General features: G+C 41.6%; 9 protein-coding genes across 21 annotated transcripts; 4 read left to right on the forward strand and 5 right to left on the reverse strand.

The window, feature by feature from the left end:
* The first annotated feature begins 15,956 nt into the window (after positions 1–15,956).
* Positions 15,957–20,578, forward strand: mrpl33 (mitochondrial ribosomal protein L33). 2 transcript variants are annotated; one of them, XM_035609717.2, is made up of 4 exons: positions 15,957–16,080; positions 16,496–16,514; positions 16,591–16,733; positions 20,175–20,578. In XM_035609717.2, exons 1-4 carry the CDS (start codon positions 16,059–16,061, stop codon positions 20,222–20,224), a joined length of 234 nt encoding a protein of 77 aa, XP_035465610.1. In that variant the 5' UTR covers positions 15,957–16,058; the 3' UTR covers positions 20,225–20,578. The 2 variants fall into 2 exon arrangements, with proteins under 2 accessions (XP_035465610.1, XP_035465611.1); XM_035609718.2 differs by having other exon boundaries at positions 15,961–16,080; positions 16,627–16,733.
* rbks (ribokinase) lies at positions 20,467–55,449 on the reverse strand. 3 transcript variants are annotated; one of them, XM_035609714.2, is made up of 9 exons: positions 55,318–55,448; positions 53,069–53,130; positions 43,684–43,816; positions 42,587–42,650; positions 42,139–42,201; positions 41,130–41,294; positions 34,375–34,466; positions 28,913–29,101; positions 20,467–21,046 (listed from the first exon to the last, which is right to left on the reverse strand). In XM_035609714.2, the coding sequence occupies exons 2-9, from the start codon at positions 53,125–53,127 to the stop codon at positions 20,873–20,875; spliced, it is 939 nt and encodes a 312-aa protein (XP_035465607.1). In that variant the 5' UTR covers positions 53,128–53,130; positions 55,318–55,448; the 3' UTR covers positions 20,467–20,872. The 3 variants fall into 3 exon arrangements, with proteins under 3 accessions (XP_035465607.1, XP_035465608.1, XP_035465609.1); XM_035609715.2 differs by lacking the exon at positions 41,130–41,294 and having other exon boundaries at positions 55,318–55,449; XM_035609716.2 differs by lacking the exon at positions 53,069–53,130 and having other exon boundaries at positions 55,318–55,409.
* A 133-nt stretch (positions 55,450–55,582) lies between these two features.
* On the forward strand, positions 55,583–130,012 carry babam2 (BRISC and BRCA1 A complex member 2). Of its 2 annotated transcripts, none has more exons than XM_035609712.2 (12): positions 55,583–55,702; positions 56,591–56,746; positions 58,130–58,206; positions 61,827–61,921; positions 77,401–77,595; positions 78,474–78,548; positions 103,439–103,548; positions 118,967–119,066; positions 126,429–126,499; positions 127,277–127,359; positions 127,501–127,654; positions 129,276–130,012. In XM_035609712.2, the coding sequence occupies exons 2-12, from the start codon at positions 56,610–56,612 to the stop codon at positions 129,337–129,339; spliced, it is 1,161 nt and encodes a 386-aa protein (XP_035465605.1). In that variant the 5' UTR covers positions 55,583–55,702; positions 56,591–56,609; the 3' UTR covers positions 129,340–130,012. The 2 variants fall into 2 exon arrangements, with proteins under 2 accessions (XP_035465605.1, XP_035465606.1); XM_035609713.2 differs by having other exon boundaries at positions 55,657–55,807.
* Positions 130,013–144,552: 14,540 nt separating this feature from the next.
* fosl2 (FOS like 2, AP-1 transcription factor subunit) lies at positions 144,553–152,702 on the forward strand. Its single transcript, XM_035609998.2, has 4 exons — positions 144,553–145,471; positions 147,955–148,209; positions 148,529–148,636; positions 149,931–152,702. Exons 1-4 carry the CDS (start codon positions 145,343–145,345, stop codon positions 150,522–150,524), a joined length of 1,086 nt encoding a protein of 361 aa, XP_035465891.1. The 5' UTR covers positions 144,553–145,342; the 3' UTR covers positions 150,525–152,702.
* A 7,105-nt stretch (positions 152,703–159,807) lies between these two features.
* Positions 159,808–162,746, reverse strand: LOC118285972 (potassium voltage-gated channel subfamily S member 3-like). Its single transcript, XM_035609997.2, has 2 exons — positions 162,208–162,746; positions 159,808–161,436 (listed from the first exon to the last, which is right to left on the reverse strand). The coding sequence occupies exon 2, from the start codon at positions 161,255–161,257 to the stop codon at positions 159,974–159,976; it is 1,284 nt and encodes a 427-aa protein (XP_035465890.1). The 5' UTR covers positions 161,258–161,436; positions 162,208–162,746; the 3' UTR covers positions 159,808–159,973.
* Positions 162,747–162,831: 85 nt separating this feature from the next.
* wdr35 (WD repeat domain 35) lies at positions 162,832–181,693 on the reverse strand. Of its 3 annotated transcripts, none has more exons than XM_035609995.2 (28): positions 181,262–181,693; positions 181,035–181,152; positions 179,311–179,382; positions 178,971–179,063; positions 178,760–178,888; positions 178,456–178,589; positions 177,984–178,149; positions 177,737–177,882; positions 177,461–177,586; positions 176,548–176,733; positions 176,295–176,327; positions 176,125–176,185; positions 175,037–175,181; positions 173,922–173,991; positions 173,646–173,699; positions 173,452–173,561; positions 173,101–173,320; positions 172,937–173,017; positions 171,207–171,343; positions 169,799–170,002; positions 169,517–169,663; positions 168,471–168,603; positions 168,211–168,321; positions 167,466–167,630; positions 166,852–166,992; positions 166,535–166,691; positions 165,180–165,420; positions 162,832–164,359 (listed from the first exon to the last, which is right to left on the reverse strand). In XM_035609995.2, exons 1-28 carry the CDS (start codon positions 181,283–181,285, stop codon positions 164,209–164,211), a joined length of 3,555 nt encoding a protein of 1,184 aa, XP_035465888.1. In that variant the 5' UTR covers positions 181,286–181,693; the 3' UTR covers positions 162,832–164,208. The 3 variants fall into 3 exon arrangements, with proteins under 3 accessions (XP_035465888.1, XP_035465887.1, XP_035465889.1); XM_035609994.2 differs by having other exon boundaries at positions 176,295–176,330; XM_035609996.2 differs by lacking the exon at positions 176,295–176,327.
* A 1,262-nt stretch (positions 181,694–182,955) lies between these two features.
* Positions 182,956–197,029, reverse strand: LOC118286673 (matrilin-3). 7 transcript variants are annotated; one of them, XM_035611298.2, is made up of 16 exons: positions 196,655–197,029; positions 196,093–196,257; positions 193,951–194,526; positions 191,259–191,378; positions 188,542–188,661; positions 188,258–188,377; positions 187,976–188,095; positions 187,600–187,719; positions 187,219–187,338; positions 186,835–186,954; positions 186,553–186,672; positions 186,170–186,289; positions 185,733–185,858; positions 185,437–185,556; positions 184,192–184,293; positions 182,956–183,889 (listed from the first exon to the last, which is right to left on the reverse strand). In XM_035611298.2, exons 1-16 carry the CDS (start codon positions 196,959–196,961, stop codon positions 183,837–183,839), a joined length of 2,529 nt encoding a protein of 842 aa, XP_035467191.2. In that variant the 5' UTR covers positions 196,962–197,029; the 3' UTR covers positions 182,956–183,836. The 7 variants fall into 7 exon arrangements, with proteins under 7 accessions (XP_035467191.2, XP_035467186.2, XP_035467187.2 ...); XM_035611293.2 differs by having other exon boundaries at positions 193,822–194,526; XM_035611294.2 differs by lacking the exon at positions 188,542–188,661 and having other exon boundaries at positions 193,822–194,526.
* Positions 197,030–198,611: 1,582 nt separating this feature from the next.
* On the forward strand, positions 198,612–204,395 carry LOC118286821 (G-protein coupled receptor family C group 6 member A-like). The gene is made up of 6 exons (XM_035611556.2): positions 198,612–198,789; positions 198,885–199,197; positions 199,405–200,184; positions 200,508–200,711; positions 200,801–200,918; positions 201,695–204,395. Exons 1-6 carry the CDS (start codon positions 198,623–198,625, stop codon positions 202,615–202,617), a joined length of 2,505 nt encoding a protein of 834 aa, XP_035467449.2. The 5' UTR covers positions 198,612–198,622; the 3' UTR covers positions 202,618–204,395.
* Positions 204,396–206,896: 2,501 nt separating this feature from the next.
* On the reverse strand, positions 206,897–212,192 carry odc1 (ornithine decarboxylase 1). Its single transcript, XM_035610176.2, has 11 exons — positions 212,047–212,192; positions 210,791–210,939; positions 210,435–210,572; positions 210,073–210,246; positions 209,774–209,946; positions 209,439–209,655; positions 209,266–209,349; positions 208,913–209,075; positions 208,680–208,795; positions 208,347–208,561; positions 206,897–208,234 (listed from the first exon to the last, which is right to left on the reverse strand). The coding sequence occupies exons 3-11, from the start codon at positions 210,534–210,536 to the stop codon at positions 208,096–208,098; spliced, it is 1,383 nt and encodes a 460-aa protein (XP_035466069.1). The 5' UTR covers positions 210,537–210,572; positions 210,791–210,939; positions 212,047–212,192; the 3' UTR covers positions 206,897–208,095.
* Between the last annotated feature and the right edge of the window lie 5,106 nt (positions 212,193–217,298).

A 217,298-nucleotide genomic window follows, 5' to 3' on the forward strand; every position in this document is an offset into this window, starting at 1 on the left:
TTGGCGTACAAACGGAATGTAATGATCTGGTCTGACTTTCAGCTAAAATACCCAATCTTTTTTTTCCTCTTCTGGTTGAGTTTTATCGGAGTTGCGTCAGTTCAGTTAAAAATAGTTTGCAATTAGACTCCCACTGTCCAACTCTATCAGAATATCATTGCACAGAAATAATCTAAAATTACATTATTTTAATCACATCATGGGTCTTTCAACCACAATGAACTGTAAAACCGTTGACACACTCTGTTAAGCCGAACTGAATTTTGAGTGCCCTCAAGATATTTGCAATACTCAGAGTCTCTGTGAGGCTGTATTTAGGCTCAGCAGCACTTTGAGATGAATGCTAATGTCATGTCATTTATTTTACAATTCTAACATTAACTATCACCAAACACTACATGTTAAGCCCTGAGTTCTGCAGGTATTTGGTCATATTTAAAAATACCTTATCTGCCTGATGGCTGTGCTAGATTTAAATTCAGAGGATTGCAATGGGAGTGAATGCGTGCACCAAAGTTCATGGAAATACATGCTAGAGTCGCTGAGACATTCCTTCAACAAATGTCGTGTCGGCACAAGAGAAAAAGCAAGAGGATCACCTTGGTTATTAGGATAGCATTGCTGGTGAACCATTCATGTCTGTGTATCATTTTGCATCAGTCCATCTAGGCTTGAGATATTTCATTCTGTAAGTGACACCATATGAAAAATCAGGGGCTTGACAAAGTCATAAGAAATCTTCGGCTGAGTTCTAATACCAGGGATATCTCTACCAACTTTCACGGCAACAAAATAATGTGATCTTACTGGTGGCACTACTCATGGGATCAGCAAAAAGAGTGGGCTTCCTCCTCTCTTTGACATTTTCATGGCAATCTGTCTTATAGATGTCCAGCTTTCTCAGTGTGGACCAATGTGGTGGCATTACCTACCAACCAACAGACCAACTCTGACATCTCTACAGCCAGGCTGCCGGCTTGGCTAGAGAGGTTTTTCCAAAGATAGACATTTTACTACTGAATGTATAATGTGTGACATATAGTAAAATGAAACAGAGCTGAGAAATACAAACAAATGGCCAGAGGATATTTGAAAAAATAGAAAAGTAGGGACATTTCAAAAACAAATGCTGTGATAAGGTTAATATATGGACTAAGCCCCTCACATTATGAGCCTACTGTATGTGTATGTAAGTGTACAGCACTGTATATTGAAGCTGTTAAAAGGTAGTTTATTTTACAGCTATATAAATAGATATAGATAGATAGAGAGAGAACACCAGAATTGGCAGGTCCGCCATTGGCGACCGTTCTCTTCACAGAGAGAGAGCAGGTTCACACTGAGCACATGTGACAGACGTGAAAGAGTCTGGAGACGCCGCGGTGAACGTTATGCTGCCTGTAACATCATACAGCGTGACCGGTTCTGGTGGTGGGTCAGTGATGGTCTGGGGAGGCATATCCTTGGAGGTTGGCACAGACCTCCACGTCATAGCCAACGGTATGCTCTGAAATCCTCAGAGCGATCGTCAGACCTCCAGCTGGTAAAGTGGACCCTGTGTTCCTCCTGGTGCAGGACAATCCCCGGCCTCACGCGGTCGGAGTGTGTAGGCAGTTCCTGGATGAGGAAGGCATCGATGCCATTGACTGGTCCTCTCGTTCTCCTGACCTAAATCTAATTGAGCACCGATGGGACGTTATGTATCGGTGCATCTGACACCACCAAGTATCACCACAGACTGTCCAGGAGCTCACTGACGCCCCGATCCAGGTCCCGGAGGAGATCCCCCAGGAAACCATCCACCGACTCATCAGGAGCCCAGACGTTGTCAGAAGTGCATCCATGCACATCGTGATTTTGAATCACGCCATCAATGGGTTGATGTTTTTGGTTTCCATTGACCGTTGGTACCTAAATTTTGTCCTCAACTAATTACAAAATGTACGTCAGTAAAGATTTTCAACTTGAATATTTTTTTGAACAAGATCTGATGTGTGATTTAAATGTTCACTTCATTTTTGTCTTTGAGAAGATGCACTATCTAGTGAACTTTTTGGGTGTTGGTAGGTGTATGTTTGAACTTTGACAAACTCCTGATGCTTTAAAACCCAAAGAATATGCATATTTATATTTCAACCCACCGCACATTACTTTGTACTCTGTATATATGTCAATAGCTTTTTGAAAATATTTCTTTCCTTTAATTTTTAATTGTATTTTTGCTACCCTTCCTGATACTGTGCTGCTGTGACATGTGAATTTTCCAGCGTGGGATGAATAACTTCCTATTCTATTCTATAAATACCCAGCATATGTTGTCATATGTTAATAAAAGTATCCTGTTATGCTTTCAAACATATAAGGTTGCATGGGTGACAAAAAGGCGCATGTCACGTGAAGGTATGAAGTCATGGTTTTGGACTACGGCCGACTGAGATTTTTGATGACTCCTAAGGAAAAAAAGAGAAATGATCTGAGTTGCAGGTTGAACGGCTGATAGACACTATTGCTAAAGATAACTACTTTGATCACAAGTCAGTCTTGTGTTTTAAACCATGTTGATCTTTAACACATGACATCACTGAGAGAGAAAAAAACATTCCCCTTCTTTTCACACAGCAAACCCAATCTGAACAATTCATTTTTTTGGCTCCAGTCCTTCATGTCAGCACCACGTATCATTCAGTCTGATGTTGACTAGAAGTGATTGAGTACCTACATTGACTCATTCCTCTCCCGGGTTGAGACTTAAAATTACAATGTGCAGCCTTTTCTATGAGATGTAAGCTATTCCATGCTGGCCTTTAAAAGCACATGTTCCTCTGCAGTGTGTTTCTTTTTAAATATTATTCCAGTTCCGTTTATTCTCGAGCAGCAAAGTGTGGTGAAACACTGAATGGAAAATATGGCATCTCTTTCTGGGAATACAGCCTTGAATTTTGACCTGCAGTCAGTTTCCAAAGTGAAATGTACGTGCAATTAATGTCCGACTATGTCCACACTGTGTGTGTGTGTGTGTGTGTGGGGGTCCAACACCAGGTCATGATGACCTGAAAGAGTGCAACTGATTTTGGATTGATTCCTGGTATAAGCCCTATTTTGTCTAAAAGCTCTATCACCGAAAAATGTGATTGCATTGCAGGATACAATGCCTTTGTTGTAACAAAATATTTTCTCTAATATATTACTATATTCATCATAGAGAATCAAAAAAAACATTACAAAGAAGATTTTTCTCGTTTTCTAGATACTGACCAAATCAAAGAAAACATATAGACATTTTCAGACAAAAAAGATACATAGAAAGTATTCAATGAAACATATCTAGGTAAGGGAATATAAAACATAACACAAACTATTTATTTCATTCATCAGCAGTCATTTAGACTGTCAGTTTTAGAATGTAACTTTATACTAAACTAAATACATTTACTCAAGTATAAAACTTTGAGATGCTCATAATTAGTATTTAATTTTCAGTTTTATTCCATATCATACTCCTGTTCCACTACAAACCAGAGGGAAATACTGTATTTTTGAGCTCCACATTAACCTGCCAGCTGCAGTTAGTATGATTTTACATAAAATCACACGGACAGTTCATTTAACACCACATATTGCTATACTGTAGGTTAAATAACAAAAAAAAATGAAGTTTGTCATAAAATATTGTTTTTAAAAGGTGCGGGGGGAAAATGCTGGATCCATAACCTAAATCTGCATCAAAATGTAATGTTTTTTTTGCCAGTCCCAGACCTCATCCCTCCAATGAGTTTGTCTGGAAATCGGTTTAGTGGTTTTTGCATAATCCTGCAAACAAATAAAACGAAAATCTAACATCCTTGCTCGGGGGTAGTAATATAAGACTGATAAGACTGATAGATTGCATAATGGGAAATTCTACCTTTGATACTTTGGGTAAACTTTGCTGTTAAGACTTCTGCACTTTGACTTCTGAATGCAGAGCATTTACTTCTTCCGACGTAGTTAAACATCATGGTATTTATAGTATTGAATAAAAGATATGAATAAATGCCAATAACAGACCACGTATAATAAAAGAAACAATAACCTTGATAACATTTGTAGACTTTTATCTAAGCAAAATGTCTTTTTACTTGCAATGCAGTAAAAAGTACAGTGTTATTCTTACTTTTACTTACTAACCCCCCTGCTGACAGTGTAAATATATCCTGTTTCAGCTTGTTTCAGCTCACTGAAGCTTGATGTTGTGAAATATTCAAACGCTCAAGATCTCGGAATGGGAGATAAAGGTCTGCAGGTTCATACATTTACACAGCATGAGATTGCCAAAATGGCAAAAACAATATATACTGTATGAGATTAACTGCATCTAGTAGAAAATACCTTTTAGTTTTATGACACAGGCCTTTAGCTACTGCAGCATCTAGATCCTCGGGCAAAGGTTTGTCCCGCTGTTAATACTTTTGGTCCTGAAGCATAAACAGCAAAGTGTACATAAAGTATCAAAAGTAGAATCATGCAATTAAGTAGATCCTGTTTGTGGTAAATTTGGCTTTTACTGATGCACTAAGCACATGTTGGAGGGAGGGAGTTTTTTTTAATAACTTTGTAGAGTTCCCTCAATGCATATTTCAAAAGCCGATTGTGGTTTTTTAATGTAAAATCTATAGCTGGAAGGTAAATGTAGTTGGGTACAGCGAAAGTACAGCGAAAAAAAAAGAGGCTTTGCAGTCAGTATACTTTTAATATAATTTAAAGTACACAATTTTCAGCTTTTCAGTCGTGGGCTTTAACTGTAGAGAACAAAAGGGGGCAGCAGAGTGTTTTGGTGCAATCAGTGACTTGTCCTTACCAGTCAACTGTATCTTGATAAGGCAGGGAGGAGAGCTGATTTAATGAGAGCAGTGGGAAACGCAGCATGCTCAAGCTGCCCTCGTCACTGGCCTGGTATGGGAGCTCCACACTCAGATGAAGGATGAAGCCGGACCGGCCGCGGCCGAGATGAACAGAGGAGGGGGGCCTCGGGTTGGCACTTCCTCCCTTCCCCTCTCTTGGCAATCGCCATAATTGCTGAGGTTGCCTAGCGACCGGAAGCCTGGAAACAGAAGGTGTCACTTGTTACCTCAGAGCTAGATTTAGCCAGACTGTAAAATAGCTACTGGTCGGATCATGAAGGGAAGGGCTTGAGTTCCTGAAGGTGCGCCAGCAGAAGGCAGGAGGAGAGGGAGGGACCCGAAAACAGACAGAGGTCACTGTGATGGTCAGTCATTGATGACTACATCGATTTTTTTTTCCATGACATGTTTAAATTAGCATATAAAAAGTCATCTGTTCAAGGAAAAATCATTTTTAAAAAAACAATATAATTTTATGACAATACATAACATTGAGTGGACTAAGAAGTGACATTTTCACTGCGTCTGACAAAACTCATTTTTAACATCATAGGTTTTTCGGTGAAAACAAACCACTGGTGTGTGGTGCAATAAACATTAATGAATGGTCATTGTTGCGAGACCTTTTTGAAAATTAAAAATGAACCTTTTTTTTTGTCCGAGATAATAATCATTTCTTCAGCACACATTTTATTTTGTCTCCGTTTTGGTCAATTACAAGCCAGTAAAAGCGGGAGTGAGGCGCAAGAGCACCAACATGTAGGAGGAGATGAGTTGTATCCGTGCAGATGCACTTTGTTGGTCTCACCCACAGGAGATGATAAAGAAGAATTCATTAATTATCTTTTTTTTTTCTTTCTCTAGTACTGATCTAGCAAACAAGACACAGAGCTGCATTAATCAGTATTCTCACATTGACAGTAAGACAACTGGCCATGTGCTGCTCTTTGTGATGAGAGTCATCATTCACAGTTCCTCTCTGTGTTTCAGCTCATAGTTTTGGTTTTATGGCCCACAGCTTTACTGTCTTAGTTCACTTTTACCACGCTCATCATCGTCTTTTACAGCTGCAGCACGCAGCTCCAAAGTTGTAAGATCAGCTGGTACAACACTGTGGTTAGCAACTGGAGAGGCACATGTTTTTCCGTGGCCTTGGTGGTAACTGAAACAGAGCGAAAAGTTGAATGAATAATCGTCAGTTGCCCGGAGACATTTCGCTGACAAAACGGCCATGTTGCTTCGTGTCTGTTGGACTTGGACTTTCAGATTGGCAATTGTTTTGTAACACAAGGTGATAATATGTTAATGTCGTGTTTATAGGTTGATTTGCCGCCCTAAAGTAGTCAGAAAATGAAGATTGAAATACTTAAAGATCACCTAAGTACCAAGAAGCAAAGTAGCATGTTCAATTCCTTGCGCTTGTTACTGTAGGCCTGTGCAAATAATTCTCATCTGACAGATTATTGTTTGATATTTACTTATATTTACTTTATTTGACCAAGCTGATATTATGTAAATGTTCAGCATACCATGATGTATATATGTCCTTGAGCACTTTTGTGTTCTGGTACAGGAGCATGTTTAAGAGCACAATATATTGCCAGTACCCACAGACAAATTTTCATTCATAAGTTTCAGATGACTTTGCAATTTATACAAATGTAGGACAACCTCTGTCTTTAGTCCTAGAGTGCCACCAAACAAATCTATTAACAAGGGTGGGGAAATAAGGGGAAAACATCCAGAAGCACAACAGAGGAATGATTTCTTTTCTGTGATGGGCAGACTTTAGATGATGTACTTAAAGAATATACATAAATAGAATTATAATAAGGAGCAACAGAATGGCATAAAGTACATAAAATGAGCTCTCATAATATGAGTATTATGCCTAAAGGGATTTGAAGTGAAGACTGTGGGACCTTTTCTAAACTTATTCAGTTATGACGTGCATGTAAATCAAGCTTTTTACTGGACACCACAGCCAGTGACACCAAAGATTTGAAAAGCCTTCATCCCCATCATGATGTCACTAAAGGCTTGCCATTCTAATCCCTGACACTTTCCCGACCACTCGTCTCCTCATTGTCTGTCTTCCTGCTTGCTTCCGCTCTTCTGTCCTTAGCTCCCCATTGCTGGGCTCTCATCCCCTCATACCCCAGCCCATCGTTTTCTATCTCATCCACATATCCCGTCCCTCCAATAAGCCCATCCTACAGCCTTCGCTGTAGCTCACTCTCCTCTTTCCTGTCCCCATTCATCCCCATTATTTACTTTTCTTTATCTCCCACTGTCACTTTCTCTCAGGCTTCCACTCACTGCTGCTTAAACGCCTACCCCTCCCTCTCCCTCTGCCATGTATCTCCATCCCTACCTCCGTCTCTGGTGCGCACACAGCGGATGGCGGCAGCCCACTCAGTCCTCTCGGGGAGCAGAAGGTTTGTCCACTCCCACTCAGGCTTTGCGTCATGGAACACAGCGAAATAGAGACAGAGGAGAGCGAACAGATGGGAGGAGGACACACTGGCTGCCTGTTTTATAACATTACTCCCAACAACGCTGTGGTCATCAGTACGACTGTGTAAAGTAGCAGGCTATTGTAGACTTGTCAAGCAGGCCTATATATAGGCCTGTGCTGTATTCAGAGGTGCAGGAAATCGCACTTTTGGTGTGAAGAGGACATTTTGTCCCACTCTTTGGGAAAGGTTAGCGGATTTATTCACGATTCTGAAAAGGCCCAGAGTGATGCGGCGCTTTACAAGAATCCTAACCTTTTTAAAGACACTGTTGACACTGATAATGATTCAAACAAGCATCGAGAAGGAGCCACTTATTTTCATCAATGAGACCCAACTTTTGAGACCAAAGGCTCACCTTCACACGTTCGTTGCCTAAGTGGAAATCCAATCTGGGGGCTTCATTTTAACAAGATCCGTGTAACCATAGCGACCTGATGCACATCAGCGCATGACATCATAACTGACACAATCACTCCCATTTACGCAAGTGGAAAGACAATTTAGACCACGTCTGCTCTTGTTATTCGTGCCTGTACCAGCACCTACCCATGACTTAAAACAAGCATTGCATAAGATCCTGGTTTCAAATGACGATTAAAAGAAGAAGAAAAAAGACGCTATATTTTTACAAGTGGCACAGAGGACAGTGATAAATGCAAATGCTCCTTACTGGATTTGCACAAAGACAAAACGAAAATTAGATTTGTAGCACCATGTAAACAACAGATTACATCTTCGCACTGCAAAGCTGAACATGAACAGTCAAATCTGGGTCACAATGAAAGCACAAGTCCACCCTGGGAGAGACTTCCCATGTTTTTGTTTCTACAGGATCTCAGACAGCTGGATTAAGATGTACAGACAAGTTGGTTCTAAAAGCTCCAGAGAGAGAAGCGACGAGTGTCTGCCATGATCAAGCAGCATTTTCTGGATCAGCATCACTGATATGGAACTAAGGTCTGACTGTGAGGACATGCCAGTTGTAACCAGGGTGGTTTTTGTGGGTATATAGAGAGTGTCTTTCGGTTCAGAGCTGCGATGTACGTAAAGATGTAGGCGTCGAAGCATAATGAAAGTCCACAAAATCATCCACCTACAAATTGTCAGAGGTGTAGATCCACGGTTTAGCTTGACTTCAGCATTTTCAGAGCTGCTGGGTTAATTATGAACTTGAGCATTAAATGTGTATTTATATTCAACTGTGGCTTTTTCCCTTGAAACACTGGTTGTCATGCAACCGGCAGATACTCCAGTAACATCACAGGTAGGAGTCCAGTAACCCCTGAGGTGACTTAGCAGGTTTTTATTAAGTGACTTTTGCACAGTTTAAATTAAAAAAGACATGAATTTATCCTAGCATTAAAACTTGATGACGAAACAAGGGGAGAGGCTCACATGAATCTGTCCACAAGTAAGAAAATCTGTCCGCTATCACCTCTTAAAGCTCAATAACACATTATGTCGCGTAAGTACAAATCGCATGAAAGTGGCATCAGTCTTCAAAAGAAAGCTTATTAGTTCATTTCCCCAATAGAACTGTATAAAGACTCTTTGTGAGGCAATTTTGGATGACTGGACCCTCGACCCATAGCAAGAAGACGACAGGCCAGGAAAAGAATATACTTCAATTGGTAACCAACAAATGAATGAAGTATCCTCAACTTGAAGTTATTCATTGTCTTAACTTGGTAACTTTGAGTAGAACGAACTTCATTAAGGTGTGTGTTACCAATTGAAGTAATATTTTTTTAGTTGGGAAGCAATTTACTTTTGTCAGTTTTGTAAAAAAATATTCTGCGCTGAGGATGAATTCTACTGTTTAAGTCATTGCACGAATCTTCCTCTTTCTCTTCCTCTTCCACTGATATTATTGAATGTAAAGTTTCTTTTTTCGGCAGCCAGATCACTGAGTGAAGATCAGGTTAACGTGACCTCATCTTCTTCAAGGCGTGAGACCTACAACAAGCTCTACTGAACTGAACACTAACCGCCACAGATCTGCTGACCGGCGAGATTCCTGCTGATAGCAAAGGAACACCTCTCCAAAAGCGAGATTTGGAGTTCTTTCCTAAGCACCCGTTAGATGTCTTCCTTGCATCTTAATATTATCTGTGCTGACACCAGCGCTGTTGTTGCTGGTGTAGTGACTTGGACTAGCCCCTGAAGACACTTAAGACCACCTTGCAGGGGCTGTATGTCGATTCTTCACAGCCCAAAGGTTTCACTGAGAATGATTTCTGAAGATTTCCCTAATTCCCTTTGGCATCTCTCTTTTTTCTTTAATTACAGAAACCCCCAAAAAATCTTGTTTATAAATGTCCTCATTTGCTTTGTTAATTCACGTTGGCCTCTAAATTGAATCTTGATTTGTATTGCGAACCCCACTGACCTTTCCTCTAGCACCACAAAAATCCCTAAACCACCATATTTCCACCAACCATATATGCACCCACTGTACATTAATGATTTAAAGTGAACACTAGTGTGCCCTTTATTCAACAGGTGAAAATTCGTCTGATGTATTGTGCTGCAGGCTGGGTATTCCTCCTGCACTGTCGCACACTTGAAGAAAAAAAAAGCAAACGCACATCCTTTGTCGTGGATGGTAAAGATTCAGGCGTGGTGATGTGACGTGATTAAAAAACACTCCATGAGATCATGTTTGGCTTATTGTTCCTCCCCTTTTATAAGGCATACCGGGCCATCGGTCTGACGCAGGCTGGGGAGTTGTGAACGGGTGTGTGGCGGCCGCTGTGTGTGTGTGTGTGTGTGGCTGAGTCATCGCATCACCTACTGCGATCGGATGGGTAGGTCAAAAGTACAGCAGAGTGTTGTGACAGCTAATAATATACGAGCTGGGGCTTTGTGGTGCCAGTGATGTGGTGTGTTATTGTGTTGATGTGTTTGTGTGTTTGTGTGTACATCGGAATAATTTAACAATAGAAAGAACATCAGTGACGATGCCAGATGTACTGTACAATGCAAAGTGAAGATAATTCAGATTTTCTTAGTTTCAAAGCTCAATACTCTATACAATAGTGATTGTTTTCAAGCTGCACTGGTCGACATTTTCATATGGATCAAAAATGGAATGCAAAAGCTTTGGTGGCAAGTTCCGCGAAAAACCCTCAGCTTCGTGGTCCACTTTGGCATCTTTCAGCTCATTGTTTTGGAAAACAAAACCCCTCTGGTTCACGTTCATATCAACCTCATTTCCAGCCACCAGAAGGTAGTTTGATTTCCGAAGGAATATAAAAAAAAACCCTCTTAACTGCTCTGGACCAAAACGCCGACTGGCAAACTTAGCAACTAGCTCGTCAACATTGTGGAGCACTTGGCAGACCGGGGGCCAGATATTTCCACCTAGCGCACTGTTAGCATCCATGCAGAGGCGTTGGAACACACCACACCGCCCCCACCAGCGCCCTTTTATTGCTATAATGTGAACACGCCTTTATATTTATTACTTCCCGACAAACAAATGCGAATGTGGCCCTGTGTTTGCTATATGTGACTACAAACATTGACCCATTGACACTGTGCTTCTATTATGCAGCCCATCGAGTAATTCTGACCAGTTTTTTGACAATGATCTTCTGGTTAGTGGACGACCCGCTAAATCTCCTGAGCTACAGGCGCGCCACAACGTGGGCTAATGTAATGTGTGTGTGTGTGTGTGTGTGTGTGTGTGTGTGTGTGTGTGTGTGTGAATCTGTGAAAAAGTGTGAGGTCATGAAACTTACATAAAGGACAAAATAATTGCTTTAGTTTTTTATCTGTAGCTGATCATTTACAATAAACTTTATAATAGAGAATAGAGATGTAAACAAATTGATTATTCTCTTTCGATACCAGATTTTAAAACCCCTTTTTTCTTTTGTGAAAAGCAGACAAATGAAAATTCAGATGGACGGCATGGTAAAGCGGAACCTGATTTTAAGGGGGGAGCTTCACAGAATGAGTCTCCCCTTTCTTGGACGACTGAAAGGATTCCCTGCGTTCCGAGTTTTGTTTAAAAAGCAGAAAGTCGGAATCGGAGAAAACTGCTGGAAACATTGTTGATACAGCAGGCATACAAAGCTCTCTCTCAGGGTCAAAAGGAGCATCCATCAAGCTCACTGCTCTGGACTTGATTCCTCTGTGTCGGCCTTGTGAGCCCCTTGGCAATAACTTGCAAATGAAGGAGCCGGCACTCAAATTTTAATTTGTTCTTCCTCAGTTGTCCCTCTGATAATAAACTGTCAAATCGCGGCGCTCGCCGGAGCCTGAACCCACACCTGCGTGTTCTCCCGGTGTAAGCAACTTTGAGCTGGAACCCGAGCCCAAGTGTCTGAAACATAAATGAGCGCGCAAGTGATGCAGAGGCTAGGAAATGGGAGCTTGTAAGTGAAAGAGAAAGAGCAGGTGAGACGGGTTGAAGCGGTGCAATGAAGTGGGAGAAGGGAAAAAGAGTGGCTAACGTCAGGAGTGGCTGTGGAGAGTGGCGAGTGGGCGGGGAGGAGGAGGAGAGCGGGAGCTGGTGGTCTCAGCCTCCTTCTCAGAATTATCCCTCAGTGACGCAGGCTCCTCCACACACATCCTGACAGCTGCTCCCTGCCTGGTTACAGCGCCCCTCGGCCTGTCCAATAACATTCATGTTCATTTCCGCCTTTTTATGCGCGGCTTTCCCCCACTGGGTTTACCGATACAGCTCCATTAAGGCTCATTAGTACATGTTCAGCAACTGCTTTTTTATTTTTTATTTTTTCATCTAATTCGTGCACTAGTGGGACCACAGTGTCGCTTACACACTGGATCTTCCTTTCTCTCTCTCTCTCTCTCTCTCTCTCTCTCTCTTGTAATCTGTGAAAGAAAATAAGCCGTTATTCATACTCCACTTGCCTCGGGCATTGTTCTTCCTGTGTGACGACAGGCAGACCAAAATACACCGGATGCTCGAGAGATAGTTGAAGGGCCCTCGCTGATTACAGAGACGTGCCACCCCCTGTTTCTTTAAAATGGTTATCTCACCATTTAAGTGCAGCATGACACATTAGTGCCGACACAACTCCCTTTTACGGGAGTCCCTCAGTAACACACATAAAGGAGTGTGCCCTTTCTTTAATTCACTTCCACCGTGTGTTACACAATGAGTGTGGATTAATAAAAGGCAAAATGACACGTGAAAACTAATGTCAGTGAAAATTGACCAAAGAATATAATGGTCCAAGTGTATAGCAAATACGAACAGGGACAGTGGGACTTAGCTACCACTGAGGACAATCATGAGGTCATATTTCGTGAATAGAATGATTGGGAAGTTTAATGATATCAAGAGGAGCCTACGCTTTGGCTTGCACATAACATTGTATAGGCTTAATATCTGACGGGAGTCGAATGCTGCACACAGGTGTAACTCTGAGGTACTTGTACTTTACTTGAGTATTTCCATCCTCTGCTAACTCTACTTTTACTTCACTTTTCTAATATATTTTTTTTAACTTCACTATATTTCTCTGATACCCTGGTCAACATTTGCAGAGCCAGACCAATAACACAAAATATAATAAATCATTAGAAAAAAATGTAAAGTTACAGGTTTGGATAAAATAAGACTTTGTGGCTCCTCTTAGGGGAATATCAAGTTATTTAAAAAAAGAAGAAGAAATTATTTACTAACTCTTGCAGACAGTCGTAAAATGGGCCACAAAACAAGTCAATTCAATTTATTTTTGGAACTTTGAGGATATTTTGATAGCTTTTACTTTAGTAAAAAGCTATGAGGACTTTTTCTAGAACTGAGATTTTTGAATAGTTCAATTACGCAATACTTTTTGTGACATTTCATGACATTTTCCCAGAGTTTGGTTAGTGGGGGAGGTTCTGTTAGGGGAATTTGGACTCATAAACTCGTTACTGGCCCTGCAAGGGGACATGGTGATTTTTGTTTGTTTGTTTGTTTCACAGTTGGTTCATAACAAATTGTACAAAAGACATGACGATGTTTAACAATCATAATGTCAATATACCACAACAATCCCACTAACTGTTTATTATCTTCCCAACAAATTGAGCTCAGTTTCGACATGATATCTGAATGAGGGCCTATAGTATTGTTTTCAATTTCAGAATGAGACAGAAATATTGATTTGCTCTGTTACCATAACACCAACTTCTGAGTTAAAATTAATCGAATGGTGTTAGTTTGCGACTTAAAGTCATTAACTGCCCTGTCTGTACCTGTTTCCACCATATTGCCCCCACCCAGTCATTATTTACATCATGCTTACGCATTCTCCGAACATGCCCATGTATGGAAACCCCTGTCATAGCTCAGCAGTGATGGGAATCGACAACATGCTTTTGGGAGCAGGCGCAAATCTCATTGCACCAGCGTTTCGCTGTGAACAAACTAAAGGCTTGTGTAAGTGATTTCTTTCTGAGGAGTTAAAGGGGACTTCCACCGTACCATTATTAGTATCAGGCCCATTCATCTGAGAGGCTTTCACTGAGGTTTAGGGACATTCCAGAGGGTCCTTTCATCTTCTTCCTCACAGCCCATTCATGAAATCTGAGTTGCTCCAGTGAGACATGGTGATGTGCAACAACTGGTGACATTGTGATCTTTTTCCATGACACAAACTAAATAAGTAAGTAAATAAGTAAAATGAGATCAGATGAACGAAGAACAAAAAATAGCTCGGGCACATTGACAGATATGTGCATCATTAAATCATGAAATAACAGCCGTGAACAGATGTTGGCCGGCACTGATACATCCTGCTTTGAGACTCTGCAAACATGTCAGAGGGAAAATTATTAAATGGACAGATCCAGCTCCAACTGGATTTCACAATCTCATCTTTGTCAGAAATTCTTAGCAGATGCTCATTTTTTCTCTCATCGCAACCAACAATGTACTATCACAAAACAACAACAACCCCAGAACATTTATTGGAAGATCTAAGTGCCCATCATCCAGCAGAGGCAGATGAGGTTTTGCAAGGATGTATTCAGTTCGTCTAAAATCTCTCTACGCTCTGTGTCGGTATCCAGATGGTAGAAAAGGATGGACTCCTTTTGAGAGTGACAAGATGCGTACGTGAAAAAAAAAAATGACTGTGGTGGATAAACACTAAAAAAGGTTGTCGAATGATGCCCTGTAAACAGAATAATTCAATATTCATCTGCACAAAAGACTCAACAGGATGATCAAGCTCCGCAGATAGTGGTATTAAGATTGGTGAATTAATTCCCAGAGAAAAAAAAACTCTCTTTGTCTTACAACAATAGACAACCCCTTCTCAGATGTCCAAGAGAATACTGACTGTCTGACATCCATCCCCTGTCTCTCCTCCTACTTCAAAGACACCGGTGGATTCTTGAAGCTTATTTATAGATAATATACCAGGGGGAACACCTCCTGCATGGTCAATCTATAGACACCAAGCAGATCACCATTGTTTCCATTGTCATGCCGATTCAATTAGCCCTGAAACGGAACAACTTTATGACTCTGTTTGGCCTTCATTCTAAACATGCAATATTCTCAGTGGCACAGCAGAATATACTTCATGTACGAATGATGTCTTGATGTCTACGCGAAAAAGACACGTCATGTCCTCATGTCCACGGTTTCATGACTGTTGAATCATGGCTCTGTACCCTGATTACTTCACATGTTTGATCATAAAGATGGATAAGTGAGTCACTTATCAGCTTGTCTGACATGTGTCTACTTGTTATCGGCCAGTAAAACACTTTCATCTTTTCAATTATTGTATATGTACTTCCTCATTTTATCAATCATCTCTGGTTAAGAAACTATTTTTTTAGAAATGAAACTTTCAAAAGAGATCGGACAAGGTCATACATGTCACTCTGAACTCCAACCAGCCATGTAGCAGTATACTCAGAGCAGGCCCGAGGCATAAGCGAACTAAGCAGCTGCTTAGGGCCCTGAAGAGCACTTTAAATGTCCCACAAGAAAGCTTGATTTTTTAAAATTGATTTAGTTATATAAATGTTATATTATGTCAATGGCAAGCAAATAGTTTACTACTTTACAATAATTGCATTGTCTGCTGATTTATTTTGATACAGCACACCAAGTTCAGTATGCCACTCAGTACTGTATCACTTTGAATATTAAAGTGCAAATTAACACTGGGCCACTATTACGAGTTGACTACTTTTAAGATTAAAAACCATAGAAGCATAGGCTCAAAGAATGACATTGGTATAATATTAGGCAAAATGGCTACAACTAATAAAGTTGATAATGGGTGTGTTAGATTCACAGAGGGTGTGTGAACGATCAAGCATTGAAAATAGTATTGCTGACGTAGGGAGGGCCCCCCAAATTAAATTCTGGTAAGGGCCCAAAATAGGCAAAGGCCAGCTGTGAGTATTTTTACATTATATCCACACGGGTTAGTTACTACAATACATTGAGTGACTAGTAATTTGAAATAAGAGACCTTTCAATGTCGCCAATAGAGGCTATGGTGTTACTCTAAAACGGTGAACGTGTTACGGAGAATATTTTGGTGAACTACACCTTTAAGAAGACCCGGAAGTGGTTGTTGAACCGGATGTTCTAAATCCTCAATGTGACTTACCGTGGTCCGCAGTGTTGTGTTTTCATGCTGTGTGTGGGCAGTGGAAGAGAGTCTGCAAGATGTTCCTTACCACCGTAAACTGTACGTATTTCGATCATTGTTCGTAGACATTTGAAGAGAGTTGAAGAGACATGCTCGCGCGGGGTTTGGTCAAAAGAAGCCAAACGAGAGAAACCGTTAGACCAAACTTAGCTAGCGGTGAGCTAACTCCGCAGTGTGACTACTGTACAGCCAACATGAAGTCGTTGAAGTTTTCCTCGTCAGACAATAATTGCTATTGCTATTTATCTGTGCGCTTTCATTGTAAAATGTTCCGACGTTGTCGTGTTGCCACGCTTATTATCTGTGATTGTGTAATTAGCTGTTAGCTGTAGCGGCTAGCCTTCCTTCCCGAATACATAATCACAACTTCAAAAAAAACAAATCGTGTGATTCCTCATCATTAACACACACACACACACACACACGTGTGCTCTGTTTTTCTTCCATGTCCCAGTGGCCAAGGCAAAGTCAAAGTAAGTGAATGCAATTACCACTGCCACCTTCGCATGCATCATAATCATGTACATGCACGACGCGGCCTTTCTGCAGCCACGGTGATCCTACCCGGCGTTTGTCTCCCGTCAGGACCGTCCTGGTGCAGATGATGAGCGCCGCGGGCACCGGCTACTTCTTCAACACCAAGAGGAACCGTCTCAAAGACAAAATGGTCATACGCAAACACGATCCACTCGGTAATGTATGATAAACCATCTGTAGATACACGTGAAAACGCCCTATTATTATTAAGTGAAATGCCCCGTGTCCGGCTACTAAACCCAAGCCTCTTGCCCCCTCCTGTTTGGATGGAGATGTTGTTGTTTGGTTCAATTCAATTCAATTTTATTTGTACAGCGCCAAATCACAACATACATTGTCTCAAGGCACGTTACATAGTGAGGTCAATATTACAATATTACAGGGAAAACTCGTCAAATCCCACAATGAGCAAAGCACTTGGCGACGGGGGAGAGGAAAAACTCCCTTTTAACAGGAAGAAATCTCTGACAGAACCAGACTCAGTTGTGAGCGGTCATCTGTCTCGACCGGTTGGGGTGAGGAGAGAGAGGAGGAAGAGAGGAGAGGTGGGCAGAAAGAGGGTGGGAGGAGAGGGAGAGAGGGAGAGGACAGTTGTACAGCCGCCGCTTTAATCTCTACCATACTGATACTTAAAATTACAATTATTTTGTTGTTATTACTAGTGATAATGATAATAACTCTCTTTGGGAAAAAATATACAGATACCCGGGCCTGTCACGATAAAGACGTTTTGTTGCACGGTATATCATCCCAGAAATGATTGACATTATTGTCCTTTTAAGACCTTTTTTTTTGTTTTACAGAATCACGCGAGCTTGGTTCTTGCGCCTGCAAGTCCTACACAATTTGCATTGCTTCTGAGAAATATGTCATCCAAAGTTTATGCTTGTGTTTAGGCCTCAGACAAATCAAGCAATTTTTCTTACAAATATTAAGAAATCCCTATTTTTCTGACATTTTATAGACCAAACCAGAGAGAGGATAGAATCCAGAAACTAGCTGGAATTATTGTTGACATTCATTCTTATGTCAACAAACACGCAGATGTATTGAGGTCAATAAAAATGTATTGAGTTCATATTCATGTATCATGCGATAAGTCGATAATCTAATTATCGTGACAGGTCTAATCATCTACCAAATTCATGTCATATCATGTCCCCACTTAGTTCTAACAGAATGCTTGACAAGCCTGTGTTAATTGAAGCAGCAAAGAAAGTTGTAATCTGACAAAAAATTTAATTCTTGTGTCTTTCAGTGGCAGTGTTGGCACCCGTGTCTGCCCATTGGAAACTGTCTGTTTAATAATCTATTGCTTAATAATAATAATAATAATAATAATAATAATAATTATAATAATAAAGTTCATTTATAGAGCACTTTCCATTGCTAAAAGCAATCTCAAAGCGAGTCCTGCTTAGTCAAAGGGACAATCTCAATTACTATATTGGAAACCCTACAGGAAGAAATTTATCGTAATTATCATAATTAATTGAATCAACTTATATTGGAAGAGACCTATGCATGGTGACTTAATGATTTTAAAGTATTCAGGGTTCCTACACAGTATAGGAAAGTATGGATTTTGATATGACTCATTTCCAGGTCTGGATAACTATGGAAGTACCTACAGAGCCGTAGTTCTGGAAAGTATTCATGGCGCCTCACTTTTTCCACATTTTGTTATGTTACAGCCTTATTCCAAAATGGATTAAATTCATTAATTTTTCCTCAAAATTCTACACACAATACCCCCGTAATGATAAATTGAAAAAAAGGTTTGTTTGAAATTTTGAATCAAAATACAACATGTACATAAGTATTCACAGCCTTTGAGCTCAGGTGCTTCCTGTTTCCACTGATCATCCTTGAGATTGGAGCTCACCTGTGGTCAATTCAGTTGATTGGACATGATTTGGAAAGGCACACACCTGTGTCTATATAAGGTCCCACAACTGACAGAGCACAAACCAAGACATGAAGTCAGAGGAATAGTCTGTATACCTCAGAGACACGATTGTATCGAGGCACAGATCTGGGGAAGGGTACAGAAATATTTTTGGAGCATTGAAGGTCCCAATGAGCACAGTGGCCTCCATCATCCGTAAATGGAAGAAGATTGGAAACACCAGGACTCTTCCTAGAGCTGGCCGCCCGGCCAAACTGAGCGATCGGGGGAGAAGGGCCTTAGTCAGGGTGACCAAGAACCCGATGTTCACTCTGACAGAGCTCCAGCGTTTCTCTGTGGAGAGAGGAGAACCTTCCAGAATAACAACCATCTCTGCAGCACTCCACCAATCAGGCCTGTATGGTAGAGTGGCCGGACGGAAGCCACTCCTCAGTAAAAGGCACATGACAGCCCGTCTGGAGTTTGCCAAAAGGCACCTGAAGGACTCTGACCATGAGAAACAAAATTCTCTGGTCTGATGAAACAAAGATTCAACTCTTTGGCCTGAATGCCAAGCGTCATGTCTGGAGGAAACCAGGCACCGCTCATCACCTGGCCAGTACCATCCCGACAGTGAAGCATGGCGGTGGCAGCATGGTGCTGTGGGGATGTTTTTCAGCAGCAGGAACTGGGAGACTAGTCAGGATCGAGAGAAAGATGAATGCAGCGATGTACAGAGACATCCTTGATGAAAAACCCTGCTCCCGAGCGCTCTGGACCTCAGACTGGGACGAATGTTCATCTTCCAACAGTGCAGCGACCATAAGCACATAGCTCAGATAACAAAGGAGTGGCTACGGGACAACTCTGTGAATGTGAGAAGCTGCCCAAAAATAGGTGCCAAGCTTGTAGCATCATATTCTAAAAGAGTTGAGGCTGTAATGGGTGCAAAAGGTGCTCAAACAAAGTATTGAGCAAAGGCTGTGAATACTTCGTTCTTAATTTTTTTTAATAAATTAGCAAAAAAATCAAACAAACTTTTTTCACTTTGTCATTATGGGGTATTTTGTGTAGAATTTTGAGGAAAAAAATGAATTTAATCCATTCTGGAATAAGGCTGTAACATAACAAAATGTGGAACAAGTGAAGCGCTGTCAATACTTGACTGTATGACTATGACAGGCAGAAGGGGGGTTAGGGCTCATTAAGGTTAGGTTTCACAAATCACGTTAAGTTTCACCCTCAATCTTTTATACAGGAATAAGTTGTAGAAAGAATGTGAACTTAAATTACTTCTGCTTGGCATTATATGTAAAAAAAAAAATGAATTAAGATTAATATGACTTTTCAGGGGGGGCACCCCCCCCAATTTAATGGTAGGGGAAACACAGGTCCGTTAGTCAAATGTTTTAACTAAAACAGTGTCATTCTTTAATATCACATTGTGGATCTGATATGAGCTGATTAAATTTCATATTCAGTTGGTATTGTACATTATTTTACCTGCAAAGTAAGTTGTTGACAGGAGCTCCAGTAAATTTGTAACTTTACCCCTTTTTAAATCCTGTCGGTTCCAAGCTTATATTTCTGCTGTGCACCACCCATTCTCCTCCACACTTAACTGTTTACATTGTATACATAAAATGTTTCATTCTGTTCAAACGCTGTGACTTAAATTTAAAATCGTCTTTTCTTTCCCTCTTTGCAGTGAACAAGCATGTCTTATTCTTCGAGAAAAGGAAGATCCGATCAATTTAACAATGCCCAAAAGTATATGGACAACATGGACCTACAAGGTTTAAACAGACGATTTCTATTGTTTTGGATTACACAAGGTGTTTGTCAGTCAACATTCGTGGTCGGCCGACCTATTTGTGTTCAGAGCATTTCTTCTTGGATCGGTCCGAAGGCCTCTGCCCTTCTCACTGCACCAGTTCATCACGATGCAAACCCGGACCGAGCTTCGACAGTCATTATTTCCCCCGAATCACTCAAACTACTGCTTGTTTAGTAAATTTATTTGAATTCAAGAAATATCGTTTGTGTCAATTATGTACAGTCGACCACTTTCGTGTTAAGATGCTTGTCAATTATTAAACCGTTTAAAAATGATTCAGATAAAAAAAAGTTGTTGAAAAAAATTACTTACACTTGTTAGTAGCAATGTCGCTTATGTCACATATCACTTAGGCACTACTCATAGGTGAGGGATGTTGAGTCTCATTGAAGTCATGTTCAGCGTTAGTTTAAAACAACATATGTTACATCACTAACAATCCTCAGTAGTGTCATGAAACTATTCTTATTCAGAGGCAGCTCATTGTATAATAATGTAAAAGTGTTCAATGTCAACACGGCCCTGTCCAGATCCGTCCCAGGTGGAGTGTTCTCGCTTGTGCGCTGTTCTCAGAACAGTTCCGCTGGCAGGTCCCGTTTGAAGGGGTAAGACACCTGCGTGCCGACAGCCTGCACGCTCACTCCTGCCACCTCATTGGCTCTGCGGGCCATCTCCTCCAGAGGCATTGTAGGATCACGAGCCATGTAAAACGCCAGTGCACCAATGAAGCTGTCTCCAGCACCCTGTGGGGAAACAATATAATAACAATTTTACCTGTGGTCCAACTCCTCAGGATCATTACATCTGGGTAAGCAGTGCATATGAGGGGGATTGTCAGTGGTCATTCAAAAATAGGATTTATCTCAAAGTTTTTTCTTTTGAAATGTTTTGTTCTGTACTTTGACAATCACAGGGACAGTCTTGGTGAAAAGTGTGACCAGATGGGAGGGCCCGCTTTCAAATTCAGTACACTGTGAACAGTAGGGGGTGCTATGGCATTTGTCAGCTGTTTTTTTTTTTTTTTTTTTTTTTTTTTTTTTGCAGCTCTTGTAGTGTAACTTGAAGCCTCAACCAGTAGGATTGGGTTACTGAAGTTTTGTCCAATGTCTAGAGTCAGAAACACCTGTATTATCATATTCACGACAGTGCCATATTGCTAGAATGATAAATTAGATTAGAAGCACAATTAACATCTTTAATGTGCTATGACAAGTACACAGCATTTGTAAAGCATAATATTTTATACTGAAGACATGGAAAAACCCAGTGTATTAGCGTTCGATTGATTTCTATCTATTTCAACGACTAGGTTTTATTTAAACAAAAATGTATGAATTAAGGAACAAATGAACTAATTCATTGCTTCAAAAATGTTCTCAAACAATGATCAAATCTTCCCCCAAAAAAGGGGGGCTCAGTAGCAGCTACTAGTTTTTCCAGTCAGCAGAATAGCACATGCAGGCCTTTATCACCAGTCTGTGGCTTCACCATAACTGCCAACAGCTCTGGTTTTGGCTATCTCTATGGAGACATTAATCATCTTTCTTTCCCCCCTGCTCATCTATTGATAGAGATGGAATGTGCCGTCTACGCCCTGGAGGGGTCTGGCTGGGACGGGACACCAAGTAAAAAAAAAAGAAAAGGGGGTGAGGGTTTCACTGATGGGAAAAGGCACAATGGTATGTGGCGACATACTCATGTTTAACCACAAATGCCCCCCCCCGACACTGGTTCTCACAAGCCTGCTCCATTACTCATCACGTTGGCTCTCAAACTAGTTCATTGCACTCTGAGCACCTCTGTTAGCCCATCGCCCTCCGACCTCAAAGTAGCTCTTTTATCCGAGTAAAGGTTGTCAGTTGTGTGGGATGATTCAGTGACACGAGGCCAGAAACCCTAATCCTAACCCCGTCCGGGCAGGGGGGGGGGGGGCATGCCCTGTAACGTGTGGGGCACTTTAGGAACAGGGGTCAAACAGGGTCCATGTTAGACAGGGCACCTGAACTGCTATCATCTCAAATCTTTGTTCAACCAGATAATAGACACAAGCATAGTATTAAGTATTACGGAAATATCTTTCTCTGATTTGACATTTAAAAAAAGGGGCATTCGTGCACCCCACCCCCACCCCAGTGTACGCCACTGGTGTACCACTCCTGGACTGGAAGAGATGCTGGAAAGAGTGAGATCAGAGCTGAAACATTTCACAGGCCTGCTGGATTTCCATGTTTAAAGCCGTGGTGTGTTTATGTCTCCTGTCTGGCAGTTGGGCAGGGCTACAACGCAGCCGGCATTTGGGAATAAGGCTTTGGTGAAGCCGTCCCACTGGTTTAGCTCATGGCCCGGCTCCCGGTTCACACGTCTGAAACGATGATACCGCCCGAGCGGGGGGTTGGATGCTTGAACACGCTAACATGTAGAGGCCAGCATTACCAAACTGTATTCTTTGGTAGACACCAGGTTAGGGTTTCTATAATCAAGGCCACCGCATTATTATTATTATTATTATCATGCCTAGGTAAATTTCTTTTATGTTTCAAATCCCCTGTTAATCTAGGACCAAATCCCTGCAAAAACAACCACCTTTGTCTAGTCAGACTAAGATCGGGTTGGGCCAAAGCGTGTTTTTATAAAAGCTCAACTTGTATTTATGGCTAAATGTGTTAATTGCCAACATGTTATTATGTTCATGGACATGTATTCTTGTCAGGGTGGGGACAAAACAAAACAACATGATTCGGTCAAATCATTCAGAAGAGAACAAAACTCAACTGCCGCCGCAATTAAATCTGCTCCAGTGTGAAGACTCATAAACAAAAGTCTCAACTAACCCAATTCAACAAACATTATTTTTTCTCAGAAATACATCACCCTTCATCATGTCCCCATTTCAAGACGTTATTCTAATTAGATTATGTGTAATGTTTAGCAGAACAAGAATTCCTGACAGAAGTATTTCAACTTTGTTGGGCAAAAACAAAAAAACACAACATCAGCCGTACAGAATTGTTTAATACATACAGATGGCCTTAAGGTAACGTGAAAATGTGAAATGCTGTGTTTTTGTTTTGTCCCGTTGTGGGCTACTGTAGAAACATGGCGAACTCAAGTGGAAGAGGACCCACTCCTGTTGTAGATATACAGTAAAGGGCTCATTCTAAGCAAAAGGAAAACAACGCTTCTTAGTTTTAGATTATACACAAAAACAGCATTATGAATACTATTTAACATTTCTGCCACTAGATGCTCTACAATCCTACACACGGGATGTGTAAGGATCTGCCCCTTGAACCTGATTCAAAATTCAAAATCCTATATGGCGGTAATACACAACTCTTCACCCATTCGACTGTGCGATCCACCGTCCGACCTTTCCCCCGTCTTACTAACAACGTCTCCGTCCTTAAGACTGGCATGTGACGCCACTGGATCTGGTGAATGAAGCTCAATGAGGCTGACAAGCGCTAACCCCCTTCAGCCCCGCCGCCGCTGCCCTCGACACGGATTGGTGAAGGTTACATCTGGAGGCCCGTCAATCAAGTGACACAAGCGCTTGGCGCAGATGAGCTGTGACACTCCTGCTGGTCGGCTCCGTCCGCAGCATCTTGACCTCCGCGGCGTTCTCCGACTGAAGTTCGAAAATTAGGATGTGTCTGTGAGGAGCTCACCAAATTAAGAGAGGGCCGTCTCTGAAGTCCTCTGCTGCTCGATGTGTTTTGTGGTGTGACGCGACAATGCAAGCACGTGATGAGAAACTTTTTCGCTTCGTTAATGTGACTGAAGTATTTTATCATGCGTCAACTTGGGGTCAATTCATCACAACACTGACAAACCTGTAGCCACCGAAAGAGTTCCATTTTGCTGCCAGGAACATTTTGTCACCGGTAGACTTCCAATGTCAATACTCCAGGGAAGTGACCTTTCTGTTTCTAAATGCTTCTGGCAGCAGCAGGAGCGTGCGTGCGTGCGTGCGTGCATGCGCGTGTGTGTGTTTGGAATGAACAGGAGAACAACTGCACAGTTAACATAAGCAGCAATAACTGCCACGGCTCTACAGACAAACAAAGAGGCGCATTCATAAACTCAGAAGTCCATCAACAAAAAAATCCAAGGACAAAGACAGCAGCGGCGCCCACGCACTTTGATTGACAAGTGATCTTTGCAAAGTGCAGCGCGGAAACATCGCAGCGATGAGCGCAAAAAAAAAACACAGACCGCAGAAAAACCAACACCTATAGAAAACGCAGATCTCATAAGGGGCTCCCCGCTTTCATGTCTTCCACGCTGCAATCTGCTGCACCGACTGAACCATTCGAGCCTCCGGAGCCCGTCACTGTACTCCTCGCCCGGAGGCCCCCTGCGATCTTGACTCTCGTCCTTGTATGACAAACGGAGCCGTGTGCGGTAAACTCCCGAAGCCCTCCAGCCGTCGTCAATGAAAGCCACCCCGGGGAGAGCAAAGAGCAACTAAGGGGCAACGATGACTCACAGTGGCTTCCACGTCCAGAAGCTTCCTGTCAAACTGACGAACAGCTGGGGACGACTCCCCTGAAGCCACGAGGGATCAACCACGTTCAATCTGACCACTTAGAGCTTCGTTTCCTTTTGATCCGTCTGCAGTGCTTTTGACCTGACCCTTTCTCACCCTTTTGTTCACCCAATTGCAGCCACTTTCAGACATGCCCTGCCAGCCCCCTAGGAACATTTCCGGGAAAATGACCGCAATGATTCTCTGGAAAATTCATGGCGAGCGAGTGGGCGCTTCACCCGGGCTCCACCCCTCGCCCGAATGTTCTGGAAGGTTTCCTGCAGTTGTGAACGCGTCTGACTGTGAATGGCAAACCCCCGAAAAAAGAAGCTGAAGCTCCGCTCCTCTCTCGGTCCCCAAGACATGTTCATGTTTCCCCGTTTATTCTAAGATTGACTAAAAAGTACTTTGATTACCTTTCAGACAAAGGCTGTATTTCTGAGCTATTCGTCTGTTCTGGGCTACTGTAGAAACACGGTGGCGCAGCATGGCGGACTCCATGGAAGAGGACCCGCTCCCCGATGTAGATATAAAGAGCCCATTCGAACGAAAACACAATGATTCTTTCAGTTTCAGGCGATTGTACTGCAGTCGAAACATCTCCATGAATATTATCGTCAATTTCTGCAAAAAAAATAACAACTTCAATTCTACACAGACTTTCTTTTATGATTTGATCAAAAAAAAGTTTTTATCGTCCTTTTATCGTAGTGAAAAGTGCCATGAAAGATTAAGTCTCATTCTTACTTTGTGTACAACAGTGATCAACGTGACAAGGCACTGGCAGACGACTGGCCCAACATCTGGGCTGCTGTACTGCAGCTGCTGCAGCTGCTGCGGCATGTGCAGTCCATTAAAAACATGGTGATGTGGCTGTTTTCTCATTGTGTCATGCTGACCCAGAGTTTGCAGGAGTTGAGGAATGCGATGCTCAGGAGGTATTCCCTTACCCCGAGCGTCCAGGAAGGCTTCGTGCAATTGGTCCATACGCGTGTCCAGTCATAGGAGAGGACTGGGAATAATTTGACCGTACAGCTGTAATGTCTGGTTTTCGAGAAGCACCGTCTACCTTTCCCCTTACACAGTGGACCTCCCGGAGCAGTGGAAACCGAGGCCACCCAAGTCCTGCCAGGGCTTAAAGGCACTGTGTGTGTGTGTGTGTGTGTGTGTGTGAGAGCTTTAACCTCATCTAACTGTCCACACAAAAAACAGCCAAGGCTCTGATCTCAGCGAGGGAAGCCTGCACTCAATTTAAGACAAAAGAGAAACAAACGGATAAGGCGGCAGGGATGGGGGAGGGGATACCCACAGTCGATGAGTGGATTTGCTTTGTTATTCACCCAGATTTCCAACCCTGACTCAGTCCATAATTGCGTTAGCCCTTTTCCAAAATGTGTTATTCAGACGGACGCAGGAGGAGCAAATGATGAAATAGTTACCGTCAGGAGAAAGCAAAATGATTAGCAACCGTATACCCGAAGCTCCATCATTCAAATTTACATATTCCATCTGGGACAGGTGACGACATGCACCCAAGTCATAATTGTCCAAACAAAAGGTGGATTGCCTGATTGTTCAGAATAGTAGCTTGTCGGGCTACCGGGCGGCACCCAGGCGAACAGTAGCCTCGCGAAAAATAGCAAGAAACCCGCGGGTGACTCACTGTGTTGAGACTGAAACATTTTCACGGCCTCAACAATTCACTATCTGATACTAGTGACGGCGCAGAACAAGAGCAAGAAAAAAACCAACCTGCTGCTGACAATGTTGCGGCCAGTCTTTTCACAAAAATATCCGTCACTACTGCGACGGGGAAAAAACCATAACAAACACAGCAAAATCAAAGCATGAAATAGGTACAGTAATCATACCCAAGAGGCCTGAGTTACAAGAAGAGAGAAGTGAATAATGATCTTGATAACAACCTGTTTTTTTTCCCCCTTTCTCCAGTAAAAAAGAAACGGCTTTACTGGAAGAGGGATTATGATGTCCAAAAGAGTTAAACGCTTCAGAATTTATGGGCCCATCAAAGAAAAGAAGGGGTGTGTGTGTGTGTGTGTGTGTGTGTGTGTGTGTGGATGTGCAGCAGGCGCGACCACAGCGTTCTGCTGACTGATGCAAGCCCAAGAGGTGAGTCATGGCAGGGGGGGGGGGGGGGGGTTGCTGGGTAAGTTCTCCTGGGGGCTTTTGGGAAGTGGCAAGTGGGGAGAGCGAAGACGGTGAATAAGCCTAAGTTATGTCTGTCTGCTTCGAAATGTGGGGCCATGAAAGGAGGTCACGCACCGTTAAAGAGCGCGGTGCCCTTTGTTCTTGAAATGCCAAAGTGACCTGGGATAACAAGTAGACACCGGTGCTTGGTTCGGCTGCAGTTCCTCCGGAGTGAGTCTGGAAACCCACCACAACACTCGCGTGTGTGTTTCTTTTCTCTCCCTACACATTACGCTGTCACACAATCTGATGTGGCTTTTTCTCACGTAAAAAAAAAAGAAGCTACGACTGCACGCTTGTGACTGCTTCACTCCTGTTTTTACGATTTGGAAATTGCGGCACAATAAAAGTCCCCGGGGGAACTGTTCCGTTAAAGAAGCCATTACACAAACAATCGGGGCGCTTTAATCTAACCTGGTCACGACAAAGCGTTGATTAACACCTTTGTGCGATGACGTATTTTGTCGGTTGAACGCGGGACCCGCAAAAACCCCTCCAGAGACAGGAAACGCACACATCGCGCCGGGGCTCCTGTGACGCCGACAACCCACAGAGGCCGTTGTGAAATGAGTCAAGTGACGCTGGCCTCTTTTAAAGATTAGAGTCAGGGAGGGGAAGCGGCCGGCGGTCACCACATACCCACTGTTCTTAAAACGTTCCACTTGAGCAACAGGCTGAGGCAACGGATGATGAATGGACAGAAAAACGCCTTATGTGCGACAGAGTTTCGTTATGGAACAGCAGCATTAGTTGAATCTGAGGATTTTCTGCGAAAAACACCCCCCCTCCCACCCTCCCCCTGTTACTGCTGTTAACTAATTCCTCCCGGTGTCTGTAATACAGTGAGGCGTGGGCTGGATTGCATAATTTTCCATTTACAACATTTTGTTCCTTTTACCTAGCTTTACCTTTTTTGTACTTGAATAGTGAATCCTTTCATCCATATGCTGTTGTAGAAATAAAAGAAATACATATGGACATTTTGATGGCAAATAGTATTACATATTGCTAAAATGTTACTGCCATGCTTACAAATCTTTGAAAATATTATTGGATGAAGAATGACTTTAATATACAAAATAGTAAAAATAGTTTAAAAAATTGTAAATTATATATTTGTATTTACTATTTCTGGTTTGAGCTTCTAATGTTTGACAATTTGCCTTACTTTTCTCTTTTATATTGTTAAAATTGAAATAGACAACAAACATATCTGGAAATAAAAATACAAATAAAATAAATTTAAAAAAAGAAAACAAGTCTACACAAGTTCTGTGAGGCTGTGCTAAAAATCGATCATATTTGCTATTTGGAAATAAACACCGCGTACATCTGAGGCTGAAAATTGGTCCATTGATTAATAGATTATCACAATAGATGTAGATTATATTTCTGTTGTTCATCTACCTTACAACGTATTAAATATTGGATCTAAAGATGGCTGTAGATGAAAAGTTCAGGGCCCAGCTACTCATCCTGAGGTGAACATCAATGTGTGACCCAAATTTTTGTTGCAAAGACATTACACCCCACCCTCCAAAAAATTAAAAATCGAACTTATTGGCGGTCCTAGATAAAAGTCAGTAGAATTTAACCCACCATGGACGTCTGCACACAATTTAATTGCAATCCATCTAATAGCTGCTGAGACATTTGTCTGGACCAGAACAGTGGACCAACAAACTATTTATATACATACTGAACTTTCTCTGGTTTCAAGCCTCTAAAATTTGAGAATTTACTGACTGAAAAATGTGAACTATCTTTGTTGGACCAAAACGAGCAATGGAGTAACATTTGACGATACACCAAATAACAGAACAATATTTACCAGTTCTTATGAATACATATGCACTGTATTCGTCACACTTACTGTGGTGTCCACTGCCGTGACCGCAGCCGTTGGAACATGTTTTGGGGAAGACTCCCGTGCCTTGAGCACCACGCAGCCTTGAGGTCCCAACGTGATTATGACGGACCCACAGCCTCGCTTCAGCAGCTCCTGCCCGGCCCGACATGCCTCCTCCACATTGGCTACAGAGGAACCGGTCAGCAGCTCCGCCTGCACGGAGACAGTGGCAGAAGTGCAGGGGTAATACGCCGCGCAACATAATGTATAATCGTGTATACAAAACAATTTTAGTCACAATTCACATTTACACGTTCATCTCATTTTGTATGAGATTATGATGAAACACTATTTACTTAAAAAAAAAATTCTGCTAAGCCGTTGTGTGTTATTTTTCTTTTCTGGGTCAGGGAGCCAAGTTAATCAGAGGTTTGGAACCGAAATGAAAGATGAGCAAAACCAGCAGTGGTGTGGGATACTGGGTGGATAAATAAGGAACTGCATTCTGGGAATTCCCCAAGGCACAGTATCAAGGACTGTGTTTTAAAAAAAATAATATATATATATATATACTTTGTTGAACACAGTTCAGTACCTCACGACCATTTATTGTCTAGTGGTCCCTCATGAGTAAGCTTTTACAAGTCTGTGGCTCGCTTGTGATAGTTTACTGTTTTGTACTAACAGCTCTGGTGTGAGTCAGGCTGCTTCATCTGGCCCAGAAGTGACTCAACGGTGACAGAGCAGGACTCAACAGCTGATGTTTGAGGAACGTAAGGGGAAAAAGTCAGAACCCCAGCGGTCCTGTCCAGAGTAAGTGGCACCACCACCCCTCATAAAGATCCGCGCAATATTATCCTCTGAGAGGAAACTACAGCGAACGTTTATTTTGGAGCATGACTGAGGAAAAGAAAATATCTTCAGAGAAATACCAGTTTTTCGGTATTTTGGTGATGACGTTAACCATTTGTGTGACTATTATATCTGTATAATAATTATCTTTCAATAGTTTTATTTTTCACATCAGTTCTCACTGACTGACTGACATTACTAACTATTACTTGCTCTTCATAGTTAAGGGTTTCAGGGTTCCTATACATTTTCCATTTCAAAATTCCATACTTTATCCAGGCTGAAATTTACTTCTTCTCTGTAGATTTTTTCAGAGCATATTTGATATCCAGATACAAATAGCTAGATGTTTAGTTAATAGTATTATATAAATAGATATTGACTGCAGTTAGTTTATAGAAAGCATTTTCTCCTTCTTTTACCATTTCCACATCACTTTTCCAACACTGCCCTGCACGTCGATAGTGGGAAGAGAGAAAAAAAGGGAAAAAAGGCAATACCATTTCTTTCCTTTTGATTATTGTCAAAATGAGTGTCTGTAAAACCGGTTTCATTTTTCGTGCTTTTCAGAACCACAGCTTCAACGTGGCTTATTGTATTTTAGGTGAACTGACGTTCATCCTTTTGTCTTTATTATTTACTGTAATGTAAAGCCATATAAATAACATGGAACATTTTTATGTCATTATTGCTCCAAATCAGTTTAAATACTGACTTTTGTCATGTGTAGGCTTTGTTGAATAATTGTCAAGAAATGACTAAAACGCAACAATTTCAAAAAAAAAAAATTAGTTATGAAAATATAAACTGTTGCAATGCTGGATGAAGTATTAATTTCGATTTTTTGTTGTATGCGCACAGTGAGATTTTGGAGCCCGATATTTGAAAGTACGCACATTAAAAATGTTGTGAAAATGGTAACAACAACAAGAAAGAAATTAAATAATTGTATGATATTTGTTTTGATATGTATGACATTATGTATTATTCTTCTTAATTGAGCATTTACTTTGTCTTCTTCATCTCTCCCCCTCTCACACTTAAACACCTACACACATACAGACACATGGCACATAGACAATCATTATGTTGTGGAATGCCTTTTTTCATTTCTGATAATGCAATGAATTGTCGGTTTTGTCTCCCATGTCTTACTGTAAACTGGCATGAATGCTGAATGTACAATCACTTGTTTCTCACTTGTGTTCTTGCTTTTGTGTATATATTTTAACACTATCACACTGATACAAACATTAGAATACTTCAGGGATATCACACTAATACAAAACGTTAGAAATAATTACTTATGTTAGTGTAAAGAAACTAATAGAAAACAAAGTGAGTCATGATATTTTTGTGTGGTTTATTCTAAGCTGCTAAGAGGTATTGACAGTAACAAAAGCATAAAGGGATAAAAAGTGACAACACATTTTTCTTTCTTAATGCTGCCATCAAGCTACAATGAAAGTGTGTGAGATCCTTTCACATCTGTGGATGACTACAATCGTGGCTCCACGTTAGCGCGGGAGGTGGACATCAAAGATAATTCCCCTCACCACCACACACTCCAGCGTAGGATCGCGGATTGACGATCAAAGAGTGCCTGCACTCTGTCATCCTTGAGCCCCCCACACCACCCGCCCTCACCCCCTCGGCCTGGGCATGGTACAGTGAGACCACACACAATCACACACACACATAGCACACACACCTGTACAGAGTGTGTGCCGGCTATAACCCCCACACGAGAGGGTCAGGACACGGCTGATGCTCGCGGAGAATAGGGGTCTGAGGATACGATGCTTCTGTGATCTGTCAAAGTGAACAATGGCCGTGGACAGTTGAAAAATAAACCGCCGAGTGTATCCGTGGTTTCAGAGCCCGCAGCCACCCCAGTGCTGTCAGAAGCCAGAAGAGAAAAAGAGCCGATTTCTTAGTCATCAGCTTCACACCAGGGCAGAGAATCAATCTACCTCGCTCTGTGTACAAGAATATCAGAAAGTCGAATTGTTCTTATCATTATGTTCTCATCACACACACACACACACACACACACGGACACACACACACACACACGGACACACGCACATTTCATTTTTGCTTTGCTTATTGTTTAGGTCTAAATTCCAAATTCTTTTCCATTTTGTCACATAAAATATCTCTTTTACAGGATGTCTCTTTTTTCCCCCTGTTAAATCTTTTTTTTAAGTGTATATTGTCATTTAAACTAGTATAAATTTTGTCAGGTCTTAAGTATTAAATCATATTTTGAGTAGGGAAGAGACAGATTTACAGAATCAATCTTATGTTACATGCAGAAATATATATCATCTGTTCAAACAATGTGAAGCTCCAAATAAAGGTACAAATAAATACAATAGAAAAAAACCCTCAAATTTGACTTCCAGAGAGCATTGCCAAAATCATATAATCATATTCAAAATTATGATAATGTATACAGTCAGTTTTTCTTCTAATTTACAGGAACATAATTTATCTCAACTGTTAGAAGTCGGTGTTGGTGACCCGATGTTAGCTGATGGGGCTTATACATAACATGTTGTGCCATTCACCATAAAGTATGTGAAAAGACAAATACATAAATATTTTCAAACTGTATATATTAATATTATACTGTGAATAATCCCGCAATTAATTAACCAGAAGGCCAATGTGTTAATGTGGTAAGCTAACTTTAAAATGTATAATGTGTTTGATAAGTATTTGCTAAAAATTGTCTCAAGAGGAACATTTTAAAGAAAACGTCAAATGAAGAATTGACTCTTTATTCGGAGAAAGAGTCAAACGATAAGGTTTATTGAGCTTCTTTGTTCATGTTCAGTCCACTCAAGTTAGTTTTCCTTTTTTTTTTCAAACAAAAAAACCCATAATTTCGGTCTTCTTTTTTAAATCATGTAGCGCTGATGATAAAGATTCTTTGTTTGTAAATGAAGCGGTTACTTGAATAATGATATAAATAGAAATCTATTATCAATTCAACTGCATGAAACATAAAAATGCCTGTTGACCAATTCCCTTTTACTTGAAATATATTTTAATTATGATTCTATATTTACAGATTCTTTTTTTTTTTAAGTCTACATTTACTTGGAATGTCAGTCAACGTGCTACTTTCATATTTTAGTGCTGTTGATGTACTGAGTAACATGACTGTACCTCCACGACCTGACCTCTGTAGAGAAAAAGGTTGAGATTTTCGTCAACTCTCCCTTTCATGTCCCCACACCTGGCTACGGTGTCTCTCCGCTCTGCAGCACCACATCAAATGGAGCCGAACTCACCTCCACTTTTACCCTGAGGGGGAGGCTGACTCAGTCGAACGGCACATCTGCCCTGTTGTTTCTACTACGATTCCCATCTATCCCTGCCCCCCGTCGCTCATCTGTCACCGCCTGGCAGTCAAGACGCAAGGTGCCATGACACCGGCCTTTACTGTAAAAGGGTGGAGAGATACTTACTCCCGTCTTCATACCAGAGGGTTTACATGTATGGCTAAAGGCTACACGAGGGGTTATTGATGCACTAGTGGGGGTCATCACCCGCAAGGTAGAGTTAGATAAAGTTGGGAGTGTGTGTGTGTGTGTGTGTGTGTGTGTGTGTGTGTGGGCGCTCATAACATCTCAAACCTTTGATCTTTTCCTTTCAAAGAAGAAAACATAAAATTATATACACGTACTTCTGCCTGTACCTGACTCAGGGCTGCACGGGTCTTCCAGTGTAAACTAAGATGTGATTGGGCACATTTTTGTTTTTTTACTGCAGCCGCTCCAATAATCCGGAGTGGATTGACCCATCAGGTCCGTCCTGCTCTGCTCTGCGTTGGATTTGGGCAAGTTCACAATCCAACAAGCTCAGCCAACGTAACGTCCGATTTCTCACCCTATAAAAGCTTTTTCTTTTCTCGAACGTTAAAAGTAACAATAAAAACAACGAAGAAAAGCAGGGTTATGTTAGACTGAGATACTGTCTGACCTTACATTCTTGCTCATCACAATACTCTGACTAATGCAATAAAAAAGCAATGCTGTTTCTTTATTTCCATGTCTTTTACATGGCTGGTCGCCCAGTGAGGATGCTGACCCTCCTTCCTGAAACATGCAGCTTTAGCATCAGTCTTTTGGTACAATAATCATCATTCGTGTATGTAGCCATCGAGCGCATATTGAAGACCCCTCTCTCAAGATTCTTCTTTTGAAAAAGAGTCAACGGGACACAACTGAAATGTCCGTCTGGGATCGAATTTTAACAGCAACATTTCAAGGTCGCTGGCTAAAAACGAGGAGCCTGCCTTTTTAGGTGCCTCTGTACAAAATCGGGAACCGACTGTTTCAAAAACTATGGAGAACTTTGGTGGTAAATGTTGCCACAATTATCACCACACAACTGCATATGAGCGAGAAAGGACAGTTGGTCAATTGCCACAATTCTGCATGGGTATGGACGGGATTTTCCCTATTTGCTTCCTTGTAAGTGTGCATGTGTGCACGTGTGAGAAAGGCAGAGGTAATGCGTGAGGATGTTTAAATGCTGGTGTGAGAAACACTCGGAGTTGTTTGTGTGTGTGTGTGTGTGTGTGTGTGTGTGTGTGTGCGTGCGCGTGTGTGATTCATCACCTCAGACTCATTGCAGCAAAACACATCGGAGACTCTGTAGAAATCTGGATCCAGGTCCGGGATGGCCGGCGCCGGGTTGAATATTGTCTTTACTGTAACAAGAAACCAGGCTGTAATCCACTTCATTGAGCACAGTGTCATGTTATCATCACAATCTACAGAGCACTAGAGTATAATATGTGATCAATAATACCCCGTCTTTAAATAATAAACCCAGTTACAGTTGTCTGCTTGCTTCAACGAGCAATACCACATTTTGACAACGTCCATCAGTGACACAATGTAAAGTTGGGTGATTTGTTCTTGCAATGGGGAGGGAGGCTGGTGGGCTGCCGCCGGGGTTTGCTCTCGCTAGCAAGTACGGAGTGCATGAGCTTCTATAAAAAGGCCCCTTTTAAACGATTAAATTAGCACCTCAGGGGGAGGAAAAAAGAAAATGGCCACACGTCGCGTGGCTCTCCACATAGTACACTGTGACCCCTGCAGTTCCTGGATGGTGTGCGTGGAGGAGACAAACCACGTGGTACATGACCCTGTACCGTGCATGTGTGTGTCAGTGTGTGGGTGAGCCGAGTTGTGCGACCCTTTCTCTCCGTGTGCTAAGGAGTGCAAGAGAGGGGCGAGAAAGCAAGAGTGTTTGTCATAAGTAATCCTCTGTACGTGTTGCACATCACCGTCTTATGCATATTCATGAGCACGGGGCATTAATGCATCTAATACCACGATTTCTGTGTCTGCGCGAGGATAAGCCCAGCTCGACGAAGCGATTAATTCTGATATCTCTGTGTACAAAATAAAGCCTCACGAAAGTGTGCGCGCGCGCGTTTCCCTGAAATATATGTTCAGCGTCTGTGACATCAAAGTCTGTTGTGCAAAAAGTGTGTGCCTACTCGCTGTTTGTGTGTGTGTGTGTGTGTGTGTGTGTGTGTTTGCGTGGGCACATGAGAGAGCAGCTGCGTGGGTTTGTGCAGGGCTTTGGCCACCTGGCGCTTTGAGGTGGATACTGGGCTGCTCGCGAAGTGGAAAATGGAAATAATGTCTCTCTTTTTTTAACACACACACACACACACACACACCCACACACACACACACATGCGCGCACACACACTGTGGTATATGTACTCACATGAGCCAAAGCCATGTCACACAAAAGTGACACTGGGCTCTTTCCAAGTCGTCTGCCCTCTCTCGCCATCTCTCTCGCTGCTCGTGTTAACTGAATTGCTCGTCACTTTCCATCATTTTGGTTTGCGAGACGAGTGCGACATCTCCGTCAAAATGTTTTGCGCGAAAGGAAGCATCTCTTTCCTCCCTTCTAGCACTTCTGAAATTTCGCCTTCTGTATCTGCCCAAAACCATCTCATCTTTCACTAAATGATTATTATTATTATTATTATTAATATTCTTGTATCTTTGCCACTTAGGAGGGCTGCTCAAAAAGCAGACGATGGCGCTTGTTATGTAAGCGCACAGATTTCACTGTCTTTGGGACTACCAACACTCGCACCTGTACGAGCTGCTTAGGGTCACAGCGTGAATCAGGATATTAGTGTGACATGTTTAATAGCATGGCACCTAATGGCATAACTCTAGTTTATTGCTATACTGTCAACAAAAGCGATGAAAAGACCAAAACAAAAATGTTCATTTTGATTCTTTCCTACGTCCTTACTCTGTCTGATGCATTCACTTCCAAACCCATTAGGTCCTACGGGAGAAGGGAATCTTTAAAGTCGAGTCACAAATACAAAACTTGTAGATTCAGTTGTTCAGTTGAGTTCAATCAGCATTCTCAGCGATGTGTAGTTTTACATGAGAAATCAATCATAAAACGTTTGAACATCTACAGTTTAATTGCAGTTGAGAAAACACTGTTGATAGGGACTGTGTGACACACGCCAAAACAACTGCTTCATAAACCTCAAGCATATAATATAAATCAAAAGTAATATATAATATATATAAAAGTAATTTCCTCAAATAGCTGGGAGTTGTAGTTTTGCTTTGTTGTAAGCTTTGTTGCTGTTGTCTGTTGGGCACTGTTTTCAGCAGCAGGAAAGCAGGAGTATGTAGCACTGACTCAGAAGAAACTACATTGTGTGTGTGTGTGTGTTCAGGGTAATGAAGGACTATATCATCCAGTGCAACAGTGTGGCTCACTCCTCACAGAGGTAATGGCTCTCTATGGCACTTGTTAAACCAATAAGAAAAATGCGGAGGCCTTATCCTTTGGCGCGCTCTTCACGATGCACAAAGCATTCACAGGAAAGACACATTTGTCAGGCAAGAACCACAGACAAAATGTACATTAGTTGTACACTATCGTTTTTTTTTCCTCCAAATTTGATGCCTCAATGTATCCGAGTCTGAATGAACAGATGAAGAAACATTGGCCTGCAAGTGTCATTATGCTTTTATTATCCTTGCAAAGATGAGGACCTGTGAGTTCAAAACATGTCAGAGGTTTAAAACCATTAATATACCCAACAAAACAGAAACGAGCACCAGTTTTGTTCTGCCTTGCTTTACGGTAGCCTGACAAATATCTTTACACTATACAAGTAACATCTTTATACCTTGCGTTTAATTTCATTTTTTAACAACAGAATGAATGGCCATTCCCACGGCACACCCATACGAGTCTCAGCAGTCTCTCCTCCTCATCGTTCTCATTGTTCTTCAGAAGCGCACATGCATATCAAGCGCGGCGGCAAATAAGCACGACAAGGGGGGGGGCACATGTCGACCCCGAGCCTGATTATTCTGTTAATTGGAGTAACTGTCACAACATATGTGGAGTAAGTCATTGGCATTAACGGTCCGCCACCAGTCCCAACATCCGAGTGAAGCCTCAGCCCATGTACGGTGCGTCATGTAGATCTGAATCATATCAAAGGCTAACTCATGCTGTTGTCTTGCCCAGATTATTGTCAATAACCATATTGTTATTTGAAGCCATGCACATGAGCAGTCTAACGTTTTATTTAAAACATTTTTTTTAATCTGCTCCCTTAGCTGCCATCTGCAGCGTGACCGCGGTGTTTGTGTCGTGCGTGCAACTTCAGTGCTGATGTCAAATGGATAGACCCGGCGCTCATGAAAAAAAACCACTGAAGGATGGAGCCCTGTCAATATGCAGACACGAGCAGCTTGTGTCAAATCCCTAATACAGCAATGCATGAAGGAATCTGCCTCTCTGATGCAAGGGGGCTGCTACTGTGGAGGTTGCATTAACCGTCGTGTTGAATTGTGTTGGTGTCGGGTTGCTTTGTTTTTGCTCGCCAGGTGTGACTGAAACCACGTAACCCGCCGCGGCACATTAATACATACACACTCACAGCTGCTGGGACAGATGTGGTAACACCGGGATGTGTGCACACTGAGTCACGTCTGGCTGAGTGTGTGTGTCATGACTCTCTGGGCTTTTTTCACTCAGAAGTTCAGAGTGTGGTCGCGCTGTCGCAGACGGGACCGTCCAGAGAGTACACAAACACTGCCAGCTTGTTGCTGCGGTCGATTTAGGAGGAAAGGTGGATGGAAAACAATGGCTGAGGAGAAACGGTGTACGACAGAGATCACTCTCGTACGCATGCAAGCACACGCGCACGCTCGCACACGCTCGCACACACACACACACACACACACACACACACACAAGAAATGAGTCATCAGTGAGTGTGTGAAAAAGCTTTAAGAGGCTCTAATTGCATCTGGTGAGAAATATAAATGCGGCTTCTTGCTCAGACAAGGAAGAGGGGGTGAAGACGGAACGAGAACCAAAGAGTGAAACTACCATTTCATTGGAATTAATTCTACATCCGTTAACATCTCTATATTAAATGGTAGATGGTGATAATGACATAAATACATATGTTTCCGTCTCGTAAAATTACAAGCAAGAAGAATAAACACTTCTTGGCAGGTTATCTTGTCAAGTGTTTCTCAAAGCTGGCATCCGCAGTACGTGTGGCTCGTTGGTGACATTTGCGTAATTTGAGCGGCGCTTCACCCCCTCGTCATTAAATCCTCGCCTGCAAACCCATTAACACCCATTCTCTCCGGAGAACTCCATTTACGCAATGCTCTGGTGCGCCGACGTTGAGGTGGCATCTTTGCCAAGCGTCTTGCCTCCCTCCTGGTGCAACATACCAGGCCTTATCCCGTGGTATGATCAACACGGCGAGGAGGGGGGCTTGGGGAAAGAGTGCTGCGCTCTGTGAGGCCATCTGGGTATCCCATCTGCAACACAGCTCTGGCTGCGATCCTTTCGTTCTGGCAGCCCGCAGCGAGCGTTTACCACCCCGATGGCAGGGGCGAGAGCCTCCCCAGACGTCTCGAATGACGTGGAGGGCTTCTAATAATAGGATGCCGTTGGAGATGATTAGGTCAGTAACCTGGCTATTAAGAAAAACGTGAAGGGAAGGGAGGGAGAGAGGGAGGGTGGCGTTTAAAATTAGGACTTTGTTCATGCAGGACCACAAGGGTTTTGTTGGATTTTAGAAACGTGCACGAAATATGATGCGTGATGCAGAACATGAGAGGCAAGGGATGCAACAAACATATTGCACTGGTTTGCCCCTCATGCCGAAGGGCTAAGATCAGTGAGATGTCTCTCTCGAAGGAGTGCAGGAAAATGTAAATTTTGAATATAAACAGAAATGTCACTTGACATGACAGGATTTAGAGAGATCTCCCAGTTCTCTGCTCAAATTTTCTATCCTGACAAAATGGCATCGTCATACTTTAATATAAAGACTCGATACTGAGGTAGGTGCAGTTACCATCAAACCACATTTAAAGCGAGGTCGTGCAAAGGATCCTGAAGAGCAGCCAGTGTGGCTACAAGTGGCAATCACTAGATTCTCTTAACACCTTTGCTTGAAAAAAATCTGCATCTGTGGTGTCACTGTGTCTGTTGCGTCAGCATTAGTTGAGAAGGGTCACAAAGTCAACGAACTTGCTCAGTAAAGTTAGTTATAAAGTAAAACACACAGGGTACGATTTGCCGGGGGGGGGGGGGGTGCGTGACATTTCCCCCTTCCTAGTCCAAAATGTATCCCCCGCTCAAAGTGATCAATGCTACTTCACAAATAGACCATACAAAATACCGAAAATAAAATGTTTTAAACGAAGTAAAGCGCTGTAACGCGAACAGTCTATAGTGCGATAGAACGATAAAAAATCCGAAATGGACACCCACGGTCATCGATTGCATTCGTGAGACAATGGATGATTTACCTACCTTGTTCCATTAGCCTTGATCACTGCACATTTATTTTTCACCAAGCAACAATATTTTGGAAGGGGGATTTCATTCTTGCATGGCATGTCGTGCATGGTGGTCGGCCAGCCGAGTGCATGCAGTGCAGTGTGCGTAAACATCACACGGACACATTTACAAAACGCTTCCTCGCCGGTGGTCGGGGGTTCGAAGCAACCTCGTGACACAATCCAGTCATATTAAGTTTCCCAACACTATCGGAAGATTAGCCACCATATGCAACAGGTGAGCACATGAGGCAGTAGCAGCAAGACCCCTAAGTGTATTGAATTCAACAAGAACACATTTTATTTTAAATTTAATTTCAGTTTTTATTTGTCACATATATGCTTCGAATGAATCCTGTCCATTGGTCTAAATCGTAGTTTATTGATTGGCACATCACTCAAACCAGAGCGAGGGTAGCTACTAGCTAGTTATTGCAAACTGATCAGGTTTTCTTTAACATCGCTAAATGTATGAAGATTATCTTGAGCAAAACTGCAGTGTCAAAACAAATGTATGTTGTCATATTTTTGGCAAATGTATGAGGATTTGGAACATACTGATGACACACAGATGGCCAGCAGAGGAGTGGACTATATTGCAGCAGTGGTTGGAGAAGTTTCAATGGATATTTTGCTAATCGTCTGGACACATTTTCTTACTCTGTCACTATTATGCTCCATTGTACCACATCACCTGTTCGCGCTTATGGAACTCAGTTAAAAGTTTCAAGTCTGCGTAGGAGGAGGCTTGCTGAAGAAAGATTTTAGTGCGAGGACCACTTGCATATACAGTTTATCACTGAAAAGGCAGAATGTAAACAAACGAGTTCCCTCACCACCAAAACTCAAATCGTGATTTTAATCTGCTATCACAGTCAAATTGCTTGTCTTTCAATTCGCAAACTTGCTGGTTTGTTTGATGGATTGTCAGCAGGATTACGCAAAAACTACCGAACAAATTTCCACGAAAAATTGGTGGAAAGATGGAACAAATTTTGGCGCGGATCCAGGAATTACATGTTCATTTTTGTGTGTATTTTTTCTTCATTTTCACCAGTTTCCAAGGGAATAATGGATGGATCTTATTAAAAAAATATTTAGGGGACTGATATCTGAGTGTGTGCAATTTGGCGCGGCTTGAATTTAACGGGACTGTTGGCCCATAGCGGAGGTATGCGCTCGACTAGAGTACCACTCTAATTTAAAATGCTGTTTAGGGTTTGTGAAACCGTATATTTCAGTTATTATTAGTTAATCATCCATGCTAAAATGACTTTTGTATGAGAGTTGAACTATTCTGCTCTATAAGTCAACACACTTCTATGCTCAAACAAAGGAGTGATTGTGTCTTTAAACACAGGTAATGGGATGCTTCTGTAACTGCCTGTTCTGTATTGTATTAGAGTAACTTCCCAGCTTCATAAAGACCTACAAACGTGTTGTGGACACACCATCAAGTACAGTACAGGACAGAGACACTCACTGACCTTTGTTTTCCTGAGCCATGCGTAGGGCCCTCAATGATGTCTGTGGACTGATCTCTAGCTGGCACACGAGCACTTTTGCATGACTGACGGCTGGGAGAGCGCTCTGCAGCTCCCCGCTGCCCAGCAGCATGTTGGCACCGGCCACAATCACGATAGCATTCTCACCTGCCCATGGACACCAAATGAGACGTGTGAAGAGAAAAACTACATGCAACTAAGCAATTATGTGATCCATGTGAGACTCCATGGGAAATCCCATTGAAATTGGGCCTTTGTAATGTAAGAAACTGTGCGGAACTATGGTGTAGTCTAAATTGGGGGTTAGTGTATTTAGTGCACACTTAATGCATTATTCTGCACCTGTACATTATATACAGGACAGTATGAATGGGGACAGGGACTCTTCGGTAACCTAAGCCTTCTTAACATTTGCTATGTATGAAAAAGATAAGAAATAATAATAAAATGTGCCGCAAATGAACTGTGACATATGTGTGTCAGTTGAAATGCCTTTAAGCATTAAGCATATTTTGAAGGTGATGCCATTAAAACATCACCTTCAAAATACTTCAAATGAACCCCATTTTAAAAAAAAAAATCCTAATGTTTGGAACTGTATCTCATTGTTTTATTTTTTCTTGAACTTAAAAGCAAAGAACATTTGATTTAATTGACTTTTTCACACTATGAAGAAAAATCACTTGACTGTATTTGCCACATGACAGAATTTGCTCTACATGTGAAAGGTGCAGATTAGAACCTGTGGATAGGCAGCATGGTTTGGAGGACTGAAGCATTTTATGTTCATGAGTGTGTGTGTGTGTGTGTTTTCCGTTGATTACAGTCACTCGAGCAGCGCCTACATGGTGGTGCTGAATACATGGGTGTGTGTGTGTGTATAATATCCAGTAAGAGTGCGCTTGTAGAACACATGCTCCATTGGTTAAGTGTGCACAAACCATTTCTACAGCTGAAATGTACGTTATAGGCAATCAGCAAAAGCATTTACCTGCATTGTTTACAATGATGGAGGCAGCTCCTGTGGCTGCATCAGAGGTTTGCCCGACAAAGTCTGAGACAAAGAGGAAACATATGAAAGCTTCCATTATTTGCCCTTCCTGCAAACAGAAGTTGGTTGCTTTTCTGTCTTGACAGCTCCAGAATAGTCATGGCTACTGGTTCATTGAGTGCATTTAGCTCAGGTCACAGTTTTTTTGGGGCTATCACGAGACAAGGCCTAGACATCGGGAATCTGAAAAGCAACTTCATTTTAAACAAATCCAAGTGGTTCAACGATCAGTGGCCATAACAATAGAGAAACTTTCCAGTGAATCAGAAAGCCCTGAGTAACTGAGTAAGAATCAACAAATACCTTGCTCTGAATGTGAACTTTCTACAATGCAACATGGAAATGGGAACCAATTTGGCGTGTAAAGCAAAAGGAGACGTCATCTTACCTGTGTGTACACCATTGTCCTTGAAATTCCGGATGTAATTGTCTCCAAAGAAGTCTTTTCCAACCTAGAAAAGATTGAAGGCAAAGCGATTAGAGCAAAGAGAGTGTCAAGCGGGGTCAGACTTGGTTAGCGGCAACTTTTGAAAAGGGGTATAGTCAAGTCTCAGTTGGGTTGGATTTTCCTGTGCCCTGCCAGAATACTGGCATGGTGCCGCCGCCGAAAATGTGCAAAGACGAACACACAAAGTCAACAAACGCACACACGTGCAAACACACGACCAGCTGCGCCAAGCCTTGAAGACAAGATAACCCCGCCTTCCCGCCTCCTCATGCCCACCTCGCTATCGTTATTCTTTCCCTCCTTCCACACATCCTCCGATCCGCACTGGGATGTCCACATCTGTAGCTACTTTGGGTTGTGGAAGGGGTCCCCACCTTGCCCCGAGGCGCCTACTTCGAACCCACGCTTTCCAAAAAACGTGCCAAAATGCGGGCACTTCTAGCAGCCTGTGATAGTTGGTTGGACTGGTATTGGCTGCTTGGCCCCATTCGCTTTGAAGAGCGGCATTCTGGCTTGGATGTTTTTGACAAGCCCGGGTTGTCTATTTTTGGGTTCTCCCCATGCCCGGAGAGCTCCTCGCGCACTGGGTTGTTATCGATCGGGCCTCTTTGTTCTGACAGAGGTGGGGCTTCGTTGCTTTAGTGCTTAGGTTGAAAGGCCACACCAAGCTTAGTGATTGGAGACACTGGGTTGTATGGTATGGGAATAGCCTTGTTTGAAGGCGCGCAAGAGTGGGTGGGCGTATGCATGCTGTACGGTATTGATCAAGACAAAATGAGGCATGGAGTGTGTTGATGTGGTGAAATGACTGAAGTGTGAATGAAGCTACAAGGTTTTGAGGAGTCGTTAACTAGTTGGTGGACTATTGTAGCTGGTAGCTGGTTATTTTACTGAGCTAGATTGGACGAGCAAAAGTATCTCATTTTTCGAATGAAACGCATACATATTCCTGCTGGGCTGCAAATGAACACACAACACAAATGGATACAGCACATCCGCAGGATATGGCAGCAATGTACTTGACTCCACTGTCATACCTTGCAGACCATGGCTGTTTTTGCTCCCAGTCTAGCAGCCTGTATACATTGGTTGGCCCCCTTTCCACCAAAGCCGATGAAGAACTTGTGACCATGGATGGTTTCCCCTGCTTTGGGTAGCCTTGGAGCTTGACTGAGGGAAAGAAAAAAACCAAAAAACCAATGAGCACAATCATGGACCCCCTGGGGTTTAGGGAACAGAAAATTGAGTTATATCCATAAGCTTTGCTTGGATTTTGAATTTCAATTAGCTTTTATCATCTTGACTTTAAACTGCAGTTCTTTGCACTGAAGATAAAAGTTTGAACATTTCCCGTCAAACTTTGACAAATGTTTTGCTTTTTTTGGCTTTGTGAGTGTTTCTGCATTGAAACCAAGGAGTAAAGGCAGATGTCAAAATGTGAAGATAAACCTTCAGGGCCAAATCCTTCCCCGGTTAAGCTATTTATTTATCACTTGAAAAAAATGTGCAAAACCAAACAAACAAGATGCTTCTGTGGAGTCTGCAGAGAACTTCTTTCACAGAGAGGTCAACAAAAAGCAAACCGTTCCGCATTGGGCATTGGGACCTTTTCTCCTTCAGTGTTTTTCCCCTGTGTCTTTTTTCACACTAAAATATAACATCAGTATTTAAAACTCAAACAGATAATACAGAAGAAAAAAACAGAAATGGAGTCAAATATTGGTTCACAACTTTAAAAAAGAAGACATTTGGTCAGATATACCCCTTAAAGTGTCTCCAAATGTTCGAATGATGCAACTAGCAAAACCAACAGATGTCTCAACTTGACACTGGCCACACCAGTAATGCCTGACTCATCAGGGTTAGGTTAAGTCCTGCCCCGCCCTTCGAGGTTGATATGCCACAGGTGGGTACCCTCAGGAGGAGCTTTCTGTTCCAGATTCCTCCAATCACAGAGCCAGGTTGGGTGGTGAGTAACATGGGGTATTGGGGTGGGGGGGACTACAGACAGCTCCATACCGTACGTCAGGACTCTGTGGTTTGGCCCCAGACCAGCACTGCCAAAGGCCAACGGGTTGCGGATGGCAAAATGTTGTCATAAACTTGTTTTTCACCCTGTTGTTGCTCTTTTTAAGACTGTGTGTGTGTGTGTGTGTGTGTGTGTGTAAGACAGTGTGTTTGTGGCAGGTGTGCTATTACAGTAAGTTCATTCAATCCCAGGATTTCCAGTAACTGAGACGCTGGTGGCAAACACTGGAGGTTGTTATAACTGCTGCTGTTTTCGCACCGGTGTGCGAAAACACTAAAATGCCCAAGGCTATAACAGGATGTAGGGTCAGCGAGGCTAAAATGTGGTGAGAAGGAAACGGAACAAAGGTCCAACACATGTAAACACACACACACAAACACACACACGCACACACACACACACACACACACACACACACACACACACTCACACATACCTATTCTACTTCCGTCTCTACTAAATTTTTCCCATCTCTGTCACTGCTGTGTGACCTTTCGTGGGAAAATAAGTGTTTGCACACTCCTGCATCTACAAATTTATACAAATTTCAGGAGGCAATTTTTTGTCCACACAGTGCGCACAATGTCTAATAAAAGACAACACAGCACACATGTCTGAAAACTAAATAGAACTATCACATAAATACAGCAAAGACACGTAATGTCAATTGGGTATGACTCGGCGACCTGTCCTGGGTGGAACAGAATTCTCAATCATTGCATTACAATTTTACAATGTAAAAATAACACTCTCATGACTGCATGGCAAATAAGACTAATTGGTAAGCTTAGCCGGGTTTTGCTTGACTTTTTCTGTCCAAATGTAAATAAACGACGTTAACACTCAATGATGAACACAACTTATCTGGTTGAAGTCCAGACAAGAAAAAAAAAGTTGTTTATGCGCTTCGGGTTTCATATGAACCAAACAAATAGTATATAACATGTTCATTACAAATTAGAAGTGCTGTAAGTTTAGACAAAGCCAGGCAAACAGTTTCCTCCTCCCAGTCGTAGTGCAAAGCTACGACATCTGGCCTCAATCCCCAAATAAGAGTACAGACATGAGAATATTGTCATCTTCTCATCTAAATCTCATTAGAAAACCAAGTAAATCAATTAAGCCATTTTAGGATCTTGCATTGTTGCTTGGCGTCCATGAAATGGATGTTACATAACACTCAAAGGACAGATAATATCTCATTCACAAAGCTGGACTTCCCCAAAGAGGCAACAAATGGTAATTTTGGTAGAATAAGATATGGGATCTCTCATTTTTAACATTTTACTTGCTTTTGGATGCTGTGTTTATCAGAAAAATGACATAACTTGCAAGAGCCACAGCAGTAGTTGTGTGAGATGGGTACTTGAGAACAAGCATTTGACTTTTAACACGGCAGAGTTGCTTGAAGGAATACTAACACATTTTTTGGGAAATAAGATTATTTGCTTTCGTGCTGAAAGTGTGTACGCTTAACCCATGCGAATATTAGCTTAGTTTAACACAAAGACTGGAACCAACAGGCCTAAAGATCAGCAATTAACGCAAAACACAGGAAACCGATTTGTTGCGTGTCACGGTTGGCCTTGACGTTTAAATGCCCATGACAACTATAAGATATTCATATGGTGATAATTGATGAACACGACGTTTTTTGTCCATCATGAAAACAATGACAGCACAAGGTTCTGACCTAATGACTCCACGTTTGGCCGACAGCCACCTGAAGCCGGATAACTGGCAGGTAAGATAAACAGATTTCCAAATTCTTAAATAAACCCACCCACGTTTCTTCATTCCCACAGAGACACTTGGCTATTGTTGTCTGTGGTGAGTGCACCAAACAAACAGGGCAGTCACGCGCTAACGTGCAACCTCGGTGCGTTTTCTCCCACGGAAGCAAAAGGCCAAAGCAGGTGTTCCGTGACGTTAAGTGTTTGCTTTAAGGCTGGCTCTCATTTCCTTCACCTCCGTCTCTTTGAAAGCCATTCCTCGGCTGTTGGTGAGCGGCAAGGGAAGTGGACGTGGACAACAACAAGTCAAAATGATGTTTCCCAAAAGGTTGAACTGGAGCTTGTCTGTCCAGTTCCAAACACAACAGGCAAAGTGAACTCACCACTTGCAAAATAAGACACACGGAGCGAGCTCAAACGTTAGCCTGACTGAATCGCGGTTTTACTCACTGGTAAGCATTACATGGACTTAACACACGTAAAAAAACATCTGATTGTGATTGTGCTTTCAGCTACCATTGCGACAAGCCGTTTTTCCAAGTCTATAAACAGGAGACAGTTTATCCTCATCTTGTACAATTTTCCTTTTCCTCAAAGGGATGTGTAGCAGCAGCTCCAGTAAAACACGACAAGGTGAAGGGACCTGACAAAGAGCAGGTGGAGCAAAGACAGCACACCTTCCATGGACACCGAGTTTCTTCGCTAAGGAGAGGTGCCGTGTCAGACTCGGACGTGGGCGTTTATTTTTTAACTTTCCGATAACTTTTTGGACCATGTGCATGTTGCAACTAGTCCCTCAATGGTCAGAAATGTCATATCTCGAAGATATAATAAGCCACTATCCACCAATCCAGTGTGAATTTGTTGGTGCTTATAGTACATCATAACTTTTTAAACATTTTTATAGTAAATAATGGTGATTTTTTAAAACATTAATAAAATAATCTGAGATGGGGCAATCATCTGGTATGGTCACCACTCATTGACTTATGCAGTGTGTGATGCTGGTAGACAGACTGGGAACCACTCAACTACAACATGGTCTGAAAGGTTGTGTATATACATATATGTATATATCAAATACATGTGAATTTAATATCTAATTTACGAGTAAAGCACTGCAGCTACAGCACTAGTTATGACTATGTATGCATTTAATCTCAATTTTCTGTATTTGCTAATTAACGAATTATGTTCTGAATACACATATTCATTATTTGAAAAATTGTAAACTTGTCATGTCATGTTTTTACCCAACTGACAGTCCTAAACCACGAGGTTGTCAGTTCACTGTCATAAAAAAAGTAATACAAACAGAAACTATTCACATCTGAAAAGTGGGAGCCAACTTTTCATTTTCATTTAGAAAATGATTTAAGATTTGTTGGTTATCAAATGGATGAATGACTTGTTGCTAACTGCTTACTCACTGTCACTGCTTACTTAAACTCTGAGGAGTACTGTTATTTTGAGAAACCGTAAGACAAATTAAACAAGCTATTGAACAGACGCAGATATTTGTGACTCCTGGCATCAGAGATATTTAATAGAGGTGTGATAACTGTGCTTTAATAGAAACGGTCCTTTTGTATATTTTGCCTCTGCTCCAGAATTTGGTTCCGATGGGCAGGGGACAGTGTCTCCACTCAGGAAGCTGTGGCAGTAGGGGGCACTGTATGGCTTTGAGAATGGGTTGAAAGAATGATCAGCTCCGCTCCTCCTCTCCGTGCACTGATAGGAGATAATTAGATAACCTACCAAACAACATGCTGTAAAACAGCAGCAGAGTTCGCTCGACATCTGACCGATACATTTACACAGGAGCAGAGAGGGGCAGAACATGAGTGTGTGTGTGTGTGTGTGTGTGTGTATGTGTGTTTGTGTGTGTGTTTGTGTGTGTGTGTGTGTGTGTGTATGTGTGTTTGTGTGTGTGTGTGTGTGTGTGTGTGCTTGTGTGTGTGTGTGTGTGTGTGTGTGTGTGTGTGTGTGTGTGTGTGTGTGTGTGTGTGTTTGTGTGTGTGTGTGTGTGTGTGTGTGTGTGCGCGTGCGCCTCCACTGTCTGACAGTAAAACTGTACTGCCACCCAAACACTGGCTGTTCAACACAACTGGATTTCTAACTTCAAAGCCATGCGTGTCACTTTGAAGGGCGGCAGATATATTCCCATACTACCCTCCCCTACCCACATTCTGACCTCCATCCAAAAAGCCATAACCCCCGCCCCCCCACCCCACACACACACACTCACTCGCCCAAAACAGGCCATTTCCCGTCAGCTTGTCAGGGTCTTAATTGACAACTCCTGCCCTTCAAAGCAGAAAGTTATTGGTTGAATTGCTAATGAGCAACAAAATAAATACCCCCCCCCCCCCTCCAAAAAAGAAAAAAGCAGTAGGAGAAGGCATATGTTTTTGATAATTGGGGACTTGTGGAAGTATTTGAGCAACAACTAAAATGTGACAACTTGAACTGGAGTGTGAGCACACACCCCAAAAAGATTCTTTCCTCCTCCCAGCAGCACAGATTGTGTTGGTTTATTCAGCTCTCCATTTGCTGGCACCCAGGTGACAATTATTGTCCGCGGGTTAGCAAAAGAATGGAACACAAGCTGTGAGACAAAACTGTCACACGAGGTAAACAAACATGTTTCTTCGCACTGACACAAGAGATTTAGTTGGTTGGTGCCCATGGAGACTTTTGACTTTACTTTGAGTGTCTTTTGAGATTGTGTCATTCAAGGTTATGGTAAATGACAGTGACTTCTGCTAAGACATTGTCCTGGAGTAGTAACGATTTGTGGGAATCGATTCCTACTTGGCTCAACACATCTCACCACGTGTAAAGATGATGTAACACTGACCCTATCTATCTATCTACACATCCGTCCATCTTAAATATCAGCTTATGCACCCTGACAAAAACTATTTGTGGCCCTGCAGTTACATCCGAAGCAGCAAAAGGACTCAAACCTGAAATGTGCCAACCATTATTGCTTAATGGCCTTAAAGCTGTTGGACCAAACACTATTGGACTATGTATAACTAATGTGTTCTCTACGGCATTTTGGGTTGTTAGTACTACAGCACTGAAATGCAGCAGCATTATCTAACTTTAGACCACTTCCTCTAATCTTACAGACGGTGCTGTCCTTTTCAAACCAGGATGGAAAACACCCTTCTGTCTCTATGCCATATTTTCCACAAGTCTGTATGTCAAAATTAAACCCCTGAAGGAAAATAGTGGTTGGGTTTAAAAATAATTGAGGGAAATGAAGACAAAGACAACCGATCGCTAGGACCTACCCCCCTGACTGCTGCTATACTTTCCGTTCTAACGCAGGACATGATGCAGTTTACATTGATAATGGCAGAATTTACCACTTGAAATTCTTTGTCATTTTTGAAATATTGGTTTCAGACAGATGTGCACAAAAGGATATTTCTCATTTCAAGCCCCTGATTGACAATTTTGCTGTCGTGTATCAACAATTAAACTACCATTGGCTCCATAACTTGGAAAATTCAACAGCTGTGTCCCAATTCTCGTTCGGAGGCTTCATTTGCTGTACGATTGCGTCATACCATCGCGACTCGGCTGCCCCTTTTCCAGGGCTCCTTCAAACACTGCAGACAAATGCGTCCTTCCAGTCCCGAGCACAGCAGGACCCAAAGAGTGTCCCTTCCCCGCCCGATCTATCCCAGGAATCATTGCACGCCGGTTTGGATGGGAGATAATGGGCTACTTGCCCAACCATTTCCGGGTTCTACTTAGTACTGCTCGCATGTTTGGCTCTATAAGCTGATCGGTGACGAAGTGTCTGCTGCAGACCTTCGTGTGAGAGGAGAGGGAGAAATGATCCCGGCGTATGTTTACCAGCCGTCGTGTTCTCAGGTCGCGACAGGTCGGAAACCCATGCAAACTTAGTACGCCATTAAATTTCGACGACGCCGAACAAAGTGGGACACAGCAGTGCTCTGAGTACTTCTTTGTCTGTTTTTTAGAAAAGTCCCGTTTTGGACATTTTCCTGCGCACACTTGTGACAAAACTCTGGATGAAGTGTAGTGAGTAGCAATAACGGCAAACAGACCGGAAACAGACGACCAGCATTATTTTGAAACAGAAGTTCGACACGAAGCCTAGTGCATGTAGCCCATAGTGGCTAATGATAACACGAACGAAGAATATACTTTTAAATCTAAGTATCAAGTGTCAATGTGCAGCTATTTTGTTTTCAGCTAATTTGTACATGGTACATGTTTGAATAGCAGAGGAGCCTTAAAGCTTGAATATTTTTGTTAAAATATTTTTTACTTCCTCCGGGAAAAAACCCAAATTTCTGGCTCCATCATTTCTGAGATTTCTCATACGGTGGGGTTTGCATCTTTGCTAGGGTGGAAGCCGCTGGTAACATGCCGCTGGTGACCAGATTGTCTCATTTTGGTTTCGCCCGTCACGGTCTACCCCACTGACAAAGGCGGGTGGCCTCTGTCGGACGTGTAGAATAAGTCCTCCAAAGGAGGCAGTCCCTGAATTAGGACACATCTCATTTGTACATGGTACACACGTTTAAAAGCAGTAGGACTTGAATATCAAATATTTACATGGTAAGTTATATCACAATTCTTGGAGCTGCTGTATTTTACTGCTACTCAGCTGCTCACATCCGACTTGTGTCACAGCCTTTAAAACAAGAGCGCTAAAAACGATCACTTTCAACTTTAAGGACTGTGGTGATTTAATTTATATTATATACCTCATTTTTCATACATACAGTAAATTTGTCTCAGGGAGCAAGGAGCAGCCTGCTCACTTTACACAACTGGGCTGGTTTAATGAAAGGAGAAGAAAAATTGTTCAATAAACAATAGCCAGATATTTAATGTCTGTCTTTTTCACCTGCACAATTTTTCTCATCATGTGAAATAAATGTATGCATGGTAGTGTATATCTATTCATATTCATTATTTATTGATTATCTTTTACTGCACATCCATACAACACTGTTTGTATTAGTTGTAATTTTATTCAAACCGCTGCACATTTTAGCCTCTTTTTCACAAAGCAATAACTTGCACTCTTTGTATATTATCTTATTGATCTTTTCTTTCTTTTCTTTCTATTGATCTATTGATCTTTTCTTTCTATGGATCTTTTCTATTTTTATTCTAAATCCTTTGCTATATTTTATTATCCAACTCTTTCCCTGATGCCTTTAACTATTGCTGTTGCTGTAACTTGCGACTTTCCCCAGTGTGGAATCAATAAGATCTTTTCTCATCTTATCTTAAGATTAAATATATGTTTTTTTAAATTAATATTACTTCTGCATTCATGTGCATGTTGTAATGTACTGGTGCTGTTAATAAGTTTAGCAAATTTTACGTACGTTCCACTCTGTTGGGTACTTAATCCTAGAGCAATGCAACATATTCTATAAAATGATCATATTAAGATCAATACATTTTGAGATATGTGGCTTTCAGTGGAAAGGAATGGCATGAAAAATTGTAATCTGAGTACATTCGCCTTACAGATGTAGTAGAGTCGAAGTATAACTTTGCAGTAAATGGAAAATGTACAAATACCTTAAATGTGTAGTTAAATACAGTACTCAAGTGACTGTATTGAGTTACATTCCACCACTGGTTATTTTAGATATGAAATTATATCATGATATCATCAAGTGAGATGAAATAAACCATCTATTGATAAAGCTAATTTATAAAATAAAGATTTACCAGTTTATTTTGCCAGTTTTATTGGCATGGTCTCTCAACCTGAGATACATGAAGGTTCCGGCGGTGAAGCCTCTCTACTTCCTCTAGCAATACATAAAAAAAGTCTAACCAAAATTTCTGGCTCAAGTTTTCTCCTGCGGTGGGGCACTTCAGATCCGTTGCTAAGTTTGAGCTTGAAAAGCTTAAAGCTACTTTCAGCGATGTTGGCTGGAGTTGAGTGTTAAGTTTTAAACGAAGGCAAGTCCAGTTTTGACCTTTCATCACGCGTTATGACCTTAAGTGGACACAATTTGTTTTGTTGAACCATCCCTTCTTGGACTCGGTCAGGTATTTTATAGGCACAAACTAGGGGGAAAAATGATTTACCAAATACTTCCATCTCATTTTATATCCATTTAACAATTTCTTGACCCTTGATGTGCATTTCTGGACAATTTGATGTGTCCCAACCCATAAGATGGGAACCACTGGGTTGAATGACAGCTGAATAGTCCTAAGGTCATTTTTTGAAATACTGAAATAATTCATAGTGATGATTATATACACAGATCATTACACATTTCAAAAACAATTTAATTAATTAATTTATATTTACACTATCAACATATATATCACACAAATCCATTTTAGGAATATCTTCCACTTCCCATCGTACCATGTCTTAACCTGATGCAAAGGTTGAGAAACACACATTTTTTAAATACTTGTCCTAATATGGCAGTGAAAATTTGCCCAACGCAGCTTCCTGTTGGGCCCACCTGAGGAAGCAGAGAAGTTTCCTGAACCAGATTTAGCTCGAGATTTTCTGCTCCATCTTCTCGGAAAATATAAGGTTGATTTATGGTAATTTCAGAGAGCAAACGGAATACTTGCTTCACTTGCTTCAGGAGACGAGGTCAAATAAGGGCTACATTTACTCACCTGACTAAGTCGGTCATACAGGAGCCAACCACCATCACATCAAAAGCCTCTTCGGTCATGATCTGATTAAGACACACATTTGTGTTATTTCTATACTGACAACACTCATTTCCTGGCATGGAATATCTTGAAGAAAATTTTATTTAGAATATTTGCTGATCATTTAGGACATTCTTGAATTTTCAACATTCATTCCAGCTTTTCCTGTGGAACCTATTCATAAACGAGGACAACATCTAAACCATAGCAGACCCCTTGGGGGCATTTCAGGCAAAATATGTAAACTAGTTCCCCTACAGCCGCCAAACAAAAATCACTTGATATTATTTATCTCCCACATTAGCATGAGCTCAACTGAAACAAGGAAGAAGGTAAAAATAGAGCATTCATCGCTGGCTAAGTTGGACAGGTTCCAGTCTTATTGGGGGTAGGAAAGGGGTGGGGGCATTTCAACGCTGCACCACGTGAACACACTGCAGCCCAGCAAAGTCTTTAATTAATTCAATCCTCGGCTTGTATCGGAGCTAATGCTAGTGTGTTAATCTCTTCAAATCTCTGCCTAGGCAGTGGAAGACTTGGAAAGCCTGGCCGCTGGCTGTAGGATGGCTCAATTCTTTCTCCTACATCTCACAGCATATTGTCTTCCCTCGGCAGGGAAGGGAAACCAGGCTAGAACCCCTCCGCATCTCAACTGAAGGAGAATATTATGAGATTTGCATTGTCCAATCACTTGAAACAGCAGGGAGCCCTCTTAATATTCTCCTTTGCCTTGTTGAATTTGAAACTGAATTATCATACAGTGGACCAACCTGAAAAAAGTGTTTGTACATACAGCTTTATGTAAAAATGTGTTTAATCGTTACACATTAACTAAAGCTTAACAAAAGGTTCGACTCAGCCGCAAAGAAATCACTACACTGTTTGTGCCAAATGAATGAACAAAGTGATGATTTAAGAGTCGGCACATACATTTTGGGACTAACTGAACAAAGCCCGCTCTAAAATGACTGTGTCACTTGTTTGCTCAGTTGAAGCCAAATCTAAATCAAAGTTACACACAGTGGGATATGAGTCGTGAGCAAGATACAGAACAAATTCAAAGGAAAATCTTGTTGGACCCTTGTTGGATTCTAAAAAACTACTTACATATTCTCTCTAGTTCTGACTACACAATTAAGACTTAACTGGATAATGATTGTTTAAATTTAAAAAAAATCCTTTTCAGTAGTTTAGATAATAACTATAATCACAAAAATACTTATTTTAGAGTCATCCTACCCCCACCCCTTAAAACAAACAAACGCACACACACACACACACACACACACACACACACACACACACACACACACCCCGTTTGGAAAAGGTCATACTTTCTTAACCACGTAAGAATTCTCCCGTAGAAAAACTAAACTATGACTGAAGGTCAACCTCTCGTGTCATCATTGAATTACAGCAGTAATATTTTGATGATAACAAACTGAACATATTTCACTCGTACTGTTTCTGCCTGATACATAACAAATATACAGAGTTACTCGGAATCACTCCCAGGGAAGTGGAAATTCCCAGTTGTGAATCAGGCCAGCTGCTCTCATCGAAAGCACAACTGGTCTGACGGAAGTTGCCAAGACATTTTTTGTGTTTTTTTCCAACATTTTAAATTTCATTTCATTATGACTTATTCTGATTTGCGCAGAACCAACACCTTCTTTCAGGGGATGTTTCCCAGCATACTTCAAAAGTCTGTGGGGTCATTTTTTGATGCCGTCCACCCTGTTGGCCCAACATCTTGCCTATACATGAATTCAATCTGATATGTGTGAGAGCAATACGATTTATTTTGCCTACATTAATACAAATGTACATAAAACCACAAAAAGGAAGCTTAAATTTATGTATGGGCATAAACACAACATTATACATGTTTTTAGAAGAAAGTAACCTAAACTACTTTATTGTCATATGAAGTAGGTGTTTACAAATGAAATGCATAATAAATAAAAATACGTAATCTTTTGAATAATGTGGAGCTAAGTCGCCTCACTACTGCTTTATAAGTGCAAGCAATACACCATGCAAAGTGCTTTGCTTGCAAACCCATACTGTCCAAGAGACACATCAGATACTCGTCAATATAATGCCAACAACTCTCAGGATACGTGGCCCAGCTTCTTTAGAAGCAGGCTCTTGTCTAAATAAAATGTGTCGAGACAACGTATTGTACTCCGATGCAACACAATAATTACCTGAATATCAAAGTTGGTCTTGCAGAGAGGTGAACTGGACACTCGCTACAGAACACCGACGGTCAAAGTGCACAGCGGTTGCTGCATATCGTCGTGGATATTGCCGGAACCGTTGTCGTCACTAAATCGCTGCAGACGCATTCAGGTTACGGTCAAAATTGTTTGTGGTATAATTAATACCAGCGACATATGCTCTATGTGTAATATATCACCGAGAAACGTGTCTCTAAGAATTAAATATCGTATTGTGTCAACAGGCATTATTACGGACAGCTAAGTGCAGGGCTTGTCAAAAGGACCCAAACAGACATGTACCGGAAACTTTGAGAGCATGAAGTAAACATTGGAGTTAACGCTCAAATTATCTGTCTTCCTACTCGTGCAGGTACTCTAACACGCGCCCAGTGGCGTATTTGAATTGACAGTAATGGACAGGCAGTATTTCGAGAACGCTAAAAGTTCAAATTGTGGCATTGTGACGCATTATGTGGTAAGCTAATGGTGGCTAACGATGAGAAGCGTCCGAGCGTTGACGTCCAGATTCAAACTGTGGCTCACAAACGAATTCCCCACCAGCTGACGGTGACTGAGGTGCAGGGCATCGGAGTATAGTGTCACATACGCCTCTTGGTCTTTAACAGATACGTGATATTACTATAATCTAGAGCTGCAACAGTTAATCGATTAATGGTTTAGTGCTTGACTACTAATTTAAACGCCAACTACTTTGCTAATCGATTAATCGGTTTCAGGTAGTTTTTATGAAAAAAGAAATGTCTACGATTGCTGCTCCTTAAATATGTCATGTTTTCTGCTTTCTTTGCTCCCCTATGACGGTAAAATAAATACCTTTGGTGTGTGGACAAAAAAATAATAATCTTGGAGTTTGGGAAACACGATCTACATTTTGTCCCTGTTTAATGACATTTAATGGACCAAAGAACGTATCGAATAATTCGGAATATAATCGCCAGATTAACTGATAGTTAAAATAATTGTGAGTTGCAGCCCTACTATAATCCTAAACTTCCCTGAACACTGAGGCGTATGGACAATTGATTCAAAACCTAAACATAACTAATGCCAGAAAACCAAAATGTTAAACAGGAAGCAGATTCTGGCACGTATTGGAAAATTTCCACGACTCCAGGAAATGACAGATGAAAACGACCCTGCCACCTACGCGATGCAGAACACGTCCTCAGCTTTGTCAAATACGGCTGCGATGAATCACGTGGAAGCCTTTCCTGAAAGTTTAATTGTGTCTTCACAGATTCCTCAGAGTGGATACAATGAATAACATGTCCCCCGAGGTTGCACTGAACCGGATCGCACCTGAATTGCGGCCGTTGCTGTGCAGCGTGGTGCGGAACGGCCGTGTGGGACTGGACTCCACCAGCTGTCTCCGTGTCACAGACCTCAAAACTGGGTGAGGCGTACAGTAGCTCTTCACCAAAAGTTCACTCGGTGAAACACAAGATCCATCCAGTACATTTTGCCCTGCGGCGATGCTGCATCGACATGATTCCAGCAAGATGAGGGACATGTTACACAGAACCCTGTGAAACATAAGTTTATGTTCGTGCTAAAGTATTTCTGTGAGTTATGACCTCATCAGGATTCGAATGGATAAAACTCAGGGTTTTTGTCAGGGCCATTGTATAGATTCCGTTTTTGAAAATTCAAGTTTTAGAGAGTGCAACATGTCATCTGATGAAGGGCCTATTATAAAACAGGATTTTTTCATGTCATTTTAAGATCAGTGATTTTATTTTACCTCAAGTAATCTTACCAAAACTTACCTTGGGAATCAGTTATTAATTGGTTATGAGCACAGTCTTGTAATAGCTACAACAAGATATTTTCTAAAACGTTTTTTCCCCTTAACAATTTCCCACATAGAGCAGGGTAAACTGAAATATCTATGCTGGCAGCTTAGTTACAGTGTTTTTTGTCATGGCTGTTTCCAATGGATAATGGTCCTTGTAATGAAATGCGTCAAACTACAGGTGAAGTGTGGTTTTAACAGTGGTGGGTGCAGTTCATGATTCTTTAAAGTAAGAAAAGTGTGAGGCTATTGTCTCTAAGGACAACAGACATTTGTCTGACTGACTTAACAGTCTGGATGATATTGCAGCAACGACAATAACTTGATACATCTCGACTAGTAACTTCTTTAGGTAACTTTGAATTTGTTAGTACAGTCAATGCGTAAAGTCTGTCATATTATTCAAATTCTAATCATTAGTTGGTGAAATTCACAAACAGTGACTTGAAAAGTAACGCAAGTTGTACAAATGTGAAAAAAGTGATCATCTACTTTATAACTTTAACCAAAATCAAATAATTTGATAAAAATGTATCCAATTTTGATGATGTTTTTAGCATAGCTTCCTTCTTTAATTCATCCACCAGTTACATTTCATTGTTTAGTTTTTTTGTAGAATGCAAAAAACTTAACTGTCTCTTAACTGTCTTAACCTTAGCAGTTATTCTTTTTTTAATTGATGAATTCAGGTTATTTATTGATTGATGTGTACAATCACACTAATGATAGCTTCACCAGGTGGGAAGGTTAAGTGAGAAAACAAATGGCCATAATGTAAATCATCTCAAAACATGCAAACGATACACCTTAAATGTGGTTTGTCATCATGAAACAATTAAAACGTTTAAAGGACTTGTTTCAGTTTACTGGATTACATCTGTTATTGTTCATCATCAGTCTAGGCTGTAAACTAACAGTTGTAAAGAAAGGATTTGACATGAACACTTTGACATCTTTGTTGTCCTCATTAACCCCCACGTTCAGATGCACATCTCTGACCCCTGGTCCCTGTTGTGATCGCTTCAAACTTCACATCCCCTATGCTGGAGAAACCCTAAAATGTAAGTAAACGAGTCACTTACTCTCCTTTTTTAGGCCATTTTCAGATTAATCAGACAAGTCGATCATCTAGTGTTGGTTAAACAAATAGTCATTTATATTTACTGAGTCTTGAGTCGATCAGTTGTGGTTATTTTTGGCACTACTCTGGAGTGTCTGAGCAGTTTGGAAATGGTGCTCGCCCGGTTCCAGTTTGAAAACTTTGGAGCTGCGTTGTAGTATGGACATGCAAAAACAGATGTTTGGAAACGGTGATGCAGTCACCTGCATTGGCTCCCTGATTGGTTCTTATGAGTCACGACTTGACTACGACTTTACTTTAAGTAACAGTTCTACCTTGTTGTTTTTTTTTCAGTATTATTTTCTGTCATTAAAAAACCAACTGCGGAGTAGACCTGTTTACAACGGCATGTGCATGACCAGTGTACGTGAATGGTCACGTGAAATACGTTGTCAGGTGTTAGTGTGAACAGGGATACACAGCCAAAAAACGCTTGTTTGGAGGGAGAACTTTTTCTTTCTTTTTTAAAGCCGTTTTTAGATAAAACTTAATAGTTTAGATGTAGCCTAAGATTCTCTGCTGTCTTTAAATCAGACTATTACACTTTATCTATTGATCTAATCTCATGAATAAATTCACATGGCAAACTCAGATATGTAATTGAACAATTTGAACAATTATGTCCATTTTGATTCCATCTTTTTTCTAGAAATTCATCCAGTTTGTTCTTTGTACTCTAAAATGTAAGCACTGGTGGCTTTTCAATTTACAGGTTGTCTTCTGTGCTCAAGATAAGTATTATTCAATGTAGAGCCTGTATATTGAAAAATAAATAATTTATTATATTTCAGATAAACAATGTTCAACCAGCCAAGCTTTAGTGCTGGTGTTAGTGTTGAAGGAGCCACTTCTTTCTCACAGTAGGAGAGTTTAAAGATGATGAGAGGTGGTTCTAGGTCAACACCAGCTCTAGTCACCAACAAGGGTGGATAGGTGAAATATAAATATATTCAGAACACATGTTTAGAGCTATGCACAGGATCAAGTTGATTGTCAATAAAAAAAAAGATTTCAAATAAAATATTTTATTTATTACCTAAATAAAATCATAATCAACCAAACAGCAAAAGGAATGTTTTTTAATTGCTTAGGCATTTAGCTAGCAGTAAGACCAAAAGACCAGGTACTGCTTCACTACAAACACAAGACAAATATTTTTCTGATGATGGTGCATTAATCACTGGAAATTATATCAGTAACGTGTTGTTTGTACCATTTAACTTTTACCGGAACAATCTCCCCATTCTGAATCAAGTCCCCGCATTAGAGACTTTTCCATTTGAACATAACCTTAAAAGTGGCACATGGCCAACATCACTAAATGTTGTTAAGTTACTATATTCATAATTTTGAATTATTTTAACTTGCTGTTACTGTAATTATCGTGACTCACGAGACCATGTCAGGCCCATCTGTACACACACAGTACTTATAACTGAACTTATAATGTGATTATAAGTTCAGGGCTTTCCAAAGAAAGTTTACTTGTCGTTTGTTTGAATAGTTCCGGGGTGAACTAAACTAAGATATACAGTTTTGTATTAAATCTTGTAAAAGAACATGATTATATATTATTATATTATTATTACTTATTGTTCAATGCATTTTTTTATATATATAAAAATCTTCCTGATGGGGTTTCCAATACATATTCTCTACCCACTTCAAAAACACAGTTGGCAGTGCAAGCCGAGTCTGTCATTTTGATAGGTGAATCAGGTTTCTGTGGCGGATGAGTTACTCACAATGTCTTTGAACAGATGCCTTCCCGTGTCAATGTGTTTCCCCCCAAAAATTTAGTAACTAGTTACTGTGCAGGACTGAATCATGAAAATTAATAAAAATGTGTCCACAAGCTTCAGTTGGTGCCAAACAACGTTGGCACATGGTTAACTCATGTCCATGTGCATGAAGTTCTGTTTGGCTGTGCATGATGTTTGGTGCAAATGTGGTCGTGTTTGGGGGAAAAGAAAAAAAGAAACCTGTGGCTTGTCAGCAGAAGTAAGATTTGCTTCATTTGAAAAAAGTTCTAATAAATCTCTCCGTGCAGAAATGTTTGTGACCTACATCAGGATGTTGTGGCGAGACTCGAGGAATGTGTAGCTGTCAGGAGTACGAATATGCAGCACAATTGCTTGTCTAGGTGACGGCTGGATGAGGTTTTAGTCCTTTCTGAAAAGTGATGTTCTTGTGAAACACATAATAATGTAAATAAAAATTGTGATATTAACTCTCATGTTAAACGCAGAGACATTAACGCTGCAAAGAAAAGAAAACAAACAGTCCTCTGGTGTTCTGGCTTGGCACATGGCATCTCTGCAGCTGTTGTACCAGTTGCTGTACTTTCCTGTGCTTTGGCCTGAGGAAGAAGGTTTGGTATTGAAGGGGCCACAGGTTTGGTCTGTGCCAATTTGTGGAGCGGGAGCTCAGCACTTAATGCGTGCCCAGGCTTTCTTCCACTTCACCACCGTGGCTGGTACTGCGAAACAACAATTTGTGGCCTTTGTTGTGTAACATTATTGTGCTCCCCCGTGACCTCAATAAAATGTCTGGCTGGAACTGAGGTGAGTCTTTGAGAAGGCAAGTTACGCAGTGATTAGGGAGCACTGTGGAGTTGAGCTTCTCAGGCAGCTTGAACAAAGGAGGTATATAAAAGGTTATGTTCTAACCTGTCAAGGTTGCACTTCCAACAGCACCGTTTCTGTCTGGATCTGCGCCAGTGCTTCTGTGACAGAGTTCCAGTTGATTGTAACAGATTTGCAGCACGTCGTCTCCTCATTTGACTGCCCTCCACGGGGAAAATACTTCCATATGTTTGTCCTCTTTTGCTGGAATGACCCCCCCGAAAAAAAAAAAGCAGAACAGAACAGTCTTGCAGCACACAAATAGAATTGTGTAACAATATAGGAGAACATTGTGAACCAGTCCAAGATATCATGTTATGATGTCTTGTCAGAGCCTCAGTCAGAGCCATTTCCAGTCAGTGTTTTATTTTTTTAATGTACCTGAGTGCATTTATTTCAGCAATTTAAATCTTAGTATTTTAGCTGTAGTTTGTTTTAGTATTTGTTCAAATTTTGAATGAATGAAACTTAAACCACACTGCTTTGTGTGGTGTTCTATATTTAAAAATAAATAAATAATTGTTTTCACAAGACAGACCTGTTAGACAGGTGGCTTTAATGGTTAAATGTCAAGTCAGCTCATTACTTAATTTTCTTAATTTAAAAAAAGCACATATGCATCTAATGAGGCTAATGCAGCCAATGCAAAAAAAAAAGAAAAAAAAAGAAAACTGCCTTTACAAGGTTTTCGTGTCCAATTCTGCTCTCAAGTCTCTCAAGACAAGCCTGGGCCAAGATAATGTCAAATTATTCGCACTGCAGTTTCTCTTGTGTCTTTAAAAATGACTCTCCATCTCCTGAAACTAGACACTAATATTTAGAAAATTCCCAATTTTTGCACTTGTTACAATAATATGAAATAGAACAATGGAACATGGTCTAGTTTGTTGTTGACATCAACAATCGGCTCATAATCAGTTTTCCTGTTTTCTGGCAGGGGACATCATATTCAACGCTCACTATCCAGAATTGCCTCCAGATTTTATTTTTGGAGAAGATGCAGAGTTTCTCCCTGAACCCTCTGAACTACCGGTGAGTATCCTGACTAATATATGAATTGTTGGGGTTTAAAATTATAATCAAAATGTGAAGTGATTTTTTTTTTTAAATCAAGATCACAAACTTTATTTTATCATCACAATTCCAAGAAAACACATTGTTGTTCTTTCCCGCTGGTTAAAGCCAGACCTTGTCTTGTCATTTACTGCATTGAATGTTTCTGTGATGTGGTCCTAAATGTCAGACAGATGCCTCAAATTACTGATCACAACTGCACTCCATCCCGGTGAGCGAGGAGCCGATGTGGTGCCACATACGCCCTTTCACAAAGCAAACAAACAGGCTGCAGCCACTCTAGGTGTGCAGCGTTACGTAGCTGGAAAAAACGAAGCGTAATCATTTGCATTCCCATTTACTTATGCCATAAAGTCCATTTTTGCTCCCTGTTTATCTGGAAATCCGATTATCTGTATGGAATAATATAATTCACAAGAAAGTTGATGAAGATAATAAAGATTACCCAGCAGGGAAATGACTGGCTGTAACAACAACAGATGATAAGGTTCTTGGTAATCAGGCGTCCGGGAGGACGAGTTTCCTGCAGGAGAACTTCACGGGATTCATTTAAACTTTTGTTAGTTAACATGCTTACCACTTTTAAATGTTAACATCTCCCTTTTAACGTTTCTAAAGAACATGTATCCAATGTTCAGGTGTATATTAACTTTAGAGAAGGCTGAGTCAGTATTATCTAGGCTTGGCCAATAGTTTTGTCTAGTTTGCAAACTGGTCTACAAAGACTGATTGCATCAGCAGGGTTGAGTTTCAAATGAGGTGTGGTTTTAATGTTTATATATCGTAACAAGCTGCTGCTTGAGAAAAAGCAGTTACAACATGATCATAAGTTCCAGATAATCCGTGTGCATGTCTCTTCTCATGTATCACTCTGATGGTATGATCCTGGAGCTTTGGCTTCATAAGGGTTTGAGAGGTAATAGCTGATAGTCAGGGGATTTTACAGAGGAATAAGTTCATACCCTATTCTAGAATATATATAAACTTTTTGATATTACTATTGGTTTTGACCTTGTTTTCATCCAAAGCCCTGGACTGCGTAACATATGACGACGGAAAACGTAACATAAACAAACCAGAGACATAACTTTCTCGAAAGTACGAAAGGAAACATTTCTAGGAACCGTTTTATGTACATAAAACATAGGGCTGGGATGATATGCTTTTGTCCCGATTCAATTGTATCACGATACTTGGGTGCCAATTTGATTTGTATTGCGATTGTTGTGCATCGGTTTGGGCTAATATTGTTATCATCAATCATTTATATTTGTCAAAGCTAATTATGAATTATGAAAATCAATAGAGCTTATTAATCAATGCTAATAGCAATGGGGCACCACCCGGAAATCTGGAACATTAACCAAAATCGTCAATTCAGTCGCAAGAATTAAAGGTGTTCACTCAAAATGTTCATATCTGATAGATATGAGCATTTATGGAGGGAACTGAAGGTATGAATTCCAGCACTGACTCCGTCAACCAGCCAATATCACAATGTAAATGCAAATAACACAAAACAACTTCTCTTTAAAGTATAACAACATTTATTAACTTTAGCAATATCAATGTACAATCAATACTACTTTTTATCAACATATGTCAGTTATAAGCTAAGCTACCAATCATATATCATATGATCATCGTATGAAAGGACAACAACAAGTAAGTGTGTGCGTGCGGGGGGAGGAGGAACAAAGTGGCGGATGTGACCAGGGACGTCAGGTGGTGCCAGAGAAAGGTGGGGCGTGAGACCTCAAGTTAAACGGCAGCTACCTTTAAACATGTGACTCTAACAAAGGAGAGATCAGGGACGAAGTTAACTTCAGACCAGAGTCTCTCCAGCACCCACGAGTGTGTGTTAATGTTTGTTAGTAGGAAAGCAAAGGGTGATGTCACAAAAATATCCTGCTGGTCCCACCAGTCGCAACAGAGTCATCCGGAAAGTTGGTTTAACTCATCTGACTCAGAACATCTCCCGCTGTGTTCATCATATGTGAAAGGCAAACTCCTCAAAATGTCCGGTCCCAAATGTCATGGACTTCATGTCTGAAAACAGCTATATGGTGCCTCTATAGGTATAAACATTCCACTTTTCCAATTGAAATCATTTATTTGCGCAGTGTTAAACACAGTGTGCCATGTGCATTTCTCTCTTCAGAAGAAGAAGACGAATCAGTCACTGTGTGACCTGTAATGCTGTTACCTCACCACGTGTCTTCCCTCAGTTGTCTTGCATGTCGGCATGAATGTCTATTGGCAGCGTGTGACTCGGTATATTGTTGACTGAGGAGATTATTAGGCTTTGTGGGACATATTCCTTGTTGATGTTGCTGTTAAGCTACTACCATGCAGTTATCCAGTGCTATTTTTGTTCAGCAGCTCGCATGGACAATCTAAATTCCCCTGCTTGTGTCAGGGTCTGGGAGAAGAGTGGGGGAGTATTGCTCACCCTCTCATAAATCCAGCTGTGCACATAAGGGGAAGTACCTCTGCTGAGCCAGTGCCTGGCAGCCCATCGCTTGTTTATTTTCTCACTTATATTCTCGCCGTCTTTTGCTGTTCTTGCTTTCGTAAATTCTCCTTCTGCTGTCTGAGGTCCTCTGCTCGTACTCACTCCTTTTCCTGTATGTTCCCCCTCTTACTCCTTAAAGCTCTGAATTCCCAGCAGCCCCTCAGTTTCCCCTCATAGTCCACGGAAAAGTGTTACCATCAGCACTGATGGTGGGAATTCTTCTTAAAGCACGCCGACCACGTGTCTGCACATGTTTCTTTCTGACTTTTACAACATATTGTAAAAGTAACATCGTAATCAAAAGTGTCACTAATATTTAAATCTCCTTTTATTGAAAATAACTTGTATCTTGATCCACAGGAGCATAACTCACAAGCAATATGTTTTAGGATTTTTTTTTTATTCAGTGGAAGTAAACATTAGGCTAATTTTGGGTCCTCTGTCAGTGGCCAGTTGAATTCCTGACGTCTCAGCAGCACATTGCTCTTGTTTACAGCCAGCCAAGGGTATCATTAGTTTCTCTGTTTAGGCATGTGTTTTCCACTGCTGTCACCAGGCCTGGAGTAGGTTTGTTATCCATGTTTCTGTTTAGACAGAGAGGGGGAAAAAAGACAAAACATTCACATAACACATTCACCACCAACCTCCATGTTAAAAATTTTGGAAAACAATTGGAAAAAATATTAATGTTCCAGGGACCTCTGTGCATGTTGTCTTTAGGAGGCGAGTTCAACATGAAAATACTATACAGCAGCAATAATGTAGAAATCTTCTCGGTGATTACTGAGAGTCCTTTCAACATTTAAACCACAATATTTGAGGGATGGAAGAGATCTAAATGCTCCTGTAGGATGTCCCATAAACAAAACTGTATTTATTTGCAGCTGAAAACTTCAGTGAGCCATGAAACATGAGAAAAGTCTGCCGTAGGTTTATTGGGGTTCACTCTGGTCAAGGGTTCACTGGCAAGTGCAAATATCATCATAATGGCTTCCAGACCGTGGCTAGTTGGCCACCAGGGCAGCTCCCCACCTTTAGAGTGCTTTGAAACACATACTGTAAGGGCTTGTTCCTAACTGGTCACTCATGTTGGCTCTCTCAACGGCTTCATGACTCTAATTCTGTTAGGGCTGTGGAAAGTCATCTGACAAGCCGGTGGGTTTAATTTGAGCAGGAAGAGAGGGAGTCATTGTTTCTTCTAACACACAAATAAATCCTAAATTGAACCAGAGATTGTCCTTGAAAATGTAATCATCACTACTTTGTCATAATACTGGCTCTGTAACCAAAAGATTTAATTGATGCCAGTTGGAAGTTGAAAGGCAAAGTATCAGAGATGACTTAGTTGTGCTGGAAATGTCGACTGCTGTCTAAATTTGAAATACGATGGAACATGTAATGTTGAATTTTACCATGGGAATTGAATTAATTTCAACCCCAATAAATAAACAGTCTAGCTTTAGTGCAGGATAGTGCATGTATGTATGCGTGTGTACAGTACATGCCCTACATACAGTCTAAATACAGGGGGAAAAAAGTGGTACAGTTCCCAATGTGGATGATAAATGAATAACTATAAAAGCAATCACAAACTGTAAAACACTGTAAGACAGTGGAGCAGTTGCTGCAGTTTGTAGTCTATTAGTGGGATATTTGGTCTAACTAGTGTGATGTTTTCATCACTTATCACTGTACTATGTGCGATGCACTTAAACGCCCAACTTTAAATGTGAGAAGACACATTAACCGGCTTCAGATTAAATTGAAGTTTATTTATTTCAATTATCCTCCTTATTTACAACAGTATCTTCTGAAATAATCAAGATAGCGACTCAGATGTTTTTTCTTTGCCCCTCGTGCTAAGAATTTTTTTAGCAAAAGAGCTTTTTTGTTTAAAGCTCCAGCAGATTAAAATATTTGACGTGTAATTTACCTGCTGTAGATCCATTTCATCACATGTTATGTGTAAACATGCCCTGTCTTTATACTTGGATTTTCTCTAGTTATCAATTATGTTGTTTATATCTACACTCAAAGGGGCAGTAAGTGATTTTGGGGAGAGATTGTTTGTCTTTAATTTTTTGACTGCACTCGAGGGGGCTGAAATCCGCAGCCTCGGGCATGGGAGGCCGACACGCTACCCACAAGGCCAAAACCGCTGAGCTGTAGCATCTGTCTCTAGCACGTATGTTAAGGTGTCGGGGAGTGATGTTTACAAATTGCACACACAGTGTTGTGTGGTCCAAACCCGTCCGCACCATTTGTTTTGTTTTCAATTTGCAGAGCCGAAAAACTGATTTTGGCGCATACACAATCAACAGCTAGCGGCACGGTCCGCTGAATTTTACAAAATATTGTATTGGATTAAAATCGGTTACTGCCACTTTAATACCTGATGTTGTCACCTGGTAGTATCTGGTGAACCATCTACTTTTTTGTTTGTTGTTTTGGAAGCATTGCCAAGTATATATATCTACTGATATATCAATATCAGACATGTTTTACTCCCTAATATTAGTATCGGCCGCCAAAAAAACCTACATGCTACCCACTAGTTGCTGGGAAAATTGAACAGCGAGGGGGAAATGACAAAGAAAGAGGCAGGAAGGGAGGGACGGTGGAGAGCAGGAGCATTCAACCCTTACATAGAAGATGTGCTGTTGCATCACAGTGTCCTTTTTTTCCTTCCCTAATTTCGCAACTGATGATTAATAAAGTTCAACTTTTATGTACAAATATTTGCGTGGAAGTGCTCAATTCTCTACACACAGAGCGGTGTGTTGGTGTGTGATATTATGTGGTATTGTAAGGTGTATTTAGCTGGTTTTGTTGTGTTGGTGTGGTCATTTTGTGATTGTGATGCGTTCATCTGTAATCATTAATTGTCCACCCTCCATTCCCTTCCACGATTTGTTGTTATCATTTATTGTACAGAAATGTCCAGTGACGTATGGTTGTGGTGCAAATACATTGAGGGGCCATAAAAGAACCACACAGGTGGTTTTGGATATTTTAGCCTAGTAAATAGAAAATCATGTGTTACCTGATAAATAGCGCGAGAGCTCTAGTTCACCCATTGTGACATCATGCACAGAAGTGATCTAACAAAGAGACTGCCTCAGAAGGAGTTGGACAATCCCCTGTGTGAAAAAATGAGTTTCACCACTGATGTCTGGAAACCTAAGGATCGTTTTACCTTTACAGCTACTGTGTATGTACTTGACACATTTTGTAGGCCAAATAAAATGAATAACACTCTTTATCTTCTACCATGAGTCTGAAGACCAGATATTACTAATTGCACCTCTCTTTTTTACTCACCTAATACTACTATTCATCGCCCCGTCTTTCCCCCTCTTGGTGTCTAACATACCATCTGTCTGGTCTAGACTTGTCCTGTGATGCGTGCAGGCATTAAGCATTTTGGGACTTCCCCAGTGTTTTAAATCTTTGTCAGTCTTAATGTAAATGTGCCTGAGATCTGAGGTTAGTCCTGATGGCCTCTGTAGATACAGCATCAACAAGTTTCTACTTATCTGTCTTGCAGTTCTCGGCCGTGTAGTATAGAAAGATATATATCTTATCTATAGATACACTATAGATGGGAAGACTCACTTTTTTACTGGTTGTATTTGCTGCTTTGTTGGGGGAGGGGTTGCCCCATTCATTTGCAAAATGTGCTGCATTTTGGACAATTAACTGAATAAGTAGTCGGTTTAGCATTTATGTGGAAAAATAAAGATCATTTTCAACTAGAAGGGCGGATGAAGACCGCACACCTCCACCATGGCTTATGCCCTATCTCGCCATTGGAAAAAAATATTAAGGATCCGCCAGTTATTCTTTGTCTGCTCCAAAATGTTATGACTTTCTTACCCACACCTCCACAAAATTAAATAGAAATCATTTTAGTAGTCTTTGAGTAATTCTGTTGACAGACAATGAAAACCTGTATAAACTAGAGTGACACTGTAGAGAGCACACCTCCGCCAAGGGCCAACAGCGCCCTTAACGTCAAGCCTTTGTCCGATTCCAACCCCAAGTTTTTCGACAAAATCTCTTCAGTTGTTTTGAATAGTATAAATCTGAGAAGCAAGAAAACAAACAAACAAACAAAAACACGGCATAGGACAAGCATAGGACAGGGGCTAAACTATACCCCCCTTGGTGGAGTTCATTTTAGTGCCATTTCATAATGATGTCACCATGATGTAATTTATACCATGTGATGAAGAATGATTGGTTGATCAAAATAAACTCTACATCATGTGTCTTTTTAGTACTGTAATAATGGACTAATTAATAGCACAAATTTCTGTGATTAATAGCGATTAATTACAATTTTTTTTCTTAAAACTGAAGATTTTAATAATGGATATTTAAATGTAAAATTATGGAAGTAATGTAGAAAGAAACTGTTTAATAGCATCTTTTTTAACTTTGAGCACAGATTCTCTCCTGTGAACTACAGATTTCCAATAAAACCATGGAGGCCAAAGTGACTCACCGAGGCCTTGTGGATGTGTCCAGATATCTATCAGCTAAATATCTGGACACGTCGGGGAGCCCGTCTCCTGTAGTGTGAGCTTTGATGTGACAGGCAGTGAATGTGTCAACCTGGAAACCACAATGACACTCTTCACCCATATTCTCTGCCTTTTCCGTCCATCACGCAGACTGTATGTGGGGCTTGTTTCTGTCATGTTGTACGTTTTCACTGCAACAGATGATGAGCGTGACAAACAATTCCTGTTTCGTGTGTGTATCGCGTATTTCCCCGTGTCGCTTTTCACGAGTGTTTTCGTGACAAAACGTACTTTTAACTCCTTCCTTGTCCATATCCATATCCATCTTTAGCCAGGATGGCTAATTGTTATGCGGCAGACATCGTCACAAAGGTCAGCCGCCAATAGCTTTACATTTTTTTGTTGTGTTAATGTTGACAGCACAAATTGTTTCATGATCTCTATAAGCTGTAGGTTATATCTATAGTCCAATTTTTGAACTATGCATGACGTCCTTTTCTGACCTGATTGTGATGTCATTATGACGTCAGAAAATGACATCACATAATGGAGTAATGCGTTAACTTTTGCAACTAACAACATTAGACACTTGATCTAGAGCTTATCATATGACATCTAATCATGTGATGCATGTTCATTTTTTGATCAATATACACTTTAGATTATCTCCAGCCATATTATTTTCAGGCATTTCTTAGAAAATGTACATTTTGGGCCATATTGATGTTGACTGTGACACACACAAACAAACTTGAATTATTACTCACGTACAAACAGACACACACACACACACACACACACACACACACACACACACACACACATACACAAACCCTTTACTTTAATTTTAAAAATATATAGTTACACCTTCCTTGTCCTTAAATTCGTTCATGTCTGTTCAGCATATTTGGTAGTAATTTGTCCTGCTTTATATGAGGATATGTTTATGTATGCATTGACATAAAGATTTAAGTCGTTCCCCTCCCTTTGTTAAAGAAAATTAAGACTACTCAGAGAACTTATCAAGTTGCAGAAACTCAATGTTTGTAATTTAGATACTGGAACAACTCCCATTAAGAAAATGAGGTGTAAAGCCAACCTAAGTATTCTCCCATTAAGCAAAAGGAAACATTCCTGGCTTCACATTACCCCTGGTAATCCTGAATGCACTGGTGAGCACTTCCTATCTGCTGCTCCAGCTCATTCCCTGTTTCTGTTCTAACAATGGACCTCAGGTGGCCCATAAAGCAAGATTATGTCAACCTGGGCACAGTGTACCAACTGTTGCTCCCGCTTCCTTCCGGCTTTAGGGAATAGTGTGTTCCAGCTTTTATTAGAGTTTATTATTGGCAGTGCTCACTGACAGGTCTGGGAATGCTTTTAGTGGGCAAGCTATTGTTTGCTTCGAGAGATGGCTGGTGAAGGGGGGGCTTGGCAATTCCTAAACACCAGCTGATGGATGGAAGAAAACAAGAGACTTGGGCGCCAAGTGTGAGATGGGACAATGGTAGCAGCTCTCACAGTGGATTGGTACTGCACTAAAGCAGTTCCCAACCACATTGTCAGAAAGTGCTATTTTTGTCAACAAGTAGTACTGGGTTGGACACAAACCACACGGATCACAGTGTAAAAACACTGGGCTGAGAATGCCAAGTGCCTTCAACACATGACAAGAGCAATTTAGCGTGATCTTAGACTTGGCACTCTCCGGGGGCGAAACAGGGTGTGAGCCCACACTTGAATTAGAGACTAACGGAGATTAATTTAATACTTGGGAGTTTTTTTTAATGCCCCACACTTTCAAGTCTACAGCGATTTATTGGATCAGGTTGCCAGCATCTATAAAAATCACATTTAAGACGTAAAAACAAATATCTTCTCTTGGCCTATATAATTATCTTGCATTTTCAGATGCCAGACACTCTCTCATTGGCCTAAGATAAAATATTGGATCGAAGATGGTACAGACGGATGGCAAAGGAAGACATAATTCTGTCAACTTGGGTCTATTTAGTGTGAAGATGCCCAATTTAGGTGTACATTTTGTTCTCAACATATTTAAAATACGTTAGACTCGCTAATATTGCAGCTTATAGTCATAACTGTGCCATCACATACGCTGTGTCTTTAAGTGTCTTTATGGAGTTTATTTTACTTAACCAATAATACCTGGTATGTTATATGCCCCTATGTTAGGGGAATGTTAGGGGAATTGAGGCTCCCTAGAGTCTAGAGGGGGTAAGTAAGATCTGAACACAAGTGGTCAGATGCCAGGTGTAATCTGATGTACTTAGAGGGGTCCACTGTATATTAGCATACTCACGTTAGCATTGAACATGAACATGAACATGTGGGCCTAAAGCCAGGTTCAGACTGCACGACTTTTAAAGTGGTCAGATCACTGTGCATTTCACACGGCACTACTTGTTATGTTGTCTTGTGATCGGGGGTCTTGCAGTTGCTGTGAGCTCATACTACACAAATGACTGGTGACAAGGGGTCACAAACAAGATCTTTCACCAGGAGATACCCTTGACTTTTTTTTCTGGTCTCCAAAAAACAAAAATACAAAAGCCTCTGCAGCTGTATGTCCTTGTCTGACCTCCCATTGCACATGACTGCCCTTGCAGCTGATTAGCAGATTCATGTGCGTATTCTCATATCTCTATGCATCTCTATACAAATCTGATCATGCAAACACGGATTGAAATACAGTTCCACAACTCTCTCCACACACACACACACACACACACACACACACACACACACACACAAATAATATTTCCACGATATTGACCCAATAGGTAAATGTCCAAATGAATCAGAATAATCCCGCTCCTGTCTCTTTCTAAAACGTCTTTTTCTTCTCACCCCGGAGTAGTAGTCCTGGATTGGCTGGAGTTGTCGCCCACTCGGACGCGTCGTCATCTCTTAGAAGAGTTCACACATAGCGATTGGGGACTGCTGATCATGCGCCGATTTGACTCTAATCTGGGGCTTTGGTCAGCGAGTTGCAAAATCGGGCGGGAAATCGTGCAGATTGAACTAGCCTCATTATAATCTCACAGACCCCAACAATGGCTATAGACTCTTAATCTTGTTCATAACTATTAGTAGATATCATATGAACTCTTTCTACAACCACATAACCTTAAACCTGATTGATTATTTTAATGATCGGATCTTGAGTTATCGCAGACACTAGCTGAGCAAACGGCCCCTCCCACAGCTCCTCCTGATGTCCTGTAATGAATATGAGAAACACTAGATATCATCATTCAGCTACTTAGTCAGTTTTTTAACAGTTTAAATTTAAGAGAACTTTGCAGATTAAACTTTAACCACTTACAGAATGCTAACCCTAAAATACATTGGGAATAAGTTGTTTAACAATAAAGACAAAAATGCGGAAGCTTGTTTTTGAAATTTTATGTTTAATTTTACCTTAGTTTTATATCTTTCTTTTTATATATTTCCTTGTTTGACTTACAAGTTAATTTGACCAAACATTACATGTTTTCATAATGGACAAATTTTCTTCATTTTCATTCAAAAACACATTTTCTTCATTTTTCTACAATCTCATAATACCTGCAGAATTTGAAATAATGTGTAATTTGAATAAATCAGTCAATAGGCAGAAAGAACAAGTATTTTTCTTTTAAATGGCGTGTTGTTCTATATAGCTATGTTCACCAAGTGTGCTATTTTGGCATTTCTCACTGGCTTGGACACATCGCTATACAGATACTCCAAATGCTAAATCCAAATGTTAATCCAATATATTTTTAATGTGCATTCTTTAACATTGACATTGAATCATGTCCTACTATCTTATGGTTACACGATTATAAATGGTTTCACTCACAAATATGTACTCGTCAAAAAAAGAATGTATCAGTGGTTTATTTATTAGAGGTGACAGGTCTTATCATAAGCCAAGTTTAGGCTTAATCACTTGACACAGGTTAAGCCAGTGTGTTGTGACGAAATAATTGGATTAAAAGGTCCAGAGTGAACCACAGTGTATTGTCAAGGGCTGTGATATCTACCCCCTGTGGCTAAAGCCCTAAGAAGGATGTTCCTGCCACACAGAAGGATCTAGAGGGCATGTAGATGGATTTTTTTCATTTTTTATTTAATTTCATCAAATGTTAAATCTCAGCTCTCGAATAGCCTAGATTGCAACTATACTTTATTCTTTCTATGTATCAAATCTGTACATTTTCCGCAGGGCTTATCCCATTCATAACAAAAACACATAGATTTGTTTTGGCACACACAGCCTTCAGCAGAGCGTACAAAATCAATCCAGCAAAGAGTCTGCACAGACTCACATGTCTACACACAAACATACACACAGTGCAAATCATGGACATTGCTTTTGGCTGAGTGCTCTTCACCCTCTTTGCTCTACGTTGGACCAAAGCTTTTCTGCGGCGTTCAAGCGCTGCCTCGTTAACGCAAAGTCAGAACATTCAGTACAATATAGCACGGACTAGTACGGTGTCCTGTTTTGGTCATAGCTGTGAGTTGTCGCCATGCTTGCAGCACAGCTCTTGCATGGCTACTGTTGGTCCATTGCTCTGTGTGACCACTATTGTGGTCCTGACTGAAATATCTCAGCAACCATGTGGATCGATTGCTATGTAATTAGAAACACATTCAACATCTTCAGAGGATGAACCCTAATGACTCTCGTGACCCCCTGACTACATCTGTTCACACCTGGCATTAAAATGCATCCTGAATGCGTCCCTTGTGACCACTTGTGACACATCTGACATCCCCCGCTCCTCATGCAAATAAACGTGTCCGTCATTTCTGTATATCTAGATGTGATGATACTTGACCAGCAGTTTTCTGTCCTGTGCTTAGCCATCAAAAGAAGAAGTTTGTCGTGTGGTGTTGTCTGTGATTCCCCTTTTGATCGGCTCTGTCTTGTCGTGTGAATGAGACCTACTTTCGGTTATGCATTGGGCATAAGTTGAAAAGGCAGTCTCTGATATGGCCCAGGACGCATATATGTTCACATAGCTAAAAAGAACGTGGCCACATGCGTCCCAGACCACCTTCAAATGTGGTTTGAGTGATCGGATCTCAGGACACATTGAGGACGCATTTGGTTTACTTTCAGACCAGTATTTAGCGCTGTCCACTTGTCACTCAAAACCGATGTTAATACCAGGTCTGAACAGGGTCTTTATCTAAGGCCATTTGTCCAGTGCCTCAGTTTTGACCAAATGCCTAGCACACTAATAACATCACCATCGGCCTCAGCTGTACTTTGTGTTTAGTGGTAATTTGCAGGTGTAGCACGCTAACCTGCCTTTGCCTCCTCTTGTCATTGGCTGGTGAATAGCTCCCCGGAGAATGCGAGGTTAAATAGTGAGCTCGAGGACATCTGTAATTACAGAGGGAGTGTTTCTCATTCCCTCTTGCCCTAACACACAGAAATATGTGTCGGGCTACTGAGCAACAAAAGCATCTCACTTCATCTATTTTAATGAAGGAGTTAAGTTTATTTTACAGTATCATTACTACAATGAATGCAGAGTCTTGAGACTGTTCTCAGTTGCATGGCCTACTTGCCCGAGCTCCACATTTTGCTTATTCCCACCTCTGACCCTCCTCCATGCCTCCCCTTGTCATCAGCGGAGCTCCACTGATATCCTGTGTCACAGTCCTGACACAGCACTTTCTCAGTGTCTCCTCAGTTTCGGCTCGCTCCTGCCTTGGGGGCACTGACTGGCTCTTTTGGACAATGCCCATCCTTGTTTGCATCCCCCCCTCGTTTCGGAAATCCCGGCGTTGCTGGTAACCAGCGGTGGATCAGGGCGATGAAGTCACTGTCTCGGTTTAGCCTGCCCTTGCAATCGCCCCCCTTTCCCTCTTCCATGGCAAGAGGGGATGTGGTTTGCTCTAAAACAATGGAAGCTTTCTCCACTGGGCTGATATGGACTGCCAGAGAAAAAGACAGACAGACAGACAGACATATAGTCAAGGAGACAAGCTAACACAAGTCAAAGACATCCTGCTTTTGACATCTTAGTGTAATGGGTATTAATAGGTACAGTATTTCCAGCACCCACAGTATTATTCCTACAACCCACTCAGTACACACTAGAATGGCTCTCTTCACATTTTCAAGGGACCTATAATTAATTTTCTTGCAGACGGTCCAGGGACAAACAAAGATGTACTATAGTTCCACATTTGCTTTGGCATTGCAGTTATGTCATTAGGTTGCATAGCCTGTTGTTTGTCTCCTCACAGTTTGAGAGTTCACCAGGAGTTATTCACTTTCAGATTGAGTTAAGGAAAGGAATCACTATCGCTCGTCAAGGCTGAAGTGCTGCATTGAGGCGCGCATCATTCTCCAGAGTCAAGCCACTGATGACAATATTGTGGTCATCATCTTCATCCTTCAACACACATTGAATCTCTCACAGGGAAGTTTCCCCAGTTGTGCATTTAGTCTCATGTTTATGAACAAAATGACACAAATTACGTCATGTTGATGGTGATTATGTAAAACTAGCTGTGACAAGTGCCAACTCTTCAAAGTGCTGTTTCCACCAGGGAGCATAAATCTCCTTTTATTTAACCTGAAAAGCACAGTCAAAATTCATTGTATTTTGCTTTGGTGTCGATTTGCGTACTGTGGACAGGCGGCTGTGGCTCTGGAGGTGGAGCAGGTCGTACACTGATTGAAAGGTCAGTGGCTTCTTCACTTCACATGTCAGTGTCCTTGAGCAAGATACTAACACCCAAACTGCCCTGAGGATTTATTATTGATGTGTGAGTGTAAAGCGCTTCGACTGGTTGTTAAGACAAGAAAAGCTCTATATAAATGCAATCCATTCACCATTTACTCTACTTCTCAATGATAAAGCCCTGATACTCTTCATTCTCAAGAGCTCAGCCATCCATTTATCTTTTTAGACCTGACATGTTTCCTGTTATTAATATTTGCAGTGTTATCCAAATTAATTAAAAGCCTTTTATTCCTCATGTAGCAATGGACTGCATGGGGGTAAAAGTTCTGATTGGTAGAATTGACCCAGTCGAGGGGTCACGTTTGGTTGGTTCTGCTCTCTTGTGTGCAACAGGTGGTTACGATGATTGTAATTTTGTCCTATACATTTGCATAGTGCTGTTCTGCCTCGGTCAGTTGTTGAGGTACTTTTTGCAGTGGCCTGAATTGAATTTGGTGTAAGGCATTATGAGTCTGTATAGGTCAGAGCTGATATTCACCATTTTAATGGTTATTTCTAAGCCGATTTGCGACAAGATAATTTAATTATATCATGCACTACTCTGATGCAGCCACAGTCACTACTCTCTGGACTTAGCAGTGTCCCGTCCATGTTTGTTTTTTTAAACTTTATAATAAGGCTGCTGATGCAGTAGTTCCCTGCTCTTTTTGTGTTATGGTCATGTTGAAAGGTTCTGTGAATTAAGGCATTTCAACTAATTTTTGTGTTAAAAGTTTATATTATTCTAAATTCTGACACCTTTTGACACTTTTTTTCTTGAGACAAATATCGGTTTCGAAATATCAGTTAACAGCCTCTTAGATCAGTAATAATCTATATCGATATCGGTCCTGAAAAAGCCATATCGGTCGACCCCTAGTCAGTATGCACTCTGGACCATAAAGATATGCACAGAACACTTACAAATCAGCCGAAATACTTTGGGTCGACACGATTATTACATAAACATGTACAAAAATGTATGTCTGCTTTACCAAATCTTTGCGCTGTGATATGGATTTGTGTGCTTCCTCTATGCTGCAAACTACACAATTATCAGAAGTGTTAGTTTCAGATAGGAGAGATCAGGTTCAGTAATTTTCCATTTCAGCCTAAATAACTCTGTGGCAACAGGACATCCTTTAGAACAACCCTTTCCTTCTGTTCTGGTAATGGGAAGTGGCATTTGTCAGGACTAGGCCATTACTGTAACTTTTTTTTCTTCCAGGCACAATCATTTATACCCCCACAATGGCCTTACTACTATTCACTATAATAATAGTACTTATTCATATACAATATTTCCCAATAACAAATGGCACCGTGCACACACAACAATATGTAATCTCATAGATAAAATCCCTTAACCCCACCGTGTTTAATAAGGATGTTGCCATTAGAAGACATTTTGAATCTTGAAATGTTTAACACAGCACGCTTTGTTTTTAATAACACCGTCAGAAGGTTTCTCACCAAATGTGCCCCATCAGACAATGCCAAATAAGAATGTTAATCCTCTCGGTTCATGTTCTTATTGTAATTATAATAATGGTGCGTGGGTTTTTGCTGACATGTTGAACCTTTGGAAAAAGGAAGACAAAATGGCATGTCTTATGTCTGTCCTCATGCCTACCACAGCACTTGGTCGAGTGGGATGCAGGAGACCCTGAGTGTTTGCTCCAGCTGGTCAAGGAGCTTATCCAGCAGTACCACAGCTACCAGTGCCAGCGTCTGCGCGATAGCTCCAGGCTCCTCTTCGAGTATGACAGTCTGCTGGAGGATCCCAACTACGGCCGCAACATGGAGATTTATGCCGGACGCAAGAACAGCTGGGTAAGGACCTGATGTCCTACATTTTACAAAACCAAGTCACGTGACGGTTTTAGCAAACACCTCAAGGAATATCTCCCCCAAAAAACAATATTCTCATGTTATTTCAAAAGCTTTGTGTTGAAAACAGACATAATTTTGACTGTTAAAGATAAAGATGCGATGGAATGATTTGTGCCAGGCTTGACTTTTGCTATTCCAATTGTCCAACCCCTATACACGATGGAATTCTGTTTAGCGTCCTGGAAAACTCTGGATATCTGCTGGAAATTTCCATAGTAAATAGCATGTGATAAGACATCCTGTTTTATTGTGGAGGGGAGAAAAAAAAAAGATTTTTGGTTTGATTTGATCAGTGACATTTCCGCCCCATGGTACATGCTGTCATCCGTAGCTGTTTGCGTGTCTCAAGACACATTCGTGAGGACACAAAGACTCTGAACACTGAGGTCTTCACAGTCTATGCGCCACACAGAAGTTACTGTGTGGAGCATAGACTGTGGAAAAGTGTCAGGCTTTCGTGCCAAATCTACGGTCATATTTTTAGTCGTGGATACATATTCTTGATCAGGTTTGTTGTTTTCTAAATCTTCAAACATTTCAAATTTTTCTGACAAATTCCTAATATGCACTAATGTGTTGGGCAGCCTGGCTTATTTTATTTAAAAAAAAAGGGTTAAATCACACTTATATCACCAAATTTGGGCAACAAAAAAGAATTGTTTAATATTAGAGTCAAAACTCTTATTGTTAATGACGATAATGTTAAAGGTGCACTATTTTTTACACACATCATTATTTTTTTTTACATTATAAATGTCACTATTTTAAATCCCATGAACTGTATATTGTACACGTTACCTCTGCTGCTTGTTCTACAGACGGGAGAGTTCTCAGCCCGTTTCCTTCTTAAACTCCCTGTGGACTTCAGCAACATCCCGGTCTATCTCCTGAAGGTAACTCTCCCAAACCAATACACACGTTGACTCATTATCAAGCTCCACACACCTTCCTCACATCATGTACACACACACAAAAACACACACACGCTGCAGACCTGCTGCGGCACACATGCTAAATTTTGTCATGACTTGCCTCCATCAGATATTATGATGAGATATCATGAGTGTTCATTTGTTTACATGTGTGTGTGTGTGTGTATGTCCATTTGTCTTGTGTGCGTGCAATTTAACAGCAGGGCTTATTTAAATTAACAGGTGTGTGTGTGTGTGTGTGTGTGTGTGTGTGTGTGTGTGTGTGTGTGTGTGTGTGTGTGTACGCCTGTGTACGCGTACGCCTGTGTACGTGAGTGTACGCGAGTGTACGTTTGTGTACGCGTGTGCGTGCATGTGTGTGTGCGAATACACTCCGGTCTTGGGGGCTGTGAGTTGACTAATCAGCAAGCCGTCACTCTCGATCTGCTCTGAGCCGCGTGGTGTCTGGAGGCAGCTTAGCCCAAACTCTCTCTCTCTCTCTCTCCCCCTCTCTTTCTCTCCCTCCCTCTCTCTCTCTCCCTCTCTCATCAGTGATCGCCTTCTCTCAATCTCTCCTTTATCTCTACTTTTCTCTTCAGTCTGTGCCCCTCCACCCCCGCCCCCTGCTCACGCTGGAGGCTCTGGCTCTCTGGCCTTTTCCAGCCTAGCCTCTGTTTGCGAAGAGAAATGATGGTAAACATAAGGGAAACAACAGCCATCATCAGGCTCACATCAGCCTTTGTCCCCATGTCCCTCAGACCTGGAGCACTGAGACTTCTCTCTCTCTCCCTCTCTCCCTCTCACACACACTGCATGCTTTGAGTGGACTCATCCAAAAGCCAAAGCCCAATTTCAGAGTTGCACTGTTGGTCATGATGGAATTATTACATTTTTTTACCTGCTCATCTCGAGGCAGGAAAGTTTCTAGCAATACTCGTGACATTGTTGGGTTTTTTTTCCTAACAAGCATGCTGTCACTTGCTAGAGGTTTCTGCGCACAGGCTTTGAAAAGCGAGTCTGACACACTGACACCTTTAACCAGTGGATGGTGATAGCTGTGTAGCCACTGACACAATGTTGTCTAAGGAGAACTCAGTAATATTTAGTGATTTTATAACTAAATCTTGGATATGAATGTACATTCCTGTCATCCGAATCATAAAATGTTCTTCTTTCACGCACGCACGCACGCAAGCACACTCACAGCACTGTGCTGTATTTGGCAGCTAGGGTATACATAGTATCACCATGTGAACGCTTGAAGACTTGGGAAGAGTATCGACCGGCAGAGAAGAAAGTAATGAACATGAGCCCACACCTTGTCCACCTACGCGTTAGGAACGGGATTATGGAGCATATAGGCTGGACTCAGAGAACACAAATGTGCTGAACACCACATCGATGACCTGAATTTTCAGTTTGACAGTTGTCATACAAGTACTTCTGTCAGTTTCTAGTTTTTTGTTTTTTTTGTGCTTTGCACATTTCTTCATTGCAAGTACATGTGCTCTCGCAAAGCAATTGAAGTGCAGTTAATGTGCTCCGAAAGTGGTTTCTGACTGAGCAGAAAATGAATATTTGAATCACAAGTCCATTAAATTGAAGATGATGGTGAACATGCAAACATGCACAGGGTGCAGATGTGATGCACCATGCCCCAAACACGCGTGGTGTGTTTTTTAGATCAGGGGCACCAGTTTTTCCCAACTGGACTTGCATTAAAGGGAGGACCAGGCAAATGAATAGAGGAGACACATTACCATAGGGTGATTATGTATTCTGCTGGATTTACTTAAGTCATTCAATTTGTGACTGTTGGTTTTGTAGGGAAGATTCTCTATTTCTTAAGACCAGGCCTAAAAATAATGCAAATAGGATTTACAAGAAATAAGAGCTATTAGGGAAAAGAAAAGTCATTTAAGAAAAAGCCTTCTACATAATGAAAAACAATTATTAGGAAAAAAAAAGAAAAACTTGTGCAAATGCCTTGAAACATCTATCGTTACTATGGTGATCAACGTTTAAATCAGCGTCTAGCTAGGTGCGTCTGGAGAACGGGACCTGGATCAGTTTGTTAATGTGTCTACACCTGCCATGTAGACTTGGTTTTAGTCAATGCAGGTGTTTGTGGGTGCAAGCTTAATGAAATCCACCCATCATTGACTTTGTAAATGTGGCAGTTTTCAGTTAAAGGTCTCCCATTCCCGAGGTCGCGTGTTCGCAGAGCAGGAAAATCACAACAACAACAAAGAGATAAGCAAGCTTTCTCCAAGATCGCTTACTGCCCCTTAAGGGTTTGATGAGCAGATTCATACGTTTTTTTTCAGCGTTTCCATTTTAAAGGGACCATTGTGTTGACGCAGCACAGGTGCCACCACCAAGGGATTCAGCATTAAAAACACGGGATCGTCGGGCGGAACATTTGAAACTGGCTCAACTTTTGCCACAAGGTAATGCAATGCAATCTGGTTAGGTGAGGTGTTGGGCGCAGTATAATCCACCACTGATCAATGCTTTTCTGTCTGATAAGGCTTTAGAGTTGTGGATCTGTTCTGTAATTTCTTTCATTATTTACCGATACCTGAAGCAACAACGCAGCCCTTTATTTTAACACAAGGCTTTTTTGGGTCTGAATGTCTACTAGGCCTTGAACATGAATTAAAACCTATTTAATAAACAATTTTATTTCTTATTCTTTCTTTTTTTTCTTCAAAATTTTAGAAGGTGATACTCTGCAGACAAGAGCCATCAGCCAGGTACTGTAGGTAGAGGTCAGACTGTTGACCCTCATTTGAATCAAACCTCCCATCAAATCCACGGATGTCCTTGCTTGAGGAGGGAGGCTTTTGCACTGAAGTGGAAATCTGTTCAGACATAGGCTACTCTGCACTGCTCGTGAATGCTGAGATGTTGCTGGTGGGCGCAGAGCTGTGGAGGACGACTGTTACCTGGAGCGAAGCATCCGCCTGGTCTGAGCTCACCACAGTGGACATGTTTACCTTCCTGCATGGACTGCCCAGCCTCGGGGAGGGGGAGGAACGCTGGCTTTCTTTTTTATTTATTTTAAAGGAGGGCAGTCGTGGTCGAAATGAAAGAGTGGGAAGGACACTGAGAGCGGAGATGAAGGGAAGATAGTGAAATGCACACAGATGCGTTTTGGCAGTTTTCTTCCCCTTTTAAAGGGCATGTAGTTCTCTTGGGCACTGTTTCAGTGATTGTACCTTGACCTCTGGGTTGTCGCCAGTTTGAAGTTGCTTTCACTCATACCCTCTCATTTAGCATTGCCCTTTGACCTGGCACTATATCACATATTTGTGCATACTAGTAAGGTCTTGTAATGCTCCTTCGTGGCTCCTTTGTCATAATCGAAATTCCAGCTTTATTATGGAAGGTAATAAGAGATAAACAAACGTGTAATGGCACAAAAAATGCTCCACTGCTTCTGCCATATATACATTGTATATCTCACTTCAGGATACAGGATATACACATAACATTTTTCCTTTTAATTACGACCATGACCTTTCGTGGGCGCTCGTCTGTCCATACTTGCCCCATAGAGCACATATATATGTGCAGCGGCGGCTTGCCTCTAAATGTCGACACTGATCAGCATGGAGTGACGCCACATTCGTGACTGAGCCCTCTGCTCTCGCTTCATTTGAGCTTTGTTTCCCCCACAAGCACTGACCCATGTCACCAGCTCAGAAAGCGATTTCTGTGTGTGCGCGCGATTGTGTGCGTCTGCGCGTGCATGTGTGTTCGGGGGTCTTCCAGCAGCTGTCATTGATCTGATAGGATGTCTCATGTGACCAAACTCTGGTGAACTAACTGATATCTGCAGTATTGTTGATAAGTGATGGAAGCACATGTAATAGTTATTGTGCTGTGTGCGCTCGTATCACATCACTGAGCAATTACATCTAGAGCTGCTGTGGACAATCTCAGCCACTGCAAGCACATTATATGATTAAGGGTCCGGGAGTATGGGGAAGAAATATCTTGGTAATTATTGTGATCATTTTGTTCATGTCAGACGATGTTAAATGTATATCACAGAATAAAACTGTATTTTCTTTGAGTGCTAAGAATCCTAGGTGAAAACCTAAAAAAATTAAGCATTGTGTGATGCTGCAAATGGAACACCTATTTGCTAAATAAAGGGGGGGGGGGGGGGGGGTGGCATGAAAAGTTGTCATGCATCCAATGGAAACTCTAATGGAAGTTACAGAGCTACTTACTCCCAGCGAAGGAATTAATATGGCACACAACTCCTCGTAAAGCAGCCAAGTATCTTTGTCCCACTTTTGTTTCTGTACAGATTAGACATAAAGCTTTAGAGATGCTGTGAGAAAGATTTTTTAACATTCAAAGTGAGCCAGGCTCACTGTTCCCCACTGTTTCCAGCCTCATTGCTAGGCTAAGCTAACCAACTGGATGCTGAGCCTCATATTTGACATGTAGACATAAGAGTGCTTCCGACCTTCTCATCTAGATCTCTGCCAAAAAGCAATTCACCATATCTCCCAAAATCACGAACTACTCCTCTGCAGCCATATTTGAGTTTATATATTTTAACCGTTTTTATCCAAAGCCTATCCACCGCCTAGCAGCTGGTATCCCACACCCCCAGGTCATCTTGTCTTCCTGCATAACTGACCTGAGGGAGGGCTGCATTGAGCCCTGGGCATCCCTGTATCTTCATTTGGTCTGTTCATGCTGTGCATGCTTACAACAAGAGCACTTACATCTAATTATTTTTACTCTAATTATCACACACACACACACACACACACACACACACACACACACACACACACACTTCAACCTTCAGAGCTCCACAGGCAGCAAATGAAAGGGGGAGGGTCAGGGTGAAGCAGAGCCTCTGGCTTTCATTCTGTCTTTTAATTTGTGTTCCCAGCGTCAGTGACTCGATTATTGCTATACGTCCTTTTCCCTTTTTTTGTCGTGTTTTTGTTCTTTCATTCAAATATCAACTCTTGACTTAGCATTAGGCAAAAGCTGCATTCCCAAACAATGTTTTTGGGGTTTTTTTGATCAATGAGAAATTTAAATTCAAACAAAATATATCAGCCACATATGTTCAAAATTCCCTTTTATGCTTGGTCTTGTTTTTCCAAGTTAGGATCTTGATTTGAAATTGAGATTCAAAGTAAAGGGGGGTTATTTGTGTTTTGACTTTATCATTTTACTAACATTTCTTACTCCTATCTATTTACTATTCAGTGCTTTGAATCAGCTTCAGTAAACATTTCACTTAGGGGGAGAAAACAGGAAAATGTCTTCCTAATGATCGTCTCAAATCACTCTCCTGATGCTCCTCATGACTGTTAAACAAAGGCACGGTCTCCCACCTCAGTAGCAGGAGGGTGAGAGAGCAGTGTTGTTCCCTCAGAAGGGCAGTGGAGTATCTGAGGTCAGACATTAGGTATTACAGGGGTTAGCAGCAGAGTGTGAAGCAAGTACATCATGGTCACAATGTCAATGCACAGGACTCTTGGGCGACATTATCACTGTTGTACCAATGCTAGAGGTAATCATTCGGACTGGGGTTTTTTTTAATGGATTTTCTGATTTATCAGAAAATCCATTTGATCAGATATTGATTCATTAAAATAACAAGGTCCATCTTTTGGTATGTCTTTTATACTCACCAAACAAGCCTATAGGCAGACGTCTGGTTGCATTTAAAATTTAAAATCTACGAAGACAGTGAAGAGCTGGAAAACAGCAAAACACTATGCAATATGAACAACATGGAGGTGAAATACCGTGGAAATTCCACAATGACCATATAATGAGACATTGCCTAGGCGTGATATCTGGAAAAAATGCCTGATCCGAAATAAAACTCACTGGTTAACTGTGCCGCCTGTATTGGCACCTTGTGATATTGAATTGATTCAGGAAATCAGTGGACTTATTGATCAGCCAGATCTCTGTTGTTTTCCTGTTAGTAATTTTTATTTTGGCAATTGTCGCCAGCAGAGTTGTGGACAGTGAAATCAATGGGCATCAATTTAAACCTCATATAGCTTAACACAGTTTTATCATCATCTATTCTGATACATTATGAAATGTTAAATTATGGTTGAAATTGCAGCAGAATTTCCACTAAAATTGAGATTTTAATATAAAAACAAATTTTCAGCTGCAAATTTTTTTTTTAAATGGCTTGGATTGTTGAGTATTAGAGCCAGCACAATAACTAGAACAAATATGGCTCTATTTTAGTAAATTGTGTTATTTCTCAATATGTATACCACTGCTAGACAGATACCTTGAAGTCATAGCAGTATTTTTATGTATTAAATATACCTTTCTTTCACCCATGTTGATTGCACTGATAAATTGCTCTGGGGCATGTAACACTACTGAGTTTAAAATGTCATCTGAATTATTAACCTCTAGTGAACGCTTCTGCCTCTTTACCCCGGTGATTTTTTTTCTCTGTACAATTCCTGTTATGAGACCCCCAATAAATAAAAAGGAAAAACATTCCTATAACCTATAGCCCATTTAACATTTTTAGTGTAAGTGTTAACTGGGTTATGAAGGGATCAAACAGTTACTGAGGAGTCTTCTTTTATTAATTCAGGGGGCTGATTACGTAGGTGTTGTTTATTAGAAATGGTCTGATATTTACCAACCCACTCTTCACCTTGCTGTATATTTTATGGCCTGATATTGATATTGTGTGTCTATTAGTGTGATTTTAAAATAGATCACAAGCATTAACAACACTCAGTCATGACCAAGAAATAAACTAGTTATCAACACAGCAAATGATGGAGCAGTGGACTGTTTGCAGATGTACAATGATGCTGATGAATACATATCTTACAGTTGTGATTGAGTTTAGAGCAAACCTGACAAATATATGTCAGTTTATCATGAATTTTATATGACTGATACATTTTTATAATTTGACTTGCAGGGAAAAAAATATGTATTCACCCTTTAAGATGAATACATCTCATAACCCCTTTTTTCTCAAAGTTGAATTAATTCATTGACAGAAGTTCATTAATTGTGTTAGTTATGTTACAGTGAATGTGAGCACATTCATTCAATATGTTTCCTTTTTTCTTAAAGGACCAAAACAACTGATTAACAAAATTGTTGCAGATTAATTTTATGTTGCTCAACCGATAGATTAGTTGATTCATTGTAAAATGAGTCTGTGTGACACACTTTCCATTTCTCTTACAGTACATTTTAGGTATACATTTATTTTGTTGGAGGGTAAAATGAGATTTATTTGTTTATTCCAGTGTTTGTCATTTTTGCCAGGGCACATACACAGAGCAAGTTTATTCATTCAGAAGACATATCATATCTGTCAATCACATCTCTAGGCACAGACAGAAAATCCCCCTGGTATGTAACGTGTTGTCTGCCACAATATTCATCAAATGACAATCGAGGATTTCCACTAAATATTCTAACTTTTACATTAACCTGAATTTCTTTTACTTGTTTTATAGCTGTAAAGTTAAATTCTATGGCGGTATGACCCAAACCTGAACATGAATATGTCCATATCACATGAAACCATGGGTAAATTAAGTTAAAATCGTTCATAGTAGCATTTTTAAAAGTGCCATGATTCTGAGTCTTATCAATCTCTGCACCAGATTGCCTCTTAAAGAGAAACCCTTTAACTCAACTCCTCTACGCAAAACCCGGATTAAGAGAGCAGGAGAGTGACACAAAGCCACTTATGTGACGGCCTACACCACTGAGTCATCACTGGCGACAGAGCACCTTTTTCCGTAATTCAGGCCATCTTTTTTAGTGTTTGTCCAAATGTTCTCGGCCCTTTTTCGTGAACACATGGTGGCGACCACAGCTTTCCAAGAGATAAGTGAAAAACCTCATCAGCCTGCAGCGGCTGCGGTTACCTTACCTTTCCGGTTGCCACATAATTGTTGCTCCTTTCTCAACCGCTCCCGAGGCTTTCGTTGTCGCGGTTTTCTGTCCAGCTTACGTCCCCCCTCGTATGGCAGTTGAGCATTTGGAGAAGTCGTGGCTGAAGATAGTCTGCTGTGTCACATGATGACTCTTTCACAACTCTGTGCACAGACCTAGAAAACAACTCTGTAGCTGCCACCACACACACACACACACACACACACACACACACACACACACACACACACTGCATGCTAACGTATTCATGCACATATATTCTTTCCATTAGAGCATGCGAATGTGACAAAGGAGACTGTGGCTTTAACGTCATCAAGTGTGACTCCAGCACCCAACACTTAGGATCCATTGAGGCTATAATTAAAATGGCCCTCAGTCGACCATTACAGCTGGCTGTGCTGTCAATACTGACTCTTGTGTCAGTTGCTGTGTCATGACCAGGACAGAGAATTCCTGAGATGTGTGTCTGTTGTGCTCTTTGACTGTCTTACTTATCTGTTGGTTTGACCTGCAGGTTGTGGTTTTTACCACATGGCTGCACATCAGGTCTAAAGACCTGTTGTCTGCTGAGAGAACTGAATAGAATTAGCTGTTTTCCGATTACGCGAGCTAAAAAAGACAGTAGTGTTACCAATTCTGATGAGCCCTATGAGGCAAGGAAAAACAAAAAGAAAATCATCTAATGGTTGCCTTCCATTCTTACCTATTTGTCTTTCTATTCTTGGCCTGTCTACTATTTTGAGAGAAAGCTTGGGCCTGTGCGTGACTATTGAGCATTTGGTGCCAAAGCAAGTGGTTGTAATTTGTGGCCTTGCCGTGCCCTTGCACGGTAAACACTGACTAAGAGCTCAGGAATCTTAAAAGCTATAAAATAATTGCAGGTTACTCCCATAATGCCCAGAGTGGTGTGCTACTCCTTGCCTCAACTCTGCTTGTGTACAGCACCAGGAGCTCCTGTTTGCTGTAGATCCTGGTGCTTTACAAAAAAGTAATTCTTTTCCAGCTGTGTGTGTAGTCCTGTTTGCTCATTACAGTAGTAACATAATGACGTGAAGAAAATATTTTGTCCCTGAAATGTCATAAAGTATGAACAAATGTTAGCTATTCTGCCATATGTTTTTGATGTGTTAAATTAGTTCTCTATTTGAATTCTGTTTAATAGTTTTCTACAGAGGGGCATTCAAAAATGTTGGACTCAAGGGACTGCAGATACTTTGAACCTCTTGTCCAAATGTAATCTTAATTTCTGAAGTGGTTAGGGTGTCACTTGTTTTGTTCCACCAGTCGTAACAGTCGCATAAGGCCAAGTTTGAATGGTAAATTGAATCACCAGGGAAGGAATCAAAGGCCCACATTGTAGGTGGAGGATAAGTGCGGTCATAGACCTTTTCTCTGTTGAGGGATGGGACTACACCCCCACTGGGTTTAAATACCTGGGATTTCTCAAGATACTTGAAAGGAATCTCCTTCTATCTACACCTAAGTCCAGTTGCCCTCAATTCAACACTTCTTGGACACAAGAATAATCTTTCACAGATAAATCTGACAACAATATTTCTTGAGATGATTTAAACAGGAAATTCTCTCTCCATGGACAGTATTCTATCTTCACTGTCATAGTGACATTACAGTACAGTTTAAAATACATAACCAATCTTCAGCTATGTTATGAATAAATCCAGGGTAAACCAATGCATATCAAAATGCATTCATTTTGTTTTCAAAGTGATTTTTGAAAGTTGAGTGATGGTGTATCTGTATAGCAATGAGACATGGCATTTAGTAGAAAAGCAAGTTGCCCAAAAGACATTGGAAAGTAATTGCCAGTTTGGGCTTCACTAATGCAGTGAACGACTGAAATCTGAAAAGGCCAGCCAATGCTTCCACGCAGATAAACAATTATGTGGCTTTTTAACTAGTGGAGTGTTATAGCTTGGTATGCTCTTGAAGATGAATTTAAATGTCAGACGTAACAGCTCTACTACAGAAAAGCAGAGCATGTTAAAATATTTGTTTTTATTGTCATTACATTATCTAATATTTTTATATTTATGATATTATTACAACAAAATTGTAATTATTGATTCTTTCATTAGATAATTGTTATTCCAAATAGCTTGTTTCTAATCAGTAGTATTGTTAAACAATAACAATTATGGGTAATATTTACTTATTGCTGATGGCAGGAAATGTAGGAAACTCTCCTGATTTTGCTGACAGCAAACTAAAACTCCTCTGTTGCAAGATGTTGGATGCAGTTGCAAAAGAGAAGGATGCGGTGGGTGGGTGGGTTGTGGGCTATTATCTAAAGTAAGAGTTACATCAGTCCTTGAGCTGATTTGAGGGTGGAGGGTGTCTGATTTAGACAAATAGAATATTTGACCATGACAACAACATCAAATATTCATGATTACTATTACTAGCTGTAATATTAATTTATACTAACATTTAAATAAATTAAATAAAATACATATTTTGAAATCTGTAACAAACTTAAACGATAAAAACATTAAACATCCACTGTAACGCTTAAGTTATTAAAAAAGTTAAATTAAATAAAACCCTATTTTTTAAACTTTCCATTCTGTATATTGATTACTTGCATATCTAGAGTAGTTGCTATTGTTGATGGTGGAGTCTACCATTTCTGCAAGGGATTGCAACTACCTTCACGGACACATTGTATTCATACGAAACAATGCAGTGCTTAATCCAGGGTAACTGTTTCTAATGTTATCAGTCAGTCAAATATATATTCTCACCGTTACCTGTTCACTCTCCTGCAGCTGCATCAGAGTTTCAATTCTGAAGTGAACTTTGTTGCTATAGATCAGTGTTTTTCAACCGTTTTTGTGCCACAGCACATTTTTGACATTGAAAAAAATCCTACGGCACATCACCATCCCAAATGTTCAAAAAGGAAAACACAGTAGCCTATCACAGTATGTAATAGGCATTTTATAAGGATTTAATTACATATTTTGTAGTTTTGTAAGTGGAAATTTATGCAGATTCAATGTCTGTGACAGACGTAATGTGTGTGCTGATCAGACACTAGTCCCAGACAGGAATGATGTTATTGCAGTTTACTGATTTGATGAACAATGACAAGTTGAACAGGCTGAAATTATTATGCAATGGAGTTGATTACGTGGCTATCTACAATGAAAGAAAATAATGGACCTCTGCTCAGTGAACATCTATTGTTAACATCGATATAAAGTTAGATCTCAATCACAAGAATAAATCCATTAGTAGGATACGATGTCAAAATATAGAATACAATGAATTTGGCAATGAGAGCAAACGGTTTTCTGCTAAAACATAAAAGGAAAAAAGGGGAAATATGAACTTTCAATGAAATGGACAGGGCTATAGCGTGCAGGCGGAGATTGACAGCACGTCACTGAAGTATCCATCCAAGTCAAGGATTTTTTACACCTACAAATACATTTTTAATCCTGCATGAAAAAATGTAATGTCTAATTACATACAGCAAAACATGTAAGGGAGAGAGTTTAGTCTCCCTCTGCTCTGTCAACACATATATTGTGTTTTAATACAGCATAATTCACAATATAGTTGTTCTCATTTATATATTTTTTCTGTTTCTGCTGTCAGATGTCGGGAGTAGTGTAAAATTGGATCACAGCACGTAAATACCATTAACCAGCCTTCATTACCAAGCTGTTGCTGCAGACAAGATCATTTTCTGACATAGTCTGACAAAATGAACAAAAATGCAGGTTTATTACAACAGCTGTGCTGTGAGATCAAGTACTGTATATCGTCATTTCAAATTGGTATTTTATCAGTTGCCCAGTTTAGAAATTGGGAAAAAAACATGCTCCATTGATGTCAACATGAGTTTCCATGGATTTCCAGGATTTGCTTTCAAAGGACATAATGTTACTTTGTGAACAAGGTCTTTACCAATTTCTTTTGTTTCATACAAATTTGCAATCAACAAGCTCACCTTGAAGTACCCATTGTCCAAAGTGTGAGCCATGATTAGAAAGGAGGACACTGGGACTGAATGTACCTGTGGTTTATTGATTGAGATCTGTAATTGTTAGTAATTGAGCCTTCTAGTTGCAGGTCCAGAACTTTGTATCTGATTAGTGTTGTTCACAAGTCAATAGAGTTGAGAACCAAGCTGTGATTACCACCAGCTGGTTTAACATCTGGCACTGCACAGCTTTCAGCCTTCTGAGAAAAAAGTTAAATGGGGCCTGGATGAAGCTGGATAAAGCTGCTCTTGTTAATAGTAACATGCTTTCATCTCACTCATGTTTCAGACTGTCACGAAGAGAGGACAGGCAAACTTTTGCTATAGTCCTAAAAATCAAAGGACACCTGTGAGCTGGCGTGTAAACAAACAGTGTCCAGGGTTAATGCAGATGGTTTAATGTTTTAAATCATTACTGCATGTGACTGATCTCTGAGGCCTCTCAGAAAATAGCACCTGTTGTAGTGAAAACATTTGAGTCAAATTGCAGCTGCAAATATACTGCTTCCTCAACAACAGTGAAACATGGCCAAAAGTTCAGTGCATTGTTAGTAAGATAGGATATTTTGATTGATTGCTTAAAGCTACAGTGTGTGTAATATTTAGAAGAACGCATTCACAGAAATTGAATATATTGTCCGTAACTATGTTGTTATATATTCATAATAATCTGCAACAAAGAACCAATGTTTTTCGTCAACTTTGAATGGGCTAGGGTAGGAGGTTATATATGGTTGCATACAGTAAGTGGACCCGATCTCCTTGTAAGTCGCCATGTTGGCTACGTCGTGCTGAAAACGGTTGCACAAAACATTCCCGAATATGTGCATTAGCGTTGAATTTTCAGCGCTGCCGGAAACCGGAAATGGAATTAGCGGTGCGCCACCATAAAGTTTCCTGTCGGTTGCTCAGTTGGTTGTGGTTTGCAACTTCACCACCAGATGCCACCACAAAATTAGAAAAATTACACACTGGGGCCTTTGAACATCGGTTATTTGTTGCAGGTGATTATACACATATATGAACACATAGTTATGGACAGTATATTCAATTTCTTTGAATAAGTTATCCTAAATATTACACACTGAAGCTTTAAGTAGTATTTTTCATTGCAATTTGGAACTGAGATCTCCAATTCTCTAGGAAAATCCTTGGTTTTCATATCCATTTATATAATAAATTATGTGTAGTACTATTTAGTATTGAAATGTGATGTTAGTTAGAACGGTTTTCATCATCTTCGTTTTCAAGATATTTTGGCATAACCCCTTCCCTGACACAACAACCTTATAGAAGGGAGAGCACATTGGTTGTTCTATTGCTTCAACTATTGTTTTTTTTGCTAATAATGCTTTTGTCCCACAAATCCATCTTCGACCAATGCAAGAATTTGCAGAACGGCAAATTGAATGATGATATGGAGTAGATGCAGAGTTGTGACGAGAGATGTTGAATTAAAGCGGCGGATTGTCTCCCACTTGGACACATGTTTATTACTCCTTTCCACAGATTTTTCAAGTTACCAGACCCCCCAATTAATTGCATCACCCAGAAGTAGATCCATGCCCGAACATTTAAAATGTGCAAGAGAGATCTGTGACTTTCAAAACAGCATTCAAAGCTGTCATGAAATGAAATGACATGCCCTCAAATGGTGGGCAAAAGTTTTTGACCCAGTACCTCTCTGGTGGAAAGTAAGTGACTGCTGTGCGTCATGTCATGTAAAGCACATTTCCGTTAACTAATAAGATTAACTAATAAAGTCAGCTGGAAAAGTCAGTCAATTAATCACGGGGATGCACCTGAATGAGCAGGAGTATGAAAAGCTTGACAAGTACATTTTGGGAAGCACAGTATCTTGTTGTTTATTTTATGAATAATGAAGGAATGATTGTGATAATTTGTAGTGATCTGTGTTGACCAAACATCACCTACACTGTAGGCTATTATATTCAGAAAAGGCGCAAGAAACCCTCAGTTTTATTGAACCATTTACTAAATATGAGCCTGCCATTTCACTGGGATCAATTAATGTGATTCAACACAGTGCTGTACAGTTTAAGTATTTTGAACACTTCTGAGGCTTCAGTGTGTAGGGTGGTTACTGGAACCAGTCCTAAGAAAATATTATGAGAGAAAAGTGTAGTTCTCTGGAAATTCCACTCCTCTGGAAATGTCCTGGTTATACTGAAAATGGATTCTGCCTGGTTTCGAATAGGAGTCTAAATAAAGAGTTGTTTCGACACTGCTTGTCTGGTACCACTCTGCAGTAAGCCACATGTACTAATTAATCACAGAATCATGATGTCGTTATATATTCCTTCACAGTATGACTCCACCATATTCCCCCTAATACCAATGACTAAGCATGTAGACAGGTGGATCTACTGCAGCCTTCATCCACAGCCTAAAAATAGAAAGCCCATGGAAACCAGAAAGTATCTCATCCACGTTCTTGTAAATATCAATTTGTGGTTAGTGATGCCTACACCCTAGAATATCCAGAGAGCCAAATGTAAATATTTTAACTTATGACATAACCCTCTTCGGTTTTACTCCAGTAGCGCCCCTCTTCTGGTTCAACTTGTTTTTAGTGTCTGAAAAGGTGGCTATGACAATAGTCTATCTATAGGCAAATTACCATTAACAAAGAGATTTGTCTGATTTTATTTGTTGAGAAGCATGTGTAGTGTTAAACATAAATGTGCTATTTATGTATTCAATCTTTCAGTTGGCACACAGTTAATACACACATATAATGGCTCACAACACTCAACAAAAAGGACAGAAAACATGATAATATATCGAACAGCAGCACATCACTTATTCCGCATCAACAAGGAGTATGAGGACTGTGTGGGTATGTGCAGCTGTTCTTGAAGCACATCTTCCTCATTCTCCGGTTTTGTTGCACCTGTCAGGTTAAGGGCAGGGCAGCTTAAGCAAGAAAATCCGGCAGGACTTGAAATAACGTGGCAGGGTCACGAGCATGAGTGGCTGTAGCTAGCTTGGCTGGCAGGCTAACAGTAGCAATCCACACGTAGAAATTATACACCTTTACTTCATATATGACTTTATTGTTGCCTTTTATTACCGTGCTTACTGCCTTCTTTACAACATATCTCTCCTACTTTGCTGCATATTTATCATTTAGATTGTTGTTACAGAAACTTAACAAATGCAATACTTCCTGGTGAAGAGGTCATTTTGACTGACAACAAAGAAAATGGCTGCTTTCCATTCAGGTGTTCCAAGGTGTTGCCAGGACCTTGTGGTGTGTATGTTTGCTCAAAGGTTGAGGAGCCTATTGAAAACGAGATGATGCACCTCAAGGTTTTTTTTCCTCTATTCAAATTTGAATGCATCTACTTATCCCGACCGAGTGTGGGTGCTTGTAAAAGGACACACACTCAACACACGTGCAAGCAAAAGCTTGGGGGTTAGAAATACATAGTCCTGCCATTTGCAACTATCTGGATTAGGTGATCACACACCCACAATAGCAGCAGAGCACCAGTTAGGCTGGAAGCAGAAGAATACTGCTAGCAAGTCAATATGCCTAGTAACGTGTATACATCATTGAACAATAGACACTGGTTTAGTAAAGGGCTATTGGTTGGTTGAACATTGAAGAAGTCAATCAAAGGTGATGTTTAACCTTCAAATTTGCATATGTAGGCAAGAGATCCAGTCGATAAAGTAATAAAGTGTAAATGTGACAAGGTCAGAGGGTTTGGTGGTAGTTGGTTTATATGTCGCATGTCCTCACCTCCGACATTGCACTTCCACCCACTGACCTCTCATTTGCAGCAACAACCCTGGTGCTGCCTTGACAGACAAGCTGTCGGAAAGGTCGTGCCCTGAGGCGGAGGAGTCAAGGCATTCTACATCATTCCATGTTATTACACATGACGAGTGGCACCAGAACCACTCTCCACCTTGTTTATCCACTTTACCATTTGACTTTTTTTTCATATAGCACTACCTTACTAAGCTAGTCGCCCACATCAGAGGTGAGAATTTATCAGAGAAACCTCAGTGCCGTCACATCCCATTGATGATGACACACATTTGGCCTATTAAGTCTTGCTCTATCATATCGTAACAAGGTGTGGGAGCATATGTGGTGACTAATGTCAGAGAATGCCTGAGACACTGGTGAATTGATAATTGTTTGCACATGACTAACAACATATTCCATACTGTAACTTAGTCATCTATTGCCTCATGACACGCAATCATGGAACATACGGTATTTACTCAGTATGTCTCACGTGATTGTGATGACACTTTAGGCCATTTACTTTTATTTGATAATCTTTATTAATCTTTTTTGTTTTGTTCAGTTGTTAATTTGTTTTTTCAGTGTTTCATGTGCATATGCTGAAAACAGCATTTCTCACTCTCTAATTCAGGCTAACAATTTGCATTTCTGCCTGTTGAAAAAGCTCACCCCATGTTATTGATGTACCTTACATCCCCATGAGTACATACATAAATAGATAAAGCACTCATCTTCTATATTAGGAAATTATGGAATGTCACGTGTCTCTTAAAACACAGTTAACATTGGAAGCTTCCGCCACCTCCTTTTGATGTAAGGGAAGTAAATGGTAAAATATTATCCAAAGAGATGGAGGATTGCTCCTCAGCATCCTCTGGAGGGGGAAGAGCCTTAGGTGCAGTGGTTAGAGAGCACGGAGCTCAAATTCAGTGACCCCAATATGACTCCCTGATACCAAAGGTCATGCCCGCCTCCTGTCTCCCTTAGCGAAAATGCGATCCACAATCATACACACCCCCATCACCACCCACACTGAATCTCCAAACGAAGATTCCCACCCACCTGCTTGTACCCCCAGCTGAGCATCAGAGGTTTCCAGCATTAAAGTCTCAAGAGACCCCCCCACCCTTCCCCCTTCCTCCGTCCCCCCACACTTCTCCACGCCTCCATGGAATTACTTCCATCTGGCCTACTTTCCGCCCTCGCTCGATATCAAGTTATATGTTGTTTTTCTGTAACACATCCAACTGTCCTTCTTCCTAATCCTTTGTTTTTTTTCTCACTTTAACCCTGATGTTATTCAGCTTTCATTTATCTCTCAATTCCTTGTCCTTCTGTGCGCCTTATTCTGCCTCCTGTAGGCCTTTTATTAACACATAGGTGGCTTCAGGGTGAAATTGTGTCCCTATATGTTGCCTGTCTCTGCTCATTTGTGACTCTTGGCCTTTGCTTACCCTTGGCTTACCAACGATTTCAAAATCCCACTGTAAAGATGAATCTGACTACATCTCTTCCCAAGTCTGTCCTCTCCTTTGCCCTTTATTTGTCCAAAGCAACATACAAAAGGTAGCAAACCAAAGCATCAGAATCTGTTTACATTTGTATATTAACACAGAATCTAAAAAACTAAATGTAGTTCTCAAATTCATGTAGTACAAATCAAGCACCTATTCAAAATTTTAAGCAAAAGTAATAATGCTAAGATACTGTGTTTTGTCACGTATGAATTCTGTTCAGATACATAAACCTTAAAGGGAGAACTAAAATATATGCGGGATATTTTTAAGATTTTGTACCTCCCATGAAGTATCACAGATTGCATTTGTATATTAACACAAGCAGTAAAGATGGACAGTGAATCTGCCCTTGTCAGCAGGCCACAGTAATAGATATCCAGCAACATTTTAAATTTTGAAAAGCCAGTAGGCAGGATCTGCGCATGGTGAAATATACACTATGTCAAATATAGTAGCCCTATGATAAAAAAAATACTACAATTGATAAGTGCTCAACAAAAACCTTATTTTTGTGCTAAGTTATTTGTGATTGAAATATTTGCCTTCATTTCATGGTTATTGAACCAAATATCCCATTGGCCCAAAAAAAAGTTGAAAGGGGCTGCAGTGGTCTAAATGACCGGAATAGTCTGATTAACAGTGCAGTGGGACAAAAAACGCTGCAGTGCTGTCAGTGAAGCAATATTAATGCAATTACAATTATCACCCCCAGAAAATGCCACAATAACCAGTGCATTAAGTTTTGCCTTTTAGCTTTTGAACTCAGTTTGCATTGAGTGTTTGTGGTTTCCTATTTTCAAAGCCAGATTGGATTTTTTTTTAAAAGGATCTTGTATTTAAAGCTTAAACAACATCTTGTTAAGTTGAGATTTAAAAATGTTGCACACAATTCACAACAAGTTAAATGGCATTTGGCTTGTAGATCACCCTGTACTGTGTCATCCGTATGAACATAATACATTCATTCATTCATTCATTCGTTTCTGCAGTTATCCATACCCAAACATGCTTGAGTCACCAATGTGGCTTCAAGCCCTAGCATCACACACTTACCATTCCCACAGACAGGAGGGTGAAGGCCAGATCATGCTATTGGTGAACCACTATCACTCACACTTGGCCATGGTCACACATATGACTCGCGTTTTAGCAAACATGATCGGCATGCTCAAGTGTCCCAGTGGCTCATCCATTGGTTATTGATGCAAAGAACGTAAAGTTTCTGGTTGTTGCCCCAGCTCCTCAGAAAGAAGAATACGTTTGGTCAGGGCCATGTGTTCCCAGGCAAAAACTGTAGAGGAATTGGCAATATTGCACTGATGTCTGCATTAATAATTTTGATTTACCCACTTAATCCCTTGACTCAGATGATTTGTTTTGCCTGCCAGCCCAGCTGGTAGTATTTGACCCATGGTCATGACTTGAAAATAGGTGTCTCATTCAACTGTATTTCCAAGCAGTGCATTTCGGGGATGGAGACACCGCCGGTCAGTAATTTTACAACGCAGTGCACTTGTGACTTGTTTGCAGTTGTTACTGCTTCTATTATTTCCATCAGAGCGACCGCCAACATGTGAAAAGTCACCGCCGAAACTGAAAAAGCCACATAGCTAAAAGTGTCGTCATTAGTGGATTTTTTTCTTTGCTTTGAAATTACTGTTTTTACCCCTTCTGCATAGTAGGGTTCTCAAGTAAAAACTCAACATTTCAAACGTTGTTTATGCATGTTCCTTTTATTGTGATGAATTTTTCTGTAATTGTCCATTAAAACTGCACTATTTTTCAAGCACTAAAGAGGGAATAAGTCAGATGTTTTGTTTAGGAACATAATCAATAGAAAAGAATGGCTATCGAGTAACAGTAACACCCCTGATTCCAAAGACTTAATCTGCAGAATTAAGTTTATTTCTGATATATTTTTACGACACACAGCATAGCTGCTGTTACTAACCCATCAAATCTGGTACTATCTGGCAACCAGATAGATTATAATTTGTTGTCACACCCATCATTCTTAAAGCTCTGTATGCTCAATAGAGAGTCACACGGACAATCGGGTTTTATTCTTCAATTTGGAAACACACCCCATGCACAAAGCCTTCAGACTGTGGCAACAGGGCAGTGTTTATGCGTGTTTGGGTGCTGTTCTACCAACAGTCGGAGCATGGGCGCTGTTTAATCTCTCTCCAATTGTCCTCATGACAGAATTAAGTCCTGGCACAGGGTGCAAGTATGTGGTGACACAAAATTGCTTAGTTAATCATCCACCATGCGTGTCTTACATCAGCCCAAGTTACAGCACAAGCTCAGAGGTTGATTTGGAGGAGAGTTCCACAGAGAGGGGGACAGACACGGGTCAGGGCAGATACTTCAAAAGAGGACGTTTGGTCCTCTTTGACATGCGTGCCAATTGGGTTGTGCTGACTTGGTCTTGCGATTGCATGTTCTGTATTTTGAGGTGGAGGCAGCAGGATCATCATGGCCCCTGGAGTACACCAAGACTCTATTCACCCCCTCCCCACAAGCAGCAGCACCGCCACATCATTAGGAACAATATCCTCAACTCTCTTTCTAAATCAGAACATTTCATGTCATGCAATGAGACATTTTGGCAGCTGCCACCTTGACCCCATGCTTCTCTTCCTTCGGGTGAGATGGCGTGAGTCTCTATGAAAGGGCTGACACTAACACATAACTTTGTATGTCAGACATGCATTCAGTTTATTCTGGGGAATGACTCAAAGTATTATTCAATACGCTGAAGTAGTCTGTGCTTTTGTTTCCACTCTGTCCAAGGGTCTTGACATTGAACACAAAACATGGATTTTTGTGCTGTTACATGATGTATGTCAAAAGCCTTTTTGAAGAGTAAATTGAAATATATTTGTTGCAGAATGAAAACAATTTCCAGCAAAGTGGTTAAAATAAAACTCCTCAATAATGAGCCCCTGAAGTATAAATGTACAGTATATTGATTTATTTGCCAACACCTCCTCTCCCAACACACAAGTGTTTTCAGTTATTTAATTGAGCAATTATTTGAATATTGACCTCTTACATACATGTGAATAGTTACAAACAGCATTGACCTAAAAAGCGGAATTGCAGGGATTTATTTTTATTGTAGTATTTGCCATATGTTGTGATATACTCTCGCTATAATATTGATCACTACATATTTTTTTTACGAAGGTAAAATCTTTATTTTTTTTATATATATCATCAATTGATACGTAATACTCATTAACATACTGAACAGTTTAAGGCTGTAAATTAACAATGTTACCCATTTTTCACCCTTTGTATGAACCCATTTATGAACTGGACACAACATTAGGCCTTTTCAGACACTTGACCACCATACAGGTGAGCCTCCGAGTCCAAGTACTCTATGAATCAACAGGCATCGGCAGTAAGTGCCAACAAAAAGACACCCAGTTTAATATACAGGATCGTGTCCACTATCCATATTAGTCTTAGCCCAGCATCTGACCCTTAATTGTATGTAGAACTTAACTTATCTGGATCTAACCTCCATTAACCATAACCCAGGATATTTGACTGGTTTTCAAGTTTGGATAATAAGCATTAAAGACTGAACATAGGTGAGCTGCACTGCCAATAACCTGGAAGGCAATACTGCAGGCCAGATGACATGCAGTCAAATTTTTAAACACAATTACATTTGTTGCCTCCACATGGCGCACATTGGCATATCTCTGTCTCTCTCCCTAAACTGCTGCTTTTATTTTGCTGATAAGTGCTACGTTTGCCTGGAACTGCAGAACTTCCTGTTCGCTGCATTTTCTTTATTTAGTTTTGAATAAATGCACAAACAAAAGACAAGTCCCAATGCCTGTAGCCAATGTCGATTCTAATGAAACAAGACTGAATCTTTTTGTGCTTGGGCACAATAGTTCCTCAAAATCTTTCCCTTCGATTTCAGAAACCAAAGAACTACATACTCTATTTTTCAAGATTACCTTGTGGTATCCACAGTGCTGCCCATTAAGTTATTTTTCAGGGGCGAAGTGTGTCCAGCATATGTACAGGGGCACTCAGCACTGCTCGCCTCAAAGCTGGACTTGTCCTTGCGCAACAAGCCTGCTGTCAGTCAAGCAGCCCCATTACGTTGGGCATGACATTTAAAGTTGGGTGAAGAAGGCGGACAAAGTGCCCTTACCTCCTCCGTACTAGCCCTGCAGTAGAGCCCCTGTGTAGCTTTTGTAGATGAGTGTGTTTGTGTGTGTTGTGACTTTGGCCAGACTTGGTCTGGCATAAGGACAGCTGTCACATCTCCAACCTGTCACATGCGACACAGAGGAGATGCCAGAGGCTGGGGCATCAGGAGACACTAGAACGGACACAAGGAATAGCGTCTACCCCTTTGTGTGTATGTGTGTGTTCATGCACACATACGTCTGAAAGAGTAAGGAGGATGGAAGACGTGGGGTGGTGGACACGTGAAAGGGATTGACTCGGAGGCACTCGCTAACCTTGATGGCCAAACACACACAGGCGAGCACACCCTTCTCGAATCCAGTCCTTGAGCAGTTGAGTCACTTTCTCTGGGGGCATGTAGTAAATACTGCCTCAATGTCCAACTGCCACCCCTGCAGGATGCCCCCCTTGACTTGCCCGTCTGACCCAGGCCATTTCTGTGCTCATTACTTTCCAATAAAGGAGTCTCTTCATTAAGTTCCTGTCCATGGCCTGTGGAGCAAAGGCTTTTTCAAATGTTAATTCTCTACTGTTTACATAAGCAAGCAGCAGTTGCCCTCGAGTGTATTAGGTTAAAAGGGCTGAAGATTTGTGTATGTGTGCGGAGACACATTAATGGCCATTCGGGGGCTTTTATTTTGTTACATAGGGATTTAAGTAATGGTTAAAAGGTCAACTATTGTTCTTCTCATTAGGAAATATTTTCACGAGAGTTCTGTGTAGATTTGCTAAGTTTGGGGAAATTTCGTATGCCTGCAAATTACCACTGCAAGGACACTCCTAGGCCTTCTGTGTATTCCACAATCAAAACCAGCCATCAAGTAAATCATGTGTACTGCCCTTCTGCACTTTAATTTACTCCTTAATTTCCACTTAAGAAGCTTTGAAAATCATGAAATTTTAGCCCTGCAACAGATTCAGAGACAAACATCTTTGACAGTGTCTGCATTTGACTTCTCTGTTTTATTTTATTTTTAAAAAGGGGGGGGGAATAAAACCCGGGGGGGTGAAACCCTTGTAACCTTTGTTGTTATTAACAAAACCAGTCAAAATAACAATTTTTTATCTGTGCAGCTTCAGCTTCCGTTCACAGCACTTTAATTAAGAATGGCAACAGCTGAAAGTTAAAGGTTTGGCCTTTAGTTTTTGTTTGCTTGTTTTGTTTGTTTCACTGATGCAACCTGACCTGTGACAGCTCCTCGCTGTCTCCTGGGACAAGATGAGTCTGAATCATTCCACAAAAAGGCTGTCCCTTTTAACAGCACCCTCGGTACATCTGATCGCTGGACGGTCCAGTGCGGAGCTGCCCCATGTTCTTCTCCTGGACCTCTCACCTTCCCCTTGGTTTTCATTCGTCTGTTTACTCTGCCCCCGTCCGAAGGACGCATCCATTAAATCACCTTTAAAGTTGAAAATGGAACGTGACAGCTACAAACTGGAGCAAAGCAATCTTTTCTCATAAGCCCCACGCCTGCCCCAGCGCCACATCGCCATGCCTGTTCATGTCTGTCCCATATCGTCAGCGGCAGAAGCTGCGGGCGCTGCTGTGAGACCGAGCAGTTCTTGTTTTACTAATACTATATTGATGTAAGCTGATTCCATCATGCGACACTTTTGGATTTCCACACTTCCTGCCGTCTTTCCCTGCCTCCCTCTGACTCCTTATGTCTTTACCCTCTAATGCATTTGCGGCGACAAGGCAAACTGCATGAGAGTCAGCTTTGCTGCAGCCATTTTTGTGACTGCTGAGATGCGCTACGATATAAAGTGTTCTCATTTTGCTCATTAATGCTCTTTATATGTGCATCCCATGTTCCATATATAAGACACTGTTGCCTATGCCCTTGAATTTTGTAAATTTTTTATATCCATTTAATTGTTTTGATTAATCAATTTGTTTCTTCAGTAATTGAACACAATGGTCAACATCATTAGATTACACACCGAGAAAATTAATTAGGCCTCACTTTCAGAGGACGTGTTCAGTGAAGGAATTTCATTTTCCGCCCCCTCAGCCATATTTTTTCAAGTCAGTGGTCACTTTGGTTTTGTGATTAACAGACCAAAGCGTGTGTAATTAGATAATCGGCCTGATCACATGTTTGAGGGCGCGTCTCTGCAGACTGGTTTCACTGTGCCTCTGTCCATCATGTATGGTGGTTGGATTTCTTCTCACCACGGTGGGCAGCGATTATAACAAATGGATGAGTTCAAACCATCTGTAAGACATTTGATTAACACCGCCGAGCCTCTGTCGGCAGAGAGAGCTCCGAATGTTACTTGATGTGGAATCACACTAATGACAGTGCCTCGGAAGTGGCCATGCTCTAGGAAAAACATCACAGAATGAGAAATTAGAACCTTAGGGAAACAGACAAGGGTTTTTTGTTGTTTTTTTGCGAACAGCTCCGGGTGGCCTCTGCATCCATCTCACACATGATTTGATTGGTGCTCCAAGTCATCAGCTCAGCCTCATGGTGCAGCTGTTGAAGCTAATGTGGCATGAAACAAAACAGATGTTTCTTCTGGTGTCTTTCCTCTTCTCCTCTCCATCTCTTTCAATATTTCGGGATTTGCTCACTTGTTGTGAACACTTAGAAGTGCATTATCCCCCAGGGCTGCCTTTCCACCAAATCAGGAACCAGTAATGCATCAGAAACCTCTTAATGATCCAAGTTTAGCTTCTGACTATGCTAAACTACAAAAGTTTGTCAGGTTGTGTCTACGTGACAACTTATTGGACGTGTACGATGCTCTTTGCTGATGAACAAGACTTAAGACTAAGCGTTTACAGCTATGGTAGCACCTGTCTGAGTACTTCAGGCCCAGCGCCGCTTTAAGCTGAATGCAAATATGATCTGAATGAGTAACACTTACAGCAAGTGCAATGTTTGGGATTTTCAGCATCATAGCTTTAGCACGCTAACATTTGCTACTGAGTCCGATGGGATGTATTTGGTCATAAACAAAACGAAGCAATGAAAAGTTTGACCTGATGGTGGCGTTATATGAAAAAGTTAGGAGCCCAACAAAGTTATGACGATTCATCCTGAGGGGAACATTCGTGTCTGCACCAAATCTTTTGGCAATCCATCCAAAAGTTGTTGAGACATTTCTCTCAAATATGCAAATGTCAAATGTCATAGGAGGAAAAGTCCCAAAGGGAAACCTTAAGTCAGTATGTCTGTCTCTGGGGACACTGAATGTCCGTTCAAATATTTCATGGCAATCTAATCAACGGTTGTTGGGACTATCTGGTGTTGATATGCAACACGTAGTTTTCTAGCTCTCTCAGATAGCATTGCTAAAATGCTCAAAAATGGTATATTCTTGGTATGTATTGCGTTTTTACTGGATTATATTCCCAGGCTATCATTGTCTTTTTCAGGACACAACTCTGGACCCTGGAGAGGATGTGGCCCTTCTCTCTGTGAGCTTCGAGGACGCTGAGGCCACCCAAGTGTTTCCTAAACTCTACCTTTCCCCCAGCATTGAACAGTGAGTACATGCCATCAATCGTTAACTTGGGCTTTTCTCCATTTATCCGTTCATTCAGTATTTATGCAGTCTTTGCTCCCATGTCGCTGCAAGGATTTACCCCCCCCCCCCCCCCCCCCCCCAAAAAAATAAAAATAAATGAAAGCTCAACATCAATCAGCTAATTAAAACATGAAATGCTCCTTGATAAACAGGAAGCTGATGCTTTGGTATCCATTTGGAGCTAAATAAACTTTGTTTCATGAAGTTGTAACTTGGTCATCACTGCATCTCCATGATTCAGACGAGAGTCTTCTCAGTACCCTTGGTATCAATCTGGTATGAATCCAGGTTTATTTCATCATATATCATGCAAATTCTTTAAATGGATAAAGAATGAGAAAAGTCTGCACGTACGTTACATTTCCTCACTTAAAGTGACCAAATACCTTGAGAATCACAGGGAGCAGCAGGGAAGGTCAGCCAAAGGTAACGTGGGCCCAGTCGGCAGACTTCGGAATTTCGAGGGCGCAAGATGTAGTTGACGGATTAGCGTGAGTGCGCTGTGAATCTGGCGACATATAATGTCGCTTTGAATAATCCCACATCCCAGTGTCTGGACTCATCAGTCAGTTCCTCAAAAACAATAAGGGAAGAACAAACAAAAAAAGGGATGGATGACACACAGCGTCTGAGCTCTGGATGACTGGATGTCTGCAGACATCTGGGGTGTAAACAGTAGTGTGTGTGTGCGTGCATGTGTGTGTGGAATGTTTTCTGTAAGTCTGTGGGCACTGTGTGAGTGGATACTTTGGCAGTGTGTACTCTCTTTGATCAAATCCATTTCTTGTCTTGCTAGATTTAGTGTGCATGTATGTGTTGGTTTGCATTTGTCAGTTTGCATTTGTGTGTGTGTGTGTGTGTGTGTGTTTGTGTTTGTGTGTGTGTGTGTGTGTGTGTGTGTGTGTGTGTGTTTGGTTGCATGCGTGTTTGTGTGGGAGTTTTTTTATATCACAAATGTATGTCTGGTTTCATGGGCTTGTGTTCAACCAGTATTTGAATAGGCTTTGCACACGACACAGCTTTTTGTAGGTGTGGATGTAGATAAGTGTGTGTGTGCGCGTGTGTGTGAGTGAGAGAGAGAGCGAGCGAGAGCCAGGTATGGGCCCACTCTGACCTCAGGGCCCCACGGTCTGGGCTTTCGTGCTCGGAATAATCTCAGGCTGATGTTTATTTACAAGCACACGCCCTGTCGCACCAGGTTAAGAGACCACTGCTCCCCCCAACCTACCAACCGCCGCCACCACCACTCTGTCTCTCTCTCATTTTGTCTCACCATGTTCTTTTTTTCTTCTTCGTCTTCCATGCTCCTGTGGGATTTCTATTGGGTTTTTTTGTCCAGCTCTCTAATATCACATCATCTCTCCTTACACGTCCATTTGTCTCACCCTCTAACACAATCGCTAAAGCAGATACATGCACACACACAGACAGACGCTTCTCCACTGCAACATGTTGAAACAAACTACAGCAGGTTTTATCCCCATGCAACGACCACAACAAAATACCCCAAGTACGCTCCATAACAAAAGTCACCTACTTGTTGCTTGTGCAACAGAATCCTCATTTTGTCCATGCGGTGCATGTGTGAGATCATATCAAAGCAGTAATATACAGACACACAGTTCTGCTAACCTTGATGAAGCACAATATCAGGATGTTTCATTATGTTTTTAGTTTAGCATTAAGCACCGAATACAAATATACAAGCTTCTGGTCTTAGTTTAAAAAAATGATATCTTTGCCCTGTGCACTCTTGCTCCTATCAATTGGCAAGTGTGGCATGTGCTGCTTTGATGGACACCGCCATGTTTTGACGGACACCGTTCTGCAGAGGAACTGTAGTGCGCTTCAGGGTGTGTGCGCTCATTGCATACGTCTGCCTGTTTCACGATGAGGCCACGTGTATGTGCGAGAGACTGACCTTACGGAGGCTCCAGACTCGACTAAAGCTGTTGAAGTGGTGTTAGAAGCTCTCCTCCGCTGCCAGTTGCATGAGGCGAGCAGACAGAAGGCAGCTGAAGGCACTGTAGTGGAGAGCAGGAAGTGGCGAAGCTAGAGCGCTTGGGGTTGAGAGAGATGGTTGCCGGTGGAGTGGCGGTGGGGGGGTAAGATGAAAAGGGAGGAGAGGCTTTAAAACAAACATTTCAAACCTAAACCCTCTAAGAATGATCTAAAAATGCAGAGGCTTAACAGTGCTGTTGAGCCAAGCTCTCATTTAGCGCCCTTGTTCTCCTGCTCAATGTTGCCTCTTTGTCTCGAGATATTTGCACATATGCATATCAAGGCCGCGTATGAATGTACTCCACTACATGCTTTTGTACACCTTTTTGTCAGCTGTGTGGGAGTGTGTTAATTCATGACCCAGGGCGAGAATGTATGTCTTCTTCACCGTTGTTAGAAGACAAACGACCGCATGTGTGTGTGTGTGTGTGTGTGTATGTGTGCGTGCATCAGCGCAATTGTGTTGTGTTCATTATTGATGCCACTTAATTTAGCATACGTGTGTTTGTGAGCCAGCCTTTTGCTGTACGTGTGTTTATGCAGATCTGTTACCCTGTTCGTTAGTTTGTCTCCATGTCCTCGCTGACCCTTGTTAGTCCTTTGGCCTTGTGTAGCTGCCCATTATCTCTGCACCGGCTTCAGTGAAGAGGAAAACTCATTTGTTGTAGTGTGCCTTCACATTTCTGTTTTCCCAGCATGCCTTTGATAGACTGCGACATCCGCGAGTTTCTGCATTAACCTGAGCTATCACAGATGTTCACAGTATCATATAATGCCATGGTAAAATTCGTATCAAAGCCGTTGGGGAAATTGTTTAAATCAGTTTTAATGTGGTGAAATGGTGAATGTAGCAGCTGTTGACAACCAAAGATATTGGCTTAGCTTTGGTTTTGGCACCACTGGATTACAGTGTTGTTGGTTCAGGCTGTCTTATTAGCTACATCTATTCAGTGTCAAAATATTCTGATAATCGTTCTGTCATTTTATCTTTTAATCAACCATTTTCTTTTGTCTGTTCAAATACCCACCATCTGTCCACACATCTATCCATCCTTCCGTCCCTCTCCTATACTGCCTTTGTCTTTATTATGCTTCATTTTAATTCACTTTTCTCCCTTTACGTCCCTTTAAGTCACAGACATGAAGATTTAACTCCTGATTGACTGGTGACACCAGTGGTTACCGTGGTAACAGGAAGTGTGGTTTAAGCAAACAATCGTTGAGTAGCTACTTGTCAGAAATGCAACCGATGAGCCGGTGTCACTTTACAGTGCAGCCGAACAATGTCATGTTTAGGTTTTTTTTATTGAGTATTGGTCAATAAATAATACAGTTTGTCAAATGTTAGTGCAATCAGTGATCTGATTTCATACTGTACATGGCATTAGTAGTTTTCCATACGGCAGCAGAGCACAGTGGAGTTACCTAGCTGAGAAGTTGGAGGTAACCAGTCTGTGGCCTGTAACTCTTTGTGGCTGCTCCTGATTCTTGCATTACTCCCTCGGAAAAAGTCTCTGCAGTCACATTGTTCAGTCGTCCATCGCACACACTTCTGATGGAATAGGTCCTCTGTTTCGATAAATCCAGCTGTCTACCCAAGCCACTATAGGCACATAACCATGATCCAAAGTTTGACGTTTTCAAGTCGTGGGCTGCCAAAATACAGGTGACCTACACTCAGTACTGGGCCTAAATGAGTCCTGTGTAGACATACACAGGCTACATGTTTTTGCCCCCTATCAGAAGTAATCTCCATCCAAAACAAACAAACCTGAAAACGCTTTTCAGGCAGCCTTATACGTTCTATTTTCTAGTTACAGAAAATACGAATCACAAAAATGAGGAACTGTGAAACAGAAAAGCGAGGAATTTCTTTTCTTGGACCGATGGAGAGGTTGAACTGTTAGTGTCACTAAGTGTTTAGAGAACGTTTTGCCTTCACCGCTGGTAGTCATGTCACAACTGATTAGAACCAATCAGAAAGCAAATGCGGGTGACTGCGGCAGGCGTAAACTTAGCAGCAGTGATGAGTTTCAAAACTAAAACGTAGTAGTGTGGATGTAGCCACAGACGAAAGCAGAACAGGGTGCTGTTCTGCTTTTCTGCTTTTTGCTGCAAAAGAAATTGCAGCAAAAAGCCATGTCTCGTTTTGTAGACCCATTTTTGACAACAATAACAACCACAGTCATCTCTAACCATGATGACAAATATAATCTGTTTCTCTCTGACTGTAAATGGTTTGAAATATTTTGCCCAAGTAACCAGAAATGTTAACAGCACCATTGTCACATCTGAATTTGATATCAGAACACTTTTGGAAATGCTTTAAATCATTAAATCCTGACTGTGTGATTCAGGGGATGTACAGTAACAGCTTTGGCCAACTGCAGATGTTATTTCAGCTTCTGTTCTGGCTCCCCTGGAAGTAGCAGTCATATCAGCTACTTCTATATTCTATGACTAGATGTTCGAGGGATCCTTCTGTCATTCTATCGTTGATCAATCATATGATCATTTTGTCACCGGTCCATCGATCCTTCATCCTTCCATTCCGCACTCACTTATCAGTCAGTTACTGCTATCCTGTCTGTCTTACCTTTTTTTTTATCCACAGTGTTTTAACTCTTGTCTTCTCGGCCCTATCTCTCCAATTCCGCACTCACTTATCAGTTACTGCTATCCTGTCTGTCTTACCTTTTTTTTTTTTTATCCACAGTGTTTTAACTCTCCCTTCCCTCCCGTTTTTTAACATGTCTACCGCCTGTCTCTTTTCTCTCCATCTTTCTCCATTTTTTCTATCACTCTCTCCCCTCTGCTGATCCCTCTGGCTGATCCTCAAAGGGAACCGAGAGAGTGAGTGGGACTTGAAAGGGAGAGAAGCGTTGTGCTCTACCCAGCAAGGTCGTCCCTCGCTTGACGTAAACGCAGCGAGGGAAAAAAACGAACAACAACGCATGCACGCACACACACACACACGCGCACACACACACACACACACACACACACACACACAGCACAAGAGAGCGAAGAGCTTTTCTCTCTCCCCCCTTTCTCTCTCCTCCACCTCTCTACTCTTCTCTCCCATCACTCCTGAGCTGTTTGATATCTCACTTTATACGCTCCTTCAGCAGGGGCTCGGATCTAAAAGCTCTGAACGCAAACTCGTAAGCCCCCTGAGCTACAGTGTTTTACCTCTATTTCTATTCCCTCTTCCTCTCCCTTTCTTGCTCTATCTGTTACTTTTTCTTCTTCTGTCTTCAAACAAACCGTCACTGTAATGTTTTCTGCCTTACAGAGCAGCGGGGGGTGGGGGGAGTTAAAATACCCTGACAGACACCCACATTTTTACGAATAATGTACAGTTTAAGTAGACTGTTGCACTGGCTCCTCTCTTTGATAGAACGGCACCACTGTATTTGCTTCTTTTTCTGCACAAATTATTGATTGTGACAGGTCAAATGGCTGTTACTCTGTAGGCTTCGAGAGTCACCTGCTTAAGATTCAGCGTTCATTTGTTTTGTAATTTTTCACGGGGCTGCCAAGAAGAAGATAAACTGTTAAAGATGTCCAACGCTTGTGATTTTCCCTTCCCTACCCATTCAAACTAGCGGAAAAGTGTTAAATAGATGTTCACTTTTAGAGAATTAAAAAAATATTTGAGTAGAATTTGTTGCCCAGCCAAATGATGTCTTTACAGCTAGTGCTGTGTGGAGGTCATGATCAGTCCAAAAAAAAAAAAAAAACGAAAGAATCTGGTATCCCAGTGGAATGGCATAGTTATGAGAAAGGGTCACTTGGATCAAGTGGGAGTCAGTTGGGAGTGTGCTGACTTAGGTCTATATACACTCCAATTAAAGATTCGAACAGCCGTGTGTGAAAAGCACCATACCCTGAAGTTTGATGATACAGCCACAGTGAGCCTGCTAAACTGGTCCCGTTGTTGACTACCTTTCAAATTCGTTGTTGTTTAAGTTCTGTGTCAAAAGTCTAAGGACATGTGCCTGGATTTTAGACATCCTCAGCCTTCAGTAGGCCTTCAGCCTGACAGTACAGTGTTCGATGTGTTCGTGAATCCTTCACTAGACAATTAACAGACATTTGAGAGTGATACTGACATGGTGTCTCAGGAAACTCTCTAACTTTCAGCTTGACAAAACCCTGAGGACAATGATTAATAAGTCTTTTACTGAGTCTGTGCTCCCTTTCTCTTTTTTATCTGCTTGCATCAATCTCTTAAGGTTAAACACAGAAATGTGCTCAAGTTTAATGTCTGCAGAACTTGATCTGCACAGGAAACTCCTGTATCTTCAAAACTATCAGTTTATATTTGAAATCAAAATCCACCCTGTCTGATTGTTCCTTTCCTTTACAGTATATCAACAGTTCCACCCTTGTTCATTCCGTCATACCCTCTGTCATCTCCCGCCTAAACTTCAGTGGGAAAAAGCAGTTATCTGTAGCCTATATTTTTTAATTGTTGTACGGCATATTCATGTATTTAGTATTAGGGGTCGACCGATATGGCTTTTTCCGGGCCGATACTGATTTAGATTATTACTAATCTAAAAGAAAGATAACCGATATTTGAAACTGATATTGGTCTGCAGTAAAAAAAGACTCAAAAGGCGTCAAAATTTAGAATAATACAAACTCTTAACACAGCACTTTGTTGAAATGCCTTAAAGCATATGTTTAATTTACAGAACCTTTTAACAAGACATTAACCAAAAAAGTGCAGGGAGCTATCAGCAACATTATTATGAAGTAAAACAAACAAACATGGATGGAACTTGTCCAGCGAGTAGTGACAGCGGCTGCATCAGAGCAAAGTAGCGCATTTTATAATGAATAATCTTATCAGCAAATCAGCTTGAAAAAATAGCTCATACCAATAACCATAATAATGGTGAATATCGGCCTATATAATCGTCAAGGCTGACAATTGGTCGACCCCTATTTTGTATAAGGGCCTTAGCTCTGTATTTGTCTGCCTTGACCTACTGCTGCATAACCACTTGGGACAAATAAAGTTATTGATCGCTTGATTGGATTGGGCAGAGGTATCCAGAAGATGCAGATCAAACACATCCAACCATGTGGAATCTATTAACATCAATGTAACACTAAGCACCAAACAATTTTTTCTACAGAGCTAACGCGGTTTAGAGGATCATCCGGGCAATACTGTTTTGACATCATTTTTCCCATTTCATGAGCTGGATGGAGCAAGCTGTGTTCCCCAGATGGTATGAAATTTGGTGACTATTCTGAAACCTGCAAAAAGTGTAAAGCAGAATTTAGCTGTGATCAAACCATTACATATTATCACCTTCTAGCTAATAAGGCTTATATATATGACTAACTGTACTAGGGACATTTTTAGGATTGATTCACACTTGTGAAGAGACATTAACTGTATTTTTTGTTCTGTTTTGCTCTCCAAATCCAAAGGGTACTATTTAGCTCTTTAGTTTCTGAATGCTACACTATGTCCATTAACTAGTTCGCTAACTTTGTCCACCTTTTGGTGCCGAGCATTTAGTGGACAGTGGGATATTGGAGCTTCTGAGCTAAAAGAAGCCGCTCGCTGTGACTAGGAACATCGGTGATGATTGTAGGGAGAGTGAATCAAAACAGTAGGGCAGTGAAAACCAAAACGATGAGCTGAAAGACGGTAAAAGGCTCAGTAGAGCAGTAAGGATGTGCAGGGTCAGGTGACAATTCTCTGTGAGTTCACCACTACAAACAGCCACTTTCACAGAGATTTAGGTCTGTGATCCATGTTGATCCAAAAATGTTCTATATACTCACTTAAAAGAAGGCTTAGCTGCGATACCTACTGGTACTAGTTTTTGTAATGGAGAAAAAAGTGAAGGTTGTGCAACATGCACACACATAATAGTTTACTATGATGAATAGCAGTGTATGAAAACATTATCTGATGACTACTAACCCTTGTCTCTACCTCCTGTCCTGTGCAATTCCATTCCTGCATGTGATACCACTGGCTGTGACATTAAAAAAAAAATCTCCTTTTTGGGGGTGTATTTGTGAAAACACATATATTTTCAAATAAACCCAAATTATGAATTCAACCTTCACATTGCTCCTCAGCACATTTGTGCCAGAAGTGTCTCTTCAGGCAGTTACCTGCAGCAGTAAGATACTCATTAGCATCAGTCTTATTTAGGTCTTATTTGTAACAGTGAAAGATTTGAGGAAGTAATGAGATTGTAACCGTGCTGCCCGCAGCAGTTTCCAAGAATTTCTGTGTTTAATTTGCGATCGTTGTTAGGAACCGCATCTGCAGTTTTTTAGTTTTATCCTCTTTCTCTGACTGTTTTATAAGCTGACCCATAGTGCCTTTCATTTTCACTTTTGTTTCTCGTTTACCTGATTTTACTGTGCCCATGAGATGAGTTGGATACATCTCTCCTTCCCCCAGAAAACCTGCTGCATTGCATAAAAGAATCGAGTGGGCACCGTCTCTGCCCCCAAACCAGATTTAGGAGCCCAGAAAAATCAACACAGAGAGACAGTTTTAGGCTGCAATGCACTAATGTTTGTGTATCTGCATTTGCCTTGAGGTGTGTGAGTGTGTGTGTGTGCGCCTACGTGTGCGTGCGTGCTCGCTTGCCTCCTGATGTGTGTTAAGTGTGTGTGTGCATGTGCCTGTGTGGGTGTACAGTTTGTGTGTCCCTTCTCCAAGGTCTGTAGAGGTGCTGTATAGCCTTTGAAAATCTTTGCATTGCGAAAAGATATTTTTCAAGGTTTTGTTGAACACTTTGTCACAGTCAAATTGTCAGTCTGATAGAATAAATTCACCGCTAACCCAGCGAACCCACTTGGCAGTCGAAGACATCAGCGCAGACACTTCTCTCGCCCTCAGCAGCTCAAAGCACTCTGCCACTTCTTCCTCCTCCTTGTCACCTTGAACACTTCTGCATTATGTGGCCGTGTGAAGTGAGTTTGTTATATTGGTAACGCAATATGTAGGCCCTTGGTTAGAATGCAGTGTGTTTTAGTGAAATATCGTCGCTGGACCTAATACATCTGGTCACATTTGCTCGTGAAAAAGCAGTTGTAAAGCGACCCAGACATGACACTGGCATGACTGAAATGCATACAAGGAAATGGTGAAAACATAAGAAAACAAGGTCTTATTAGAACTGGAGAATATTTATAACGATTACATAAAAGCAAGTCTGCTCTACAATGAGCTGAGTGAAGCAAATTAGATTAAACTTGCTCGAAATAGTCACACGAAAATGGTTAAAAGGGTTAATATTGTGGCGCTAGCCACAAATAAGTTAATGTGTGGGAAACGCTGCGAAATTTAAAACTATTTTAGGTTCATTCTTAAAAAACTGTACCTGGTCAGATGACAAAAGCTGAGTAGGCGGTCCTTCATTGTGGCCCAGGACAGATTTGCGTTCACACTGATAAAAAGAATGTGAGCACGTCCCAGAACCACCTCCCATCGGTCGCAAATGTGTCCTCAATGTGTCTTGGCTGCGTTCACACCGGGAACTCGGAGCTGTCGACGTGTGATGGGATCACCTCAGATGGATGTTGATACCAGCTCTGAACTGGACCAGACAGACCATGTGGTCTTCAAATACTATGCAAGTGTTGTTCCATGGTATATTGGACTAAACTGCTGACTCGCGCTGTTTGCAGGCAGAAGCTTCCATTTATTTATGCTTCACGTATGTTTTTCAGGGACTATACACACATGTGATGATACAATAATATGATATGATGTCACAGGGAGGGGAGTAACATGAGTTCACCCACCCTAACACTAAATACTATAGCTGATGATGAGTGAAGGTTGGTAGCAAGTCCTTGTGGCACAAACTTATGCTATACCAGTGAGAGTGTTTAATGGCTGTGGTTTAGGACTCTGATTAATCTGGATTTTTCTAAGTGGTTGATGAATAGTAAGTATCAGAGTAACATTCAGAACAGCTATGCCGGGATGGTAACCTCATAACAGAAAGGTTACTGACTCCTCAGCCGAGAGCAGCTTCACCATGTCACAGAGGAAGAATGGGATGTTATTTGGTCTAAAGAGTCAACAAACAGAGTCATATGTGGACCTCTAAGGACCCCCGGGCTTTAGGAAATGAAGAAGGCAATCAAAATGGAAATGTTTTTTTGCTTTGAAACTACTTTTTGATTCTCCAAACAGTTCTACTTGGCCTCATCTGTCACTTGGGTAATGAATCATGTCTGCCCTCATTACAATTCAGACTTTATCTGCTCTCACGCTGTCACTGTTCTACTGTACACACACACAAGCATCAAACCACACATAAACAAACAAACAGCTTCGTCACCATCCACCTGAGTCACGCAGGATAATCCCAGGGTTTGATGAAGTCACAGGCAGCCCTGTCACTGTACAGTGTGTGTGTGTGTGTGTGTGTGTGTGTGTGTGTGTGTGTGTGTGTGTGTGTGTGTGCGTGTGCATGTGTGTGTGTGTGCGTGTGTGAGTGTTTAAATGTATGCATAAATATACGGTCTAGGGTAAATATGTCATACAGTAGTAGTAGGTTACATTGCTCAGAGGATTTGTGTTAGGCAGCACGTCTGCATGGTGCCTGCAGTGTGTGTGTGGGCAGTGTTGAGAGCGATGTCACCAGTGGAGACAGAAGCAGGGACACTTCAGCATGCCACTTGGAAAGTAAAACACCATTATGTCTAGTTTCTGAGCCCACCCACAGAAAGCGCAATTTAATGCTCATACTGGCTGTCTGATAACACAGTGATAAATATAAAAGTACCATTCTGATGCACAGTTTACCTACTATTTCACAAATGGCAATTTTATCCATTGAAAATTAAACCTACAACACAACAGATGTGCGAAAAAGGTGAAGGGATTGAAACACTCTCCGAAGCCACTTTTGAAATGCGCGCACAGATTTTCAATGTAAGATGAGCACCAACAGAATTCCACGTTGGTCAGTGTTGTCTCAGCCAGCTGTTTGGTTAAAGGGGAACTCCGCTAATTTTACACATAACAAATGTTAGTCTTCTACTTGTGGGGAGTGCCGCTCAACAGTCTTAATGCCTTCGCTGGCTCAGGTGGAGCTTTACCAAGTCTGAGGGAAATATAGCAGGGAAATATAGCAGGATTATTGTATAACACTATGTTCCTCACAAGAAGGCAGTGTCTAAAACTTGGGCGGATGGAGTTTGAAAGATGAAAACACTGACCAAGCAGAGAGGCTCTAATGAAAAATCATATCGGTTGCATTATGGAGAATGTGTGATCAAGTGTTTTTGGAGCCTGACCAACACCAAGGACTGAAACATCTGCGCCACCGCTACTTGGATTTTAGAAATTTCTATTTTTCAATCTTTGTTTTGCTATTTGCCTAATTGTAAGGAATACTGATATACAAAATCAGTGGATTACCCCTTTAGCATTTAGACACATTAATGTGCACATTGATTGCCAGTTACGGTCACTACAGTATGTCAGCAGTGTTATTTAGTTCTCCTTGTCCGCTGGACCTTGAGATAAGGTGCCTCAGATGTTTGACTGTCAGTTTTTGCACCAATGTGCAGTTTATACGTCCTGCTGCAAAGAAACAGGACTCATGTGCAAGAAATATTGTCTGTTTAAGGTAGTGGCAAAAAAAAGTTCAGTTTTAGAACAATGGTTCCCAACTGTTGGGGATCAGATCTTACAAGGTCATGAGTCAACTTCATGACAAAAAAATGAATAAATTTGCTTTGACTCCTAGCAATTTTCCAAAACACGATTGTATTATGAAGCCCAATTTCCAACTTCCTGGTGTGTAAAGGTGCAACATGTAACTTAACCTCAAAAAGTCCTCGCCGATCATTCCATCAAGTGACCTTCCTCTTGCAGAACTGTTGCAGAAATGTGCCAGGCTTTACAGAGACTGAGAAGAAGCTAGCACCTCATAAGCAAGCCAAACAATTTTGAAACAGAATATATTTCAACTCATAAAAACATAAGTTTTATGCAGAGAAGAAAGTCACCATGGAAACTTCTGCTCTGCAGCTGTTTCGTTTTGTTGTTTTTTTTTATTTGCCCTATTTACATGTACTGTAGAATGTTGTTGTTTTATTGTATCTCACATACCTCATTAGTTATTTAAGACAATTGCAATGTCTTTACTGACTTTTTCTTAATGTTGATTTTAAGCCCTAATTACACTCTTCCTATAGGGCTTATGTTTCTGAGCTATAAGCCCCAGTTGTTTCTTTTCTCTTCTACTTTTAGTCGTAAAAAAGCTCATTGGCTAACAGCCCTACAGCATAAGGTCCTGGGTATGAATCCACTAACAGGCAGTAGATTGCGAACTGAGGGGTAATTTTTGACCCTAAGACTAGACCATTAGCCGTTGTAAGAACAACATGCAAGCCACACACTGTGAAAAAAGGAAAGCTAAAATAGAAGAAATAAACCCGATAGCCTAACACTTGAGGAGAAAATGACTTATTACAAGAGAAATTATCTAAACATGCAGCATGATAATTTCACTTGCCAAGAAATCTTGAAATAAGGATTTCATGACCAATTCACAAAGTATACCATGAATTCAAAAATAGAAACATGTAAATAACTTTGAAAACAGTATAATTAATGTCATATATCGGAATCTTAGATTTTGAAATCTTGGATAGCACAGAACAAATAGCAGTGCAGTGTTAAATCAGTCTTCCTTCAGATGAGTTATCCAGAGGCAAAACCACTGAAATACAATGTGCATCACACTTGTTCACATGCCTGTCATTGACAAAAATGAATGAAAAAACACTCCGCCATCTATTTGGTTCCCCTGTCCGCATTTCCATCTGAATGATATGGAGCTATTCTTAGATCTGTGGGAGGATAGATGGGCTCCTCATTGCTGTTAGTTATTTTCAGTCAGCCATGTGTTGGTGCATGGCAAAAAGCACAGGATCATGCTGATTGTGTGCACAAGGCCCACTGTAGATTATGGCTTTTGAGTTTTTGAAAAAGGGTTTTGACAATGAAAATGGCTCCGTGCGTTTGCATGACATGCGACCTCACTTATATTCAGTTGAGCTTCCGATTTAAGAAAGTCAGAATTAGACCAGTGATCTGGGGATAATGCTGTTAACTTATTTGAATTTTTGTGAATGGATGTGGTTATTATCTTATCATTTTATTTTATTCTATTTTATTTTATTCTATTCTATATTATTTTTCTAATTCTGTGTATATATGTTGACTGCTATATGCACCTTAATAACACCAAAAATAATTCCTCGTATGTAACCTGTTACTTACCCGGCAATGAAACTGATTCTGATTCTGAGCTGATCAAAGACCAGCTGTTTCAAGCACAGGGCAACCCTCAGTTAATATTCTGAATACACGTCTCAGACCAAGTGCATGTACACTTCCAGTCGCCTTTGGCCCTAACCTGACCTTTGTTAAGTCATCATTTTTCCTGCAAACATTTGTGGGTTTTGGTCATGACAGTAAGATGTTGAAAATCATGATGTGTTCCACCTCCCTCATCACAACTCCCACAACCTTTCTTTGGGATTTTCAACATTATGAAATTTCTCTGAAATTCTGCTAGCTGCTGCCGATCAGAATGACAAAATGTGGAAACTATGTTCATGTACTGAGAGAGAGAGAGAGAAAAAAAAGGGGTTCTTCATGGCTGTGGATAGATGGTGTGATGAAATGGGTGGGATTATGATTGTGGTCTGTTACTCACTGTTGTTGTGTTTCACCTTTTGATACATAATTACCATTTTCACATCACAGACTTTGTGATCAACTGAAGAACAAGCCCCAGGGGCTGCATCTCAACATATGTGATCTTTGACATTTGGTATAATCGTACAGGAAGTATGCTATTTTCATGCATCATGTATGCTTAACCTGGTAAACGGCTGTCATTCACTACAGCATTGCCTTTAAATGGCATAAGAGCATTTCAAAATGTCCTGAGACTGCCTTGCTCTAATGAAGAATGAAATAAAAATAGAAGGCAGCGGAGGAAATCCTCTGCTATGTGTCTTAAAATGAGCATTAAAAGCCAATAAGCAGTTCCTTAAGACCTTTAACCCATCCTCGGGGTATTCCCTCTGTTTTTGCCCCAGATCAGAAAGAAACGAGGGAGTGACTACTTCGGTTGCTTAGTCACCGGGGAGCTGCAGCAGCATGATTAAACAAGCGTGCACTAATCACTAATGGAGCTGTGCTTCAGGATTGAATCAGGACGTCAAAATAATATAAGGATGAGTGAAGGAGTATGAGGATGATGATGATGATGATGATGCCACAGGCATGAGTCCTGTTATTTTTAATGCCACAACTTCAGCACCTAGCAGCCCAAGAATTTTTTCCCTTCAAACATTTCCATAAACTCAGGTGGTCACAGATATAGGTCCTAGAACCATTGACAGAGTGAATTGAAGGTTTATAAGGGTCTGAATGCAGAATTAATTTTAAATGGATACAATTTCCATTTTGCCCATAAATTCCATGATCCATAATGACAAAGAGCTTGGTTTGTTTTACTTCAAAATTGCGGTAACGTGTATCCTATTTGTTCTAATTATCCAAGAGATGTGTCTAAAACATAGACAGTGTCTAGAAAGACATACCCATGTATATAAGGTCTCAGAATTCAAGCTGCATGTCAGGACAAAAACCGAGCCAAGTGTATAAAAAGCTTTTCTGATGGTCTAGAGGGTTTCCAGGTGGACAGTGGCCTCAATAATTGTAAAATGGAAAAAGTTTGGAACAACCAGGACTCTTCTGTAGGCAGTTTGGGCACAAAGGGCCTTGGTCTCCTAGAACTCAGTGGTGGGAGAACCAGCTATAGGGACGCAGCACTACATCTATCAGGCCTTTACGGTATAGTGGCTAGACGGAAGCATTAGGTCCCTGTAGAAAACTGCACGACTGAACCTTTGGCAACTCGCTCACCTTTCAACACGACAATGAATACAGCCAAGACAACGTAGAGCCTAGGGGCTTCTGTACGAGTAGTTGATAGTCCATTATTGGCCCATCCAGGTGTAGCTTGTAGAGACTTACCTCAGATGACTTGAAGTGGTGCTTTATGCCACTGGGAATTCTGTTCTGAATTAACGGTGCAAATAATTTTGTATATCAGAAATTACAGTTTCACAGTTCCGAAATAAATACAAATATTCGACTTCATCATTATATTATTGTGTGTAAACTGATGGACAAAAATATCAATTTAATTCATTTTGATCTACTTCATGAAGCCACAAGTAAATGACATATATACAGTAGTAGTGTGATATGACATATGACGTGCACTAATAACCATGACAAACTAAAGGCTAACTTTTGTCCTTTTTTTATTTCAATCAGTGCTCTGGGAGGCTCCTCTGCACTTCATATCCCAGCATTCCCCAGTGGAGGATGCCTAATTGACTATGTCCCTCAAGTGTGCCAGTTACTCACCAACAAGGTAAAAGTGTGGCTCACACACAGTGTGGTTGAATTTGCTTTGTGTGTTGTGCGTATGTTAATGTCTTCACCACAGAGAAAAAAACTTCTCTAAGAGTTGGAGTCTTTCATTATTTGACATTATTTGCAACCTTTAATTATGACATATTATGCTCAAATTCAGGCTCATTCTTTTAATTTGGGTTACCACTTGAAAGGGTTTACATGCTCTAATGTTCAGAAAAGGCCTCAGTGTTTTCATATTGCCCATTCCTGCAGCTCCTCTTCACGTCTATCTAAAACACCTCGATTTCATTTAGCCCCTCCTCCCAATAAACCCCATTCTGATTGGCCAGCTGGCCCAGTCTGTTATGATTGGTCAACAGATTTCAAAACATGAAGGAAATGTCACGCCCCTTAACCAGAAAAGTGGAGATTCTCAGATTGCAGGTGGGGTTACCTCAAAAGAGTCTGTGTATGACATCACAGTGGGAGAGAACTCTGAACCAGTTGTTCAGAGCCAGGCTGTAAGGTTTAGCCAGCTCACAAAAGAACAACAGGGTGGTCTTTTTTCACAGTTTGTGGGCCGGCAGGAATCCCAGATACGCAAATGTAGGTGCACAAACACTGAAAAGGGGATTTTTGCATAATATGTCACCTGTGATGTCTTGTTTTTTATTAAGAGAAATGTTCCCTACTCTTGATGTGAGAGTGTAACAGGTATGTGAATTATTTATAGCAAATTTGTAAGTCTCAGTGCAGCAAAGCATGCGTCCACTGTGCGTCCAAGCATGTGTGTCTGGCTTCTGACCTTCGTGGGCGTACTGGCCTACCTCCATAGCCTGTCTCAGCGCTCCCTGGCCTCCGCAGGTTGACAGGAAGATATGCAGTGTAGACACAATGTAATGCCATTTCCCCTGGGGAGAAAGGCCCATCCCCCGCAGTCCCCGTACACACGCATACACACGTAGATACCATTCATCTCTCCCTATTCACCTGGACTCTGACAAGCATACACGGGGTGTCTGGAACACTCGTGTCCCCGACTGACCTCCATGTCGCCGATTGTTTAAGTCCCACAGTGTCAGAACTGCTCCTCCCACCTCCCTGAAAGAGTCATAGCCTGTGTTTCCATACACCTGCTGAAAAGTAGTTAGGTAAAGGCACCATGACATAGAGAAGGAGTTCTGCTCATCATGTCACAATCACTGTTTTAGGGATCAGGTACAAATATGAAAGTGTACAGTGGAAGACACTGTTGGTCCAAAATGTACTATTTCAAATTTTAAAGTAAGATAAAGTTTAGTTTGATGGATTATTCTGCTTTTCTTAGTTGATAATACAAACATCTTGCTCCTGGATCAGCAGTGTACAGAGCGCTGCAGCACCACAACTGCTGCCGTAACTTTGAATTGATCATTTGAAATACCTTCAATCATGAAAAAATGAGATAGTCAATCTCAACCGATCTTTTTCCGAATTCAACATTTACAGCAGATCATGTCGTGGCCTTCTGCTGGTAAAGTAGGGAAAGAGTAACTTGAGCTTTATCAGAGTAAGCAAGAGGTAGTGATGTAAGTCATGAGCAGGAATACAGAAACCGAACGAGTCAATAAAGACACAAAGCATCTCATGTTTATGAGATGTATTAGCTAAACCTAATGAATGGTAAAGAAGAGACATCAGGCAAAAGATACTTCCAGTCTGTGCAAAGACAGGCTGTGTAGTTGTTTTTGTTCTTTTAACACCATCACCTATTTCTTCCCACTTATTCAAGATGTTTTGACGTAACTGTACTGTTGACGCATACTTCTGTTGTGACTGTGATTGTGATGGGTGATGGCAGCACCTGGCATCTGCATTTTTCCTAAAATTACTCATGGAAATCAGTTTCAGAAGCTAATAGGCCCTGTGGGCATGTCTGTCCTCTCTTCTGAGTGTCATGTACATGTGTGATCGACTCACACAAGACAAGGAATTCAATCAATCAGACCTCAGTGCTGTCAGCATGCATGTAGCTTAGTCATAATTAAAATTAAAAAGGTGTTTTAGCAATTGCAAGACAGCTGAGCTGTTAGTTACAGTTTTCAGGTGATTTACCAAACTCCTATATGTCTGGCACTCGACTTTTGGGTGGTCATCTTGGCAAACTTTACATTTATTCCAGACCCCTGACTATCAAAGCCTGTCACATGTTACTGAGATCTTTGGATTTAGAGATAGGATTCATAAAAGTAAATGAAAAGTAGTCCCCATATTCTGTGTTTCACATTCTCATTCTTTCAAATTATTCATTTTTAGCAATTATTCTTTTATCCAGTATGATTTTTCACTACTATTTGCTTTCATACATCCCCTGTGTTAAGCTCATCAAATGCCCATTGATTTTTAAAACAAATTCATAGCGAGATATCACATCAGGCACTCTTTGATATAATGAAAGCCGAGAAAAGCTTAAATGCGTATGTGACAAGACAGAGAAGGGATTTCTCAATCGCACAGCTGGAAGCACTTTCGGTGTTATTGCATCACAGTTCCCCTCAGACACATGCACAAACACAATAAACGGATGCATGGGCGAGGGAGTCATGGGTGTGGGCAGGTTTGAATACCTGCAGAGCAAGATCACCTGTCTTGCATCAATCACGCCTCCAGGGAGCCAATAGAAGGTACTTGGCAAGTCACAGTGACAGTGGGGGCGGAAGATCCTCTCCCAGTATGGGTGTGAAAGTTCAGTGATCTGCAGTTCCCTTGAAACAGGAGTGCACACCATCAGTGTAACTAAGTAAACAGCTTATTGAGTATGTAACCCTTGTAGCTTTTGAGAAAGCTAAATTGCCGTCTCCACTGTCCCAAGTAAACATAACTCAACAGGAGGCTGAGTCACAATGTGAGACCCGTCACACATACCCACACACAGAAAACTGTGTGTATGAAAGATTTTCCACATCATTCATTGATGGTTAATAATTAATCACCAGCATTTAGTAACCCAATACTGCCTCTAGCTCTATATATGATATATACAGTCCTCAAGTGACCTATTTTTAGGTCAATTTTAGTAGATGCTTCTAACTGTTAAGAGGAGGGACAAATAATCATTCGCAGCAATATCAAGTTTCAAGATCAAGTTTACATTTCGATGTCATTCATAAATTAAACGTTGTTTCTCATGCACCAAAGTAGCTCAACATAACTTGCAACATATCAACATATCACAAAGATGCAACAAGACTGCGTTGGTGGATGTTGCATATGGCTGCAGGTGATTAACTACTGCTGGTGACCCATATGTAAACGCAGTAAAACGTATCCATGGTGGGTTGAATAAATAATGAAAAGTCAACAGATAATTTTTTTTAAACAGCAAATAGAACAAAACAGTGAACAGGATTGTAGCTATCGCCATATGGTTACTGTAAGTATGGAATATAAATTCAATATATAAAACATATGTCATTATGCCGCTCTAGCTGTGAAAGTGCATAAAAATTAAAGTTTTTGTGTTATATATATCATTGATATAATAGTAAAGTTGTGATAGTACAAGTAGTACTAAAGTATTGCAAAACAGTGTTTTGTTGTGCATTATACGCTGTCACCAATATAACATTATAAGATCATGTTATTCTTGCATTTTCTGGAGCAGATGCACAGTTTACCACTGCTTGAAGATTCTGAAAAGGCTCTACGATCAAAAGTTCAACCTTCCTTCAAATTATGGCTGTTTTTGAAAGAAAATAAAATGTAAACGTGTAATTGGTCAGAAGTTATCCATCATTGACGCCTCACTGACGATGTTGACTGACAGTCCAGATCTCATCTCCAGATTTTAGCTGCTGAATAATAAACTTAATAATGGCTCTCACTCATTACAAACTGCATAAGGTCTTTTGTGTGAGAGATACCACCTGAGCTCTGGTTTGTCGTAATTTTTTTGATGAGAATATGCCTCTACTATAATACACAAAGGAAAACCCTGGCTTATGTGTCATAATGTATCATAAAACCCTCTCTATCATGGGAAACAGCATCATAATATGTTGGATGTTTGATAAAAAATTTTCAGACCAAGTACCAAAACCTCTTAATAAACCTGAATCATTCCAAATCTATTATTGAGTTTATTTAGGTTCAGATTTCAATATTTTGGCATTAGAGGAAGCTTAAAGTATTCATATCAGTCCTCTATCACTCATCTGGCACTATCTTACGCCCAGCCCAAAAGAAGCACAAAGCGTGACACTTGTGTCTTTGTTAGTTTCCGATTGACACAGTTGTCATTTTCCCCAACTAACACCCGCTTTGTTTAAACAGCAAATGTACTTGTACTCATCTGAGCACCCATTGGTGTGTTGGTCCTAAAATGGGGTGTGGTCAGGTGCATTGTTGAGGCATTGATATCTGGAAGCAGCGGAAAAAGGATTTTGCGATTGACACAAAAGGCCTGGTCTGGTAAGTGGCACAGTAATGTCTCGGTTGTTTCAGGGCAAATAGTAATTTGAGCCTACACAGGCAGGTGCACAAACTTGCATACGCTGGGTCCACAGTTGACCGTCACTCTGAAGAGAAATGTTCTCTCTTACTACCTGTCAAATCTGCCTCATAGGAGTCGACCAAGCTGCGTGTGCACCTGACTTTCAAAGGGAATGGGATATGGCACTCTGATTTATTGCATGTTACAACTAAAACACACCAATGATTAATTAAGAGACTAAGTACAACCTCTGTGAACCATGCAACTTTTTGTCTGCCGTTCAACTAGTAAAGGATTTGGACACGCCCCAATTGCTCTTGCACTTTGTGCTTTAGACAATGATTTCAGATCTTTTAAAATAAAGCCTGCAGTGTCCTGACAGTATGATGTTTGTCTCCCTTACAAACAGTATTTCCATCATAACCGTTACTGGTAGTGGATTCATATTAGTGGAAACGGTCTAATCTGCCAGCTGATGATGTCCGTCACTTGTCACAACCTGGCTCATAGGTCATGACAAAGAAATGGGAAAAGATTCAAAATTTCACTTAAGAAAACTACAAAAGATGGGGTGTTTTTAGTCCACGGAATCAGTAGTATAAATGTGGTTGTATGGGGACAATGTAGTGCAAGGTGTTGTGGAGTGAAAACAAGCAAAGTCTAATCAAAAGCAAAAGGTGCGGTTGGTGGCGGGGAAGAGGCTGGTGGCTCTATTTCCTGTGGAGAATTGGGCCCAGGTTTTCCCGATCCGCTTTGGAGGTTGCAATCAGTTGCTCCAGTCAGCCGCTGCGTCAGGCTCCACCTCAGAGACGGCACAAGTAAGGGAACAACAGGATGGATAGGAGCCCTCACATACTGGTAAAATCCATGTTCAGAGCCATTTAAAACTCAGCTTGCGACCTGAATGGTCTGCTCTTAACTAATAAGAAGAGAGAAGGAGGTTAAAATAAGAGATGCATTCATTCAGAGCTTAGTGAATCCAGATTTTATTCCAACTGAGAACTGCAACCAAAGAGCAACTGGCCACCAGAACCTGACTTTGCATATAACATTACATTACATTCATTTTGCTGACACTTTTGTCCAAAGTGAATTACAATCATCGAGACTGAAGAAATTCAACAGGTTTTCTCTGTGTTGTCCAGTAATTGTGAGCTTTGGCTGCAAAAGACTTTGCAGTCAGCCGGTCACCTTCATGGCTGACTGGCCGACTGCAGGCCTTCTCACCTGCCCGGGATGCTCAGCAGTCAAGCGAGCCCTGAGCTTCTCCTCTCTGGATAATCATTAATCACACCTCAACAGGCGCTATAGACAAGACAGGGGGGGGGGTTAATACCACTTGTCTGAATTCCCACTCATTCACGTATTTGCGGTTTCTGTATGTGTCCTGTTGCCTCACAGCAAGAATTCCAGCGGGGGGACTTTTTGTGGAGAAATGTGATGATACCATTGCTGATAAGTAGCAGTTGCTTTGGGGTTTTGACTACAGTGTAGACACAATAAAGACATAGAGACGGCCTACCTTAACACAAGCCTTCCACTGTCTTTCTCTCATTCGATGTGATGCAGAAGGCTGCTGAGCGTGCACGCAGCTCAAAAGTCTTTGGCAAGATTTAAGCAGGGATGAATTAAACGTTGAAGCTCCATGTAAAAATGCTGAGTGAAATGTGGGAGAATGTTTTTAAATTAACATAGCACCTTGAGCAGACAGTCTTTCCTCATTACGTTTGACAGACTCTATGGTAGAGCTTTTAACTCCAGCTTATTTGGCTGTCAAGTGGTAAAGCTAAAGACTTTGTACCTCTGTGACATTTAAAATCGCCCTCACAAAGATTGCATGTAATACTGCTTTTGTTCTCTGAGCCGTCTGGGTTTAAAGTGAAAGCAACCATTAAAAAGTTCACCTCGCTTAATGCTCTCTGCTGGCCGGGGCGTTGTTTACATTCTGGGTAGGTTCACTCCGAAAACCTCTCTGCTGGCAGGCGCACAGACTTCCCTCTCAGGCTGTACACAGACCTTCCCATTAGGCAACAAAGACCCTGACACCATGTGGACATGTGCTGAGTGGGGGATGAAACTGAAAATATTAAACACGATATTCCGATTTATCAAACGGGATCTCATCCGTTCCCATGTTTTCTGTCAAATGATGTCAAAATACTAATCTGTTACAACAGTGAGGATCTTTTCAGTGAGAAAAGAATGATCTTCAAGGTGTTATTATTATCATTGGGGATGTGTACAAATGTAATATTTTAGTTCAATAATTATCTTCAATTTTTTGTGTTTCTTACTGTATGTGATCATTTTGACTTGTCATACTTTCTGTTTATTTCCACAATAGTTGAAAAATAATTACAGAAGAATTAAATTGCAAATCTATCATTTTAAATCATAACTTCTACATATTTCAAATTTCAATTGAAATCTGTGTGGTTTAAAGTGTGAAACACGTCCATAGATATGTTGTTATTTTTTATTTACAGTTTTAGTTTGATATGGTTTGTGGTAGAAAAAGATCTGTAATATTTCCTGACAAGCTGTAACATGATGATTCGTGTCGGCAGCGTAATAAACACTTGCCTGTTTCCCAACGCACTCTGTGAACCCATGGGTACATTGTGAACTGCAGCATAGACCTTTGGTACACATGCATATACAATGCATTCTCCGTTCTGGGTGTGCCACCGCTGAGATCATAATGTCAAACAGTCTGACCTGAAATTGTATTATTTGGACAGACTGAAACTCCTGCTTTGCTATATTTATATACTGTATACTGTAAACCCCATTTACATCCATTTCCATGTGATCCATACACTCTCCTTATAAGTCACCGCTCATGTTCAAATGCTTTTTATGTTTTCCACACTGTGTGGACCAACCCATCCGCCTTGTTCTCTATAGGTGCAGTATGTCATCCAAGGCTATCACAAGAGGAGAGAGTACATCGCCGCCTTCCTCAGCCACTTTGGAATGTGAGTGAACTGTGGAGGACCACGCTGTCTTTTTTTTTTTTTACAATCAGACAATTAAAATGTATTGAAATGGCACCTTTCAAACAAATTAAATGCAATTCAAAGTGATTTACAGATGATTGACACATGGGATGTTTAAAGTGAATCAAAGACTAATGCATATGAATACAATCAATAATTGAAAAGACAGCAATTAAAGAGGCGTAGTTAAGATGATAAACGATATATAATAATAAGATATAAAAACAAGCAATAAAAAAATGACAGTGCAATAAATAAAAGCAATAAATAAAATTAAGAGGTGCAACACAAAATAAAGAGATTGTAAAAGGTCAATGAGTGAGATATAATACAATATATGATCCTGATTTACACTAACATTTTATTAAACAAAAAGATGAAAATAAATAATGATAAAAATATAAATAAGACCATAAAACACCATAAAATAATGTAATACTACATAAAACCAGACTTAATAGGTGTGTTTTTAATTTACATTTAAGAATATCAACATTTCCAGTTCCTCTCAGATCCTCTGGAAGTCTGTTCCAGCGACTTGTAGCGTGGTGGCCCAAAGCAGCATCACCAAATGTTTTTCCTTCTGCTTGTGAAACAGCTCAAAGAGTGAATATCGAAGCCGATAATTGGCCAGGCTTGATAACCGGCCAGGCTTGATAATCAATCGACCCCTATTTTAAAGTCATTATGAAAACACACAGGTAACCAAGAAAGGTGTAAAATGAGCCCTGAGAAATGAATATGTGTGTATCGCAGGGGGGTGGTGGAGTATGACGCCGAGGGATTCACAAAGCTCACCCTTCTGCTCATGTGGAAAGACTTCTGCTTCCTAGTGCACGGTAGGAAAAGTCACAAAACACCGACACACACACGTTCACACTGGGGTCTGATTCTGACCGGCCCGGACCACGTCTGATGCAGTTACCTGATGACCGTCCTTTTATTCCTCTCCTCCTCTACCATCTCTCTCTCTCTCGTAGTGGATCTCCCCCTGTACTTCCCCAGGGACCAGCCCACCCTCACCTTCCAGTCCGTGTACCACTTCACCAGCAGCGGTCAGCTGTATTCTCAGGTGCAGAAGTCGTATCCATACAGCCCGCGCTGGGACGGCAACGAGATGGCCAAGAGGGCAAAGTGAGTAGAAATCCGCTGCCTTCAAATTCTCCGCATTTTGGGAGTTGTAAATGGTAAATGGACTGTATTTAAGTAGCATTTTTTCTATTCATATAGACCACTCAAAGTGCTTTCCAGGAAGTCACATTCACCCATTCACACACATCCATACAGCGCTGCTATTCACCGTTTTTTTTTCCATCACATTCATACAGTGCAGGAAGAGCCGCCAGAGGCAATTTAGGGTTAAATGTCTTGCCCAAGGACACATCGGCGTAGGCTGGGATCGAACTAACGACTGTACCTCCTAAGCCACAGCTGCCCACTCATTAAAGTTGTGCCATTTTATCTCAGGAAATGAATATCCTTTACAGAAAACACTTTCTACATAGAAAGCTGTGATAAAACACAGTGGCCTCCTTCCTCAAAAGCAAACACAACTGAACGGTTTGCAGGTCTTGAAATTCTCCGTTCTGCACAAAGTCTGGTGTATTTATAGACTATTCCCCCCTGACTTATAAAATTATTTATAATAAAGGCATACTTATTATTCATTTTTCATCCGCCATTTATCAGAGTGAATACAAAGTATGATATTCATTAGATGCAGTACAGAAAAGGACCTTATTGTTTGGACTAGGTTGCAGATTTTATTCCACCCTCGGTACACAGACCATAAACTGCTTTAACCCCACATGAGCAGAGCAAGGCGTCATCTGAGGAGTGAACACTGCCTGTTCTTTCTCATGGCTGAGGTTAATAGCCGCTTTAAATATTGGAAAGACTATATTGGAATAGTGACTCTGGACGTCATACATAATCATAATCAAAGATTGTGTGATCGCGTACTCCCTTCTCATTCATTTACTCCTCAGTCTTTAATTCTAACCGTAAAAAATCTGTCAACCTCTTTGAACTCCTTTTCCATTAGTGCCTCGATTTGACTTCAGTTTGGCTTTGTAAAGGTTGTTTAAAGGACGATTCTGGTGTTTTTCATTAATATTGTGGTTTGTCTGACAAATTCTCCACATCCACTGGAAACATCTCCGGTAGAACATTGTGTACCAAGTACTTTTTTAAAGTGATTAAAATAAAATTAAAGTAAATTAAATTAAGCACAAACGTACATACATACAAGATAATCAGCCGTTGCCTTATGGGTCAGAGTCTCTCTAAGTATGAATGCAAGGATTGCCAGAGTCTCCAAAATGTGCCAAACACTGTAACACTTTTGATACAAACCTAAATACATAAAGCGTGTGTGTGTGTGTGTGTGTGTGTGTGTGTGTGTTTGTGTGTGTGTGTGTGTGTGTGCGTGTGTGTGTGCGTGCGTGCGTGCGTGCGTGCGTGCGTGCGTGCGCGTGTGCGTGCGTGCGTGTGTGTATTTCAGCTGTCTCTTGTATCCCCCCTGGAGAGTTAACACGGAGACAGTACACACAGCATCTCATGTACATGTGTAGTGATAACAAGTGAAGACTTTCTGCCTTTTTATCCTCACTTTGATACACACTGGGACTGGGACCGACACTGTGCATTTGTTAGCTGTTTGAAGCAACACTGAAACACAAGTCGTTGTCACATTTTGATGTTTCGTTCGCTGTGCTCCCCACCTGCCCTCCCTCCCTCTCTGTCTCCCACCCAGGGCGTACTTCAAGAGCTTCATCCCGCAATTCCAAGAGGGAGCCTTTGCCAACGGGAAGCTGTAGCGCTCTCTAGCTTAATCACCTGCCTGGAGAGTTGCCTCCCTTTGTGTGTGAGTGTGTGAGTGTGTGTGTGTGTGTGTGTCTGTGTGTGTGTGTGTGTGTGTGTGTGTGTGTGTGTGTGTGTGTCTATGTGTGTGTGTGTGTGTGTGTGTGTGTGTGAGTGTTTTTGTGAGAGAGAGAGAGAGAGAGAGTGTGTATTTGTGCATGCCATTGTGTACCTGCACATGAGTATGCACGGGCTAACAGTACAGTGAGAGTGACGTGTGTTATTTGCACACAGACGCTGCAAATTCCACGTTGTGAGAGAAGCCACTTTGCTGAAGACGCCTAGTCGTCATGGCTATTAACTATAACGTTTGCCGGCACAGTAAAGGACATTTATTTTGAAAAGATACTCCAGCATGGGCTCACCATACTCCCCACAGAGGTGCCATGCTGTGAACACGTATTTGTTTATTCAGTATGTTAACAAGATGTAAACTATGAACTACACAAAGAGCTGTAATGAGGTTGCAAATCATCATTGTTCGCTGTTCGTTCACAAGACTGTCAAGTTCGGTTCCAGCGTTGACTTGTGTTAAAATGCTGTATGTTTGAAGCCTGTACTATTGTTGTTGATGTTGGCAATACTGTTTGTTCAAATTTCCTATCCAGTAAATAATTGTGTCTACTCGGACAGTGTGTCAGTGTTATGTCTGGCCATTGTATCGTTAGGGGAATCACTCTTCGAAAAATAGATCAGTAACATTAGTAACGATCTCCACAAAAATTGTGTCCCGACATGTTCCGGAGTTTGCCGTTCGCATATGACGCAGCTGGAGATTGTGGAGACGTTCGCGTCTGACTAGGACAAAAAGTTCCCAAAAAATGTCACGAGCAACATTTTCGAAAATTTGATTTTACACATACAGTCCCTCCGGAGAAGCAAAGTCCGCACTTCAGTGCACATTTGTAAGCAGCAACAGAAAAACTTGTCCATGACATTTGACACAACATTTGGGGATTAAAAGAGAAAGCCAGTGTCTGAAAGAAATCAACTAGGAGCAGAAATACGGGACATTTTTACAGGGGTTGAAATATAATTGTCATCATTTTTTTATGACAATAAAAATATGACATACTGTATAAAGTTTAAGATGACTGTCTAGCATCCAAGTGTGAACAACAACTATAATGCATTTATAAACCACAGAGATGATGTCAATTAGTAAAAGACAGTTTTTGTAGGACCCTGATGTGTAACGTGGAGCCACAGCACAGAGCACAGAGAGGATGTGTGTGTGTGTGCGTGTGTGTGTGTGCTCGAGCGAGGCAGAGTGTGGGCTCGCTTGTTTTCATCATTAAATATGAGGGTCATAGTTAGGGGTCCTTCCTGGCCTCAGGCGCAGCCCTTTGCTATATTTATTGTTGGTAATGCCGCAACTGTCAAGTCTAATTGAGAACTATAGGGTGAATGTATCTGGGGCATTTAATAGCATCAAGGCTCTTAATAAAATAATTAAAAAAGCAAGATTCTTTTTGTCTTTTTCACTGCCCCACTCCATGTTTCTTGCATCTAACCTTTCCCGACCTGCTTTCAAAACATCTCCGTTGTCAGCCGCGGGACGAGCCGCTCTCGCTTTGGAGAGCTGCGGGGACGTTGGAGGGGGAAAGAGTTCAAAGCAGGGGTAGCAGGATGATGGGTAGCATCTTTAACAAGCATGAGCAAAGAATAGTTTAACTTGACAGGCGAGTCCCGACTCCACGCCTTTGCACCGGCGATCGCGGCGCCGATTGAGCCGCACGTGAACTCGTTCGATCTGAAGTGATGGTTTACATTAGTTGAAACCCCCGAAAGAGAAATTGAATCCTTTTGCTTAAAAGTGAAGTTTAAAGGATTCCGCTGAAATTAGACCATGACATTTGCAGTGTGTAAGGTGCATCAACCTGTAGTGTCAATGAGGCCAGACAACCATTCGGTCCTGAAGTTTTTCCTCCGGTCTTGACGTTGACCCAAGTTGACATGAGCCCTTTGAGTTACTTAAGTAAGCAATTCCCTCCAAAGTGGTTCAAACTATGTCCCAGCTGCAATGTTCGAGTCACATTCAGTTAACCTCCCCCCCTCAAAAGGTGTCTGCGCCTAAACATGGCTCACCTTTACACGCTTCTTAAGCAACTTAACATGGATTTATCCGGTGTAATGATCCCGTGGAGGTGCTGCTAAAGGTACCTTTTGAAGATGCAAACCCCTCAGCCCCCTGAATCACAGTGCAGAGGTCTGCCAACCCTCCGAGCTAATACTCCAAATCCACTAATCCGGCCGTCTTTAGGAGATCTCAACGGCAGTCGGATGGAATAATTAAAGGCTGGAATAATTAGCGCGGAATCCGTGGACGGGGGATGATTAAATTGATGAGGGTGTCTTTTTTTGTGTGTGTGTGTGTGTGTGTGTGTGATCGGGCTGAGTTCACGCTTTGCCGGACTGGGAGTCGATTTGAGGGACGATTAAAGATGCAACGGCCATTTTTTTTCCCCCTCAGAGGATTAACGGACGACTGACTAGCCCTCGAGCTTTCATGTTGAACACTTTCTTTTACTCTGTTGCATGGCTTGAGGGGAATTCTATCTGCACATTACACATGCTGGTGATTGAACAGCTGACCGACCGCAAGCCTACTCGGTGATGAGTACACAGCGGAGAGCAGGGACTCGACGCCAGCGGAAGCCTGTCTGCTCCAGAAGCAGGTGTCCCCAGCTCCAGGGAGCTGGCAAACACGAATCTAAGCATTAGATTAACATTAACTGCTCTGGTGACAACCCTATAAGCAGCCGGCTCGGAGGCAGTGAGGACCTGCCAGCCTGGAGAACTGACAAGTGTGTGAAACAGGATCACTTAAAGCCCAACAACGAGCACCTTCCCCGGGCAACAACGCGGGGCTGGCTCTCGGCGTCACTCACCCCGCGTGCACCTCAGAAGTCGGGCGAGGCGCCAGGAAACTTCCGGAAAAAGTGGGAAAGTACGGCGAAATGCGGACAAAGTTGCAGCCACCGACGCGGGGGAGGGCATACGGAGAGGCGATAAGACAAAGAGGAGGGAGAGCGATTGGTAAAGCCTGAGTCATCACCTTGTGAACTGTCCCGGTCAACAGCCGGGGCGGCAGCGAGGATGAGGTAATCAGCGAGGGGGACGAGGAGTGTCTGACCAAGGCCTGGATGTGTCGGAGGCGAACCGCCGCCCTCATCCAGGATTGTTTACTTACTGTTCTCCTGTCACCGTGTCCGAATCGCACACGCTGTCAGCATCGCCCGATTCTGGGGTTTGTCCTTATCTTTTGCACAGCAAGCCTTTGGATTTATCATATTCTTTTCTCCCGGAAAAGACAAAAGGCAAAAAGTTAGTCGAGTGAAAGAAGAAGGGGGGGGGGGGGGTGAAATCACAAACTCTGACTGTGGGGTACTTTTTCTCCCCGTAAGTACAAATTCAGAGTGACATATTGGGAGTTTTCTGCCCCCCCCCCGCATCACCACCGCCATCATCTTCACCATGTTTGGAGGGATGGGGCTGAAGAGGAGTGTGTGTGTGTGTGTGTGTGTGTGTGTGTGTGTGTGTGTGTGTGTGTGTGTGTGTGTGTGTGTTTGTGTGTGTGTGTGTGTGTGTGTGTGTGCGTGTGTGTGTGTGTGTGTGTGTGAGGAGGGGTGGATTTCAGAGGCTGTGCAGCATTTGCGACGCAGCGCAGGGTTGTTGATGCGAGCCACGTTGAGGATGATGGAGCTGAGAGGCTTAGCTAATTTCGGAAAGAGAGAGCAGGAGGAGGCGAGCGGAGAGGGGGGATTTGGGGCCTTTTGTTACGGGCTGTTTGATCTGGGAATTTGAAAAAGGAAATGGCCCAGAGATGTCGCGAAAATGAGAGAATTACTTTTCGGGTCCCTCACTCTTCTCTCCTTTTTTGAATTTTTTTTTTATTAAACTCGTGTAACGCGGGACTTCGAATGCAGTCCCAAGTCAAAGCAGCAGATACCCCCCCCCGCTTACAGATAATAACTGGATCTAGTTAAACCCTGATTGTTAATTGCTAATTACTCCTCGTACACTCCGGAGCCAGGAGAGCGTAGCTAAGCTGATCAAATGAGTCTTTGCTCGGGATCTTTTTCTCGTTTTCCCGTTTTGTCTCGTCTCCCCGCGTCGTCGAAGGCGTTCCGGTCGGCCTCGTTTTTTTGTTGGCTTTTGACGAGATAAAGGCGGATTTGTTGTCGAAAAGTACAGGGGGGGTTGGGTGGTTCGGGGCCGTTCCTCCCACCTCGTCTTCCCCTGGGTGTGATCACAGACACTCGATTTTCCATATGTTCATGGGTGAACCCGAATACATCCCGCAGGTGTTTTGTTTTTCTCTCAGTTCCCCTGCATTAAGCAGGCAGCTTGGCCTCGGTTCAGTGTGCTCGATCGTCTCGGAAGACGAGACTCAATTTGCTCAAAATGACTCCGACTGGCACCCTGCGTCTCCCGAGCAGCAAGAGGGTCTGAAGGTTTAATGGCGGATTGAAAGGTAATGTTTGGCAACCATCACTTATTCAAAAAGCGTTATCCCGGAATCACTTTTTGGACTTTATGAATCGACTCCCTTTTCCTGTGTACGTGTGTGTGTGTGTGTGTGTGTGTGTGTTCCTTTAGTCCTCAGTGGCCTTCCTCTTGCCTCCCATCTCCCAGATTCCTTCCGTCCTTCCCTCCACCAGCTACCTGAGGAGCTGTCAGTCTGGATTGCCGCGCCGTCGGTTCAGCCTGTCAGGCTGAGAGACGCGTTCCGATCAGCCGTGGACACTGATAGACCTGTCAGGTGAGATGACAGCCCCGAGTGAAGACATGCGCAGACAGGTACATATAATGTGACAAGACTCTTTCATCCTTCCACCACCCCTTCCCTTCACTTTGCCCCCCCCCCAATCCAAAAAAGTATATATCTCTGCGTTGGAAGTTGGAAGAGTGCACGAGGGATGAGCACGTTTCCTGACGGGTTGAGGGAAAGTTTTCTTTTGAAGCTGAGCGGATGTGATGCAGCCACGTGACGACGTACAGTATATGGCCTGGGCATCCGTTTGAATGAAATCCCTGCCCCGGTCCGCATGAAATTAACAGTATATAGACACGTTTCAAGTAGCTGAACATGATCTACCTCAATATATAATATTACCGCTGATAGTGTTTGAGTTCTTGAATTTTTGCCTCGACTTTTTTTTCATCATTACCTCATGCTCAGGGACTTACGCTACAGGGAAGCATGTGAGCCTGATTGAATTTAAAATAGAACATTGTCGCCAACTCTACAGTATTTGCCTTTAGCAAATTGTGCCTGCAGTTTAACCTTGGCCCTTGGTATCACGCTAGTATGGAGATTTTTGAAATTACTAATTTACAAGCTGGTGAAACAAACTAGAAGAGATTATTTGGACTTAAATATAAAATATTTGTTGGTGAATCCACATACTAAGTGATTGGTGTAACTTATGAAGTGTAGCTGCGCTAGCTGACGAGACTAATGTTAGTGAAAGAGGTCACGTGAAAAATGTGTGACATTCCACCATTATAATATTGATGTAAACTGAGAGTATAACTCATGTTGCCCCTAAAGAACATGCATAAATAAAACAAAGCATTTAGAAAAATGGTACAGTATATTTGACAACGTATTACAATTACATATAGAAGTTGTGTCACATGATGCCGAAGTAATTGCCCATTTACAATGTTAAATTTAGCTTGAACAGCGCTACAGACACATTACTTAAGTCAATACTGAAGTTTTATTGATGCACCTCACAAAGTTATTAAGATCTTTGGATTTCACACACAAACTGAATTCATGAATATCTTGTGCAACACAACCGCCAATGTTATGCAAAGTGAGATCAGTTCATCGCCCTACAGTATCAAAATCTAGTTTTAGAAAGATGATATTGTGCTCACATGATGCATATGGCCAAATAATATGAAATCAAATTACCGAACACGAACTGACACATTATTCAAGCATAGGTGTACTGTTGTGTTAAAACATAATTAAGATAGTAAATATCCAACTTTATAAACAGATATGCTACAAATGTGAGGATTCCAGACACAAAACACACACACACACACACACACACACACACCCCTTGTAACTGCTGTGTGTGCTTACACATTTTCAACACAATCATATTAGCTCTCTGATTAGGTATAAACCCATATCCAAAAACCTACATACAGTACAGTATGAGCATCAGTCTAAAATGAAGCACCGAGGGTTGGTGCCGGCAGCGAGTGTGTTTGCCCTTCTCTCCATGAACACGTCAGTGCTCAGTGGCAGCTCCACCACATCAGGTCTCGCCAGCTTCACCACATCTGCGCGGCTGTGAACTGTTGACCTCTGTCCGCTCCTTCGGCCCAGTGGGTCATGTCCTGAAGGACTATGGGTAAAATAAATACAGTAAGAGGTACAAACACCGGGGTGGTTGCGACAAATGAGGTAGGAGCAAAGGGCGAGTGAGGGTGGGAGGAGGAGGAGGAGGAGGAGGGCGAAAGGAGGGGGGTGGGGGGGCGTGGTGGTGGTAGTAGGAGGGTGGGGGATGGCTCGTGCCAAGTGACACAAACCCCCCTTGGCAGCCTAATTAAATTTTCCACTTTTCCACACTCACATTAAGCCTCCATTGAGCCGGAAGGAATGGACGCACCGGAGGAGTCGACCCCAGGAACAAGATGGCCCTCCACCCCCGCCTCCTCCCTCCACATTCTTCCACGCAATTCCACATTTCTGTTTGATTATTGACGGCTTTTACACAAGATGTCAGTCTCGCGATCACTCACTTTATTATGTGTTACTGCGGAGAGGTTTTGGTCCCTTGCGATTTGTGCGGTGCAAAGAGAGGTAGCGTATGTTTCAGTGTGGTTTTCCTGGAGTGACAGGTGTCTCTGTGTATCACAGTCATTCGGTGGCGACTGCTGCTGCTGCTGCTGCTGCTGCTCGCTCGCCTCACTTCAGCTCATCCAAGGCTCCAACCTGCCACCGGAATTTCCCCTTTCTTTGCTCCAAAAAAAACGGACACGATGCCAGCAAGCTTCAAAGCATCCCATCAAAAGCCCATTGGTAATGTCACTGACTCTGCGGTCAGATTTTTTCCTTTTTTTTCCCCATCCTACCACAGCGCAGCTCAAATAAACAGAAATGTTAGGTTGACTCTGCCCCCACTTGGCATGTGAGCTAAGCCTGGGAAAATGTCGTGTCCAAGAACATGTAGTCTCCATTGGCCTGACTCCCCACTGGTTTGGTAAGTGCAGTACACAATATTTAGTTTTTCACCAAAGAACAAAGTATGTGACATGTATTTTGAAAGTCTACAAAAAGAATGATCCTATTTGTGACCTTGCTATACAAAAAGTTATGTACAAAATAAATTTGGCTTAGTTCTTTTTAGAGGTTTAGAACAGGACACTCATTATCATCTCTGCTGTGATAATGGAAAACATGTAATAAATGAATAAAATACAGATTCTCAAAGACTGGAAAACAACTATTTTATCTTGGTTCCATATATTACTAGATTAAACTGGTGTCTGTCATATAGAAACACATTTGTTTTAATTAAACTTCAAATGTTAGTCTATAGGGTAAAAAAATCTTAAGACACCTCTTCTGCAATTTTGTGAATATAGGAGGCAATTTTGCTTTTGAGCCGCGTGTCTATAGTGATTGATCTTTTGATCGGTCGGGATAGAATTTTTTGAACAACTCGTGGAAGGCCAGACATTCATGGCCCACAGAGGAAAAAGCCTTTGACTTCGGTGCTCCTCTGATATTTGACAACTTTGTTTTTTCACTGACATATTTTGAAAAGTATTGGCAGAATTTCTACCAAATTCCATACATCCATGTCCCTCTCAGGATGATCCCTGATCCACGCTCATGTCGACATCGTATGTTATTTCGAATATTTTGGCTTCTGACATGAGCATGTGCCTCACTACGGTCTCCCTGACCTGCTAGCACGGCCTCAGACTCTTGACCCAGACCGAGAGTCTGGTCTGTGATTTGCTATGTGACAGAGAAAGGTTAAGACCAACACATAGACCTGATCTGTGAACAAAAAACGACCAAATCAATTAAAGCAAGACTCCCTAAAGCTCATCCAATAACCCGGTTTTGTTCCCCATTGTGACCGAAGGTAGCGCTGATTCAGCCTTCCTCCTTGATTCATATAATTATTTTTTTTTTATATGTTTACCCTTTCAAACTATATTAAGATATCACAGAGGCAGCAGTGGTGCCGAATGAAAGTTAATCAGTTACAACACTGACTCCGTGACAGATTTTCCACTGAGGACCCAGATAAATCAATGCTAAAGCAACATGGATTATTTTACAGGGAAAAGATAAGCCTTGGAGTGGCATGTGAGAGACGGAGTGTGACGCTGGCAACACACGACATGAAGCTGAACACAAAGGAATCTGTCTTTTAACACTTGAGCAGGACACGGCCACAGGTCTAATCTCCCCTGCTCTGCTTGGTTAGGAGACTCAGTATCAATAAGGATATCACTGTATCGTAAAAAAATCGGTGTTTTTGTTCCAGAAAGGTGAGTCTGAAGCCTTTACTGTAATGGTATGACTCAACCTCCGGTGCAAACACTTTTTTTTTGACTAAACACTTTCACCACTTCCTGGGAAAAAAAAAGATCTTTTGGTACACAGGAGGTGATGTGTTTCCAGACTTCCAGAGCCAATGGGTAGTCGGTCGGGTTGCTCGGCAAAAACAAAAGCCCTGAAACGCAAAGGTAAGACGATGTCACTGTGCCACCCACACGTTTACTGTGACAGGTTCTGGGAAGTCAAGTGAAATCCCAAACAGAACCGCTCGAAACCCCTTACCGGCTTTCGGGCCGTGGAGGGGCGGCTGACGGGTTTTTTTTCTGCCGAGGACGAGCGCGAGCATGACAAACTCAGTTCCTCGACCAAAACCCATTAACATTCCGAGCTGCGCGGCCCTCAGCCCGCTCTCAGACCAACACACTCATAAACTATGCTGACAACCTTGTTGACGGAGTGAGATAAACTTGCCCATTGTGTGTGTGTGTGTGTGTGTGTGCGTTTGTGTGTGTGTGTGTGTGTGCCCTGTGGCCGCACAGAGCTGCGTCTCTCAGAAACACTATTTGATTTGGCGGTTTGGGGCCAACAACGGGGAAAGCGGGACCAAAACAAAACCATTCGCAGCGCAGATATATGGCCCGTTTTCGTCAGGCAGCCAAAAACATTTTCTTTCCCTCGGTTTCCTATTATCGGGTGGGGGGGACTTCTGTTCCCTTCCGACGAAAAACAAGCGGCGCAGTAAAAGTGGAAAGAAGGTCCTGTTCATTTGCGAGCTGCAGCAGGTGGCTGCGTTGACCGCTCCGTGCCTGCACAGACGTCCCCCCGATCCACTCGTGTTCTTTTCTTCTTCTCTCAGACCCTGTTATTTGTTCCCTTCTTCCACCACATGCTCCAACGTTTCCCCATTCGCTCTCTGCTGTTTTTTTTGCCCCGAGCGGCGTTCCATTCTTCTTTGTCTCGAGGTGCAGCGCGTCGGTGACGCACTTCCTTCCATTGTATCAGGAACTGATGCCCTAATGCTGGTGAATTTACTGTCAAGCGCCTTCTCGAGTGTGCTGATTGGAAGGCACTGCGTGCTCAGCACAGGTCCTGCTGGTCCTCACCCGGCGACGCGAGCACTCGTCGTCCCCGTAGGCCGAATCGGTCCTTCAGTCTATTTCTGCAGCAGCAGACAAGCGGGAAAACATTTGGTTGCTATGTGATGGCATTTAATAAGATGCTTCTGGAGGTCCAGCAAAAATGATTCAAGGAAAAAGATGTCTTCTCTGTCTCGAAGGGTTCAAATGCATTTGTTTAAACAGAAATCCAGCTTCATATCCAGCAGTGTTCCTGTGTGGGCAGGATTCAGGTTGCGACACTTTTGCCCCCGCAGCAAACGAAGCTTCTCTCCCAATAGCCACCTTTTCCTTTTAACCCTGTTGACTGATATTTAAATGAAGAAGAACTTCTTAACATAATCAATGTTCAGCCGCATGACACATTCAGCATCCAGCTCAGTCATGACCAAGAGAAGACCCGCCTCCTTCTCTTCTCATCTCAGGAAAATAAAGCTGCTTCCAGACATGCACCGAAGTCGGGACTACTTTCCCGAAATTTTCCAGAGGAGCCTGTATGTGAAAAATGCAAATGTCCACAAAAGGTTACTCCGGATATTTTGTGAGTGCGCCCATGTGAGAATATGTCCCGTTTGCTTAATGCTCTACCCACAATGTTCAGCTTCCTGCTTCCTTTGTCATACATGAACGGCAAATTCCTGAAAATGCCCAGACCCAGCAATTTTTTCCAGACATTTCCCAGAGTTCTTGTCTGTAAACAGCTCAAGTCTCCTGTACTTGAGTTGTGCGTATTCGTTACCGCTCTCATGTCATTTGAAGACGAAGCTAGCCGGCTAACTTACCTTACCTTACATAAAGTGTGGAACCATAAGGAAACAGGAGGAGGAATAAAAAAGTTCCTTCCAGCACGTCTAAAGTTCACTGCTCAACATGTTATTTCTTGTTTGCAGTGTAAGGACATAAAACACAAACACTGCCACAGAAATTTGATTCAAGAAAAAAACGTTACACTGAGTTAAAATCATGACAGTTGAGGAGGGTCCTTTAATTTGATTTAAAGTTCCCGCATCAAGTCCTGTCCCACGACAGCGCGTTGGATGGGAAACTATTCCAGTTCCTTGGGGCAGGACTAGACAAAGCCTGGTCACCTTTGGTTTTTACGGCGTGTGTTACGGGCTGAAAGGAGATGTCGTGAGTATTACCCGTGAGGTAATATGGAATCAGAAGATCGCTAATTGTTGCGGATCCTAAAATCAAGCAACGAACAACGCAGCGAGCCGCTGTGCCGAACCTCGGGCCTCTGGTGCGCTTTCTCTCCAAGTTTCGAATTGTTGTCCCCGAACCGGCACCTATTCGCCAGACCTTCGGTCGCCAGGCAAGAGCAGTGGGACGAATGAAGTTGTGATTTAGGTGAACCCGCCGTGCTCCATGTGGAATTCGGTATTGGATCACTTTCCTCTGTAGATAGATCCCTGCTCTTTCTCTCTCCCACACTGTTACACCCTTGGTTTTAATCACATCACACACTTTAACAGGGGGACTTCAGTGCTAGTCTCGGGTTGGCGTTCGGTGATGTAAGTGCCGAGTTGGGACTCGCCCTCAAGTTGGAGATCCATTCTCTATCTCACTAAGTAAGTGAAGTGCACTTCCTATGTTTAAACCAGGTAAAGGCCAAAAAATCAACGAAAGAAATTAAGGTCAAACCCTAAGTCTGACCCAGAATTTGACCCTACCCTCTAAAATCTCTAAGCTGAGATAACCCTCATGACATGATCAGGGTTACTTTCATCAGACTAGATAAAGCTCCCTCCGGAGCCACCGAGGACATTATACTGCTGTTTCCCCAGTCCGAGCAGTATTCCTTGTCCTTAATAAAAATGATCTTCAGCAATCAAGTGCTTTCCAGCTACAGACAGTATTCAGTGTTTTGGACCACAACATTTTCAGGGTTCATCCATTTCCCGTTGCAACTGTCACCAAATACTTCCAAATGTTGCTTAACAATTTTGCATTCTGTCTGAGCCCTGCCTAAAAGAAGGTTGACATGACATTAATGTATTTGTGTCAATGTACATTCTACCTTGCTTTGCATACAAAGAAGAAGAAGACGTGGCAAAGGCTTTTTGCATGTTTGGAGAACATGCAGCCAATTAATTCATTTTTTTTTACTCTCCGCAGTCCCACACTCCGCGGGTCAAGAACGATCAAATTATTCCTCTGCGCTGTTGTGCCCGACTTCTTTACAAGAGTCACCAAGGCAACCGGTAAATGAAATCGCTGAAGGATGGTTACTTTAATTCCCAGGAGCTGTCTGCCTGTCTGGCATCCGGCCTCTTTTAAAGCCATGTTCTTGCACAGTGGGCATCCTGATGAAACTGCTGATTAGATTTCTATTCAAAAGGTGACAAGAGCCCACGCGTTCCCCCGCTGCATTGTCAGACCGGACCAGGTCACAGGAGTCATCGGCAGGGCTGCAGCTGCTTGCGTCCTGCGGTGACCTCTCTGTGTTGCATCATGAAACTCCACTAAACGTAACTGTGTTAGCAGGCCACGAGCGCAACAACAAATCCTACTGTCAGTCACGCTGATCGTTGTTTAACCCACTCTCTCGCTCTCCCGTCCGAGTCAGCACTTCGGTGCCTACGTGTGTCCTGCTGGCAGCTCTTGAGCCGTGAGATTAGCCATGCTGATCATGTTGAGCTATTATCCAGGTTGAGGTATTGCAGCAGGACAGGTGAGTGACGCTACAGGGGAGAAACGAGGGACGGCGAGGGCAAAAAAAACCAGAAATGAAAATGTCATTGTGATGTCTGAACGTGCTGACTTGAGGAAAAGTTGCAAAACAGTCTCCCCCTCCCTGTTCCACTGAGCTGTTTCCCATGTTTCTTATTTAGCCAATAATATGACAATATTTGATGTCATATATTACTTTTTTTATTAGTATGTAATACTGTAGATGAATGAATGCAGTTATGAGTAGGTTTACAGTTCATGTGAATCGATTTCTTCCTTCACAAGACATGTGGAGAAAAGGCTTTTCTTACCATCAGGAGCTGCACATGAATATCACACGCAATTTGAATTCTGCATTCAACATTTAGTTGAAAAATGTACATAGAGAAGCAAACGTAAGTAAATGCAGCATTTTGGCTCCCTTGGTGTTGGGTGATTATACGTTATGCTACCGGATTACTCTTACTGATGTCTTTTCATTTTGAAAAAAACTTTTGGAAGTACTTTTCTCCAACATTTGTTACGCTCGCTGAACCTCTGTAATCTGTTCATATGCCTTACTGTCCTCCAGTGACCTTATGAGCTCTGACATGAGCTCTGTAGTTGCAGTTCAAATCTGTAACAGTAAATACTTTACAGGAATTGTACAATTTATTTATATATATATATCTATATATATATAGATATATATAGATATATCTATATAGATATAGATATATCTATATATATGACATTTACCTTAGGAATGAGGTGGTATGGCTTAATAGCACCAGAATAAAAATAAGTAAAAGTAAAAGTACAGTTCCATCAAAATTGTACTTGTAGAATGTAAGTTGATTATATATGCACTTTTGCTTCTTTCCATCTGTTTAAAACAATGTATGAAATAAGATGTATACCATCATATCAATAGTCATAAACTACTGTCTCTTAAGAGGACCTGAAGGCGGCATTAGGACCATCGGCCCTCTTGCGTCACGAGCATCACTGCCAGGTAAGCCTCTTGCTTATAGTCTGTCGGTGAACGTAATACCCGAGTGGACGGCAGGCTGGATGTTCTATATGCAGCTGATTCCTTGTGGCGCGTGGTGGAGTGGACAGTGGCACACGACGCGCGGATCCGTGCGCACGCTGCATGGCCCACGACCTGAGCTGACCCCTGCACAGAGTTGCATCACGTGTGACCGGGCCGTTGGTGTGTAACTCCTGTGAAACGAATCGCTGCAGTCTGACTGACAGGCATCACGTAACGCTGTTTGTTGTGCGTTCCAAAATGTTTTGCTTTGATATCTCATTATGTGCTTAAAGATCAAATTGGACTCCTATAGGAACACAACCTGTCACAGTGCCACCTTGCTTCACCCAAATTGATGCCGATGGGTGCATCTCAAATTATATTGCTGCATTAATTATAGGGCTATGGCAGATTAGATTTTCCTCGGGCAATTTAGGAGAAACTGTGTCGCTTAGCAACGTCGCCACTGCTGAAAAGCTGCGCCGCTGGCCTATGATAAACATTAATCATTAATTAATGTCATTCAAATAAAGATTTGTTGCACATCTGCACGCTTTCTGTCGCCCTTTTTTTGGGGGGGGGGCAGGAGCTTCGGGCAGAGCTCTCAGTGACTCTGAAAGCACTACTCGGGTCAGAGGATGACACCCGGGCGGTGACTGTGGAGAGGGTGACACGTTGACGGGGCGGGATGTACCTGCTGTATAATTGACGTGTTCCTTATATGAGCAGGCACAGAAACCTGGCGCCTCCGCGACGACTGGACACCTCAGATTCCCCCCCCCTCTCTCCCCGCCGCTGCAGATGATTATGTTCCCTCTGCACAACTTCCCCCCGACTCCACACTGCGGCGGAAACTTTTTTCCGACTGCAGAGCGACTCTTTCTCTGGCACAGACGAGCGCGGCGAAGAGCTTTAGGAGAGCTCAGCAGCGACCGGTTATGGTGATACAGATTAAAATAGGAACCGTGGCCGATTGGATTATGCTTAATACGCCAATTCATATCGTGTAACGTGTCACATTCTGGGCGCTGCGCCCTTGTTTGCGAGGTGCGTCCGAATTACAATCAGCCCACATGTTTTTGCTTAATGCCTCCGGAGCAGCCGCGTCGCTCTGTGGTGCGGACGCTTCGATCTGACCATTGGCACGCGGGCGCGCCGTGCGTTTTGGTGCCATCCATTTTGCCCTCCGTTTACATTGCGCGCGCGCGCGCACAACACAATGGCTAATTGTGCAGAGAGCGCAGCGCGTGTCCAATCACTGTCAGCGCCTGTTATGAGCGGGGCCAGAGGCCGCCGAGCAGCCCGCAGAAGGAATAACGGCGTGCGCATCTAGGCACGATGTATTCTGACACCGAAAGCATCCGGGAGACGCGTTTCATGCCCTTAAGATTACTATCTGTGTGTGTGTGTGTGTGTGTGTATAAGGGGGGGGGGGGGGGGGGAGGTGTCCGTGTCCCCACACGCAATATCTATACACCTTCTATTACACCCTAAAGCGTTCACTTCTTCGCCTCCCCTCAACCTGGTCCGAGAACCGAACCGGGACCCGCGCGCGCATGCGAGCGCCGAGTCCGGAGAGCAGCAGCGCGAGGGGAGGGAATCCCTCCAGCGTCTGACGCTCCTCTTTTACCAAGGAAACCCACACGCGCTCTCTGACGCAACTGCCCATTTCAGGAAACGTGCGTCAATGGGCCGAGGCAAGTGAGCCAAACAGTGAACTCCTCGGCAGGCGCTGACGTCCGCCGCAGAAAATACAAAATCTCTTCTCTTTTTTTTTCTTCTTCTTTTTCGCTGCCCTCACTCTAGCTGCGCTCTCCCAGAAACATCTGCCCCGGATCTTTTTCCCCTTCTCCACTGGCTCATCCAGACGCGACCCCTCCCTGGACGCAGTCGTAACGCCCAGGCGTGACGTAGGCTGCTTCGTTGGTGTTGAAAAGCCGTTGCAGTTCTTCATAGTGCCATTGAAGTGAGTCACCTCTTGGTAGTGTGGCGAAAAGGAAAATAAGGGGAGGGGGGAAACGACGACCGAAAAAAACCAACAACAAAAAAAAACAAAACACAACAACTTCGAAGTGTTCCGCGAACAGCAGATAGCTCGAATCGAGTCGCAGCACAGGCCCGGCGACGGAAACACTCCGAGGGCTCGACGCGCTTTAAATCGAACGCCAACCCGCGTGAGTCACTCGTCCGACTGCAGGTTCACTCGCGTCGCCCGGATCTGACCGCTGAAGATGTGCGCCTGACCGACGGGGGAAGTCTGCGCGCCCGGGAGGATCTTCGGCGCAGGTCCGTCAAAGCGCGACGAGGAGAAGACCTGCGAGAAAGTTACTGTGGAGGAGAGATTTCGATTCCGAGCTGCAGAAAAAAAAAAGAAGCCAAATCCCTCCGATGTTTTAGGTTCGTTCAGAGGAGCGCAGTGGCACTTTGTCTTTGCCAACTCTTCTCTGGATATCCCGAATTAACAGCGTCTCGAGTCAGAGGATTTTTTTAAATTATTATTTTCTTCTGTCGGTGCCTTTTACCTGCGGGGATTTAAACAAACAAAAAAACCAAACGACAAGGTTTCACACCTCCACGCGTCTGCTGAAATCTGCCTCTCTCCCTGGACCATGTACCAGGACTACTCCGGGAACTACGACACGTCGTCCCGCGGCAGCAGCACCTCTCCGGCCCAGCCAGAGTCGTTCACGAGCGGCAGCAGCACGATAGGAAGTCCGATCTCTACCTCAAGCTACCAGGTAACAGAAAGAAAAAAAAAGAAAACGAGGAAACGCCGCGAGATCATCCATGAATCATATTTTGAATGCTCTGAAGTTGATTGAACTCTGCTGATCGGCGGACAATTACAGGTCGTTTTTATCCTTAATGTGTATTCGGTTTTTTTCGTGTTACCGCGGTGTCACCGATTTATTTACTTTTCTTTCTCCGAGTCTCTCGGAGGGGGGGGGGGGGGGCGAACCCAGTGACACGGACAGATACGGTGACTCACAACAGACGTGAGACTGGCGTGTTTTGGACTCACGCCGTTTGAATTCTGTCACAAGCCAAACACAGCCTGAGGATTTACTTTGGTCAGATACCAGATTTACGCACTGGCCGGTGAGCACTGGCGAAGCCGTGCGCAATCATTTACAAGTAAATCGGTCCCTATGATGTAACAGCGGTGCACAACATACTGACTACACAGGCAGGCGTGATCACCTCACGTAGCTTTTACAGATGTCAATTCCAGATCCAAGCTCTCTTGCAAGGTAGTTCCATCTTTCCTAACCGTGCGTAAAACTAGAACATGCTTGTTTGGTCCTCCTACGGGGCAGCACCGGAGTGTGGCGGTGAACTGCGCAGAGCTGTAGAGCCCGTGGTGGAGAACGCAACAGGCATGTGCTGCTTGATACAGACATTGACACTCGGGCCGGGAGATGGCTGCGTTTTCTTGGCCAGGAGCTGAGGCATTCTGGACATCCCCAGGAGGCACGCGCTGCTGCAGGATACGATTAAAAGTGGTATTTGTGGCAGACGGGAAATGATTATGGATCAGCTTGCCTTGTCGACTGGTTTGATCAGTCGGGTCTCCGGCTGCACTTGGCTCATTTCCTACAGTGGGAACTAAGCGCGCACAGACCGGGAGCTTGGTGACATAAAAAGTCTGTATTTCCGTACCCGAGAATATGCCAACGATCATGTCGCTTTAAACAACAATCAAAAGGTTTTTATTTATTTATTTATTCAAAACGTTCTGAGAGAGATATCCCTACTGTCGGCGTGCCAGTGTAAGGTTATGAGGACGCCGTGTCCTTATATTCCCAAATAAAAGGGCATCAATCCGGGAAGCGGTATGTTGTTTACCCTCAGCCAAGACTTGCGTAAAGTGCAGTTCTGTGGAAAAGCCCCACCGGGCTCACGCAACATTACGGTAAACGACTTTTGGCCGGTATCTATCATTACTCCGGTTCCCTGTAATCACACACTGGCTGCCTGTTTCCCATTACCGCGGCCTGGAACCCGACCTCTTTGTTAGGTTTACTGAGACATATCAAAACAAGGCATTTATTTTCTTCTTCTTTTTATTGGCCCAATATAATTTTTACGAGTGCTGAGGTTTTAGTAGACTTCTCTGTATTCATTGCATTGACTTCACCGAATGTTTGTGTCCCTCCACACTAAAAATGCAACAATGCGTTGTTTTTTTTTACTTTAAAGGGGATTTTGATTTTGCCCAGCTCTCCAAACAAAAACGCTCACATATTTCTGGTCGACTGTCTTGGCTTGTTACAGCTGGCCGTTTTCCCTCTTTACTGGAACTGACCGCGTTCCGCATGTGCTTAACAAATCCCGTACACAATGACTCACCAGCAGATAAACAAAGTTGCAATAGACTGCCAGGATATCCGACGGAAAGTCGGGAATAACGGGGATATGGGGACGTGCGTAAATTACGCGCACAGGCAGACAGCACGCCTGTTTGTGGATTCCAGAGGCATGAAGTAACTCTGACCTGAAACTGATTCTCATACCGGTTATTATTCAAGTCCTATTCACACATATATGTAGACTGTTGGAAAAGTATACATTTATGTTTTGGATTATATGATGATGTGAATTGGTCGTGCCAAAAGTTGAGACGCTTGGATTCATATTCCTCAAAAACACTCTTGTCTTGTGAGGTCACAAATGTGTAAATGGAAGTAAAAGCTGATTCCAACAATTACTGTAAATAATCACTGGAGTCACTTATCAGATCTTGCATTTTAAAATGATTCATAATTTGTGGAAATAATGAATCCCCCTCTTTCCCCTTACAGTCCAGACATGTGTAACACTTCCACAGTTATTTAATTTTTTTTGTTGAACAGCTATGGTAGTAACGTGAGCTGCATTGGGCACCTTGGGCTTTCCCACATGATTCACAGCATGTGTCACTGTTCCTCTCTACGGGGTACACGCACAGCATTTGGCCTGTGTGGATTGAAAGTCGACTGCATGCTTGAAATGTGGAAAAATTGTATATTTAATAATGGTGGGTGGTGGTGTGTGTGTGTCTCCATACATAGACATAGCGATGCAAATAGTGAGGTCATTGTTGTTGTGTGGATTGACACCTCACCCAGCGTAAGAGGCTTGCTCCCCTGCATGTGGCTGCCAACCCACTTTTCTGGAAAATGTTCTCTCATCATCGCATCCCCCCCTCTAATCACGTTTGCCTCGTCCCTTGTCTTTGCAGAAGTACAGGGTTGACATGCCCGGCTCCAACAGTGCCTTCATACCCACCATCAATGCAATCACAACCAGCCAAGACCTACAGTGGATGGTGCAGCCCACCGTCATCACCTCCATGTCCAACCCTTACTCCCGCTCCCACCCGTATGGCCACCACCTGACCAACGGGTCGGGGCTGCTGGGCCACAACACGCTGGCTCGGCCCGGGGTCATCCGCTCCATCGGGGACGCCAGAGGCCGGCGCAAGCGGGACGAGCAGGTGAGAGACCTGGTGACGGGACGACAAAAAGACCTTTACAGGATTATTTTAAAAAATAAAAAAAGGATCTTTGCAAATTGTTTTTGCTCTGAAAGCAAATCAAAACACCTTATTATTTTAATTAGAAATCATCTGATGAACATGTTCACCACTGAGTTAATTTCATCCCGCCTCTATATTCTTTGCGTTATGGGGTTATCACCCAGCTCTTGTTTACATTCCTGCTCCTCACTTAATATCAACTGTGTGTCTGTCAAACAGCTTATTTTACCTGCTGTGCTCTCTCTCTCTCTCTCTCTCTCCCTCTGCTTGCCCTCAGCTCACCCCGGAGGAAGAGGAAAAGAGGAGGGTGAGGCGCGAGAGGAACAAGTTAGCCGCCGCCAAATGCCGCAACCGACGACGAGAGCTCACCGAGTTGCTGCAAGGGGTGAGCAGATATCTGACAACCGGAGCCGCAAATCAGTGCAAGAGCATCTTGTTCCTCATGTGTGGCAGAAAAGAAAAAATGATACAACAATAAAAGTGATTTTCACACAGAGTATGCAGTACACAAAAGTAAGGGGGGGGGGGGGGGGGGGGGGGTGTCACACTTTATCCAGAGGTCTGACAGCAGTCCAGATTTGTGATGAGTGATTGAACTCCAACCTCGCATTACTGGTTCGCCGCTCGCTTGTGTATCTCCGAGTGCAACGTCTGAGTGAAAAGATGACAGGCGATGAAAGGCTTTTTTTCACGGGCAGCTGCAGACAGAGGTAGGGCTGTCGTCTCGTGGCCCTGCTTGGCAGACAGCAACGCCGTCTAAATGGACTAATTAGCCGAATTACAGTGAGGTTGAGCTTGTCAGGCCTTAAAACCCCCAGGAATGGAATTTGCTGTAGGCAGCTGTCTCGATGAATGCAGGACATTTTTATAAAAGGGGCAAATTGCTTGTCTCACAATCCCACATCGAGACATGCTGCTTGCACACACACACATATACACATAATTACAAATGCGCACTCACATGCGCGCGCGCACACACACGCGCGCACACACACACACACACACAAACACACACCACAGCTAATGCTTCCAGGGAGGGAAAAAAAAGCCCTTCCTTCTTCGCATGCCTGTTTTTTTTTTTAAATTCCAAATAAGGAAGCGTTGCTTTCCCCTGAAAAGAAGGAGCAATAGTCCTTCAATAAGCTCTTCTTTGATTTACTGATATCATCCATATCTGAGTTTCCCACAGGGCTCCTCCCTGCTCGGCTTCTTGCGAACAACTTCCTCATACCTTTGCCCACGAGTCAAAGTTCTCAGACAGCATGTCAGCTTATCATTATCAGGCCCCAGTGTCTGAGCCCTGACAAACGGCTTTTATGGGATCTGTCTTTGTCTCTTATGTGACACGTTAATGGCACATTGCTGATGCAGATGCCGCATCTCCGACGCACAAACAATGCAGTCATTATGTGAAGCTCAAATTCAAGCAGAAGGGCTTCGAGATTACACGTTGTGAGTCTAAATGGTATGTGAGAAATTCTTCATGAAATGTGTTGCATGTGTTCAAGAAACCACAGCAAACAAACAGTGCCCTCTTTTGGCGCTGCGGAGGAACGCTCGTCTCTCTCCCGGTCTTGTCAGAACGAAGCAAAACACGTCCCAGATAATGTGAACAAAACAAACTGGCTCATTCTTCGGCTCAAGTCCTCGCCCCTAATTTCTCCTTTCTCTGTCGACAGGAAACTGAGAAGCTGGAGGAGGAGAAAGCAGACCTGCAGAAGGAGATCGAGAGTCTGCAGAAGGAGAAAGACAAGCTGGAGTTCATGCTGGTTGCCCACAATCCCGTGTGCAAGCTGCCCACTGAGGAGCGCCACCAGCACCAACACCAGCATCAGCACCAGCACCAGCACCCGCAGCAGCACCAGCACCAGCACCAGCAGCAGTGCACCCCACTCCCCCTGACCATGCGCCCCAGCATGGGCTCCCGGGCTCAGATGAGCCATGTGGTGGTGAAGCAAGAGCCGGATGACGACGGGCAGGATGTGGGCAAGCCTCAGCGCTCCGTCATCAAGCCCATCTGCCTGGGTGGCGGTGGCGTCATTGGCGGGATGTACTGCACAGACGGGGACAGCCTGAACACGCCGGTGGTCGCCGCGTCCACCCCGGCCGCCACGCCCAACGCCCCGAGCCTCATATTCACCTACCCGAGCATGCTGGAGCCCGAGAGCCCGTCGCCCTCGTCTGAGTCCTGCTCCAAGGCCCACCGGCGCAGCAGCAGCAGCGGCGACCAGTCCTCGGACTCCCTCAACTCACCCACCCTCCTGGCCCTCTGAGCGAGGGCTTCGGCTGGGGAACAAACCATGTGAGCCGCGTCCCCTCCGCAGGGAGACCCACAAGGGCTACGCAGTGTGTTTCTTCTTGTTCTGCTTCAGTGTAAAAAAAAAAAAAAGAGAAAACAAAAGTGTTTGTAAAAGTGTGTGCACCAAAACCTGAAAAGTGTCATCCCTTCGCCATTTCAACTCGAGTGTCAACTTGTTTACCGGGCAGACAACCCCTGAAGAGAGAGAGAGACGTGCCTACGCAGGGGCGAGCGTGAGTTGATGTGACTAATACTAGAAAGCGTGTTCTTAATTAATATATATTTTTCAACCTGTTGAAAAAGCCATGCCGACACTTGCACTCCGCCAAGACGAATCAATAAATCCCCTTTACGAGGTCAGCATTTTTCCTGCAAAGAGACAATGAGCAAAGACTTTGTGTTCTCTTTTTTTTTCTTTTTTTTCCACATTTAGATTTGTCCTTGTAACCTCGACCTTTGCTTCAGGAATTGCTACCAAGAGCGTGTGCACATTTCTGCTGTTATTTCCATCTCTTTAACGTATTCTATGGACTGTGCTGATTCAAGTTTTGCAAAGTGTCCTGTCGAGACACTGCCGTCTCCTTAATCTGCCTGTAGTAAAGCAAAGTACGCACTCCTCGGCGTTGCGAGCGACACAAGCCAACTTTCAAATCGATGACTAGTTCCTCAATACTCTATACCTTCTATTTTGCCATAGTGGCTTGACTTTATAGTAGTATTGGTGTGCTTCTCCTCAGTGATTCTGTACCTGAACTTTACAACCTGTTTATGGCTAAAGTGTATGTTGATTCACATTGATGTCAGGGACATGTGTCTGGTGTAGTGGAACCCCTTCAGGCTGTTGGGCGGTCGAGCAAAAGTGTTGCCGAGTTGGTACCACACGTGTGGGGGGACGGTCAACTTCATCGCTTTCACCGCGTCACATCGAGAGCGGCTCGTCTTTCTCGCTCAGACGTAAAGGTTGGGACGAAACCCCCCTCCACCGGATTCCGATCTTTTTTGTTTCCTACATTCTCTCGATAAAGGTCTTCAACTTTTTTTTTCCAACACTGCCTCTCGGGGGCAGGTCAGGTTTCCAAAAGCCAAAAAGGTTTTTGTATGACATATTTAATCCTGTAATTTGTCCCGTCTTTGTCTGCAAGAAGGGATTTTTATTTTTCTTTCGCTCAAATTTGAAAATAGCCACTGTGGTCTAGACTGTCGCCAGCTGCCAATGATGTCAACCCTGTTTATACTGTGTTTGTAAATCTGTCACTTTTAGTAAAGAAATGATGTTTAAATTCAACTCAGATGTGCTAATTTATGGGTGTATGAACATATGCCAACATGGAGGTACTCAGCAGAAGCGAGAGCCAGACACGGTTCACTTTTCGACCACGAGGAAGGAATAAGAAGACTCTCTCTACAGCTGGCCTGACATGAAAGAGGGGACACCTTGAGAAGATGTAATGTTCCTGAAGTTCTATGAAGCACTTCTTTTCCATTATTTTTACATGTGTATATTAAAAGGGATGAGGGATTTCAATACCGTGCACTGAGAAGGACACAACAGAGATATTAGGGACTCTTTTGTTTTCGTTTTTTGTTTACTTCAAACATTCCTAATGAATATAATGTCAGGGGTGAAAGGGGGTGTCCTCTTTGTTCAAACCTTTTTTTGTTATCAGAGGAGGGAAAGTTGCAGTCGGAGGACTTTTGTTGCGCTGGATGCAGAATACAGACTTTGAAATTCAACACAAGCTGCTGCTACTTGTTTGGGAAAAAACATGTTGGCTCTTAATATGTCACTGAAGTTGGGTTTAAGATCACTGGTGGCAACATTGTGTAATGCAGCAGGACGTCTTTGCTCCTGTGCGGCAATGTAAGGAGGTGAAATGATAACCAAAAACATGACTGGACAAAGTCTGATATGTCTGTATGTTGAAATATTCTGAAGCCCCTCCACACACATAGGAAAGCCATCGACTGTAGATCTTTTATTGTACATGTCATCTACTGTCTGTCGCCTGTTTTCAACTTCTATTACTTCTTTTCCAAATGCTTTAACTGTTTAAAATGATTCAAAATTAATAAAAAACAGCAATATGTATAGCAGTGTTTGTTAATTTAAATGAGTAATAATAATAATAAAAAGAATGATTTTGAACTTGGATTTGTCCTTTGTGATGAAGTGAATTAATGTAGGCATATTCCCATGCATGACAGTTTGTCCAAAGTTTTGAGAAGAGGGCTATTATTTAAAATGTCACGTTCCTATTATTATAATTTTTTTGATACATCATTTCAAAATAAGAAAGTAGAATTCACACTAAGTTTTGATTGGTTGGATTGAAAGAATTGGAAATGTGAATATTATTTATATATTCAGAAAAGGCGTAATGTTTAAACTTATTCCCAGAGAATTAAAATCATTGTTTCCATTGCAGAAATATTACATATTAAAATACTATCTTAAATGTCAAATAATGTGAAAACATATATATATATATATATATATATATATATATATATAAAATAAATATATAATATAATAATAAATATATTTATATATATATAATTTAAAGTAGAGGACAATAGCTTTTAGTCTATAGTACATGCAGCATTTAAAATCATAGTTACATTTTGTTTGTATATTTTTAGCTAAAAACTATATTTTTAGCTAAAACAATATTTTTATCATTCATATTCATATTCAATGGTTAATTGAATTTAAAAATTTAATTTGCACACTTGTGTGACTTGTTTCCCCAGGCCCATTTCATCAGGTACTGTGATGAAAAGCATTTTTATTGGTTTCTCAAAACACACGCAGTATATCACCATGACAGTTCTCTGGCGTATCCGCTACAATAATAATAGCTTGAAAATTATTTTTAATACAACTCACCCCGTGCTGTCACCGTCAATGTTTTTTCTCTTTTCTCAAACAATTTATTCATTTATTTTAATCTCTGCATTTGCTGTGAATGATTATGGCGAACATGTGTGTGCTACTTGTGCTCACTCGGTCACAGAAAATAATATTATTATAATTCTAATTATGTATCATATAATGCTAATATGTACATTTTGTTAAATATCTCCGGTTTAACTCATGTACAAGCGGTGACAAGGCTTCTGGGAGCTTGACTTATTCCATAGAAGATCCTCACAGTAGTTATGACGGTTAATGTGTCAGTGCACTTGTGAAGGCTGTTCACGGATATTTCCCCGGAAGTCTCTTCTATGAGCGTATCCATAGTGTTGAGCGCCACCTAGTGGCCAAAATCAACTACACGTTAAAACATTTGTTTTTATAAAAGATTGAAATTAGTAAGAACCGCTCTACACAAAGTAACATGCCTTATTACACATGCATTTTATATCATTAGTTATCACAAAGTCAACGTGTGTATATATTTTATATCCTCTATTGCTTTTATTATTTTATTCATATTTATTTGCTTTTGCGCAATGTCCTTTTCTGTTCATCGTTCTCATTCCTTTTTTGTATTGACTGTTTTTACGTAACATTTTCCTCTTGTTGTTTTTATTTCTTATTTGTTTTATTAGTGTCTGCTTTGTCTGTCAAAACACTTTGTAAACCCTGTTTTTAGAGGTGCTATATACCTAAAGCTTTTATTATTATTATTATTATTATTATTATTATTATTATTTACTTTTTTCAGGTATTCTCGTGGTAGGTACCAGAGTCAATGTCAGACTTAATCACATGGTAGTAACACTTCCGCAAAATAAAACACGCCATCAGGAGATGAAGTTGCAAACGACGACCACCGGGGGGCAGTGTGAATTCATCAGACGCTCCTGTGGAAAACGCCACATGGTGAGAACAGTTCTGCTTTCAAATTGTTGTTGAAGATAAAGTACAGACATGATCCAAAATAATAATAGCCAACTCTTTGAGACTGACAACTTTACGTTACATTACAGCATTTAATGTCGCAGCTTATCAATGTAATGACAATTTCGACTAGTTCACATATTGGTTGTCAGTAACGTAGGTGAAAGTCACTCTGTTACTCTTGACCTCCATAGACAACATGTTCATTTCATATAAAACAGAAATGAGCGTAATACTGTTCATTAAAGTCCTTACAACAATAAGACAACAAATATATATCCAGTTATTTTTCATATTATTATAGACTGATGACTGATTCACCTCAGGTCGAGGACCTCTTTGCCTCTTAGCACAGTATGCTACAGTATGTTACAGCGCTTTGAATGATGGTTTTCTGTCTGACAGTAGGTTTTAATATGAGGCCGAACTTCGGCAGTTTTCTTTGTGTGGTTACACAAACTGCTAGTTGCAAGCTGCTACTCTTTAGTCTGCAGACCTGTCACAATATATGCTGGTACTTTTAAGTCCTGACCTAAGGAAAGGAGAACAAGTTGATTTAGGTACTGACGTGTTGCTTATCGTCCCACTTAAGTGGTGAAAAACACTACAGTTAGCACTGTCACCTCACAACTTTATTATAATTAAACCAAAACTACAATCTTAACGCATAAGCGTAATCTTTACCAGCACACATAATATCAATATGCTTTCAAAAGGATAAATCAATCACACATCACTCACAGCAGCTTCTCCTGGAGTTAGACAGTAAGAAGACGACCTTGCCTTTCTCCTTCATTCTCTGTCTTTCTCAGTACATGTCTGCTCTTGTTGTCTTTATGTTGTGAGCGTCTAGTATTATATCTAGTCTTTTTCTTCTTTAAAGTAGAGGACAACACACACACAAACACACATGCGCACACACACACACACACACACACACACACACACACACACACACACACACACACACACACACACACAGTCAATCAATCGATTTTCTTGCCATATTGACAGTTTGATCCCAGCCTCTGAGACACCTCAGTGTAGTCAGAATCCAGCGGCAAACTGACACGTATACTCATTTTAAAATGTAAGAAGAGTCGAATATGATTGTATCCGTGAATCGCCACCCTTCAAATATCAATATCTGAAATCCTAGCAGGGGCACTTTTCTTGAAATCAAACACTTCCCTGGGATCTTTGTTGTCTGTTTGAGCTGAGTCAGGCGGTCGGCTCAGAGGCCCGCCTGCAATTTGATCGTTACAAATACATTTGCTTGGGTTCCAAAGTCAGCCGTGACAGCAGAGAGTATGTCACTAACCAAACTGTGTGTCGAGTTATTTGTTTAATTATGGAAATAATCTATGACGCCAAACGCTGAACACATCCGATTTCTCCCTTCTGCCCGTTTCCTGTCACTCTCATGCACTGCTGGATTTAATCGATTCCTGTCCTGAGATCTGATTACAGCTCACAGTGAATTCAAAACTTATGAACATAGTGGTGACCTTGAGCCTTCTCTTTTTTCAGGGGGGGCGTTGTTTCACCCAGGGAGGGTTACAGGCTTGTGCTTTGAATGTTATTCTTCTGAGCTCGTGAAGCATTTCTTGTAGTTTGGTTCACTGTCAGCACTGCGTTTCAAAAGCATGGACTCCCCCTGAACACAACACGTTCGCTGCGAGGGACCGTGTTTGTGCTGAGCAAGCAGAGCAACTGATAACCCCACGAGGATAATAAAATTAAAAAGGAAATTGATTTCAGCGTTCTAAAGCCACTGTGAAAATAACAAAGCAGTAAAGGCCCAACAAACATCACACATGGGGACATCCTGGTGACGCAGCTTAAACATATTCCATGTGATAAAACATTGTGAAATATTTAAGAGTATAGCTCACACCAAATGACCAGTCCTGACCATACAGGCTAATTTTGTGAAAGGCATGGTGGAGTGGGGTTACAGGGTCAGATATCCACAATAAAGAAATATAAAACGTTGGAGCCCTCAAGAAATGAGCTCTGGCTCTGTACCAAGATCTGTGTGATAATAAACTCATTGGTTCAAGTGAGAACAGCTGACTCATGTAGAGTTTTAACTTCATCACATGTGATACTGTGATACTTTCTTAGTCAATATTGGAATGAAGCAGACCAAAATATAATCCAACAACAATGTATACTGTGTAATATAATTTAATAAAGGTACAATTGGCCGAAACCCATAATGTGTTTCTGTCGCATCATTTAATGGTGACTGTACTGTACCTTCTTTGTTTTACTCACCCTGTAAAGTGGCCTTGGGTCCCTTGAAAGGTGCAATGTAAATCCAAGTTAATCTTTTTATTATCATCATTATTATTATTGCTTTGCTCCGCCTATGTCGTTAAAGTTTGAGCAATTTTGACTGTATGATTTGGGCTAAAGGGATTCCGACACCAACAGTATACTGTAATCATCATCATCATCAGTCCAGTCTCACATATTACAGTGAGGAGCACGAACAATGCATTTCTGTTTTTCTGCTCTGGCATGTCCAAATGTCTGCGGTGAGATTGGCCTGTTGGGGATGAAAGTAAATAACTAAGAGACAGACATATCTTAAATTATTATTATTACTTTTTTTTATTTGTTTCCTCACTCGTCCAGGGTTGAGGACAGAGGATGTTTCACCTTGTACAAAGTGTTACGCACTATATGAGCCAAATTGTGATTTGTTAATATGGACTATTCAAATAAAATGTGATTGATTGATTGATTGATTGATTGATTGGTTGATTGATTGATTGATTGATTGGTTGATTGATTGATTAGTTGTATGCATGCAACAAACATGTTTTCAATTGAATCATCTGTTTTTATTTGATTGAGCCAAGTAAATGTAGAGCATTGTTGTAGGGCGATTATTTTCATAATTGATTAATCTGTCGATTAGTTAATTAATCGAGTAGTGGTTTGGTTCACAAAATGTCATAAAATTTTGAAAAATGTTGATCGTGTTTCCTCAAACCTAAATCCAGAAAATATTCACGTTTAAGAAGCTAAAAAAATCAGAGAATTTTGACTTTTTTCATAAAAACTACTTGAACCGATTTAATCGATTATCAAAATAGTTGGCGAATTAACTTAATAAACTATTACTAATCGATTAATCGATTAACTGTTGCAGCTCTACATTGTTTGCAGACTACTGGAGTGGTGTATTTCTCTGAGTTACCTGTGTTGGGTGCAGCTCATGAGAGGCTCAAAATCTTCTTCAAATATTACCATAATGCAGTGAAGCTCCTCTTGACCACACAATGTCAGACTAAAGAGACTGTAACTGGATTTGACACCCAGAGCTTCACGTCGACTCCAGCTGTACTGTGGAGAACCTGAAGAGTTTGAAAGATGCAAAGTTAAGAGCTAAGCTGCAGTGCAGGTAAAACTCTGCATCACGTGGCAGTCGTGGCACTGAAAGAATCAGCTCAACTGAACCAATGTACAGTGAACTGCAGCCAAGTTATCTGATTTCTTTAAAAAAAACAACTCCAAGGATTTCAGCGGAGTCAGGAGTGTTGTTTGTTGATGTCTGAGTGGGAGGATTCACTTTAGCCACTTGACATGATGTATATTTCAACCACACACGCACGCACGCACGCACACACACACACACACACACACACACACACACACACACACACACACACACACACACACACACACACACACACACACACACACACACACACACACACACACACACACACACACACACACACACACACACACACACACACACACACACACACACACACACACACACACACACACACACACACACACACACACACACACACACACACACACACACACACACACAGTCCTACCACCAAAGTAAAACAAGCCCATCTTCACATTCAATTATAATCAGCTGGGAAACATTAATTACATATAATATCCACAATGCATAGTGTTTTCGTAAAAGAACTGAGAGGGTCTGTATGAAGTGTATGAAGTGACAGGAACAAATGGTTGTGAATAAGAATGAGAATAAAGCAGAGTGAATGAAGTTGAACACCTGATTAAACTCCAGTCTTTATAATGTGAGCTAAATTAATAAGCAGCCAAAAAAGTAACTTTACGGAAAACACAACTAATGGTACGTTCTTTGGATTTTGCAAGCGACATGCTCGTGCCTGCTCCGCTGCATGGCATCACGTCCATATGTTAGAGGAGATGGTAACATACTGTGCGTGAAAACCTCCCCGAAAACGCCCTCAGCCTGACTTTACCTGCGTCATTCTCCCAACGATTCCAGTGCGTCAGCAGCGCAGATAGAATCTCCCTGCCCCTCTGCAGAAACCGCCTGGCCGTCCTTCAGCACCGACACGACCACAGATACTGCTGACGGCGGCGACTTTCACTTTTTCTAACGGCTGAAGCAATGAACTCAGTCGGGAGCGTGGCCCTGTGTGGCACGGTGAGCACTTGATTGAGGGAACAGCACCCGGGCATGAGAGGCGACCATGTCCCCCTGGGTGCTGCTGATGTGGACGTTTTCTTTGAGGATGGGTGCCACAAGCTCGCTGACGGTTGACACAGCTGCATAACACTAGAACTGCTGTGGTCATCGGCAGCCAGTGAGATTCATCTGACTAAAGATCACAACCTCACCACAGAGACAGCGGGATTGATATTAAAGGCAATCGAGTTGCAATAGAAAATTCAAATCGTGTATAGTGTTGGCAGTATTTTTTTCTTTGAGGGCAGCAATAACAAAGATAGACACACTTAAGATAGTGTTGATGAAGGTGACTGCAGCAGGAGCCTAAAACCTCAGCATGACTGAATATAAACCCACATAACCTGTTAACAGCTCAGTCAAAGACATCATTCCTGCTAATTAGAATTTGAAAAAAAGACAACAACTTCATTGTTAGGTGTATTCTCCTCTGTTTAACGATCAAATGAATCCACACTGTGTAGGATGAGTTGTGACGTCAGCACCCCGCGAGGGTTTTTAAATCGACTGTAACTGTTGTTGAACCAGGCGCGTCGATTAAGAACTGATTACGCCGACGAGCCCGGCGAGTGGCAAGAAGCCTCTCACTGGACTGAGCAATTAAAGAACTCTTGAAACGGAGGACAGCAGCGACATAAGGCAACGAGACTCGTGGATCAACAGCAGATGAGGACTGAAGCAGCGGGGACAGGCCTGGACAAACGACGTTCATATCTGCGGAGTGAGAGATTACTCATCTTCTAACAAGTTCCTAGAATACAATGGCTTCCTTTTCTCATATGTGGAAATTTCCTGGGTCCTCTACAAAATTGTACAGTGAACATCTTGAACAGTGGAACGATGCGTTTTGTAAATATTTGACACATTCCTTACATTTCCTAAACCAAAACAAACATTTGATTAATTGACGAGAAGTAGACTTGCTTGATCATTTATTGAAGTCACTTTCATGCATTTTATTTTGTGACCAACCAAAGCTGAGCCAAACTGTCTCCGCTCACACAGCTGACTCCCGAGTGATGAATGAGTTTGTGGCGTTGCCACATCCCAATATTGCTTGTGGGCTCAGTTATTGGGAGATCTACTCTGTGTGACTTTGCCTCTGGTAGAACTTGGAGAACTTGTTGAAGATGTTCGTAATGGGCAGAGCTACAATCAGCAGTCCGCAGACGATGCACAGGGCTCCTATCACCTTGCCGGCAGGCGTCACGGGGTAGGTGTCCCCGTAGCCTACCGTGGTCATGCTAATGGTGGCCCACCACCAGCCAACGGGGATGGTCTGCAGCTCCGACTCTCTGGATTCTTTCTCCACAAAGTAAATGAGAACAGAGAACATGGAAATGCCCACCGACAAGAACAGCACCAGCTGCCCGACTTCGCTGGAGCTGTGGCGCAGCGTGGCGCCGAGGGAGCGGAGGCCGGCTGAGTGGCGAGCCAGTTTCAGGATGCGAAACACTCGCATCAACCGCAAGATCTGCACCACTTTGCCAACGTTCCCCAGATCTGTGCTTTCGCCGTCGTCCATTAGGTCACAGGCTACAGTGACATAGAAGGGCATGACTGTCATGAAGTCAATAACATTGAGAGGACGGCACAGGAACTTCCTCGGCGACGGTGCGACAGCCAAACGCAGGATGAACTCTGCAGAGAAGAACAGGACACAGAGGTTCTCAAAGAACGTCAGCACTGGGTTTTCGATCTCTCTGTCGTTGACGTCCACCTGGTGGAAGTCCGGCATGCTGTGAACGCACATGGCCACGATGGAGACAATGACCAAGCTCAGGGAGGCGACCGCATACGCTTTGGCTGAGGTAGAGTGACCTGGATTCTCAAGTCGGATCCAAATATTGCTGCGGACATCTGCACACCAGGTGCCCTCAAACATTTCTATGTTCTCCTCAGAAGCTGACAGCTCCTCAGTGGAAGAGCCTGAGCTGTGGGGCTGCACTCCGTCGCTGCTCTGATCCCAGTGCTTATCCTCAGCGAGCTCCATCAGCTCATAGAATTTGTTGCTGCAGCACAAGTCCAGATGACGCTCCTTGATGCCCCAGTACTCGATCTCTTGGACAAACGAAACCACACATAATCCGTCCGCCAGGTGGATTTTACCGGTGAGGTAAAAGTTGAGAATGTAACAGAAGAAACTCGGGTTGCGATCAAAATAGAACTCCATTTCAGAGGGACTGAAGTCGTCACAGAGCTCCAGGATCGCTTCTTTGGAGCTGCAGCACAGGAGGCGTCCGAGACGCGTCTGCGGGAACCGATTCAGAACCGCGTGCTGCATTCGCTGCTTGAAACCTCCGACGTTAACGTTGATGAAGCAGCCGTCGGAGCTGTGCTGGTGAAAGATCTGTCCAAACACCATGGTGGAGCAGCTGCCGGGCGCCGGGCACTTGTCCCAGGAGGGAATCTCAGAGGCTTCGCAGCCTGCAGCACACTGAAGTGAGTGCACCTCCCACTTTCTTGTGTGTCATCGGATCACACTGCGGAGCGTCAACACCAGAGCCATCCCGGATCAAGTAGCATTTGGGTTTCTGCGATGACCTGGAATGGAATTGTGATATGACAAAAAACATGAAATGTCTTCCATTGGATGTTACAAATACATGCTTCCACTTTCTATGTGTCCCAAGTCACATATGTTACACACCATGGCAGTAATCTGTAGCATGTCTACTTGCATAAGGGAATAAACTTTTGAAGATTAGCTATATACTGTATATATATATATATAAAAATATATATATATATATATATATATATATATATATATATATATATATATATATATAAATGTCAACAGAAGTTAACCTGACCCTTAAAACATGAACAACTGGCTTATGAAGTGGTTCAGCCCGTGAAACTAATTTAATCTGTTGATTGTATTTAATGAACCATTTGTGTAATTTTCAATAAAGCCATGAGAGCCAGTGCGGGCGAGTATATTCTTCATATCTAAAAACACTGGCATGGCACACCTGCTGCCTGCGCTGCTTGTGGCTCCAAACGGTGGACTTGTATTGAGTTACGCGCGGTGTTATAGAGACACCGGAGCGGTTCGAATTGCAGCGAAGTGCAAGCAAAGGTCAGATTTGACTACAGAAACAAAACGTATACGTTCCCTAAAAAGAATTAGAAGAGAAACAGCGAAGTAAGCACAGACTTTGCGCTACTTCATAAAAGATCCATTGTGAAACACTGGCCGTGAAGTATCGGCACCTGCAGACTAAAACAATATTGCTACCAGAATATTAGTAGAAAACATATTTTCCCGTTCAAGCTGGTCAGTCGCGCACAGATAGAGGAGTGGCTCACCTGGCCATGCGTCGGTCCGGCGGCGCAGTCGTCCTGCGGCTCGGTTCGGCTCGGCTCGGCTCCGTGCGCAGTGCGCAGAGCGCAGGGCGCAGAGGTGTGGAGTCTCCGAGGGCGGCGCTGGGCGGGACGCAGTTCGGGACAGGACTGACCCCGGTGATCGCAGGACTGGAGCATCATTCAACCTCCAAACTGCGATGTGCTGCGTGTGACCAGCGTTCAGGATTCACAAAGGCTAAGTGCTCCAAGGGATCTTCAAAGGATGATAATCGTGCTGATTATATATGTTTGTTTGTTTTTTAAATCTCAAATGAGATTTAAGTCTTTACAAAATATGCTAGAAACCTGCCATAATAGTGCAGATGGAGTGTAAGCCAAATAAATAATGTGTGTATATTAAAAAAGTCATATAACATTATCAATGACCCCACACATATCCTCCATTAGGACATCCAGCTGCTGCCACCAGGAACGCCTTTCAGACTGCCTGTGAAAACAAAAAAGACTCAATCATCAGTGTAAATTATATCGGAGTCTTCGAGCAGTTTGATCACCGAGCCCACTCCAAAACCCCAAGTCACAAAGTCACAGAAAATATGCTTAAACGAAAATAAACAGACGAAGGAGTGAGGTGAGACTCATTTATTCAGTGACTGTTGTTTACACTGATATTATTTACTGACAGCAGATGGCAGAAGAAGTGATATGGTTTCACATTTGCTTCGTTAATGTCCTCTTTGCAGCCATTAGTGTTGTGTTAATTATTTTCCATGTAATAACCGTTAATGGAACCGTTTATTTTTCATCGCCGCATTCAGCCGAATGTCTGTGTCTCGACACACCAATGATTAAAGTCTAAAAACATTTAATTTAAATCCACGATCAAAGCAGTGTCTCCCGTCGACCCGTCTTCTCATTATCTACACAGTGTCATCGGGAGAGTAAAGGCCACACATCACTGAGAGAGGTCGCACAAACTTTACAAGCTCCCCACGAATGGCGCGCGCACACACACACACACACACACACACACACACACACACACACACACACACACACACACACACACACACACACACACACACACACACACACACACACACACACACACACACACACACACACACACACACACACACACACACACACACACACACACACGTTAAGTGGTGGATGTCGTGGTCGTCAATTTCTAGTTTTCAGAAGGACTAGCTGGTGAAACTGGATTGCAAAATATTCCCAATCTAAATAGATTTTTATATATAAAGCGTTGTATGTGACTGCTTATTCACTTATGTAAAAAAAATTGCAAAAAACGCATTTACAGTATATAAATTCAAGTATTTTTACATTTAAGACAAAGGAAAAACATTGTCCCCGGTTATTAAAGAGATAAGCTGAAGCTCACTGAACATACACAGATCAGCCAGCACATCAAAGCCACTGACGGGTGAAGTGGATAACCTGGATTATCTCGTTATAATGCAACAATCTGAAGGGACACCTCAGGTCCAAAAATTCCTCTGGGTGTTACTTTGACACAAACCACCCCCGTATGGCACTCCATGCCACCAGCAGCCTCACCCAGCAGGACAATCAATGTGATGCCACAATTCAAAAACTGAAGCAAAAGTTTTGACCCAGCCTCCAAACCCCCCAGATCAGAATCTGATCAAACATCTAGGATAAGAAAACAGATCCATGGAGGCCCCCAGCCACAAACCCCACAGAACCCAAAGGATCTGCTGCCAACGCCACTGTGACATGTCAGGGCTGTTTTGGCGACACAAGGGGGTTGGTTCGAATTGCCTGAACCACCAATTCAAGGCAGGTGGTTTTAATGTTGTGGCTGATCAGTGTACATTCTGCCGTTTTGGTTGCTTCAACAACTCACCACAAAAGAAGAAAAAAAGAAAAAATGAGAGCGGACAAACTTTACAATGCTTAAAAAATGTGGTTTTCTGTCTAACATTTTTTTGGGGATGAAACTTAAGATATTGGGCTTCACGCTACAGGATTGTGGCACAACGGGCAGCAGCTGTATTTGCCGATCTCCTGCTCTTGAGCGCAGTGTTTACACACACTGCACATCCAGAACTGGAACTCCTGGATCGGCAGACCGGACACAATGCATGTGGGCAGCTTTCCCTCTGCCCTGAAAAGGGGGAAAAATAGATTGAATAGTTATTTCCGGGATTACCTTGACAACTTTATACGACAGCAGAAAGAGAGTAAAAAGGGTGAAAAGGAAGATGAGGAGCTTCCACGAGTACAGTTCACACCACAGTTTTTCACATGTCCCTGCCGCAAGGAAACGAATATTTCTGTCAACTCTAAACAACATCATTTTGAATTATCAATTTGTCAATTTTGGAGAGTCACGGTAATTCACAGCTGATGCATTTTACTTCTGTTCCTTCAATATATCACATTTCTCCTCCTTGTGTACCTCATAACCAATTCTATGTTATAATGCACTATATCATATACTGTACATCATATACCGTCTTTGCATTTGCACTGCATCATATCTCAATATTAATGCAGATATTTGGAATAATACATGGTTATTCTGACCTGCTGCCATTTATGACATTGTGTTCTGTGTCTATTTTTTTTTTTTAAATAGTTCTATTTCCTTTGACCTAATTTTGTATCCTTTTGATTCAATTTTATTTTATTCTACTATTGGGTTACCTGTAATAATTCTGTCTCTGGGCTGCTGTGATAACCAAATGTCCCCCCATGGCGATCAATAAAGGATTATCTTATCATATTGTCTCATCGTGTGTCATCTAATGTCAATGTCATTACGGATGCCCTTTAAATGTCTGTGCAGGGAATTAATGAGCTAACAAAACCCCCTAAAAGCTTTCTCTTCTTCAAATGTATTGAAAAAAACACGATAAATGAATTTGCAGATCAGGCAGCTGCTTGGAACACTGAGTTTGATCTGAACTTATCTGGGCCCTCACCCCTCTGATGATCTTTGGCGCTCCATCATGCGGCTGTCCTTCGGTGTGTGCTTGATGAAGATCTCCAGGGCCAGGTCCTGGTACTGCTGCCGCTCGTCAGGCTCCAGACTCTCCAGGGATTCCAGTTTGATGAAGGCCTGTGAGCATGTGCCGAATGCCCGGTTGGCGGCGGAGCAAATGGCCAGCAGAGAGTAGATCTCCACTGCTGGAATGATGTCCTCATATTCACGTAGGTGCATAGCTGTAAAAAAAAATAAAAATTAAAAAAGGAAGGGCAATTAACAGAGAAGAGTTGGACTACAGAGATTCCGTACAGTCCTGTCAGTCAAATAACAGCTCAATATGTCCACATAAAATGTAGCCAGATATGCAGCTCGGCTCCATGATTCCTTCATTAAGATCAACAGAGGGGAGTAAATATTGGAATAAACTTTATTATTTTTCTATCACCTCAAGCAACATCTAATGTCCTGAGGACTGAGGAAATACTAGAGCACAATAAATATGTAAAAGAAAAAGCATGATACAGATTAGGAGAAGATGAACGTACAAGTTGTTAATGGGACTTAAAGCTGCAGCGGCACAGTTAAACACTGTGGTGTGGGACATTTAAGAGCCAATTAGTGATCAAGGATTTTTAAAATTGCCCCTATCATGAAATGGTGTTCAGGTGCTTTCTATATTTTCAATAGCTTGTGTAACTAGTGTGGAGATTGATCTACTGACCAAGCACTGACTCATTGATTTACAGTGACGGTAACTAACTTGATGTGATAATGATGTGCTGTTGTATACAAATTTTACACGTGTTACAGAATACTCAGCTGTCTACTTTATATGTGGAGACATGTATACAGACATGTATACATACAGTGCTTGGGTAACAATAACATTCACGACCCAGTTTCCATTACAAATATTCTCTAAAAATCAGTGGACACATGGTTCTGAAGAAGGCATGTACTTAGTATAGGTGAATAACAGCCCATGTACTTAGATACTCCCTTTGATTAAATGGGGAAAATACTTGGGCTGCAACTAAAGTGTTGTTTTCTTTAATTACTGGTCAATTTTTTGATAATTTTTTCAATAACACATTTCATCGTTTAGTCGGTTAAAAATCTTAAATTTTTTTTTTAAATAAAAGAAATAGTTATAGACTAAAGAAAAATAAAAAATAAATCCTATCATTTTGGCAAAGAAGAGCATTTTACTTGAAAAAAAAAGAAAAGATAAAAGATTATGTGATGATGGTAATTTCTCTGTCGATTGACTAATCTTGTTGTTTCAACCCTAAAGAATAAATACTCTTATTTCCTTACGACCATGGAGAGGTGTCCTGTATGATCTGGTACCTGTGCGCATGGCGGTCTCCATGTAGCCTCCATACAGCTGCCGTTGAGCAAGCAGGAAGAAGTGATAAGCCTCGGCTCCGCGCCAAGCATTGTCCACGATGCGATTGTCTGAGGACGTTGCGTCTTCCTCGAGCAGCCCAGCGAGAGCAAACTTTGCCTAATTTGCCAACAAACAAGGGAGAAATATAAAAGGTATTTAGGGCATCATTGCAATACAATTATTAAGTTATTGGAATATATGGTATGAGGAAAGTTTCTAAAAAAGTTAATTAACGATACTTGGAAGTGATATGAAGCACATTGGACATACTGGGTACCTCAGATTTCTTCCCTTTGGTTTTGCTCTGCTGCGACGTTTTCACCTGCTCGTGGTAATTCTCCACAAGACGCGCTGCCAGCACATAGAGCTTCTTCACCCGCAGCGGCCGGGTCCTTTTCTTTGCCTCCTCGTCTGCTATCTGCAAACAGCAACCACAACATTCCACAATACAGTATGTGCCCAACAAGATGCTCCAAAAGGTACAATTTATTCAAGAATTATTCAGTTCAGTTATCACATTTCCAAATATCTTTTTGAGTAACTTTGCTGTTCCATATAATTAGAAGTGACCCTGCAAATGAAGGTCCCAGATGTGTGTGTGTGTGTGTCTGTGTGTGTGTGTATGTGATATATCATTATTGGTAGGTACTGTATGTTGTTCAATGTGTCGAAAAAAAAAACCTTGGGGCAAATGTCATCGCATAGCTTTTCCAGCAGAGAGCGCTCCAACTCCATTATTTACAATACACTGAATATTTAAATATGACCACTGACACTGAACATGTGGTCTCTTATTTTGGAACTGAGCCATTTATTTCAATGTAGAAGCCATATACTGTATGCGTTCGTGAAGCTACTTAAAATCTAATCAACATAAAAAAACAAGCCTACCTTAAACATGAGTTTGGCTGCATCCAGAAAATGGTGGGCTTTCCGATACAGTTCCACAGCCTCCAGAGTTTTATTCTTCTCAAGAAGATGTGAGGCATATTTGGAAAGGAGAGATTTAATCTCTTTCATGTTGTGGGTCCTGGCAAGTTCCACTGCTTTGTTCCACTGGAAGAAAAAGACGACATTCATTAAAAAATATAGACACAACATCATTACTTTTATTAACACAAGTACTTGGTAGCCATTACTACATTACTATACGAGTTTCATGACTGACAGACAGAAAAACTGTCGCTGAAGTATTCCAAACATTCTCAGTGGTACTTCCTGCTACAGTAGGTGTCTCCAGGACCCCCCCCCCCCCCCCACACACACACACACAGGTGTCAATAACAGAGCATTAACGCAGCAGGAGAAACAGCTGCAGCTTACGTCGAAGACTTCGAGGCTGAAACAATGTCAAACACATAACGCTCTCATATGTAATTTCCATACAGAATCATTTTTATCTTATCTTGACTCAGTGTGAACATTTACATTGGAAAAGCACACAGCAGTTTGAGGGCAGCATTCACATTCCCGGGCTAGACATCACTCAGGGCGAGGACGGGAGTGGGAGGACAGCAGGTGCCACGGCGACTGCTGTGGTCCAAAGCTGTGAAACTGTCACTGAGCAACTGCCATATGTTCCTCGGGAGTTTCACACAGAAACACTGGCGCCGTTCGTTTACTGTCTTCCTCTCACCTGGTTCAGATGGACGCACGAGTCAACGGCGGATTTGGGCTGGTTGCACTTGAGGTAGGCGTTCACAGCTTGTTCACACATGCCCACGGTAGCAAACATCTGTCCAATTTCCTGCAACATAGAGATGGAGAACGGCTTCAGATGAGATGCTGGAGAGTCCGTTTCACTTCACGGTGCAGATTTACACTAAAATCTGGAACTTAAAGCTTGACAAGAACATCAAGGGACTATCATTGGTCCATCTCCATCACTTGGCTCACTGGTAAAAGTTTATGATTCTCTGGCAGCACAGTGGTCAGTCTCTCGAGGCCGTCGTAGTCCTCTAGCATGTAGTAGCATTCTGCCAGCCTCTCTTGGTTACGGCCCTGGAGGTAGTACTGCACTGCATTAATCCTGGAAACAGAAAATACATAATGTTTTTAATTTAGGGGTCATGAAGGAATGTGTTCATCAATCTCACAATAATACAGCATATACATTTTTGACATTTGAGAGCAGTTGCCGATTATTTGCTTGGAATACAAGAATAAAGTATACAAGATAAAATAACTGAATATTACTAATGGTATTAAATGATGTTGGGACTGAATGCTTCAGTGTGTGTAGTGTATTTACGTGTTGCTCTATTCAACTCCAATAATGCAAATCCCTCGCACAAAGAACATAAAACACAATCACACTTGTTGAATCATATTACTTTGACACCACTACTTTGCATCTATAAGCACTATATAAAGAACTTATTAAGTTTCACACAGTATAATACACTAGAATGTAATTGTGAGCAGATAAGGGGATTTTTAAGAGTTTATTAACGTTATCCGTCAAAAACTGCTGTTGATAGTTGGTGCATAACCAGATAATGGATGATTGACAAAATAATATCACAGCTGAAATCACCTTTTGGATAAATGTGAAATATGAAAAACTATGTAATTCTACTTATCGTATTTATTAATTATCAATTTAATTTCTACGCATTTCTTCATTACTCCCAAGACAACCTAGCATACTTACTTGATAAATGGAAATTGTCTTTGTCAAGAATGAAACTTCATAATCTACATGTTGGTGTAAAACACATTTTATGAACAGTTATGATTCTATGTACTGTATATAACATTTAAAAAAATATATTTTGTGTTATCAATCATTCATTAGTGTTTATACATCAGTTATGGCTGCTTCATACATTTGTTAACACTTCAAAATGGCCACTTTCAAACTTTCAAAACTAGAGCAGTTAACAATTATGCACGACAGACGTAATCAGAAGGGAAAAAAAGGAAAAGAAAATTCCCAGTACCACTTCTGTCTGTCAGCGAAGTAGTCTCCGATTGCATTGTACGCCTGTTCCAGCAGAGTATCATCACAGTCCCCAGAGCCAGTTTTGAGTAGCTGAAGAACCCGGAACCAGTCTCCCAGTTTGATCCTGAGGCTGATGGCGAGGTCCCTAAAGAAGAAAAACATGTCCAGCGTCCACCATTACCATCATACCTGAAAGACCGGTTGCAACTCATCTCAGAATGTGACAAAAAAAAAGATGTCACCACCGTCAAATGTGCTAGACAAATGTGGCTAAATGTACCTGCGATCCATGTTCAGGTACATCCGCTCAGCTTCCTCGAACCTGCTGAAGTAGGCTGCCACCTCAGCCTGCTTCATGGGCTCGCTCTGCAGGTTGCCCAGGCGCTTCACAAACTCAATGCCCTGGTAATCTTTACAGCGGACAAAGGCCTGCTCTGCCGTCTTCAGATCCAGCTTCTGGAGAGCTGCCTCAGCCAGCAGACGCCTGACAGGTTGATAACAGAGAACGGCGGTTAATTATTATCACCAGGGGGACTGCATGACGTACAGTAATGTGTTTGCATTAGACTTATACCCACTTATTTAAATACAGTGATCTGGAGCAATGCTACTGATAGAGCTGTATGAAATCCCTGACAAATCCGCGTCTGCGACTGTTACTCGTAACTGTGAATCAATATCTAAGTGGCCTTACCCAAATACATCGTCAACAATTGTCATTAATTCATTCATTAATGCATTTGTCTTAAACAATTATAACTTTATGACTTTTTAATTCCACGAGATGAGTTTAAAGTCACAGACTGGAATTCACTGCCACAACAGGAAGGGCCCATTTTTTTAGTTTTTTGACATTTCCAGATTTTGAGGGATCCTGCAAAAACTGACACACCAGCAACAGAACAAACAAAAGCAACAGTGATAACACTGCTGCTTCAACAAGCTCACCATGAATCTATTATATTCGCCCACATCAATCATCTGAGCACATGTTCAGCTAAAAAAATGCCAAACAAAAAACCACACCATAAAAAGAGAAAACTGCTTCTTTTTTTATCAAGTGTGCTGCTTTGCAACAGTGAATTAAATAAAACAGCAGTCAATTAAACCCATTCCATTTTCATGAAAGCTTTGACAGTTGCTCATTGAATGGAAAAAACATCTGTGGTTTCAAGAAGTTATGTTTTTGCTTATCACAAATACATAACACCAACAAAAGAGGAAATGGGTAGCTAGCATGAGTAGTGATGGCCTTCATGATCACAGAACACAAACTTCATCCACAAAAAAAGCACATAGCTGCTAGTTTATTAGGAAAACACTTAGCTCAAACTAACACAGTCTTATACAACAATTCTAATAAATCCTCAGTTTTTGTTGAAACTGTGTTAAAGAGATCTTGATTCAGCTCTTTATTAATTTTGGAGACTGAAATGTGTGCTGCTGTTGAACTGTGCCACATTATACAGAGACGTGTGTCTGTTGTGTGACCAACCCTCATTGACATGAATGGGGAAGACTAAATAATAGAATATCATAACTGCATCAGTCTCAACTAGGTGTTCTCTGTAACAACTGAATGTATGTCACTGTGTGATCAGATCAAGCCTTAAAAAAAATCCTGGACAAAATTATGGTTAAATGGCTACATTTAAAATAGCATTTACACATTTACACACTGCATTTACCAGAGTCGTGGGTGAGGATTGTCTTCTATGAACTGTGAGGCATCTTCAATCCCAACTTTTTCAATCAGTGCACGGCTGTCTCTCAGGGAGCGGATTTCAAAGTTGATGAGGTTGTCTTTGTTAGGCCTCTCTGGATCCTGTAAGACAACCGCCCATAACTCAGTGTTTCATTCAATAAACACTGACAAACAAATCAAAGACATTGGACTTTTTTTGTTCCTAATCAAGAGGGACTCTTGGTGTCTTTTTTTATTAAGATTTTACATTGACTATGTAAAGCATGTTCCAAGTTTGGACATGTAAGGTTCACAATGCGTCATTGATGGAACGAAGATTTAAGTGAACAGGTAAAGGTCACAGGACAAATATCGCTATGCAAGAAGAAACTAATATCTCCTGGGTGATGTATGTCTGTCTGGGGAAACTAGTCAAACCGTGTATGGTATAATCTAATTTTGTGTTAGTTCATGGTGTGATACATAAACTCTTGTGTTGCTCTGTTCGTGGTCTAACCATCCAATCCACAGAATTAAATCTTCCTCCTTAATAGGAAACTCGTCTATAATCTCAATAATAAACTCTGATTATTAACTATGGTGAGAGAAATAAAAGTTCAAAAGTGTGGGTACACTTGGACTGGAGCCGATGCTGACAACGCTCATTGTCACAAGTGAAACAATTCTTTTCAATGAAATGGCGGAAACACCAATCTTAAGAAACATCTAGAGAACAGCAGAGTTTTCACCTGCTAGCTTGTAATTCGTTGGGTGTGAATGCAACATGCCTGGAAGCCACACACAGAGTTAACTAAATCTGTTTTCAGACATCAACCGGGGTTTGCCACTGACATATGAGGAACGCAGCAGGAGATTGGCACAATCAGATGCATTCACAACAGCAGGAGTGGCGAGGGGTGGCACCTGGGTAGAGCGCCCACTCACTCGCTTCCAGAGTGAGTGAGCAGGAAAATCTCTTCCAGAGATCTCTTCCAGAGATTTTCCTGCTGTAAACTTACCCGGCCTCATTCTGACATTTTTGGGGAAATTTTACTGGGGGGGGGGCTGGCAGGAAAAGTTCTGAAAAATGTCCAGAGCAACATTTGCTTTCTCACATACAGCCCCTCCAGAAGAATTGAGTGCACGTCTGAGAGCTGCTTCAATTATAAGAACATGGGTTGATGATTTAAAAGGCACCATTGTCCAGCTGATTGTTTTGGGTGTGTTCATGCATTCAGTCTGAAATGGTCAGAGCATCATCTGAACTGTCATTCAGAAATTCACAGTTTAAGTTTCAGATCACTCAGAACAGGGGCAGATTTAGTGCTTCTTGGGGGCTACGGGCAAACTACTACACGGTATAAATACCATGAAGGAAAAAAATCCTGCATTCAATTTCTTCTTATGTAATTCATATACGGTAGATATCAGAAAATAAAGCAATGTAAGAGTAGTATTACCATTAAATTAATGTGAATGCTATGTGAAGAGTCTCTCTTTATGTTTTTGTTACATGTTAGTCAACATAAACACATTGTAATGACAGTGTAAATGGGGTTTCTAACTCTTCAAACTATATAAATTGTTTCAGCTTTGAGATATTTCAGTTGAAAAAATCGAACTTTCAATTGACACCATCATAATATAGGTACATATATTGATATTAGTGTAACTGGCCATGTTTTAGACACCAGCGTCATGGTGTTGGGAATCCAGAAAACTAAATAGCTTTACCTTCATGATTTCATCGAGCAAGACAGATTTGATTTCCAGGTCTTCAAAGTTGCAAATGTATCCAGATGTTTGGATGGGCTCCTGTTTTGTTAAGATATAATAAATATTAAGTAACAACACAACAATGTAGATCCAGTAACAGCTTTAAATCCCTACGCTCTCACCTCTGGGTCTAGGTTCCTGAACACATACATCCTAGTTTTCTCCATCATGGCAAACAGGTCGGGGTTATCATTCGCCCATTTCATGTCCCAAACGTCCTTGCGCTCAAACTTTGATGGATCTCCTGAAGACACCTGGTTCACAGTGCTGTCACCTGCAGCGCCCCGAACTTCCAGGTCCAATAAAGTCAGCACGCCTGCAATGTCGATTATCGCCAGGCGACTAAAGAGAATAAATTAACATCAGTGACACCAACTGTTACAAAATACAACATTGAATTCAACAAACTTCTTTGAGACCACAACACCGTCTGATTTCTTAACGCAAATAACAAAACACATATCGATGCTCACCTGGAGTTGCAGTTCACGGAGAGAAAGTAGGCTCTGTTGTTCAACGTGTATTTCTGGATGAGAACAACATTTGGGAGACTGTATCTGTGGATGATGCCAGACTCGCGGCCCTATGAGCACAAATACACACCAAAACTCATTGTTTACTTTACTTTTACTTTCAAAGTAAAGTTGTATTTAAAAACTGTACATACCACAATCAAGGTCTTATCCGTTGCTGTAATACAACAGATGGGATCTCGAGTTGCCTGAAACAAGCAGAAACATACATCAACCATGACAACATTTTTTCTTACTAAAAAAACAAACACTTTCTTGTCTTTGAAAGTATTCCTTTGAAATAAATGTCATTTCCATTATACATTATACTTCCATATAGGAAAATGTATAAGTATTATATATAGAACATATTACAATGATTGTTAAGACTTTTTCAGTGAAATATCTTGTTGTTGTGTTTTGTCACTTACTGTGGAGGCTTTGGAAAAATCTGGACTGTTGTCATTGGCTGCAGATGGGCTGCTGTCAATGTGATAGACCCTAAAAAGGCAGGAAGTGAAAACAAATAAGAAAGAGCCTGAGAGACGGCCAGACAGACGAGCGCTTGCCCTTGCCGCTGAGGTGACTTGTGGTTTCGATGCTAGTATATTCCTGGCAGAACATTAGGTTATGCCCAGCCTGTCTGGGACCTCAGTGGCATTTTACTCAGCTGCATGAATCCTTTTCATGGTGCTGTCAATGCCAACACTGTAACAGAGAGCCGGTACTCCCAATGTTTTCTACCATGACTCACAGAATTAAACCTTGTGGTTATCTCGACTTCCTGTATATTTCTTTGTTATGCTTAATCTCTACTTTAACTTCTGATGTGGTCTTCCTATTCTGTCCCCATCCACTTGTACCTGGCTTTATTAAATACACTCCCCATGACATCAAGTTAGCCTTGTTTTGAACTTTGTTGCTGCATACTGCTCTCAACCTGGGTTTCCACTGCCGAATAAAGACCAGGGGAGATTAGGCAAATTAGCCTGCTGATATATGAACATCTGACAGCTATAACAAGCTCCACTCCAGTCCACCAGGCGGCGGTAATGTTGAAGAATATACAACAATACTAAGGCTGCTTGAGGTATGTCTGCGTTTAATTATACCTCGGAACTCGGAAGTCGGAGTGGTGATTTTTTTCCGATCTCGGAAATCAGAGTTCCGAGATTATACTGGAACGATAAACCCAACTTCCGAGTTCCGAGGTATAATGCAGCGCAAGAACCAGATAAGAATGGGCTTGTCCAGTCACATCTCCTGGGATTCAAAAGATGGCAGGCAACGACCTTGCATCTCACATATTTTCTGTGATTTTACACTTTGAAAGCATTTAAAGGGGCAGTAAGAGATTCTAAAGCAATACGGATTTTGTAAAAATGCAGGCCCACCCCAAAAGTTCCAGCACGTTCGTAAATTACTGCCCTGCGAGTGGGGAGTAAGATCTCTTCACTCAGACCCTGGTCCGTGTGCTGAAAACGCAGCCAGATGCAGTTCCGCTGTAAAGTAAATATGAGCCAATTTCTGAAAAAAACAAACCCACCTCTCTCTTCCCTCCTTCTTCGTTTTGGTCACTTGGTTGATCTCCAGGGCAGTTAACTTCTTTGCCACTCTGTACTGCCACAGGTAGAAAGCCTCTTTGGATGCAGCAATCACATGTGTCTTGGTCATGGTGACAAACAATGGATCTGACCAAACAAAACAAGTAACAGACTTAATTACAAAGACGTGTATATAACCTTGTGTAATTTACTTAAATATTTACTTATGTCAATTGGTGGACCCTGTGTGTGTGTGTGTGTGTGTGTGTGCTCCTCCTTTGGCCTCAAGGTTCAAAAGATGTGAAACGAAAGTCACAAGTCAAGAAGCTTTAAGAGCTTTTTGTTGCTGAGCTCAAAGGTTACAGTCTCAGTACAGATATCTAAACAGTAACTATTCACATTGAATTTGACTGGTGAAAAGCTACATTAAATACATTGCATTCTCTTGCATTGCACTTTACCACTCTACTTTTAAAAAATTTGGCTAATTAAATTTTTGCTAATCTTGCTGAACTATGAGAATCTGTGCACATTTTCTGTGGGACGGTAAGGTAACACAGTGTCCTCAAAGATACACTTTGATTAGTCTGGTAAAAAAAATCCGCCACGAGGACACAAAAGGAGAAACACCGCTGAGTCTTTCTAACCTGCAGACTTTGAACTATCTGGGTGTGATCTCCTCAGCAAACATTTGGCCATTTCTGTAGTAGAAACGGAATTCTGAATATTTGTGAGATATAAAGACGCCCCTGTACTCCCCCTCTGTTTGCTATAGGATGCTACTGGCCCATGAAAGATGTCACTGTGGGCCAACTGAGGCAGACTGCCAAGCACCATTTCACATCTATCTATACACAGGGTGTGATCTCTCACATTGTCTTGAAGAGCCAGCTTCAGTTTAGCCAGCTTTATGGTAAATTAGGACTTTTATCAACCCACTGTTGGACCTCAAGAGGTTTGTTAAAGAGGTTATGCCCACTGTATGCAAAAGCTTGCAGAGCCCACAGCTTGTTGAGTGGATAGTTTAGTTCAAAGATGTGTTGTTGTTGTTGTTGTTGCCTGATGATCTCTGTCGACAGCATGTGCTCACCAATGTCAATGTATTTTGAGTCCAATGGAGTCCCAATGGAGTTGCACAGAATCAGGACAAACTGGAAAAACAAAAAGTTGAGCCAACATTATTCTACAGGTCACTTTATGATTTTGTATCATAACAAATAGCCCTCATTTTGAGAGTGTGGTTTTAAACATGTGCGTTACCCTTGCGTGACTCCCGGACTCTAACTCAGCATCCTGCTGCATGTCAATTAGGAGGCAAGAGAGCAGAGAAACACCCATAGCTCATTCTGTATCTACTGTAAATCTTCCTATCAGTCTGCTCAGTAGAGTCAGTATTATTATAAGCAATAATTATTAGCATAGAGCTTTTCTAAGTCAAACAGTGTAGCAACTTGAATATCCATTTTTTTCGCTGCTTCCCTCTTAACTGTTACCTTTTTGTTTGTGTTTGTACCTGAGCCTGAGTGTCATCTGCCTTGCTGGCCAGGATGCAGAAGTCCCCTGAAGTTGTGATGGACATTAGGCTCTTGACATATTTGACAAACTTCTCGTTGTTTTTGGTGTCCCAGAAAACCACACAGTACTCCTGCCGCTCTGGCTTTGTGTAGGCGTACACCACAGTGCTGCAACAGTAGCCCCACTGTTAGGAAACACGAAGGCGCTGGTGAGATTCACGTCATGTGTGGGGATATCTAAAACCTGGGAAGTGTGTGATTATTTGGTAATCCCATGGTCCAAACTGGCAATAGTTTGAATTCAAACCGGGTTTTTAAATTGGTATCACCTTTCATCTATATGCCTCTCTGTTTTCCACCATGTCAAACAAAAAAAACTAAAACTTTGTCAAAACATATTTAAAAAGTTGATGGAATTGTGATGAAGCTGCTCCTCCCAAGTGGTAGTTCTGTTTTGCTGCATATTTATAGAAAATGTCAAAGATGGTGTAAACTTTATAAGTCTGATGAGTCTTCATCCAAAAAGAGATCAACCTTGTCAGTTTCAGTGTTTGACAAGAATGTGTGATTTGGAAACAGGCATTTTGAGAGACAGAAACATGGCAGGCTGGTTCGGATTAAGAAGGGGACAACTGCTTCATAAACCTCATAAAACACCAAAAAGACAGCTAGCATGCATTTTATGAAAAACATCTACCATGTAAAAGAGAATAATAAAGGAAACTTACAAAGGACACGTTTAAACACTGTCCCTATTATTTCAAACAATTAACTGCCCTGATAAATACCCCGTTTGCAACTGGCCGGTATTTTCACCGTATTCATGCCAGTTTAAATGGAGGTTTTCTCTGTAGGCGTATTGTGTTTCCTTCAAGAGATTTTAAAAAGAAAAACAAAGGTGTTGGCATTTACCTTGTAATCTGGTCTTATGTTCGCAAAGTAGATGTAGGAGTCCACAGCCAGGCCGATGCGGAGCCCTCGTCCCTCCCAGGCCACACCGGCCATCTCCTTCCCAGGAACTTTGAGAGTTCTCAGATGCTGTTGAAACGCCAAACAAATTTTCAGGTGAAAAACTTTTGTCTCATATCTCAACAATGAAGAATGGTGAAAACTGTTCAGAGTTATGTCCTTCTTAAATTGATTTTTTTTTTAAATAACAGAAGAGCTTATATAAATCTTTAACCTCACCTCTCCAAAAGGCGTGTAGAACTGCACAAGATTTAATTCTTTTTCCACATTGGAGGCTTTGAGACTACCAGCCACGGCCAGAACACTGCCACAATGATTCCACTGTATACTGACCACACTCATCAGAGTGTCAATGCACACTGGGTCTGGAGAAACAAGGCAGCAGCATAGCTCATCATTACTGATGAACATTTGAAAGAAGTGTCACCTGAAAAATATTTCTCTGAAGGCTTTTTTACCCCCTTACTTTCATCATTCTCGAAGCGCATGATCTGGCATCTCCCATTGTCGAAACAGATGGCAAGACAAGGGCAGTCTGGTTCAACGTAGCCCCCGGTTCCTGCATACCAGTGAATACCGGCTATTCTGACAGCTCCGGGCACATTAGTGAGGCAGCTTATGGTCATTTTCATCTGAAAGATGACACAGATTTTCACAAGTCAACATACGCTACTTCGTAATCAGTAAATGCAAGCATGTGATACAATGCGTTTGAAACAAAGGGAGGTTCACTTTCAGGCAATGAAGCTACTATTCAGGATAGTAATCCAAACTAGGTCTATCAAATTGTTATTATATTTTTATATCAATTTCATGTGGGTTCATGACGCTAAGTGTAGCACTAAGCAAGCAATGGAGTTGCTTGCTGATGGCTGCTGTCTTTGTCAATACCAATAAGAATCACCAAAGAAAGATGTGGGGTGCTTTACTAAACTCACAATGAAGTTTCCTTGATTGTCATAGATATGTACTTCTCCATTAACCGTGCCAAAGAGGAGGATCCTGCTGTCTGGTGACCATGCCACATGTGCAAGCTGAATTCCTTTTAGCTCCTTTCCCCAAATCCGGTTTCCTAGAAAAACAAGGCCTTTATGAGCTACTAATCTGCCAAGTATATATACAAAGTATGGCTTGTCTGGCAGGCGGGCCTTGGTGATTTTTCTAGCTTAATCTGTCTAGACGACTATTGAGATTGATTGTCATTTGTTAGATTTCTAGTAATCACGCTGTAATGCCTTTTACCATTTACAGATCCAACAATGACAGCTCCGTCTTCATACACAATGCAGATCTTTTGACCGTCCGCGTTCCAGCTCATGCTCGTCACCACCGACTTGTTCCTGTTGTTGATCATCTCCTCGTACCACACACCTTAGGGAGGGACAAAGACAATACAATATAAATCACACATTTTCTTCACGACAGTTTTATTTCGCAGCAGTACCTACTGTACCTTTGTAGAGCATCCACACAATGATGAGTCCATTCTGGTCACTGGTTGTCAGCTTTTCATACTGTTCATTCCATGTTACCACTTGCACTGCACCTGCAAGTGTAATTGTGAAGTGTCAGACAATTTTTTTTTGGTTCACTTAAAGGGGCAGTGGGGGCGATTTTAATCGAATACACTGTGGTTTCGAGCCCTGACCAGTGCAGTCAGAAAATCAGCAACCAACAATGTCTCTCCAAAATCTCTTACTGCCCCTTTAAGGTCCTTGCATTAAGCTGTGTCCTCTTTCCTTTTCTGGACGTTGGCTGTTTACAATATGCAAAAATGACAGAATATATCTCACCACTGTGTCCCTCCAAAGTCTGGTTCATTGACAGATTACTCGGTGCAGCAAGACCTTTAAGTTTGGCATCGTCTGTTGAGAAACCATAATGAAAGAGAGGTTAACATGTAGGACCACAAATAATTAACATCAAATTAGAAATTGCTCAAAACTGCTTCTGAGGCAGACAGTCAAACAGTAGTGTGTAGATAAATAGATAGATAAATAAATACTTTATTCATCCGAAGCTGGGAAATTCTGGTGTAGCAGCAGCAAGTTTCACACAGCACACATAAAAAATATATACAATATTTACACAATAAATTTAAAATACACAAATTGCCAAAAGAAATATAGAAATTAAGAATAATAATTCACAGAATTTACATGAAGTATTGACAGTGGAACAAGGTCTATCTGTCGGCCAGAGGTGAGGTGTTATAAAGTGTTATGGCTTGTGGCAGGAAAGATTTCCTGTAACGTTCTTTGTGACAGCGAAGCTGAATCAGCCTATAGGAGAAGGAGCTCCGCTGTCTGTCCAGTGTGAGATGGAGAGGATAGTCCAGGTTATCTATGATGGATAACAGTTTGTTCATAGTCCTCCTCTCCACCACAGCTTCAAACGCGTCCATCTTGCAGCCTATTACGGAGCCAGCTTTCTTGATCAGTTTGTTCAATCTGTTCATGACGCTGGCTCCAATGCTGCTCCCCAGCAGTGGGCCAATCCCAGCCTCTCCAGCACCTTCATCACATGAGATGTGAGGGCTACTGGTTTCGTTGAGTACGGATGGAGTCGACTTCTTCAGAACAGGAACAAGGCAGGACGCTTTCCACAGCACCGGTACCTGTTCCAGGCTCAGGCTCAGGCTCAGGTTGAAGTAGATAAATATCAGTTTCTTTCACTTTACCGTTGGTGGCTTTTGACATCTGCTTAACACATTAACATTAGGTCTGTCAGCAGACGGATTTGGCAAGGTGGTAGAATTTCTACTTACAGCGACTGGACTCTTGGGTACCAGAGCAGAGCCAAAAAGCTTTTGGAAGATTACTTACACACTGTTTTCAATAGCCCTCAAATCTCAATCACGTGTGTATTGAATAACAGCTTGGACTGTAACAAATGCACTTTTATTGCTGAATGAGCAAGACAGCTCACTAATGTGCCTGGTCCATCATGCCTCATATCAGTGGTTTTAACATGTAGAACGTTTAATTTCAACAAGGACACACTGTGTAAGTGATGCAAAACACCTCAAACCAGGCCCAGCCGACATCAGCACATGCTTAATCAACGTTGGCCATTTTAGGCAATATAACCTAGATTTATAATCTAACCAATATAACCTTTAACCTACATTTATATCATATGTATTATTTGATCGTCATGAAACCTTACCAACCATCGACTCTAGACAGAGATGTTAAACAACTCAACGAACTTTGTCAGTTAGTCTAGTGACACGAGTGACATGTGGAGACAGTAATACAGTCAGGGTCCATCTCTGTCCATTTCACTCACACACACACACACGCGCGCGCGTTAAGGATTTCAAATGTCAAACATCACTCAGCTGTATTATGTAATGCAGGTTTTTGGTTTTTTTAGTAGGTTATATAAATTGCGTTGAGGTTATGGTTATCTGACTTCTCATTATCTGTTGGCTGTCGCAAGAGAAAGCCTGGAAAACCACGACAGCGTGTGTACGGGAGCCGTGCAGGTCGTGAGCTCCACACCCGGACCGTACCTGTCTGAGATTCAAGCTTGAGCACTCTGAGGACACTGTCGTCCCCTCCACAGGCAATGAAGCCTTGACCTTTGTTCCAGGAAATACATTTTAATTGGATGTTGTTGGGGATAGCAATCTATAAAAAAAAACAACGGGAAATTATAGCCACATCTATATATATATATAGCCAGCTGACGTATTGATGGGTGGTTAGTTTGCTGGGGAGGGGGGTCCGACACACTCACCTTCTTGCTAAGGTAGATAAACATTGCGGGGTGGTGGTGATGGTGACAACGTTACGGCCCTCTATCGCTCCAACATGAACTGCCAGTTAACATAACAACGCACTGGCGTAACGTCCCTTGGCGAGGTAGACAGCTAGCTGGGCCAACACGCTCAGCCTAGCATTCGTCAGCCTGGTGACTGTAGCGTTAGCCTCACACGTTTAGATTGGCTAGTTAGCTAGCAGCTAACACATTTGTTACGCGGTGCCCTCGACGGGCGACGTTGTGCGTTGTCGGACAAATGCAGAGGTCGACCACGAGTGCAGTGCACCAGCGGACGCGAAAGTATTGGAAAAGGACAGTTCAAATTCTACGTTTCGTTGTTTGCGTTGGCAGACTCCGGGCGCTGTAGCTTCCCCTCGGTAACCCCTAGTAACCGTAAACCGGAAGACCTGGGTTCCTTCTGGTAGTTGTAGTTTTTGTTTTTTTTTCGAGCTCCAGTGGCGTGTATTTCTTTTTGAGAACCATGGAGCCCAGTGTTTGGATTGCTTTTTTTTTTTTTGCAAAAGGAGACACTTCACTTATCTCTGCTGTGCTGCCCTGCCCTTCACTTTTAGCATCCAGTTAAAAAAAATTATATATATAATTATAATAGGCACACGACAGTCGCGGCTCTTCAGGGGAGACAGCGCCTCCTCAGGAATTTGAGGGGAGTGCGATCTCAAACCAGACATGAAAGGAGGCTTCAAATCGGCCATTCAGAATTAAGTTCATTGCTGTTGTTAGGTAGAATCTTGTATCTCTAACATAGTCTTTTTTTAGAAGTTGAACAGAGGCTAGCCGAGTCTGACTTTTCGAGCGATACCTAACTTTTTAATTTCCATACGATATCGATACTTTCTGTTACAATTTTAAGGATATCGACACCGCTTGACACATGCTGGCCATTAATGATAAAATCTATTACAAGCAAATAAAATACATTGTGTGTGTGCTAATAAACGTTAAATACAGAAGGTTTTGACAGAAGAACTATGATTAAATAATAATAAAAAAGAAATAATTATAACATAAATATGAATCAAATAAATTACCAACAACATAAAATAGGCACATTTGGATTTTCTTTGTCTTTTACATGCCATGACTTTTTCAAAACAAACAGTCATTTGCTTGTGCATTGGATTGGGTGTCGTTTTTTTTTATTTTTGCTTTATTATGACTTTCAGGCTGCTTGTTGTTAGATGTTTGAAGAGGTCACAAATGGTGCATAACTGGTATTTTTTTGATAGTTTGGTACAGAAGGTCGGGGTTCGATTCCAGGTCATCCTAGTGTGGGCCCTTAGATGAGGCCCTTAATGCTACCTGCCTCTATGATTGTAAGTTGCTTTGGACAAAAGTGTCAGCAAAATGAATATAATGTAAAAAAAAATAGCAGCACACTATCTCTCCTCTCTGCCATTCACAGTCATTACGTTTGTCACGAGCTGTGCGATTGTAGTGGGTTGCACTTAGACAAATACTATAAGGTGTGTGTGCGAGCGCTTGCAGACATGTCACATAGTCTGCCTCCTGAGTGAAGTTACCCACCAGTCGCTACTGGCCCATGGATTATTAGAGCGCCATGGAAAAGTCTTAATAAACCAACACTTAACAAATCATGATTGTGGCTTAGTAACAAGTACAATACACACATTAAACAGATATATTTGATCTATTGTTTCAGAGTGTTTATTTTCCTTGTGAAACTTCCCAATAGAAAAAATACAGAAAAGTTATTTTCTTACAAATAAGCACCAACACATAGTCCTCCATCACATTTTTCATGTGTTCTACAGACATGACACAGTGGAAAATACAGTACAGTGAAATTCTTCAACTAGTTACGGAGCTAAATTATTCTTAACTTAAAATCTACTTGTTTCAAAACTTGCATTGAAATTAGTGTCTAACGTCCAAGACTGCTGCCAGAAAAGAAAAGCTCCCTAAACTGCTATTTTTTCCCTATCCCCTGAAAAACCAGCCTGCTACAAACAAAACAGTAGTTGCCAGTCACAGTTGTGCAGTGAAAGTGTTGAAATAGTTCCAGTTTAAAGAAAACGATTATAGTACAAAGGAGTCTTTTCTTTTTCCGCAATAATGCTGCAATCAGAGGGATAGCAACAATACTATTGTTGCATAAGAGATTACTTGTTGCATTTTGATTATCGATGGAGTCTTTGTGTTGAACCAAGAGCTGACCAAGAAATGCTGTAAAATCAGTGAATACACAACAAAGATGTGGTAAAAAAAATTCTAAAAATATTAATGCTGAAACTATTTCTATCAATTCACTATATTATTAATGGCTTACTTTTACAAATACACAGGTGTCTGTAGAAGTTCACACCAGTTATAAGTAATAACAAACAGTGTTGGGAATGCAAAAAAACAGGTTTATGTTTAAAAAAAAAACTTTTATACTACATGAGACATTAATTCCATGCAGGTCTCTACCCAATCTCATATACATAATAGACATGACTGATTGATAGATTTTGAGGGTTACGGAATACATTGCTTGTCCTTAACATGTCTTCTGATGGTATCACTGTTCTTAATAATGCTGATCATCTTCTATCAGATTCACTTTGTCGGAAAGTTCATCAAGTAAACAGAGAGTCAAGGAAATAGGATTTTTCTTTTTGAATTGCAATGTTTGGCATTTCATCGTGTCACTGGAAAAAATATAGAAACATACAACTGTAAATCAGCAGAGTCAAAGTTTAGACTCAGATTCAGCTTCTTGTAATCAAATGCACTTATGGAAAAAATATCATTGCAACTGCCAATATTTTCGTATTGTACACAAAATCTAAATCAGATATTTCTGTCACATAATATTTTCAAATTAAGTCTCACAATCATTCTCTATCTGTAGATCATCATCTTGTGCGATGCAAAAAGGATATGTTTTCTGCTCAGCTCCTGGATGGCTGACTGTACTTTTTTCTGGAACACAATCTGAGCTTCACACATGCAGGCATCTTGAGTTATTTCACTTCTCATTTCCTCTGAAAAAGTGATAAGAAAAACAGAGAACGTCAAAGATCACATGAACGGTGTTTCACCATGTTTAGTGTAGCATACTTTTTTTCCTAAACATTTCGAAGCTTGCAAATCTTATTAAGAGTAGGTAAAAAAAAGAAACAAAAAAAAAAACCCATCACAATTAACATTGATTCAACAATAGAGAGTAATCATGGTTTTTCTTTTGTGATTGAGATTAGAAAATATATTAAAAGTGTTATGGTCACTTCAACTAGTAAATCACAATATAGGAATGCTTATTAGGTCAGGTGCAGTTAGCTTTAACTAGGATTTTGAGACATGATCATATGTGTAATATACCGATCACTGAAAAGATAATTGATAGGCAACAGGCAAATTACAACCATTTTATTTTTTGGTCTTTCACTTGGACCAAAGTTTGCAGCAATCTCACACCACAACTTCCAATGCCTTGGCTATCTCGCATTCCTCACACCAGCTCAGCACACGTTTTATTAACTGTGCTGTAAATGGCTGGAATCAGGAGAAGTGCTGTATCACTTGTCGCTGGACACAGTAGTTCTGGTTGCTGTCAACTACAGACTTTTCCACAACTGAAGAATGCAAAAAACAAAGACATAAAGGAAAGGTGACTTAAAATTTAAGTTACACATTATATATTTACATCTATAGACAAAGGCATATCACCCAGTCAGTGTTGTGATATTTCATACAAAAGGTTAGACTGATTTCCTCATGCTTATTTCAGAACTCCTCTATGCAGAAAATGGTCTTAAACCTATAGAACATTTAAGGTCAAAGCTTGTGTAAAATATGACATGATATATAGGAAATCTATATTGGAGGGAATTAAGAGGGACCTCACCTTAAATCATCTTGTATGGTTTAGAATGGTTTGAGAATGGCTCTTGTCAAGTCAAGCACACGGACCAACCACTCTCTTTTTTTAGAGGACTCATGGAAACCATGTCCATGTATTCCACAGCTCTTGGTAGATTTTATCAGCTGAATACTTATTGCAATAGCCAATTCGTTAAAACTCAGGGTTTGGTGAGAAATGCTGGGCTATAGAAACTTACAATACAGACAACCTAGGATTCAGTGCACAGACGCCTTAAGGTATGTTGGGGAAAAAAAATTCTTACGTGAGCACGTTTTCTGGTCTGCATTCAACACATATCCCACTCGACACTTGCAATTGTAGGAATCACCGTTGTTAATACAAATCTGCTGGCAGTTATGCCCCTGAGCACATGCATCCGCACCTGAAAAGAGAGATTGCCACATCAAACTGACCCTGTAACTCATTCAAAAAACACTTGGTTATCATTTCCATAATGTGCATGGAATCCATATCATGAATATCATCCATATCCTTAGTAGCTGTTATAGAATAACATCAAACATCTTGTAAAAATGTTGAAAGGAAGAATTTTCTTACGTAAGCATGTTTTCATATCCAGGTTCAGGATATATCCCACTCGACATTTGCAAATGTACGAGTTCCCATTGTTGATACATATGTGCTGGCAGTCGTCTCCCTGGGCACATGCATCCAAACCTAAAACTGAAAAGAAAAGCTAATTCCTCAGTGATTTAGTCTCATGACGTTGAAAACAATCAGAGCATTTCGTCACAGTTCCCTTTAAAAGAAGTGGATCCCTCAACCATGTCACCAATAAATGGATGACATGCCCAGTCTCCAATACCATTCACCAAATTTTGGACTGCTCAAATCAATTGACTGTTTGATATGATACAGTAAATAATGTGTCCACTCAAACTCTTGTACTTTGAAACTCCAAAAGTGGTGTATCTAAGATGATGGATGATGCAACAGACACCAAATATGTATAATGAAATGATTGAGGTGCTTACGTGAACATGTTTTCTGGTCTGCATTCAATACATATCCCTCTCGACACTTGCAGACATACGAGTCATCATTGGTGACACAAATGTGCTGGCAGTCGTGTCCATTGGTGCATGCGTCTGAGCCTGAAAAGAACACACTTCCACATCTGACTGACTCTGTCTATAAGTGAAGGACCCTTTTACCCATTGTTAACCCTATGGTAATTGCCATTTGCTCAATCTCTCTCATTTGATCAGAGTGCGGTTGATCAGAATGAGCTCAAAGACTGAGCTAAACTTACCAAACTAATTCAATCAAACAAGTCTGGCAAACTTTTTTACTGTTCCAGTCTAGGAAATAACAGTGAGATCCCAGGAAAATCTGTTAGAAAGGTCCAAGTTCTTACGTGAGCATGTTTTCTTGTCTGCATTCAACACATATCCACTTCGACACTTGCAAATGTACGAGTCATCATAGCTGACACAAATATGTTGGCAGTCATGTCCCTGGGCACATGTTTCTGAACCTGAAATGAAACACTCCCATATCAACTATGACAATCAGTCAAAGAACCATTAGTGAGTAATATAACCTATGATGGGATATTTTGGTCACGCATCTACAGTAATTCATTTTGAAGCAAACCTGAACACTTCAGCACATCTCAAAGAAAGGTGTAACTTCTTACGTGAGCATGTTTTCTTATCTGGATTGAGAACATATCCCACTCGACACTTGCACATGTACGAGTCATCATTGTTTATACAAGTATGCTGGCAATCATGTCCGTTGGCACATGCATCTGAACCTGAAAAGAAACACTCCCACATCTGAATGACTCAGTCTATCAGTCAAGGACCCTTTTATCCATTGTTAACCCTATGACTATTGCCATTTACTCAATTTATTTCAATATATCACAATGAGGTTGATAAGAATACGCACAAGAACTTTGTAAATCTTATGAAACCAATTCAATAAAACACATCAAGCAGTACCATTTTTACCATTTCAGTCTAGGAAATAACAGTACGATCCCAGGAAAATCAATTAGAAAGATCCAAGTTCTTACTTGAGCATGTTTTCTTATCCGCATTCAACATATATCCCATTCGACACTTGCAGCTGTACGAGTCATCAGTGCTGACACAAATATGTTGGCAGTCATGTCCCTGGGTACATGTATCTGAACCTGAAACAAAAACACTCCAACATCTAAGTAAGAAAATCAGTCAAGGAACCCTTAATATATAATGGAACCTAGGATGGGGTACCTCTGTCAAGCACATATAGTGTACAATTTTGAAGCGCACCCTGAAAACATCAGTGCATCTAAAACAATCTCTAACTTCTCACGTGAGCATGTCTTTGAAACTCCAAAAGTGGTGTATCTAAGAGAATGGATGATGCAACAGACACCAAATATGCATAATGAAATGATTGAGGTGCTTACTTGAACATGTTTTGTGGTCTGTATTCAATTGATATCCCTCTCGACACTTGCAGACATAAGAGTCAGCATTGGTGACACAAATGTGCTGGCAGTCGTGTCCATTGGTACATGCATCTGAACCTGAAAATTAACACTTCCACATCTTACTCTGTCTATAAGTGAAGGACCCCTTTATCCATTGTTAACCCGATGATTATTGCCATTTGCTCAATTTCCCTCATTTGATCAAACTGGTTGATCAGAATGAGCTCAAAAACTGAGCTAAACTTACCAAACTAATTCAATCAAACAAGTCTGGCAAACTTTTTTACTGTACCAGTCTAGGAAATAACAGTGAGATCCCAGGAAAATCTGTTAAAAAGGTCCAAGTTCTTACGTGAGCATGTTTTCTTGTCTGCATTCAACACATATCCACTTCGACACTTGCAAATGTACGAGTCATCATAGCTGACACAAATATGTTGGCAGTCATGTCCCTGGGCACATGTTTCTGAACCTGAAATGAAACACTCCAACATCTAAGTAAGACAATCGGTCAAAGAACCCTTGTAGTAATAGAACCTATCATATGGTATTGCAGTCAAGCAACTATAGTAGTGCATTTTAAAGCTAACCCTGAACACTTCAGCACATCTCAAAGAAAGGTGTAACTTCTTACGTGAGCATGTTTTCTTATCTGGATTGAGAACATATCCCACTCGACACTTGCACATGTACGAGTCATCATTGTTTATACAAGTATGCTGGCAGTCATGTCCATTGGCACATGCATCTGAACCTGAAAAGAAACCACTCCAACATCTAAGTAAGAAAATTAGTCAAGGAACCCTTAGTGTGAAATAGAACCTAGGATGGGGTATCGCTGTCAAGCACATATAGTGTAACATTTTGAAGCGCACCCTGAAAACATCAGTGCATCTAAAACAATCTCTAACTTCTTACGTGAGCATGTCTTCTTATCTGGATTCAACACAAATCCCAATCTGCACTTGCAGATGTACAAGTCATCATTGTTTATACAAATGTGCTGGCAATCATGTCCATCGGCACATGCATCTGAACCTGAAAAGAGACATGGACATCAAATGTCCACATGTTATGACATCTCATGACATCTTACATGCAGAGAATGGACTGACGGAGCCTCTGCCTGGCCATCCCTCCTCTTACAATTGATGCATAATAATCTTCAAGCTAAAACAAATTTGCTGGCAGTCATGTTTATCAGCCAGGTATCGCTGTTTGAAGAGAGACACTTCACAGTTGAGTGTGAAGGGGCTCTCCAATCTCTTTAATGTAGTATTTAAATCATGATCATCTACCGTACCTTACCAGATGGTTTAAAATAAATCATTATTTACAATCCTAAACAGTTGTGGAAAATCTACTTAAGCTTATATATGTTTTTTATTAACTTTTGCTTGGGGGCTGTAATAATATTACTACCTGAGTTATTTATTGACTATAAGACTTCTGGATGAAGTCATGCACCTAGGGTAATGACTTTTGATGGGAACCCAGACACATGGCACCCACACACGTTGAACACATATCCCTCATGACACTTGCAGGGGTAAGAACAACCATTTTTGAAACAAATACACTGGTAGGCATGTATCCAAACGTGAAAGTTGAGTAAATCAATTACATCTGTCATGGATTACATTGCTAGTTTTGGAGCTTTAAATTGGTCACCTTAAAATGTACAAGTTATGTTGGTCATGGCTGTGTACATCAGTGTCAGTCTCCAATCCAGTCTTCCACAGCTAATATCCAAAGCAAACTTCCTCTAAGAAGCCCATGATTAGCCAAATTAAAATATATGAATGTCAAAAACCATTACTCTGTCTCTTCCTGGATTTGATCAAGAACACCAAATAACAGCAACAACAAGTGCCTCGACATACAATGATAAGGCCCAAGTTCCTACGCGATTATGTTTTCTGGGCACATGGATCTGATCCTGAAGAGAGATGATGATCATTTACGCCACAGCTTTACATGCTTACATCCTAGTCTCCCAACTTCTTGCTCATTCAAAGTAACTCTATTATTTCACTGCAACCTGACATGCATATAAATTCAGGTTCTTTGGCGAGCATGTTTTCTGGTCTGCATTCAATTTTTTATCCCTCATGACATTTGCAAAACTAGGAATTACCATTTGAGACACAATTGTGCTGGCAGTCATGTCCCTGGTGGTACCTGTTGAGGAATCTCCGTCTATCATCCCCTAGAAAACTTTAAGATGAGTCTTCTCAGGCACCAAGCAAGGTCATCTTATCTATGGCAAGCCGAAACAATCATTGAGCAGCTGAAGTCTCACTCGAGGTGTCATAGTCGCGGGGAGATGACTACATTACTCAAAGCTTAATACACTACAGAGACCGTAGATAGGCAAACTATCTTCGGACGCCGAACACTGTGAACCTGTTGATCTGTGTAGCAAACCGGAAGTCTCCTCAATATTGAGCTCTTATAATAAATACTTCTGTTTAGGACATCCACGGTTTCCGTGTTCCTGAATCAGTATTCACTCCATCAATTATTCCATTTCAGTACCCGAAATGAGACACTTCCAGCTAACACCATCGTCCACTACTCACTCCTAACTGACTTAAAGCCGAATGCTTTTTAAGTCTTTTTCTGTACGTATCCAAGCATGTCAGTTTTTTAGTCTTGAAAACCATTACACTGGACTAAGGCAAAAGATCTTACGTTAGCATGTTTTTTGGTCAGCATTTAACAAATATCCCACTTGACACTTGCAGATATGTGAGCCGTCATTGTTTTGACAAATGTGCTGGCAGTCATGCGCATGGGCACATGGATCAAAACCTGAGAAGAGGCAGGTCCATATGTAACTTCGCATCTCAGTCAAGGTGAGTTTGGACTGTGGGTGCCTCTGTCTATCCGTTATTCATTTTATTACTGATGTTAACCTTTAGAACAAGCTCCATTCCTCTTTTTGAATCATTATTTTTGGGAAAACTGAGATAATGCACAAAGAGATGGATATGAAAGCTGCTGTCAAGGGTTCTTCCGTGAGCATGTTTTCTTGCCTGCATTCAACATATACCCCTCATGACACATACAGGGGTAAGAATTGCCATTTTCAAAACAAATATCCCTGGTCACATTTATCCAAATCTGAAAAGAGACCATACATGTTACTGATCATAGCTGAGCTCAACAACCAGCTTGGGTAAACTATCCGGACAACATCCGAAAAATAGTCACAAGAGCTGTCCTTTGCATGACCTGGTACAAGTTCAAGTTGAACAAAGCATTCACTTCCCACCTTCCAGGATAACCCACATCGAAGCAGCTACCACCACAACTGAACCTGAAGCAAAGAGGAAGCTCCTCAGGTGTCCTTTAATGGCTTTTATGATGGCACCAAGAAAATATTTTAATAATACCAAAGGAAATACATTGACCAGTTTCCAAGTCAAGGTATTCCTACAGATTTTTGTCTTCAGTAAATCACAAAAGAGTTCCAAGGCTCTATCTAAATTCTTACTTAATTTATTTTATTAATTAGACACTGCTACCTCTAATGAAGCTTTTCCCCATCTGAAACACAGCGCAACACAAAGGGATTTGGAGACAGATCAACACTGGACAAAAAACATTACAACAAAGATTAAGAGTCTTACGTGAGCATGTTTTCTTGTCCGGGTTCAAGACGTAGCCGAAGCGACACTTGCAGTTGAATGAATTGCCACTGCTGACACAAATGTGCTGGCAATTGTGTCCCTGGGTACATACATCCAAACCTGAAAAAAAAACATCCCAATGTCTGATTGGCTTAAGTCAAACTAAATCAATATAATCTTGTTATTGGTTGGTAATCTGTGCTAGATAGATTGATTAGACTGATTAATTTCTAATTTCTATTTCTTTAATTTTACATAGCCACATGCAGATTAGTTTGCTTGATCTCTGTACTTTAACTATGGGGATTTATTAGTAATGTTTTTTTCAATTATTGCGTTATTTGTGAAAGTAGAGATTAAGTAATTTATCTTTTTTGAATGTTAAACTGGCCTTTGAGTTTAAGTCATCTGAATAATCATGCTTCTTAATCTTCCAATAAAAAAATTCTATAATCCAGTAGAATCCATGCAAACACAAAATCGAATGTAGGCAACTCACCATCACAATAACACAATAACTGTCTTTAGTAGTGACGCCACTGTTGTGGACGAGAGAATTTGGTCTCAGTGAAACACAGAGGTTGACTGAGCTCTCTCCTCAGGTTCAAGCTGTTATTCAAGAGCAAGGTTTTGAATTTGTTTGACTGGAATCTGATCCTGATTTTTAAAGGGGACATATTATGCTTATATTCAGGTTCATACTTTTAATTTGGGTTACCATTTGAAAAGATTCACATGCTCTAATGTTCAGAAAAGGTATCATTGTTCTCATACTGCCCATTCCTGCAGCTCCTCTTTTCACTTTCTGTCTCAAACGCCTGGTTTTCTTTTAGCCCCTTCTCCCGATAATCCCAACTCTGCTCTGATTGGCCGGCTGGCCCAGTCTGTCGTGATTGGTCAAATGTTTTCAAAATGTTTAGGAAATGTCATGCCCCTTCACCAGAAAAGTGGAGATTCTCAGATTGCAGGCGGGGTTACCCCAAAAGAGTCCAACTGTGACACCACAGTGGGAAAGAAATCTGAACCAGTTGTTCAGAGCCAGGCTGTAGGGTTTAGCCAGCTCACGAACAAACAACAGGGTGGTCTTTTTTCACAGTTTGTGGGCTGGAAGGCTCCACAGATACACACATTTATGTGCACAAACATAAAAAAAGTGATTTTTGCATAATATGTCACCTTTAACTTGGTAAGTTTGACATCAGTGAGAATGTTACATGAATGTTGGGAGGTGAAATGTAAATAATGACAGTTTACGATCCATTCTTTACTCGAGTAAGATTATTGAGATGTACAGAGCCCTGAAAGATCATGGTGGGAATTTGTTAAGCATAAATATTTTTGCAGTCCTTCTTAGTTGTGGGACTGCAAATGTATTGAGAGGGAACACAAAAACGTTTTTGTGCAAAGTAACGCAATAGTAGTAACATTTTGTGGAGAGTTGGGCTAGCATCCCTGTAACCTAAACCTATAAGCATACGACATTACATATAAATAAATGAACATTTAGCAGAAAATAACATTGAATGCTTTTCACCATTTTCATCATTTTTGGTTAAAATTTGTAAACAACTACAAATTATCTACACTATGAATTAGAATTTATTACATTTTACATTGTTGTTTTGACACTTATTGTTTTTTGTATAAATTAAACAAATTGGATATAATATGTTGACTAATGTGCTGGTGGGCAGATTTTGTTTCCTTCAGACAGATTCAGACTTTTCGGTGTCTGTGCTGAAATTAAGCTAACTGGCTGCTGGCACCGGCTTCATAATGAACTACAACAGACATGAGAATGTTATTGATCTTTCTCATCCAAAATTCCTACTGGAAAGCAAATACGTTTTGTATTGTCCTTTTCTTTTAATTATCATATCAACAGTTAACATAATGTCTATTCATGCATTCAGTGGGTATTTTACACAATCAAATTAAAGGTTCTTTTCCTAAAAAATTACTTATAAAATAAAAAGATTTTATAAATCCACTCCACTGTATTTTAGTCCTATTCAGCACAAGCTAAATGAGTTTTTGCCTTGGAGGATAAGTGGCTGTTAATGTTGACAGAAGCTCAAACTGTGGACCTGGGCAGCTGAGCACATTTTCAGGTAACTGAGCAGGGCGCACGGTATGAGGCATCAGATACAGCGCAAAGTGCAAAGAGCAGCGCGCTCCCTGTGAAAAGTACAGGCTGCATCATTTTAGGTTTCAACCATTTCAAAGTATTCAAGTGTATAGATGTTACTCTGAATCAGCAGACCAACCAGTTATCAGAGCTGTGCCTTCTTCTTTAGGTTGGTTAGTACACGACTTCCACTTTTGTACCTCTTTAATGCTGACTGCATTAACACTAAACAATTTTTTTCCACTTTCTGCGTGGCAACAGTTAGTAAACAACATTTCATGGCGCGCACACACAGAACGTGGCTTTAAATTGGTAGTTACCTTGCCCTTGTTCTCAAAGACCAAAGAAGAGGACTGTTTACTTTAGAATGGCGATTCCCTCTATGGTGCTGCCCATATAATCACAGGTGAATTAAAAAAGATGTGTCTGACGTACCATTGTTTCCTTTATCGCCATTTTCATTATGTATTCCTTTACCGTCTGTCCTGCCATCTAGGCCTAGACCATAATCATCAATTCCACCATTTAATGGAGTGTCCGCACTCCCGTTATCATCATCCTTACCGCACAAGGTTTCCCTAAACTTGGAAGTGAGCTTCTCTATAACACCATAGGTCTCCACATAGAAGACATGGTCATCATGTGGCTGGCTGGCCATGAGGCGGAGGGACATCTTATCAGCTCTGTCTACTCCCACCGCGTAGATCTCAATCCCAGATGCACGGGCTGCAGCTGACACATCGTCCACCTTGTCCTGGGGCCTCCCGTCCGTCACTATGATAGCAACTTTGGCGATGTCCGTGGAACTAGCTCTGGCCCCCGCCTCCGCAGTGAATGCTTTCTCCATTGCAGTCTTGATGGCCACGCCTGTCATAGTGCCTGATGCAAGGGGCACAACACGGGCCAGTGCCTGCTTTAGGGCAGACTTGTCAAAATATGTCTTAAGCAGGAACTCGATTTTCACTGTACTGGCATAATTGACGAGGCCCACTCGTGTGGCATCGGACCCGATCTCCAAGGTTTCCACCATGTGTCGCAGGAACTCCTTGGCCTTCTCAAACTCAGCAGGACGTACACTGCGGGAGCTGTCTATGATAAAGACCAGGTCTATAGGCCGATTTCTGCAGTTGGATCTTGTTGCTGTAAAATAAAAAATCAACGTTTTAAAAGAATTCAAAAGTCTACTTTTCTAATGTCTTTGGTTGAAGTTACAATACTAAAAATGTTAGTATGAAAGGAAGTATTCTGGTCTGCTCTTACAGCCTGCATTTACACAGCTTTGTGCATCTAGATCTGAAGCTACACCGTAGCTGAAGTTTGCTGCAGACATCTAACCACTACAGCGGCTGCGGAGATACTGTACCACATGGGCATGGAACTGTGATTTGTACGCACAAGTTTTTTAGTGCAGATGATGGAAACCCGAATTTTGTACAAATAATATTTTCTAGTCCCAAATTACCTCAAGCTTCATTTTAGGGCCCCGAGCACTGAAGGTTCGGTGCCCCCGGTGTAAACCAGAGGGCGGCCTGCACCGGAGGTGCAGGGCCACTAGTGTTTCCGTAAGGATTTTTTTGCTCATTTTTTAGGCTGTTCCCATAAACGTAAACTCATGAAATTTCGCATACGCATCAAAAATTGCTCCCGCTACTGAGGTTTGGCACCAGGTGTGATCCAGGGACTCCATGGTGCCCCCTTATGTCATTTTGTGTTGTACCTGGCATATAGTATATGCTATGAATCGAAGGTGCATGGTGCGATCCGTGCGAAACATCTCTCCGAAATGTACATGGTGTACTCTACGCATGGTATATGTGGACACAGGAGGTGATATCAGCGACACATCCCGACTTGCGACACGCCACGACATTCGCATGTGCGAGGGCCCGCATATCGCTGTTTGCAACTTTCTACATTAACTTCTGTAAAATAAGTTTTCACATTTCCACATACCAGTAATCATACACCCTCTGGTACAGACCTATATTTGATGATCATTTGTGCTCTACCATGAAATAAAACCTATGATAGATAGGTATCTACACTCCACACTTTTTGCATCAATGATACATAAATGTACATTTACATTTACACTTTTCTTACACTATCTGTCATGTTGTTCAATTATTATTTTTTTTAAATCAATTGGGGAAAAAAGATTGTGTACCCCATTTTGGGAGACTAATACTAATTATTAAAATAACATGAGCATCATAAAATATCTTACCTCTAAACTAAACTGGTGAATACAAAAAAAGGTTAGGATATGACTGGCCCTTCAATAGCTTGAGTTGTACAATACAATCGCTAAAATTATTATGGCTCAGAACCCCAAAGGTATCACCCCCGTAGACTTAAAAAAAAGGAATTCTGTCATTTGAGAATATCATTTTAAGCTTGCTTTTAAAACACATAATAAAAATCAACCTTTTCTCGGGACAACTAATACCATCACACCTTTACAAGGAAGAATATTCTGAACAGCAAGGCTCAATATTAAGTAGCAATCAAAACTGACGAATCAAGTAGCTTTGGCATCAGCATGAGTTCAACAAGCTTAAATATCAGTGGACTTTATCAGTTTCTTACATCAGAAAGCAAAACAAATATGTATACTCATTTTACACATGTGCCAGGAAAGACAATCCTCAACTCCATAGCTGTCTATTTGGGAGTTATATGACAGTGTGTTGGTTATGGCTATACCTGCGGCAGTTCTGATGGATGCAGGGAACACACTGGAGTCTTTAGCAGGCTGCCAGGATGTGAATGGTGCAGCAGTGAGTTGCAGCTGTGAGGGCCGCTCGCTTTTCTTGGGCACCCAGTGATGGGCAGGCTGACTGCGATGAAACCTGGAATTACTGCCCCCGGCTTTGCCAGGGGGAAGGAAAAGAGAGGAGAGGGAAAAGCATTAGAACAGTGGCTTATGGAAAGCATAATGCCACTGGCAGGCAGACATTCATGTGAATGTGACACACACACACACACACACACACAGCCCTGTGGGTATCCTCTTATCTTATGTTATGATGCTCAATTTTCAAACAAAATTACATGTTGCTCGTCTGGTAGAAAATGACCAAGACGTTGTAGCCCCTTGGTATAGAATTATAGCAGCATTCATTTAAATATGCAAAGACATTTTCAATAATAAAAAAAAAGTTTTTTTTACGGTGTTCGAGAATACATTTGCCGAGTCAGGAGAAAATGCACGACAGATGGGCGTTTCTTCGTTGGATTTGATCCATAACGTGCAGCCTGTACCAACCTGCGCTGTCAGGTCCGCGTCGCTCCTGCGCCTGGAGGTGGTTGGCACCGGGCGGCGGCGCGCTCCGCGGGAAGCCGCGGCCAGTGTCGTCGCTCTCCGCGCTCGGTGCCTCGTCGGAGGTTTGCTCCACAGACATGTCTTCGATGCGCTGATAGACGCTCGCGGGGACCCGCGGGGCCCCCCGCGGGACGAGGGGCCTCGCTGGGTGGACCCGCCCTTGCTCTGGCCTAAGCTGCGGGGACGTTCCCAGACTCCCCGAGGCCAGCAAGCCCATGACGCAAACCAGTCCCCACATAGATGAAGCCATGGTTTGCCGTCTCTGGGTCTCCAACAGCGCGCAAGCTGGATGCAGCCTACTTATACGAGCTGCCCCAAGGGGCCCACAAGGCGTGGGGAATAACAGGTCCAATCCAGAGATAGGGGGAGGCAGGCCCGTCGTCAAGGGGGGGGGGGGGGCAAGGAGACCCTCGGAGAAAAGAAAATTGTCTTTTCTTAGAAGTTATGCATAAATCCCGCCGGGGGCGGGAGGGGCCCCCGTCCCACTCCGGACCGGAGCCACAAAAGGGCAGTACAACACTTATTTGCTTTCCAGTAGGAATTTTGATGAGAAATATCAATAACACTCCCATGACTGTCGTAGTTCATTATGAAGCCGGGCGCCACCGAAGCCGACCCAGCGCATATTATCACACAAAGATGATACATGCTCAATCAAGACTGGGAATGATACCAGTCTCAGTGTGTGGCCGTATTTCAAGTGAGGTTGGTTTCACAGCAGTTGCTGTTACTTTTCTGTATTTCTGCACTCACATTCACTTCATTTGTGCTTGACACCCTGGACCTGCATGACATTCACATTGTATTTAACAGTCAATAATAAAACATTATATTATACTATATACGACATGTTATTGTATTCTTTTAATTAATAATAAAACAACAGCAGTTTTAACAATATCATGTGTATAATCATTTCATAAATGATGTAGCTGTAGAGTTGCAGTTGCACTCCCAAATCAGTACAGTACTGTAACGCTATATTCAATGGTGGAATGACACTAAGGTGATTACAGTACGTTAACTGATGCCCCCTGCAGCATGCAGCATATCAAATATTAATGCTAGAATCAGCTCCACCCAGTGGCGGTTCTAGCTTGTGTGGCGCCCTGGGCGAACAACTCCTTTTTTTTTTTAAGTTTTACAAATCAGAATTTTTATAACCATGCAGAAATGGTTTTCAGGATGCTAATTCATTTATGAATTTGTAAAACAGCAGCCCTCAACATTACATCAACCCAAGGCCCACTTACTTTGTTCTGGAGCTTTTGACCATATCACACTTATTACTGTACATATCCGTCTGCAGATGGAGTTTGCTTAGATCCCAGGAGAACAAAATTGTCTCTCCATTCTGATCACTTTTCTTTCTTTTGTTGTCAATTTACTAACCATTTATGTGGGAATTCATTTGGAATTGCTGATTAATTCTGAAATTTTAACTATAATGTGTCAACAGCTGTATTTCTATGCTGGACAGACAAAACAGGATTATTTTGACTGAAACATAAACATTTTCCATTTTAAGGCACATAATACAATGTGAGTGCATATAAAATATGCTACCCTCTCATGACTTAGTGCAAACTGTGCCATGGTGTTTCTGGGGTCATTGACCTGAACACATTGCATGACTCACAATACAATATACAGACCTGCCTTGTCCAGTCTGGTAGAAACTGATAATGAACTGTGTGTGAACATGAATGCCTCCTCTTCTTTGAGCAATTGATGCTCGCGTGCCAGTCTAGGGTTTTGAGCACATTTCAGAAGAAGTGTTTTGCATGAAGTTACAGACTATTTCTGACAATGCAAATTATCCTATACTACTTCCCACAAGGTGAATATATGAGAGCTGTTGTTCAGGAACCCAATCATACATTCGTTTTGTAGAGACACATTGTATCCACAATGTCCTTGCTGTGTTTATTTATCACTCTCGCGAGTGTATTTCACCCTTGTTGTGGCAAAGATCAACTGCGTGCATGCTCTCCTGGGGACATCATCATCGGCGGACTTTTCCCTATTCACATAAAAACCAATAGAACAACAACACCTGGACCAATCTCCTGTAGTGAGTAAGTATGGCTTCAACGGAATTAGTCAATTTACATTACACATAACAAAATGAATTCATTTGGAAATTTCATCTGTTCTTTGTCAATTTTTGCAGCTTTTCCATCCAAACGTTCTTAAACTCACAAGTGATGATATACGCCATCAGGGAGCTAAACCAGCGCACACCCAGGGTTCTACCCAACATCACCATAGGTTATGACATCTATGACACTTGTGGAGACGTCAGCCTTGCCATCAGAGCCACACTTCAGCTGCTGCAGAGCCAAACAGACCATCAGAACTGTTCGCGACCTGCAAACACCCATGCTTCTTTCCGTGAAACCCAATTAAAGGCAGTGATCGGTGACAGTAGTTCGGAAGTATCGGTAGCTGTTGCACGAATTACTGCTCTGTCATCAGTTGCCCAGGTTGGTCCTCTCTGATAGGGTGTTCATAGTGTAATTAGAAATACAGATGAAGCAAATTATCTTATTTTGACAGAAACTGCATCTAAGTCTCAGGCTTTGTAACCATTTGTGCAATAATATCAACAAATATAATCTATCTTTGAGTTTAGATGAATCACTGTTGCCTGCAGAGTAATTTCAACATGATTGTATTCCTCTTTGTTACAGATTAGCTATGCATCTACAAGTGAGAGGCTCAGCAACAAGATGAAGTTCCCCACCTTTCTGCGAACAATATCCAGTGATGAAAACCAGGCAAAAGCCATTGCTGACCTGGTGATGAAGTTGAACTGGACAGCAGTAGCCATTGTAGGAAGTGATGATGCGTACGGGAGGTACAGCAGTGAGCGTCTTGAGAAAACATTCAAAGATACAGAAATCTGCATTGACTTTATTAACATCCTACCTAGTTACTTTTCCCAGAACAAGTCCGAAACCCATAAGTGGCTGACTGATCTGGTGAGCTCTATCAATAGTTCCGTCGCTGAGGCCATCATCATCTTCACCAAGTCCTCCAATGTTAAGCTCGTCATTGAAGCAGCTATTAAAGGGAGACTCAACAGAACTTGGATTGCAAGTGATTCATGGTCAACCTCGAAAGACATCTCCTCAATGCAAGACATCGAGTTGGCCGGAAAGGTTTTCGGATTCATCTCTAAGAAAAATGATGTGCCGGGTTTTAAAAACTACGTCATCTCAAATTTCAAAAACACCACTAATGCCTTTCTTGATCATTATCTGACTCGAATCAATTGTTCTCATGAGTCTAAAATAAGGCCAGAGGGGTCCAAGCAATGGCTGGATCCCAGCTGCTTGACCAAACACATTGACCGTGATTATTCATACAATACATACTTAGCCGTTCGAGTCATTGGTGAGGGTCTCAGACGCTTGCTAAAGTGTGACAACCAACAGTGTGAGCGTACCCCCAATTTCACAGCCTTGGAGGTAAAGTGAAGATATCTTGCTGACATATTTCACATTTGCTACTGCATGGCTTTAAAGCAATAGTTCATTTTTGAAAACTCACTTATTCACTTTCAGTGAGATGACTAGATCTCATCCTTTCTCAAGTCTGTCTAGTATAAACATGAAGTCTCACCTAGCAGCCTAGGCTAGCATAAAAACCAAGTGCATTTCCTAATCTGTCAATCTTTTCCTTAAAACAAACAAAATACAATGTCTCTTGATAACATCTACTGCAAATTTACCAACAAGTCCACTGTAAAATAGTTGCAGCAATGTAATCTTGTTCATATTTGTCCCCACAGCTTCTCATGGAAATCAAGAAAGTAAACTTTACTGTGAACAACACACATATACACTTTGACAGCAAAGGTGACCCCAGTTTAGGATACGATATTGTATACTGGAGCACAAATATATCCACACGGAAAACCCACATAGAAACCATTGGAGCATACTTTTCTAAGGATGGAGTCAAAATTCCAGAAGGTCTTGAGAGCAATGTGAATGTGAGGTCAAAACTTGATCCCATTTTATTATTTCCTATAGGATCCTTTATTAATATCATGTTGTACTAATTTGGTTTTGCTCTTCAAAGGTATCTGTTTACAACTGCTCTAAAAAGTGCGATCCAGGGCAACAGTTGCAGGAGCAAGGCAAACGGTGCTGCAAAATCTGTGTTCAATGTGCAGAAGGAGATTTTTCTCCTAAAGATGGTGAGTGTTTTATTACAAATCTCAAGCAACTTTAATTCTGTAGACGTGTGAAGTCCCATTCCAATACAAAACATCCAACATTATTGAGAACTTTTAAAAATTAATTTACGCCTAAACCTTAAAATTTGTTTGAGATCGAAGGAACATTATGGTATTTTGCGGATATGGAAGATTGTGGTTTTGAATTAATATTTTTTCTGTTTATTGGTAAAGATTTGAGAGCCTGTTTTGTGTATAATTACACACATAAGATAATAATAATAATAATAATAATAATAGTCGATTTTTACATTACATTTATCATACATTAGGATTGGTGCTAGCAATGACCAAATTCATGTATTTTAATCAACCCACCCAAATAAAGAGATTTCATTTACTGTTTCTTAATGCTGACATATTAGTCCTAATAGATAATAGCAAATAAAGTTTTAGCAAACAGGACTTCTGTCTTCTGCATAAGGCAAAATGCAACTTTATGATCAGTAGGTAATATTACTATTTGATGCCTCAATGTAACCTTTTTCAGTGTTCTTTAAAGACTGCCCCTTGCTTTCCTAAAGACCAAAAAATATTTCTGACCCCCACCTCCACTCTTAAAAACCTTTGCCTTAAATAAGAAAGAGGTGTGTATTTGTTCACACCGCCAGTTTTTTTCGATACCTCTTCTCCCCTACTAAATAAGTCATACACCACATACTCCTTAATAACATGGTATTAGATTATAGCCAGTAAAGAAATGCTCTCTTCAAATGAAATGTTCCTCCAATCTGTAGGTGAGGAGTGTAAGAGCTGTGGTGAAGAGAAGTATTCGTCTCCACAGAAGGATACATGTTTGGACAAACCTGTGTACCCAATCTGGTTGGATCCCTTCAATATAATTTTGTGTTGCTTTCAAAGTTTGGGGATAATTGTTACTGTTGTGTTTATTATTGTGTTTACAATCTATCGTAACACTCCTGTTGTGAAGGCAGTTGGAGGTAATTTGTGTTTCTTGGAGCTGTTTTCCCTGCTGGCCTGCTTCTGCCTTACGTTTAATTTAAATGGAAGGCCCACCAAGGCTTCCTGCACGCTGGGCCTGCCTGTCTTTGGCATAGCTTTTTGCCTTTGCATCTCCTGCATCCTAGTCAACCTGCTCCAAATCGTTGTGGGCTTCAGCTTTAGCTTGAACACAGGGACCTGGATAAAGAAGCTCAATAAGCCAGTGGCTGTGGTGAGCATTTTGTCTGGGATCCAGTTTGCCTTGTTTGTGCCGGGGTTTTACTATTTCCCCCTTACTCCTCAAAAACTGCCATTAGCTGAGATCATCGTGTATCAGTGTAACACAGACTCCATTGTGTTCATTGGTCTCATGTTAGGCTATAATACTTTATTGGCCCTTATTGGTTTCCTGTTAGCAATCAAAGGCAAAGAGCTGCCAGATCTATATAATAATGCACTTTCAGTCGCCGTCAGTATGTTGCTGCACTTACTAATTTGTATCATTTTCATCCCAATTTATATGAATTTGATTGGGAAGTACAAACGAGCAACAGCAATTGTAACCATGCTCGCCTCTAGCTACAGCATCGTCTGCTTTCACTTGGCCCCCAAGTTTTACATTATGTTGTTCAGGCAAGAAATTAATAATGAGAGAGCCATTACTGAGAACATCAGGATGCATTACGTGCAGAGAGGCTTGGCTGTGGTGACATCATAATATCACTCGCACATCCATCATTTCTTTGCATGTGCTGGTAAACAATTATCCAAAGTACAGTCGGTCACACAGTATGTATTAATGCTACATATGTCCTCTCAGATACAATTATTTGAGGAAAAAGGTTGTTTTTTTTAACACTTCGTCACTGCTGTTACCACCACCACAGATGAATTAGATATTTTGTATGGAGATTAAGGTAGTTTGGGTTTTTTGCTGACTTTTCTCGCTTTTTTTTTATATCCAGGAAAAAATATTCAAAAAACTCAAAACAGACGGTGCAGTGTGTTTGTAAGGTAAATATGTGGGTTGGCTCGGACTTTTTTCGCCAGCTAAATAATGTATATTGTTCTTTTTGTGTCAATGTTTTGACAGTTTTAAACATATATTCATTGAGATGAGTCAGACAAAGTGATCGACACTTAAAATGACTGAACATGCCAACATGTATTTAATCAACCTCTATCGTAGAAATTGAATACACTTTTGGGGAATTGGGAAAGTTTGGGCTTGTTTTAAGCAATTTTGCCTTTTTTTTGTTCTTGTTTTTCTGGTTCTGCGAACGTCATTAATTTACATTACATTGTGATCCATCATTTGTAATAATGTAGTTTCATTTAGTTTAATGAACTAAAACTATGACAAAGTGGTAGAAAGAAATATAGTGTAGTTGTGTAGGGGATGTTTTATACATCTATTTCAAATGTGTGGTTAAACAGTACCTATATCTATCACAAAAAATAAAATAAAATAAGGAGGGGAAAGAGAATGGAACAGTCTGCTTCTTGAGTCCCTGTGTTCACCTCTTGAGTGAGCTACTAGCTACGAATGTGACTAAAATGCATCTCCAAGCTGCTCTCTTGACAGCAGAAAGCCGACACTCCTCTGCAGGAGCAAACATGCTCTGGAAACAAGATGCAGATGCACTGCTATTACTGTGGAGCGCCAAGAGTCATAACCTTTTTGATCTTTGGATTCTACACAAATGAGCAGACTGTTCTGTTGTGTGAATGGATGTAGATGGTGCATATGGATTATACTTTCTAAAATGTCAATGCTTTGTAAATGGAGAGCAACTTGCTGTGTAAAATTTCTACTAGAGTGACAACTGAAACTCCAAAAACTGCAAAAAGAGACAAAGATGGGCAACAGTGAAGTAACATGTGAGCTCGCGCCATAAACACATGGCCAGAAACATGGCCAGAATCAAAATTAATACGAAAAATGACTTTATTTAGGGATGGATACCAAAACCTGGTATTATGAGTCATAGGACTAAATTTGAGCAAGATCTGAAAAACGTGCTGGAAGTAATATGCAGAAGGATACATCCCTTAACTTCCCCTTGCCAGTATGTGGCTCTATGATTTTTATTGAAAATTGGCCTGTAAAATTTGAAATTTGGTAAATATCTGAATGTGTGGAATCTACTTACAATATTTAACATTTTCATGACGAAGGCTCACAATTCACAACGCTGCCATGGGCCGGAGGCATTAGTGGCCACCAGGGGGCCCCCAATGCTCAATGTCACGATAGGCACGGATAGCACAGTCAGTCAAGACAGTTGATGGAAAAGGCAGTAGTGTAAAAAATTACAGACCAATGTCATCCAAAAAATAAGGACATATCTTTTTAGTACAAAGAAAATAAAGAAGAAGAAAGCAGAGGAAGCGAACAAACAGCAAGCTCAACAAGACCCCTAAAATATCAACATTTTCACAGATTCTGATGCATATTTTGGAATATTATGGTAGTTTGAAAGAGGAAGACCGAAGAAGCGTTAAAGTCTAAATTAAAATAGTTAATTTAATCATTTTTTCTGAACATTTTGCACCTCTTAACATAGTTTTCAAAAATAACTATTCAGCTTTATATTTCATTCTTGAACCATTATTTTTTTTTTAAAATCTGGTTACAGGTTCCTCTGTTCATTTTATGTCAGTATCTATTGAATTTATTTTATTTAATATTGTCTTTTCTACATTTGTATGTATTTGTAGTCGATTGTCATTCTGCACTCGTTGCACCTTTTCCAATCAAAAGCAATTAAAACAGTTTCCTTTTTACGATAATTGCATGCTTGCTGGTTTAATTTGATACTTTTCAGCACACCAAGTTCAGTATGCCACTCAGGATTTTATCACTTTGAATATTAAAGTGTAAATCAAATTCTGCTTAGGGCCCCATAGAGGCTATGGGCCAGTTCTAATTCTCATCTTAAGGCTTTTCTGGCCAAATTTGAAGTGGATATGGTCAATGTGCTAGGAGGAAGCATGGCTAAGCCTTGGCCTAATAAACCTGCTCTCTGCATTTCATACATCTTGGGCAATGTAAAAAAGAAAAAGAAAAAGGGGGGCCTTGATGTTTTTTAATGGTTGGGAGACGCAAAGCAATTTCACCAGACTGGACTGGACGGACTGTGCAACATTGAGTTTTTGAGCATGTTTTGGCACTAACAAATGCATCGAAAGACGGACAATTAACATCTATACACCTACTAATAAATGGAGAAATATCTGTCTTTATTCCTTTCTGTTGCTGGTCTTTCAATCATTCATCCGATCATATTCACAGTTTGGAAATAGAGAAATAGTCCATCAGACTATATTTTTTGTGTGACAATGCTTTGCACCGACAGGTCCATTTTTAACAGGCAAATTTAACGTTAATAGTTTTTCCACAGCAAGGCCGTTACCTTCAGAGACTGACTCCTAATCCATGATGACCTTCTTGGCAATGGTGTTGAAAGCCAGCGTGAAAAAGCAGAAGCTATAAGCATCCTGGATTGGCAATGATTTCAAGATTAAAGGGGCAGTAAGCGATTTTGCAGAAAGCTTGTTTCTCTTCTTGTTGTTGTGATTCTACTGCTCTGGCCGGGGCCACGAACCCACGACCTCCGGTATGGGAGCTCGACGCAATAACCACTAGGCCAAAACCACAGAGTTGCAGTGTCACATATGTATCATACTCGCTGGTTTCTACAAAATGTGTATTGCTTTAGAATCGCTTACTGCCCCTTTAACCCTGGTAATGTCCTCCCGATAGCCATACACCCTTTGTCCTCTGGGGGCAAAAATGCCTCGCCTGGTTTGACTGTTATTTAAAGCATATAGTTTAAATTGTCAATCAATTCTGTGTTACACCTCTAGTCTTACATTCAGTCCAACACCTTACCACAAATTATTCCCTTCGTTTTGGAATTTAGGGATAATAGACCTTGTTTACATAAAAGTATACCCATTTATGAGTTTTTAAAAAATGAAACAATTCAATATTTTGACTATATATTATTTTGACTATTTGACTCATCACAGAATGGTATATGTCAAAGTTTAGTGAGGATGCTGTTTTTGAATCATTTGAATTTTTTTAATGGCAGCACCTAATCAACACAAAATTTAATGCCAACTTCATTCAAACACATTAACACCATTTCATTATTCCATTGGAATTTAAGGCCAACAGCGACCTCTGAAGGGGACCAGGCGCTGGTGTTCATCTGTTGGAAAGCAGTATGGTGTGAAAATTTGCCCCATTGCACCACTTTGTGCTGCGGGGTCTTTATGACCCCAGAGGACAACAGAAGTTATTAAATTCATTGAAACACCCATGATTCAATCAAATTACTTCAAATTTATTTTAATTATGAACAGCATTGTATCGAACAACCCCCATTATTTTCAGACCATTTGATGAATAAAAAACATTTTGACAGCAAAAGATATATATATATATATATATATATATATATATATATATATATATATATATATATATATATATATATAGGTTCAGAATGACCCCAGGACAAAACGAGGGTTAGCAGGTGACAGATTAGATTGGAATTTAGTTGAGAAATAGCTCAATCGGTTCTCTAAACAAAGCTGATTGGTTATCTTGATTAGACATGTTCTATAGTCCAGCTGTTGTGTAGAATCTATAAAAGGTAAGAAAAACCTGACTTGAGGTATAATTTATACTCCTCACACAATCAACTATCTCTAGTGCTACTCTAGATAAGGTTTGTTGTGGGTGTTGGTTTTACACTGCAATGCAAAATCAATTGTGTATGTCTCGACCTCAGCTGAGAACAGGAAACATGTGAAATTGAAAACTGAACAATTTGTCAGTTGTCAAAAGTCGTTTCCTTCTGCAACCACTAGATGGTGCTCTTGAAGGATCATGTGAACAGCTTTCCCGATGGTCCTTTGAGCCCGTTGAAGTAGAGCAATTATTGTATGTGGTGCCATTTGTACAAAACACACAAAATCTATAATTTGGCTATAAGGATTATGTTTCATTTATTAAAAAAATACAAAACTTCAAAAAGTTGCCACGGGAAAGTTAAATGAATTAGGAATCCCATCTCTTTTTTTTTTTGTCTATGTCAAATGTATGGTTAAACAGAACTTATTATCACAAAAAGTTCTCTTGCCTTTTACAAGTTACAAAACGTAGAAAGAAAAATAAAATAAAGGAGAAGAGAAAGGGTTCAGTCTGCTTCTTGAGTCCCTGTGTTTTAAGTGTTAATCTTTAAGATTTGTTTGTGGTGAAAATCTGCTGTGTCCACTGTCCAGGACACACATGACAATCATATGACCGGTAGCTGAAAGGTCAATTTAGTGCAGGTATTTATACTAGCGTCTGATGAGTCGTTTCATTTGCTGCAGCTACATCGTGTGGTGCTGTACAAACAGACACATTCGTGCAGATGAAATTTCCTGTGGGAACACATTCAAATTATGCATGGCAAATTTACAGAACACAAACAAAAGAGTAGGTGATGAAATAATGAATGACAGTAAAAATAATAATATGGTGTTTCATGAGTAACCATCTTGAGGATTAACAATTATTGAGTTCTGTACAGAAGTGGAGATCATGGAAAACATAAATATTAACATAGCAGCCATTTAAAGAATTAAATCACTCCTCCATTCACCTCTTAGCGAGTTACTAGCTGGGGATAAGCAAAAGCAATCTGCCACTGTTCCTACTAATATTCTCAAATATAATAGCACGAGTGACCCTTCACCTCTTTGACCATTGATACATTCACTAAGAGTTTGTCCAAGTGTTGAGACCTAGGGTGATGGGGAAACGTTCAGCAAAGTGGTTTATTTTTCACAAAGTAGCCCTTTCAATTCAGCAAATGGGTTCTTCCAGTCATTTCCCCCTGATAAGGGCAGCAAGGCTGCACCAAGAAATTCAAGTGCAGAGTTGCCCTGAAACACTCACTAACTCAGAGACACTCAGGGTGTGATTTAGCCTCATTTCATCTGGGTTTGATCTCCAACTTCCATACAGAACACAGACGTTTTGTGCAAGAACATGCCCCACTCATTCTCCTGTCAAGTAACTGGCCTTTAACGTTCACATACATTTTGGGGAGAAAGGAGGGGGAACAAACCCCCAAAGAACCTTCTCCAATATCTAATAACAAAAAGGATGCTAGATCTTTAGAAATGTCTCTGTTTAAACCACATGTGCCTGGCAGGGCTTGGTGGACATCTCCAAGCTGCTCTCTTGGCCACAGCAGGCAGACACCTCAAACGGTCGAGACTCCTCTGCGGGAGCAGGCATGCCCTGCAAATTGATCTGCTGCACGTGTTGCCTGGAGAATAAAATACACATGGTATGAGTTAGATTCCTGGAAAACAAACGGCACATAAAACTGAATGTTCCTCGTGAGACATTTAATGAGTAATCCATTGACTATCACTCACCAAGCAGGACGGGACATGACATAGTGAATGTCAGGTCTTTGGAAACCATTGAAGGTGGAGGAGGCAGCCATGGTGTAGGCACCCATGTTTTCAAAGATCAGCCAGTCGCCGACCTGCAGGTCCGGCAGGTAACACTGTTCAACAATGCGATCGAGGCCATCACAAGTCGGGCCCCAGATACTGCAGGGGTACATGGCCTCATCTGGCTTTGGTTTCTGGTAGTATCAAAAGGATGGGAGAAAAAGAGAAAAGACATTTATCATGAGAAATTGTTTCAATTTTCATTGACCAATAGAAGTGAGGAGTGTCTTGCTTTTCAATCCTTAAAGTTACCTTAGGCAGTGTTGGCAAACAATGAGCGTGGTCATAGAGTATGCAGTTGAAAGATCCATACACTCCATCATTGACATAGTACATCAGAGTCCTGTCATTGGTCCCTTCGTCTTCATCTGAAGGAAGCAAAAATAAAATGAAATAAAAACTTCACCACTGAGAAATGGAACAAAATTGTTTTCAGATTTTGTTTTAGTGAATCTTGGCAATTTAAGCCAAATCAAGGTGGTTACCGTCAGAGACTGACTCCTCATCCATGATGACCTTCTTGGCAATGATGTTGACAACCAGTGTGTAAGCAGAAGCTACATAAAAGCGTCCTGGCTCAGCAATAACCTTAACACCAGTGTCAGCAGGGAAGTACTTGTCCAGGGCAGGGTTGATTACAGCTGTGATCTAGAAAGGACAAAAACGCATCCACACGTAAATTAGACTGGAAAAGCTAGTCTTGTGCTAGTACTCATATGTTGTCTAAATGAAGGCTTTCTCGCCTAATTTAATAAAATGGCAAAAAATCATGAATAATACATTAAGTCTGTGATACACTACCTTAATTAATGTAAAGTAAATTGAAGCAGCATTGTACCTCTTCAAATTTGAGATCAGCATCATCTGAACCAGGAAAGCCACCACCAATGTCCAAGAGATCCATGTTGAAGCCGAGCTCTTCCTAGAGGTCACAAGGTTAAGTCTATGTTTACTTTGCTGCAAAAACAACCAAATAAAATCAGTTGTATATGTATTTCAGTCACAACTCACCCCCATATGAAAAACACAGCGAGCATCTGCGATTGCCTGCCTGTAGGTGTTGGCATCAGTACAGCCACTGCCAACATGGAAGCTGACACCAATCACGTCCAGCCCCAGTTCTTTAGCCCGCTCCAGAAGACCTCGACAGGCTTTGAGCTGGGCCCCAAACTTCACACTCAGACGACACACTGCCTTCGAGTCATCTGTGGCAATTCGCAGCACCAGCCTGCGCACAAGACCGACGCAAAGTTAGTGCAATGGAGCAAAAATCCAGAGGAGGCACACGTGTGTGTGTGTACATGTGTGTGCGTCCATAAAACATTATCGATTGTAAAGAGTCTTACTTGGCATTGTCATGACAACGAGCCACTTTCATCAGTTCCACCTCGCTATCAAAGGTCATCATCTGGACCCCGTGGGCAGACGCATACTTGATCTGAGAAACTTGCTTGCAGGGGTTAGCATAGATGATCCTGCTTGGATCCACTCCCAGAGACTGAACCAGCTGTATCTCCGTCTAGATAACAGTCAGCAGAGGAAAAGGCCAATTAAAAAAAAAAGTTGCCAAAAATAAGCATCAACAGAGCTAAGTTGTATTTTATAATTTGTATTTTGTGCTGTGAACATTTTCCTAAAACCGCACCTTGCTCGCACAGTCAAAACCAGTGCCCAGGGAGGCCAGCGTCGTGACTACTGCCCGACTGTCATTGCATTTGACAGCATAGAAAGGAGTGACACGAGGCAGAACCCTCACCCAGCGCAGGTGTTTCTTGAGCACATCGCCCAAGTCACAGATGTAGAAGGCATCCCTATCATCCTGTAAATGAGAGAGACATATGCATTCAATAATAGCAGTCCTGTAACAAAAAAATAAGTAAAACATACACTGAGTATAGAGTACATTATGTTACAAAACCTGACAAAGACTGCATCCTGTGACGGTCATTACTCAACAAAAGGGGAAATCTTTGCGTCCCCCAAACAAAGCCAGCACAAGACCCCTACCGTCATAGATGATTCGTTGATCTTCTGCTCAACAATATCCCGAGCAGTGAATCCCTCCTCGAGGAAAGGGAACTCAAACGCAGTGGGAGCAGCAGTGTTCATGGTGACAAGAAGTCCTTTTGATTACTCCCTGGTAAACTGGAAGAGGGAGGGGGAGGCATAGTTTACATTCAGCTTTGAGAACAGTGTCCTTTGTGTCCTTGATTACTAAAGTCCATTTTATTCCCCAAGAAAAGTCTCAAAACCGTGCAAACGTGAGTAATATGCAAACGCTGCGACTGAACGGATGGGGATTTTTGTTACAGTATTTCATTTGTGTATGAAAGATTTATTCAACAGACGGGTGAGTCACTTACTTGAATACAAAACTGATGGAATTCAGTGTTGCTGTTTCCTGGGCGCAGAGAAGCCAAGGTGGTTCACCAGTGAAGTTAAATCCCTTCAAATAAGACTCGAGTCCGGGGCCCGCTGAGTAGCGAGTGTGCGATTTTCTAGAGTTATGATTCTGTCGAAAAGAGGAGTTGACAAAATGTTAACATCCATTTTTTTTTTTTAATGAAATCCATCCATTATCAATACCGCTGTATCCTTCGAGGGTGGCGGAGTGGGGCTGGAGGGAAAGTGAGCGTAAAATCGGTTTCCTCTGGGTCCGGAGAGAACTTGCAGGCCTGTCTACGTCGGTGACCTCATAGCACGGGATCAAAGGGGCGAATACATTACAATAACTTTAATCTTGTTAAAAAATACGCCTCTCGCCCAATGTCCGCTTGGATTGGTTCCAGGGATGCGGGTATGATACAGCGGTATATATAACGGATGGGCGGATTTTTTTTTGTTAAAATTTAACATAAAAAAGGAACAGATTATTTTGTTAAAAAAAAATGATGAACTAACGATATTGCGGCATGTGAGAGGCAGACGCATCAGTGGCCACTGGAACCCGTTCATTCGCCACCTCCTTTTATTTCGGTGTCATGACTACTCCAGGCCATTTGCGCAGAGTCAATGAAACGACTCGGCACTTTAAGCCCCGCCCAGTCTTGGTTTAGGCAAATCGCAAAGAGGTCCGCCTTCGACCCGCGAAAGACGGGCACGAAAGCGGCCCACTCAGCGACGCCGACGTCAGTATGCCGGTTCCGCGTAGGGCTCCTCTCCATGCCATGAGGCACATTTAGCATTGAAAGTCACTCTATACGTGGTTCTCTTCCTTTGAACATGAGCGAATAAAAATAAATAAATAAATTTTAAAAAAACAATAAATACGTTTTGCGCGTGCCGTCAACTCATGAATGGCGCCTGAAATGCTTAGCTTAGTCGTCCAGTTAGCGAGCTAACGCAAATGAGACAACTGCTCACTAACAAATCGTGTGCTAAACCCGGGAAACCGGCCACGTCGTAACGTTAGCCAACACTCGGTTGAAATGTCGAATTGAACCAGCGACGGTGCCACGACGAAGTGCCCACGATATCCCAGCCCGTGTCGCCTTTTCATTGTTCTTGTCGAGCCGCTGTAAACGGAACCAGTCGACTCGTCAACGTCTGCTACTGTCGCCGGACAACCATTCACGCTAAAATGTAAAGTTTTGAAGACGCGAGAAAAATCCTCGTTTACCTTAAAAAGCATTTACAAAGAGTTTGTCCATTAGACGCGATTGCTGGGATTAAAAAAAAAATGCCAGTTCCCCCCTCTGAATGAACTCCGCAGCTGGACGTGGCGCTCTCCCTGCTCGAACCGAGATGTGGAACCCGGCGAGGGAGCGGACAGTATTTATAGGGAGCCCGTTACCACGGCAACGTAGCCAGCTGAAACCGGCCTCCCATCCACGTATGAACCGGTTTGGTCTCGTCATTTCATCCGCATGGTGGGAAAAGACGAGACAACGTAAGGCGAATCAAACCGGCCTCCTGTCTGTGTAAACGCTAGGTCGGTCGCTACAACGAGGTAAACTCAAGTCAGCCATATTGGCCGCCGGTTGACGAGGTTCAGTCAGCCCTCACACGACTGACCAGGCCCCACATTCGGGCTTTTCACGGAGAAAACGCCCCCAACTGTATCCGTGTTGTTTCTTTTCCCCAAGTGTTCTTACCACACTGTCCAAAATACATGTCCTCTGTCTTTGAATTCCTTGAATTGAGGGGAAAATATATATATATATATATATATATATATATATATATATATATATATATATATATATATATATATATATATATATATATATTTTTTTTTTTTTTTGTTTAAAGTTAAATGAACTTGTCCACACTGCCTCCCTGTATCTGTCAGGCCACACACTTCATTGTGAATTAGTGAACCATTTCATAATAAACCTTTAGAGCTGACGGTTAATCTAATCTAACGTTTGCTTACATGTCATTATTTCTAGTAAAATTAACCACGGGGGTCTGGGTCTGATGCCGTGATATGTTCACGAGGGGAAAATTTAATAACCTGTTTTTTATTGGGACTGATTCTTTTTTTTTATTCCCCATCATACAATCTATCCCAATAAGTCACTTTGGACTCTGAGGAATTCTAATGAATGCTATGATTTCAGAAGACAAAGCAATGAATGAACAGCATAACTGACAGGTTATTTATTATAATGAAAGTAATCATTAGTTGCAGCCCTGACTTCATGACGATGATGATGATGATGATGATGGTGGTCGCCAGATGATTGGCGGGTTAGACAAGGCCAGCTGCGATGGAGGAAAAAATCTGCATTTGTGTTAATCCTAGAGGTGCTCTCTCACCCTGGCAGACCGCAACGGGCTGCTGGTCTCTACACGGCATGTCTTGACATCGGCTTCCTCGGTCTTCCTCCGAGTTCTTGACCTGCCTGATGGGATTACAGGAGATCACAGGACGACTCAAGATGGCAGAGTAACAACACAGGCACACATGTTAGAACAACAGCTCTGCAGAGTCAAGTCAAATACAATGAAAGAACTCACGAATATTCCGCGAGGACATGGCACAATATCTTTATCTGTAGTCCTGTCCAAGTTTGTGAGAACAACAGTTTTCCGTGAATGAAAAATACATATATAGCATACCGCTGAAAAATGGTGTGCAGGGATCAAAAGAGGCCTGTCAAGCAGTAAATAAAATGCTTTTTTCTACCAGATTCATTAAATTCCTGTCCCTCAGACCTTCCACCCTTACTACACAGACTAATCAGACCAAATGTTGCTTTCTTAGACATTTAGTTTTCCAAGCAGACATTACCAAATGGAGGAAAAAGAAGAATTTGGTCAACATGGCCGAGCAGTGCATGTGGAAATGCTGCACAGACATCAGTTCCAGAACAGGAAACTTCATGGGCTTCATGATGACCACATATCTGTGGGCTTGACTTAATATCTTTTCCAGGTCTTGAGGCCTCCATCGACATGGTATTTTACTTTTTTTGCACAACAGGGTCAGGTTTAGTGAATGAAGTCATTTTTTTCCCCCCAAGCTGTTTTTTTCTTGAGTACAAACAAAACAAAACAATACATCCCCTTTCATATAGATCGAAAATACAAAAATGAGGCTTAGTGGCAAACGTGTATGATGACAAAATCTGCCATCACGTTCCTACACTCCAGTTTTCCCTACAGCTCTGCCCTGAATCTGAACTTGTTCCAGCAGGCCCACCGTGCCTCTGAGGCAGGAAGTGGGCACACATTTGGGGACTGATTTTCAACGTTCAAAATCACAAGATCACAAAAACGCTTGTTTTCGACTCCCTTTCTCTGAATGTCTGTGTTACCACCATATCCTTCACTTCCTCTTGTTATGTCTATCCCTGCGTGTGTGTGGACCTTCCGTTATCATTACTGTGGGCCGTTGTGGCCTTACCCGCACATTTACAAGGCTTCACAAAAGACAAGGATGATGCTTGTTAGTGGCCACCCACCAGACACGGTGCATTGTATGGACCTTGGTGACCCTTGGTGTCTCATGTGTATCACTGCATCTGGCTTCATATTTGTCTTTCACTTTGATGTTCACCGTTTTATCAACTCGTGTTCCTGCGCTATCCTGCTCGGCCGTATTTACATATCCCGTGACGGTGAGCGAATGAAACAAACCCAAACATTCCTTGACACTTCTCAAGTGAATGAACTGTACTTTACCTAATTTGTATCAACACGAACAAAGCTGGTGTTTGGAACAAGTACCATCACTGAAGGGAGATTTTTCTAAACACATTGGTTCTGCTTCATGCAGTGTTTTGGTGAGGCATCATGTTTCAAATGGTTCCATCGGCACCCATTAATAATCATGTGACAATATATTCCGCCTGTAAACAGTGCCTGGTAGGTACGTAACACAGTAACACACACAGTCTGTCTGCGGGAAACCTGTTACCAGCAACAGCAGCCGATTCTTTCCTTCATTTTCACAGACTCATTGATACAAACAGCAACGTGCCTGTGGGGTGAGAGCGGGAGGATTACAAGTGTTTAGTCTTCATAAGAGGTTGAGGCTTGACCTTAATATACCTTAGTACTTTTGACTGGCCCAGACAGCCATGACATGAGACCGGAAATCTCATTGTTTCTCCGCACGGCCTTAGGCTCCTATGAGCAGATGGCACCCGAGGTGTTACTGTACTTTTGTGTCTATACTTCAGTTGTCATTTCAGATTAGTTGAGTTGACTTTCAATTGGGTAGCGATTGTTGACGCTCACACAGATGGCTCACACAACTCAAACCTCTGATGACGCTAGAGGCTCCACCCAGACATGGGTTCAAAACCACTGCAGCACACAGACACAGGTCCTTGATGAGCCAGACAAAGAAGGAAAGGAAGTGCAAACAATGAGAGCGCTTGCTGTGACAAAGACATTCCGAGGAGAGACTGAATGTCAAGATCAGCATTTTCATAAGATATACAGACAATGGTTGTCTTGCAATTAGGGTCCCGCTCAAGTGTCTGTGTTACCACAATACCTTCCAAAAAGAGAAAAAAGAAAAAGAAAGAAAACTGTTTCCAGGGCTCATTCCATAGTTGGCTCATTCACAAGAATGATGCCACACTACTCCTGCCCTGCTTGACATCTTGGTTAGGTAATCCATTTTTAATGCATAAACTCACTCACTGTACCACACACACACATACACACACACAGATATAGCGGTTTTCTCTAAAGGGCTCTGTTTGAACTATACCGACTTATTTGCATAGTGCTGGAAGCTAGAGATGATTCACCACCACAAATAAAAGAAAAAACTCTTCCTCTTCTGTCTTTTTAAAGCTGGCCTACCTGTCCTTTTTTGGACAGCGGCAAACAAAGCCATGAGTGCGAACTATGGGGTAATGTTAAGTTATCAATTTGTTATTTGTAAAAGCAATGATGTGTTACTCCTTATTGTGGCAGTTCTAGCCTATGTAAACCACAGGGACAAGACCTTCAACTCTGATACTTTACAAGTGCTTGTTTTAAGCAGGGCAGTCAGAAACATCTTATTCTGTCATTTCATCAATAAAGTTTACAATTTTGAATTTGGAGTAGTGTTAGATTGTGGTGTAAAACAACAAACCACATAACAAATTAAATCAAATTAAATTTGCGCATAAAATGATCCGAATGCAACATTGCATTCAAGTAAAATATTTTTAATTAATCCTACTTGCAATCCGAATGATATGAAAAGGTCATTACAATAAAAACTACCCTTTGAATGTGTAGCCGCCCCACTTGCCCTCTTGTCAACTCTGTCCCTGGAGAAAAGAGGAGAGTTTGTTTAATCTGGCGCTGTGCTGACTCGTCATTTCTCCTTCTTTCAAGGTTGAGTTGCCCAGAGTCAGTCCAGAGACCTAGGCAACAAAAAAAGAAAAAGAAAAAAAGAGTGTGATCATATTTTCACTGGAAGATCTTATGGGCTTTCCTGGATTCGCCTGAAGCAGGACAGGCTGCATCAGCACATTTCACTCCTTTGATCCTTTTGGAGAAAAAAAGACTCGAAGAGAAGGCTCCACCGCTCCACACGTTAGGCGTCGTGGTTCTACCATTAACACGATCCTATTTGTTCTATCAAACTTAGAATGAAAGGAATTGAAGCAGAAGGGGCATGGACGCCTGCAAAGTGGTAGCAAGTCCGCCTGCATTTGTTATTTTGAGGCCTTTTGTACTCAAGAGGGATCTCATAGGAGCCAGGAACAGAGTGGAGTTAATAGATTCTTTGCAAGTGAATTCCAATAAAGATTCTAAATAATACAATACTTTTTGCCTATTAAAAAAAAAGTGTTTTTCACAGCCACGCTAGCTCTTTGTGAGTTAGTTAGAGTTTGAGGTATTTCAACGATAAAAACCAGCACATGAGCAACAGTGTTTGTACGCTCTGCAATGGTACAACGTTCTGCTGAGAAGAAAAAGTCTCGATGAAAGCGGTTGGCAGTGTCCTCTTTATCTGAGGAAACATGGGAATGATACCGAGATGAAACCACAAAGCTTCATCAGACACTGTACGGTTTGATTCAGTCACATTAAAGGATGCTTGGTTTTCACTCCCTCTGTTTACACTCCAATCTGAAACACACTACGATATTTGCTGCTACGGTCTGTCTGATGTCGATTTGCACTAGTTGGAGTGAGCAACAATTTTGATCATTTCAAGTGAAAACATGCCGTGGTAAAGTCCTCAAGAGAAAGAAATCTCAAACCACGAGGCGTACCGTGGGTCTACGCAAATGGTTCGGCTTACAAGGTACAGTATATCAAATGGCGCTTCCTCGTCTCTGTGGAAATTCAGTTTCTTTCCTTATTCTTTGTTCTTATTCTTTGACAGGCCCAGTGACCCACTTCCTGTGGCCTGATTGCCAGTTGTCATGGTGAAGTCAAAGCACTGTGAGAGAAAAAAGGGGGCAAATT

This window comes from Scophthalmus maximus, chromosome 15 (assembly GCF_022379125.1).
Source record: "Scophthalmus maximus strain ysfricsl-2021 chromosome 15, ASM2237912v1, whole genome shotgun sequence".
NCBI classification, from domain to species: Eukaryota; Metazoa; Chordata; class Actinopteri; order Pleuronectiformes; family Scophthalmidae; genus Scophthalmus; species Scophthalmus maximus.

Bases quoted from the DNA above. Each gene is read 5' to 3' on its own strand.
- wdr35 (XM_035609994.2), bottom strand. From the start codon at position 181,285: ATGTTTATCTACCTTAGCAAGAAG. The intron at 173,700-173,921 runs GTAAGTGACAAA...TGCTTGTTTCAG, and splicing joins ATTTTTCCAAAGCCTCCACA to GCAACTCGAGATCCCATCTG. The intron at 173,562-173,645 runs GTATGTACAGTT...TTGTGCTCATAG, and splicing joins CGGATAAGACCTTGATTGTG to GGCCGCGAGTCTGGCATCAT.
- fosl2 (XM_035609998.2), top strand. From the start codon at position 145,343: ATGTACCAGGACTACTCCGGGAACTACGACACGTCGTCCCGCGGCAGC. The intron at 145,472-147,954 runs GTAACAGAAAGA...TTGTCTTTGCAG, and splicing joins TCTCTACCTCAAGCTACCAG to AAGTACAGGGTTGACATGCC. The intron at 148,637-149,930 runs GTGAGCAGATAT...CTCTGTCGACAG, and splicing joins TCACCGAGTTGCTGCAAGGG to GAAACTGAGAAGCTGGAGGA.
- rbks (XM_035609714.2), bottom strand. From the start codon at position 53,127: ATGACCGAAGAGGCTTTTGATGTGATGGTGGTTGGCTCCTGTATGACC. The intron at 42,202-42,586 runs GTAAGATGACGT...TCTTTGTCTCAG, and splicing joins GGACAATGGTGTACACACAG to ACTTTGTCGGGCAAACCTCT. The intron at 41,295-42,138 runs GTAAATGCTTTT...GTCCATGGGCAG, and splicing joins CATCATTGTAAACAATGCAG to GTGAGAATGCTATCGTGATT.
- LOC118285972 (XM_035609997.2), bottom strand. From the start codon at position 161,257: ATGGTGTTTGGACAGATCTTTCACCAGCACAGCTCCGACGGCTGCTTC.
- odc1 (XM_035610176.2), bottom strand. From the start codon at position 210,536: ATGAACACTGCTGCTCCCACTGCGTTTGAGTTCCCTTTCCTCGAGGAG. The intron at 208,562-208,679 runs GTAACTTTAAGG...TGATACTACCAG, and splicing joins GTTTGCCAACACTGCCTAAG to AAACCAAAGCCAGATGAGGC. The intron at 208,235-208,346 runs GTGAGTGATAGT...TTTATTCTCCAG, and splicing joins GTCATGTCCCGTCCTGCTTG to GCAACACGTGCAGCAGATCA.
- LOC118286673 (XM_035611293.2), bottom strand. From the start codon at position 196,961: ATGGCTTCATCTATGTGGGGACTGGTTTGCGTCATGGGCTTGCTGGCC. The intron at 194,527-196,092 runs GTATAGCCATAA...TTTATTTTACAG, and splicing joins ATCCATCAGAACTGCCGCAG to CAACAAGATCCAACTGCAGA. The intron at 187,720-187,975 runs GTAAGAACTTGG...GTTAATTTTCAG, and splicing joins AGACAAGAAAACATGCTCAC to GTTCAGATGCATGTACCAAT.
- babam2 (XM_035609712.2), top strand. From the start codon at position 56,610: ATGAATAACATGTCCCCCGAGGTTGCACTGAACCGGATCGCACCTGAA. The intron at 58,207-61,826 runs GTAAGTAAACGA...GTTTTCTGGCAG, and splicing joins TGCTGGAGAAACCCTAAAAT to GGGACATCATATTCAACGCT. The intron at 119,067-126,428 runs GTAAAAGTGTGG...TGTTCTCTATAG, and splicing joins GCCAGTTACTCACCAACAAG to GTGCAGTATGTCATCCAAGG.
- LOC118286821 (XM_035611556.2), top strand. From the start codon at position 198,623: ATGTCCTTGCTGTGTTTATTTATCACTCTCGCGAGTGTATTTCACCCT. The intron at 199,198-199,404 runs GTTGGTCCTCTC...TCTTTGTTACAG, and splicing joins CTCTGTCATCAGTTGCCCAG to ATTAGCTATGCATCTACAAG. The intron at 200,185-200,507 runs GTAAAGTGAAGA...TTGTCCCCACAG, and splicing joins CCAATTTCACAGCCTTGGAG to CTTCTCATGGAAATCAAGAA.
- mrpl33 (XM_035609717.2), top strand. From the start codon at position 16,059: ATGTTCCTTACCACCGTAAACT. The intron at 16,734-20,174 runs GTAATGTATGAT...CCCTCTTTGCAG, and splicing joins ACGCAAACACGATCCACTCG to TGAACAAGCATGTCTTATTC.